The 271,979-nt window shown below is 43.2% G+C and overlaps 3 protein-coding genes across 5 annotated transcripts; all 3 read left to right on the top strand.

Annotated features, from left to right (window-relative positions):
* Window positions 1-17,094: 17,094 nt before the first annotated feature.
* Window positions 17,095-78,245, top strand: ZC3HAV1 (zinc finger CCCH-type containing, antiviral 1). 2 transcript variants are annotated; one of them, XM_041752133.1, is made up of 14 exons: window positions 17,095-17,471; window positions 36,601-36,736; window positions 40,936-41,188; window positions 45,106-45,876; window positions 46,333-46,431; window positions 47,232-47,330; window positions 48,324-48,447; window positions 50,691-50,865; window positions 56,592-56,712; window positions 60,328-60,424; window positions 63,136-63,217; window positions 63,851-63,981; window positions 64,368-64,501; window positions 75,089-78,245. In XM_041752133.1, exons 1-14 carry the CDS (start codon window positions 17,164-17,166, stop codon window positions 75,352-75,354), a joined length of 2,796 nt encoding a protein of 931 aa, XP_041608067.1. In that variant the 5' UTR covers window positions 17,095-17,163; the 3' UTR covers window positions 75,355-78,245. The 2 variants fall into 2 exon arrangements, with proteins under 2 accessions (XP_041608067.1, XP_041608068.1); XM_041752134.1 differs by lacking the exon at window positions 46,333-46,431 and having other exon boundaries at window positions 17,097-17,471.
* A 6,622-nt stretch (window positions 78,246-84,867) lies between these two features.
* On the top strand, window positions 84,868-94,221 carry ZC3HAV1L (zinc finger CCCH-type containing, antiviral 1 like). The gene is made up of 4 exons (XM_041753713.1): window positions 84,868-85,337; window positions 86,105-86,240; window positions 91,102-91,360; window positions 94,019-94,221. The coding sequence occupies exons 1-4, from the start codon at window positions 84,925-84,927 to the stop codon at window positions 94,153-94,155; spliced, it is 945 nt and encodes a 314-aa protein (XP_041609647.1). The 5' UTR covers window positions 84,868-84,924; the 3' UTR covers window positions 94,156-94,221.
* A 21,170-nt stretch (window positions 94,222-115,391) lies between these two features.
* Window positions 115,392-256,768, top strand: KIAA1549 (KIAA1549 ortholog). Of its 2 annotated transcripts, none has more exons than XM_041752367.1 (20): window positions 115,392-115,649; window positions 170,311-172,953; window positions 177,754-177,842; window positions 178,858-179,035; window positions 179,781-179,911; window positions 182,809-182,992; window positions 184,234-184,293; window positions 185,502-185,650; window positions 194,744-194,921; window positions 197,729-197,913; window positions 205,867-206,063; window positions 207,737-207,852; window positions 213,338-213,543; window positions 215,160-215,383; window positions 216,275-216,428; window positions 221,543-221,860; window positions 232,469-232,515; window positions 238,084-238,241; window positions 248,875-249,020; window positions 251,019-256,768. In XM_041752367.1, exons 1-20 carry the CDS (start codon window positions 115,481-115,483, stop codon window positions 251,223-251,225), a joined length of 5,739 nt encoding a protein of 1,912 aa, XP_041608301.1. In that variant the 5' UTR covers window positions 115,392-115,480; the 3' UTR covers window positions 251,226-256,768. The 2 variants fall into 2 exon arrangements, with proteins under 2 accessions (XP_041608301.1, XP_041608299.1); XM_041752365.1 differs by having other exon boundaries at window positions 250,974-256,768.
* The last annotated feature ends 15,211 nt before the right edge of the window (window positions 256,769-271,979 follow it).

The raw sequence follows: 271,979 nt of genomic DNA, 5'->3' as shown, positions 1-271,979 counted from the left end.
TTACCACGGCTGCAGGGGGAGGATGAAAGCGCCGCCCTGTGGAAATGTTGGAGCTGGAAGGAATCTTGAGGGACAGTCGGTCCAATCGAGCGGAAGGAGGGTTCGTTTCACTTGGAGGGGGTGGGGGGAGGCCCGCAAGCCAGTAACAACCACCCGGAACTTTTGCAACGAAGAAAGGCTGCATATTGATGGGGCGCCACACAGGAGAAGGGGGAGTCAATGCTCAGAAGACCCAAACTCCTCCCAACAGTGGCTTACAGCCAGGGTTGTTTTTTGTTTTTTTAATTTTATTTTTTAAAGATTTAATTTATTTATTCATGAGAGACACAGGCAGAGGGAGAAGCAGGCTCCGTGCAGGGAGCCCGACGCAGGACTCGATTCCAGGACCCCAGGGTTCAGGGTTTAGGACCTGAGCCAAAGGCAGAGGTTCAACCACTGAGGCACTGGGGGTGGGGGGGCAGGCAGGGTTTTTAAAGGGTGAAGATTCAGGGGGAAAGGGTCTGAGGGCCTGGGATCGTGCTGATTGATCACGGATTAGGTCCCCTGTAATATTTCCTTGCCTGATCATCCTATCCTTTCTGGCGTCGCCCAGTCTAGCTTCGGTGATTGTAGTGAGGTGGCCGTTCTGCTTTGGGGGCCTGGAACTGTAAAACATTCAAGGCAGAGTGCATTGGTGATGTCATTTCTAGAGTACAAAGGCAAAAGTTCTACGTCCCGTGCCTATCGCTAAGCTGCAAATTAATTTTTTTTTCTTGCACACCTGACACATTGTGCTTGTTATCTCGGGCAGAACAGCATCCCACAGACTTTTGGGGAGGCAACTTTATATGACCTCCTGAGGTGTTTTTGCAGATTTCTTTTAACAGTCGCTAAGGACTACGTCGTGACCCTGGTCAGAGGCAGCGGGGAGCAATCTGTCTGAATTGTGGGGTCTGTTGTTGTTTGCATCCCAAGTTTCACCTTGAGAATTAGCAGACTAAGGAACTAACGTCTGGAGTATCCTCCCAAGTGTAAAGGTAGGTGTGGCATGGTTGAGTTACATTGCACACCACTCTAGACAACTAGCCGTATAGAGACTCGTGTATGCCATAAGCTCATAAAGGCAGGTGTGGTTTCCTAGATTCTTTTGCTTCCTCCATGCTCCAGCCCTTGCCTCCTACCACCCGTCACTCGGAGATTAAATAAATGACTGCATATCTTACTTCACTGATACATACATTTTTGTATACATGTAAGTGTCCTTAAATTGAAAGATAGGAATATGCATAGAACTAAGAAATGCACAAAATCACCAGCACTATACTTATATTTCTGGTACCAAATATTAGAAGTATCTCTACTTTTTTTAATATTTTATTTATTTATTCATGAGAGACAGAGAGGCAGAGACATAGGGAGAAGCAGGCTCCATGCAGGGAGCCTGACATGGGACTCGATCCCAGGACCATGGGATCATGCCCTGAGCTGAAGGCAGACGCTCAACCACTGAGCCACCCAGGCGTCCCGAAATCTCTCTACTTTTAGTTGAATTGAAAGCAAAATTAATTTTCAGCTCTTCTTTATGGAAGTCTACATATTTTTGTAATTGCTTTATTGAAATATCATTCAAATATTAAACATCCTTTTGAAGCACATAATTCACGGACTTTTAGTACAAGTATCTCCTGCTTTTTGAAAGTTCATTTTTTGCCACTTAACTTTTATGGAAAAGCTGCATTAGTACCTGTTTGTGCTAACCAAAAGAAATCTTTGAGGGAACCCTGGGTGGCGCAGCGGTTTAGCGCCTGCCTTTGGCCCAGGGCGCGATCCTGGAGACCCGGGATCGAATCCCACATCGGGCTCCTGGTGCATGGAGCCTGCTTCTCCCTCTGCCTATGTCTCTGCCTCTCTCTCTGTGTGACTATCATAAATAAATAAAAATTAAAAAAAAAAAAAAAGAAATCTTTGCAAAAGTGAAAATAGCATGCAGCACTTGTATCTCATCAAGAGCGGCAGCTTGTACCTGAACAGCAAGAGTGGCGCTGCCAAGGTCCTTCATTGGGAACCACACTCCGTGTCCCAGCATCAAGCCACCTGAGCTTTGTTGTGTCTGTGAGTGTCTGTGCTTAATCTAGATTTACTCCATGCATCTGTTAGCAAGATGTGCCCTAAGGTATCAGGAAAGAGAGGTGATTATTTGGATCTGGGAGTGCCTGAAAATTTTCCCATATACATTAATAGTGATTGCTTTTCTTTCTTTTTTTTTTTTTAAGATTTATTTGTTTTAGAAGGAGAGAGAGAGAGAGAGAGAGAAAGCATGTGCACAAATGGAGGGTGGGGAGGGGCAGAGAGAGATTCAAGCAGGTTCCATGCTGAGCACATACCTTGGAGCTCAATGCAGGGCTCCATTCCATAACCCTGAGATCATCACCTGACCCAAAATCAAGAGTCCGTTGTTCAACCAACTGAACCACCCAGCCATCCCACTAGTAATTACTTTAAGACATTTTAGCTTAGGAAAGTTTTCATAGGAACACTTTCAAATAGCAAGGGATGCAGAGTTGTGCCTCCGTTACCACTATCAAATTCTGGAACACTTTCATCATCCCCAAAAGAAACCCCATATCCATCAGTACTCATTCATCATTCCTTTCCTCCCCTTAGCCTCTGGCAACCACTTAATCTGTTTTCTGTCTTTGTGGATTTGCCTATTCTGAACATTTCATGCAAACGAAGTCACACAAACAGATTTCCACATACCATATTTCTAAATATTGAAAAATTTTATTATTTATTAATTTTTAAGGTTTTTTTTTTTATTATTTATTCATGAGAGACACACAGAGAGAGGCAGAGACATAGGCAGAGGGAGAAGCAGGTTCCACACAGGGAGCCCAATGCAGGACTCAATACCAGGACCTCGGGGTCATGACCTGAGCCGAAGGCAGATGCTCAACCACTGAGCCACCCAGGTCCCCTAAATTTTGAAATATTTTAAATTAACCTAGCAAACTGTTAGGCAAAATGTTTTTATCCTCCTGACTTGACAAATACACCATTCTGGAGAAGGTTAGGTTGCAATTTAGAATTCTCAGACTTGGGATCCGTGGGTGGCTCAGTGTTTGAGCACCTGCCTTTAGCCCAGGGCGTGATCCTGGAGTCCCGGGATTGAGTCCCACATCAGGCTCCCTGCGTGGAGCCTGCTTCTTTCTCTGCCTATGTCTCTAGAGGCCTCTCTCTCTCTCTCTCTGTGACTCTCATGAATAAATAAATAAAATCTTAAAAAAAAAAAAAAATCTCAGACTTCCCAGAATTCTGTTGCTTGAGATGGCAGGGTGGAGAGAGCCAGCCCCAGCCCTCTGCCCATCTCCTTCACTTCTTAGCCCAGGCTCCATCCTACACTGAGGTGCTGTGTGTCCTGTGGGGTCACCTACTCCCCTGACAGCTGTCACCCCCTGAGACCTACAGGCAGGTCAGGCTCAGAGAAGAGACCTGCTCAGGCTTGGGTGAAACAGGCTTCGGGTTGAATGGACAGGCAATTCAGAGTCCTAGGCACCACAGCATGGTGAGGAGAGCACCTTGGCTCCATGGCCTCAGAGCAGGCCTTTTGTCACCAGTCTAAGGGCGATATTGCTAGTAATGGTATAAACAACCTGTAGGTCTTGCTAGATCTATTGAAATAACATCTGATTTCCAGTAGTTTGGGATACTTCTTTAAGCCTCTAAATCCCTGTAGAGGTTGTTTGAACTGTAGCTGTAATTATGCAGGGCAGAATTTGACATATGGAGTGTACTTGAGAAGAAGCTATTATTTCCAACTGTAGCTGAACCTAAGGTGTTATGAAACATATAATAACATAGACACACAAAAGCTGATTACATGAGCAAGAGGTAAAGTTGCAACTGGCAGCTTATTGTGGTGGCAACAGAACAGCAGTTTCTGGGAGACTGTAAAAAAAATAATCCAGACTGTGATAATGGATGTATGACTATGTAAATTTACCAGAAAACAGTGAATTGTACACTTGAAACAGGTGAATTTTATGACATGGAAATTGCACCTTGCTAGATCAATGAGGTTTTTTGAAAAGATTTTATTTATTTGACAGAGAGAGAGAGAGCACAAGCAGGCAGAGCAGGAGAGGGAGAAGCAGACTCCCCACTGAGCAGGGAGCCCAATTCGAGACTCGATCCCAGGACCCTGGGATCATGAGCTAAGCCGAAAGCAGATGCTTAACTGACTAAGCTACCCAGGAGCCCTGATCAATGAGTTTTTTTTAAAAAGATATATTTATTTGACAGAGACAGAGCAGAGGGAGAGAGAGATTCTCAAGCAGATTCCCCGCTGAATATGTAGCCTCAGTAGGGCTCGATCTCATGACCCTGAGATCATGACTGAGCTGAAATCAAAAGTCAGATGCTTAACTGACTGAGCCACCCAGGTGCCCCTAGATCTGTGTGTTTTGTTTTTGAAAGTAATCCAGACCTTACTTCAGAGTGATGTCCCAGAGTCTATTACTCCAATTTAGCATGATGCTATTGACTGCTGGTCCTTGGAGACCACCTGTCACTCAGCTGTCATTCACTAGGGCCATGAGTTCTGAGGCAATGTGAAAGACAGTGAGGTTTGGCATTTCTTACTAGGGTGGATTTTCCTTAAGGAAAAAGTCTCATGAGAAAAAAACCCCTCAGATATTAACAATTAGGGCATCTAGGTGAATAATGGAGCTCATTGTACTAATATTATAATTTTTTGTAAATATGAAAAATTTCCTTATAATAAGTTGGAAAGAGGGGCTCTTGGGTGGCTCAGTTGGTTAAGTGTTTGACTCTTGGTTTTGGCGCAAGTCTTTTTTTTTTTTTTTAAGATTTTATTTATTTATTCATGAGAGACACAGAGAGGGAGGTAGAGACACAGGCAGAGGGAGAAACAGGCTCCCTGTGGGGAGACCATTGTGGGACTGGATCCCAGAAATCCAGGATCACGACCTGAGCTAAAGGCAGATGCTCAACCACTGAGCCACCCAGGCATCCCTTGACTTGGGTCTTGAGTTCAAGCCCCACATTAGGCTCCCCGCTGGGTATGGAGCCTACTTAAAAAAAAATAATAAGGGACGCCCGGGTGGCTCAGCAGTTGAGTGTCTGCCTTCGGTTCAAGGCATGATCCCAGGGTCCTGGGATGGAGCCTCATGTCAGGCTCTTTGCTCAGTGGGGAGCATGCTGTTCCCTCTGCTTGTGTTCTCTCCCTCTACATCAAATAAATAAATAAAATTTAAAAATAAACTCTACCTCCCCTGCTTCCCACCTGTATGGCCTTGGACAGGTTAGTTAACCTCTCTGTGTTTTAGATTTACTCCACTGTAAATAAAGGAAATAAAATCCACCTATGGATTTGCTTAAGACACCCCTGACATCATTTATAAACAAAAGGAAGTATAACATAGGAGGTGAGTACGTGGCCTCAGGAGGCGGACTGCCTGAGTTCAGTTCTTGGCTCTATCCCTTGCTTTAGCTGTGTGACCTGGGCAGGTAATATAACCCCTTTGGGCCTCAGTCTCTCATCTGTAAAAAGAAAATGATAAAAGTATTACCTACCTCCTAGGTTCATTGGTTGTGATAGTTATGTGAATTATATAGAGAAAGCATTTAGAATAGTGCTAGGTGGGGGTGCCTGGGTGGTTAAAGCATCCAACTCTCGATTTGGGCTCAGGGCATGGTCTGAGGGCTGTGGGATTGAGCCCGAGTCAGGTTCCACACTGGGCCTGCCAGTGCATGGAGCCTGCTTGGGGTTCTCTCCACCACCACAACCCCCCTGCCAAAAAAAGAATAGTGCTAGGTGCACTATCAATGCCATTATATATGCTTTGGTCTTCATATTGGTTTCTTTACTGAGATATAATTTGCATGCCATGAATTCACTATTTTAAAGTATACAATTTGGGGCACATGGGTGGCTCATTTAGTTAAGCGTCTGCCTTTGGCTCAAGTCGTGATCCCAGGGTCCTGGGATAGAGCACCATGTCATGTTCTCCACTAAGTGGGGAGTCTGCTTCTCCCTCTGCCCCTCCCCCTGTTCACACACACACACTCTCAAATAAATAAAATATATGTATATATATATTTATATATATTTATATATATATATATGCAATTTAGTGTTTTTTAAGTATATTCACAAAATTGTGAGCTATCAATATCCAATTTTAGGACATTTTCATCACCCTTAAAAGAAACCTGTACCCATTAGCAGTCACTCCCCATTCCCCTCATCCCCCCAGCCCCTGGCAACCATTAATCTATTTTCTGTCTGTATGGATTTGCCTATTCTGGACATTTCATATAAATGGAATCATGTAGCATGTAGTTCTTTTATATTTGGCTTCTTTCACTTAGCATTTTTTTTAATGTTTTTATTTTTTATTTTTTTAAAAGATTTTATTTATTTATTCATGAGAGACACAGAGAGAGGCAGAGACACAGGCAGAGGGAGAAGTAGGCTCCCCACAAGGAGCCTGATATGGGACTCGATCCAGCATCCCGGGATCATGCCCTGGGCCAAAGGCAGACGCCCAACCGCTGAGCCACACAGGTGTCCCATACTTTTTAAATTTTTATGTTTATTTATTTTATTTTATTTTATTTTATTTTATTTTTATTTACTCATGATAGACAGAGAGAGAGAAAGGCAGAGACACAGGCAGAGGGAGAAGCAGGCTCCATGCTGGGAGCCCGACGCAGGACTTGATCCAGGGACTCCAGGATCACGCCCTGGGCCAAAGGCAGGCGCTAAACCGCTGAGCCACCCAGGGATCCCCAAATTTTTATGTTTAAATTAAACTCTACACCCAACGTGGGGCCTGAACTCATGAGTGCTCTGTGGACCGGGCCAGCCAGGTGCCCCTTTCACAGGGCATGTATTCAAGGCTCATCCATGTTATAACGTGTACTTGGACCTCATTCTTTCTGACGGTTGAATAATATTCCATTGTGTGGACATGCCACAGTTGCTTAAGCCTTCCTGTTATTTCAGGCACATCATGATACATAGTAAATGCTTAAAGCCTGGTGGTCTTGTCACTCAGTGCCTTGGAGTTCGGGGCACAGCCTCCCTTGTGTTCTATCCCAGGTAGAATAATATTCAGAGAAGATGCCCAAGTCGTGAAAGCCCACCCAGATACAGCCTGGTGCTAGGCCTTTGCCTGCCATGCCCAGTCCTGTCTTGACCTTCCATACATGGGTCTCAGAAACTTCAAGTTCACTGTTTTCTCTCTCCAGCCCCACACAGCCAGGTAACCTGCTCTACTTCCCAGTCCCTCTCATCTGCTCTCTTCACTTAATCCATTATTTCAGTTCTTCTCTGGATCCAATTTCCTTAAACAGTCCACATCACTTTGTGTTCTGGACCTTTGTTACTGCATGTGTTTGGGTGTATTATATTAATTATCCATTACTGCATAACAACTTACCCCCAGACTGAACAGATTCATAATCAATATTCTTTTTTTAAGATTAATTTATTTATTTGAGAGAGAGAGAGAGAGCGGGGGAAGGGGCAGAGGGAGAGGGAGAGAGAGGAAGAGAAGCAGATTCCCCACTGAGGGAGGATCCCAACTCGGGGCTCCATCTCACGACCCTGAGATCAGGACCTGAGCCAAAACTAAGGGTCAGACAACCAACTGAGCCACCCAGGTGCCCAGGTAGTCAATATTCTATCACACATGATTTCTGCTGAGCAGCTCAGCTGGGTGGTTCTGGGTCAGAGTTTTTCCTGAGGTTGAAGTCCAAGCGTCAGCTGGGACTGTTGTCACCTGCCATCTTGACTGGTGCTGAAGGATCCCATTCCAGGTGGCTCACCCATCTGCCTGGCAAGTCAGTGCTGGTTGTTGCTGGGAGGCCTTTGTTACCTGCCACATGGACCTCTTGATCGTTCATGCAGCATCACAAACTGGCTTCCTCAGAGAGAGTGATGGAAGCGTGAACAAGGAGGAAGTCACAATGTTTTCTTTGATGTTCCCTTGGAACTCAGACTGCCATTTCTGTCATATCCTGTTGATTACACAGATTAGTCCTGTTCAGTGTGGGAGGGGACTACATACAAGTGCACATGCAGGAGGCAAGACTCACTGGGAGTCGGCCTTCCTACACCAGGCCCCTGTCACCAAGTCAGCCCCACCCCTGGATTACTATTGCCTCTTGTCTCTGCTTTCTGACTAGCGTTACTAGGTGAACGTTTGTAGCCTGCACTTCCTCATTTGAATACCACCATACCTTTGCCCTACCCTGTCTAGCTCATGACTCCCTTGACTTCTCACATCTCCTAGAGCACATCTGTTTCCATGGACTTTGGACATTCCATCTGTCTCAACCCTCTGATGTTTATGTACTTTAGTTTCTATGACTTAGCATAGCTGACTCATCACTGCCTTGTGCATGTTTTGCTTCCCTCTCTGATTGGTGGCTCAAATGATTCATGTAGCCTGGTAGCACGCTAATATGCCCCAGCAACTTTGCAGCTTTGCACCTCTCCCCAGATTTGTTTCTTTGAAATGTTCACAGTTGCCCAGATCTTCCAGTAAAACGATAGCAATAAAGAAACAAACAAAATAGCTCTCTTTGGCTACCTGAATAATTATTCACCTTTTCCTTCTGTATACCCATTCCCTTCCCACTTTTCTCCTTTCCTGTCAATCCTCTAAAACGAGCTATCTAGGGGCACCTGGTGACTCAGTCGGTAAAGCATTTGACTCTTGGTTTTGGCTCAGGTAATGATCGCAGAGTCGAGATGGAGCCCTGTGTCTGGATCTGCACTCAGCATGGAGTCTGCCAGAGATTCCCCCTTTGCCTCTCCCTCTACCCCTCCCCCAACCCACACACTCAATTAATAGATAGATAGATAGATAGATAGATAGATAGAATCTTAAAAAAATAAAATCACCTCTTTTTTTTTTTTTAAGAGAGAAAGAGAAAGAGAGTTCTTGCAAGCTAGGAGGGAGGGGCAGAGGGAGAGGTAAACAGAGAATCCCAAACAGCCTCCACACCCAGCACGGAGCTGACGTAAACCTCGATCTCATGACCCTGACATCAATTATCAAGAATCCAGCGCTTGACTGACTGAGCCACCCAGACACCCCTAAAATGAACTACCTATTTTTATTCCCAAACTTCTCATTCTGAGAAAACCGTTCTATCAAGTGAAAAGGAATGTTAGACTGTACATGGGAGAATTTATTTACATAGGAGCAGTTTTTCAGGATACAAGATTTAGTACAGTGGTAAGGCCATCTCTTCCTAGTGATGTTGAGGGAGGCCTGGGTGGCTCACCGGTGGAGCACCTGCCTTTGGCTCAGAGTGTGATTCTGGGGTCCTAGGATCCAGTCCCACATCAGGCTCCCTACATGGAGCCTGCTTCTCCCTCTGCCTGTGTCTCTGCCTCTCTCTCTCTCTCTCTCTCTGTGACTATCATGAATAAATAAATAAAATCTTTAAAAATAAATAAAATAAAGTGATGTTGAGATGCCTAAATTTTTGTGGTGTACAGTAGATGAAAGGATTACAAGATTCAGAAAAGAGGCGCCTGGCTGGCTCCATTGGTGGAATGTGCGACTCTAGATCTCAAGGTTGTGAGTTCGAGCCCCATGTTAGGGATAAAGATTACTTAAAAACAAAATGTTAAAAGAAAAAAAGATTCAGAAAAGCAGACATACCAGAAGAGATATATTTTGTTAGGCCAGCAGAAGATCCCACCGGAGGATTAGGCTCAGAGGAATCCCATTTATCAGGACTGTCAGGAATGCATATGGTTTTCACAGAGTTTTATTCAGGGTAGCTTACCGACAGGGAGGTCAGGCTGGCGATGTTCCGAGGCTGAGCAGCTATTCTCTGCAAAGTCGAGATTTAATTCACAGATTTTATAAAGAGAGGGGATGTGAGGAAGAGCACAGCAGTCAGATCGAGGCGCATATGTTAACATGATTAATAACTAACAGTAATTATCCTCCTGGCATCTTCTGTGTTTCAGGAGGGAGAAATTATGTTATCAATGTTTGTATCTCCATTAGTGAGCTGGGGACCGTGACAGATGTCCCAGTGCTCTCCCTCCAGGATGTGGTCATGGAACACGTAGATCATTCTTTAGGGAGCCAGGAACAAGTGCTGCTAGAGTGGCCATTGAGCTGGCATAGCGGTTAAGATGGCAGGCCAAAGAGAGTCACTTTGGCCATACCAGGCATTTGGATGACTGTTGTACACAAGGTCAGAGGTCAACTGATAGCTGGAGACCTGAAGGCCCTCCTGTGAAAATGGGAGCAAATGGGGACACCTGGGTGGCTCAGTGGTTGAGCATCTGCCTTTGGCCCAGGACGTGATCCTGGAGTCCCTGGATCCAGTCCCACACTGGGCTCCCTGCAGGGAGCCTGCTTCTTCCTCTGCCTGTGTCTCTGCCTCTCTCCCTCTGTATCTCTCATGAATAAATAAATCAAATCTTCACCAAAAAAAGAGAGAGAGAGAGAGAGAATAGGAGCAAATGGATTCATGAAAAGAGTTCAACTTGTAGTGAGTTCTCTGGATCCATGGACTGACTAGTTGTCATTTCCCTCATCCCTAAACATGTGGTTGAGATTGACATCGCTGGAAGTTGGGCTAACCCTCACATTACTTCCTTGTTCTGAAGCATAATAGTTATCACAGTAGGGAAGGCCAAGTGGAAGCAGCTAACACCACACCTTGCCCACCCCTCACCCCAGGCCAGTATAGTACCCACAAAATAGAACTGTGTTCTAGGAGTGGGGGTGGCAGAGATAAGTGCTACTCTTAAATATTGAAAAGATGAAAAAATGTTTTCACTATCATCTGTTTAACTTGGCAGTGTTGCCCCTGTAGCAACTGGGTGGAACCTAGAGAATGGCCTCAGACTACTTTGAGGAAATAATCCTCTGCCAGATGTGGTGTCTTAGCTCGAGCAGAGCTCTGCAGCCTCAGGTACATGGTGTGTGGTCATTGATTTGGCATTCTTCCTATCCCATTCAGGAAAGAGGGATCAGAAATATTTCATATTCCCGGAGCAACTGGGTGGCCCAGTTAAGCTTCCAACTCTTGGTTTCAGCTCAGGTCGTGATCTCAGGGTAGTGAGATGGAGACCTGCGTGGGGCTCCGTGCTATGCATGGAGTCTACTTGAGGATTCTCTCCCTCTTGCCCATTCCCCTGCTTGTGCACCCGCTTTGTCTCTCAAATAAATAAATACAATCTTTAAAAAAAGAGAGAGAAAGAAATAGTTCATATTCCCACAGAATGGATAGCAAACATTTAGTTTGCCACGGGCCTATGTTCGCTCTTCAGTCCTTGGTTGTGATATAGCCTGAAGAGAACTAGAGCACTTGGACATCCCACGTAACAACACATTGATGCATTACATGGATGATGTCATGCTGCTTGAGCAGGATGAGAAAAAGGTGGAGAGTATGCTAGAGGTTTGGTATGATTTATGTGCTCCAGAGAGTGGGAGATAAATCCTACAGAGATTTGGTGACTTGCCACTTCACTAAAAATTTTAGAAGTCTGATGGTCAGCAGCATGCTGGGACATCTCCTTCCACGTGAAAGACAAGTCGCTGCATCTCCTATCCCTCACTGGAAAGAAGGAAGCTCAAAGCCTGGGAGGAATCTTTGGGTTCTGAAGGAAACACATTCCATACCTAGGAACACTCCTGCTGCCCACACACCAGGTTACATGGAAAACTGTTGGCTTTAAATGGACCCATAGCAAGAAGAAGCTGTGCAGTTGGTCCAGGCTGTGATTCAAACAGCCCTTCCAGTTGGGTTGTGTAATGTAGCAGAGCCTATAGTGTTGCAGGAGTCCATGATTGAATAAGTGTGGCATTTAAGGCAAGTCGCAGGAGAAGAATCACAGCATAGGCCCCTGGGATTATGGAAAAAGCTCACACCAACTATTGTGAAGAATTATACTCCTTCTGAAAAGCAGCTTCTAGGGCGCCAATGGGCCTTGGTAGAGAGAACAAATGACCATAGGTTCAGAATGCACCATTACCAGCTAGGTCCTATTGGACACATCAAGCCATAAAGTCAGGCAGGCCTAGCATTAAGGCCATTGTAAGATTAAACTGGTATATCTAGGACTGAGCACAAGCAGGACCAGAGGGTATAGGCAAGCTGCATGAGTACATAGCCCACACCTCCATGTCATTCACTGTGCTTCTACGGGCACCCTATCCCTAGCTTACACTTCTGGTTATATGAGGGGGTCCCACATAAGCAGCGAAAGGAGGAAGGAAAAAAGCCCAAGTCAGGGTTATGAATGAATCATCTCAGTATGCAGTACAAGCTGAAAATAGTGGCTCTCACTTGGGGGAGATCTTGAAAAACAGTGGTGAAGGAAAATCTCCCCAGTAGGAAGGGCTTGGAGATGTGCACCTGGTCATCCCCTCGGTGCAGGAGAATGGCCCGAAGTTAGAACATTTGTGTGCTCGTGAGCAGTAACCTGGTTGTTATCTGAAAGAAAAACACTGGAAAATTTGAGACAAGAAAATCTGGAATAGATGTATGTGAGTGAAGATATAGGAGCGGACACAAATGGGAAGTTGTATCACATGTTCAGTAGTAGATATCTGTTACAAAAGATGTGCCAACTAGACTAAATAACTTGGCCAATTAACCTAGGCAGCCTTTGTCAGACCCCCCCTACCCTCACTGCTGCATATGGGTATCTGAATAAAGAAACTATAGTGGCAGAGATGGAGGTGATACCAAAACCCAATAGCATAGATTGTCATTTGCCAAATTATAGCTACTGCCATCACTGAATGTCTCATCTGCCAGCCATAAAGACCAATGTGAAACTGTATCCCTTAAGGAGACCAAGAGAATACTTGGTGACCAGCTGACTGCATTGGGTCCCCTTTATCCTGGAACAGCTAGCAGTTTTCGCTCACAGGAATAGACACTCATTCCAGGTATGCAGTTGCCTTCCGTGGCTGCAGGGCCTCAATGGCACCATTCTCTGGAGGCTTAAGTATCACCTGATCTACCCACATGGGATCCCACACAGTGTAGCATCTGAACAGAGGACACTCTTCATGGCACAGGAGGTTGGGAAGTGGGCCCATGAACATGGAGCCCACTGGTCATATTACATACCTCACCAACCTAGAAGCTGCTGGATAGATAAAGTATTGGAATGGCCAATTAAAGATGCAGTCAAAGCTCCAGCGTGGAGGCAATGCACTGCAATGATGACATTTCCCCCAGGACATCCTGGTGTATGCCTTCAATCAGATAACTTAGTAGAATGCTGTGTCCCCAACAGAAAGAATCCATGGATTGGGAAACAGTAAGTGGACTCCATGAGTGGTCCCTAGTGAGCATCATTCCAATGACCCAGTGGGCTTCTTTGTCCCTACAACTCTGACCTCTGCAGAGTTAGAGATCTTGGTCCCCAGAAAGGGCATGTTCTTATCTGGGGCACAGCAAAGTTCCTATTGGACTACAAGTTATGGTTTCTACCAAGCACTTTGGCCTCCTAAAGGTCAGAGACTAGCAGATGAGACAATCCCTGCCTTATCAGAGGTCATTGACCCCATCAGTGGGAGGAGCTAGGGCACCTAGTAGACAGTGGGAACAGGAAGGGCTATGCATGGACTCTGGTGACTTTTCTGGGTGTCAGTTGGCACTCTTTTGCCCAACTGTGACTGTGAATGAAAACAAGAGCAGTAACCTGAGAAGGTGCTCAGACCCCGTAGGAACCAGGATTTGGGGTACTCACCCAGGGAAGCTAAGGTGGTAGCTGGGGATGAGGAGAATTAGAATGGATAGTGGTAGAAGGATATGATGAGGACCTGTTGAGGCCTTGCAACCAATTGCAGTGACAGAGGCTAGAGTTCATTCCGTTCAGTTCCCTCTTCTAAGTTTCTTTTCAGGGAGAGTGGCCCTTGAGAGCCACCCTGAAGGAGCCTTTCCCTGAATATGGATGGAGAAATAGATCTGTGTGGTGCACAGGGTAGATCATAGAGGACACAATATGTTGCTCAGAACGCCCCTTTCAAGTCAGGGCTTCCTGCCCAACTGCAAGTAGATGTGCTTAGCTGATAGCCTCCAGTTTTAGCTCTTTCAGGGTCTGCTCCAGTGTTTGAGCTAAAGTCCTGCAGTTCTTCAGTGGGCTGGCCATGGCTGAGCATGGTAGTGGTGCAAGGGCTTAAGCTTTTCTGCCCAGTGCTAGGCTCCTGCTCCCCAGTGGGCTGGCACAGCCTTTGTCAGGTCTGTATCCCTGTCTGCCAGCTCCTTGGGACCAGTACTGCTTTTTCCCTTGATTTTCTCTGGTGTTACACCCCAGGGATTATCTGTACTCATAATTCCTTATCAGTTATCTACTTCTGGGGAACCCAGACTGTGACAGCACACATTTTAAAATTTCTCCAAATGTCCATCTTTTCCCTTCCCACAATCCTTACCTTGTTTCTCATGGATTCGAATTGAGGAGAATTTTAGATCTCTCTTCCCAATCATTCTCACCGAAACTTTCTTCCCCATTCTTCCAAACTCTTCCTTCTCTATTCTCCTCCATATTGCAGCATTGTTATGTTTTGCAGCATTTAACCATTGATTCTTTTATGTTTTGCTAGGGTTTTTTTTTTTTTCCATGTCTTCCCAAATACAAGGGTTTTGGGGGCTGGAACTATTTTTTTTTTTTTAAACTTCTGCATGTTTAGAGCAACTAACTAATGTAAAGGTCACATGGAAGATGCTATGTTGAATTTATTTGGTAATGAAAGCCCAGTCCTGGGAAGCTGTTAAGGCCAAGTAGATTAAAGGCAATTATAGAAGTAATAGCTAGAGGGAACAAAAAGCCAGATGATCCTGTGTGGGACCCATGTTTGGCTGGCTTTCATGCCAAAGTATTCTATTCCTCAGAGACACAGTTCATCTACCACCAATTACCAAGTAGAATTTCCACTCATCATTTTCAAGAATTTCTTCCTTTTATAGTTTTACTTACTAATTTTTGTAATCTCTACACCCAATGGTGGGATCGAACTCACCATCTGAGATAGAGTCCCATGCTCCTCCAGTTGAGCCAGCCAGGCGCCCCCGTTTTGAAGAACTTCTAAGTTGACAATCGAATTGTATCATTAAAAAACAAAACAAAACATAACAAAAAACTATCTGATCACTGACCCGTTTATTTTACTTGGGAAGAGTGTTGGGAGGAAAAACCGGTTTCCTTTTCCAACTTGGATACAGTGTTTGGGGATCTGCAAATTAATTGACAATAGACAGATTAACAGGAGAAAAGACAAGGTTTATTTTCACATTGAGTTGGAGTGGGGTGGGGAGCTTTCAGTAATGGACGAGTTTGGGAATAGCCCAAGTGTGTATACCTCAATTTAACAAAAGAATTTATTTTAGGGCTTTAATGGGAGAGTATGGAAGATTTTGTCCCGCTTTCTAATGTTAATGGAATGGGCAGTCTGTCTCTACTGGGCGGCTGAATTAGCAGGAAGCTCCTTTTGAAGGGGATTAATGGTAGCTGCATCTTCAGCAGGCTCTGCTTTCAGATTAAGAGAATTTCCGATAAATTTTCTTTCTGCATCTTCTGTAGCTCTGATGTTTTCACTTTAAAATAATCTTTAGGGCAGCCCCGATGGCCCAGCGGGTTGGCGCTGCCTTTCAGCCCCGGGGTATGATCCTGGAGACCAGGGATTGAGTCCCCACATCAGGCTCCCTGCATGGAGCCTGCTTCTCCCTCTGCCTGTGTCTCTGCCTTCTCTCTCTCTCTCTCTCTCTCTCTCTGTGTGTATGTCTGTCATGAATAAATAAATAAAATCTTTTAAAGAAAATAAAATAATCTTTATACCGACCCTGGGGCTCCAAGAGGGTCTCCACAAGGGATGAGGCCTTGTCCAAATATCTGAAGAGAGGAACCTACCTGAAATCTTGGGATACGTCTAGACATGCCTGTGACCGTTTGCTGTTGGGAATAAAGTGGCACCCCTGTTACCGACCAGAGGCAGGTAAGGACGTCTTATGAAGTGTTTCTGCAGGGAACACCTGGATGGCTCAGCGGTTAAGCCTCTGCCTTTGGCCCAGGGCCTAGTCCTGGAGACCCGGGATCGGGCTCCCCGCATGGAGCCTGCTTCTCTCTCTGCCTAGTCTCTGCCTCTGTGTGTGTGTGTGTCTCTCATGAATAAATAAATAAAATCTTAAAAAAAAAAGAAAAGTGTTTCTGCAAAAAGCCCTTGAGCAGGCAAAAGAGAGGGAGAGCAATCCTCGCTGTTCTTTCAGAGGGCATGGTGCTGGGGGGCTGGGTGGACCACGATCTGGGGCCCATGATTTGGGGAACCTCGGGGAGCTGTCAGGTTCCACCTTGATGGCTGTGTTTGCTCAGGTTACTTCCTCAAGTACAGAGGATAATGGCACCTAACCCTTGGGGTTCCTTGGGAAGACTGGCTGCAGCGCAGGTAGGGCGCCCGGCTCCCCGCGGAGCGCTCGCTGGGGGTGGGCTCTTCCCGGGCCGGGTGCGGAGGGGTCACCGAGCTCCTCAAGGGGGCTCCAGCGCTCACGCGTCCCCACCGCGGCCGGCTTACAGACGCTCCACCGAGCCCCAGGTCATGTTTGGTTTCTCTTCTTTGGGGAGAAGCCTCGTCGGGGTGGGGCGGGGGGAGTCGCCCCGGCGGCGCCCCGCGCCCAGCGAGGGCCTCGCGCGCCCGCGGACCGGCTTCCAATTCGGCGGCCGTCGCGGCTGATTTCGATCCGGTCCCGGGATCGGGTCGGTGAGTTGTTTGTTTGTTTTTAAAGATTTTATTTATTTATTTATTCACGAGAGACCAGAGAGAGAGGCAGAGCCCCAGGCGGAGGGGGAAGCAGGCTCCGTGCGGGGAGCCCGACGCGGGACTCGATCCCGGGGCCCCAGGATCCCGCCCGGGGCCGAGGGCGGCGCGAGAGCGCGGAGCCCCCCGGGCCCCCCGGGTCGTGAGCTCTGACCTCCCCGGCCGCGGCCCAGAGCGGGAAAGCGAAACCGCTGGTTCGGCTCGCGGCGGCGAGGAGCGCGCGCTCGCCCGGCCGAGCCCCGCCCGCGCCCGCGCCCGCCCCCGCCCCCGCCCCCGCGCCCGCGCCCGCGCCCGCGCGCGGACTCCCCTAAGTTTCGATTCCCCGCCGGAGCCGGGCCCGCGGCGCGCCATGGCCGACCCCGAGGTGTGCTGCTTCATCACCAAGATCCTGTGCGCCCACGGGGGCCGCATGGCCCTGGACGCGCTGCTGCAGGAGATCGCGCTCTCCGAGGCGCAGCTCCGCGAGGTGCTGGAGGCGGCTGGGCCCGACCGCTTCGTGCTGCTGGAGACGGGCGACCGGGCCGGGGTCACCCGGGCGGTGGTGGCCGCCACCCGCGCCCGCGTCTGCCGTCGCAAGTTCTGCCAGAGGCCCTGCGAAGACCTGCACCTCTGCAAGCTCAACCTGCTGGGCCGGTGCCACTACTCGCAGGCGGAGAGGTGAGCGCGCGGACGCAGGGGCTGCGGCTCGGCCAGGGGCGCGCCGTCGTGGGGACCCGGTCCCCGCCGGCCTCGCCTCCAGCCTGCCCCCCCCCCCCCCGCGGCCGGCGCCTCCAGACCTGTCCTCCAACCCGGTAGCTCCCCAGCGCCCCGGGGAAGACCGCGCCTCGCTCCTCACCCCCAGGGGAATGGCGGGGGTTGGGGGGGGGGGGGTCCGCTGGGGCTTGAGCATCTGGAGGCAGGTTTGGGGACGGAGGACGGCGCCTCCCCTGTGTGGCACCTTGGACCGCGGAGGCTTTCCCTTTCCGCTGCGTGGTCCCTGCGCGCCCGGATCGTCGTCGCCGCGGGGGCCCTGCGCTCGCCCCCCACCCCTCCATCCCTGGCGCCGCCAGGCCCCTCGCGCTCACTTGTCGGGTCCCTGAGCGCAATGGCCCTCCTCGAGGTTCCCGGTGATGTCGGGTCCTCTCCCAGCGCTGCTGCCCCGGGGTCCCCGAGGGGGCCCGAGCTGGTGACCCCGAGGTGGCCCGCCCTTGGGACCCCCCTGAAACAGGGCGCGTACCTCTCAGGCAGCTGCTTCTGCGTTTCTTCCACTCGTTCATTTTTTTTTTTTGCCTCCTAAATATAGTGTGCCCCGCGGATTGGGTTAAGCCTCTTGACCCGTGTCCTCTCCCGAGGACAGCCCACCCCCTTGGGCCCAGCTGTCACATCTGCAGAGATGGCTCCCATGTGTCTGCCGGCCGCCCCGGCCTCCCCGCTACATCTGGGCTCTGCTCTCCCGGTGCCCGAGCAACGTCTGCACCCAGCCCGCCGCATGCCCTTCCTCCCTCCAGGGCAGGGTCTCCGGCACGCCCCCGCCCCCTTTTCTTCACCCTTCACAAGTCCTCCCTTACCAAGCCCTTTTCTGGAGGCCTCCTGTCCCCTTCCTGCTTGGTTTCCCCACCCCACCCCACTTCGGATTGAAATCTTGTTCAATTAGTGAATGGTTCTCTCTGCCCATCTTTTCTGTCCCTGTGCACTTCTGCTCAATTATTTTTCTTGATATAGTACTTTTCACACTTGGCCCCCTCCTTGAAAACTTTAAGTGGTTTGTCTTGGTGTCCACAATGGTGGCCGTCAGTCCGTCTTTTGATCTTGTGCTTCTTAGCAACAACCTTTGGATGACTCACCCTCGGTGTATGTGTAGTAAACCATGCCAAACATGGGGGCTTTTTTTTTTTTTTTTTAAAGATTTTATTTATTCAGGAGAGACACACACAGAGAGAGAGGCAGAGACACAGGCAGAGGGAGAAGCAGGCTCCATGCGGGGAGCCTGACCTGAGACTGGATCCCAGGTCTCCAGGGGATCCCAGGTCTCCAGGATCATGCCCTGGGCTGAAGGCAGCACTAAACCACTGGGCCACCCGGGCTGCCCAAGACCGGTGCTTTAAATGGATGACATAGATGAGATAGTATTTTAAAAAAATTTTAAAGGACAAAGTGGTAACATTTTTAAAAAGCGCTGAATGTGCTCCATCGTTAAAAAAAAATACTTATTGAGGGCGCCTGGGTAGCTCAGTTGGTTAAGCCCCTGTCTGCCCTCTGCCCCTGTGATGATCCCAAGGGAGCCTGGCATCAGCCCCATCATCAAGAGCCTGGTTTCCCCCTCTCCCTCTGCCATTCCCCCTGCTTGTGCTCTCTGGCTCTGTCAAATAAATAAATAAATAAATAAATAAATAAATAAATAAATAAAATAAAGCAAGCCTTTAAAAAAATAAAAAATGTATTTATTGAATGTGTTGTGAGGCACCAATTTGAAAATCTGTTTCTAAGTTTTGGTGAATTATGAATGAGTATAGAGGAAATCCTCTAGTCACAGAAACCCAAGAAATCTGGGAGGAGGGAAGGAGGGCAGAAAGTGGTGGATAGAAAGGGAAGGAACATTCTAGTACCGTACTTGAATAAGAACAGTGTTGGAAAGATGATTTTTTTCTGTGTATGTGTACTTTTCTGTTCTGTTCCTAAAAATTCTTCAACTAGAGTTGGCTTTTAGTTTTAAATACATATGTCCCTTATCTTTTAATTTTTTATGTTAGATATTTTCAAAATGTACTAAAGTAGAGAAAAGAGAATGATGAACCGCCATGTACCCATCATTTCAATTCAGCAATTTTCAAAATATGGCCAGTTTTGTTTCATTTATGTCCTCCTTCCCCATCCCTGTACCCAACTTCCAACGTATTATCTTTTTTTTTTAAGATTTTATTTATTTATTCATGAGAGACACAGAAAGAGAGAGGCAGAGACACAGGCAGAGGGAGAAGCAGGCTCCGTGCAGGGAGCCCGACGTGGGACTCGATCCAGGGAATTCCAGGATCAGTCCCTGGGCTGAAGGTGGCACTAAACCGCTGAGCCACCCAGGCTGCCCCCAACGTATTATTTTAAGCCAAATTCCAGAGATTATGTGTTTCATAAATTCTTTAGTAACTCCAAAGGGTAAACTCTAATTTATTAACATAACCACAGTACAGCAATCACAGTTTTTTGCAGTTACAATTTTAATATAATCTAATATCCGGTTGGCATTCAGATTTCCCTGATTGCCTCATAATAGGACTTGCATTTTCAGGAAGAAACTCGCAGAGACATAATCCATAATGTGTAAATATGTTACATATCCAATATATTTAGAAACTTTCAATTTCTTATACCATATGTTTAGACACATTAGTTTTGTGTGTGTTTTTTTAGAAAGTTTAGTTTTTTGTTTTATGAATATTATTATGGTATTTTTGTGTGTATGGTTTGAAACATCAAGACCACATTTTAAACTGCTAAATTGAATTGTTAACCAGAATTTTTGTGTGTTTTAAAAGGGGAGATAAAATACAGGGATAATTTGGTCTGTTCAAATTTGGATGGATCCTCTGGGGAATTCATTAAAGTCTTTTTTTTCTTTTAGTGAAGTGATAAATTCTCCTTACATTTATTGGTCTGGTTGACCTTTTATTTCCTTTTTCATCACTTTTGAGTTAGAGCATTACAAATTTTTAATCCATTGAAGTGTACTGTGTCCTCATAATCAGGACCTTGAGAGACTTTTTTTTTTTTTGACTCAAAACCTAGAACAATTTTTTCCCCAAGTTTGTTTGTTTGTTTATTTTTTTATTTTTTTATTTTTTAATTTTTTATTTATTTTATGATAGTCACAGAGAGAGAGAGAGAGGCAGAGACACAGGCGGAGGGAGAAGCAGGCTCCACGCACCGGGAGCCCGATGTGGGATTCGATCCCGGGTCTCCAGGATCGCGCCCTGGGCCAAAGGCAGGCGCCAAACCGCTGCGCCACCCAGGGATCCCTGTTTGTTTATTTTTTAAAAAGATTTTATTTATTTATTCATGGGAGACACAGGGAGAGGCGGGGACATAGCAGAGGGAAAAGCAGGCTCCTTGCAGTGAACCTGATGTGGGACTTGTTCCCAGGACCCAGGGATCAGGACCTGAGCGGGAGGCAGATACTCAACCACTGAGCCACTCAGGTGCCCATCCCCCAAATATGTTTTAAAAGTATTCCCTCCTTCTTAGAAATTTATAAAATCTTCTAAAACTTGGGATCCCTGGGTGGCGCAGCGGTTTGGCGCCTGCCTTTGGCCCAGGGCGCGATCCTGGAGACCCGGGATCGAATCCCACGTCGGGCTCCCGGTGCATGGAGCCTGCTTCTCCCTCTGCCTGTGTCTCTGCCTCTCTCTCTCTCTCTCTCTCTCTCTGTGTGACTATCATAAATTAAAAAAAAAAAAAAAAAAAAAAAATCTTCTAAAACTTGACATGTCTAAGTCTAAAGTCTAAGGACTTTGTGGATTACACGTTAATGGGATCTGTTGACCAATTAATACTCCTATCAATTGCCTGAGGACAGTTTGCATTTTGCTGTTGGACTTATAAAATTTCCTTTATATTCCTTTATATAAAAATTCCTTTATATTCATAGATTGGATTTTTCCTCTTTATCCTGCAGTTCTAGTCTTTCTTATATTGCTTTTAGCTATACATGTTAGTCAACAGGGGCTTGCTTGAATGTTGGGTATTCTCTTGGTGCCTCAGTTTGGATATTTTTTTCTTTAAGATTTCATTTATTTATTTGAGAGGGAGAGAGGGAGAAAGCGAGCACAAGCAGGGAGAGTGGCAGAAGGGAAGGGAGAAGCAGTCTCCCTGCTGAGCAGGGAAACATGGCCTGCGGCTCCCAGAACTCCCAAGACCAAGACCAGAGCAAAGGCAGATGCTCAACGGACTGAGCCACCCAGGCTCCCCCAGTTTGGATATTTCTATCTGCTTTGCTGAAATATATGCCCAAGCAGGGAGTTCTAATCCCAGTTCCAAGGCAAGCAATAACTACCATTTATTGAACAAATAACTATGTATCAGGCCCTGTAACAGGCACTTTAGAGATGGTATCCAAGCTAGTCTTCACTGTGGCTCCTGAGGGAGGTATTGTAAATCCCATCTTAATATAAGGCAACTCAGACCAGAGCTGTTAAGAAATTTAGAAATGTACATTTAAAAAATATATTTTATTTATTTATTTAGAAAAGTACCGAAGTCCATAGAGCAGATAACTTGCAGAGTTGTTGAACCCAGATCCATCTGTATGATTTCTTAACTAGCTACTCATGTGGTGTAGTAGCTGTGTGAAGTAGGACCTTTCAGTAATTCAAGTTGTGTGTTGTTGGTGGTGCTTTTTTTTTTTTTTTTCAAGAATAACTGTTTAACTGTGTGAAGCAGGCTGTTGAGCATTTTCAACCAGCTTTGCGGTTTTTGCCAATGTGGGTGTTTCCTCTGGGTTCTTTCCTGTTTGTATGCCTTTCCTGTTTGATTAATTGTAACTTTGGGTGCGGTGGGTAGATGGGAAGAGGTTTAATTGACTATTCAATAAATTGGAAAAAAAAAAAGCCCAAATTGCAAAGAATAATATAACAAGCATCAGAGTATTTATTTTTTATTTTTTTTAAGATTTTATTTATTCATAGAGACAGAGGGAGAGAGGGGCAGAGACACAGGCAAGGGGGAGAAGCAGGCTCCATACAGGAAGCCCGATGCGGGACTCTATCCCAGGTCTCCAGGATCACACCTGGCTGTAGGCGGCACTAAACCGCTGCGCCACCAGAGCTGCCCCCGCATCAGAGTATTTTACATATTCTGAATATGTAATATAACAAAGGTTATATTAGAGAAACTACAATATAATAAGCTTACAACTCACCTCCCAGAATAAATACTAACATTTTTCATTTTCACATATCTTTCAAAGTAAAATAAAAACCATAATGGGCCTAAAACTATTTTCTATTTCTTAGTCTCATTCCCTTCTCTCCCCAGAAGTAACCTCGATTGGGATTATGGTGTGTGTTCTGACCCTCCATGATTTTATAATTTATAAAACATTTATAATATGTTTTTTCTCACATATATGTTTGTATCCATGTATGAAATGTAGTATTGTTGTATGTATTTTAGAATTTTTACTCAATGTTATGTTTTGGGGATCTATTCCTGTTGACATATAAGGATCTAATTTATTCATTTTAACAGCTATATAGTATTTCTTTAAAGATTTTATTTATTTATTCATGAGAGACAGAGAGATAGAGGCAGAGACATAGGCAGAGGGAGAAGCAGACACCCTACAGGGAGCCCAATATGGGCTTCCGGGATCACGCCCAGAGCTGAAGGCAGACGCTCAACCCCTGAGCCACCCAGGCCTCCTTAGTATTTCATCCTGTAATTTATGGCACAGCTCAGTACCTGTTGTCAAAGAAATGGTCATTTGGGATATTTCCAGTTTTTTGCTATAACGAACCATGCTGCCAAGACTACACGTCTCTTGGTGCTTCTCCAGAGTAGATCATTAGGAAGTGGAATTGATGGGTTGAATGGTTGCACAGCTTCAACTTTTCCAGATCCTGACAAATATTTTCATGTTCGAGAGTCCCAGTTTCCCCATCTAAGGGCCAGGTGGCACTGGGTATTTTCAGACTTTTAAAAATTTATGCCAATTTGAAGGGCATAACATGATATCTTATTGTTTTAATTTTGAAAGGATTTTCAAGTCTTATGAAAAATTATAAAGCATCCAATGAGTTATCTGTGTACCCATGAATCAGCTTCAGAAATACAATGTTAAGGGCAGTCCGGGTGGCTCAGCGGTTTATGCCACCTTCAGCCTGGGGTGTGATCCTGGAGACCGGGATCAAGTCCCACATTGGGCCCTGCATGAAACCTGCTACTCCCTCTGCCTGCGTCTCTGCAACCCCCCCCCCCCCGCCCCTGTCTGCAATAAATAAATAAAATAAAATAAAGAAATACAATGTTAATCATTTAACCCTCCCCCGAATTCTCTCTCTCTCTCTTTTTAAGTAAGCTCCATGCCCAGCGTGGAGCCCACCATGCAGCTTGAACTAACAACCCTGAGATCAAGACCTGAGCTGAGATCTAAAGTCAGATGCTTAGCCGACTGAGCCACCCAGGGGCCCCTGAATTCCCTTTCTTGATCATCTCCCCCATTTTAGAGGTGATAGAGATAAATACTGTTCTTTTTTTCTCTTCAGTTTTAATAAGGTATCATTGATTTAGAAACATTGTATATACTTAATGTGTACAATATGATATTCTATTTTTTTTTTTAAGATTTAATTTATTTATTCATGAAAGACACAGAGAGAGAAAGGCAGAGATGTAAGCAGAGGGAGAAGCGGACTCCAGGCAGGGAGCCCAATGGAGGACTCAATCCTGAGATCGCGGATCACGCCCTGAGCCAGGGGCAGGTGTTCAACCACTGAGCCACCCAAGTGTCCCTTGTTTTTTTTTTTTGTTTTTTTTTTTTAAGTAATCTGTATGCCCAAAGTGGGGCTCAAACTTCAGAGCCTGAGATCAAGAGTCCCATGCTGCCCAGAATGAGCCAGCCAGCCAGGTGCTCCTGTGGTATTTTGATATACGTATACATTGTGAAATTATTCCCTCAGTCAAGCTAATTAACCTATCTCTTTACCCCCCCCTTTTTTTTATGATGAAAACGCTTGTGATCAGCTTTCTCAGCAAATTTCAAGTATGCGTTATTGTTGTCTATAGCCACCATAGCGTACCTTAGATCTCCAGAATTTATTCATCTTATAACTGAAAATTTATATCCTTTGACCAATATCAGTGTATTACTCCCACCTGCCCCTCACCTCCAGTCCCTGGCAACTACCATTCTACTTTCTGTGAGTTTGACTTTTTAGATTCCACGTATAAGAGAGATCATTACAGTACTTGCTATCTGCCTTGTATCGCTTAGTATAATGTCTTTTAGGTTTATCCATGTTGTTGTAAATGGCAGGATTTTTTCTTTTTTTTATGGCTGAATCACATATTCCTTTGTATATCTGTATATCTGTGTCTGTGTCTGTATCCCTCATTTTCTTTATCCATTCATCTATCAGTGGATGTTTTGGTTGTTTCCAGATCTTGGCTCTTGTGACTAATGCTGCTTTGAACATGGGAGTGCAGATATCTCTTTGAGATATGATGTCATTTCTTTTGGGTATATACCTGAAAGTGGGATTGCTGATTATGCGGTCGTTCTATTTTTAATTTTTTGAGGAGTCTTTGTTTTGTTTTATATAGTGGCTGTATCAATTTATAATCCTACTGATAGTGCTCTGAATTTGATTTTTATTTTTACTATACACTTATTTTTAAGTATATATATATGTATTTCTTTTTTTAAAAAAAAGCTTTTACTTATTTGAGAGACAGAGCATGAGAGAGAGAGGCTGACTCCCCACTGAGCAGGAAGCCTGACATGGAACCCATTCCAGGACTCTGGGATCATGACTCCAGCCAAAGACAGATGCTCAACCAACAGAGCCAACCAGGTGCCCTATGTGTGCATTTCTAAGCAATATTTAGTATTGTTTTGCCTGTTTTCAAGCCTATAAATGATATCAATGCTAGGTATACAAATACTTATTTGCTTTTGTGTGCACAGCATGATGATTCTGAGACTCACCTGTAGACCTGGACAAGATGGACTTCCTCCCTGAGCCCTCTGCTTTACAATCCTAGTTGTAGCTGTCTTTTATTTATTTATTATTTTTCTTATTTATGATAGTCACACAGAGAAAGAGAGAGAGGCAGAGACACATGCAGAGGGAGAAGCAGGCTCCATACACCGGGAGCCCGACGTGGGACTCGATCCCGGGTCTCCAGGATCGCGCCCTGGGCCAAAGGCAGGCTCCAAACCGCTGCGCCACCCAGGGATCCCTGTAGCTGTCTTTTAGTTATATCCCTGCTCGCTCTTTGAGGAGTCCATGGGGCCAAGGAATTGTGCCCATCTAGAACCTATAGCGCTTACTTTGATTCTAGACCTTGATCCAGGTTCCTGGGACCCTGGACTTCCAGAGCCCACTTCCAGGGCTTCTTCCCCAGGTCTTCTCCATGTGGCTGGCATGTTCATTGCCTGTATCTGATGGCTCTAGCAGTGTGGCCAGAGTTGGAAGCCAGGGCCGACTTGCTTCATTCTTACATAGCTCATCAGAGAACGCAGAGGAGTCTGAGAAGAATTCACACTTGGCTTTCCAGGTCATTTTGAAAGTATATTTGTCAAGATGAGAACACAGATCATATTTTATTGAACCATTTTGTAGCTTGATTTTTTACTTTTAAATGCTTAGGCACTTGGTGCATAGACTTTCATTTTATCTTGCCCTGGGTCCCCTACATTTTAGGAGAGGGACTGCTTTCATTCTGTGATATGAATAGCTTTCTTTTGTATGAATGTGCAACTTACATATCAATTTTTCTTATCAAAATAGAGATTGTAATTTTTTGTTATTACAAACCGTGATGCATTGAATATGATGGTATATCTCTCCTTGTGACATGTGCAAGGGTCCCCTAGATAGCTACTAGTAGACTTACCTTCAGTTTTATGAGATAATCCCAAATTGTTTTCCAAGGGTGTAGACCAATTTTACTCCCATCAGAAGCATTCGAGCATTCCCTTGCTTCATATTCTTGCCATTTGACAAGATCGGCGTTTAGGGGGGTTGTCATGTGGTAGGGGGTGAGCAGGGGCAAAAAGAGCTACAGTAGCTTTATTGCTCTGCCAGGCAAAGGAAGCTGCAGCAAACACCTACAAGCCTGTGGGGAGGAGACATCGTCAGCCTTTTAAAATTTGTGCCAGTACAAGGAGTGTGAAATTGTACCTCACTGTGGTTTTAATTCTTTATATATTTCTAGGTCTCTAGCTGTCTTAAGACCTAATGCTCATATTTTAGGTTTGTCTTACGTGGTCTCAAATTTTTAGCACTTGCTTATTATTTCCATTTTGCTTTTTTTTTTTTTTGAGGTCTTATTGCTTTATTTTTGCTTGTGATAGTCATTTATTTATTTATTTTACCATTTTTGAGGGTATCCTCCACGCTTCTCTTGATGAGCACTGAGTAATGGATAGAATCGCTGAATCAGTGGAACAGACACTTGAAATTAATAGAACCCTGTGTATTAAGTACACTGGAATTAAAATTATTTTTTTATTTTTAAAGATTTTATTTATTAATTAATGAGAGAGAGAGAGAGAGAGAGGCAGAGACACAGGCAGAGAGAGAAGCAGGCTCCATGCAAGGAGCCTGATGTGGGACTCGATCACGAGTCTCCAGGATCAGGCCCTGGGCTGAAGGCAGCGCTAAACCGCTGAGCCACCCGGGCTGCCCGGAATTAAAATTAAGAGACAAGACAAAACAAAACAAAGAGGAATGACCTTCAAACTGGGGGAAAAAATGTGTACAGTTCAATGGCAACAAGTACATTCATGATGTTGTGCAATCATTACCATATCTGGTTCCAGAACATTTTCCTCAGCCCAAACAGAAACCCTACACCAATCAGCAGTCTCCTTGTTCTCCCCTCTTTCCAGCAACCCTGGCAACCTCTAATCTACTTGTCTTGTTGTCTCCATGGGTGTGCCTTTTCTGGATGTTTCTCACAAATGGAATCATACTATTTGTCCCATTGTGCCTGGGTTCTTTCCCTCAGCATAATGTTTTCAAGGTTTGCCTTTCACTTTTGCATGTTCCGTGTCATTTGTGTGTTGTACTTACCGAGAAGTCTTCCTGGAAGTTCCTTCTGTTACTGCCTGTGCTTGGTCCGTGGAGTTTAGTTGACCGGTTGATGGCCATGGAGGCTGAGCTGTTTTTTGTGACATCAGGGCCCAGAGAGGGGCGTGTGCCCCATAAGAATCATTTGGGAATTTGTGTCTCTTTTTAGATTTGCTTCATGTTTATTTTCATTTGACCGAATCTGCAGCTTCAGGGCAGCTTCCTGCAGAAATTAAACTGAGAAACATAATGACATTATAAGTGATCCTGTGAATCTTGATAAAAAGTTGAGTAAGTGACAAAGAAGCATCTGATAACAAAATGTTTTCTACTTTTTACATAATCTAGAGATGGCAAGAGTGAACAATGAAAACAAATACAGGGTTGCTTTCCTCCCGTTCTAATTTGCTTACTGCTCCTTGACTACATTTACTTCCAAACAGGTTATCTTTGATCTTTACCTACAGGTTATTTTGGAATTGGCAAGGCCCCAGAATGGGGGTGGGAAAGGGGTAAAGGAATCCAGGAGGACCGGGGATTTCAGACCCAGTGAGGAGTCAGTTCACACAAGTCAGAGCAGAAGAGCTGGACTCAGTTTTTTTTGTTTTTAACATTTATTTATTTATCCATGTGAGACACACAGAGAGAGGCAGAGACCCAGGCATGTGTCCCCTCCATGTGGGGAGCCTGATGTGGAACTCAAACCTAGGACCCTGGGATCACGACCTGAGCCGAAGGCAGACCCTCAACCACTGAGCCACCTGGAGATTTTTAGAAGTCCCTTAGGTGTTTCTAATGGGCGACACTAATTGGAGCAATGGAGACTGGAGGCATTGTCTGCAATAACAGAGAGGTGATTTCTGGGCGCCCTACTCTCAGTACAATAGGCTGCACACGGATCCTTGGTGCCCCTGCCATCCTCCGCAGGCCTGGTCCTCTCCTGATGCCCTCTGCTGCTCAGCGTCTTGCAGCCAACCGGGTGCCTTCCTGCAGCTGGAGCTCACCCTGTGGCATCAGTCGGCTGGCCTTCTCTTCTTTGCACCTTGTGGTGTCCAGATAGTACAGTTGTGCTTAAAGCTGGCTCATTTCGGGGTGCCTGGGTGGCCCTGTTGGTTAAGTGTCTGCCTTCAACCATAAAGAATTACGAAAATTAGATCAACAGGGAAGAAGCTGAAATTTTCCAGTTATAATTATTTTTTACGGTTTTGTTTTTGGGGCACCTTGGTGGCTCTGTTGGTTAAGCGTCTGCCTTTGGCTCAGGTCATGATCCCAGGGTCCTGGGATGGAGCCCCACATCAGGCTTCCTGCCCGGTGGGGAGTCTGCTTCCCCCTCTGCCCCTCCTCCCCCGGCTTGTGCTCTCTCTTAAATAAATAAAATCTTAAAAAAAAAAAAAAAAAAAAAAAAAAAAGCTTGTTCATTTCTTCAGCTCCACGTTTTCTCTACCCCTACCATCCCCATTCTTACCCTTATCCCGCCCCTGTGTTCTCTCTTGGCCTACTCTGATCCTTCCCCTGGTAATAGGGCTTCCAGATTCTCGGAGCTGCCCCTGCATCTAGTAGCGAGGCCGGTTGACCTTGAACGTCAGCAGCACAAACAACAGAGAATGGGAGCCTCATGGCTTTGAAATCATATTTCATTACAGTTGTTTATGATGGATGACATTTTATTCTTTAGACCAGCGTTCTCTAGATTTTATCTTTTACATGTCCTGGTTTCTTTTTCACCTGGTTTATATCACGGTGAGCTATTTCCTGTTTTCTGTACAAATCAACATATCATTGTTTTTATCAACCCCTCCCCACAAGGTGTTGGGGAGGGGAGAAGAGGAGGGGTAATTTTGAGACAGATTCCTGTCAAAAAACAAGACTCTCCCTTAGGTTGTTATCTTTTCCCTGTTGGTCTGGTGGTTGAGCCCAGGCCTGGCTCTGTGTTTACTGGCTGGTGAAGCCCGAGAGCTCCGGGGTGACCATCTCGTTCTGGAACCTAGCTTGGACTCTGATCGGACTAGTCCAGCTAGCAGTTCTCAGCTCCGGCTGCACAGTAGAGTCACCTGCCACCCCTTGTCAAATTAAATCAGTCTCCGAGGGTTAGGTTTAGGTATTTCCAAACACTCCCCAGTTGATTATTATGTGTAGCCAGGGATGAGAGCCACTCTACCGCCCAGACCTCATCTGAGGTGTAGGGGAGGATTTATTGCCAGGGTTAAAATAATATTTTGTTCTGTGGCTGGAAGAGAAAAGTGAAAAGGTCATTTGTTTTTAGGCTTTGGCCAGAGATCCTGACACAGAGACAATTGTGCTCTTTCAAGGCCGTCTTTGCTCTTTTTAAAAAAAGTTATCGTCTCCTATCCCAACTCACCCTGTTTGAAGTTTATCTGCTCCAAGTGCAGCAAAATTCTGCAAACATTTGTTTTTCCCTGGGCAGTACATAATGGTTTGTAGGAGTGCTCGCCTCTGTGCCAGGAGGTGGGGAGCCCCGTGGCTGTGCTCCAGCCTTCCGCAGTCTCTGATGTCCTCCAGACTCCCAAGAGGACTCATGGGCCAGGGGGGCAGCAGCATCACCTGGGCACTTGTTAGAAATGCAAATCCTCAGTCCCCACCCCAGACCTACTGATCAGAAACTCTGAGGGTGGAGCCCAACAATCTGTTCTAACAAACCTTGTAGGTGATTTTTTTTTTTAGTTAAGATTTTATTTATGTACTCATGAGAGGCACAGAGAGGCAGAGACACAGGCAGAGGGAGAAGCAGGCTCCTCGCAGGGAGCCCGATGTGGGACTCGATCCCAGGACTCCGGGATCACACCCTGAACCCAAGGCAGATGCTCAACCACTGAGCCACCCAGGTGCCCCCCAAGAAGTAGTTTCTGTCGTTTGCTCTTTCCCTGATACCTCCTCTACATGATTTACATGCATTTGCTCTCTTTATACTCTGCTTTCAATTTTCCATTAATAGCTGGGGAACAGTGGTTTAAATAATCCAGAATGACTTCTTTTTCTTCTCCTCCTCCTCCTCCTTCTCTTTTTTCTTCTTTGTCTTCGTCATCTTCTTCGTTGTCTTTCTTTTTCTTCTCTTTCTCCTGCCCCCTCCCTTTTTTGGTTTGAAAAAGTTTTGATCCATTTTTGTTTTTCCAGATTAGGCTTTGTTTATTTGTTTTTGAGATCGGGGTTCACATACCAGGTCTTCCTCTTATTTGAGTTGCCTTTGATTTCTCGTTTTATTTTTCTCATTTCTCATTTTATCAGCCTCAGTTTCCCAAAGTATAAAAAGTAAACTGCTTCCTCAGAGGCTTACCATGTTACTTATTAAATAATAGATGCAGAGTTCCTGGCACTTAGTGCGCATGTAATAAACGTCTTTTTGTTTTGTCTTCCCGGGTTTGCTCCCAAAGAGATGAGCACAAACTGCCCCAGCCTCGTGGCTGACCAATATGCTGAAATGAGGGCAAAGAGAAAGCCTCCGAGAAGTGGGGAGAAGTCAGGGGAATGTGGGAAAATGGAGTAGGGCCTCCCAGGGAGGAGGCTGCTCGTCAGACACCAGGGCTAAACAACTATACAGAGATATTGGAGACCGAAGCTGGATGCAGGGTGAGTGTCCCAAATCTGGAGGAATGAGCAGTTTGCCTGAGGATGGAGGTAAGAAGTGACTAGGGAAACCCAGCCTTCAGACAGGCAGCAGCAGGGACCCAGCCAGCAAGTGTGTGCTAGGCGGGCCATTCTGCCAGACATGAGGGCCTTAGGTGAGCTTGGAGAAGCCTAGAGACTCAGGGCTCCAGACAGAACCATTAGGCTGCCTGGTGGCCTTTATTTAGAGGAAACGTTGACTTCAGGGACCTTGGACGTGGCCTCTTCCTCTTCCTCAGCTGGGACAGATAGGACCATTGCTGCATCTAGCTGTGACCTGGAGAGGGGCCGGGTGCTCTTCTATGATCCTCATTTGGCCGTCAGAGGGGTGCCATAGTCTTGGCACCCAGTTCAGGATAACTGGATGGAGCTAAAGGGAAAGTAAAGGTTCTAAACTCCTTTCCAGTCACAGTTGTCATGTATCTCTGAGACAGGTGGAACCTGCCTCGCAGGGGGGTGTTTGTTTCAACGAGGTTATCGTCAGCTCCAGGGCAAGGGGATCATTGTTGGCACTGGCCAGTGGAGTGAGAGGCATTATAGTTAAGGGGTCTCACATTCATCTGGCGATGGGGGGGCCTGGGCCGGAGGCTGAGTCCTCCCCCTGCTGTAAGTTCTCTTGAGATTCTCCCCACAGTGGGAGGAGTGTTAGGGTGGAGTCTAGCCCAGCTGCTGAGGGCTCTGGGGGGGTGGAGACTGTTGGGAGCAGTTATGGGATCACAGAACCCCAAAACCAGCTGAGAGAGCTGAAGTCAGCTTTATCCAGGAGTGCCAGAGACCTAGAAGGGACCGCCTGAGGAAATGGCTCGGATGGAGGCTGTTACCAGAGCCTGACCAGTGGCCCGTGTCTTCTCTCTCCATGAAGCAAAGTGCAAGGGAGAGCTGGTTGGGGTTTAAGGGCTCAGATGGTAGCAGACACAGTCGTTGATTCTGTGATTTTTAAAAATTTTTAGGAGGTTCCACAGCTAGATCTGAAGGCAATTCCAGAGGGTTTCAGAAATGTCTCATACACAAGCAGCATTTGAATAGCAGCTTCTATTTTTTAAAAGTAATCTCTGGGGATCCCTGGGTGGCGCAGCGGTTTAGCGCCTGCCTTTGGCCCAGGGCGCGATCCTGGAGACCCAGGATCGAATCCCACGTCAGGCTCCCAGTGCATGGAGCCTGCTTCTCCCTCTGCCTGTGTCTCAGCCTCTCTCTCTCTCTCTGTGTGACTATCATAAATTAAAAAAAAAAAAAAAAAAGTAATCTCTGCACCCAATGTGGGGCTCAAACTCATCAAGAGTTGCATGCTCTACTGACTGAGCCAGCTGGGTGCCCAGAGTAAATGACTTGTAAAGATTAATTCGTGGAGAAAGACTTTTATCTAGATGTTTACATTAAAAACATTATCAGCTTCAGTAAGATAATTTTGCAAAGTTGTTTGCATTTCTGCTTATTAGTAACAAACAACTAAAAAATAGTGGCAACAGATAAATGTTTAATATTTTGGAAATGAAAGAAAACTATTAAAAGGAAGATTTTGGGCAGCCTGGGTGGCTCAGCGGTTTAGCACTGTCTTTGGCCCAGGGCCTGATCCTGGGGACCTGGAATTGAGTCCCACATCAGGCTCCCTGCTGGAGCCTGCTTCTCCCTCGGCCTGTGTCTCTGCCTCTCTCTTTCTGTCTGTGTCTCTCATGAATAAATAAATAATTAATAAATAATCTTAGAAAAAGAAAAGAAAGATTTTAATTCTCTATAAGGAAAATAGAACTTGAATAAATGGAGAGAGTTTCTGTTCCAGAATCAGAAGATTAATTAATGAACTTAAGATGGCATAATATCTGATCTAATTTCTGGAGTTAACATAAATTAGATTCTCAATATGATATTTTCCTGGAAATTGACAAAACCATAATAATTTCTATAGAGAAAATGATAGGTAAGCACACTAAAGAGTTTTTGGAAAAGGAGCAAACCAGTGATGTGACAAATTACTCTGTTAATATTTAAAATATTGTGCAAAGGAGATTTAAGTTGTATTAGATTCAAAGCAGAACAGTAGATTGATAAAATCGCAATAGAGATTGTGACAGTTCTAAATCGTTTACAAGATTAACGCAAAATAGTCCAGGATAACAGAATAAAAAGAAAAGAATCCTATTTAATAGAATTATTATTGAGGGGTGCCTGGGTGGCTCAGTCAGCTAAGTGTCCGACTCTTGATTTTGGTTCAGGTCATGATCTCAGGGTTGTAAGACTGAGCCCTGAGGCGGGCTCTGCACTGGGCATGGAGCCTGCTTATGATTCTCTCTCTCGCTCTCTCTGTCTCTCTCTCTCCCTCTGTCCCTCCCCTTCCTTCCTTCCCCTCTTAAAAAAAAGAACAGAATTGTTATTGAGAAAAGTTGATGTAAAGCATTTCTGTCCCTTTCTGACACTACTTGTCATGATAAGCTCCAGATGTTTTAAAGAATTAAAGCTGAAGATATCTCTTTTATAAGTGAAACAAAATGGTCTATTATATTTATCCCACTATGGTGGAGGAATTGAAAGGCAAATTGGAAGGGTCTGATTATATAGAAATTCAGCAACAATGGGCAGCCCAGGTGGCTCAGTGGTTTAGCGCCGCCTTCCACCCAGGGTGTGATCCTGGAGACACAGGATCGAGTCCCACCTCGGGCTCCCTGCATGGGGCCTGCTTCTTCCTCTGCCTGTGTCTCTGCCTCTCTCTTCTCTCTCTCTCTCTCTGTGTCTCTCATGAATAAAATCTTTTTTTTTTAAATTTTATTTATGATAGTCACAGAGAGAGAGAGAGAGAGAGAGAAAGAAAGGCAGAGACACAGGCAGAGGAAGAAGCAGGCCCCATGCACTGGGAGCCCGATGTGGGACTCGATCCCGGGTCTCCAGGATCGCGCCCTGGGCCAAAGGCAGGCGCCAAACCGCTGCGCCACCCAGGGATCCCTCATGAATAAAATCTTAAAAAAAAAAAGGAAGAAAGAAATTCAGCAACAGCAAATTAATTAAAGTTCTCAGTAGAAAGGGAAAAAATGCAAAACTACTTAAAATAAATAAGGCTGGTAATGATTAATTTTTAAAAGTATAAAGACCGGGGTACCTGGGTGGCTCAGACAGTTAGACATCTGCCTTCAGCTCAGGTCATGATCCTGCTGGGGTCAAGCTCTGGATCAGGCTCCCTGCTCAGTGGGGAGCCTGCTTCTCCCTCTCCCTCTGCTGCTCCACCACTGCCCCCGCCCCCAGCTTGTGCTCTCTTTCAAATAAATAAATAAAATTTTTTTTTTTTTAAAGATTTTATTTATTCATTCTTGAGAGACAGAGAGAGAGGCAGAGACACAGGCAGAGGGAGGAGCAGGCTCCATTCAGGGAGCCCCATGTGGGACTCGATCCAGGGTCTCCAGGATCACACCCGGGGCCGAAGGCAGGCGTTAAACCGCTAAGCCACCCAGGCTGCCCAAATAAATAAAATTTTAAAAAATAATGAAAGTATAAAGAACAACTATAAATCTGTCAGTAACCATTCTCTACTATAGGTAAACAGTTAAAGAATGTAAACAAATAGTAAAGATGTAAGGAACCTAAGGAGTAAGTAGGGAAATTAAGCATCAAGCCAACATTTGGGAATATTTCAGTCTTGTTAATAAATTAAGTGCAAATTAAAAGCATAAGTCTATTTTTTACCTACTGAAGTAGCAAAAGTGATAAAACTCCTTTTTAATGTGTTTGCAGGGAAACAGACACACTCAGATTGCTGGTATGTTTCCTGGAGAGCAGTAGATCAAAATGAAACAAGCTGCCAAGAAAATTACTGTTCTTTGAGGCAATACTCCCAAAGGAATAAATCTCAGGAAAATATTGTAAAAGATGGAAGGTTATTTGTAGAAAGGCGATCGTAGCCATGCTACCTATGTAGTGAAAATCCGGCCATTACCTAACCACCTTATAATTTGATGATGGTTGTACAAACTAGAAAGTATTAATATCCCATCATATTAATAACCACTAAAACCATAAATCTGAGGACTTTGGCAATAATTGTAGGTAGCATACATAAGTTAAAGAATGGAATGAGTTTGTTATGTGGACTCTGGTAACTGCCAAATTACATTTGCTTAATGAAAACAACATTGCTATCAGGGTTTCTCAGTGATCTAAATCAGTGCTTCTTGGACCTTAATGTCATTAAGTCATTGGGGGATGTTGCTGAATGGCAGATTTTGGTTCAGTATAACCAGGCTAGGGCCTGAAACTCTAAATTTCTGACAAGCTCCCAGAGAGGTGATGGTGATGCGATAGGTTATCCCACTATACTTTGGATACAGGAGACCTAGGTCTCTGCCAGCCAGATGGTAGCCACTAGTCATGGGTGCTATTGAAATTTAAATTTATTAACTTAAAAAAGTAAAATAGAAAATTAGTTCTTAAGTCTTACTAGCTATATTTCAAGTACTTGGTGGCCATATTTGGCAAGCTCAGATTATAGAGCAATTCCATCATCATAGAGTGTGTTCTCTTGGACAGTGTGGACCTAGATCATCAATGTCTTAAAAGGAAGGCATTATTATCTTTTTCTGTAGAGTTGTTTGAAACATACAACTAAGAGCTCATTCCATTCCTTTCTAGTCACAGATCATATAGGTATACATTCGTATATAAGATATAGAAATAAAGCAATGAATAATTTTGTATCATTAAAACATTTGATAAATGAAGTCTCTTTTCCCATTAACCTTTATTTTCAGTCCACAGATGCATGTTTTTTTTTTAAAGATTTTATTTTTAGAAAAAAAAATTTATTTTTAGGTAATCCCTGCACCTGACATTGGGCTTGAACTCACAAGTCTGAAATCAAGAGTCACATGCCCCATGCACTGAGCCAGCGAGGTGCCCCAAGTCCATAGATATATTATCCTAATTATTCTTTGTCCCTCAGTGGGCAATCATTTCCAATAAATTTATTTCACCAGTTTTTTCCCTTTAGTAATGTATACTAGAGGAGATACTGTTTAAAGAAGTATTGCAACAATTTAAAATATAGATGTGTATAATTTGTGGGGAAAAAAAAACCATCCCCAGGGACACTTGCTTGGCTCATTCAGTTGAATGTCCAACTCTTGGTTTCAGCTCAGGCTGTGATTTCGGGGTTGTGGAATTGAGCCCTCTGCATAGGGCTCCATGCTCAGTGGAGAGCCTGCTCGCTGCTTGCCCACAATGTGTGCACACTCTGTCTCAAATAAATAAACAAATAAAATCATTAAAAACAATTCCTGTATGCCCATTAGGTGTTTCATCAATTTATATTTTTAAAGTGTCTTCTTTAGGCAGGATTCCGTACCAAAGGATGTGGGCCCAAATGATTTGTTTTTCTTTACTTCTGTGAAGTGGAAACACTGACAATTGTTGTTTTCTTCCAGGAATTTGTGCAAATATTCTCATGAGGTTCTCTCAGAAGAGAACTTCAAGGTCCTGAAAAACCATGAGCTCTCTGGACTGAACAAAGAGGAATTAGCAGTGCTCCTCATCCAAAGTGACCCTTTTTTTTTGCCTGAGGTAAGTTGTGATTCCTTCGTTATAAGCCACAGAGACAATATTATTGGCAGTGTTGTGTCATGGATGGGTTGGAATAGGACCATAAAAGACTCAAAATCACCACCCAGGCTCTGCAGATAGCAATCAACAGGTGGCTGTTGCTAAGTGACCTATAGATTCTAGCAATTTCCTTCCCATTTGAGGTGATCTGAAGATACAGTATTAGAACTAGTTGATGCTTTACATCTAAGTAGCTTCCTGGAAGGAGATGGTCTTTTTTTTTTTTTTTTTTTAAGATTTTATTTATTTAATCATGAGAGACACAGAGAGAGATTGGCAGAGACATAGGCAGAGGGCGAAGCAGCCTCCCTAGGACTCCCGGGATCATTACCTGAGCCAAAAGCAGAGGCTCAACCACTGAGCCACCTAGGTGCCCGAATCTAGTAGGTTCTTAATTGCTGACCTGCTTCCCAGAGAATGGAAGAGATACCATGAATAAATAAGTGAAATCTTAAAAAATAAAAAGAACCTACTAGACGTTGCTGTTGCTGAGGGATCCTAGAAGAACCTATTGACAAAAATCTCTGTGAGGGCCCTCTTACCATCCTTTTACCATGTAGAGAGTCCAAAGAAGAGAGTGCCTTTTCGTTGTAAGAATTGAGTACTCAGGGATCCCTGGGTGGCGCAGCGGTTTGGCGCCTGCCTTTGGCCCGGGGCGCGATCCTGGAGACCCGGGATCGAGTCCCGCGTCGGGCTCTCTGCGTGGAGCCTGCTTCTCCCTCTGTCTGTGTCTCTGTCTCTCTTTCTGTAACTATCATGAATAAATAAATAAATAATTAAAAAAAAAAAAAAAGAATTGAGTACTCAGAATTAGTGAGTGGGGTGGGGAGGTCCATGCCTGGTTTACTTTTTAGCTAATAGCTTGTTTGCCATTTACCACTTATCAGGGCTGAGATTGTAGATGGGGAGACTGCAATGTTTACCAGACTAGAGGTCTGAGGAGCTGGTTCCTATAGTGGAAAATCGACAAGAGCATTGGTAGCATGGATGTGTATTTGAAAAGGCTGGGCAAGAGAAGGCTCTAAAGGGGTGTCTCAGGGGATCCCTGGGTGGCTCAGCGGTTTGGTGCCTGCCTTCGGGCCAGGGCATGATCCTGGGGTCCTGGGATCGAGTCCCACATTGGGCTCCCTGCAGGGAGCCTGTTTCTCCCTCTGCCTGTGTCTCCGCCTCTCTGTGTGTCTCTCATGAATAAAAAATAAAATCTTAAAAAAAAAAAAGTCCTAATTCTGCTACCAACTACTTCTGTGATCACGGACAAAGCATGTAATCCTGGGTCTCACTTCATTTGATGTTTTACATTCGTTCAGCTAACATTTAGGAGTGCCTGCAGGTGGTAGGCATGGAGTTAAATCCTGAGGGCAGCTGTGGACAAGACACATTCCTGCCCTAACACCTGAAAGTGTCCTCACTTTTTCACTTTGCCTTGACCTGTGAGAACATAAAAGCATCAGGCAAACCAGACTTCTTGGTTTATACGCTTGTAAAATTTAAATGTGCTTATTAAAGGTAGAAATGCCGTCATTTGCTCTAGCCTAATAAAGGCAGGAGCACTCTTACTTATTCATTAGGACAGTCCTAGGATTGTTAACCAGAGTATCATTTGTGAAGCCGCTAATTATTCTTCTTCTCCCAGGGCCTTGGTTTTGGAACTTTAGTGAGCATCAGAATCGCCTAGAGGGTTTGTTGAACCAGAGTGCTGGGTCCCACCTCTGGGGGCTCTGACTGTATATGGAGAAGGGTCTGAGGATTTGCATTTCTTTCTTTCTTTTTTTTTTTTTTAATTTATTCATGAGAGATATATAGAAAGAAGCAGAGACACAGGCAGAGGGAGAAGCAGGCTCCATGCAGGGAGCCAGATGTGAGTCTTGATCCCGGGACTCCAGGATCACGCCCTGGCTGAAGGTGGCACTAAACTGCTGAGCCACCGGGGCTGCCCTGGATTTGCATTTCTGATAAGTTTCCAGGTGGAGTTGATCCTGCCAGTCCAGGGACCACACTTTGTTGTTGTTTTTGGTTTTTTGGCTTCCTTTTTGTTTTTTAAAGATTATTTCTTTATTTTTTTTGAAAGAGAGAGAGAGCCCAAGCTGGGGGAAGGATGGGATGCAGGGCTCGATCTCAGGACCCTGAGATCATGACCTGGGCCACTTAGGTGCCCCCAGGAATCACACTTTGAGCCCTGGTGGTTCTAGAGCCTAGAATCTGTATAGTAGGCTTCGTGGCAATGATGCCTGTTTGAATCAGGTTTTCGAAGTTGTCTGTGTACCTAAATGGTCGTTGCTGGAGTCTGATTCTCATTAGGGTTAGGGTTAGGGTCAGGGTTAGGGTTAGGGTGTACCTAAATTGTCGTTGCTGGAGTCTGATTCTCATGTCATTGCCACCCAGAGAAATCACAGTGAACCAGGCTGATCTGATGTACTCAGTGTGTTGAAACAATGTATAGATGTTTTGATCTTTAGGATTCTTTTATGTAGTGATTCAAACATTCGCAGCACATTTTATATTTTACACAATGTATTTACATATATTATTATTTAATCTGCTCAATAACTTGGGTTATGTGGACAGAGCAACTATTTTCCTCCTTCACAGTGAAGGAAACAGAGACTGGGAGTAATAATTCAGGTGAGGTCCCCACAGCTGGTTCTGCGCCTGTGGACTTTAAAATCATATGGTCTGGTCTCTGGGACAGTATTTCAGTAAGAAATACTTATGCCTTCTTTTTTTTAATATTTTATTTATTTATTTTACATAGAGAGAGAAAGAGAGAGGGAGAGCACACAAACAGGGGGAGCAGCAGCATGCAGGCAGAGGGAGAGGGAGAAGCAGGCTCCCCATGGAGCAGGGAGCCCATGGTGGGGCTAGATCCCAGGATTCTGGGATCATGACCTAAGTTGAAGGCAGCTGCTTACCCTACTGAGCCACCCAGGCCCCCAACTTATGCCTTCTTTTCAGCAAGGACTCTATGTCTGCAGAGCTAGCTGGGTAGATATATCTATTTAAATAGGAATATGAAAATTACCTTCTTTAGTTGACCTTTTAAGAGACTTTGTCATGTTTTGCCTAGCAGAGACAACGGTTGCGGTAAGACCCACATGTCCCTTTTTTTTTTTTTTGAAGCTTTTTTTTTTTTTTTAAGATTTTATTTATTCATGAGAGAGAGAAATCACGAAGTAGAGAGGCAGAGGGAGAAGGAGAGGCAGGCTCCCCACTGAGCAGGGAGTCCGATACAGGGCTCTATCCCAGGACCTAGGATCATGACCTAAGCTGAAGGCAGGCATCTAACTGACAGCCACCCAGGCGCCCCTTTTTCGAAGCTTTTATTTTTAAGTCCTCTCTCCACCCAACGTGGGACTTGAACTCACAACCCCCAGATCAAGAGACACATGCTCCACCATCCAAGCCAGCCAGGTGCCCTTCACATGTCCCTTTAATTGCAAAATGACTTGATAGTCTTCCTCCTTGGGTTTCCTTTGTAACATAGGGCTCCCTTTGGGTCCTATTTGGTCCTATCTATGGCTGGCCATGGCCATCTTATTTTAATTCTTCCAGTTATTAAATTCGTGTTTCAGGGATCCCTGGGTGGCGCAGCGGTTTGGCGCCTGCCTTTGGCCCAGGGCGTGATCCTGGAGACCCGGGATCGAATCCCACGTCGGGCTCCCGGTGCATGGAGCCTGCTTCTCCCTCCGCCTGTGTCTCTGCCTCTCTCTCTCTCTCTGTGACTATCATAAATAAATAAATAAATAATTAAAAAAAAAATTCGTGTTTCAGTTAGTTTGCAGGCCTCTTCTACTGCAAATAAATTGTCAGTTGAATACGGGATGCCTGGGTGGCTCTGTGGTTTAGCGTCTGCCTTTGGCCCAGGGCGTGATCCTGGAATCCTGGGATCAAGTCCCGCATCAGGCTCCCTGCATGGAGCCTGCTTCTCCCTCTGCCTGTGTCTCTGTCTCTCATGAATAAATAAATAAAATCTTAAAAAAAAAAATCAGTTGAATACAACTCATCACAGGTTGTGGAAGACACATATATTTTTTTCCTTCAGTAGATCTCTGCTTACAGCTAACTTTTTTGTATACTTAGGCTTTCCCTAGTGAATATGTGGCAGGTGCGGGAAGGTGTATTGTCTCTGGCAACATAGTTGTCTCTGTTTCTCTCTTCTGCAGATATGCAAAAATTATAAGGGAGAGGGTCGAAAAGTTATTTGTGACAAGTATCCACAGTGTGAAAGGCTCCACATCTGTGAGCACTTTACCCGAGGGAATTGTGGGTATGCCAACTGCCTCAGGTCCCATAACCTGATGGATAGAAGGGTGCTGGCGATCATGAGGGAGCACGGCCTGAGCCCCAGCGTGGTTCAGAACATCCAGGACATCTTCAACAACAAGCACAGCCGAAAGAAACACTCCGGGTACAGAGGTACATGCTTTCTCCTTTTTCATTAACAGAAGAAACAGAAATCACAAGGGAAGTGTATCTTTACCTATAATCCTTCTACCTCCCCATGTCAAGCTATTTTTGCTTGCAGACCTTGTCTCTATGGATACGTAATTTTTACTTAATTATAATCACAGTATGTATGCAATTTTGCAATTTTATTTTCATGCTAAGCACTATCCACTTACCCCAATTTGTTAAAATGTTTATAATTTTTCTAAAAGCTAATCATAAAGCTTTTTTCCCCCCACCAGCTGTTAACATTTTGTCCCAATAACATTTTGTTGCGATTGTTTTGTCACTTTCTCTCAGTATCTGTACACATATCCACACTGATACACACACACACATAACATTTTTGTGGTTAGAGCATTTGAGGTATGCAGTCATACCTCCACATCTCTATATATAAACATGCACTTCCTTAATAAAACAAGACCACCCTCTTCCATAACGACAATACAATTAATACAGGAAATCTAGCATTAATGCAAAACTATACACAATTTAATTTGCAGTCCTCAGTACTATTTCTTTTTTTTTTTTTTTTTTAAGATTTTATATATTTATTCATGAGCAACACAAAGAGAGAGGCAGGGAGAGAGGCAGAGACACAGGCAGAGGGAGAAGCAGGCTCCATGCAGGGAGCCCAACGTGGGACTCGATCCCGGGTCCCCAGGATCACACCCCAGGCTGCAGGCGGTGCCAAACCACTGCACCACCGGGGCTGCCTCTCAGTACTATTTCTTGAAAATTTTATTTATTTTTACCTTTTAAATTGTCTATGATATAACATAAAATTGACCCTTTTAACTATTTTTCAGTGTACAGTTCAGTGGTATTTCAGTGGTATTACGTTCACACTGTTGCCGGCCATGACCACCATCCATCCCCAGAGCTTTTCCATCTTCCCAAATGCATACTATGTACCCCAGTACACAGTGACCCCCTTCTTTGTGCCTGTACCTGGCAACTGCGTTGTATTTTCTTGTCTCTATGAATTTGACTTCTCCAACATCCTCATAGAGGTGGAGTGATACAGGATTTATACTTTTTGTGATGAGCTAATTTCATTTCCATGTAATGTCTTCAAGGTTCAACGCACCTATGTGATAGCATATCCTTCCTTTTTTTAAAAAAGGAATATATACAAAATTATACATATAATTTTTAAAATTGTGGTAAAAATATACATAACAAAATTTACCATCTGAACCATTTCTAAGTGTTCAGTGGTGTTAAGTACACTTATGTTGTTTTGTTTTGCAGCCCATCTCTAAAACTCACTTTATCTTGCAGAACTGAAACTCTGTACCTATGAAACAATACATCATTTCCTCCTCCCCCTCAGCCCTGACAACCACCGTTCTACTTTCTGTTTTCATGAAGACGAATACTCTAGATACCAAATACAAATAGAATCGTATGAGATTTGTCTTTTTATGACACTGGCTTATTTCACTTTGCATAACATTCCACTGTGTGTATATGCCATGTTTTGTTTATCCATTCATCTGTGGTTGGATACTTGAGTGGCTTCTACCTTTAGCTACTGTGAATAATACTGCTGTGAACATGGGTGTACAAATATCTGCTTGAGGCCTTGCCTTCGATTCTTTTGAGTATGCACCTGGAAGTGGAGTTGCTAAATCATGTAGTCATTCTATGTTCAATATTTTGAGGAACTGTCATCCCATTTTCATAGCAGCTCCGCTATTTTGTATTCCCGCCATCAGTGCTCCAGGGTTCCAGTTTCTCCATTTCCTCACCAATACATGTTATTTTCGATTTTCAGGTTAACAGCCATCCTAATGGGTATGAAATGGTCAGTTCTATTCCTTAATCATTTTCACATTGTTTAATAATATCAACACTTGCAATTTTTTATGCCTTTCTGAAATGGATGTTAAAGAGGTGGATTTTATTATTTATTTGTCAAGATTTTATTTATTTATTTGAGAGAGAGAGCACAGAGGAAGCAGGAGAAGGAGAAGCAGACTCCCCGCTGAGCAGGGAGCCCAGTGCAGGGCTGGATCCCAGGACCCTGGCATCATGACCTGAGCCAAAGGCAGATACTTAACTGACTGAGCCACTCAGGCACCCCTTTTTTAATTTTTAAAATTTTTTAAAAGATTTTTTTTATTTATTTGAGAGAGAGAGACAGCATGGAGAGAGGAGGTGAATTTTACAAAGTGGATAGAATGCATAATTTTAAGATTCTATAATATGTAATAAACAATTACACCTCTTTATATTTGAGAAATGCTTTATAATTAACCAGGAATTTTTCACCCAAAATATCTCATCGTTCTTCCTGATGGCAAAGCCATGAAGACAGGCATATTATTAGCCTCAATTGATTAAGGAGACTGAGGGTCAGAAATATTAAATGACTTTTATTTTAATTTATTTTTTAAAAAGATTTTACTTATTTATTCATGAGAGACACAGAGAGAGAGAGGCAGAGACACAGGCAGAGGGAGAAGCAGGCTCCACGCAGGGAGCCCAATGCAGGACTCGATCCCGGGATCCTGGGATCATATCCTGAGCCAAAGGCAGAGCTCAACCGCTGAGCCACCCAGGTGTCTCTTAAATGACTTTTATTGTAAGCAGTCTTAAATCATTTTTACTATGAATAAATAGAAGAGATGTTTTCAAGGCCTCACACCACTAGATAGTGGCAGAGCTTACGTGTTCTGCTCCCTCACCTGGTGTATTTTCTCCCACATTGTAATGCTCTCTGAACAGGGGAACACCTGGAGGGATGTGTTCTGGTGTAGTTTCCCAATATAAATTCATGGTATGTGAGAGAGATCTTATGTATTATCCCTTCTGGTTAATTTACTTGATTAACTATTTTGTTGGCAGGAGAAGGATGTTTGCTTTTACTCTATTACCCCTGCCCTTTGAGTTTGGAAGAGAAGGGCCCTCTTCCTGCCCTTCCCCACACATATAATAGCCAGCTTATATACCACACATGCACACACAACACACATACACCACATACAGGCATACATACCACACACTTGTACACACCACACACAAACACACATGCATTCACACCATACATGCATACATACTTCATACTACACGCACATCTTACTGACGTCTCACACACGTACACTGTGTATAAGATATGTACATCTTATACACATATACACCTCATGTGTGCATGCACACCCAGCACAATACACACCACACATAAATGTGACAGACGTGCCTACCACACATACACACTTCACACGCACTTGCAAGCACCCGTGCCCACTCCTTCCCTCCTCTTCCCCAGGGACTCATCAACTTTCTTGAGAGAGGCTAATTCTTCTTGATATCTCTCACCTAAGCTTGGATATTTGGGGACTAGATGAAGAACTCTGGAAAGATTTCTAGTTTAAATGAAATCAGACCTTTTTACTGTGGTTTCATTTTTATTTTAATTTATTTCTTGTGTGTGTGTGAATCCTTAGTTTGTTGGGGGACCTTCGACAACATGGGCAAAACCTAAATGACTTGGAAAATCCTCCCTGACCTGCACTAGTCTGCATCTCCATTCCTCAGAGTGGTGAATGTTGACGGGAACCAGAGCATAGTGGACACCCCCAGCTAAGAGCCTGGGGGCTTGGGGTTACATCCGAGGCCCAGGAGAGAAGTTGAGACCAGCCAGGGTCACTCTGACTCTCATCCTGGGCCATGGGGGGGGGGGTGTTTCCTGCTCTGCTAGCAGAATAGCAGATTCCTCCTTCATCTTTAACACCCTTCCCAAGACTTTTACACACCAGATTGGGACATGTGATTTTGATGAAATGTAGATCGCAAACTTGGAAAAGCTGAGGAGGAACAGTGGCGAGAACCCAAACGTGCTAATGCTCATTCTCCTTGTTTGGTTTTTCTTTTCCTAGTTCCTCCCTCCTATCGTAGAGACAAGACATACAGAGGTAGAAGCAAGAGCAGAGACCGATCATTTCAGGGCAGTACAGAGTTTCTTCCATCTGCTCCAGCTCCTGCTCAGAAGTCCTGCTCGTCTAGTCCAGATCCAGTGGGCCACAGGCCTCCCCTGGATAATGTGCCTGTCGAGGATCTGGCCCAGATCCTTGGGCGTCTGGGAAGTCAGGATTGCCCTCAGCCTTCCCCGGTCTCACCTAAGGCCAATAGTCTCAGAGGAACAGGTCCAGTGGGAGGAAGCCGGCAGTTTTCAGAGAACGGCAGTCCAGAGGATCTCTTTTATGGGCATCAAGGTAGCATTTTCTTTCCTTCTGATTCGACGCCTGCCTCCAACCGGAAGGGCCCTGACTCCTGGCTGAATGACAAAGGCACCAGTAGAGAGTCTGTGTTTTCCTGGAGTAAGGCCACCTCTGGCTCTGTAGGTTCTCTACAAACACCTGAAACCATAACCACCAGAAAGAGCACAGGCCTGCTTTCCCCAGACGGCGTGAGCGCCGAGGCCAGAGGTAGCAATCAAAATGCCCAGTATTTCCCGCTTTTTAATAATAACGTTGATGGAATGGCCACGGATGGAACTTCCGCAAGATCTTTAAATTACAAAACCACAACCAGAGGACAGAGAGAAAAATCGTTACCTCGGAATCAGGACGCGGGAACTCCTCCCTGTAATGTCCAGACCACTGGCACAATTATGGGTGGTGATGATCCAGCAGCGGCACCTGCTAACGGTAAGGTGAAGCCACCTTGGGCCAGTAAATCTGTCCATGGCACACCAGACGGCTCTAGTCAAGTTGTGGGGGGAAGCCCCCCAGTGTCAATACTTGTGCCTCTGGTTTTGACATTTTTTTTTTTATAAAGATTTTATTTATTCATGAGAAACACACAGAGAGAGAGAGAGGCAGAGACACAGGCAGAGGGAGAAGCAGGCTCCATGCAGGGAGCCCGACATGGGACTCGATCCTGGGACCCCAGGATCACGCGCTGGGCTGAAGGCAGGCAGGTGCTCAACTGCTGAGCCACCGAGGGATCCCCTGGTTTTTACTTAACACTGACCTTCAGAGGAGATAAAAATGCATTCTGCTTTGGGAGTCAGAACCTGGACACCCTTGTCCTGCCGACACCTCAGGAGACCACAGTATAAGTGCACACTCGGTTTGAGATGCCACTTTCCATGTCCTCCTCAGGCACCAGAGCTGCAGCCTATGCAAGCCATGGTCAGAACTCTGCCCAGACCCCAGTTAGCCCTGCCAGTGACTTTGCAAGGACCCCAAGATGTGCTCCATGTAAGTCACTGAGGGACGAAGCGGGGGGCCAGGACTGTGTCTGCTGCAGAACAGTTACGGCTAGTGGCCTCTCTCTGGACATTCCCCAGTAGTCACTAAAGGGCAGAGAGTTGGAGGGTTTGGTTGAGGGGTGATACTGGTGAGGAGACTGACCTGAAGGCCAAAGTGCCAACAGTTGAATCATGGGGAGTTAGCTGCCACATTTCCTGAGCACAAGAGTAGTTTAGTCATGGTTTAAAAAATAAACATAACTCTCACATGACCCTAAGGTCCACGTTTGCTTTTTTTTTTAATTTAAATTCAATTTGCCAACATCTAGTATTAACACCCAGTGCTCATCCCATCAAGTGCCGTCTTAGTACCCATCCCCCATGCACTTCCCCTTCTGCAACCCTTCGTTTGTTTCCCAGAGTTAGGAGTCTCTCATGATTTGTCTTCCTCTCTAATTTTTCCCCACTCAGTTTCTCCCCCTTCCCTTACGGTCCCTTTCACTAGTTCTTCTATTCCCCATATGAGTGAAACCATATGATAATTGTCTTTTTCCGATTGACTTACTTTACTCAGCATAATACCCTCCAGTTCCATCCACGTTGAAGCAAGTGGCAGGTATTTCATCCTTTCTGATGGTCCATGTGTGCTTTTATGGAGGGGCTGTCTAGGCTCTCACGAGCAACACGTGAATTTGCAATTTTCTTAAACATGGGGCCAGTTACAGATACTCTTTCCCATTATGAGATCCGGTTCTCTTGATTTTTGGTCTAAACACTAAGATCAGCATACACACACCTTTTGTTTTATAGATTCTGCATTTGACATTGGTAGTACCAGCTCTTCCAGGATGGATGACTGTGACCCACAGGAAATTTGTCTTGACCACCTGTGTAAGGGTTGTCAAACTGGTGAGTAACTTAAGGGCTTTCTAGAAGTCAACATTTCCTGAGCATTTACTGTATGTTTGGTACGTTGCCAAGAACCCTAGGTGTATTGTCCTTAAATGTCCTATCAAGCCTGGAAGTAAGTTCTATGGTTAACCCATTTTAAGATGCGGAAACTAGAGGCACAGAGAGCTTAAGACCTCACATACACAAGTGGCCAAGTTGACTTTTGACTCTCAATTGCCCACCCAGCCTGTGTTCTTTGCCCCGGTATAGTATTATACTTTCTCCTTTTGCAGTTCAGTTTCAGGTGCAATATTATTGTACTTAGTCAAGGACCCATCTTTTCATATACTAAAAGCAAACAAATGAAAGACAAAAAAAAAAAAAAGCATCCAGCCAACATGCTTTCACAGTTCATGTCCTGTCGCACAATGATGCCAACTTTTTTTCAGTGGGTTTGTGGTCGAGGTGGCATCAAAGCACCCACTAATGAGAAAACTGCATAAGATAAGTAGATACATAAATAACCTAAGTACCAACTGGGTCCTGAGTACTGGCTAAGGGGATACAAATTATAAGTCAGATCAGGACAGAGTGAGATGAGTGAGGGAATCTTTCTGGAAGAACCGAATCTTAAGCCAGGGCTTCAAGAAAATGCATACAGCTGTGGACACTAGAGAGTAATTTGTCTCCATGTACCCCTTGGGGGTGCAGGAGGGGTAACCATACATTTGTGATGACGTCAGATTTCCATGTGGATAGAGTGACTCTGGGGAGTGGGGAGCTTTGTTTTCTGGTGAGTCTCTATTAGTGACAAGGGAAGCTGGAGCTATGGGGCGGTGTAGGCAGGAATCAGCATGGGCAAAGGCATAGACTGGAAGGAAGTGCGCTCGCATGCAGGTGCAGCATGGCGAGAAAGGCAGCCCTAGATGGGGGAAAGGCAGCAGTGAACTTGGTTGAATTGGTTAGAACCGCCACTCAGCAGACCCTCAGACTTCCTCTCTGTCTTTGTAGAGAACTGCAACAAAGTTCATTTCTACCTGCCCTACCGCTGGCAGATGTTCTTTGCAAACACCTGGATGGACCTCCAGCCCATGGAAAATATTGAGAAGGCCTATTGTGACCCCCAAATCCGCATGTAAGTTGGTGGCCAGACTCTGGCTTTTGAGATCCACAACATCATCAAAAGAAAGCATAGTGCTGGGCATATGGCAAGAGGAAAAAAAAATTTCCTTCAGAATCCCATTCAAGTTTCAGGTAACTCTTGAGATAAAAAATGGCAGATGCCTCCTAAATTCATGAAGGAAAACAAAACAAAACAAAACAAAAAACACGAGCCAGATTTGAAGTCACAAAGAACCTGGCCGATATACTAGGGGTTCTGAGACTCTTTGCTGACTCGTATGATATGAACAGTTATCCTCAGTGTGTCCTGCAGAAAAACACATTGCAGAGGTCAGTTTGTAATACTGTAAACTCAGAACAGGACTATCATAAGTATGGTGATTATAGGTCAAAAGAGCCTCTGGCTTAATTTGATAGCTATAGAACACGAGTTGAGTAATTTCATATAATTCTTGTGCAGAATGTTGTTGTCTACTTGAGCATTTTATGTCTTTATGTTTGCTATTTTCTCTATCTTGGAGGTATCTAAGGGGATACCTTATTCTGTTTCTGCCAGTGATGAACTGGGTGATACCACATATGACTATATTTATAAGGTGCATCCTAGTTTTATAAAGTAAGTTCTTTTTTTCCCCTTATTCCCTATGCTGTACTTTTCATCCTCGTGACTTACTTATTTTATAACTGAAGTTTGTACCTCTTACTAACCTGTTCTGCCCATCGTCCAACCCTCTCCCTTCTGGCAACATTAATTTTGTTTTCTGTATTTATAATTCTGTTTCCTCCATCTCTTCTTCCTTCTCTTCCTCTTTTCTTCTTTTTTCCTTTCTCTTATAAGGAAATTTTGTATATATATTGGAGGGAAGGATTGCGTATATTCCATCGTCTTAGAGTGAATTTTTGGTGGAGATTCTGTGTTACTGCATTTTGCCACTAGAGGGTAGCATCAGCCACTTTCTTGTTTGGAGGTGTCCTTCCCCCCACCCCCCTCCTGCCGCACCTCCCAGGTAAATCTGAAGCTGGCTTCCTCAGCTTCTCACTATTAACTTTTGGGGCTACATAGTGATTTTGTTTTCAGGAGGCAGTTTAGCAGCATTCTTGGCCTTTATCCACTGGATTCCTGTTGTGATAACCAAAAATCTCTATCAACATTGTTAAATGTCCTCTGCGGGACAAAACTATTTCTCATTGAGAACTACTGATTTAGTGGGTGTTTCTTAGAGCAATAGTTTTCAAACTTGTTGGTCTCAGGACCCTTGTATCCTAAAATACATTGAGGATCCCAAAGAATTTCTGTTTCTGTGAATTATAGCTGTCAACGTTTACCATATTAAAAATCAAAACCGAGAAAAATTCAGTATTTATGGATTCATTGAAAAATAACAATAATAAATTCATTACATGGTAACATAAATACCATATTTTTTTTTTAATTTTTTTTTTTAATTTTTATTTATTTATGATAGTCACAGAGAGAGACAGAGAGGCAGAGACACAGGCAGAGGGAGAAGCAGGCTCCATGCACCGGGAGCCTGACGTGGGATTCGATCCCGGGTCTCCAGGATCGCGCCCTGGGCCAAAGGCAGGCGCCAAACCGCTGCGCCACCCAGGGATCCCTAAATACCATATTTTTATATAACTATGCTTATATAGTTATAAATAGTTATATGTAATAGCTATATATGTACATATAATTAAATAATAACTTTTCCAAAATGAAACCAAGATATTCCCTCAGAAGAATGGACATTGTTTTATACTTTGGCAAACCTCTTTCATCTCTTGTAGAATCACAATATCATGTAGCCTCTGGCAGACTCCACTGTGCACCTATGAAAGTATGAAAGTGAAAAGGCAAATCATATCTTAGTGTTATTATGAAAATAACTTCCTGCAAAGGTCTCAGACCACATAGTGTAACTAATTAAGTGATAATATTTGAGAAAACTTACCTATATGAGTTTCTAACATTGAGCCAATCCTTTGTTTTGTGGGCACATTTTATCCTGACATATTTGTTGAGGATGGATTATATTTTGTGACATGATTAACTCTATGGGACAAGTAACTTACCCATCCTCTCTGCATTTCAGTTTTTTTCTTCTTTGGTGTATAAGACCTGGAGTTGTATAAAGAAAATTTGAAGTTCCCTGTCGTCTCTAAGATCTTAATTCTGTGCTTTTGTTAGGGAAGACCAGATTGTAGAAGATCAAGTTCAGTAAAGTACGCTGTTAACTTTCAACTTTTCCCTCTCAGCTTTTCTATTGGAAATAAAAGCATCGATTTCCAGAAAATGACTTGTAATTCTATTCCTATCCGACGCATCTCCACGCCTTCATCTGTCACGACGCTGACCAATTTTGTCTTTGCCACAAAATGGATTTGGTACTGGAAGAAAGAATCAGACATATGGGTTCAATATGGGGAGGAGGTAAGTACCATTCCTCTTTGTGGAGGCTCTAGTTTAGACTTGATACTTCCAGATAAAACTAATGATAAAATCCAAAAAAAAAAAAAACTAATGATAAAATGCTTGATGCCTAATTGGTTACCCATGGAGCACCGATATAGTAGAGGAAGTCATACTTTTTCACGTTATACACAACTTTATTTGCATTTTTCTTAGTAAGCATCTACTCTTTTTTTTTTTTTTTTTAAGGATTTTATTTATTTATTCATGGGACACAGAGAGAGAGGCAGAGACATAGGCAGAGGGAGAAGCAGGCTCCCTGCAGGGAGCCCGATGTGGGACTCAATTCCCAGACCCGGATCACGACCTGAGCTGAAGACAGATGGTCAACCACTGAGCCACCCAGGGGCCCCAGCAAGTGTCTGCTCTGATTGCTGTCATAAGTGACAGCATCTATGAATTATTTTCAGTACCCTTCTTTCTTCATGATCAGGGACTGAGGTGGAACCTTGAGCTAGCTTCCTCTGTGTTAGTTCGTAAATGTACAAAGACTACTGCTTCCAGCCAGTGGAGCACAGCAGGCAGGGTGAGAAATCAGAAGACTGGTAGATGGTCATTAGGATTCTGGATTCAGATGGATTTGAAGGCTGGAACTGGCTTACCCACAGAGGGACACAGTAACAGACCATAGAAGTTCAGATAAGCACGGCTTCTATCTAGTGTCTCTTCCTCTCTTTGATTCACCGGATTAAATTGAGAGAGAGAGAGAGAGAAGGCAATGAGATAAGAGCGATAAGAAAGAAAAAAGGAAGCGAGAGATTAAAATGAAGCCAAAGCCAGGGTGCCTGGGTGGCTCAGTTGGTCAAGCGTCCACCCAGCTCTTGATCTCAGCTCAGGTCTTGTTCATGAGTTCAAGCTCCGTGTCAGGCTCGCTGGGTGTGGTTCTACTTAAAAATAAGTAAATAAACAAAAATTGAAGAGAAAAAAAAATGCAGCCAAAGCTGAAGCAGGACAATGAAATGCCAGCAAAAGAAGCTGATGGGCCCTGAGTTTGGCTGTGAGCCGCCTTGCTTCCAAAGCACACAGAGAAACGCCATCTGTCAAGGCTCACCTGTGCCTCTATGGGAAGAACACACCAATTCCTCAGGAGAAGCATTGCTTTTTTCTTTTGGTGGAGCCTGAGGAAGACCTCTCCTTTGGGGCTACAGAGAGGAGAGCACATATGCTGCAGCCAGTGAGGTCCTCCCCATGAGCCCTACTGACTCCACGTAGTGCAGTGGTTACCCCACTGTCCTAGCAGCACATCCATGCCATCAAACAACCGTTCACAGAACCCAGATAGACAGACGGGAGTAGAACAGAGCTGCCTGTGGCACGGGGGAGAGGGGCTCAGAGCCTGGTCTCTCAGTGTCTGTCCCCTTTGCTCTTCTCTCTCCTGTGGTGGCTTGTGGAGCAATATGGTGTGACAACCTCCCTGACGTTGAGCATCGTACAGGTTGTTTCCATGGTCAAGCCAAGGATGATGTTCAGAGGGCAGTTCTGTAAACGTGATCCTGTGAGTTGACTGTGGAAATAGATATTATAAACTCAATTAGCCTTGGTTAAAATAAAAATAAACTCTATGCTTCGGTGGTTCATGTGTCAAATACTGGCAAATACTTACTTTTCAGTAAGATGGAAGAAGGTTGGAAAAGATTTGCATTTGTGTGACCTCAGGGGTCCTGGAGACCAAGGAAAAATGCCGGTGGGGAATAGATGATATTTAAACGTACACAAATTCCATTGCTCGTGTTCCCTAGTAAAATATCAAGCAACTTCCGATAAAGCTTCTTGATACAGGGCACGTAGGTCAGTTAAGCATCTGCCTTTGGCTCAGGTCATGATCCTGGGGTCCTGGGACCTAGCCCTGGATTGAGCTCCCTGCTCAGAGGGGAGCCTGCTTTCCTCTCTGCCCCTCCCCCTTGCTCGTGCTCTCTCTCTCAAATAAATAAATAAAATCTTTTTAAAAACGCAACAAACTGCTTGACACAAAGTTCTCCATGGGACATTCAATCTGTGTTAAATGCAAAGTCCTAGAACATAACTTGGAACTTGATGCAAACACGTAAAATGTTGTTGGATTCATTTAATCTGTGGCACATGTTCTGGGTGATTTGAATAAATTATTATAGTCTCATTATTTAGACCCATTATTACATAAATTTGAGTTGGCTCTTCTATTTTAAAAAAAGAAGGAAAACAGGCCATAGGTTTAGTGTTTTCCTTGCTGTCTGTCCCAATGACATAAAAATTGGTTGTTCTAGGAGATTTGAACCACAAGAGAAGGAGCAGCCTGGTTTCTTTCAGAGTTCAGTGTGTATGGATGGGTCAAGTCTGCAGCTCTTTGATAGCCTGGTTTGATCCAGTGTAGAGGTTAGAATATTTGGAGAGAAGAGTGGACTGCATAGCCTTCAGACAGGGAGAGTCCTGCAGGTTTTATTTCTTGTAATTGAATTTTTAGTAAGAGTTGGGGTAGCTAAGATTTCTGGGTCAGGAACCTCCCTAGTAGAAACTGGGAGAACAGCTTTTGCCAGCCAAGGGTAAGTACATATGCTTTGACTGTTAACTCTCTGGAATGTAGACTTGATATCATTTTATGGAAATTAAGGCACTTAGCCAGGACTTGTCCCTACATAGATGGTAGGCAGGGAGAGGATGTGGCATTGGAAGAGTGATGGTTGAGTAGTTGGGCAGGTGGGCAGCAGTGGTGCAGGACAGAGTGACAGCAGGAGTGACGGCAGGGCAGGTCTTCCTGGGGTTTGCATCAGGCAGTGCCTGCAGATCTAGCCCGCAGAGATGTTTACTAGCTGGGAGCTGAGCTTAGTAGCTCTGATAGCTGGTATTGAGGGGCAGGAGTCCATGGATGAGAGCTCTAGAAACCAAGATCAAGGCAGTCATGTGGGAACAGGACAAAAGCCAAGACTTGGTTACTGCAGTGGAGACACACATTCACGTCTTTAGGGAGAATAAATCATTGAGGGCTCTACCACTCATCATTACTCCGTCACTTATTCAGAACTGGAGTACAGTGTGAAGGAAGGGCCTGAAGCACGCTAGGCTGTCCAAATGCTCAGGCACTGGAATTGCCTAGTCCTGTCCAGTATGACAACCACCAGCCACTTGTGGTGGCTATTTCATTTTATTTTTTTTATTTTCATTTTTTATTTTTTAAAGATTTTATTTATTTATTCATGAGAGAGAGAGAGAGAAAGAGAGGCAGAGAAACAGACAGAGGGAAAAGCAGGCTCCATGCAGGGAGCCCCAGGTGGGACTTGATCCCAGGACTCTAGGATCGAGCCCTGGGCCAAAGCCGGAGCGAAACCGCTGAGCCACCCAGGGATCCCTTGGATATTTTATTTTATTTTGTTTTGTTTTGTTTTGTTTTGTTTTGTTTTGTTTTATTTTGTTTTGTTTTATTTTATTTTATTTTATTTTTTAAACTTTTTATTTATTTTTTAAAGATTTTATTTATTTATTTATGAGAGACACAGAGAGAGAGAGAGAGGCAGAGACACAGGCAGAGGGAGAAACAGGCTCCACGCAGGGAGCCCGACGTGGGACTCGATCCCAGGTCTCCAGGATCAGGCCCTGGGCTGAAGGCAGAGCTAAACCGCTGAGCCATCCGGGCTGCCTGGATATTTCATTTTAAACTTCAATTAATTAAATTTGAATAAAATGAATACTTCAGTTCCATGGTCACACTCATCATATTTAAGTGCTCTACAGCTACATGGAGCTAGTGGCTATCATATAGGAAAACATAGAGGATGTGTCCAGTGAAATGTTCCAGAAAATTCCAGGGGACAACCCTGATCTAGACCCAAAAGCCTTGCCAGCAAAGTCCGGCCCTCAGGCTAGCAACGTGGGCACCCTGGGAGCCCTTTGGGAGAATTAAATACCCTTTCCCTGAATTTGTATTCTGTGATCTGCTTTTTAACTGGATTCCCAGGTGATTCACAGACAAATTAAAGTTTGAAAGGTCTGGCCTAGAGTTTGTAGATTATCCTTCCAGCCTGGAACTGGCTCTGCTGAGCTGGCCTTCGGATGTCCCATAACGTCAGCTGTCAGAATGGGAAGTTAGGGGACACCTCGGTGGCTCAGTGGTTGAGCATCTGCCTTTGGCTCAGGTCATGATCTCAGGGTCCTGGGGGAGCCTACATCTTCCTCTACCTATGTCTTTGCCTCTCTGTGTGTCTCTTGTGAATAAATAAATAAAACCTTTCAAAACAACAAAAAAAGGGAAATCAGGACAGTGATTTGAGATGGCAGCCCAGAGTCCCCAGAGGTGACTCACTGCCCCCCTGTGTTTGTAGGCATTTGCCCACATCATCTGCTCTTTGGGGTCCTAGGAAGGCACGTGGCTCACCCGCACATCATCTAATCACGGCCACCTCATTTCCTCCTGCCCCCTGAGGATGCCAATCTCGTTTACAATTAGCCTGGTGGATAATGTCCCAGCAGCTGTTGCAGCAAACCTCTTCATGGTGTGACTTAGGATCTATAGCTTAGAAAGTTCTACTAAAGGTAGCTTTCTTGTCACTTCCACCTGTTTGTCCCATTTCTACTTTTGAACCCCTTTCTCGTTTATTCCCACTTTGCACTGTGTAGACATCTGCCCTCACCATATTCCTCTCCAGGCTGAAGAGACCTAGTTCAGGCCCTTCTCCATCCAGGACATTTCCTTCGGAGGCTTTCATTGCGGCCCCCTCCCCTTACATCCAGCCAGCATGTTCACCGGGGAAGGGGCAGAGGTGTAGCTGAAAGCTGCAGAGCCCACAGTCTCATTAAAGGGACAGGGAGCCTCTCCCTGCCACCAGCTGAGAATTTGCTGTCATTAGCTCCTCCATTCTAGATCATAAGCAACGAGTGTCTCTTCGCCATGAAATATCTGGAACCCGTGCTATTAGGGCTTACATCCGATCTGCCCTGGTCTGCCACTCCCTGCATTAGCGTGTGGACCGTGGAGTGGTGGCCTAGCTTGTGTCTGCTAGAATCAACACTTACCTTTACCCACTCATCCTGATGTTTAGACCCTTTGTACAGACCTTGAGAGCAGAGATTGTATCCTTAACATTTGTGGGGTGGTGTTCCGTGCCTCTTTCTTAATAGCCACAGTGAGTGGCAAATCCAGATGCTTTTGCAGTGTTATTGACTGACTGGGGGATCGTTCCATTTTATTTGCTTACTCTGGTTCAGGGCAGAGAAGAGGGAGGTCATTTACATTTGGACAGCAGTACACCCACTGGAAACTGCATTCTCACATGTGATATCCTAAAAACAGCTACCATGTTCTACTCGATGCCAGAGTGTTGGATTCTGTTAGACGGCAAGGGCAGACATGATTTCTGTACCGTGGGTGTCAGTTGCTCTGTACGCTAAGGTCATATTTTATAGAAGGTATAAAAAGGATATTGCAACGAGCTCCATTTTTCAGGCATCCCCTGAGTGTATAGTCCATTTCTGCAAGGTAGACGGTTGTCTTCTAGCTCCATGATGGGGATACTACAAGAGGATGTGACATGGCCTCCACCTGGCAGCCTTTACAGTCTGGTTTGGGAGGCAAGATGCATCCCAGTTCAAATCCCATGGCTGAAGTACAGTTGTATAAGACATATGATAGAGATTTCTTAAAAGCCTACCCTGAAGTATCTTTATCTTTATCTTATTTATTTATTTATTTATTTATTTATTTATTTATTTATTTTTAGGCTGGTAATGAGGAAGCTTCAAACATCGACTCTTCCTACCTGGAGTCCTTCTTTCTATTGTATCCAAGGGGAATTGTGCCATTTCAGGCGGGTTCACGGAACTACGAGCTGAGTTTTATAGGTGAGACTTCTCATTTGGCAGTGGTGCCTGTTATTCGAATCTGGCATGTGGTGGGAGTGGGAGCAGAGTGGAGGTGCATGCTGTACCCAGGATCACGATTCTTTTTAGTAAGGTATGAAGTATGATGGGGTGGAAGCCAGTGGCTGTCAGCAGAGGCCTGTGCTTGAGAGCCTTGGCTCTGACCACATAGTAGTATGTAACGCAGGGAACAGCACCTGGCCTCTCTAGGCCACTGTTCTCTATGAAATGAGGGCAGGGGATGAAGTGGTCTCTGAGGGGTACTTCTAGCTCGGCCATTCTAAGTTTCTGATTCTGGATGGGCTCTATCCCAGGCCGAGGCAGAAGTTCAGGGGCTGGTGACTCCAGTAGAGACCTTGGTCCAATGGGTGCCTTCAGAATTGTAGAACCTTACTGTTCATTTTGGGCTTCATCATCTAGATTAGTGGTTTTATCCATCACCTTTTCTAAAGACTTTGCCTTCCACCATGTTGATTTGAGCTCCACGGGAAGGCCGTCAGCTTAGCTTCTACCAATCTATTGTGTTTAGTAAGAAATCAGGGCAGGAACTGGCCTCCCTCCGAATATACTGTCTCACCAGCTGCACCCTGGCACACTTCATTGCATATGGTCAGATAGTTGTCCTTTCAGGATCTCTACAGGTGCTTTGAAAGAGGTAAAAAAGACTTTCTCAGGTCCTTGACATTCCAGGTTGCTTCGGGCCCTGTGCCAATTACTGTGTATTAAGTAATGTAGCTTTGAAGGACATCAGACCAGCTGCTGTATTTTGGAAAGCAATCTGGTGCTACATATCAAGAGATATTAAAATATGTTTGCTTTGGGGCACCTGGCTGGCTTGGTCAGTAAAGCATGCGACTCTTGATCTCAGGATTGTGAGTTCAAGCCCCATGTTGGGCATGGAGCCTACTTAAAAAATGTTAAACTATGCTTGCTTTTCATTCTCTTAGGAATCTTTCTAAGGGAATAATTAGAATTCTGGTGAATTCACCAGAAGGAAAAGGAAAGTGATGAGCATGAAGATTTTTAGTAAATCCTATTTGACATACTACAGTAGAGGTATGTTCTTTAGGGTAATAGCATAGTGACCAAACCAATTAGGTATTAAATTTTAGTAGAGTATTGGTTAAAATTTTTGATTATGAAACCTGCACAGTAAAAGCAAAATTTAATATTGTTAAGTGAAAAAGGCAAACCTCCAAATGTATGTTTTTGTGCCTTTCTTTTTAGATGTTGTGTTCAAATGAAAAGGTTTTCTTTTTTTTCAAATGGAAAGGTTTTTTTTGTTTGTTTGTTTTTTAATGTAATATGGGGGGGGGGCAGCCTGGGTGGCTCAGCGGTTTAGTGCCTCCCTTTGGCCAGGGCATGATCCTGGAGTTCCAGGATCGAGTCCCATGTCGGGCTCCCTGCATAGAGCCTGCTTCTCCCTCTGCTTGTGTCTCTGCCTCTCTCTCGCTCTGTGTCTCTCATGAATAAATAAATAAAATATATTTTTAAAAAAATGTAATATGGGGACACCTGGGGCTCAGCAGTTGAGCATCTGCCTTTGGCTCAGGGCATGATCCCGGGATTCAGGATCAAGTCCCACATCAGGCTCCCTGTAGGAAGCCTGCTTCTCCCTCTGCCCGTGTCTCTGCCTCTCTCTGTGTCTCTCATAAATAAATAAATAAATAAAATCTTAAAAATCAATAAATAAATGTAATATGCATGGTAAATGCAACAATGTATGCATGTGGACCAAGAGCAGAAGAGAGTAGGAAGAAACAGAAATCTCTTCTGTTGGGGACGCTTGGGTGGTTCGGCAGTTGGGCGTCTGCCTTTGGCTCGGGACGTGACCCCGGGGTCCTGGGATTGAACCCTGCATCGGGCTCCCCGCATGGAGCCTGCTTCTCCCTCTTCCTGGGTCTCTGCCTCTCTCTCTAGGTCTCTCATGAATAAATAAATAAAATCTTAAAAAAAAAAAAAGAAATCTCTTCTGTTGGATGGTGAGATTAAGAATGGCCTAAATAAATTTTTTTTCTTTGGATATTATTCTATTGCTTTGGCAATTTAAAAAGGTGATGGAGGGGATCCCTGGGTGGCTCGGCGGTTTGGCGCCTGCCTTTGGCCCAGGGCATGATCCTGGAGTCCCGGGATCGAGTCCCGTGTCGGGCTCCCGGCGTGGAGCCTGCTTCTCCCTCCTCCTGTGTCTCTGCCTCTCTCTCTCTCTCTCTCTCTATGTCTATCATAAATAAATAAATAAATCTTTAAAAAAAAAAGGTGATGGAGTGGGGAGAACCAATAATGTACCTTGTTCCCCAAATCTGAAGAAATTTGCCTGGCAATTTTGTTCACCTGGTTCATAGAAACTAGTCCAGAGCAGTTTGTGGTATTCCAGGCAATTTCCCCCCATTTCTTATATTCAGACATTCATTAAACTAGTATTGGAGTCGCAGCTCTGCCCTGTTCTAGATGCGGGCAGCAGGCAATTTCTGAAAGCGATAATAGCTCTGGGGAAAATGAAGCAGTGTGGTGAAGAAGCCAGAGAATCTAGGAGAGTATCTAGATTGTTTTTTTTTTTTTTAAGATTTTATTTATTTATTCATGAGAGAGAGAGAGAGGCAGAGACACAGACAGAGGGAGAAGCAGGCTCCATGCAGGGAGTCTGATGTGGGACTAGATCGCAGGACTCCAGGATCATGCCCTGGGCCGAAGGCAGGCACTAAACCGCTGAGCCACCCAGGGATCCCCGAGAGTATCTAGTTTTATCCCAGGAAGAGACTGTGGAAGGAAGGGAGCAGCCCATGCACATGGGAAGCAGGGCCCCCCAAACCTGCAGACAAGCTGGTTTCATAGAACAGTGGGAAGGCTGGTAAGAGATGGGAGTGCTGCAAGGTGTGGAGCAGAATTGTGGCAACATCTCTCTCTTCCTCTTTATTCTTTTTTTAAGATTTATTTATTTTGGGACACCTGGGTGGCTCAGCAGTTGAGCATCTGCCTTCATCTCAGGTCATCCCGGGGACCTGGGATAGAGTCCCGCATCAGGCTCCTTGCAAGAAGCCTGCTTCTCCCTTTGCCTTTGTCTCTGCCTCTCTCTCTCTCTCTCTCTTTCTCTCTCTCTCTGTGTCTCTAATGAATAAATAAATAAAATCTTTAAAAAATAAAAACCTCCTTTGGCTGCAACTTTGGCCTGGGTCTACAACATGCATCAGTTAAAATGACATTTCACACTTGATCTAGAAAGATCCTTCAGTATATAGCTACCACATTCCAACCCATACCATTGATGCCTGGTTTAGGGCAGCTTACATGGATGATGTCTTGTTATCTGACTGCCCTAGTTCTTCCCTTTACTATCTGACCTTGATTTAAAGATTAGATTAATTGCTGACTGCTCATCTCATTGCCTCTTTGTTTTCTGGGTCTTATCATAAGGGCAGTCAGCAAAGGATACGAGTTTTTAAACATGAGTAATCCCCTTCTGGAAGGATTTTCTCTATTCATGCATGTTACAGCTCACTTGTGAATATTTGCTGTGTTACTAGCCTACAGAAAATAACAGTACATCATTTTCTAGGACTAATTCTTGGTTTTTGTTTGTTGTCTTTTTTCTGTCTAAAGGGATGATTCAGACAAATGTAGCTTCCAAGACCCAAAAGGATGTTGTCAGAAGGCCAACCTTTATGTCTTACAAGGATGTGGAGCAGATTAAAAGCAAGTAAGTGTTCTGAAGCACTGCCTACCAGCAGATGTTTAAGATATTCACCCACTGATCTCACCAAATCACTCTTGAATCTGTTTTCTTGAAATCTTCCTGCTTGCATTACATGGCAGTTTCCTTTTGCATCATCTGTACTCGTGAAGCAGTATAGCTTGCCCAAAGGTGTAGGCGAGCAGGAACTCGATCTCCCTCTGACTCACAGGGGATTCGGGCAAGCCTCTCCTCCCTGGGCCTCAGCATCTTCACTGTGAATGACTGGATTGATGGGTGTGCCCCGGAAATGATCAAGTGCACAGAGGGGTTTCGTTTTGCTGTGTGTTCTTCTGTGTGTCTTTAGTCTTGCTGAGTGGATTTATAGAGGGGAGGCAGCTGAGAAAGAAATGGAAGAAGAGAGGGATGTGTCAGCCGCCCAAGTGAGGAGATTTGGACCATGATACAGTTGATTAAAGGAGACTGTTTAAAGGAATCTCTGCTGTGGAGGATTCAGTATCCCTCTCCTCTGTCTGCTTATGAAGCTCAGTAAAATCGGGATGCCTGGGTGACTCAGTGGTTGAGCATCATGATTCCGGGGTCCCGGGATCGAGTCCCACGTCGCGCTCCCTGCATGGAGCCTGCTTCTCCCTCTGCCTGTGTCTCTTCCTCGCTCTCTGTGTCTGTCATAAATGAATGAATGAATAATGAATGAATGAAAGAAGCTCAGTAAAATCTATATTGTTCATGAATGGTTTTGGAGATGGATTCCCCACTGTTGGATGATATGTGGTTATATAAAACACATTCAAAATTAATATTTGTGTGGAATCAGAAAAGACCCCGAATAGCCAGGGGAATATTAAAAAAGAAAGCCATAGCTGGGGGTATCACAATGCCAGATTTCAGGTTGTACTACAAAGCTGTGCTCATCAAGACAGTGTGGTACTGGCACAAAAACAGACACATGGATCAATGGAACAGAACAGAGAATCCAGAAGTGGACCCTCAACTCTATGGTCAACTAATATTCGACAAAGCAAGAAACACCATCCACTGGAACAAAGACAGTCTCTTCAATAAATAGTGCTGGGAACATTGGACAGCCACATGCAGAGGAATGAAACTAGACCACTCTCTTGCACCAGACACAAAGATAAACTCAAAATGGATGAAAGATCTAAATATGAGACAAGATTCCATCAAAATCCTAGAGGAGAACACAGGCAACACCCTTTTTGAACTTGGCCACAGTAACTTCTTGCAAGATAAATCCATGAAGGCAAGAGAAACAAAAGCAAAAATGAACTATTGGGACTTCATCAAGATGAGAAGCTTTTGCACAGCAAAGGATACAGTCAACAAAACTAAAAGACAACCTACAGAATGGGAGAAGATATTTGCAAAGGACGTATCAGATAAAGGGCTAGTATCCAAGATCTATAAAGAACTTTTTAAACTCAACAGCAAAGAAACAAATAATCCAATCATGAAATAGGCAAAAGACATGAAGAGAAATCTCACAGAGGAAGACACAAACATGGCCAACAAGCACATGAGAAAATGTTCCGCATCACTTGCCATCAGGGAAATACAAATAAAAACCACAATGAGATACCACCTCACACCAGTGAGAATGGGGAAAATTAACAAGGCAGGAAACCACAAATGTTGGAGAGGATGTGGAGAAAGGGGAACCCTCTGGCACTGTTGGTGGGAATGTGAAGTGGTGCAGCCACTCCTGGAAAACTGTGTGGAGGTTCCTCAAAGAGTTAAAAATAGACCTGCCCTACGACCCAGCAATTGCACTGCTGGGGATTTACCCCAAAGATACAGATGCAGTGAAACGCCGGGACATCTGCACCCCGAGGTTTCTAGCAGCAATGTCCACAATAGCCAAACTGTGGAAGGAGCCTCGGTGTCCATCGAAAGATGAATGGATAAAGATGTGGTCTCTGGATACAATGGAATACTACTCAGCCATTAGAAACAACAAATACCCACCATTTGCTTTGACGTGGATGGAACTGGAGGGTATTATGCTGAGTGAAATAAGTCAATCAGAGAAGGACAAACATTATATGGTCTCATTCATTTGGGGAATATAAAAAATAGTGAAAGGGAATAAAGGGAAAAGGAGAAAAAAATGAGTGGGAAATATCAGGAAGGGATACAGAACATGAGAGGCTCCTAACTCTGGGAAACGAACTAGGGGTGGTGGATGGGGGGTGGGGGTGACTGGGTGATGGGCACTGAAGGGGGCACTTGATGGGATGAGCACTGGGTGTTATTCTATATGTTGGCAAATTGAACACCAATAAAAAATTTATAAAAAAACCCAAAATGGGTGTAAAATCAAGTATGACATCTTTATAGTTAATTTATAGTTAAAATCAAGTATGACATCTTTATAGTTAATTTTAAAATTTATAAAAAAAACCAAAATGGGTGTAAAATCAAGTATGACATCTTTATAGTTAATTTATAAATTTTTATCAAATTTATATAAATTTTTATCCAAAATAACATTAATTTACCAAATTATGAATAATGACTTTTTTTTTATGACTGTCTTTTTTAAAGAACTATGGTTACGAGGATGTCTGTACCAGGAATATTGCAAGAATATAATCCAAAATAAAGTACAAAGAATAAATTCTCTGGGAATTCTTGGTTTAGTGGCTGGAACTCGGGCATATGGAACAGGGAACCAAGTGAATTCTTTGTCTTCTTTGTAGCTATCAGCCGATGCAGACCCTGTCAGAGCCTTTAATCTCGACACTACCTCCTCAGCCAGACTTTAGCTTGAATGGATATGAGGTACTTGGTTTTTGCCTTTTGGTGTGTAAATTGTTTCAAGGTGAGGAAAAGTACCTAGCCACAGATGTATAGTATTTGGATGAAAGAATGAATGGTTTCTGTAAAATTCTTGGAGCAAGATTCAAAGGCATCCAGATGGTAACGGTGTTACCTTCCCAGAGAATGGTTGCCCTCTACAGGGCACCTCATTGTCTAGCCACGCACAATCTCTTATGGGCACATCCTTACAAAAGACCCTACGAGATAGATATTATCATCTCCACTTTATGGAGGACAAAGCTGAAAGCCAGAGAGTAAAAGTGCCTTGTCTGGTAGTTGGAGGTAAAGGGCAGGTTTCTGTGGGTGTGAGGAACTCACCAGGTCCCTAGACTAAATCGGACACCTCCAGGGGCATCCTTTTGCCTTTAGGCATAATGCCTCGCTAGCCAGAAGTCAGCCTGCGCAGATGGGCCCAGTGCCAGCTAGTTCATTACTAAGATGACCTGCCAGATGTGGAAACCCTAAGCCAGCTTATCCCACCTGCTACCGGAGGCCTGGCAAGGGTACTCCATGGCATAGGGGGCCACGTGTGTGAACATAGCATGCTTTAAATGTCTCCTGTTTCACATTTTACATATTTTTGAAATTTTTTAGTTGGTAGAGATCAATAACCAGAATCCGGAATATGTCATGATAAGTAAGTCTTTTAAAGCTTCCATGAAAAATTTCAAGATTGAAAACATAAAGAAGATCAAGAACACCAAGCTCTTGAATGCTTTTGAAAGGTTGGTGGCTGCAATATTGGGTTGTTTTTTGGTTTCGGGTTGTTTTTTTTTTTTTTAATGTAAAGTTTGAAAGGATTCATTAAGAGCTACACTTTAAAACCTACCCACTGGTTTATTTTAAGTCAAGAGTTTCTCAGTGTCTAGTTGTTTTGTTCATTTTGTAAACTCCAACTTCTCTGTTTCAGCATTAGTTTTATGACTCTTTGATTTAACTTATCATTTAAAAGTCATAATTAACTTTTTTGCCTCTGGTGCACTAATGTTAGAAGCTCCATTCTGAAAGTGGGTGGAATAAAATTTTAAGATGATTAGACCTTAGTTGGGATTAATGTCATTAACTGGAGTGGAAGAGGAATGCTCTGGGTGTTTCACATTTCCTGTATTAGGAAAAAATTGACGATGAACAACAGAACGGAAAAAATCCTGTTTTATGCAACAAGACGCACCTATATGGAGTCTATCTGTAAGGATAACTTCAACTGGATCTTACATGGATCTTCTGATACCAAATATGGAAAAGGTTTGTGCTGGAATAGAGAAACCTAACTAGTAGAATCATAACTCAGGCTCTGTTATGAGGTATATGTCATGATTCTTTACTAACCAGCATGTGTGGATTTTGCATGCATGGAGAGTTAAGCTTATGTTCACCTTAACTGTCCAAATTAGAGTGGCACATTTGCTTGGGACTTGATTGCTGTATCAAAGCCCTGCTCCCATCTTAGGCTTTTTTGGGGGTGGAAGGATGGGAGAGTCTCTTACATGCTTGCAAACTCTTCTAACCGTTGGCTACATTGTCTACCATTTACTGTTCATTTCTACCTATGGCTCTTCCTGACTTAAGTCCAACCCTGTGAAGCTGCTACAAGTAGCCTGCCTTTGCCACTTTCTTTTCTTTTTCTTTTTCTTTTTTAAGATTTTACTGTGAGAGAGAGCCAGAGAGAAAAAGAGAGATTGAGAGAATGAGCAGGAGGGATGGGGCAGAGGGAGAGAGAGAAACAGACTCCTGACTAAGCAGGGAACCCGACTCAGGGCTCAATCCCAGGACCTGGGATCATGACCTGAGCCAAAGGCAGACACTTAACTGACTGAGCCACCCCCCTCTGTTCATTTTTGAATAAGATTACTTTTTGGGGGATCCCTGGGTGGCGCAGCGGTTCGGCGCCTGCCTTTGGCCCAGGGCGCGATCCTGGAGACCCGGGATCGAATCCCACATCGGGCTCCCGGTGCATGGAGCCTGCTTCTCCCTCTGCCTGTGTCTCTGCCTCTCTCTGTCTCTCTCTGTGACTATCATAAATAAATAATAATAAAAAAAAATTTTAAAAAAAGATTACTTTTTGGTGTTGGGTCATACCTTCCATGTAATTTTTGAAACAAGCAAACACAACGAATCACTCATCTTAAGAGAACAACTAATAGTATATCAAGTTTTGAAGTGCGCTTAACTCATGATTACATTCACACTCATTGCAGAAAGCAAGAAACCAATCAGTCAGCCAACAAATATTTTTGAGTGACTTCTATACACTAGATACTGAGGACATAGCAGTGAACAAAGTAGACATGGCCTCCCAGCAAAATTACTTCACATAATTAAATGGTTGCAAATGTGCAACTGCTGTAGAGGGAGTGAACAGGTCCTGTGGACACCGAACCTGGCTGGAGAGGTATTCCCAAGGAAAGGCACAGGAAGGATCATCTACATTGTAGAGTCCCTGTGGAGACTGAGCAATGAATGTTATAATATATGGCTACACAGGAAACAGTTGAGACGTGATGCTGAGGGCACAGGAAGCTAATGAAGGATTTTAAGCTGGGGAATGATTTGATAAGAAGTTCATGTTTATTAGGTTTAAATGCATCAATAAAGGGATACCTGACTGGCTCAGTTGGAAGAGCATGCGACTCTTGATCTCGGGGTCATGAGTTCAAGTCCCATGTTGGGTGTAGAGATTACTTAAATAAATAAACTTAAAAAAAACTGCATCACTAAAACTTACCTAGAAATGTTTGGGGGAAGAGGGATGTCCACCTTGAGTGAAATATGTCTTTCTTATGTTAGAACGCAAAGGAATATTTATCAGAGGAAGTGGACACATGGTACATTAGTGTTCGTAGGTCTTGGCTGTAATTGGCTGGGATAGTGGCATACATGGGCGTGTAGTCTGTTTTTCCTCTTTTGTATGTGAAAGAGCACTGAAACCCTCTGAAATTTATCTTGACAGTTTGATCATGTTACTTACTAACACTCCTTTAAGTTGGGAAAAGAGGAGAGTTCTTGAGAGCCAGGAAAAACCCCTGTGACTGGTGTGGAACAAGGGGGCAAAGATGGAGTCTGCAGTTCTCACAGATAGACAAGGTGTCTGTCCGGGATCTCTGCCCTGTGTTCCCAAGCCACCTCCCCTTAAGAAGACAGTGATCCTTCCACTTGGCCTGCCTCCTGTTTCACGGAGTTGGGAGGTGTTTTTGTTTTGTTTGTATTTGTTTTTATTTTTTTTTTAAATTTTTTTTTAAATTTTTTATTTATTTATGATAGTCACAGAGAGAGAGAGAGAGGCAGAGACACAGGCGGAGGGAGAAGCAGGCTCCATGCACCGGGAGCCTGAGGTGGGATTCGATCCCGGGTCTCCAGGATCGCGCCCTGGGCCAAAGGCAGGCGCCAAACCGCTGCGCCACCCAGGGATCCCTGTATTTGTTTTTAGTATCAACTTTCCACTTCTTTTTTTTTTTTTTTTAAGATTTTATTTATTTATTCTTGAGAGACAGAGAGAGAGAGGCAGAGACACAGGCAGAGGGAGAAGGAGGCTCCATGCTGGAAGCCCAACGTGGGACTCGATCCCAGGACCCCAGGATCATGCCCTGGGCGGAAAGCAGGCGCTAAACCGCTGAGCCACCCAGGCTGCCCCAACTTTCCACTTCTATCACTGATATCCACTGATGGTATCAGTCCTGGATAGATACAAACCATTGGGTCTGTAATCTTTTTTGTTGTTGTTGTTTATTGAAGATTTTCTTTTAAATTTATTTATTTGACAGAGAGGGAGAGCAGAGTGAGCAAGAACATGAATGGGGGAGAGGGGCAGAGGGAAAGAGATGCAGACTCCCCACTGAGCAGGGAGCCTAATGTGGGGCTCGATCGCAGGATGTAGAATCATGACCTGAGCAAAAGGCAGATGCTGAACCGACTGAGCCACCCAGGTGGCAACCTCACTGGGCCCACAATCTTAAAAAGTTCGGGCAGTTGTCCTAAAAGAAGCCAACTGGTAGACTTTAGAGATCCTGCTCCTCTCTGAGGGAAAACAAAAGACCCCCCTTTGCATGTGTGAAACCACTCCAGTTAGGCTGTTAGATGGCATGATTTTGTATGTGACTGTGTTAAGGAGAGTGTCAGGAGAGTAAGATGTGCCTGGAATGATAGAAGGGTTATGGGCTACTTTTTGATAAATTGGAGGTGGGAAGAGGGCATCTGTTGGGAGATGGAGGATCAGAATGGAAGACGGGTTAGTTGGAGAGTTGGTAAGAGCTGGGAAGCGGAACCAGACCTGCTGAGCAGTCTGGACTGAGAATAATAACAGGTAAAAGCCACCGAACTTCACAGTCAAAGGAGATGATAAAAACTCAGATTTGCATAAAAAGTGGAAGTGAAAAAAAAAAAAGTGGAAGTGAGGTGAAGTTAGAAAAAGAAGCACATGTTTGTGCTAAGGTAGCTAAGCAAACAAGGACCTGTCTTGGTTATAAACTGGATTCAAGAGGCCCGATGAGAGGCATAGGAGGCCAGGTAACTTGTTTGGGATCCAGGGTGCTGCAGGCATCGACATCTATAACATCTCCCAAGATTCTGCAACCCAGGTATCTCTCAATGCTAAATGGTTGGAAAGAAAGAGACAAAAATATTATTTTTGGTAATATGAGTGTCTGTATAGAAAACCCAAAAGAATCTATGGGTAATTGGAAGGTTGGCATTCCACATAGGAAGTGGGACACATTCCTCTGCCGCAGGACTCCTCTCTATTATCCCTGACAGGCCCAGCATGGTGGATGGAGCCCACGATGCCCGAATAATTGAGTTAGAGCCAACTTGACCTGTTCTGACTCCCAACCTAGAAGAATGTTCCTTTCCCTGGTGTTATTCAGAGTTCTAGTTAACAAAGTCCATTTTTTACAATGTATATCCAGGTCCTATTTTAGTAGTCAAAAGCTGGCCACGATTTTTTCTTTCTCCTTATAGAGTCCTTCCATAGTGATTCTTATCCTCTCTGAGACAAAGAATATGTCTGGCCAAAATAAAAGATGGTTATGTATAAAGAATTGTTAAGAGAAAAAAAAAACACAATGTTATCCCATTATGTCAGTTATACTAAATAAATGAAAAAAATGAATAAAGTAGATTACAGGAAGACAGCATATTGTGAAGTCTTAAGTATGACCTAAGTATGACCTGTAGGACAATTTACAAAAGCTAGCTTGGCAGAAAACAAAACAAAACAAAACGTACAAGTTGGGAGAAGAGCGTTTATGAAGACTGGAGATTGCCAAAGGCTGGGGAGGCTGTAGCAGCACAGGACATTTAAGATCTGGTGGGAATGACTAAGGATAAGGCTGGAGGAGGAAGTCAGTGTGTGCTCCTGAAACACCATGGAAGCCATGCTAAGGGGAGGGATTTTTATCCAGAGGTCAATCACAAACCACCAATGGCTTTGAGAAGGAAGTACCAATGACTCTGGCTGCGTTGTGAGAAAGGATAGGTGGGACCAAGCCTATAGGAGAGAAAGCAGGTAAGGAGGTCAATTTAAGAGTCTAGTCCATGGGGCACCTGGGTGGCTCAGCTGGTTAAGCAACTGGCTCTCGGTTTCTGCTCACATCCTCCTCATCTCAGATTATGAGTTTGGGCCCCACTCTGGGCTCTGTGCTCAGTGTGGAGTCTGTGGAAGATGCTCTCTTCTTCTCCCTCGGCCATTCTCCCCTCCCTTTCAATAAATCTTTTTTTTTTTTTTTAGATTTTATTTATTTATTCATGAAAGACTGAGAAAGAGAGAGAGAGAGAGTCAGACACTAGGCAGAGGGAGAAGTAGGCTCCCCACGGAGGATATAAGCCATTAGGACCCTGGGATCACGACCCCACCTGAAGGCAGATACTCAACCACTGAGCCACCCAGGCATCCCTCTCTTAATAAATCTTAAAAAAAAAAAAAAAAAAAGTCCAGGCTAGAAATGAGGGTGGTCTAGATGCAGGTAGAGGGATGAAGAGGATACTGGGGTTCACTTGAAAGAGGTATTTGCAAGAAGACTGAGTCTAAGTCTTAGGAGAGCAGGCTACAGGGTTGGGTCTTAGGGTTGGCTCACTTAAACAAATATTGATTCCACATTATAGAAATGTGATTTTTAAAAACAACTGATGATCCTTTGGGGAAAAAAATCAGTTCTTTAGGGTAATGGCTACTCTTTTCTGAATGGTGAATGATAAAGATGTCCTACAAAGACCTAGAATACCTGTATAAAGAATCTTTTGTCATTGGCTTCATTTGTCTTTCGTTTGGTTATCACTGGTAAACAAAAATAGCTGAATTAGGGGCACCAGGCTGGCTCAGGTGGTAGAATGTGCAGCTCCTGATTTCTGGGGGTTGTGAGTTCAAGCCCCATATTAACCATTAACCATGAAGATTACTTTAAAAAAATAGTTGGGGGCCCCTGGGTGGCTCAGTGGGTTAAATGTCTGACTCTTGATTTCAACTCAGGTCATGATCTCAGGGCCATCAGATCAAGCCCCAGGTCCAGCTCTGTGTTGGATATGGAACCTGCTTGAGATTCTCTCTCTCTCTTTCTCTGCCCTTCCCTGTGCTTGCGTGTGCTCTCTCTTCTCTCTCTCTCTCTAAAATAAATAAATAAATAAATCTTGGGGGATCCCTTGGTGGCTCAGCGGTTTGGCGCCTGCCTTTGGCCCAGGGCGTGGTCCTGGAGTCCCAGGATCGAGTCCCATATCAGGCTCCCTGCATGGAGCCTGCTTCTCCCTCTGCCTGTGTCTCTGCCTCTCTCTCTCTCTCTCTCATGAATAAATAAATAAATCTTTAAAAAAAAATAAATCTTTAAAAAATAGCTGAATAATCAAATTAGTACTCAGACTTTATTATAAAATAGAAAAAATTAATTTAACAAGTATAAAAGTAACTTTGTGCCATTGAAATATACACAACTATCTCTGAATGTTGCAAATAAGTTTTATGGCTTTATCAAGCGATAAAAATGCACACTCAAGAAAAATATGGATGAAATTTTTGTCTCTTGATTTTATTCCATTTGCTTTAAGTCAAATATATTTTTACCAGTAAATCCATACTATTTATTTGACACCTTTTACATGCATAGCTGGATTTCACTTATCTGGAAATATTCGCTTTCTGAAAGAGAACTTGGAATTGGAAAGAGTGAACAACTGTGTTATGAATAGCCTGAGTTGTTGTCATAAAATTCCTGTGCTGAAGATTGTGTATGTTTTTTCTCGGGAGCTTCGCAGAATCATTTGGTCTTATTTCAAAACAGTGGTGGTGGTTGTTGTTTTTGTTTTTCTCAGCCCAGCAAGTGCGGAGTGGGAGTCGAGAGATGCTAGAGGTGGCAGCAAGAAGAAAGTTAGCAGTTTTAAGTGGAGAATGAGAGGGGAAATGATCTACGAGACACAAACACAGCTTAACATTGTTTTCAAGCTGTGTATAGACCATTAGTAAAGGAGTAAATGGCTCTGTCCCCCTTAGTAACTCAAGAGGGCCCCCCTATGTTGTAACACCGTATATCAGAATTAATATCTACATCTGATGCATCAGGAAAAGAGCAAAATGACTTGTTCTATTTTTTAAATCAGAGAAATATATATGTTTTAGAAAGATCTCCTTACAAAATAGCTTAAATTGTTTAGAAGTGGGGCACCTGGGTGGCTCAGTGGGTGAGCGCCTGCCTTTGGCTTTGGGTCCTGGGGTCCCAGGATCGAGTCCCGCTTTGGGCTCCCTGTGGGGAGCCTGTTTCTTTCTCTACCTGTGTCTCTGCCTCTCTCTTTGTGTCTCTCCTGAATAAATAAATAAAATCTTAAAAAAAATTGTTTAGTAGTTCCAGAAATTGACCTTTGAGGAATGGCTTTAGGAATGGCTCTTTGCAGACACTTAGAAATGACTTATGATTATACTGTGATGCACAGAGGTGGGTAGTGTGATCGAGAGTTTGTAGTGGGCGTCCATCAAATGAGAAATAATAAAAATAAAGAAGGCACAGGGGTGCCGGGGTGGTTCAGTCGGTTAAGCATCTGACTTTGGCTTGGATCATGATCCTGGGATTCTGGGATCAAGCCCTTGTTGGGTTTCCTACACAGTGGGAACTTCACTTCTCCCCCTCCCTCTTCTCCTGCTCCCTCTCCTGGCTTGTGCACAAGTTCTCTCTCTCTCAAATAAATAAAGAAAATCTTTTTTAAAAAGCAAAATAAAGAAGGCACAGCCTCTATACTCAGGGGATAGCAGAGTAGTATAGAATACATCTATATTTGGCCATCTGGTAAAACTGAGAGTGGGAACCGGCTAGGAGGGAAGGCTGGTGACCCAATAGAATTGTGGTGGGATGATGATTTTTGGTTTTGTCCTTGATCATTTTCCAATTATCTACTGGCCTACTTAATAAGATTATAAAAAGATCTGTATGAAAAAAATAAAAGATCTGTATGGACACTGTCTTTTAAATGTAAGCTTATTTTGGTCACACACCAGTAAAAAAAGAAAGACAAAAATATAACAGGAAAAAAAGAAAGGGAAAAGCAGTTGCAAGAAAGAGCTTATGAAATATGCCAATAAGCATATGAGAAGATGCTTAATGTCACTAGTATTGAGGGAAACACATATTAAAATTTTTCACACTTCGTATTGACAAAAATTAAAAAGATCATTGATATCCAATGTTGGCAAGGTTTGGAGAAATGGGACTTTCTCCATTGCTGGTAAAATTTTTAGACTGTTTCTGGAGGACAATTTGTAATCTCTGTCAAAATATAATATTCACATGTCCTTTGACTCAGCCATTATAGTTTTGCAATCTATTCTATAGAAATGCTTATACAGGCTCTCAAAGGTATGTTTACTAGGATGTCTTAAAAGTATTTATTTAGAACTGTTCTTGGTTCAAAACCATAGCAAAAAGTAAAAGCAACCTATATTTTAATCAATACAAAGGTAGTTAAATTGAACATCCATACAATGGAATCCTGTGCAGTCATTAAAAAGAATGAGGTGGAGTTAAACGGAGTGACAGCAAAATTTCCAGGACTAGAGTGTAGAAAAATGCAGAACAGTTCATACAGTATAATCCTAAAATTAACAAATAAAAGAACATCAAACTACCAGAGTAAATGTGTTATATATGTATGTAAATGCCTAGAAATGGGTCAGAGAATCCCCACCAAGCTGGTCACTGTGTTTTTGAGGGACTGCAGGCAGGAAAATGGTAGGTCAGTATAAGTGGACTTTCATTTTCTTTTTTTTTTTTTCATTTTCTTTTTTCTTTCTTTCTCTTTCTTTCTCTTTCTTTCTTTCTTTCTTTCTTCTTTCTCTTCCTTTCTTTTTTATTTTTTTGAGATTTTATTTATTTATTTGGGAGAGAGTGCACGTGAGCATCAGGGGCAGGGAGAGGTAGAGGGGAGAGGGAGAAGCAGGTTCTCCACTGATCAGGGATCCTGATGTGGGGCTCAATCCCAGGACCTAGGATCATGACCCAAGCCAAAAGCAGACTGAGCCACCCAGGCACCCTGGACTTTCATTTCTTATTCCAAATATTTGAACATCATTTACTCAGAATATCCAGCATCTGATCTACTCAGGATAAGCAGTATTTCTGGAATTCAAACATCTAAAATATTTTTTTAAAATCAGTAATAAAAAACTAAGCCAGATACATGAAAAAATATTAAACACTTGTTACATAAATGAAACAAATTCATTTTACTAATTAATTTTTCATAGAAAATCAGAATTTGCAAATATACACATATCTAATTTTTTAAAAGATTTTATTTAGTGCAAGCAGTGGGGGAAGGGCAGAGGGAGATGGAGAGAGAATCTTAAAGACTTTATTTATTCATGAGGGATACAGAGAGAGAGAGGCAGAGATACAGGCAGAGGGAGAAGCCAGCTCCCTGTGGGGAGCCTGATGCAGAACTCAATCCCAGGACCCTGGAATCATGCCCTGAGCCGAAGGCAGATGCTCAACTGCTGAGCCAGCCAGGCATTCCCGAGAGAGAGAGAGAATCTTAAGCAGATTCCCTGCTGAGCATGGAGCCAGATGTGGGGCTCCATCCCATGACCCTGAGGTCATGAGCCAAAATCAGGAGTCAGACACTTAACTGACTGAGCCACCCAGGTGCCCCATACACATTTCTTTTTTCCTTTTAAATATTTTATTTATTTATTTATTTATTTATTTATTTATTTATTTATTTATTATTTAATATGTAAGTGGGGGTAAGGGCAGAGGGAGAGGGAGAAAGAATCTCAAGCAGATTCCCTGATGAGCACAGAGCCTGAGTTGGGGCCCGAATTCACAACCCTGGGATCATGACCTGAACTGAAATCAAGAGTCAGACACTTAACTCACTGAGCCACCCAGGCGCCCCCACATTTCTTTAAAAAGAGAGAAAATGGGGTACCTGGGTGGGTATGGTTGGCTGTGCAGCTGACTTTGGCTCCAGTCATGATCCCAGGGTCCCTGTTTCAGGCTCCCCGCTCAGCAAGAGTCTGCTTCTCCCTCTCCCCCTGCACAACCCTCGCCCCCACGCCATTCTGTCTCTCTCAAATAAATAAATCTTTTCAATAAAAGATATAGAGAAAAGTATCTGGCAGTGACAAAAATTAATATAAGAAATTTCAGGGACCCCTGGGTGGCTTAGCAGTTTAGAGCCTGCCTTTGGCCCGGGGCATGATCCTGGAGACCAGGGATCGAATCCCACATCAGGCTCCCTGCATGGAGATTGCTTCTCCCTCTGCCTGTGTCTCTGCCTCTCTCTCTCTCTCTGTGTGTCTCATGAATAAATAAATAAAATCTTTAAAAACAAAAACAAAAAAAGAAATTTCAGTTTGTCAGGAAATCATTGTTGATCTGCTGAGTATAGAAACCTCAGTGATGCGGGGGTGCCTGGGCAGCTCTGTGGGTTATATGTCTGACTCTTGATTTCAGCTCAGGTCATGATCTCAGGGATGTGAGATGGAGCCGTGCCTCAGGCTCCACACTGTGAAGTCCTGCTTGGGATTCTCCTTCTCCCCCTGCCCCCCCACCCATGCATACATGCTGTCTCTCTCTCTCTCATAAATAAATAATAAAGTGTAAAAAAAATAAAAGGGAGGGAGACCTCCGTGATAGAGAGGTTGTTTTATGCTCGAGGAGGACAATAATAGATCAACTGCTTTGAAAAGCTCTACCAGGGTCAGTTGGTTGCTTATGCTACACATCCTTCTTTTACGTTTTCTAGGACCTTCCCATCAGTAGTAAATGACCTTTGTCCCTTAAAATGTACATAATATAAAAAGGTCTCTGCTGGAGTAGCTTTGGTTCATCAGGTTACAATTCAACTCACCCTGCATGATTTGCATGAGTTGGGCTGCTGTGACATCATCGCTACTTACTGTAGCAAGTGGCTCACACCACACCTTCACTGGGAGCCCCTGCATGGTAGCAAATGTTTCTGTTATTTCAGTAGGGTTATATACTGGATTCAAATTAACTTGCATAAAACACATTTTTTAAAAATATTTTATTATTTATTTATTTATGAGAGAGAGAGAGAGAGAGGCAGAGACACAGGCAGAGAGAGAAGCAGGCTCCATGCAGGGAGCCCGATGTGGGACTCGATCTTGGGACTCCAGGATCATGCCCTGGGCCGAAGGCAGGCGCCAAACCACCAGCCAACCAGGGATCCCCCAAAACACATTTTTTTAAGTACGAAGGAAAGTTTCTAAGTACCAGTAAGGTGTTACTGCCGCGTGCTTAGTTAATGTCCATCATCTGATGGTACGTAAATAATCTTGCAAACTATATACCATTTTTTCATAATAATTCTTACCCTTTTTCTTCTTCTGATTATTTCTAGGAATTTACTTCACAAAGGATGCCATCTATTCCCATAAAGATCAGCAGTATGATACCAAAAACATGGTTATGTTTGTAGCTCGAGTCCTGGTTGGAGATTTTACTCAAGGATATAGGGAAAGCCTAAACCCTCCTCCACCACCGTATGACAGTTATGTGGATGTAAAGTTGAATCCTTCCATTTTTGTCATCTACGAGAAAGATCAGATTTACCCACAATACGTGATTGAATATACTGAACCAGAGAAAGCCTGTGTGATTAGTTAGAAATGATGAATACAGCGTCATAAAGGAGGCCATCACCATTCTGTTCACTTACAGAGCCAGATTGCCCCAATAGTACACTTTTACATTTCTCATTTAGTTATCAACTGCTTTAGATCAGTGGTTCCCAAAGTTTGCTACCAATTTGAATCATGTGGGAGGCTAAGAATTCCAGTGTTCAGATTGCACCCTGTGCCAACTGAACCACTGTTTCCGGTATGGGAGCTGGGCAGTGTTAATCTTTGAATTGCAAGGGTTCGAATGTGTCATAAAGTTTGGGAATCACCGTCTTAGATAGAACTGGGAAAAGTCGGATTTCTAAAACATCTTTAACTGCAACAAGTTTCTCTCCCAGCTACTTATTCTTCGTTTACTGTATGGCATGGTTTTGTCTTGGTTTAATTGAAAGAAAATTAATTTGGGCAATTTGAGAGAAATCTAAAAATTGCCTATGTAAGTAAGCACATTAGACCGTCCGACCTTGGATAGAAGATTATGGAAAGCTGGGGGTGGGGGTGGGGTTTAGAAAAATGCTGGGGGAAGGGAGAAGAAAAGATCATTTAAATGCCATTACAAAAAAAGAAAACAAAACAAAATAAATGCCATTACAGGTATAACTGTACTGTACCTTTGAGATAAGACTGAGTTGGGGCACACATTTCTTTATCTCTATGTTTACTTAGGGGGCTCCATCCAGGTTGATTGTCCGGAATGCAATAAAAAGAGCCACAAAGTGTGGCTCAGAGAAAAGCGACCCACTGGAGTTAATTGCCCATTTGGGTTCTTTATATAATTATGGCAAAGTAGACATGTATATCCTAATATATGATTATAGAGGTTTTTAGGTTGGACTTTAATGAAAGCGTCTGTATTTTGGGAGGTCTGAGTTGCAGTAACCAGATTCACAGAAGCTCGACTGATAAACCTGAGTGCTATTGTAGTCGTTCGCTGTAGCAAATGAGGTTCACCAAGGAATTGGGAGCAAGCCATCCCCACTGAAGGATGGGCTCCTTAAGGAGTCGAGATTTGTTTCCTGGTGAGCACGGAAGCAGAACAAAGAGAATAATGCTTCAAACAGGTCTTGCACCTGCAAAGGGGCTTCTTTTTTCTAAATATAATGGATTGTACAGCATTGTAGTACAATCAGTTTTCAAAGCAGTTGAGGTTCCTGGACCAAGAGTTCTTTCCTTATCATGAAGCAGGTTTTTCCTTCCAGTTCTCCTTTTCAGCATTCACCAGTTTCCTGTTATGGCTCCTGCCAGCAGACATGTTATAAAAGTTACTTAGCATTGGAGTTGATTTTATATCAGATTGTAGATCAGTTCAAACATCTCCACAACCCCTTAGTTTGAAGGACTCCACCAGCAACAAATGTATAGAGATTTTTTAAGGCAGAGTTATTTTCTGGGAGGCTTGTCACAAATAGTTACTCTCATTCACTTTATTTTTTTTTTTTAATGGTGGTATGCTTTGGAGCTTTGATTTCTTGATCTCGGTTCTCATGTGTTCAGAGATGCAATTTGTCCAACTCTGGTTGTCCGTGAGACATCTCTAGTTGGATATTTCATAGATGCCTCTAAAGCAACATGTCCCGAATGGAATTTTCAATCAGCCTCCTTCAAACGAATCATTTTCTCCCCTAGTATTGTTTCCAGAAGTCATCATTGACTTCTTCCTCTCCTTCCCCCAAGCTTGGGGGAAGTCCAGTTTTTCAAATATTTCTTTGTCCCCTTCTGAGGTGTTCTTTACTTAGCAGTAAGAATGGTTGTATTTTAACATTTTTTATATAACAATCTTTAAAAACACAAATCTGATCATGCCTTTAGAATAAAGTTCAAAATCATTATTACAGCCCCACATGATTTCACCCTTCCCTGCCCTCTATTATTTATTTTCTTCCACCCAAGCCACTCTTGGCTAGTTTACTTGCAGTTCTTTAGTACTCCTTTTCCCTAGCTCAGTGGTTCTCAATGAATAAGCCTGCCTTTTTTTTTCTTTTTTTGGACAAATACATTGTAACATCTGTTTTATTATCCTCAAAGTGCAATCCAATTGTAATATACTCTACGTACATATAATTTTGGAAGTAAATTTAAAATTAATCAAAATTAACATGAACATAAAAGGAAAACAAAAGGTATGTTACTTGGGCACGACCCTATTAGAAGACCTAATTAAGTAGTCAGATGTTTACACCTACCTATAATGAGCAAATTTACAAGAAGGTAGATCAAACCTGATTTTATACATAGTATGGGAAAATGAAAAAGCAGGGATAGGAGTGGACCTTAGAATAAAAACTAGTGATGCATAACTTATTGCATATGATAGTACTTATAAGAGAAATATCGAAATAGCCTTAAATGAAATAAAGATACTATGCAAGAAAATCTACGGATTGTCGAAATGGAGAAAATGAGGAAATATTCTATTTTTTGCAGACGAACTGTAGGTCATATAAGAATGTCTAGCGAGACATTCAAAATTCGTGTAGGGTGCAGAATAGTTTCTTATCATGGGGAACTGTCCAGTATATTGCAAAATGTTCCACATACTTGCCTCTCATATACAAAGTGCCGATAGCACCCTTTCCTCCCCCCAGTTATAGGGCGATTGCAAACCCCATCAGATCTACTCACCCTTTCCAGACCAGTAACATTTTGTCACATCCCCTTCGTTGGCCTGAGAGGACTCCTAGGTGATACAACCTATCTATACACGTGAATTTCTTTACAAACCCATTTAACACACTGACTCAGTTATAATGGAGAAACAGAAGGAAAGAATTTTTTATATATATATATTTTTACACTGGAGTTCGATTTGCCAGCATATAGTATAACAGCCAGTGCTCATCCCATCAAGTACCCCCCCCCCCCCAGTGCCCGTCACCCAGTCACCCATCCCCACTTGCCTCCCCTTCCATTACCCCTTGTTCGTTTCCAGAGTTAGGAGTCTCTCATGTTTTGTCACCCTCTCTAATTTTTCCCACTCATTTTCTCTCCTTTCCCATATAATCCCTTTCACTATTTTTTATATTCCCCGTATGAGTGAAACCATATAATGATTGTCTTTCTCCGATTGACTTACTTCACTCAGCATAATACCCTCCAGTTCCATCCACGTGGAAGCAAATGGGTATTTGTCATTTTGAATGGCTGAGTAATATTCCACTGTATGTATTGACCACATATTCTTTATCCATTCATCAGTAAAAAAATTTGTAATGAAAATGAGTTTCAGTGTGTAAATGCTCAGGCATGACTATGCTCTACGACATCATGTAATAGAAATTTACTCCTACTTCCAGTGAATAGGTTTGAATTTCAGAGTCATTCAGAGGCTACTTCTTATAAAGAAGTACAGGAAAATGAAAGGTGAGAGGTAGGGGTGACACTAGGATGAAAATCAGTGTTAGGGTAAGTCATAACATACTGAGAAGGTATGTGGTTAGGAAAAGAGCAAAATTAACTGGTAGAAGGATAACAGATGGTCTAAGACGAGAAAATGAATGATACTCTCTGGCGAGCTGCAAGTCCTTCATAAATGTCTAGAAGGACATTAAAAAGGCGAATAGAGTACAGAATAATTCTTCGTTTTGTGGGACTAACCCATCCAATACAGGTCATCCGTTCTCCGTGGCTGCATCTACTCAAATGGTAGTAATCGTTCCCACTGATTATGAAGCCAATAGCCCATCCATTTCCAAAATACCGCAGTGAGAACCACTGACTTAGTAATATGTCTAGCATCCTCAGATTAGTTTACTTTTACCTTCGTAAGGAGTCCTTCTATAGAATAGATTCGATGCTTGCTTCCCAAACCCCCAATCTTTAAAAAACTTTGTGCCTTCCTTTGTTCATTTTTAGCATTTGTCCAACTTGTTGTCTGCTTTCTGCATAAGAATGTAAGCTCCTTGAGGGCTGAGTCAACAGCCTTGTTCACTGTGCCATACCTGATACTTAGTTCAGTGTTTGATACATTGGATATATTTTGTCGAATAAAGTAAGCTCAAATATTTACATTTCAGGGGTTGAGCTGTATTTCTTCTTCTTCAAGTGTAATTCGAGACTCTCCAATAAAGAGAAATACTAATTTTGCCTTGCTGCCTGAATTGACTTTTTATTTCTAGGTATCTCCAAAAAGATAATCAGCTGCAGACACTAATTTATTCAATGGGGGGTTAGAGGATGTGGTTTTTCTTTTTTTTTTGGATGTGGTTTTTCTTACTGGCTTTTTCATTCCAGGACTTGATGACCAAGGGGCTGTCAATACACTGCCAGGGAGAGGCAGGGTAATGGTGATGGAGGAACCCGTGGTTAGTTGGCACATCTTTGGCCTGGGCTTAGAAAAAGAGAGGCTGGCAACTATGAATATACCTTTCCCTTTGGCCCCAGGCATGGCAACAAGGCCTGGCTGAAACACAAAAGTTAAAAATATCAATGGGTATTGGCAAAATTGTCCTACCAGTGGAGTGACTTCATAAAAGCCTGTGCCAGACAAGTGTGCTTGGAGGGGTCAGCAGTTTCTTTGAGAACTAGCTTCAGAATCTGAGTTGGAAGACCTATCAGAACTTACAAGGAGCTGCCTGAATCCTTAAAACTCAACTCCTAAAATACCACTCCAACCTCAACCTTCTGTGTTTCTCTTTTGCATGCTCTTGTGAATCTTCTTGTCCTCTTCACCCATTTCCTGACGTCTCCCTGTGCTCCCTGAAACTCTACATTCCCCAGTAGTCTGCTCTGGGATCTTCTCCCAATCCCCCCATCCCAACCCCTTAACACGCTTCCCCATGAAGCTCATTTATTCCCATACTTTAGTTACCACACACTGTTGATTCCAGAATCTGTACCTCTGCTAAGGGCTCAAATAACTTGCCCAAAGTTTCATGGCTAATGAGGAACAGAACCAGCATTCTGAACCCCTGGAGTCTAGCTCCAGAACCCATAAATTAACCATACTGCTAGGCTTCCTCTCTAGGGAACAGTCGCTACCCCTTCCCTCTGACTTCCCACACTCCCATTAACTCCAGCACAGACTCCTGGTCCCGCCTCCTCACCTCCCAGAGGGAGAGACTTGTTCTGGCTCACAGCCTACCTCCCCACTCAAGTCCCCCATCTTTCCTTCAAACATTCATTGTGGAAAGCCCAGCCAACACTCCTAGTCTCAGAGGTGTCTGTAACTTCCTTGTCTCCAACATCTTTATCTTTACTTCTAGGCATCCATATCCATTGCCCTACTGCTGGGAAAATTGCTGTAGAACCACTCTTTCTGAAATTGCAAATTAATATATACTACCTCTACTGAGCCCTTTAGCTCTCTTGCTCTCACATTTCCTATATCTACTTTCTCACACACATGCAGCCCCTTCTGGTCTTCACTTCCTTCCTGACTTTACCCCGGAGCCCATGAAGCCCCTGACCGCTCCTTCAGTTAATACTTTCAATCCCCTGGAACCCCTGGACTTAATGTCCCATCCGTTTGCCAAACCTAGCAGAAGGTTCATCAAATTCTGTTTCTATGAACATGGAGTACTTTCTTATCTTTTTTTTTAACACTGAGTACTTTTAGAATTAGCAGAGCTGTTTTGGTGAATACCACTCCACATGCCTGGTGTTCAACTTTGGCAAAGCCCTCTGTACCGCCCACCTGTCCTCCTGGTGCACATTCCCCCATCCCCTCAGGACAGCTGTGTTAAACCTCCACCAACCTCCTCACAGGACTCCCCACCCATTCTCAGTCTTGTCTTATACTTAACAACACAAATGGCTATTGGACCTTTCTACTTCATCTTAAAACTTGTCTTTCCATGTACTTATCCTTGCTTCTCTTCCTCTTGCCTAAATGGAAGAGGTATTTCTCCTTCTGCCTGAGATGAATTCTTCCAGGGTCCTGTCCTCTCCCACTGCCTTAGGAAAATCACCTGCTGCATTATCACTCTTCTCAGCCAAATTTTCAACTTTCCCTCCTTACTGTCTCTGTTCACTTGTAGAACTATGCTTGCCCCTCCTATAATAAAACAGTGCTCTCAACCTTACATCTTTCTCTAATCATTTTATCACCACCTTACCTTTTATGATAACTTATCTTAAAAAGCTGGACTTTCCCATTTTTTACCCCTCTTAGCCTACAGCAATCTGCCCTTTCTCATTATACCTCTGAAATAAACTCACCTAAGTTTATCAACACCTTTGTAGGGCAACTTCCTGCAGCATTTTGTAATGCTGAAGATCTTGAAACTTCCCCTCTGTGCATCCCTGAGTGACTCATTTTTCTCTCTCATCTCTTTATTGGTTTATATGTTAGGCTGGCTTCCCTCAGAAGCAGGTAGAGGATTGAAGGCAAGCAGTTGATTTGGGAGATGAGCCCACGAAACACCAGTGGAGAAGTAGGGAGGTAAGACGGGGAAAGGAAGGCACTATAGAGGGGGCACCTGGGTGGCTCAGTGGTCGAGCATCTGCCTTCAGCTCAGGTCATGATGGAGTCCTGGGATTGAGACCCACATCGGGCTTCCTGCAGGGAGCCTACTTCTCCCTGTGCCAGTGTCTCTGCGTCTCTCATGAGTAAATAAATAAAATCTTTTTTTTCTTTTTTTTTTTTTTAAAGGAAGGCAATATAGGGCATTTTAACAAGCAAGTTAGAGCTGTGGGCAACTGAAGCTTGATGCCACTGAAGAACCTCAGGGAGACTAAGGAATATACATACACCTTGAAGTCATTCTATCTGAGGAATAATAATGCCTTGGGATATTTATCCACTAACTGGGAGAAAAAACTTCCTTTTTTTCTCTTAGGTTCAGGAGTGCAAATTAACTGACAACAGATTAACAGGAGACAAAACCCCTCAAAGTTTATCACAGCCATCTGGAAACAAAGTGACTCCCTAAATGGTTAAAGATGGGGGTCTGCATACTTAATTAATAGGGGAGAGGAAGGGGGAGAAAAGGCTTCTGTGCTAAGGACAAATAAATGGGTTTCTGGAGGAACATACAAGATACGGAAGTTTGTGATAATGTTTATGCAGGTGCCAGTGATCTCCGCTTTATTTATTTTTTTCTTCATGGCCATAAGACTTCTCCAGAGAGGATCTATGACCCTCAGTTCCAGAACTCTCTGCGTTTCATGAAATAAGGGAGGGAAGCTCCAAGAAGGCTTCTTTCTACATCTGTTGAATCTCAACTGTCTTTAGTTTAAAATAATCTTCATACCAACTCAGGGGGGTCTGAGTGGGCCCCACACCACTATTGCCCTAACATCACTTATCAGGGACTCTTCCTGGAGTGTCAATGCCTTGGTTAATTCCAGCCTCCCTCAATTGCTGGCAAGCTTGCTCCTTCAGCGAGGAGAGAGAGTCCAGGTGCAAATGCCAAGTGTCACAAGGCATGGATGAGGCATTAAGAGCTACTTCCAGTTTCCTTCTGATTTTTCTCTTCCCTTTGCCTTTCTTGTTGCCATTCCTCAAGGTTCTCTTCTCCCACATTTGCTTTACACATGCTCCATTTTGCTGGATGATCAACCCTCACTGCCTCAATGACCTAATAATCTGACGTCACTCAAACCTATATTCCTCCCATCTTTTGTCAGCTCTACATCTCTAAATATAACTGCCTACTGAGCGTCTTCCCTTGGATCGTCCTCTGCAAACTTAACACAATAAAAACTGGGATTATAGTCCCTCAAGTCCTCTTCTGTTATTCCATGTCTTGCTTTTTCTAGAAATCTATTCTTCCCATGGCTGCCAGGGATATTTCTAAAACACCTCTGCTAAGTATGGCCAGGCACTGTTTTTTCAGATTCGAGGATAGAGCAATGAACAAGACAAACCTCATTCCTGCTTTCACGTGCTTGAGTTCTACAAATACAGAAATAAAAAAGAAGAAAAACTATGGGTGGCAAGTTCCATGTAGAGACTGGGGAACTACTTCTGATTGGGAGGTCCAGAAAGGTCTTGCTGAAGAGAAGACATCGAAGCTCAGAGGTGAAAGGGAGACATCCAGAGCAGGGAGAAACATTCTGGGCCACTCTGGGCTGAAATTCCATCAGTGGCTTCCCCAGGTCTTCAGTGTGTAAGTCCAAGCTTCTAATCCTGGCGGAGAAGATCATCTGGCACCTGGCCAATCAGTTGCCTTCCTCTTTAGCTTCTTTACATGACATCAACTCACTTCATCCTCACAGCCACCCTGTAAGGTAGCTGGTTGATTTCCTCCACTGGGTCTCCTGTGTCTTTGTACTGTCCTTTCAATTAGCAGGGGCTCAAGCGCCCTGGATGGAATGAGCAGGGGGTGGGGGACAGAAAGGCCCGCTGCTTAGTCAACAGGTCTAGTAAACAAGTGTGGTCCAACAGGAATAAAGTGTGAGCCCTAGAGGTAATTTCACATTTTCTCATAGGTACACTAGAGAAGTAAAGAAACAGATGAAATTGTAAGAACATCTTATTTAAACAGCATCAACTGAACATGATTAATGAAGCTATTTTTTTTAAAGATTTTTATTTATTTATTCAAGAGAGACACACACAAGGAGGCAGAGACGCAGGCAGAGGGAGAAGCAGGCTCCCCCAGGGGAGCCCCGTGCAGGACTCGATCCCGGGACCCCGGGGTCACGCCCGGAGCCGAAGAAGGCAGGCGCTCAACGGCTCAGCCGCCCAGGCGCCCCATCGAAGTTATTGATGAGATCTTTGATTGATGAGACCTGCGAGATGCAGGCTGTGTATCTCCCACTGACGTCACATCTCGGGTGGAACTGGTCAGCATTCCAGGCCTCGACAGCCACCTGCGGCTCGGGCTGCCGGAGTCCTCCCACCACCAACTCCCTGGTGCCCAGCCTGCCCCTTCGCCCTGCTTACCTGTGTTACCTTTGCCGTCCTCCGTCCTAGGGCACCCCGGATTCTCTCAGAGGCCGGCCCGCCCCTCCCAGCGGGCAGGCGCACGGGGACATCGTGCACACGGACCCCCCCCCCCCCCCGCAGGCTCCGGGGCCCCCGTTCCCCGACCCCCACTCCCACGTCCCCCCCTGCGGCGCCCCTCCCCCTCCCCCACTCTCCCTCCCCGCCTTTCCCGCAGCGCCCCCCACTGCTCCCAGTCACCTCGCGGCGCCCCTCCCCCTTCCGTTTCCCCGCCTCCTCCCTCTCCTCCCCGCAGGGCGCTCCCACCCCTCCCCCGCGCCCCTCCCCCTCCCCCACTCTCCCTCCCCGCCTTTCCCGCAGCGCCCCCCACTGCTCCCACTCACCTCGCGGCGCCCCTCCCCCTTCCGTTTCCCCCCCTCCTCCCCTCCCCCCACGGCGCCCCCACCCCTCCCCCGCGCCCCTCCCCCTCCCCCACTCTCCCTCCCCGCCTTTCCCGCAGCGCCCCCCACTGCTCCCACTCACCTCGCAGCGCCCCTCCCCCCTCCGTTTCCCTGCCTCCTCCCTCTCCTCCCCCCACGGCGCTCCCACCCCTCCCCCGCGCCCCTCCCCCTCCCCCGCCCCCCCCCCCCCCCCCCCGCTCCTCCCCGCGGCGCCCGGGAGCCGGGGGCCCGGATCGGGGACGTGGCTGGGAGGAGTCTGGCGGCTCCGGGTTCCGGGCCGGCCGCGGCCATGGCGGAGCCCACGGTGTGCTCCTTCCTCACCAAGGTGCTGTGCGCCAACGGCGGCCGCATGCTGCTGCAGGACCTGCGCGGCCACGTGGAGCTGCCCGAGGCCAGGCTGCGGGACGTGCTGCGCCAGGCCGGGCCCGAGCGCTTCCTGCTGCAGGAGGTGCAGGAGACGGAGGAGGCCCAGGCGCAGGCGCAGGCGCAGGCCCAGGCCCAGGCGGAGGGCGCCCCGGGCGGCGCGGGGGGCGCGGGGGGCGCGGGCGGCGCGGGCGGCGGCGGGCCGCGCGCCTGGCGGGTGGTGGCCGTGTCCTCCGCGCGCCTCTGCGCCCGCTACCAGCGCGGCGACTGCCAGGCCTGCGACCAGCTGCACCTCTGCCGCCGCCACATGCTGGGCAAGTGCCCGAACCGCGACTGCTGGTGAGGCGGGGCCGCGGGGCCCCCGGGCTGGAGGAGGGGCGCTGGCTCGGGCACCCCTGCCCCGCGCCCCCGAGGCGGAGGGCGAGCCCCGCAGGGGTCCCGGGAGCCCCAGCCGCCAGCGCCGTGGGAGGGAGGCCCACAGTCGGGTCAGCCCGGGGCTGAGGGCCTGGCCCCTCCTCGGAGAGCCCCTCCGCTCCGCGGCTCCTCCGTGCGGCTCCAGGGACTCCCGGGCCCCCGGGAGCTGGGGACTTGGGGAGGCGTTTTTAAGATTTTATTCACTCATGAGAACACACACAGAGAGAGGCAGGGGCACAGGCCGAGGGAGAAGCCCGACGTGGGACTCGACCCCGCGTCTCCAGGTCAACGCCCCGGGCTGAAGGCGGCGCCAAACCGCTGCGCCGCCCGGGCTGCCCTGGGGGAGGCGTTTTAAGGCTGCTTCCTGCTCTGGCCTTCCTTGGTTTACCCAACAGCCGAAGGGGGGGGTCTCCCCCGACGTGGCCGTGCCTGGGGTGGGGAAGGCGAGCATAGTCCTCCGCAGAGCAACCTGCGGCTTTAAAGCATCCCGATTGAAGGGGAAAATGACCTTGGGAGGAGAGTTGCTTCAACTCCCCTCTCTTAGCATCAGTGCCTCCTAGTAGGCTGCAGTATCTATGGGTTCGTGGGAAATTGTTCAGCTTCACGAGTTACAAGCGACCCCAGGCGAGGCATTTGGCGGACTGGCCCCTTCTTCACCCGGGCCTCTGATCCAGAGCTCTGCATTCTCCTAGGTCTACCTGCACCCTTTCCCATGACATCCACACACCTGTCAACATGCAAGTACTGAAAAACCATGGGCTTTTTGGCCTCAATGAGGCCCAGCTACGGATCCTGCTTTTACAGAATGACCCGTGCCTTTTACCAGAGGTGAGTTACCAAGAATTCACCCTCATGTGTCTGCAAGATGGAAGAAGTCAGGGGAGAACATCAAAAGTCCGCTTAAAGAGGGCAGCAGGTGTATGCGTGAAGGTAATGGTGCGGTGCTGACCTTTATGGAGTCTTTGTGATTTTACCAGGCTCGATACACAGGGAGTGATGAACGTGTGGTAAAGAAATGATGATAATTCCTATTAGTTTTTGGTTGTTTACTGAAAGCTAAGCCATTCATATAACTTCATTAATAACCTGTCCCCATGTTGGAAAGGGAGGTGGGCAGGGGGTTAGGGTGACTGGGTCATGGACACTGACGGGGGCACTTGGAGGGATGAGCACTGCGTGTTATGCTATATGTTGGCAAATTGAACTCCAATAAAAAAAAAAATAACGTCCCCATTTTACAGATGAGGAAACTGAGGCTCAGATATATTAACTTGGCCAAGGTCACATAGTACATGGCAGATTTGAATCTAAATCTGTCTGTGAAGCCTGTGTTTTGTTACTTGCCTGCTTATGCTTTTGCCTATTTTTCTATTGAGGCATTTGTCTTTTTCTATTAATTTATAAGATGTCTTTAAGGATACCAGTCTCTTTTGTGGTTACATTTGTTGTAAGTATTTTCCTCTATTTACTTTCTCGGGGCTTTCAATATTAATTTTAATTGCTTTGAAATGATTTGGTTGCAAATGCTTAACAGGTGCCTATTAGAAATGCTATCATGGTGAAATTAGCATGTTTGTATCTGTTTAGCTATAAGTGAAGAATTTTTTTTTTTAAGATTTATTTATTTTAGAGAGAGAGCATGGGGGTGGGGACAGGCGGGGTTGCAGATAGAGAGGGAGAGAATCTCAGACGGACTCTGTGCTGAGTGCAGAGCCCAACACGAGGCTCAATCTCATGACCCTGAGGTCAGGACCTAAGCCCAAACCAAGAGTTGAATGTTCAACCAACTGAGCCACCCAGGTGCCCCTCCACAAAGAATTCTTAAAAACCAAAGAGTTGGAATCCTAAAAGAAAATATTACAAGAGCCCACCCGTTGAAAGTAGAATTTTCTACTCTGGCACAATGATGCCATCATAGACGCTCAAGTTGCCATAAGAGGAGTAGGAAGAAAAGAGGATGTTGGGAAAATAGAGGGTAGTTTGTGACTCTAGTCCTCTGTTAATGCTAAGGTATTTTAGGCTTTGGAAGGGAAGGGACTCACAAGATGTGAGCTCCAGCCTTTGTGATTAGCCCTCAAGGCGGCAGAATCAGTATGCAAAAGATAGTGCTGGCGTCAGCCTTAAGAGCCAAGAGGTTTATTCTTCACATCCGTCTCTTTTCTAATTTCTTTGGGCTTTGAAGCTGCGCTTGGTCAGGCATGGTTATAAGGCAGATACATTCCAACCATGTTGCCAAAAGGACTCCAAGCAGCAGCTGGAGCAAGTTATTGGCAAGAAGGGAGAGGGGAAGGGCAGCAACTGGGTCCAGTCCTTCCTCTCTCAGAGAGAAGGGGCAGTGATGCTCTAGTTACCTTTTAGTTTTTTTATGATATTGTTTGACTTATGGAAGTTTAATGTTGTTACGTTGTTTAACTTATTGAACCCTTTTCTTTATGACTTCTACCTGCTGTCCTGGGTCCAGCCTCACTGTGTCATATCAGACTACTGCAGTATTTCATGAGCAGCCAATGGGGTTGGCTGCATCTATGCCAGCAGCCCACCCCTGGTCCTATCACCCAGGACTGGAGGTGTGTATTATGTGGCACACAGCATGGCCACTTAGGCAGCAGGGACGATGGACAAACAGTGAATGAGGCAGGAATGATGCTTCATATATATTTTATACATATGTTGTATAAAAATGCCCCATGACCCTTTACCATCACTCTCCTAAAGACACAATACATAGGGATGCCTGGGTGGCTAGGCAGTTGAGCGTCTGCCTTTGGCTCAGGGCGTGATCCCGGAGTGTCAGGATCGAGTCCCACAATGGGCTTCCTGCATGGAGCCTGCCTCTTCCTCTGCCTATGTCTCTGCCTCTCTCTCTCTGTCTCTCATGAATAAATAAAATCTTAAAAAAAAAAAAAAAGACACAATACATAATACAAATAAACCACTTAATAAAAAGATAATAGGAACAAATATTGGGATCTTGTGATTTATAATGAGAAATATAATATATTTGGTCTTCATCCCCATTACTGGCAAAGAGGTCCTAAAACCCTTGGAATTTCCTAAATGATGAGAGCTGTAAAGGTGTCTGTTAACACCTTTATAAAGGTGATTTTTGGAAAGCCCCTAGGTAACCTGAGGATGGGAGCTGGTTGTCAGGAGAACCAATCTTGTGATTAGACAATGGTAAGTTTTACCCCTCTGCCTCCTACTCTCCACCTCCTGGGAGGACAGAGGGGCTAGAGATTGAGTTCACTCACCAGCGGCCAACTGATTGAATCGATTGTACCATTGTTATGAAGTCTCCATAAAAACCCCAAAGGACAGGGCAGCCCGGGTGGCTCAGTGGTTTAGCGCCACCTTTAGCCCAGGGCGTGATCCTGGAGACCTGGGATCGAGTCCCACGTCAGGCTCCCTGCATGGAGCCTGCTTCTCCCTCTGCCTGTGTCTCTGCCTCGCTCTGTGTAATCTCTCATGAATCAATCAATCAGTCAATCAATCTTAAAAAATAAAAAACCAAAGGACAGACTTTCAGATAGCTTCCAGGTTGAGCGTGTGGAGGTGCTGGGAGAGTGGGAACCCAGGAGAGAACATGGAAGCTCCACATGGGACACCTGGTTGTTGTCTGCTGAGAATTACTTGGTGGTGTTGAAAGAAACACACATTGGAAATATGTACAATGTTGAGGGGACCGCGTGGCCTAATGGATAAGGCGTCTGACTTCGGAAATATGTACAATGTGATGCTGATACATTTGAAAATTTCAATGAAATGGACACATTTCTAGAAAAAAAAAAAAGTATAACTCATCAGAACTGATTCAAGGGGACACCTGGGTGGCTCAGCAGTTGAAGCCTTCCACTCAGGGTGTGATCCCAGGGTCCTGGATAGAATTCCACATCAGTCTCTCTGTGGGAACCTGTTTCTCCCTCTGCCTGTGTCTCTGCCTCTTTCTTTCTGTGTCTCTCATGAATAAATAAATAAAATCTTAAAAAGAAATGAAAGAGGGGATCCTTGGGTGGCTCAGCAGTTTAGCACCTGCCTTCGGCTCAGGGAGTGATCCTGGAGTCCCAGGATCAAGTCCCACATCGGGCTCCCTGCATGGAACCTGCTTCTCCCTCTGCCTGTGTCTCTGCCTCTCTCTCTCTTTCTCTGTGACTCTCATGAATAAATAAATAAAATCTTAAAAAAAAGAAAGAAAAAACTGATTCATGAAAGAATAGAAATCCAGAATAGTCTTTATTTTTGAATGACAAAAGCATTAAACATGAAAATTTTAAAACATCATAAAACTAGAGTACTAGTCATGGGGAGGAGAGGAAAAAATAGAACACAATGAACTTAGGGAGACAAACCATAAGAGAAAAAAACTGGAGGTATGAGGGTCACTGGAGGGAAGGGGGTGGGGGGATGGGGTAACTGGGTGGTGGACATGAAGGAGACCATGTGATGTAATGAGCACTGGGTGATATATAAGACTGATAAATTGGGCAGCCCCGGTGGCTCAGCGGGTTAGCACCGCCTGCAGGCCAGGGCCTGATCCTGGAGACCCGGGATCAAGTCCCACATCAGGCTCCCTGCGTGGAGCCTGCTTCTCCCTCTGCCTATATCTCTGCCTCTCTCTCTGTGTGTGTCTCTCATGAATAAATAAATGAAAAATCTTTATAAAAAAAAAAAAAAGACTGATAAATTGCTGAACTCTACCTCTGAAACCAGTAATACATTGAATGTTAATTAATTGAATTTAAATAAAAAATATTTGCAAATGTGGGAGGGGGGAATAGAGAACTACTTTTTATTTTTTATTTTTTTAATTTAAATTCAATTTGCCAACATATATAACACCCAGTGCTCAACCCCATTAAGTGCCTTTCTTAGTGCCCGTCACCCAGTCACCCTATCCCCTCCACCCAGAGAGCTACTTTTTAATGGATACAGTTTCAGTGTGGAATGATGAAAAAGTTCTAGAGAAGAATAGTGATGGTTGAACAACAATGTGTATGTACTTAATGCTTCTGAATTGCACATCCAAATGTAAAATGGCTAAATGGTAAATTTTATGTTTATATATATATTTTGCTACAATAAAAAAGTTAAAAAATTTTAGAAGTCTTCTATAAGAAAATATTGGGCTCATATAGTTTGTTGAGCTCTATCAAATCTTAAAGAATAGGTTATTTTGATTGGGGAACTAGGTCTAGGATCTCTTTTTCTTGATTTCCTACACATTCTTAAACCAGTATCATACTGTTCAATTAAAGTAGTTTATATTTTAATATATAATGGTACAAGTCATTGTGCCAATTACACATCTTTTTCAAAAATTATTTCTTGTGGTGCCTGGGTGGCTCACACTGGTTAAGCGTCTGCTTTTGGTTGGGGTCATGATCCCATGATCCCATGATCCCTGGGATTGAGCCCTGCATCAGGCTCCCTGCTCAGTGAGAAGACTGCCTCTCCACTCCCCGCTGTCTCTGTCAAATAAATAAAATATTTAAATAAAAAAATTATTTCTTGGAGCACCTGGTTGGCTCAGTGGGTAGAGCATGCAACTCCTGGTCTTGGGGTTATGAGTTTGAGCCCCATGCGATGTATAGAGATTACTCAAAAATAAAAACTTAAAAAAATTTTTTTTCTACAATTGCCTTAAAAAACAGTGAAAACAAATGTGTTAAGTGTTACTTTATTTCTGGACCAGGTCTGTTTACTGTACAACAAAGGTGAAGCACTCTATGGCTACTGCAACCTCAAGGACAAATGCAACAAGTTCCATGTGTGCAAATCCTTCGTCAGAGGGGAGTGCAGACTTCCGAAATGCAAACGGTCCCATCAACTCACTCATGCTTCAGCCCTGACACTGCTGCAGGACCAAGGACTGAATATTCCAAGTGTCATTAATTTTCAGATCATCTCCACCTACAAGCACATGAAGCTGCACAAGATGCTTGAAAATCAAGGTGAGTGGGTGGGTGAGCTCAGTCAATTAAGTGTCTGCCTTTGGCTTGGGTCATAATACCAGGGTCCTGGGACCAAGATCCACACCAAGGCTCCTTGCTCAGTGGGAAGCCTGAGTCTCCCTCTCGAGACCTCTGCTCCTCCCCCTGCTTGTGCTCTTTCTATGTCAAATAAATAAATAACATCATTTAAAAGAAAGAAACAGAAAGAAAGAAGGAAAAATAGAGAAAGAGAAAGAGAGAAAAAGAAAAGAAGAGAAAAAAGCAAGAAAAGCAGCCCGGGTGGCTCAGCGGTTTAGCGCCTGCCTTCATCCCAGAGCGTGACCCTGGAGACCCCGGATCGAGTTCCACGTTGGGCTCCCTGCATGGAGCCTGCTTCTCATTCCACCTGTGCCTCCGCTTCTCTGTCTCCTCTCTGTGTATTCTCATGAATAAATAATAAAATTAAAAAAAAAAAAGAAAAGAAGGAAGAAATTAAGAAAAAAAAGAAAATCAAGGTGAGAATATCAGAGGGAGACAGAGCACTACCACATAGAGTTTTGACCAGGAGGTCAGTCTGGGGGATGGCACCCTATATGATAAGTTTTACTTTGTCCTTGGGGAAACTTAGAACCAACATTATATGATGTAAAATTGTGGTTCTAACCAAAGAAGGGAAGGGATAGAGTTTATTTTCAGTGCTATCAGCTAATGGCATCTATCCAAGGGTTTGCTAAGCTAGGGGCCACGAAGTAGGTACAACTGTCCCCACAGCTTTGTTAGGAAGAAAGAGGAGCGAGGTGGGGGCCAGTGGATGAGAAAGGGAAGGAAAATATAGGAATGGCTTTCTTTTCTTAAATTAAGGTGTATTCTTCTTTATTTTTCTTGAGGTAATAACATATAATGCCATAGAAGTTTCAGATGTACAACATGATTCGATATTTGTGTATGTTGCAAGGTGATCACAATAAGTGGAGCTAACATCTATCATCATATATAGTTACAAAGTTTTTCTTGAAATGAGAACTTTTTTTTTAAAAGATTTTATTTATTTATTCATGAGAGACACAGAGAGAGGGAGAGGCAGAGACACAGGCAGAGGGAGAGGCAGGCTTCATGCAGGGAGCCCGACATGGGACTCAATCCTGGGTCTCCAGGATCACGGCCTGGACTGAAGGCAGCGCTAAACCGCTGAGCCACCGGGGCTGCCCCTGAGCCACTGGAGCTGCCCGAAATGAGAACTTTTAAGAAAGTATTTTCTTTTGGGGCGCCTGGATGGCGCAGTTGGTTAAAAGGCTGACTCTTGGTTTCGGCTCAGGTTGTGATCTCAGGGTCATGGGATCGGACCCCGTGTCGGCTCCACGATCAGCACAGAGTCTGCTTGGGATGCTCTCCCTCTGCCATTCCTGCTCATTCTCTCTCTGAAATAAATAAATCTTCAAAAAAAGTATTTTTTTTCCAGTGGTTAAGAAACTTCAAGCATATGACAGAAAAATTTGAAAAATGTAGAGATCTACATTTGTGTAGATCTAAATGTGTTACATTACACTCTAAAATTGTGTAATGATTCCACTCATTCTTTTTTTTTTTTAAGATTTTATTTATTTATTTGTGACAGAGAGAGAGAGAGAGAGAGAGAGAGAGACAGGCAGAGGGAGAAGCAGGCTCCGTGCAGGGAGCCCAACGTGGGACTCGATCCCAGGTCTCCAGGATCAAACCCTGGGCTAAAAGCGGCGCTAAACTGCTGGACCACCGCGGCTGCCCTGATTCCACGCATTCTTATCCATAATCATTACCAACATTTAACTGAGGGCCCTTCCCTCTTGTTGCTCTACAAATTCTAGTCCAGTTGTGATCACATTATTAGTATTAGTATTAGTATTAGTATTAGTATTAGTAGTATCTTATATTTTCACTTTATACAACATCATAAACGTCTTTCCATATAGCAGCATAGTCTCTCATTTTTTAAGGTCAGCAAAGTGTGGTCTGGTGTACTTTTATTTATTTTTTATTTTTTGAAAAGATTTTATTTATTTATTCATGAGAGAGAGAGGCAGAGAGAGAGAAGCAGGCCCCACGCAGGGAGCCCCACGTGGGACTCAATCCTGGGTCTCCAGGACCATGCCCTGGACCGAAGGCAGACGCTAAACCGCCAAGCCATCCAGGGATCCCCATGTCTGCTGTACTTTTAATTACAATGCATTCAGGTTACTTATCCTATTAAATTTGCTTATAGCTGAAAATCAGTTTCAGTGGGAGGTAGGCTTAGGAGAATTGTCGATGGGAAAACCAAATCAGTGAAGCCAGAGTCTCCAAGCTTTCGATACAGAGTTTTCTTATGTTGGGATGGGGCTGACTTCCTGCACGAGTGGTATGGAGGTGGTGTCGGGGGCTATCTAGGGGACCCTAAATGGTGGTAGGGATCTTCTGCTCTATACTGTACAGGGCCTGTCATTACCTTCATCTGGTCTTGTTTAGTGAGTCTCTCCCAACTGTGAAATAGAGACTTCCTGCTCTGTTTGTGTGTAAAATCCAGAAGACACAAACTCTCCAAATCCATAGTGTTGGGACTTTCGTCTGAGATCTGATTAGCAGGGCTGATGCTCCCAACATAAAATGAAATTGAGAGCAATAAAAGGGGTGTCTCAGGAAAGCTCATCTTTTTCCTCTTCTTTTTAGATAATTCAGCTTCTTCTGCTGAGTATGCACAGGGCCTTGAGAAACAAGGAGTACATGTAGCTGGCGCTGCAGAAGCCAGTCCTCTGGCTTCTGTCCCTCCTCAGTCAGCCAAGAAGCCACACACAGGTAAACCGTAAAGAATGTCCGTGAAATATGAAGCTCGTCCAATTGGAAGATCTGAAAACAAAGCTTCTGTTGAGCTTGATTTGTAAGTTCATTCATTTAATCACTTTTCAATAATGGTCATAGTACTACCTACCTCACAAGTTGTTGTAAAAATTAAAGAAGACGGAGAAGGGGAAAACATCAGGTTGGAAGGATAACACTGGGGATGGGTGGTTGGGGATGTGGTTGGACACCGAGCCGGTGGCGAGGGGAGAACGTGAGTGTGGCTGGGGGTTAGTCCAGGGCAAACTCTGAAGATGGCACAGTCTGCCTGTAGTTCCTGGCAGCTTCCCCCAGGCTGGCGGGAGTTCTGACACGAGCAGGGTTCTGCTGACTTGCTCTGTGACCCAGCCGGGGTTTTCTAGATGCCCACATATATGATTTACCTAGTGGTAGTCAGAGACTATGTACACTTTGTACTCTTGCTTTTTCTTAATGTTTCATAAGCATCTTTCCCTGTCCACATTTTATCACAGATAATCCTTTTTATGCACAGGTACACTAGTATATAATCATTTACTTAATGACTTCCCTCATTCTGGGATATTTCAATTCTTTCTAACAAATTTTGAACAGAACTCTTTTCTTAAAATCCTCATGATATTGAATTTTAAAATGTATTCCTTTGCCTAGCCCGTCGGTGCTAAACGATAATGTCTTTTGATTTGCATTTCCTTAAATATATGCAAGTGAATGTTTTTCTGTGTGCGTGCTTTCTGTATGTCTTTTTCTGTGTGCAGTTTGTGCCTGCCCTTCAAATCCTGGGGCCTCCTCTGTGCTGATGTGGGATGGCCTTTAAATAGGTTCCTTAATTTTCATAAAAGGATACCAGTTGTACCGTGCTCACGTGATATCCAGCTCTCGTGGATCCATCCTCTGGATCCATCCTCAGCCAGCACCACAGAGTTTCTAACTTTTGCGTGCTCACCAAAGATTTCTACCTCACTGTGTCTACTCTGCATTTCTTACTCAGTTTTTCACCAAAGCCCCATCGCTCTAGTATCGTTCATCCATTCCTCATCCATTCCTCAAAGTCGTCTCCATTCTTTCTGTGGATCGAGAGGGACCCTGAGAAACCTATATACCTTGCCCATTTCAGGTTTCCTCTCCCTGTCCCCACCATGTGGCTTCCTTCATCCAGTTACACTTAGATGTTTGGTTCTTTGTTTTCATCAGAGTCACACAGAGAAGCAGTGTGATGAAATCTTTTTCTGTGTTTGCTGTTGTGATATCCCCAAATGTTGGTGTGTAAAGTGTTGTGGTTTTTGTTTTTTGTTTTTTGTTTTTTAATTTTAACTTTGCTGCAAGAGCACAACATTTGGGAAAGAGGAACAAGGTAGTGAGTTTTTCATAAAGCTGAATTACTTTAGTTTAGAACAATGTTTTATCATGAAACACTGTCTTTTCTACTGGGGGAGGTGTGCAAAAATATCCCCTTTTTTTTTTTTTTTAAATATCCTTTTCAAAGTGAGAAATCGCTGTGTTTTCTCCTAATGGACAGTAAGAGCCCTGCAGCTTCAGTGAATCTTTTCACTTTGTCCAAAGTGGTTGTCTTACTGAAAACCCTTATGTTCTGCATAACTTGTTTTCTTTTTCCTTGTTCTGATATCTCCTGGTGCTAATTTTTTTAAGAATTATTTTTACATTTTATTATTATTATTTTCATTTTATCCTTTTACTATGTGTATTTTTTCTATAAGCCATCTTTAATTCTTAACAGAAGCAATGTAGGGTATAAATGTATATCCTATACATGAAGAGACTTGGTGGACTTTTTCAGTATTGTGTCTTTTTGAGATATGCTTATATATGCGTAAAAAATGACTCTTTGTAATCTTTGTTACAATATTTTATTCAATTCTATAATATTCCAAATAAAGCTTAGTTCCGTTAGTATTCATTCTGTAAAAATATTTTATATAATCCCACTTGACCCTCATTTTCATCTCATGATACAGCTGTGGGAAAGTTATCACATTAAAATTGGGGATGAATTTTCTTTGGTCATCTATCAAGGCTTCTGAGGTGAAGCGGCACATCGATAGGCTCCACAGATCCAGCATATCCTAAGTTAAATGATTAACTTTCCTACAGACTCATTTTGCCTTTGGTTTCTTTATTTTGGTGTGTTACCAACCTACTGACTTAAACCAAAGCCCTGCAAATTGCCCCATACTCTTCTTTCGCCGGTTCCTGATGTCAAACTGGTGACCCAATGTTGGAGATTAATTTCCCTTCTAACATCTCAAATTTTGATCCTTTTCTGCCTCTTTCTTTACATCCCTGACACACTGCCCTCTTTCTAACCCTCAGCACCTCTTGCATTATTGCACAGATGGTGGATTCAGCGGCTTCCCAGTCGTGTCTCATGAGAATATTTTTATAGCAGGTGCTAGGTGGCCCCCTACTCTCCTTCAGTGACGACAGTCCCATTAAAAAAATCTTTTTTTATAAAATAGGCTTTTACGGATTTCATTGATCTCCTTACCACCACCACCACCCCCCTTCCATCCTGTGCCTGGCCAATCTTTGAAATGCAGACATAATCACATTGCTTTGTTTTGCCATAACTTCATTGGTCCCTGTTATGCAATGTAGGAGTCATAAACTCAGATGCCTTCTTAGATGAGAAAGGTGAGCTAAGTGGATGATGTGAGCTGGATATAAGAGAAATGGGAGGAAAGAGGAAGTGTCCTAGCAAGTTGTCCCACCAGCTACTTAAATCGGTAGCTCTGGGGGTCCCTCCTGCCTCTTGTGCCCATGTGGGGATGTGGGCCCATTTTGTCATGGTGTCCAATTAGTTGAAAGAAGCTCGATCCAGATTTTATGATACATTTTCAGATTTTGAAATACTGGCTTAGATTGAGTTTTAGAAATGCAGAACAATAGTGTATATACTGAACTACTTGCAATTTTTGGAATGTGCTGTTTTATTTTATAACTCTCCGTGTTTATGAATGATGTTCCCATTAAGTGCCACTCTCCCTCTTCCTGCCTCAAAATCTGGCAAAATCAGATTCTTTAAAATGCTAGATTAGTCTTTTCTGACCCCACGAAAGGCGGTTCACTTAGCATTCTCAAAGTTCTAGCATAGCACTTACTTTGCCCTGCTTTCTACTTTTCTTTCCTAACTTTGAGCAAAAGCAAAACCATTATTTCTTCTTTTGGACACTTTTTTTGCCATATAATGAATCAAACTGTGTTGTGAATCCATCAGTATCATATTGGTCTTTATTGTTCTTTTTTCTCCCCACATAATATATTTTTCATTTTCAAGAAGTCTTTTTCCCTTAAGGAATATGTTATTTAAGGTAAATATTTTTTTGGTGCTTCAATTTGAATCATCTAGGACTAAAATTAATTGTTTAAGACTTATGATACTAATCTTTCTGTCAAAAAATTAAGGCTCTTCATTGCTAATGGGTTCCTTGGTTTCTTTCATTATAAATTTGTTCTATATATATATATATATATATATATATATATTCCTCATTACATTGATCTTTTTTTCTTAGCTAAAGATATCTGTATTGCTACTCAGTATGGGAATCTCTAGAATGCTATTGGTTTTTAAAATATTTGACTATTGTTGAATTATCTTTGTTCTAACAATGTTAGATGGCCTTTTTTCCTTCTAAATATAAAATCATGGCTACAAAAAGATTTGTCTTATGTATTTGTTTTGTGTTAAATAAAATTATGGCTAGAAAATATATTTTTTGATATTTCGTCATTAAATATGAAGTTAATTATTGTTTTAAACAAATGTTCTCTATTTAATACGGCAAATTACATTTATTGTTTGTTAGAAGCTTTTAGTAAGAATTGGTATCTTTTGTATAATCACATAATTTTTATCATTTAAATCAATATGATTATATTACTGGCGTTGCTATATTAACACATTCTTAAATTTTGAGTAACTCTACTTGATTATGGCATATGCTCTTTCAATGTATTGCTTTTCCCTATTTGGTTATTTTTATTATAATTATATGCATCTATACATTCATAAATAAAATTCATTTATATTTTATATGTGTATGTAGTCATTTGCTTTTTATTTTTATTGCTATATGCTCAAAGTATACATTTCATTCTAAGTGCTGTTTTGAGTTCTGCAGATGGATTTATAATGTCATTTTTTAACAATTTTTTTCCAGCTTTATTAAGGTATTATTGACATAGAGCATTTTATAAGTTTTAGGCATATTAGGTGATGATTTCATACATGTATATCATGGTCAAATGATTATTACAATAAATTTAGTGCATCCATCACCTCACATTGATTATTATTTTTATTTATTTTTTAAAGATTTGTTTATTTACTTATTTATTCAGAGAGAGAGAGAGAGAGAGAGAGGCAGAGACACAGGCAGAGGAAGAAGCAGGCTCCACATGGGACTCAATCCCGGGTTTCCAGGATCACACCCCGGGCTGCAGGCGGCGCTAAACCACTATGCCACCAGGGCTGCCCTGATTATTATTTTTAAAGTAATATATACTGTATTCTTGAATTTCTCTATTCTTATGTAGGAAAATTTTTCCAAAACATTTTTTGGAAAATACGATGACATATCATTGTGGAAATTGGGGAGTCTACAGGAATTGTATTCAGAAGGAAGTAGTAATCCCCATAATACCATTGTATAGTACTTTTCTGAGTTCTTTAGATAGACTACCTTGCTTAGTCATCAAAACAGAGGTGAGTTAAATCAGTACTGCCCTGACCTAGGCAAGAGGGGACCCTGCCTTGGGCCTCTGCTTTAGAAAGCTTTCTCTGCTCATGATTTATGCCAGTCAAGCCCCAGGGAAATGCTTCACGTCTCTTACTCCTGCATCCTCAATGCAAAACATGATTGCTTCTGAACACTGGGCAGATCTGTGGGTTGAACCACTGTCATCATTGGAAACAGATAGACTTTTGGACTTTGTGGGGGGTTTCTGTAGTAGAAACATTTGGGTAAGCAAAAACAAACAAATTCACTTGTCTAGGCTTGCCTGCCTTTCCGAGAGTTTGGACATGATAGATTTTTACCAAATAAAATGTCTTTCCCAGTAGTTTCTGGTGTCCATTTCCCCTCTTTTTTTGTCTTCTAATTGGTAGCTCTGAGGGTACCTGCAAATTGTATAGTATTTGCTACAGGTACACATGACAGCAGGGACCATTTTTGCACTATGAAACAACTCATATTACTCTTCAATATTTATATAAGCCGTTTTCCATGTAACATGTGAAAGGCAGGATTTAGTTCCTCCATTGGCAAGTGTATGCATATCAAATGTGGTACTGGATATATGGTTTTATGTCTTTTCAAAAATATTCTTTTTTTTAAAAAAGATTTTATTTATTTATTTATTCATGAGAGACACAGAGAGAGAGAGGGAGGCATAAACACAGGCAGAGGGAGAAGCAGGCTCCATGCAGGGAGCCCGACGTGGGTCTCAATCCTGGGTCTCCAGGATCATGCCCTGGGCTGAAGGTGGCACTGAACCGCTGAGCCACCGGGCTACCCTCAAAAATATTCTTGATTTAATTAAATTTTCAAAAAATTAAAGGGGGAGTTAGGCTTCAGCTCTAGATGTAGAAAGTCACAAGAACAACCAGATAACCTACAAAATTGTAACTTTCCTCGAGCCCATAAGAGACCGTCATAAATCAAGTTCACTGAAATCCAAAAAATGACAAGGTTCTGAACAGAGAGATGTAACATAAAAATGATTTCAGCTTTGATAGAGCATGGGGGTGAGATGTTCCCCTTACAAACGGGTAGGATGAAATCAGGTATATTTTTAATGAATTCTTACAGGCCAAATATGGGTTAACATGTCAATTTGTGGGCAGCCTGGGTGGCTCAGCGGCTGCGCACCTACCTTCAGCCCAGGGCATGATCCTGGAGTCCCGGGATCGAGTCCCACATTGGGCTCCCTGCATGGAGCCTGCTTCTCCCTCTGCCTGTGTCTCTGCCTCTCTGTCTCTCTCTGTGTCTCTCATGAATAAATAAAATATTAAAAAGAAGACCAAACACGTCGATTTGTAAAAGTTAATAGTAGAAGAAAACACCAAGAAAGATGCAGGGAAAACTAAAACAGAGACTGCGATGATTACTTAGGTAATCTCCCCCCAACACAGAATTTCATAGATGAGATGATCTCTATAGTATAGGAGCGCTTATGAACATAGCAGAAGACAAAATGAAGTTACAATATTCAGTTGAACCAGGGCCTGAGGGTGGATGCTCTCCTGCCTTGCTGGAGGAAAGGTATACTGGAAGACAGGTTGGCAATATCATAAAAGGTCTTAAAAATATGCATGCTCTTAGATAAATAGTTCCAGCTGAGACATTTATCATATGATAATAATAAAAGATGTATAGAGGAATCTACTTACAAAGTTGTATTTGCTCAGGTCCTGGCAAGAAGCAGATGGTATACTTAAACTGGATAAATGGGGAATTTAATGAAGGACTTTCTATGAAGAGGTGAGCAGGAATAAGAGAAATGGACAAAGGTTGGTGGTGTATCCCAGGCTAGCAGTGATGGGGACACCGTATCACCCTAAGCATGAAGGCATAAGGTAGGGGGGTGAGGTTACAGGAACCCAGGGAGAGTAGCCATGTGAGAGAACCTCCCACCAGATGCATTCAAGGTCTTATGTTCAAGGACACAGCCAACCAGTAGTCTTTTCAGGGTAAGAGCTGGGGGAACAAATACCCTTGCCTTCCTTTTTACCATGATCAGATTTCTTGCAGATGTTCCCCCTATCCCCCACATTTGGACAAATGCACCAGAAGCCAAAGACGGAAGGAGCCTGATGAGGCAGTCTTGCAAGGATCAGCAAAGCAAACAGTATGGTGGAGAAAGGTAGAGGATGAACTGCAGGCTAATAAAAATATCTAGCCCAGGGATCCCTGGGTGGCTCAGCAAGCAGTTAAGCGCCTGCCTTCAGCCCAGAGCGTGATCCTGGAGACCCAGGATCAAATCCCACGTCGGGCTCCCTGCATGGAGCCTGCTTCTCCCTCTGCCTGTGTCTCCTCTGCCTCTCTCTCTCTCTCTCTCTCCCTCTTTCATGAATAAATAAATAAAATCTTAAAAAAAAAAAATCTAGCCCAGGGATGCCCAGGTGGCTCAGTGGTTGGGCGTCTGTCTTTGGTTCAGGGCATGATCCTGGAGTTCCCGGATCGAATCCCGCATCGGGCTCCCTGGGTGGAGCCTGCTTCTCTCTCTGCCTGTGTCTCTGCCTCTCTCTGTGTGTGTCTCTCATGAATGAATAAATAAAATCTTTAAAAAATATATATATCTAGCCCAATGTCTGAATGCAGCACTACTTATAAAGGAAATCACCTAGTTGTCCAGCATTAGGGAATTTGCTGAACAACTTATGTATAGGTCTATATCTTGGAATGGCACCATGAAAAATGATGTTTTGGGAGTATTAATAATTAAGGTGAAAAGTGTTTGTAATATATTGGTGAATGCAATGAAATTTTATGTACAGTCTGATCCCAACTTTTTATCAGCATTATATGTGGGTATGTATGTGTATGCATTTATGCATTTAAAATATCTGAAGAGGTAACTGGGTGATGGGCATAAAGGAGGGCATGTGATGTGATGGGAACTGGGTGTTATACTATATGTTGGCAAATTGAATTTAAATTTAAAAAATGTCTGGAAGAACATAGAGTCTAATGCCAACAATGCTGCTTTTGGGGAAGTGAGATTACAGATAATTTTAATATTCATGACTTTGATTCTCTGTATATCCTACCTTTTCTACAATGTGTAATAAAAAATTAAAGTTCTTTTTAGAAAAATGAGGACTATGGCATGATCCCACATTAATTCTGTGAGTTAAGTAGGTGCTATTCTTAACACTGACAAGGAAAATTCCTTAAAAATTCCATTAGAAGCCAGTTTCAGTTTTGAATATAGTTACAAAATTCTTAAATAAAATTCCAGCAAAGAACTGAACAATAATAATTATCCTGATATATCATTAGTGCCAATTACTCTACTGAGTGATTTACCTAGTTCTTTAACTTACTTTCTTATAACACTGTGAAGTAGGTATTCTACTAACATTTCCATTTTTAGGTAAGGAACCCAAAGCTCAGAAAAGTCACGGCCAAAGTTACATGGTTAATAAAGGGTAAACCAGTGTTTAACGTCAGGTTTGTCTTCATCTAAACCCGGTGTTCCAAACTACACCATAGCTAAGTAGAACTTACTTCCCAAAATACAAGACTAGCAGATCACAGAACTCCAAATATATTCATCATGTTAACAGAATGAATAATGAACATCAGAAGATTACTTTGTAGATCTTGCAAAGTCACTGTGTAATATTTAAAAGACTCAGAAGCTAGAAGCAAGTAGATACTTCATTAACTTGGTGTTCTGTATCTTTAAAAACCAGGAAAATCACTTTATAAATTGACTGGTTACTGTTCTAATTATTTCGCATGCTTTTAGAGATTATTGTCATTGCTTCAAGATGGCAAAACTGGTTGGAAAGAAAAAGATCAAAACCTTATGATAGTAGCCTGATGGAAATTCAATCATTCAGTTAATGTTTACTGAGACCCTACTTCATGCCGGGCACTGTACCAGGTACTGACCCAATAGTGGCAAAGGATGCTGATAGCTAACACTGATGTACAGCCTATGTGCTAGGCTGTTTTTCTATGTATGTGAATTCATTTAATCTTCATACAACTGCATAAGGTAGTTACTATTATTGTTCCATTTTTTTTTTAAGATTTTATTTATTTATTCATGAGAAACGCAGAGAGAATGGCAGAGACACAGGCAGAGGGAGAAGCAGGCTCCACGCAGGGAGCCCAACATGGAACTCGATCCCAGGTCTCCAGGATCACGCCCTGGGCTGAAGGCAAGTGCTAAACCACTGAGCCACCCTGGGATCCCTATTGTTCCATTTTGTAGATGAGGACACTGAGGCACAAAGGGGCTAACGTAAGTAGTGGAGCTGTAACACAAATACATACAGTCCTGGCCCAAGAGTCTGAGCATCAGTTTTTTGTGTAAACATTCTCTAAACCAGAATAGTGTCTGTCCTCATGGAGATTATGGTTTAGTGGCAAAATAGACATGAAACCAGAGTGAAATCAGCTTTTTCAAGTAGAAAGTGCTAAGGAATAAGAAACTAACAGGAATGACTTCTTAGGGCAGCCTGGGTGGCTCAGCGGTTTAGCGCCACCTTCAGCCCAGGGCGTGATCCTGGAGACCGGGGATCTAGTCCCACGTCGGGCTCCCTGCATGGAAACTGCTTCTCCCTCTGCCTGTGTTTCTGCCTCTCTCTCTCTCTCTGTGTGTCTCTCATGAACAAATAAATAAAATCTTTTTTAAGAATGAAGAAATGACTCCTTAGATGGGCATAGAACAGTCAAGGAGAGCTGGCATGGAGGGGAGCTGTTCAGATCTCGGTGGGGGTGGGGCGTGAAGGACAAGGGGAGAGGAGCAGGTGCAGAAGCCCTGGGGCAGCCACTGGAAGGATGGTCTCAGTGGCTCAACTTATCTGCAGGAGTCTGAGAACCTTTGCAGGGCGTGCTGAGCAATGGATTTTATTTGAAGCGTGATGGGGGAGCTTTCAAAGTTTTAATATTTACGAAGCATTTGTCTTCACTAGAGATGCTTTATTTGCAGACGATTTATTTTTTGTCCACCTGGTGCCTAATCTGTACTGCACGTGGAAGTCCCTCAGACATCTGTGGTCATGGGTGATGGTGGCTGCATTCAATTCTGATTTGAGAGTCAGGTAGACGGCCCATCATACCCAAACCTTGAAGTTCAAGTTGATGCTCAGAAGGTTAGGGGGACACAACGCTGAGGGTGGTACGAGGTGCCTATGATCATTCCCATTTTACAAATGAGGAAACTCTGGTATAGAAAGTTGTGTTTGTCATGGATATCCGTGCCACGTCCAGGATTTGTGATCAGATCTGAATTCTGTGCTACAAATTGGCAGTTTCTAGATTTAGTTTATCACATGACAGTCATCGCACTTTGTTCCAGTGGTCTAGAGCTGTGCTCTCCAATATGATGGCCACTAGCCACATGTGGACATTTAACGTTAAACCAATTTAAAAAAATTTAAAAACCCACTAAAAATTCAGTGCCTTGGTTGCATTGGCTACACTTGAAGTGCTTGATAGCCATTTGTGTCTAGGGGCTACTTCAGTGGAACAGTTGCGCTGTCGCAGAAAGTTCTATCTTCTAGACAGTGCTGGTCTAGAAATGTCTTAACTTGCCCTTTTAAATGGCAGATGAGTTCCACAAAGAGTTGTTTGTGGGCAGATAATTTTATCCAGCTTCTTACAATTGTCACCCAGAGCCTATGAAATTCAAATTTTGTAAGCATATTTTATTGTTTGGAGATTGCCATTTCCTAAAGGGCAGAGATTGTGTTTTTCCTCTACTTCTGTGAAGAGTGTTAGTTCACTAAATTTAATAAATGTTTGCTGGTGCCAATTACCATAGCTCACGAACCCCGTGTAAGACCAGGGTAATGTCATATCGGAAGTGACCTTTTATGTTCTCATGCACTCTCCATCGGTGTTTCAAAGTGAATAGCAGAGGAATCTGGCATTTCTGGATGTACTTTGAAGTCTGAGAAGTTCTGTGTCAGTGTAAGGGTGATTTAGTAGATGTCACACAGAACATCCCTTCTGGCCCTGGCACCAAAGAACTGTGGGCAAACTCATGCTCCCATTAGATTAATTTGCTAAGTTAACCTAATTAGCTAATTAGGTTAATTGTTCACCGGGGAGAAGGGAGGGATGAGGTGAGGGAAGAGGCTGGCTTGGAGCTTATTTTTTGTATTTTCTCCTTATTCATTCAACAAGCATTAATTGAGCCCTGCAATCTGCCGAGCACCGCACCAGACACTAGGGAATAAAGAGATGAAAATAAGAAGGCCTCTGCCCTTGAAGAACGTAGAGATACATGAAGTTTTATCCTGCGTGGTCAATGCAGTGACAGAGGCATGACAGGGACTCATGGCAGCACAGAGGAGGGACAATAGATCCAGCTTCGGCAGGTCACGGAGGACTTCCTGGAGAAGGAGTGCTCTGCCCACAACTCCAAGAGACTCAAGAGCAGAGATCTGTCCTTGGAAGGGTGTCCATGGAAGGTTTTGAGTGAAGAAGGAGTTTTCTAGAAAATCAGGGTAATCAGGACAGATACCTAATTGTTGTGGTTTGGCTGTGTTTATTCATGTAATTCATCCGAACTCATGACAAGATGGAAGAAGAGACTGAGCTGGACTACTATCATCATTCTCCTTCTGAATTGGAGCCAGAGTCGATGAGTTTTAGAACACAGTCATATGTGAGTTGGAGTTAGTGGAATGCCAGAGAATGAGGATGATTCTAAAAACAGCTTTCACCAACTGTTGCCGTGATTCTTATGTGGATTCTTGGCATGCCTCAGGAGAGCTGCCGGGTTTGGGGCTATAGTGGGAAGTGACCACAGAGAGTGTGGGCAGAGGACTGAGCCAGTTGATCTGTGGCAGCTTGTATATTGGTGGGGCAGGAATTGGGGGAGAGGAGGTGAGGCAAACTGCAATGGACAGTGAGGCAAGTCTGGGATTGTGCCTTAGGAACATTCTCACTTGCCACGAAATTGTGCAAGAAGGACAGACATTTCCAGCCCATTCCATCCAGGACAAGATCCTGGGTTTAAACATTGTACTTGTGGGGCGCCTGGGTCGCTCAGTTGGCTAAGTGACTGACTCTTGATCTCGACTCAGGTTGTGATCTCAGGGTTGTGATATTGAGCCCGTGTCAAGCCCCATGTTGGGCTCTGCACTCATTGGGGAGTCTGCTTGAGATTCTCTCTCCCTCTCTCTTTGCCCCACCCCCAAACTCTTCTCTCTTATAAATAAACAAACAAATAAATAAATAAACAAACAAACATTGTACTTGTGGTCATCAGTGCTTAACAATATCACTCCCCGCACTGGCCTTCCCTTTGATAGCCAGGAGGTCCCCCGTAGGTAAATTAAGGTAATAACAGGTATCCTACACTTCCTGAAAGTTCATGTTAGGCCACTTGGCTTTTACGGAAGACTTACATTAGTACCTGCTTTTGCTAATGGAAAGAAATCCAAAGAGGATTTTCACTTTCACGAAAATAGTTGTTACTGTACTAATGTATGTCTTTCCAGTTTTCTGAGAGTGGGATATATTCTCTGCTTTATACCATTTCCAAAAAGAAAGGTTTCATAGCAGTGCCCTACTTTTGAATAGTGGGGGAAACCTTATCTCATTTAGATCATGGCAGACTTGAACTCTTTGCTTGCTACAATCTCACCATATCCTATGTATTTGCTCTGGTGTCCCCAAATCCCTTCTAAATAGCTTTTCTTCCAGATAGGCAAGTGGCCCCTGTCCACATTCTATTCGTTTCTATGCTTGTGTCTTGCCTTTCTACTGTTCTTTTCTCTGCCAAACCATCTCTCCTTTTCTCCCTCTTTTTTTTTTTTTTAAACAAATGTAACCCATCATTCCCATTGTTCAAGACCCAACTTAAGACCCATGCAGTCTGTGAAACCTTCCCTACCTACTGTAGCTCCTGCCATCTTTTCCTTTTTTGGATTTTCACACTTCAAGTCCAAATCCTGTCATCTAACTTATGGTGTTGAAGAGGGAGAAAGCACCTTAAACCTCCATCTTGACCCGTTACCATCTTCTCTTAGAGGAAGACGTTCCAAACATTTTTTATACCGAAAAGACAAATCTAACAACATCATCAAAGGATAAAATGCTCATAATTCCTTATTTTACTACAACAATCTAAAGTGTTGTCCAATTCCTTTCTAGTCATACCTATTTTATAGTAACTCACAAAATATTTTATATTTAGTATTTTTTCCCCATTTAACATTATAACCAAACATGCCCTGCATCTTTACAGTTATTGTAACAGAAGGATGGATTCCCTCCTACTGCAATATGATTCTATCAAGCCGTTCTCATGATACTGGACATGGGGTCGCTGGCTCTGCCTTTTCAAAAGACATCCACGTTGTTCTTGATTCCATCTCCTCTAAGCTCTGAGAATGTACTTGATGATCCCTCCCTTGCACTTCATTCTCTCACTGTCTTCAGACACCTTCTCTTCTGTCACCAGGGATGCTCAGTCTTCTTTATCCTAAAATCTGTCTCACCCTGCTGTGTACCACCCTCTGACTGCCATTATTTCCCAAGCAGCTCAGCTCATTCATTTCCCCTTGTTTGCCCCTCACACTTGCCATTTCAATGGAAAGTCTCTTTTTAGTGATCATGTCATCAAGCCCAAGGGGATTTTCTCAGTCCTCATCAACCCTGACACTGACCATTCCCTTCTGAAGCTTCCATCCAGGGTGTTGGTGGTGACAACACACTTCCCTTATTTTCCTCAGCATTCCTCAGAGTCTCTCTGCCTTTTTCTACTCCCTTTCAGCTTTTCCATAATGAAATTCTTTAGCAAGGGCCTGTCCTCAACCCTTTTCTTTTCTTCTCTCCCATTTTTCCAGACTCAGTCATTCACCCTCACATCTGCAGCTAACAACTCTGTGCACATGATCTCCATATATACATTTTTTAAAAAGATTTTATTTATTTATTCATAGAGACAGAGAGAGAGAGAGAGAGAGAGAGAGAGAGGCAGAGACACAGGCAGAGGGAGAAGCAGGCTCCACGCAGAGAGCCTAACGTGGGACTCGATCCTGGGTCTCCAGGTAGTGCTAAACCTGCTGCGCCACTGGGGCTGCCCTCCATATATACATTTTGAGCCCTACCTGCCTTACCTCCCTAGCCTGGTGCTCACCCTCACTACCCACTACTTGAATTAATGTTGCTCTCTGGGTGCTGGCCAAGCTCCCACAGCCAACCACTCTGCCCTCGAGGATCTTTCCCCCTAACCCAGACTCTCCAACTGACTTCCTGTTATCTATCCTTACATATATGGCCTTAGACCCTCTGCAGTTGATCTTAGCCAAAGGGCTGAAGAAGTCATGGCCTCAGAGCTTCTGAATCATCTATCCTTTATTCTTTTCTCTCCTCATATTTATCAGTTGATATAATATCCAGAATATGTCTCATCTGTTTTATAATTTCCATTCAAACCCACAAAGTCTTTATTGAAAAACATTTAGGGGGCAGCCCGGGTGGCTCAGCCATTCAGTGCTGCCTTTGGCCCAGGGCATGATCCTGGAGACCCTGGATTGAGTCCCACATCCGGCTCCCTGCATGGAGCCTCTTTCTCCCTCTGCCTGTGTCTCTGCCTCTCTCTGTGTGTCTCTCATGAATAAATAAATAAAATCTTAAAAAAAAAAATTTAGGGACGCCTGGGTGGCTCAGTGGTTGAGCATCTGCCTTTGGCTCAGGACGTGATCCCAGGGTCCCGGGATCAAGTCCCACATTGGGCTCCCCACAGGGAGCCTGCTTCTTCCTCTGCCTATGTCTCTGCCTCTCTTTCTGTCTCTCATGAATAAATAAATGAAATCTTAAAAAAATTTAAATACATGAGGGACTGCATGGCTCAGTTGGCTAAGTGACTGACTTTTGGTTTTGGCTCAGGTTATGATCTCAAGGTCGTGAGATGGAGCCCAGCGTGGGGCTCTGTGCAGAGCGTGGAGTCGGCTTAAGATTCTCTCTCTCCCTCTCCCTCTGTCCCTACCCCATACCCCGCTTACATGAGCCCTATCTTTCCCAAAAAACTTTAAATACAAAAGTAGTACATACTTGTGTTAAAAATGCAAATGGTGTAATATTATTATAATCAGATGCATTAGTATAGAGAGTAAAAAGCAAATGTTTCTCTTCATAAAAGTGAACCTTCCCTTTCATATATTTATTCCCCAACCCCTCCCCAAATTCTGTTTCTTTGCCCAGTGATCCAAGTATGCTTTTTTAAAGTAGTGGATTTATAATCAAATTTTTTCTCATTAATGGGATTATACAATACAATGTCTTGCTTTTTTTCCCTCCCAGATATAATATATAGATCTTCCATGGAACAGAATAGAAAGTCCAGAAATAGACCCACACAAATATAGCAATTAATTTCGAGAAGGTATAAAGTCAATTAAATGGAGAAAGGGTAGTCTTTTCAACCAATGGTGCTGTAACAACTGACATAGGCCAAAAAAAAAAAAAAAAAAAATTAACTGCAACCCTTATCTGACAAAAATATAAAAGTTGACTTAGATGGATCACAGAGCTAAACATAAGAGCTAAAAATTACATTTCTAGAAGGAAACATAGAAGAAAATATTTATGACCTTGGGTTAAGTAAAAATATCTTATGTAAGACACAAAAAGCATGAGCCAAAAAAAAAAAAAGAAGGAAAAAATGAAAAGTGGGCTTTATCAAATTAAAAACCTTCTGCTTTGTGAAAGATTCTGTTAAGAGAATGAAAAGAAAAGTTATGGACCAGGAGAAAATATTTTCAAAATACTTATCTGCGAAAGGATTTATATGTAGGATTTATAATGATACATACAACTTGATAAGGAGAAGACAAGAGATCCAATTATAAAATGAGTAAAAGATTTGAAGAGACACTTCACCAAAAAAGAAATATCAATGGCAAATAGGCACATGAAAAGGCACTCAATGTTATTCATCATTAGGACAATGCAAATTAAGACCACAAGGAGATACCACTACACACCTCTAGAATTGTTCAAATTAAAATGACAAAAGCAAGTGTTGACAAGGATGTGGAGCAACCAGAACTCTTATACATTGCTGGAATGTATAAGAATGTAAGATATTCACTTTGGAAGACAACTAGGCAGTTTCTTATTAAGTCACATATACAATTATTACATAACCTAGGAATTCAATTCCTAGATATTTTACCCAAGAAAAATGAAAACATATGTTCACATGAAGACCTGAGAGCAAACACTGGTAACAGCTGAATTCATAATAGCCAATAACCAAGCAAAACTACCCCCCCAAAGCAATAAACTGAAGATAACCAAAATGTCCATCAATTGGTGAATGGATAAACGAACCATGGTACATCCATTAAACGGAAAACCAGTTAGCAATAGAAAGGAACAAATTACTGATATATGTAACAAGGCGGATGAATCTCAAGACATGATAAGTAAAAGAAACCAGACCCAAAAGGCTACATACTGTATCATTCCATTGATATGAAATTCTGGGAAAGACAAAGCTATAGAAGCAGAAATTAGATCAATGGTTATCAGAGATTGGGGTAGAGACAGGGGGTGAACTAGCTAGCTGGCCTAAAGGCACTTTTGAGTACAATAGAAATGTTCTATACATGGTGGTGGCTGTAGGATGTCATACATTTTCCAAAACTCATTAAAGTATAAACTTGAAAAAAGGTGAACTTTATCTGATTGAATTACTGGATTGAATTTACCTGTCTGAAGTAAGCCTAACTAAAAAATAACAACAAAACAAAACAAAACACCAAGGAAAATAGAAGGAGGAAAGAAAGAAAAAGAAAGGAAGAAGGAAAGAAAGAAAGATAGATAGATAGAAAGAAAAGAGGGATAAGCAAAAGTATATCTATATATAGAATTTATATACCAGATGGTGAGCTGATTTTAAATTTTTTTTGATTTTAAATTTTGATAGATAAGGCCAAATTGTTCTCCCAAATGGCTATACCAAATTATACCTCCACCAGTAGAATCTGAGAGTGCCTATTTCCCCATGCTATGGCACAAATGGATATAATCAATTTTTTAGAAGTTCTGTCTATTTGATGGTGAAAAATGTTATGATCTTGATACTTCAGGCTTGCACAGTTAAGATCTTGTCCTAATTGGTCTCTCCACTTGCAGCCTTTTCTCTCTCCAAATCATCTTATATATTGTTAATAGACTAATCCTTCTTGTGCCTAGTTCTAATAATATCACGAAATTTATTAACGATACCCCATTGCCTACAAAATTATGTCCAGACCCTTTAGCCAGATATTTGAGTCCTTGTTCTACCCCAGCTCCTACTTTCTCTCTTCTCTGTTACTGTCTTCTCATTTTTAGCAGAAAATGTTGACTCAAACCTCTAGCTAAATGGTTATTACTCCCTTTTCTTTCCAGCTTTTTGGGGGTAGAGATGACACGGAACACTGTACCGGTTTAAGGTGTACAGTGTGAAGATCTGATACACGGATGTATCAGGCAAGATAGGCATAATCAAGCCTGTCATCAGATAAGAAAGATTGAGGTTTGAAAGTAAACTTTTCTCCAAGATGATACACTTTTATGGGACAGAGCAGAGCTCAGAACTCAGCAATTCTGATACCCAGTCCAGGGCTCTCCGTACTAGCCCCTATTGCCTCGTCTTCCAGCCATCTCCAACCTTTCAGGTTGTCAGTCCGTCCTTCCCATATCTATTCTGCTCCTCAGAATTAAGGGGCCTAGGGATGCCTAGGTGACTCAATGGTTGAGCGTCTGCCTTTGGCTCAGGTCATGATCCTGAGGTCCTGGGATCGAGTCCCACATCGGGCTCCTTGTGGGGAACCTGCTTCTGCCTCTGCCTGTGTGTCCCTGCCTCTCTCTCTCTGTCTCTCATGAATAAACATAAAATCTTAAAAAAAAAAAAAAAGAATGAAGGGGTCAAAAATACCATGGGAGGCTCACATAGCATTTGTTAAAATATCAGAAAGTTATATGCCACACAAGCAATCTATTAAATATTACCACCCACCCTTGACGAACATTCCTTCATAACGAACTGGTAGGCTAGCTTCAAAAGCAGAGGGGCACCTGGGTGCTCAGTCGGCTAAGCAGCTGCCTTTGGCTCAGGTTGTGATTTTGGGGTCCTGGGATGGAGCCCTGCATCAGGCCCATTGCTCAGCAGGGAGTCTGCTTCTCCCTCTCCCTCTGTTCTCTATCCCTCTCTCTCTCCCTCAAGTAAATAAAAAAAATCTTAAAAACAAAACAAAACAGGGAGCTCAGGTGGCTCAATTGGTTTGATGCCACTTTCGGCCTGGGTTGTGATGCTGGAGACCTGGGCTCGAGTCCACGTTGAGCTCCCTGCATAGAGCCTGCTTCTCCATCTGCCTTTGTCTCTGCCTCTCTCTCATTCTCTCTCTCTCTCTCTCTGTGTCTCTCATGAATAAATACAATCTTAAAAAAAAAAAAAAACACCCAAGAAACCAAAAGCAGAATTCCCAGACTCCTTGAAGTTCTGAGCAATAATATGGCAGCCAAGTCATATGAATATGAATATGGAGCTTATTCTACTATCTCTTCCCACTCCTGGTTCTTGGCTTCATTCACTTGGGCTTCACGTGTTCCTCTCACCCTACCTTCATGTCTGAGTTCCATCATTCCCCTGCAAACAACTGCCTACAGCTGCCTCTTGGGACCAGACACCCCGTGGACTTTGGAAGGAAGGGGCCATGTAGGCCCTGAAAGTGAGCATGGGGCCAGCTGGCAGGGAATTCTGGGGTCGTGGGTACCAGACCATGGAGGGATGTGGGCTCTTGGTGGGGTGTTCCTTTGGCTTCTCAGACTCCTTGTCCTGCGGGGAGAGGTGCAGTTGGAGGAGACCCACTCTGGGGGCCTCCCGAAACCTGGGGCCCATTGTGCCTAGGTCTAAGGGTGGCACTGATCCTAACTCTCTCCCTCCCCAAACCAGAGAGCAAACCTTTCAAGGACCCAGGCTAATTCCCCCCTCCTCCCGGGAGAGATTGTATTTTATTGGAAAACAGGACAGGAGAATTCTAGCTGGAGCTCAGCCCTAGGTAAATAAACTAATCTCTCTGATTTGTTTATCTATACAATGAAAATTGTATGAGGTAATCTCCAAAATCATTATTTCCATCTTCTTATACAGCCTCCCCCCAGCACTAACAGGTCATAGAAGGTGCTCAGAGTGTTTGCTGCAGTTTGTTTTTTTTGCATCATTTGGTCTGAATGCCCCAAGGCCTTGTCTTAATCTCTCTTCTCAGACAGAAGTGTTCATGGGTGCACGTGTCTACACATGTGGGGGCATGCATATGCCCCTACTTGTACCACTCACTCTGTCTTGGACTTACATACCACACAACCCGCTTAGCTGGAAGGTTAGAGCCCCAGGAGACATCTTCTTAGACACTCCAGCAGAATGCATTCACTCCTAACAGAGGTAACGTTCAGTTTTATGCCTTCAGAGCTTGGAAACTAGGAGACCCTAGGGGTCTTTCTATAGAGAGTTGGTGACCTTGAGTCATTTCTAATATCTCAAAGTTGCAATTTTTATTTCCCACGGATGTCAATCCGTTCTTTACGGCTCAGCAAACATTTTATTTTTTCTGAATTGAGAGGGAGACTTCTTCCTCTAGGACCTGGGTACGAGTGTAGGTGCCAGCTTACCGCAGACTGGAGCCAAATCTGAAAGGTTGAACCACTTCCCTGGGCAGGTGGATACTCTGGCTCAAGTCAACAAATGTATAATGAGCGTTTTACCAGTGCCGTGGGAATTCCCAAGCAGGATGACACCATCTTCGAACTTCGTATTAATTTGGTTGGAGAGGCAGAGGGTCAATTCATAAAAGGTAAAATAATACAATAGGATAAGACAATTTAAGGATCACCTCAAGGCAGTGGTTTGGAGGCAAGTGACGTGTTCATACAATGAGTTCAGAGGGTGAAGAAAGGCACGAACAAGACGTCCTAGGTCTAGGGCCAGGGTATCCCGGGGCCAGACGTGCCTGAATAGGCAGTGTTTTCACAAGGCTACTCAACCTGGAGATTACGGGCTGAAGGCCAGGTATGCAAGATCCTCTGTTCGCAAGCTGGTGGGGAATCCGTTGTTAAGAACGGCTGCTGCTTATGATAGGGAAGCATAACTAAGCACAAGACAAATTAGGAACATCAACAAGAGGGGCACCTGGTTGGCTCAGTGGTTGATGGACTGCCTTTGGCTCAGGATGTAATCCCAGGGTCCTGGGGTCGAGTCCCACATTGGGCTCCCCATGGGGAGCCTGCTTCTCCCTCTGCCTATATCTCTGCTTCTCTCTGTGTCCCTCCTGAATAAATAAATAAAACCTTAAACAACAACAATAACAACAACAAAAGACAACATCGACAAGAGCTATCTTTAACTTTTTATTGTCAACCATCTTCCGTGAAGCTAACAGGTGGGTCCTTCTGGGAGGGTGCTGAGCCTCCTTCAGAGGAAGGGCTATTACTGATTCTCCAAGTCTCCAGGGGCCCAGGTGTCTGGGTGGGTTGGAGCTGCGCGCCTGGGCCTAGCAGGGGAACCCAGGTGGAGCGCAGCCGGGGCCCTTTGGCCAACGGAGGTGATCCACGTTTTCCACCAACCCCTATAGTTTCCCAGACAATAGCGTCCCCGACTCACACCTTTAAGTCCCCGGCCTGGTGCGAGCATCCTACCAGGAGGCGAAGATCCCAAATCGCCAATTGCACGTTCGTTCGGCGCGGCCCCTCGGTCAGCAGGTGTCTTCAGAGGCCGACGCCTGGCACGCAGCGGGTGCTCCCCCGACGTCCAGCCCCTCGTCGGCTTTCCTCGGTTCCCGTCCCCCCCGGACGCCTCTCCTCGGACGCCGGGCGCTGTCCCCAAGGAGAGCCGCTCTCCCTGGCGGGGCCTGGCCGTGCGCCCTCCCGGCAGCTCCGCGGCCGGCTCGGCAGGCGCCTCCCGGAGGCCTCCTACGTGCGCGCGGGGCCGCGGGGCTCCCAGAGCCGCCGGACAGGCGGGAGCAAGGACGGCTGCGGCCGCGCGCTCGTCCCACCCCCGGGCTGCACGGCGGGCCTCGCGGAGGGAGGGCCGGGCTCCCCCTGCGGCCGCGGGCGCCCCCTCGCACCTGCCGCCCCGCCCGTCCGACCCGGCGCCCGCGGGGTGCGGCTCCCGCGGCTCCCGGCCCCCGCGCGCCCCCTCCCGGGAGGCGGGTGCCGGGGAGCCCCGCCGCGGCCCCGCGCGCAGCGGCAGGCAGCAGGCAGCAGGCAGCAGGCGGCAGGCGGCAGGCGGCAGGCGCCCGGCCGGCCGGGAGGGGGTGCTCGCCTCCCCGCGCCCGGGCCCGCGCGCCGCCGAGCAGCGCCCCGAGGCTCCGGAGGGGGCGGAGCGGCGAGGCCGGCGTGCGGCTGGCGGCCCCCGTCCGCCGATCGGCCCCGGCCCGGCCCGCCCCGCCCCCGCCCCCGCCCCCGCCTCGCCCGCCTCCCTCCCTCCGCGCCGGTGCGCGGCGCCCCGTCCCCGCCGCAGCCGCAGCGGCCGCCCCTGCCGGGCCCGAGAGCGCCGAGCCGCGAGGCCGGGCCGGGACCGCCGGGGGCGCGGCGCCGACGCCGAGGCGCGGCCATGGAGGGGAAGCCCCGCGCCGGGGTCGCGCTGCTCCCGGGGCCGAGCGGCCGCGGCCCTTCCGCCCGCCGCGCCCGCCGCCGCCCGGGGCTGCTGCTCCCCGGCCTCTGGCTGCGGCGGCGGCTGCTGCTGCTGCTCCTGCTGGCGCGGCCGGCCTCGTGCGCCCCAGGTAAGCCCCCCGCGACCCTCGGCCGCGACCCGCCTGTGCCCCCTCCCCCCCCTTTTTAATCGCTGTTATTTTCAAAAAATCCTGCTCCCCCGCCCGCCGCTCCCCAGCCCTCCTTCCTGGAGATGCTTTCCCATTCTTCTCGGGCCCAGCTAATAAAAGGCGCCGCGAAAACAGCGCGAGCGAGGGGACGATTCCGGCCGGTCCTGCTAAGGGTCTGCAGAAGCTCTCCCGAGGCGGGGCTGGGGCTTCCCCGAATGTGCCTTTATGTTCTCTGCAAAACGCGGGCGCTGGGGTTGTTACCTGGGGGCATGGCTGGATCCGTGTGGTCGGCCGGACGTCTGGGAACACTTGGTGGTCGGGGCGAAGGGGTACGTTCCCGGGGGGCGGGGGGGGCTTGAAGAACACTAGTGCATTACTCCCAGTAGCCCCGCGCCCCCAGATGCAGGCAGGCTGGCCGCGTCCCCCAGTGCGCCAGGACACAAAGAACATTCAAAGAAAATCTCTTGGAAAGCGCCCTGGCCGTGCATCTTTCCAGGGAAACAGCTGGTGCTATTACTTCTGCAAAGGCATCAGTACAATAGAGTGTGAAAATATTGTGATTCTGAAGTGTCAGGGCATGAAAGGGGTAAGGGTGGCTTTATAACAGAGGCAGTTCACGGACTCCTTCCTCCTCAGCATGGAATTAAGAGGCATCATTTAGGAAGGAGCATGTGGGCGGGTTTTGTTGGTGAAATGATTTAATTCATATTGCTTCTCTGAAATGTTTATTTGTCCACCCTGAGCGCGCACACACACACACACACACACACACACAGGATGGTCTGGAAACCATCTCTGAGCTGACGCGCTCTAAGCCAGTGGCCGCCCCAGCACACTCACACACTCGACCACTTTGGGGGCAGAGAAGGAAAGGTGGAAGGAGCAGCCCTGGGTGGCGAGCTGCTGCACAGTGAACACAAACCGAGCCATGGAAGCTCCTCCAAATCCTCCCTTCGCGGGAGCAGGGCCAGAGGACTGCCAAGTGGCTTTGGAAGGAAATGGAACGCATTTGAAGGTGTCCCTTGAACATCCCTGTCGGAATGATCAGCAGTGCCACGCAGGGAATGGTACAGTAGAGACACGGGAAGGGACTTCACGGATCATGGAGTGGAACCACTCCTCTTACTAGGGAGGAGACCCCATGCGGAGAATTGGCTTGGTCAAGGTCGCTGGTGCAGACTCCTGGTTTGCCGTGATACCCTAAGGCCCTGTGGCCTGTAGGCTTATGCACACCTGAGCCCCCCCCTCCCCAGATTTCCCCGCAGCGGGGTGGAACTCGGCCTCAAGGAGCCACAGCAGAGCTGGGGGCCCAGCTGATGCTAATGGACTCACCTGCGAGGGGACCCGACACACTGGCACACACACTGGCACACAAATCAGCACACTATTCGTTTCCATCTCCTGAGTGCTTCCTCTGTGCCAGATGCTGCATTTCATAGACATGACCCAGTCATGTCAGGAGTTCGGCATGATTAGCCCCGTTTTACAGATGAGGAGACTAAGAATTCAGGAGTTCAGGTTAGTTTGATTCCAAACTGTGCACTTCACTTCTGCACAGCTTCCCTGTGGGAATGTGGCCCACTGGACACTCTGCAGGTGTTGCAGAGAGAATAGGTAATTCTTTCGATATGTTGAAAGTGTATAGTGCAGCTGTTTGCCCTGCCCCTCTGGAAGTTTCTTGCCTTTAGAAGTTGTTTCTGGCTCCCATCAACCCCCAGTACAAATATTCAGCCCGGACACATGAAATTCGTCCTATTTCGGCCCTAGAGCTGACATCCCAGAAGTGGAGACTTGGTCCTTTCGCTCATTAGCGGATTGTGCTCCTCCGGTTTGGACAGTTCCTTCCAGGCCGGGTCATAGAATAGCACGTGAACCAGTGGAGGACACCGCATCTGTCCTCAAGGATCCAGTTGGAAACTCAGAGCAGGTGCAGATCCTCGCACCTAAGGGGATCTAAGATCTAAGGTGTTCTTAGAGAAGAACATCTTAGGTGTCCCCTAATGCAGTGCTGGGAGGCTGTGCGGAGCCGTCGGCGTGGAGGGTAGCTTCCGGGTAGAGGAGACCCGGCCTGGCGAGTGCTGCTTGATCCTGGGCAGAGGTTGGCCCACGTGTCCTCTCTGTGCCACTAGGACCCTCTGGCTCCCCATCCTGAGCGCGCTCTTTTCACCCTCAGAGTGAAGTTTGGGGGAGGCTTGCAGAACCCAGCCTGTGGTGGTTCTCTTTCTAAAAAGCCTTATTCAGAAAATGGCCTGTCTTAACCTTGTGTGGGATTTCCCGGGCCAGGCGGCAGTCCCTTTCGTGGCTGGCTGGAAGGATCTCCTCCTTCGGCAGGCTTCTTCTTCCTTGTTGACTTCCGTTAAATGGAGTCCACCACCTTTCAGTGGGTCCTCTCATTTTGGTCTTTATTTAAATTTCTGTGTTTTATCAATTTCCTGTCTATTTCTGTTTCATTCAGCAGCTTGAATGTGCCCTTTTTTTGGTTTGTTTAAACATTTATGAGTTTGGTCTTGACTGTTCACTGTTGTGGAAACAACTTGGAGTACTTTGGACTTGCTTTTGACTGGATTTTTTTTAGGCGATTGTACCGCCACAGTGTACAGAAAGAATTGTGCTCTCCTTTTCTTTATCTCATTCAGGGATAAATCTTTCTTAAAATAATATTTATTATGAAGTTGGTAACTTTGCAGAGAATTTGGAGTTACTAGAAGGTACAGAAAACAGGTACCCATAATCCCACAATCCGTAGATAACACGTAGTTCTTTTCTTTGTTAACATTTAAAAAGTGCAAATTGAATTATATGCACAATTTCATTAATTTTTTTCACTCAATATTTAACTTTAGCATTTTCCTATCATTAAATAGTGTATGAAAACACAGTGTTCCATCCTAATAATTTCCTTAATTGTTCTTTTATTATTTCCATCTTTTTTGACTTATAAATAATGCTATGATGAATCGCTATGTAGATAAGGCTTTATATTTCTTTGCTCGCGCGTGCGTGCGTGTGTGTGTGTGTGTGTGTGTGTGTGTGTGTGTTTAGCATACATTTCTAAAAGGAGATTAGAATGCAATTTATTTATTTATTTATTTTTTAATTTATTTATTTTTTTTAGAATGCAATTTAAATCTAAGACCCACCGGGCTGAATCTTTGCATGTTTAGTGTACTGGGTGCCTGTAGTGTACTGGGTGCCTGTTAGATGCTCTGTAAGTGGTTGTCGACGGAATCAACTTTTTCTGTAAAGCTGTAAGGCTGACTTTAGCAATTTATGCCATGGCCTGTTTCACTTCATCATCATCAGCATGGGATATTATTTTTAAAACTCTTGTAGAATAAATTTGTAATCTGTTAGTTTTTTTTTTTTTTTATTTTGGGTTGGCTGTTTTTTGGTTTATTTTGTATTTGTATGCTGTGAATTTTTTCTGTGTTTTTGCTCATGTGTATGTTTTGGGCATATATTTAAATCTTTATATGTTACGGATAGCAACTCTTTCTCTCCTGTTTGTTGCATTTCCCCCCTTCCAATGGATTTTCTCTTCGATTGTATATAATTTAGAAAATCAGAAGTTTTGAGTATTTTGATTAGCAAAATTTGCTGTTTTGCTTTTCTTTCTGTAACTTCTTTCATTGCATTTATTCTCATGGCATGTTAAGTTTGTATCTTCATGTACTTCTTTATTATTAGCCATTTTTTTTATTATTAGCCTTTTTGAGGTGAACATTTGTTGTACTTTTTGAGTAGTTTAGTAGCCTATGAACGAAGACTTTATTTTTATTTTTTATTTTTTTGTTTGTTTTTTTGAACAAAGACTTTAAATGTTTCAAAAGTGTGATTCCCTAGCCCTCAGGCATCAATAACATTAGGGGATGTGAGGGTTCTTGTTAAGAGTTTAGATTTCTGGGGCCCACCGTTTATATTAGAATCTTTGGTGGTGGTGCCTGGGAATCTTCATTTTTAACAAGTTCACCGGTGATTGTTAGGCACTTTAAACTTTGGAACCTCTGATCTAGAGACTGTACGCCCAGTAACTGAAAATTAATAGCATTTTGGGGGGGATATTACACCCTTTAATATCTTGCAGTCGCCTTTTCACTATTAGAACAATTGATTTAAAATTGTGTTGTTGCAGTTCTATCTTGTTTGCTTTGTTTTTTCTTTGGGTTGGGAGTCAAAGGGCATAGAGGACTTGATTTTAAATTCTCAGTCCTGGCCACTGGGGAACAGCTGCTGCCGCCTTTCAGGAAATGCCTCACTTAATCCTGAAAACAGAACCCAGCCAGGGAGTTGTTAAAACTCACCAGGGACCTGGGAGCCACAGGTTTTCTATCAGTGCCCTGGGTGCTTGAGGCAGCTAGTTACTGTAATTAGAATTACACAAGGTTGGTTCTCTCAGATGGGAAGATGCTGCTGTAACTGATCTAATTTGTTTCCAAGTTGTGACCACCCACCTTTCATCTGCACCTCCCAGTGACTGATCTCTTGTGCTTGAGTGGGATGATTTGTTGGAGGGCCCATTGAACTGTGAGCTAGCTGACCCAAGTGTGCCCTTTTCTGCTGATAACTTGCTTTGCGACCGTGGACCAGTTACCTGCTTCTGGGCTTCTTCAGCAGTGTAAGAAGAGGTCGCTGAGATGATCTTTAAATTCCCTTTTAGCTCTTATATTTCATGTCCACATGTTGGGTGGAATACACTTGTTATAGAGAGGGACAGTCCTGTGTCTGTTGAATGTTTGTAGCACTGTCTGCCTGTCCTGTAGATGTCCAGGGACTTGCTGAAGGCAGTTCATTCAGTTCTTCTTTTTTTCTTTAAATACTTTTTTAAAAAATATTTTATTTATTTATTCATGAGGGACACAGAGAGAGAGAGAGAGACAGAGAGACAGAGAGACAAAGACACAGGCAGAGGGAGAAGCAGGCTCCATGCAGGAAGCCCGACGTGGGACTCAATTCCGGGTCCCCACAATCACACCCTGGGCTGAAGGCGGTGCTAAACCGCTGAGCCACCCGGGCTGCCCTTCTTCATTTTAATCCTCCTCTACTCTTCCCTCTGCATCCCCACTCCTAGGACACATACTTTACTCTCTCATTTTTTCTTTTTGTCTCCTCCTTTTATCCACCTTCATTGATAATGCCTTAGGTATGCTAGTGCTGTGGCTTATAGCTTCAAGCATTGCTTCTCCTCATTAGTGAAAATCTGAGCTTGCTACTTAACCGTTAAAGTGTGGCCACAGACCTGCAGCATGTCACCATCTGGTAGCTTGTTGGAAATCCAGAATATCAGGTCCTAACCCAAACGTTCTGAGTCTGAATCTGCATTTTCACAGGTCCTCTGTTGATTTCGTACCTACGCTTGAAGTTTGGGAAGCACGGAGCTAGAGCTAGTGCCTCCTGTCCCAACTGGGGAAAAGTGGTGTTGGATCACGGGGGCCTGAGTCAGCCCAGACTACTCTGGAGCCATTCCAGATCTTCAGAGACCTTGAAATGCACCTACCTGAGGGACTCAGTCTGTGTGAATAGTGGGCAAGAGCCCTATTGCATTTGACTAGGCAACTTCAAAACAGAATGATTCTCTAGACCTGCACTGATTTCTTTTTTCTTTCTTTTTTTTTAAGATTCAATTTATTTATTCATGAGAGACACAGAGAGAGGTAGAGACACAGGCAGAGGCAGAAGCAGGCGCCCTCCTTCCGGACTCGATCCCAGGATCCCGGGATCACAACCTGAGCCAAAGGCAGATGCTCAACCACTGAGCCACCCAGGTGCCCAGACCTGATTTGTAACCCATTCATTCATTGTGGACATTTGGCTGGTTGTGAAAATACTGGAATAGCGCCATACCAGTTGGTAAATCACTGCTATACTGAGCATCTGCAGCCCCTCCAAGTGCTTAGGGTCTCCCTGCCCTCCCTCGGGAGCTCAAGATTTGAAGACTGAGTTGTACCTTCCTTAGATGGAGGGTCAGTGCACACAGATTTTTCAACCCTAGGGTGCGCCTCGTGGTGACAGACCAGCAGCTGACAGAGGGCCACCTTCCACTTTGTGTGTGTGGGGGGTGTTTGATCAAGAAGTGAAATAAGGCAGGAAGCCAGGGGGTGGTAAAAGAGTGGGTGGAAAGGTAAGGGCCCCTTGTGGTGGAAAGGGGGCAGGAGGGAGAAATAGCCTCATTTGGAGTTAGAGGCATTGAGGTGGGTTGCTTTGTGGAGAGAGATAGACAAGATGATCTTTTCTTTAAATTTATTTATTCATGAGAGAGAGAGGCAGAGACAGAGAAGGAGAAGCAAGCACCCTGTGGGGAGCCTAATGCAGGACTTGACTCCAGGACCCAGGATCACGATCTGAGCCGGTGGCAGATGCTCATCTGCTGAGCCACCCAGAGGTCCCCTCTCCAGGGTTTTTTTTTTTTTTTGAATTTTATCTGTTTATTCATGAGACACCCAGAGAGAGAGGCAGAGACACAGGCAGAGGGAGAAGCAGGCTCCTTGCAGGGAGCCCGACGCGGGACTTGATCCCGGGTCTCCGGGATCACGCTCTGGGCCAAAGGCTCAACTGCTGAGCCACCCGGGTGCCACGAGAAGAGAAGACCGTCTTTCGGGAGGATGGCAAGCAGGGGTGGCACTGGGGGCTTGAGAAAATACAACTGGCTTCCAGAGGAAATGGAGACTAGGTGAAGGTTGTGCGTGCCTGCCCCTCCACAGCCCTGGGTGGGGAGGGAGCGGGTGACTGTGCTCCTGGCAAGTCTCTGCCAGGTGGGGCCTGGAGGAGGCCGCCTGGGTGATGAGGGGCAGTGCCCAGCCCCGGGGAGTCCTTTAGAAACCCTCCTTGCTTCTTTCTTTGTTCTCCTGTCTCCTGTTGGGGCCTGTGGAAGCGCTGCCTTCACACCCTGGGTGAGTGCTGCTGGGGAGCTTTCAAAGAGGGAAGCCTCAACCCCAAAACAAGCCCGTTCTGGAGCCAGCTTTGGGGAATGTGGGCAAAGCCCAGGGGATAGGTGGGAACTGGTGGCAAGTCCCTGGGCTTTTGCTCCTCCTCCAGGGGTGGCCCACTGAGCCCCCTGGAAGCCACCCCTGGGAGCTTGTTAGAGGGGCAGAGGCTCTGGGTCCCCCCCACTCTCCTGAGGCTGCTCCACCAGGCCCCGCACACCCAGGTCTAGGAGGCCCCAGCCTGCTAGGCCATGGTGGTGTCTCTGGAGGTTGGATGCATGTCAGAGATCTTTGCTTGTTACCTAATTATCCAGGAGCCTTTTTTTTTTTTTTTTTTTTTTTTTAAGATTTTATGTATTTATTCATGAGAGACACAGAGCGAGAGAGAGGCAGAGACATGGGCAGAGGGAGAAGCAGGCTCCATACAGGGAGCCCAATGGGGGACTCAGTCCCGGGTCTCTGGGATCACGATCTGAGCCAATGGCAGATGTTCAACTGCTAAGCCACCCAGATGTCCCCTCTCCAGGGGTCTTTTTTTTTTTTTTAATCTATTTATTCGTGAGAGACAGAGAGAGGCAGAGACACAGGCAGAGGGAGAAGCAGGCTGCCTGCGGAGAGCCCGATGTGGGACTCCCAGGATCACCCTGGGCCCACTGAGCACCCCAGATGCCCCCTCTCCAGGGGTCTTGAACTCGCCAAAATGCAGGACAGGTTTTAAGCTGATTGGGAGACCGGTGGGAAGGAGCAGGAGCAGGAGCGTGTTCGGAGCCCAGCTGCGGGGTCCCCGTCGGTCCTGCTCCACATCCCCCCCCCCCAAGCCCAAGCACCTTTGGAAACCTTTCTTCTAGTCTCTCAAGTTCTCCGTGGGCCCGGGAGGCAGGGCTGCTGGCTGCGAGGGTCAGGAAAGCACGTGGGGCCGGGATCGGTGGGACAAACGGGTGTCAAGGCCAAGGCCGAGGTGGAGGTGGCAGGAGCCCAGGTGCCTCTGCGGCCGGACGGCTTAACAAAATGCGGCTTATACATACAGTGCAATTATTCCTTCTTAAAAAAGGACTTTGGGAACACATGCCGCCCCGTGGCTGGACCTAGACATCCTGCTAAGTGAGATTAGCCAGTCACAAAAAGACACTGTATGATTCCAGTTGCATGAGGTACCTGGAGTTGTTGGGATCAGGGACACAGAGAGAGGAGAAGGTGCTCACCAGGGGCTCAGGGGAGGGGGGCAAGGGGGGGGGTAGCGTTTATGGGGACAGAGTTCCAGTCTGCGAGATGGAGAGAGTTCTGAAGATCGGTTGGTTATGCAACCAACATGAACATACGTACGTTATTGAACTGTACACGTGGAAGTGGGAGGTCAACATGGTGAATTTTATGGTGTGTGGTTTTTTTTTGTTGTTTTTTTTTAATTTTTATTTATTTATGATAGTCACAGAGAGATAGAGAGAGAGGCAGAGACACAGGCAGAGGGAGAAGCAGGCTCCATGCACCGGGAGCCCGACGTGGGGTTCGATCCCGGGTCTCCAGGATCGCGCCCTGGGCCAAAGGCAGGCGCCAAACCGCTGCGCCACCCAGGGATCCCTGTGGTTTTGTTTTTTTTAACTATAACTATATAAAAAAAACAACACAACCCCAGAGCCAGCTGGTTGGATAGCATAAGTGAAAGCTTGTAAGATCTGGGAGCCACAGTGGACTGGGGACAGGGCAGGAGCGCACAGTAGGCGTTCAGTGGGGACGGGTGGGTGGGCTGAGGTGACGCAGGGATGCAAGGGCTTCTGCAGACCTTCAGAGGTCAGGGCCTGGAGGCCAGGAGAGGAGTCACAGTTCCTGCACGTGGCTTGTGGCACCAGCTAGGATCGCCAGGCCTCTCTGCCTCAGGACTGCTTCACGTCACCCCTCACCTCATCTCTCATCTCACCCCTCACCTCTTACCTCACTCTTACCTCACGTCTCATCTCTCACCTTGCCTCTCACCTCGCCTCTCATCTCACCCCTCACCTCACTCCTCACCTCACCCATCACCCCTCATCTTACCCTTTACCTCGCTCTTCACCTCTCACCTTGCCCCTTACCTTACCTCTCATCTCACCCCTCACCCCACCCATCACTCCTTACCTCACCCCTCCCCTTACCCCACTCTTTACTTCTCATGTCATGCTTCTCACCTCACTCCTTACCCTTTACCTCTTCTCTCACCTCATCTATCCCTTCAGTCTTCATCTCTCCCCTCACCCTTTATCTCTTACCTCCCCCTTAACCTCTCATCTCACCCCCTCCCCTCTATCTCACCTCACCCATCCTCCCTCATCTTGCCTCTCACCTTACCTCACCATCTTCATGTTATTGAATGTTTTTCTCCGGACAGTCGTGATAGAGGGTGGTCTCTGGGCCTGGTCTGGGGGAAGGGGTGGAGTGTTCACCCTGGGCCTAAATGGAGACTGCATAGAGTCTTAGTCTTAGGAATTTATGCAATCTGATTCTTCTCCCTAGCCCTTGGAATGTGGCTTTTAAATATTTTTATGCATTTTCAGGATTACAATAGCTTTATTGTTTTTTTTTCCTGATTATAAATATAATATGTGTTCATTGTGTGATGACGTTTAAGTACTGTTGCCTCTGCTGAGAACATTTTTATCTCTGATATTATCTACATGGTTTACTACACCCTTCCTTCAGGGCTGCTCAGATCCCATGCAGTCAGAGAGGCCTTTTCTAACTGAGTTTTAGAAATGCAGCGACCTCTTTCCTAATTCCTTGCTCCCAACTCTGCTTTGTTTCCCCCATAGTGCTTAGCGCCATCTTCTCTATGTCTGTTTTTTCCCTGTCTGCATCCACTAGACAGTAAGTTTCATCAGGGCAGGATATCTGTTTTCTTCTGTGCTGCTTGCTCATTTATTCTTCCCATGTCTCTTGAGTGACTGCTCTGTGCAGGCTCCATGGTGGGCATCGGGATGACGTGAATGAGGTTAACTGTATGCTGTGTTCCTAGATGGTCAGAGCCAGGGAGGAACCGGGCAGAGAAAGGGCTCGGGCATGAGGAAGGCCTCACTGAGAAGGTGAGTGTCTCAGTGTGCCAGGGCTGCCGTAACAACATGCCACAAACTGAGTGGCTTAAAGAACAGCTTATTGTCACATGGTTCTGGAGGCCAGAAGGCCCAGGTCAAGGTCAGCAGGGCCACGCTCCCTCTGAAGGCGCTAAGGCAGGGTCTCTTCCAGGTGTCTCTTCTAGCTTCTGGTTATTGCCTGGCTTGCGGCAGCACCAGTCTGGTCCTCATGTGGCCATTTCCCTGTGTGCATGTCTGGATTCAAATTTCTCCTTTTCATAAATATGGATTGGGGTCATCCTACCCCAGTAGGACATCATCTTAACTAATTACCTTAACAGTGACCCTGTTTCCAAAGAAGGTCATGTTCAGAGGTAACTGGGGGTTAAGACTTCAGCATATGAATTTGGCGAGGGTGGAGAGGGACATGGCTCACGCAGAGCAGTGACATTTAATCCAAGATTTGAAGGAGGTTAAGGGGATGAGCCAAGCAGGTATTTGGGGAAACAGTGTTCCCAGTAGATGAAGTAGCCAGCATAAAGGCAGGAGCGTGCCTGGTGTTGGGGGATGAGGAGGAGTCCAGTGTGCCCAAAGCAGAGTGGGTAGGGGAGGGGGTCAGCAGGTCCTCAGGTGGGTGCTGGGGGTCGAGGAAATGGCTGCTGAGATGGAGCATCAGAGGCCCTCTTCAGGACTTTGGCATTACTCCAGGTGAAGGTGGGAAGCAGTTGGAGGGTTTTGAGCAGAGGAGTGATATGACGAAGCTTAAAATGTAAAATTTATTGCACATTAAATGAATTCAGATGGTACAAAAAGATGTAAGATAGAAAGTGAAAATCACCCCAAATCTTACCACTCAGAGATAACCATTATGACATTTTGGTGTTTCTCTTTTCAGACTCCTTGTTCACACATAAAAGCACATACACATACAAAGTAATGGTATCATACTCGCCATGTTGTTTGCTAACTTGCTTTTCTGCACTTCACACTTTATCCTAGAATCTTGTCAGGAAATAGAAATCCACATTATGATTTTGTATGATGCTGTGGATGTTCTATATTTTATTTAACCAGCTTTCTGTTCATGGGTAATTATATTGCTTTCAGCTTTGGTGTGATAAAAAACACTGCTATGAGCATCTTTGTATATCTGTCTTTCCATACTTTTCTAATTATTTACTTAGGATAAATTCCCAGAAATAGAATTGCTGGACTCGACAGTATTCATATATTAGATGTTGATACATATTGCCAAATTGCTCTAGAAAGGTTGGAGCAGCTTGCATTCTCTCTAGCAATGAATCAGAGTGGCTGTTTCGCTTCTTCTCTCCATCTTATTGGCTGTTACCAATCTTTACTTGCCAAACTCATAGGTAAAAACAGCTCCTTTAAAGATACATTTCTTTGAATTTTTTTTAAAAAAATTTATTTATTCAAGAGAGACTCAGAAAGAGAGGCAGAGACATAGGCAGAGGGAGGAGAAGCAGGCTCCATGCAAGGAGCCTGATGTGGGACTCGATCCTAGAAGTCTGGGATCACGCTCTGGGCCAAAGGCAGACGCTCGACTGCTGAGCCACCTAGGCACCCCCTCTTTGACTATTGATTGGCATTCGGGCCTATCCTTGAGGTCCCCTTTGCTCTGCTTCTCTGGTTCTCTTCTGTGGAAATCTCGGGGCTGACCTGGGCTTAGTCTATAACCACAGGAGGTATGTGCTATTATTAATCCCTTCCAGGAAGAGGGACGATAAAGATCAGAGAGGTTCACTTATTTGCTCAAGGTCACACAACTAGCAAGAGTCTTACTACCCCCAAGGTGGGGGTGTGCACCCCAGGCAGGGTCTCTTTTGCTCTGGGTCCGTGCTTAGAGGGTGACTCTCATGATCCCTACCATTAAAATGCCCACTCACGGGTTTTGCTTGCTTGGTAGAGCGAACTCTTTGGATAGAGCAATGCGGTCAGGGTCATCGGTGGCCCTGGCTGGGAAGGCTTGCCCAAGGGCCCACACAATGGTAGAAATGAGGCCGGACCCCAAAAGTCAAAGGCACAGACAAGGCTTTATTGGGGCTACATTTTTTTTTTTTAACTGGGGCTACACCTTGTGCTGAAGAGAAACATGGCACCAACAGAGTAGTTGGGCTGCCCTCCCAGAACAGAGGGGAGGCCCTGCTGGTCTAGGGACAGTTCCCTCCTCCTGATTGGTCGATATTAGCAGGCAACTGAGGTAGCTCATTGGTGCTTTTAGGAGCCCCTGTCCCCCCCTTTTTAAATATTTTATTTATTTATTCATGAGAGACACACACAGAGAGAATGGCAGACACACAGGCAGAGGGAGAAGCAGGCTCCATGCAGGGAGCCTGACATGGGACTCGATTCCAGGTCCCCAGGATCACGCCCTGGGCCGAAGGTGGTGCTAAACCGCTGAGCCACTCAGGCTGCCCTCCCCTCCCTCCGCCCCCTTTTAAAGATTTTATTTATTTATTCATGAGAGAGAAAGAGAGAGAGAGAGAGAGAGAAAGAGAAAGAGATACAGGCAGAGGGAGAAGCAGGCTCCGTGCAGGGAGCCCGACATGGGACTCGATCCCAGGACCCCGCGATCACGACCTGAGCCGCCCAGGTGTCCAGGTGCCCGATCTTCTGTTTTAACTCTGATGTGCCTGGGAAGCGGCCTTCTGGGCGGCTCCCTAAGAGAAGCACCTGTGATGTAAGAGCCAACACTAAGCACCCCACGTGCATGTGTTTCACTCAGGGCTCAGTGCCTTGGTCCCTAAGTGTCTCACGTAAAGGGTGCTCACTGTATTGGCTAAGAGAAATGAAGGAAGTAGCCTTTTGAACACTACAGTGTTGTGTGGGGGTGTCATTTTGTTCGGTCCCAGCAGATTACAAATTAAAAGTTTTAAAAATAAAAAGATTCAGAAAGTTAAAATTAATCTTAGGAGCCTATATCACCCATCCTCCAGCACAGAGAATCACATTTTCCTTAATACCAAGTGACATTTTTGTACTGCATTTCCTCTCTTATGTTCTGGGCCATATCCTTGTGGGTTTGATGATATTTCTTCTTTGTTTCGACTACACTGTTTCTGTGGCTTGTTTCCGACAGGAAAGCATGTGGTAATACGTTCTCTTTGTTAATAAATCGGTGTATACCACTGGTTTAAAATCAATTTCTCATTAACTTTGAAATTTTGATGGGAGGAAGTCGATGCCTTAAAATAAATACCTTGTTCCAAACTCAGTGCACCTGGCTGTCCTGCTTCCATTGTTTTATATGCCCCCTGAGCCTTTTTTGTTCTTCATAAAATGCAGTGTGTTAACACCTTGAGTTCTTGCCTGGATCTGGCGTTAAAGTTTAACCTTCTAAATAATTTCCAGAAATTTTAGGCCTGAAACTGTTCTATTTTTTTTCTTTTCATCACAGTTTATATTGACTTTACTCATTGACAGCCTTCAGGTTTTTCTTCCCTCTCTTGCAACTGTAGGGCTCAAGTCCCCTTGAGAGGAAAACCACTGTAGAATATGTATTCTGTTAATCAGGATAGACTCGTTGTGTTGCAGAAACAACCCTCAAATCTCAGTGGATTTCAGCTTGTGGCTTCGGACTCCCCCATTATGATAATTCCCTTTATCTCTTTCCTGTACCTTTTGGATTTGGTGTAGTTCTGGAAATTTAGCTTTTCTGTCTTTGTCTTGGGGTTTGCAGTGCCAGAATGTGTGGCTGAGAGTAGACCATTTATATGGAGGTCCCATTCATTCATGCATGTGTGCATTTTTCAGGTAACTTTTTATTTTATTTTTAAGAAGATTTCTTTATTTATTTTAGGGGGGAGGGCAGAGGGAGAGAGAGTCCTGAGCAGACTCTATGCTGAGTGTGGAGCCTGACTGGGAGCTCATGACCCTGAGATCGCAACCTGAGCCCAAACCAAGAGTTGGATGCTTACCCGACTGCCATCCAGGCGCCCCTTCAGCTAACATTTCTTGAGCGCTCACCGCCATGTGCTAGATGCTGGGATACTAAGATAAATATGGCAGTCATGGCCCTCAAGGAGCTCCGTCAAGGAGGAGAGACAGTCCTTTCTTTTTTAAAAATTTTTTAAAAGATTTATTTATTTATGATAGAGAGAGAGAGAGAATGAGAGAGAGAGAGAGGCAGAGACACAGGAGGAGGGAGAAGCAGGCTCCATGCCGGGAACCTGACGTGGGACTTGATCCCGGGACTTCAGGATTGTGCCCTGGGCCAAAGGCAGGCGCCAAACTGCTGAGCCATCCAGGGATCCCAGGAGAGACAGTCCTATATATAAGTAACTATACAACAGTGTTGCCAGTGCTATAATGGAGGACTACGGTGATGATAAAAAGAAGGCAGTAACTGGTGGTAGATGTAGGATCAAGGAACTGTGGGGGATATTTTGTTTTAAGACAGGATATAAGATTGGCGCGTCCTTTTAGTGCTGAAAGGGAGCATTGTTTAATTATCCATTGCTGCGTAATAGATCACCCCAAAACTGAATGATACGAAACAATAGTGATCTGTTATTTCTCATGATTCTGTGGGTCAGGAATTGGGACAAGGCTCAGTTGGGTGATTCTTTGCCCTGTAGCCAATACTGAGGTAACTCACTTGGCTGCGTGTGATTGGTACTGGGATTGGGTTAGAAGGTTTAAGAGGGTGTCACTCATGTGTGCAGTTTCTTGATGCTCCTCCATATGCCCTCCCTCTCTCTCTTTTCTCATGTGACTGTTTTGGGCTTTCTCAAAGCATTGTTAGTCTCAGGGTACTAGCATTTCATACTTGGCAAGAGGCTTCCAAGAGGGATGAAGCAGAAGCTGCCAGTTCTCTTAAGATCCTGGGTTCAAAAGCTACCCAGAGAAGCAACCAGAATATTGCCTCTTGTGCATATTGTTGGTCAGAGCAAGTCACCAGGCCAGCCCAGACTCAGGGGTTGGGGGTGGGGAAGGAACAGGAGGTACCCATTGATGGATGGAATAGTATAAGCTAATGAATTGATGGCGGTCATCTTTGGGAATGACCTACCACAAGCACAAAATGGTTGAAAAGGGAGAGGACCTAGAAAGGAACAATTACTGGAGGAAGCTCTTAGAGTGGACAGGAATAAATGATCACAACAAGGCATTATAACAGCTAACTATCCTTCTTGTGCACTTCCCATATGCTGGGTATTTTCTAGGCACTCAACATGTATTCATTGTGTTAATTTATTTAATCCTCATGACAACCCTGTCAGGTACAATTATGAACTCCTTTCACAGATGAAGAAGTCAACATATGAGGAGATGAAGTAACTTGCCTCAGGTCACAGAGGTAGTACCTGGGAGAGGGGGATTCAGACTTCTTGGAGGGAAAGGATGGTACCTCTTCCACTGAGACAGGTGGTGGGTGCAGGTGAGGCTGGGAGGGTCATGCTGTTGAGGAAGCTAAAGTCCGACTGTCTCTTTTTCCTTTTTGTTGGTGGTGTGGTCATCACATAAGTGCGATGGGGCAGGAGCGGTTTGGGCTCCAGGAAGAAAGTTGTTTATAATTGTAGTATCTGTGCATCATCGCAGGAGGGGCAGAGCAGGAAGCTGTAAAGGGATTGTTGAGTGGTCAAGGGTGCACGCAGGTGAGGCCCATTTGTATGCAGCAGCACCCTCCCTGGGGCCCTGTGGGGTTTTCTGTGGCAGGGTTTGTCAGGTAGAGAAGGGACACTGTGGGGCTGATCCCAGAGCAGCTCTTTGAACCCATGATAAAAGTCTCAGGGATCTGTGTTCTCTCTAACTGCTGTGACTGCCTCAGTCTCACTGGGTGTCCCCAGTGGCTCCCAGAAAGCAGCATTTTCATCACAGATTTGAAAAGAAGAGTGCCAAGTGACTGACTCCCCGCGTCCATCCTACACATGTCCTTTGACCTTTCATTGGGTGCTTAGTCAAGATACCCCGTAAGTGCCAAATGTCAAGTCTTGGGACTGCTCCTAGAACTTAGAATGGGATTTTCCCTATCCTCGTCCTCCCAGAAGAGACTCCACTCTTTTTGGTGGGGTGAAGGATGTGGGCATTGATTGTTACCCAGATCAGAGTGAGGGGCAGATGACTCCTGCTCTTCGGGCCATACCGGTGGCCTGTAAGGGGCCCGTCTTTCCACAGAACTGCACAGGCAGGGGTTATGAGGGGGTTGAGGAAGAGACCACACTTTGTGTCCCATTTCACCCCTTTGATTTGCCCATACTGCGGGATCTGTCGCGCTCCTGCAATTTCCTGGTGCTTATCACTTATGTTCTTGGAGACTGATTCATAGGAGTATATCCTCGTAATAGTTTGATCTCTTTGGAATATCCAGATGACATCCCCACATGTCTTTCTAGTCCTACAGTGCTTTAGAAAGCATTTCTAGAGGAAAGCACACTCAGTATGAAGGACAGCTTTATCTCAGAAGGTTCCAGATCAACTGTGAGGTGCCTGCCTGGTAGCTTGGGAACATGGAAACATTTTAGTCTGTATTTTTTGATGTATCATACCATCTCCTAAGCCACAGGGCTCCAGGGGACAAATTCTGTTTCTCCTGGACCCCAGTGGCCCAATAAACCTTTGACAGTTGGAGTGGGGACATCGCTCTAATAACTGCTTTGATTCCTCTATCTTGGATTAAGTTCTGTGGTGTAAGCTGAAGCCTGTAGCCGGACCAGATCTTATCCACATCAGGGGAACTGCAGTCTTCTTGATCTCTGCACTATAGTCCAGAGAACTGACCCGAAACCACGAGGCCATGACATTTGGAGTGGAAAATGGTTAGTCCTTGAGACTGTGTTTAAGAAGGCTCATATCTAATTCAGAGGCACGGTTCCCTGCAGTTGGTCTGTGATCTTTACAAGTGGGGTTGGCTCATATCCTTTGACACAGCAAGTCAGCTCTTAGGAATGTAACCAACATAGGACTTTTTGACAGTAAAATTTACATAACTCTATAAAGACATTTGTTAATGGATCCTCTAATCAAGAACAATTAATGTCTCTAACTTAACATAAATTTAAATCTTATTTTGCAACCAAATTTTCAAGACCTAGTTCATGCTATAATAACTGATAACCCACATCAGAGTTAAAAATGATCATAACAATGGTTAGAATTTCTCCATTTATAAAATGTGGGTTGGGTTTGTTTTTATTTTAATTTTATTTATTTGTTCATGAGACACAGAGAAGCAGAGACGCGGGCAGAGGGAGAAGCAGGCTCCCTGCAGGGAGCCTGATGTGGGACTCGATCCTAGGACCCCGGGATCATGGCCTGAGCTGAAGGCAGATGCTCAACCACTGAGCCACCTAGGTGCCCTTAAATCTGGATTTTAACTGCAGGCTTCTTATGGGAAATAAATATAAAGACCTTTCACCCTGTACAGTTTGGGCCTCCGCACTATGAACACCCCCCCTCCCTTTTTCTTGTAGTGGAAACTGCATTAGAATCATCTTTCTATTCCATAATGCCCACCTCAGTGTCTTATACTAGTACATGAATGAATGAGTGAATGGGTGAATGGTACTTTCTCTAGTTGTTTGGAGTCATGATTTGTGGCTGTCTTTTAGTTTTGATGATTGGTTAATTGCTGAGAGGGAATGAATTAATACACACCAGGTTTTTATAATACAATTAGGGTTGTTTGGTTCAAAAACTATGTATTAGAACTTTTAACAGTAGCACAAAAACAAATCTGTATTTCCTTAATAGGGTACTTGTACACCTACCTGGACAGGAGGAGGTTCTGGATCATACCACATTGTTTGGATCATATTAGATTGCTCCTGAGAGATCCAGTAATGTCTGCACTCCATGCTGGTTGGGGGTTCCGAGGCAGAAGCTGGGCCTCTGGGTCCAGGAGAGGAAGAGTGGCTGACGTGGTGGGATGATAGGCAGCAATAAAGTGAACTGGGATGAGAGAAATATAGCTTTAAATGACAGTCTCAGGCAAAGTTGTCATCATGGTACGAATGTGACAGACTGTAAAGTAATTCCTGAGTCATAGAACTTTTCAGCTAGGGAGTTATATAAATAATCATATATGTGTGTGTGTGTGTGTGTGTGTATATGTGTGTGTGTGTGTGTGTGTGTGTGTGTGTATATATATATATATATATATATATATATATATGTCAATTTCTACTTCTGTGGCCTTGACAAGATGCCCCAGGGCCTGCATCTTCAGGATCCAGACCGTAGTCTCCAAATTGGAGACTCTTCCTTCAGGGCACAGCCAACAGGATGAATTTCAGCCTTTTTATCATTCTGTCAAGATTCAAATTTTGGGGAGAGAGCCTGTGGCTTAGGATTGGTGCCCATTCCTTGGGCAGGAACGAGCAGGTCTCTTGGGTGACAGATGTATTTAGATCATGCACCATGGTGGAGGGAGCATTCCCCTCAGCAAGACTGGGGGAGTCTGGAACGAGCGTCTGCTCCCATGGCCTGCATGTGTGAGTCATGCAGGTGCAAATGTGCAAATCTATAAGCAGAGATAAACATGCCTGTATATCCAGAGGAAGGCATGCAAAGATGAGCAGAGGCAGAAATATGCATTCACAGATATTTTCACAAGTACAAAATATGCGAAGATACATGAGTATATAAAAAAAATGTGTGTATAGATGTGTAGGTCAATAGTGGTATACACGGAGGTGCACCTGTGGATATATATGTGGAAATACGTGCATAAATACAGACACGCTTATGAGTACATGCCCATAGCATGTACGGTGCTTGGAGAGCAAACAAGCAGAGGAAAAGAGACTGAATAGTAGAAGGTGGATAAAGGAGAGAGAGTAAAGGGACAACAGAGTTACCTGCTCTCACAAAGTCGTTGACCTTAGATTTCTGCATGTGTTCTTCATAGGCCTCTTGGCTCTGGTCCTGGTGAGTATGTTCAGTAGGTTCATTTGATCAGAAGGGCAATGTGATGCCACAAATGGCAGTCTCCCTGTTTGTCTTCATTTTTTTTGTTCTGCCTATGTTAATTTTATTTATTTATTTATTTATTTATTTATGATAGTCACAGAGAGAGAGAGAGAGGCAGAGACACAGGCAGAGGGAGAAGCAGGCTCCATGCACCGGGAGCCCGATGTGGGATTCGATCCCGGGTCTCCAGGATCGCGCCCTGGGCCAAAGGCAAGCGCCAAACCACTGCACCACCCAGGGATCCCTATTCTGCCTATGTTAATGGGTTGGCCTCTTCCCCCTTTCCTGCCTTGTTTTCTGCCTCTGCTCCTACAGTACCATCTTGGCTCTGTGGCCATTGCCCATAAGGGGAACCATGTTCTCTTCTTTTATGCCTCTGTGCCTTTGCACCTGCTGTTCCTATATGTTCCTTCTGCTTGGAATGCTCTTTCTTCTCATTTGCCTGGTTCTACTTGTCTCTCAAAAATGGCAGGCCAGATATCACCTCCTCCAGGAAGCCTTCCGGAAATTCCAGAATTGTTTAGACACCATCCCTCCCTGAGCATCCCTATTATAGCACTGACTACTTTGTGCAATAGTCGTTTTTAACTAAATTGGAACCTTCTAGAAGATAGAGATATGTATTTGTATCCTCATCATCTAGCACTGTACCTGGCTCTCAGTAAACATTTGTTGAATTGTTAAATGGATGATTGAAAGTATGATTCTATGAATGAATGAATAATTGTATAAATGAGCAAATAAATAAATAATGACTTGGTGAGTTTGGGAATCTGAACTTCATAAAGTTGGGCTTCCTGTTACTTTTCACTGCCTCTTATCTGTTTTTTCTCTTTTTTTTTTTTAAAAGATTTTATTTATTTGAACGAGAAAGTAAGCGAGAGAGAGAGAGAGAGAGAGAGAGCACAAGCTGGGGGAGGAACATGGGGAGAGAGAGAAGCATCTCCCCACTGAGCAGGGAGCCCGATGTGAGGCTCCATCCCAGGACCCTGAGTTCATGACCTGAGCTGAAGGCAGACGCTTAACCGACTGAGCCACCCAGGCGTGCCGTGTTTTCTCTTCTTGAATCATGATTCAGGACTCTCTTCATACCTTCTCCTCTTACTTGAAGATCTTAATCAGTCAGCTCTGTGTGGTCGAATCTCAAAACTACATCTTACCTTAAATCCCTGGAGATGATTGTCATTTTTTTTTTTTAAAGATTTTATTTTTATTTATTCACGAGAGACACAGGCAGAGACACAGGCAGAGAGAGAAGCAGGCTCCATGCAGGGACCCTGATGTGGGACTCGATCCCAGGTCTCCAGGATCACACTCTGGGCCACAGGCAGCGCCAAACCACTGTGCCACCAGGGCTGCCCTGATTGTCATTTAAAACTCAGTAGTATCGGGACACCTGGGTGGCTCAGTGGTTGAGCATCTGCCTTTGGCTCAGGGCGTGATCTCGGGCTCCCTGCATGGATCCTGTTTCTCCCCTTACCTGTGTCTCTGACTTCTGTCTGTGTCTCTCTGGAATAAATAAATAAAGTCTTAAAAACAACAACAACAACAAATGCTCAGTAGCATCTAGTTAGAGTTTTTCTGACATGCCCATTCCTTCTGTGTTGGGGCAAGAAAGGTTTATTTGTCTCTGATGACAAATAATACTCATTCACGTATACTTTGTAAAATATGGAAATGTATTTAGAAGAAAATAAGCATCTTTATTTCTACCACCTATTTTGTCAAGAGTTTGATATGTATTTTTCCAGTCTTCTAGGAAATGTACATACGTGTGTATATAATATACTTGACTTTTTTCATAAGATGAGATCATACTATCTATGTAATTTTGCATTTTGCAATTTTCATTTTCTGGCAAACATTTCCTGGTGCTATCACATGTTTTGTAAAATGTTTTTTGATGAAGGCATCGTATTCTTTTGTAGAGCAGGATTTTTCAAGTCATTCTTTAATTGTTTGGTATCTTTATTGGCACTTAGGTTTCCATTATATATGATATTATGATGAACCACTTTCTACATAGGTGTTTGAACTTCTAGTTATTTCCTTTAGGATGGGTTTATAGCAAGAGAGTAACTCGGTCAAAAAAGATAGACTTTATTTTAATTAATTAATTAATTTATGATAGACACAGAGAGAGAGAGGCAGAGACACAGGAGGAGGGAGAGGCAGGCTCTACGCAGGGAGGCCGATGCGGGACTTGATCCCAGGACTCCAGGATCATGCCCTGGGCCAAAGGCAGGTGCTAAACCGCTGAGCCACCCAGGGATCCCCAAAGGATAGACTTTAAAAGAGAAAAATCCCTCGTGTGTGTGTGTGTGTGTGTGTGTGTGTGTGTGTGTGTGAGTGTGTGAATCTGAATGCATTCCAGCTATTACAAAACAGTTGTGTTGGGAATTTCAGAATATAAATGTATAATTTGTAGAGTTGAGCTGTTATCTGGAAAGAGTATATTTCTCCAGAACTGATGTTTTTCCCAGCCCTGTTGTCTGGTCATGTTCAGTTTCATCTCTTATTGTGAGCAGTGTTTCCCCAGAAGGAGGTCACTACCCTGCACACACACCTTTAAAGATCCAGAGCCCAGGAGACAGAAGGTGGTTTGGCTTTGGGAATCTCGGTTACACTGGGGATATGGGGATGTTGTTTTCTGGGGACCGATGGTGTGATCTAGAGGTGAGAGGATGGGAGCTGGAGAATGAGGCTCTTTTCTGGGGTGTCCTGTCTGCTGTCACCCAGTGTTGGCCCTCCTTTGTGCAGCAACTGTTTCCACTGTCTTTGTCCTGCCTGTTGTGCTAGTGATTGATCAATCGATTGGTTATTGTGGTAAATATACACGACACAAGATTTACCATTTAACCATTTTTAAATGCACAGTGCAGTGATTTTTTTAAAGATTTTATTTATTCATGAGAGACATAGAGATACAGGCAGAGGGAGAAGCAGGCTCCCTGCAGGGATCCCAGGACCTCGGGGTCACAATCTGAGCCAAAGGTGGACGCTCCACTACTGAGCCACCCAGGCATCCCTAGTGCAGTGGTATTAGTACCACTGTTGTCATACAGCCATCTCCAGAATTATCATCTTGTACCAAAACTCTTACAGTGACTTATTTTTAATTCTGAGCAGCTTGGGGTCAGTAATCTGGTGCTGTGTGTGGTACATAGTAGGAGCCTTTCAGTGTTCATATGAGAGATGGCACAGCCACCTGAGGGCACTTCAGAGGAAAGTGTGTGTAGGGACTTCATTGGAGTCCTGGCCATACTGTTTGGGGTCTTCCCTGTTGCTCTGTGTGGCAGTGGTCAGCCTCTCCCACGGCTCCCTGATTCTGCTGTTATAGAGTCAAACTGCATGAGTAGCCTCTGCTTCCTCCTCCTCCTCTTCTTCTTCTCCTCCTCTTCTTCTTCTCCTCCCTCCCTCCCTCCCTCCCTCTCTCCCTCCCTCTCTCTCTCTTTCTTCTTCTTCTTCTTCTTCTTCTTCTTCTTCTTCTTCTTCTTCTTCTTCTCCTCCTCCTCCTCCTCCTCCTCCTCCTCCTCCTCCTCCTTTATTTATTTATTTATTTATTCACAAAAGACTGAGAAACAGGCAGAGAGGGACAGAGAAGCAGGTCCCTTGCGGGGAGCCTGGGGAACCTGATGTGGGAGGGGAGAGGAGGGAGGGACTCAGGGACTCCCAGGACCCCAGGATTATGACCTGAACCAAAGGCAGACGCTCAACCACTGAGCCACCCAGGTGCTCCTGCTTCCTCGTCTTCTAGCAGTTTCTGTCTACTTCAATCATTAGTTCGTTATTAGGAACTAATTTTTATTATTATCAATTGAAATTTTTATGTACATCTCACTTCTCTGCTAAGATTGTTAGCTCCTGGCCAGCATAAAACCTTACACATCGTAATATTACAGCTGATTGCTAATATAATAGTTCATTGAAGCTAAGATGCCATCAGCAGCGTGATGGGCCATTTTTTCCCTGCACTTTTGAGAAAGTATTATCATGAATCAGAAAACACTGCCACTTAACCATGACACACCATTGGTTGTAAATGCACCCTAATTTCAGATATCTTAGAATGTGAAAAAATGTATTTTTGAATGGATGAATCACAGTAAGTGAGAAATAAGGGCTTGTTTCATGTTTTGCTTCTGTGTATCATGTGAAAGACAGATGAGAACATTTACAAATATTATAGGCAATGGCTTTAAAGTTTTATTTCATGAAAATTCCTAATTAAATTTCCATGGACTCTCTTCTTGAGAATGAAAATCACATAACTTTCCTTTTGAATTCAACACTCTATTCTTTCCTAAGGTGCCTGTCCTCATTTTGTTTCACTTGTGTTTTCTATCATATTTTTGTTTTTTTACTATGGATTTTTCAGATAGTTCATTGTGGGTCTTTTTTTCCCCCCTTAGGCAGTGTTTCCTGTAGGAAGGGTGACTCTTGTTTTAAAGGTCTCATAGAACCTTCTAGAATGTTTTTCCAGGCTCTAAAAAAGTCTTACAATTATCACAAAGTGACAAAAGTGATAAGATCAAGTGTTAGTGTTGTTAATGTCAAGTGCAAACTTCAGTGACTGAAAAATACGTTTTTAGACTAGAGTATGAGTATTTTGCTAAAGTGGCCCATTAGACGATGATTATATTAGTAGTTGCTTGGATCTTCAGGTCCTGGGAATTCGTATCAACAATTTACAGTTCCTACTGCTTAACTATGGGCAACCTTCATGAACACCACTTGATATATGGCATCCTTAATTTATTCCTGTGAACTACATTCTAAAAAAAAAAAAAAATATTTTTACTGCTGAGAAGAGCAGGAACAAAAAAGCATGTTTGTTTTTATGTGCCTTCAAACCTATTTCCACTTAAACTTCTTGATTATTAACTCACTTGCCTTAGCTTGATTTCTTTTATGTGCCTAATCTTCTTCACACCCAGACCCTGAGTTCTTATTTTTCTAGGTCATATTGTTAATAATGATGCAAATAGCTGGCATGTGTTTTGAAAGCTTGCCCCGTTTTTGTTCAGTGGCTCTTGACCTTGTGCATATGAAATCACCTGGGAAATTTTAAACTTCCAGCCTATACTCAGACAAATGAAATTAGAATCTCAGAGTGGAACCCAGGCATCAGTATCACAGCTATACATCAACTCATTTAATCTGTCTGATGACCCTGTGAGGCATAGATATTCTTTTCCTTATTTTATAGACAGAAACACTGAGGGCAAGATTGATTAGCCCAGCATGAGTGGTGACTCAAATCCAGTTTGTCAGATTCCAGAGACTCTTCTTTCCACAGGTATTAGGTGGGCATTGGTGCTAGTTTGTTGCATTAAAACAAAGCAGCTATGTTCTGCAGTATTTATAAAGGTGACCCTTTAACATCACTTCATGAATAGTTTCAAAGTCCTGGTCATTGTTCAGGCATCTATATTGTGTTCTTTTCTCTTGTTTTTTTTTTTTTTTTTTAAATTTCCCCCTCCCCCATTAAAAAATTTTTTTTTAAAAGATCTTATTTGTTTATTTGAAATAGAGTAAGAGAGCGGGCACAAGAGGAGGGCAGAGGGAGAGGGAGAAGCAAGCTCCCTGCTGAGCAGGGAGCCCAACATGGGCTCTATCCTGGGACTCTGGGATCAGAACCAGAGCCGAAGGCAGACACCTAACCAACTGAGCCATCCGGGCGCCCCTGTTCTTTTCTCTTGTAATGTGCTCTTCAGGTTATATTAAATTTCCATTGGTTCAGGAGTATTCACCAAATTGGTATTTTATTAACTCAGATTGTCCTGAATGATCCTGGAGGAATGACTTGTTCGAGTTTGTGGTATTTCAGTCGCTTGTTTGGTGGAGAAAGCAGTGTTACCGTCTTACAGGTGGGTTACTAGAGTGAGCCAGTGGTAGTTCATTTGAGTGGCTCCCAGAACTCCAGGGTTGGAGATAAACAGTCCCTAGGGCCAGCCTTGTGAGTGTAAACCCATCAGAGAGGAAATGCAGGGAAGAGAGGCTAATCGGGCATTCCAGAGAACGCCCAGGGAAGGAAAGGCCAAGGAAAAAGTAGAGGCTCGGACAGCAGCAGGATTAAGGAGAGAATATTTTAGGGAAGGAAGGCCCCAGATGTTTGAAGGGGATGTGTGATGCCACGTTTGGGTTCAGAGAGGAAGATGTGTAGGGGGGAGGGGAGAGGTGCTCCTGACCTGGGGAATGAAGGAGTGATGGGGAGGTAACTGTGGTGACACAGATGGGCCGAGGTGAGGGTTAAGGTGGTGGGGACACCATGTGAGATGGTGCGGATAATTTAGCAGAGTGAGAGAGATGATCTGGTGAGAGGGTGTGGTTTCAGCCCCAGCCAGGGAGCAGCAAGGACAGCAGCCCTAGTGAGGAAGGGGGTCTGGAAGCTGGTGGGCCGGTGGCCTCTGCCTTCAGCCTTGCCATAAGGCGTGGGGAGGAGCAGCCCTGAAGGTAATTTGGAAGTGATTATTCTTGTGCTAAACAGTCTTTGGATTGATAAGAGCCGCCTAAGGCATTTAAATATAATTCAGATTCCAGAGGTGGTTTCCATGCAGGTTTTTAAGAATTCATCTCAGCAAAGAATTAAGGCTCACAAAGCATAGTCTCTTTTCTAGAAGACTAGTAAGGCCGGAGGGAAGATTATAGGCAACCTTTCCCTTTGTGAACAGCTTAGTTGAGTGGCTTAACTAACTGACCAGCTTAGTTGGAGTGTTTGGTGGATCTGTTAGAAGGGTTTTGAGGGTTTTGCAAATTTGATAGAATATAGTTTTTGAAATTTTATAGAATATGTCTACACCTTTTACTTGTATTTTACTTGTTTAATGAACTATTATACATTATAGTATTTTTATAGATATATACATATATCTCTATATAGATATCTATATCTATATATAGATATAGATATGAATGATGAATGGATATAGATATATACATATATACATATCTATCTCTAAGTGCTAAGTGCTCTATTTTTTATAGATATCTATATCTATCTCTAAGTGCTCTTCGATGGATTTGCCGAGGCTGAATACAGCTATATAACAATACTGAGATCAAGAAACAGAACATTACCTTCCCTTCAGAAATGTCCCTGCCCCACTGTGTCCTCTTCTGGTCTCAAACCCCTCCCAGCAAGGTAATCCTCATCCTGATTTATAACAGCTGAAGTATTACATTTGGGCGTGTAATCATGTCAGACGCAAATTTGAATACGATGGAGACAACCCAAGTGTTAGTTTATGTTGCTGGGGTAACTTGTTTTTGTGCAGATCTTAAAATAAGATGATTTTAGCTGTCTTCTTGAAAATATGGCATGAGTTAGGAGGATTGTGGCTTGGCACAGTCTGTTGACTTCAGATCTGCTCGGTGCTCCCTCGACCTTGCACGAGCTGCCCCCGGTTCCTGTGCTGGCTCGTTGGGGCTGGCTCACATGGGTTTATTTAGTGTGTGTGACACACCCACGGGCCTCTGGGAGGCTGGGGTGTTAGAGGCAGTAATGGGGTTTGTCTTCGGTCCTCATTGCCCCTGGGTCTCTATTCTTTCCAGGGAACACAAGTGATTGTTAAGTAACTTGAGGAACTCTTAATACTTTTGTTATTTTTTAAATTAAAAAAATTTAATTCTAGTGTAGTTAACGTACAGCCTGATACCAGTTTTAGGTGTACAATGTAGTGATGCACCAATGGTACATCCTGCAGTGTTTACCAGGATACGTGTACTCTTAATCCCCATCACCTATTTCATCCATCTCACCCTCCCACCTTCCCTTTGGTAATCATCACTTTGTTCTCTCTAGTTAAGAGTCTGTTTTTTAGTTTTCTCTCTCTCTTTTTAAAAATTTATTCATTTGTCTGTTTCTTAAATTCCACATATAAGTGAAATCATATGGCATTTGTCTTTTTCTCCCTGACTTATTTCACTCCGAAGTATACCCTTTAGATCTGTCCGTGTCGTTGCAAATAGCAAGATTTCTTTTTTTATGGCTGAATAATAGTCCGTGTGTGTCTGTTGTGTGTGTATCACTTCTTTTTCATCAATTGATGCACACTTGGGTTGCTTCCATAATTTGGCTCTTGTGAATAATGCTGCCATAAGCACAGGGGTGCATATATCTTTTCAAATTAGTGTTTTCATATTCCTTAGCTAAATATCCAGTAGTGGAATTACTGGATCATATATGGTAATTCTATTTTTAATGTTTTGAGAACCCTCCAGACTGTTTTCCACTGTGGCTGCACCGGTTTGTGTTCCCACCAATGGTGCATAAGGGAGGAACTCTTCAATCTTGAGGCAAACATTTCCTGGTACTCCTGTTTTGAATTTGAGCCTGAAGAAGGGGGTTCGTTGGCCTGCAAACTTACTTATTTTTAAACGTTGTCAAAATCACTAACATTTAAAAACTGAGGGATGTCACATCAAAGCGAGGATTTCAGTCTCATCTTGGGCTAACAGGATACCCAGCCTCACCAAGGCCCAGTTTTATGGACTGTGGTGCCATGCTGAGGTCTGCAGCTCCCTTTCTTTGCTTGACCTCACACCCCTTGTTTTGCGAGGTTCACTCCTGGCCCACTTTTCTCCCTGGCTTCTGTAGGCACTTGTGTCTAAGAGCCTTCTGAGGTTGCAAAGTACAGAGTTGAAGGAATGTTACAACTTTTTGGGAGTTTGATTTAGGGTGTTCTCAGTAGTGAGCAAGTTAACTGTTTTTCAGCAAATCTAATCTAAATCATGGATGGCAAGCTTACAGCCACTATCGGCAGGCATGGTATTGTATTTTGTTATTTAAAACTTTTTATTAATCTAACTTTTATGGAATAGGTCATACTTTCACATGGTTCAGAACTTAAAAGGCAGAGGTCACAAACTCAGATGCCTGCAGGGAGGAACCAGGCAGAAAATAAAGAAATGGAGCAGGCTGGTGGCACGCTGCCAATCAAAGGACAGTAGGGGATAGTGGGGCCTGTGGAGATATACCCCTTTAGGCATTCAAATTTTATTAAATTAAAAAAATATATTTATTTATTTAAAATATTTATTTATTTTAAAACTACGTATCACGTAGTTTTAAAAATTTGAATGCAGGGCATCTGGGTGGCTCGGTGGTTGGGCATCTGCCTTTGGCCCAGGGTGTGATCCTGGGGACCTGGGAACGAGTCCCACGTCGGGCTCCCTGCATGGAGCCTGCTTCTCCCTCTGCCTGTGTCTCTGCCTCTCTCTCTCTGTGTCTCTCATGAATAAATAAATAAAATCTTAAAAAAATAAAGCCACAGAAATGTCCTAGCTCACTGTTCTGGAGGCTGCAAGTCTGAATCAAGGTGTCGGCTGGGCCGTGCGCCCTCCGAAGACTCCTTGTTGGCCTTTTCTGGCTTCTGGCATTTGCTGGCACTTCTTGGTCTTCCTTGGCTTGGAGATGCCAGCACTCGAGCTGCACGGCTGTCTTCTCCCTGTGTCTTCACCCCATCTTCCCACAGAGCGTGGCTGTGTCTAACTTTCCCCTTTCTATCAGGACACCAGTTGTCCTGGATTAGGGCTGCTGGGCTGACCTCACTGTAACTTCGTTGCCTCTGTGCACAACCTATTTCCAAAGAAGGTCGTGTCCTGAGGTACTAGGGATAAGAAGAACTAAAGTGTATTTTTGGGGAGGGACACAGTTCCACCCACAAGAGTATTTTATCAGATGTGGTAAGAGATTGGCCCTTGACTACTGATACCGAATAATGTCATCTAACGATTACATCATTCTTTAAAAAAGTGGTTACGTGTGGGGTCACTGGGGGGCTCAGTCACTTAAGTGTCTGACTCTTGATCTCAGCTCAGGTTTTGATCTCAGGGTCATGAGGCTCCCTGCTGGGGTGGAGCCTACTTAAAAAATGCGGTTATGTGTATGATTTGTAAGATTCATAATATTAAAACAGGCTTTGTGTGTGGGTTTTTTAAAATTTTTATTTATTTATTCATGAGAGACAGAGAGAGAGAGAGAGAGAGGCAGAGACACAGGCAGAGGGAGAAGGAGAAGCAGGCTCCATGCAGGGAGCCTGATGTGGGACTCGATCCCCGGTCTTCAGGATCATGCTCTGGGCCGAAGGCAGGCACCAAACCGCTGAGCCACCCAGGGATCCCCTGTGAGTGGGTTTTTAAAGAAATAAAAGCATATAAGTGGAGGTGTGCTTGGAAACTTTTTAATTTTAAGATTTTTAATTTATTTATTCATGAGAGACACAGAGAGAGACCGAGACACAGGCAGAGGAAGAAGCAGGCTCCCTGCAGGGAGCCCCATTGTGGGACTCGATCTCAGGACCCCGGGATCGCGACCTGAGCCAAAGTCAGAGGCTTAACCGCTGAGCCACCCAGGTGCCCCTACTTGGGAAGTTATTTATTTATTTATTTATTTATTTATTTATTTATTCATTCATTCATTCATTTATTTATTTAGACACACACAGAGAGAGAGAGAGTGAGAGAGGCAGAGACACAGGCAGCGGGAGAAGCAGGCTCCATGCAGGGAACCCGATGTGGGACTTGATCCCGGGTCTCCAGGATCACACCTCGGTCTGCAGGCGGCAGGCGGTGCTAAACTGCTGCGCCACTGGGGCTGCCCGGGAAGTTTTTTAATAGAGCATATGAGCTGCCAGTTTGGAAACCACCACCTGGGCCGTCTGACTGGTGGAGTCAGAGGTACAGGGCTGGAGGCTGGCAAAGCCACGTATAGATTCCCGTTCTGTGTCCTACTGACAGATGATCCTTGCGGTTTCCTCACCTTCTCTAGCTTTAGGTTTCTTCATTTGCAGGATGGGTTGTTGAGGAAAGTACGTGATTTAATCCCCAAAAGATGCTTAGCACAAAACTTGGCTTATGGTAGGCAGTCTGTAAATATTAGCTACCCCTGATGAAGTTGATAAATGGGTTTTTGTTGCCTTTTTTTTTTTTTTAAGTTTTATATATTTATGAGAGACAGAGGCAGAGGGAGAAGCAGGCTCCATGCAGGGAGCTCGACATGAGACTTAATCCTGGAACTCCAGGATCATGCCCTGGGCTGAAGGCAGGCGCTAAACCACTGAGCCACCCAGGGATCCCCCTTTTTGTTGCTTTTCATTTCATCTCAGGGACGCTGATCAATGCAGAGTTCACAGATTACACAAGAAACACAACTAGATAAAGATTGATCCTGGGGACGCCTGGGTGGCTCAGCGGTTGAGCGTCTGCCTTCAGCTCAGGGGGTGATCCTGGAGTCCCAGGATTGAGGCCTGCATTGGGCTCCTTGTGGGGAGCCTGCTTCTGCTTATGTGTCTGCCTCTCTCTGTGTGTGTCTCTCATGAGTAAGTAAATAAAATCTTTGACTTAAAAACAGTGAGGTCATATAGAAGGGAGTGAGAGAGTTTACTTCTATTCCTTCCCATTTGATGTAAGCGTTTGGGTAAACCCAAGTAAAAGTACTACTGTGGTTTTCCTATATCACTTGGGAGCAGGGCTGCTGAGGGTGACTTGGGTGGTTTCTCTGTCCTCGTCAGCTGCTCTCCCCAGGCTGCCCCCGTGAAGATGCTTGCAAGTTCTCAGCTGGGTGGTGTCACCTGCAGGGGCGTCTGTTGTCACTATCAGAATACAGGATCATTACAGACAGCCGGTGTGGTCAGGGATTCCAAACACCTGGGGGCCTCTACAGGTCTCTGGGTGGGACTACTATGAGGCCTTTATTTATTTATTTTTTTAAAGCTAAAGTTCTGTTTTAGAATATCTTTGGTCTGTGAGAGACTTTTCTTCCTGTCCCTATAGCCAAGCAAAAGAAGGAGTAATTGTATCATGCCAGTAGAGTGGTTTAAAATTCTCACTGAGGATGCCCTGTGTTCCTTTTTTAAATAGTGTCAGTAATCAAGTCTCTTTTTCTCTTAGAGGCCACTGATTCCTCTAGAGAAATCAACCGAGGCTTACATACAAGCAGAAAAAAAGTTTTTTACAGAGCAAATTATAACCAGTGTCTAAACGCAGAGAATAAAAAGCCCCACTCAGTAAATGGAACAATGAATATAATATGTTACTTGGTTCAGTCCTACATTAAACCAGTTGAGGGAAGGGCGAAGACAAGAGGCTGATAAGAACACAGGCCCTGGGGAGAAGCTGGTGGAGGATGGGGAAGGGAGGTTAGTAAGAGATGGGGGAACACGCTTAAAAATTGTGTTCCTTGCCAAGATTGCTTTTGACCCAGACTGTAGATATACTTCAAAATTGTCACTCTTTAAAAAAAAAATTATAATCTTATTTTAAAATTGGTTCATTTTAGGGACACTTGGGTGGCTCAGCGGTTGAGCATCTGCCTTTGGCTCAGGGCGTGATCCTGGGGTCCTGGGATCGAGTCCCACCTTGGGCTTCCTGCGGGGAGCCTGCTTCTCCCTCTGCCTGTGTCACCGCCTCTCTCTCTCTCTCTGTCTCTCGTGAATAAATAAATAAAATCTTAAAAAAAAAAAGAAAAAGAAAATTGGCTCATCTTAAAGAAGGATTTTAATAGGTCTGGAAGAAACCATGTTAGTAATCTGGTTTTATTTATTTTTTATTTTTATTTATTTTTATTTTTTAAAAGTTCTTTTTTTTTAAATTTTTTATTTATCTATGATAGTCACACAGAGAGAGAGAGAGAGAGAGAGAGAGGCAGAGACACAGGCAGAGGGAGAAGCAGGCTCCATGCACCGGGAGCCTGACATGGGATTCGATCCTGGGTCTCCAGGATCATGCCCTGGACCAAAGGCAGGCGCCAAACCGCTGCGCCACCCAGGGATCCCAGTAATCTGGTTTTATTTTTATTTATTTATTTATTTTTTATTTATTTATGATAGACACACACACACACACAGAGAGAGAGAGAGAGAGAGAGAGAGAGAGAGAGAGAGAGAGGCAGAGACACAGGCAGAGGGAGAAGCAGGCTCCATGCACCGGGAGCCCGATGTGGGATTCGATCCCGGGTCTCCAGGATCGCGCCCCGGGCCAAAGGCAGGCGCCAAACCTCTGCGCCACCCAGGGATCCCCCAGTAATCTGGTTTTAAAGTGGAGATGGTCAGAGGCCAGTCACAGTCTTTGGGCCACATGGCACGTGTGAGTTCATGCTGTAAATATGAACTGTACTCTGGATACATAAACTTAACAGATGAAGTACAAACATAGCAAACCAAAAGAGTGTCATCCGTCTCAAAAGCAAGGGAACCACTTCTGTGGATCAGAAGTGGCACAAGAGTGCAAATGGTTAGCAGGGCCAAGGTCAGCCTCCACCCGGTGGAGGGGCTTGACTTAGCAAATGCAGCTGAGTGCTAACACAGCAGATGCTAAACAGCTCAGAGGGAGAACCCAGACAGCAGCTGTCAGCATGTAGTAAGGAGATGATTAACACCTTCCTCGTGAGAAGCTCCGGGAACTGGCTGGAAGGATGGGAGTCTTAGAGGGGGTGCTAAGGCTCTGGGTTCCTGGGTCCCCCCCCCTTGGAAATTCTGGAGAAGGGCCTGGAAATCCCTATTTTTAAAGGATTTTGAGGCGATTCTGAGAGCAGGACCACTCTGTGGTGAGATAGGAAAGTCAGCTTTCAGAGAAGCCAGCTCACCAAAGTTAAATTGGTTAAGGATGTTTCCTTTGTACCCGGGAGCTTTTGTATTTGAGCCCTTGAGTTGATGGCTTTAAAAAATTATTGTAAAATACGCATAACCTAAAACTGCCGTTTTCATTTATTTTGAGAGCGTGCGATTCGGTGGCGTTGGGGATAGTCACAGTGTTGTACAACAGGCACCGAGGTCTAGGTTCTTTGCCCCCCTCCCCCACCCCGACAGCCACTGATCTGCCCTGTTGCCCTGGGTTTGCTGATTCTAGATAGTTCATGCACATGGAATCATACAGTGTGCCTTTCTGTGTGTGTGTCTGGCTGCTTTCACTTAGCATAATGTTTTCAAGGTTCATCTGTGTCGAAGAATGTATGAGTACTTCATTTGCTTTTATGGCTGAATAATATTGCGTTGTATGGATGTTTCACATTTTGTTCAGTAGTTGACGGATGTTTGGGTAGTTTGCACCTTTTGGCTGCTGTTAATAGAGCTGTGGTGAACATTGCCGTATACCTTTTTGCTTGAACACCTGTCTCCAGTAATTGTGGGACACCTGGGTGGCCTCCACTTAGGGGTGGAATTACTGGGTCATACGGTAATTCTGTGTTTAACTTGTTGAGGACCAGGTTGCCTGGGTGGCTCGGTGGGTGAGCGCCTGCCTTTGGCTCAGGTTGTGACCCTGGAGACCTGGGATCGAGTCCTGCATCAGACTCCCTGCAGGGAGCGTGCTTCTCCCTCTGCCTGTGTCTCTGCCTCTCCCTTTGCCTGTGTATCTGCCTCTCCCTGTGTGTCTCTCATGAATATATTTATTTATTAATAAAATCTTTAAAAAAAGGAAACAAAAACTTATTGAGGCCTGCAAAACTGTTTGCCACAGTGGATGCAGCAAGCAGTGTATGAGGATTCCAATGACTGCACCCTCTTCCCAACACATGGGGTGTTGTTTTTTTTTTTTTTCCTTTTTTTAAAAAAATAGGACTCTGCTAACGGGTGTGAATTGGCATCTCATTGTGGTGTCCCCAGTGACTAATGACATTGAACATCTTTTCCTGCGCTTGTTGGCAATTACATTGCTTTTAAGTTAAGATTTATTCAGATGAAAAAAAAAAGATTTATTCAGATGGGTGGTGTTTTCCTCATGTAGTCTTTTTTTTTTTTTTTTTAGGGTAGTTATTTTGTATGTTGTGACTGAAGCTGCAGACAGATGGGGGTGGGGGTGGTCCTGGTCCTGACTCTTGCGGGGCTTGGGGCAAGCTAGAACTCTCCGTGCCTCCCTTTTCACAGCTGGGGAGATCTCTTCATATATCCCTGCTTCTTTCTTGTGAGTCTAAAAGCAGTCCTCAGTGGTTGAAGCTGGACCATCGGAGAGACACATTTTAGTTGCCCATCTACTGTGGGGTTCCCGGGAGCCATTTTTGAGGGGTTAGGGGTAGCAGGTCCTTTGTGTTTCTGTGTGAGGTTTTCCTGCTTCAGGCCCCACCTCCCACTTACCCTTGCAGGTGAAGCAGTGAATGTGTCATTGGCACAGTGCCCAGGACAGCTTATCACTGGGAAAGTCCCAACCCTTTCACAGATCCCCTCTTTGGGCTCTCCCACTTTGGGCCTCCCCAATGAACCAAGTACAGGGTCTTCCCGTGGCCTTACTCTTATGTGGTCCTGATGCAGAGCTGACCCTGGACGCTAGTTTCATGCCGCTGTGGATACAGTGTCCGAGATATTACCTTGCTGTGTCATTATTTTATTTTATTTTTTATTTATTTTTATTTTTATTTATTTATTTTATTTTATAAATTTATTTTTTATTGGTGTTCAATTTGCCAACATATAGAATAACACCCAGTGCTCATCCCGTCAAGTGCCCACCTCAGTGCCTTTCACCCAGTCACCCCCACCCCCACCCACCTTCATTCTTTTATTATTTTTTAAGATTTTATTTATTATTCATGAGAGACGAGAGAGAGAGAGAGAGAGAGAGAGAGAGAGAGACAGAGACACAGGCAGAGGGAGAAGCAGACTCCATGCAGGAAGCTTGATGTGGGACTCCATCCCGGGCCTCCAGGATCATGCCCTGGGCCAAAGGCAGGTGCCAAACCGCTGAGCCACCCAGGGATCCCCTGTGTCATTCTTTGCAATGAGCAAAGTTTTCATATTGGGAAGCCATTTTATACAGAATTCTTGTTTGTTGTGTAATTATAAAGACTTTTGTGCAGAGCTATTCAAAAATAATAAAAAAATTATAACCTAGAAGTGTCCCTTGAAAACTCTTGGGTGCAGGGTAAGACCCATCTCCCCAGAGAGGCAGTGGGGTGCTATGGAGAGAGCAAGGGGTTTTTGGCGGCATAGGGATCTCCTGGCACAGAGCGGTGGTCTATGCGGACACAGTCCTCTAGGCTCAGTTGACCATTGCAGTATCTTTTCTTTATTGCTGTAAAATACACAGAACATAAAATTTACCATCTTTTTTTTTTTTTTTTAAATTTACCATCTTAATAAATTTTTTAAAAAAGATTTTATTTATTCGTGAGAGACACAGAGAGGCAGAGACATAGAGGGAGAGACAGGCTCCTCACCGAGACCCTGATGTGGGACTTGATCCCGGGACCGGGACCATGCCCTGAGCCAAAGGCAAATGCTCAACCACTGAGCCACCCAGGCATCCCCATTTTAATCATTTTTAAGTATACGGCTTAGTGGCATTCATTGCAACATTTTAAATATTTTCTTACTGGGGAGTAGGGTTTCCCTCCTCCTCATCCCCGGAGGTCACACCTGTTGGCAGGGCTCCCCACCTGCCTCCCCTACCACTTGGGCCAGGAAGGCTTGTTCAGTGAGCTGCAGGCTCCCTGCCCCAGGGAAAATGTAGGCGGGCCTGGGAGGCTTGGCTATTAATAGAGGCTTTCTCAGGGTCATTAAATGATCCGCAGGAGGTATTAACTAGTCTCCAGTTTTGGAGGCTGGAAGGATTCTTGTGTAGGTTCTCAGAGACATTATACTGTTTATTGACTTCTTTGAGTATGGGACAGGGAAGAAAAAGATTGAGGTTCTTTTTTGATGTTTTCTCGAAACTCGAGTTAAGGGGTTTGGGAAAAAGTGAAATCGACCATCATGTTTTAAGGTTATTTTAGTACTTCATTCATCTCTCCTTTGGGAAGGGACTAAAATAAATGTACTGCTTTGGAGATATTCTGACATTTTATTTCCTCCTCCCTTCCTCTTTCATGATTCTCATAATTTCCAAGATGTCCTTTATTTATATTTTTATTCTTTTAGACTTTGAACTTGAGAGCCAGGCAGGCAGACATAAGAGTTTATTCTCTTATGTGCAGAGGTAGTAATTTATCTGTAATCTTTCTAAAGAGCAGTGCAGAAATGAACATCTTTGTATTGAATTCTTAATCAGGTGATTAAGAAATGTTCTCAAACACAAATATGTTATTATGTAATCATGTTATTGTTTCAGACACCAAATAATTATTATTTCTTCTGTGAGTATATCTCAGAAGTGTTAGGAATATCTTTTAATATAATATCTTTTAACACAGGCTTAAAAACTTCCAACCTCCCTAATGAAATAATGGATGTAAGCAATAATCATCTTGGCTGTTTAATCACTAGGTGAAAAGTGGATGAAGAGTCTTATCACGGGTAGAGCAGAATGTCACCACCTAAAACCCCTGATAAATTTTAGCATCACTCAGCATGGGACAGCCAGGCGACAGGCACCTCCTGATGTGATGCAGTGGGACCACCTGGAAAATACTCTTGCTAAAAATACTAATCCTGAATCTAATGAAGACTCTTGATGTAATGACCAGTTTATAGAAAATCTTGGGGTTAGAAGAACATGTTAAATGACACCATGAGGATATAGTTAGCCAAATATGGAATGTGGTCTGGCTACGGGGACAGAAGATCATTTTCTTTAACAAGTAAATTGTGTGAGCTTAAAAAAAATTAAAAAGGAGGAGAAAACTATTAGACAGTAAAAGAGACTTAGGAGACACATCACCCAAAGCAATGTGTGTACCTGGTTTGGATCCTAATTTGAAAAAGACAGTTGTCCAAAAATATTTGGAGGCCAGCAGGGAGAACTAAGTATGGAATGTATAATGAGATGATATTAGGGATTATTTTTAATTTTGTTGGCTGTGATAATGATTGTGGTTATGATTTTTTAAAAGTCTTTATCAGAGATACCAAAATATTTATTGGTGAAATGAATAGTATGTAGGATTTGCTTTACTCTCACTAAAAAAAAAAAAAAAAAAAGAGGAGGGAATAGATGAAGTGAACATTGGCCAAAGGTTGGTGTTGAAGCCTGGTCCTGAGTTCTAGTCTTCTAGTTTTTGTGTGTGTCTAAAAATTTCATAATAGAAAGTTTAAAATGCTGAAGTTGGTTTCGTGCTGGCATGTAGTCACTTTAAATAGCAAAAACAAATATAGAACTCTTTATACTGGTAAAGCCTCAATTTTGGAAAATTGCCTTTTGGCTTATCTACATATTTGGTCTGGTTAGTTTCTTGGCAAATTAGTATTTACATTAACTTCATGTTATTCCCCATCCTGGAGTCCCATGGAGCCCTCAAATAAACTAAGAGAAGTCATAATTATAGATACTTAGAGAGTTAATGCTATGGATAATTGCTAATCAGTAGGCTCTTCAAACCAATAAGCAAGCAGAAGAAGGGGGTTTGGGAAAGATTGTCAGTGAATGGAAATAAATTAAGTAAGGATGGGAATAATTTGTGTGTTTGACTGAATCGGATTGTAGAAGTGTATGTAAATAGCACTGTCTGGTATGATTGCTAAAGGTGGCCCCTTCTGATTGCTGCGGAACACGGGGTTCTCTTGCCGCTCCTTACATGAGCTAGAGTTACTGGGAGTTGAACTTTTTTTTCTCTCTCTCTCTCTCCCGTGATGGGGTCATTTGACTTCAATCATCATCTTTCCGCAGATAATCACCAAATCTGTATCCTCAGCCCCAGTGGCTCTTTTGAGCACTAGAATCACATTTCTCCCCACCTGGAGTTGGCTCCCAGCCTTCTGTGCAGCCTCGTGCCCAGCCAGGCTCCCCTGCCTGGCTCTGTGCCGGGCACACCAGCTATTTTCACATCTGTCAACACCTCCTGCACTTCAGGCTTTTGCACGCACCCTCCCCTCTGCCTGGAGCAATCTCCCACTCCCTCTTTCTCCTGGCTCCTGAACCCCAACAGACACAGCTCCTCAGAGTCCACTGTCCTGACCTTTGCCCATTATCCTGGTTCTCTAGCTGCTTGCTTCTTTCCTTAGCAGCCTTCTTAGTTTGTAATTACTGTCTTCTCTCTCTTCCTGTAAAGTCCCCGAGCCAGGGGACCTTTCTGTCTTGGTGGAGTTCTGAGCAAGGCGTGATCAGAACTCAAAACTCTAAGCGGTGGTGATGGGGAGGAGGGGATCTGAGAGCTCCCTACAAGACTTTGATGGGAGAATGAGTCCTAAGTGGCGTGGAGGGCTGGACAGGGGAGTCTCAGGGCCTGTTAGACGTTCAGGGGAGCTGTCCGTAGGGGGCAGTTGCATCTGTGACTCAGAATCACCATGGACTTCTCTCTTGCCCGGTCCATCCTGCCAGCTGCCGGGGTCTCCCTGACTTGTGGCCTCCTCTCCGTTCCTGGGCCATCATGCCCGGCTGGCCGCTGGCCCCCATCCACTGTGTACCTGAGTGTAGGACGGAGGGGTCCTGCCTCCCTGCTGCTGCCACGTCCGTTTTCCTGCAGCGGAACTGCTAACAGGGCCGCTTTGCTCCAAATACCCAATGGATCCTCATGGTCTGTGGACTTTTCTCACATTCCTCAGCCGACTTTTCTAGTATTCCCCCCAACCCGCCGGAGCCACCAGTGTTTGTCACGCAAACACATCCCACATTGTCCAGACATGGAGCCTTTTGTCTCTGCTGCTGCTTCCAGCCGGAATGGCTCCTCTCTGTCTTTTAAGCCTCCTGCTCCCCTGATATAATATAAAAGCTTAATTTAGAGCTGAATTAAGGGATTGAGCCTGTCGCATAAGCTCTTCACTGTCTGTTGGAATTGGACCCACCCAGGGAGGCAGTGCCGTCTCCGGGCACTTAGTGCATCTGTGTGCAAACGTGGGAGGCCGGAGGCCCAGGGCCTCCTCTTGCTGAGTCAGGGGATGTCGTGTGCCATTCCAGCCCGAGTGTAACCAGAGACAGGGGATTATCTTGAAGCCGATGGTGTCCTTTTCCCTGTTGTTACGGGACCGTGTTTTGAATTAAATTATTTTAGAAACAGATGGCTGACTGAGAGTTTTTTGCCTTTGTTCTCCAGGAGTTGAGAGTTTGGTTCTGTTGTTTTGGTTACCTGCAGCGCTGGCAGTCTTGCCTTGCCGGGCGGTGAAAGAGCCTTGCACTTTATTTAGGAAAGAACAGAGCAAAGCAAAACGACATCTTCCAATAAATGCTCTGTGCCGTGCTTTGAATTGAATTAAGCCAACATTTCCATCTCTTTATCTGCTCAAATAAGAAAATCATGCAAAAAGTAAGAGTCCCTAGGACCCAACATGAAACTGATATAGTAGCCCCCCCATATCCATGAGGCATACATTCCAAGACCCATTCCATGGATGCCTGACATTGTGGATGGTACTGAAGCCTATATACACTTTTTTTTTTTTTTAAGATTTTGTTTATGTATTCATGAGAGAGACACAGAGAGAGGCAGAGACACAGGCAGAGGGAGAAGCAGGCTCCATGCAGGGAGCCCGACATGGGACTCGATCCTGGGACCCCAGGATCACACCCTGGGCGGAAGGCAGGCGCTCAACCACTGAGCCACCCGGGCATCCCATGTTTTTTCTTATGCTTGTACATACCCATGATAAAGTTTAATTTAAATATTAGCATAGTAAGAGATTAACAGCAATAACTAGTAAGAGAACAATTATAATAATACACTATAATACAAGTTATGTGAATCTACTCTCTCAAAATATCTTTATTGTACTATACTCAGCCTTTTGTGTTGATGTGAGATGACGAAATTCTCACGTGACAAGGTGAAGTGAGGTGAATGACTTAGGCACTGTGTTGTCACATTAGGGCACTGTTGACCTTCTGAGCTTATGTCAGGAGGAAAATCATTTGCTGCTGGATCGTAGCTAACAGAAATTGGGGAGCGAAACTGGATAAGGGGGGAAGGACCAGTGTGGTGCTGGTATTTAAGCTGCAGTAGTATGGATTTTTTAAAAAGCTTTGTGGTGGGCACCTGGGTGGCTCAGTCGGTTAAGTGTCTGCCTTTGGCTCAGGTCATGATCCCAGGGTCCTGGGATCGAGCCCCACATCAGGCTCCCTGCTCAGCCTCTTGCTCTGCTGCTTCCCCTGCTTGTGCTCTCTCTCAAATAAATAAATAAAATCTTAAAAAAAAAAAAAAAACCGCTTTGTGGTACCATTATTCAGTATTGTGTGTAGTTGTTTTCTAAAGTTACTCATTAGTTCTCTCCATGTTTTAGTGAAGTCACTAATTGTTATGTGTCCCCATCGCTGGAGGAGGAAATGGAAAGTGGCTAATTATAAGGGATTTCTCCAGGGGAACTGAGCAAGTTTGAGACAGAATAGAACCCATTTCTCTGTGGAATGTTCTGGAGCTTTTGGCCCGGTTGTCTCCCTCTCTGACTGGGATTGTATTATACAGGTGCTGAAGAGCTGTGCTTTTGATTAGCTAAAGCTAAAGGCTCCCCCCCCCCCGCCCCCCTTAATAGTGGTGGATTGTCATTTTGGGAGCTACCTTTTACCTTTTCAGGAAATCTTTCATTGTGTGAGGGTCCGAGACTGCAGGGTTGATGAAGCAATGTGGCATGTGATTTAGGCATGGCCAGTGGGACCCTATCAGCTGGACTTTGGACTTTGAGGATGTTTTGCCATGAAGCAGAGGAATGGAGAGTCATTTGGCAGTTGCGCCAGTGGAGTCCCAGCTTAGTATCATCCATCAGTGGACACTCTTGGTAGCAGGCTTCTCTGCTGCCCGGTCACACTTGGCTCTTGTCTGTGTTCTGAAATTGAGCTGCCTTGTCCATTCTGTGACCCTCTGGTATCCTTCCATTGAATTCCCCTCCTGCTTATGTGGTCAACATTATTGCCATTGCAAACAACAGAGAACCCTGAGAAAACCTAGCATAAGCATAGGGTCCTGTTTCAGGCCTATCCATAGAAAGTCAACCCTTGAATGCTCATTTTTCAGATAGTGATTTTCAGGAACTCTTTATCTTACTAAGCTGAAGAGGGAGCTGAGACCCAGGAATGTGACCCAAGTTACTCAAAGTTGGCAGTTAATTAACTGTGGTCGACCAGCGTAAGGCTCACAGCCCACAGCCCACAGCCCACAGGCTCTTGTTTCTGATAATCCCTGCTCCACCCCAGCACCTGTTGTTGGAGTGAGGAATGAAAGATGTCTCTTGGCTACCTGGGCTGTTACAAGGGAATGTCACAGGCTGCGTGCCTTAAAACAATAGGCATTTATTTTCTCAAGTTCTGGAGGCTAAAAGTTCAAGATCAAGGGGCCAACAGGGTTGGTTTCTGGTGAGGCCTCTTTTTCTTGTAGATGGTACTTTTCTGGCTGTGTCCTTTTTAAAATATTTTTTGAAGATTTTATTTATTTATTCATGAGAGAGAGAAAGAGACAGAGACAGAGACACAGGCAGAGGGAGAAGCAGGCTCCCTGCAGGGAGTCCGATGTGGGATTCAATGTGGGACTGGATCAGCATCCAGGACCATGCCCTGAGCCAAAAGCAGACGCTCACTCAACTGCTGACCCAGGCATCTCTGGCTGTTTTCTTAAGTGGCCTTTTCTCCATGCCTGTGTGCAGAGAGAGCGAGCTCTGGTGTCTCTCCTCTTCTTACAAGGATACCAGTTCTTTGGGATCAGGACCCCCACCCTTATGACCTCATTTAACCACATCTATCTCTGTAAAGGCCCTGTCTCCAAATACAGCCTTATGGGGGGGTTAGATCTTCAACGTGTAAATTTTGGGGGGGGGGTGCACAATTCAGCCCATACCAGACGTGAAATATAGAAATATGGACATTTTCATGTCGTCTGTGACTTGATAAAGCTGAGCAACAAAAGATGTCAAAGGAATATTTCTTCTTCCTCTTCTCCCCCTCCCACTCCCCCTCTCCTTTTCCTTCCCCGTCTCCTCCTCCTCCTCCTCCCCTACCTCCTCCTCCTCCTTCTTTCTTAGAGAAGGAGAGAGAGCAGGGTGGGGGTGCAGATGGAGAGGGAGAAAGAGAATCTTAAGCAGGTTGCATGCCCAACACAAGAGCCCAACGTGGGGCTCAATCTCATGACCCTGAGATCATGACCTGAGCCAAAATCAAGAGTTGGACGCTTAACCGACTGAGCTTCCCAGGGCGCCCCCAAAGGAAGATTTCTAAAAGAAGTTTTGCATAGTGTAGAGATCTTCAAATATAGGGACTGTGCAGTCAAGCACCTACCATTCACCCTAAGGTTGCTACTTTTCTGTACAGAGAGCTCATCAGTGATGCTTCTTTGGCAAGTCCCCATATCCAACTGTAGCCTCAAATGCTGATTTAGGAACAGCAGCTTTTCCTCACATGGGACATGAAACCTGCTTTCTGGTTTTAGACTGTAGCTCCATGGTAGAGCCTGGCTGTGTTGTGCACGTCTGTAGGCAGCCCTGCTTCTTGCTCCATGTCTCTTTCACAATTCTCCCCTGTCCCAGTACTCTCTGCCCCATGCTACCTCTGACCAGAATTCCCTTATATTCTCACCAGCATGTCTGTACAGCTGACCAGTCTCTGCTCCCTACCTCAGTCTGTCCTCCAATTGAGGATTAAAGGCCATTTCTTCTCTGGAGGCCATTTCTTCTTCCTTCACTTCAGTCTCAGTCACCTGGGTTCCTCGTTTACCCACTGCGTCTCCCATCTCTTCCCCTCATCTGGATTGTTCCATTGGCACTGCTCTAGTCCAGTACCTTTCAAAGAAAGGCCCCTGTGCTTGTGTTGGAATTACCTATGGCATTGGTTCAAAAGCTAGATTCCAAAACAACAGCAGCAGCAAATACAACACACCCAGTTCCTAAGCCCTGTGCCTGGTCTAGTGAGTGAGAACATGAGTTTAGTTTTTATTTTAATATACAGAGTTCCCATATACCCTTTAATTAGCTTCCTCACATATTGAGGTCTTATATAATCATAGTAGAGTTATCAAAGCTAAGAAATTAACCATGGTACAGTACCTTTTTTTAAAATTTTTATTTATTTATGATAGTCACACACACACACACACACACACAGAGAGAGAGAGAGAGAGAGAGAGAGAGAGAGAGAGAGAGAGGCAGAGACACAGGCAGAGGGAGAAGCAGGCTCCAAGCAGGGAGCCTGATGTGGGATTTGATCCCGGGACTCCAGGATCAATTACTACCTGGGCCGAAGGGAGGCGCCAAACCGCTAAGCCACCCAGGGATCCCTGGTACAGTACCTTTAACTAGACTACTGACTTTACAGGATTTCACCAGTTTTCCCACTTCTTCTGTCCTGGAATCCAGTCCAGAATCCTGTATTGCATCTGGTTGTCACCTCTCCTTCATCTTCTCTAGTCTGTGACAGTTCCTTACTGTTTTCTTGTCATTTGCGACCTTGAGATCTTTGAAGTGTCAGGTCTGCTATAGAATGTCCTTGGGCTTATCTGACATTTTCTCTTGATTAGATTGGCATTTTGCATCCTTGGAAGCCTGCATCTTTAATGAGCTCCTCGTGATTCTTACCTTTTGTCTGAGAAACGACTTGCCTTGAAACCTTCCAGTTACCGTCTTGTCTGATCCTGCCCCACACAGCTAAACCTCCCCAAAAAGTTCCTGCACATAATCCCTGTTTCCTCACTTGTCATTCAACCCACGGCAACCTTGCTCTGCTTCCACAAGGCCAGACACCAGTTGTCACGTCTAGGAGGTACCCCCAGCTTTCCTTTTCTTGACCTCCCTGTATTGTTCAACACAGGTGACCCCTTGCTGACTTTTCTGTCTACTTGTCATCTCATATTCCTGGTTCCCCCTGCTTCTCAAATTTCTCCTTACTTTTGCAGGTTTATCTCCAGGCTCATATATCTGTTTGCAAACTTGATACCTCCATGTGGATTTCTCTTAAAAAATCTCAGGCTTGTGCTCTCAAACTTTAAGGGGTGCATGAATCACCTGGAATCTTGTTGAAAGCAGTTTCTGACCAAGCCTTGTCTCAGTGGACCAATGGGATGCATTTCTGAAACACCCTCAGTGATGATGATGGTCTACAGGCCACACTGAGTAGTAGAGTTCTGGAAGGACCGCTGTAATGTAAGCCACCATCATCTCAAGCTTCAACTACTATGAGCACATAACCAGTCTCTCCACATCTCCTCTTGCCCCCTGTTAACCTGCTCTTTACACTGCAGCAGGAGGATTTTTAAAACCATTCTTCTGATTATGTCATTCTCATTTTTCTAAATGCCTTCGATGGCTTCCCTTTGCGTTTATGGAATCGTTATCCTCAACATCATGGCTTCCAAGCCTTGCATGTTCTGATCCCCTACCTCCCTCTATCTCCATCTTGGGGCTCTCCTCTCCTCTCCTCTCCTCTCCTCTCCTCTCCTCTCCTCTCCTCTCCCCTCCCCCTCCTCTTCCCCTCCTCTTCCCCTCCTCTTCCCCTCCTCTTCCCCTCCTCTTCCCCTCTCTTCTCTTCTCTTCTCTTCTCTTCTCTTCTCTTCTCTTCTCTTCTCTTCTCTTCTCTTCTCTTCTCGTGTTCTGCAGCGGGTCCTGCATTATCAGTTCTTCCTCCTTCTATCCCACCCCACTGGACCTTGTACAGATTCCACATCCTCTGCCCAGATGCTACAGTGCAATATGCTGGCCTGCAAAGTCTTGTCTTCCATCCATGATGAGATAAGGAACTTAGACTAGAGCACAAGTTGACCTCTTGTGGAGCATGCTTTCTGGTTCAGTTGACGTATTTTTGTACTGCGACCTACTCTCTGAAGAAGCAGTGCATTGAGTTACATGCTGACTCAGGCACCTTTTCTTACCACAGGCCAGTAATGAAAAGTGCAACTGCTTTGAGTAACATCAGTCTGGGATACTCTTGTCCATGTTCATACTACATACATGCACATGTACACACATGTGCGTGCACAGCCTTTACACTTCCAGGCACACATGGCTTTAAATGAGAAAGGCAAAACCTTAAAACTTGTAGAATACAAGAACATTGTTATGCGTTTTGATGTAAGGCAGGATTTCTTAAACCTTCTGTCTTAAGACCAATGCCCATGAACCTCAGATCAGTAACAAAAGATTGATTAATTTGGCCATATTAAAATTGAGACCTATTGTTCATCAAAAGGCCACAAAAAGAGAATCAGACAACAAGCCACAAAACTGGGAGAAGTTATAACTGACATAGGATTAGTATCCAGAATATATCAAAAATGCCTTTAAATCATAAAGGAAAAGCCATAGCAAAATGGCAGTAGAATTGAAAAAATAACAGAAGAGGCAACATGAATGGCTAACAAATACAGAAAAGGTGCTCAGTCTATTATAATTGGGTAAATGCAAATTAAAACCTTAAACTATAAGGCTTCACACTAGCCAGATTAGTAAAAATGTGAATGTCTAGGAATCTAAGTATTGGTGAGAATTTGCAATGATCAAAAGTGGGAGTATAAATTGGTTTATTTACTTTGAAAGATTACTTGACATTTATTAAAGTTTCAGGTGAACATCTCCTTTGACACAGCAGTTTTGTTTTTTTTTTTTAAAGATTTTATTTATTTATTTCAGAGAGAGAATGAGTAGGGGGAGGGGCAGAGGGAGAGAAAGAAGGAGAAGCAGACTCTGCTGAGCAGGGAGCCTGATGCGGGGCTTGATCCCAGGATGCTGAGATCATGACCTGAGCCGAAGTCAGACACTTAACCAACTGAGCTACCCAAGTGCCCCATGACCTAGCAGTTCTGTTCTCATGCATGGACACCTGCACAAACATTTTTTTTCTTTTTTCCCCCACAAACATTAACAAACATTCTTAAAACAAAGGTGCGCACACACAAACAATACACATACATCATACATGTACATACACATACTCAAATGAACATCTGTATTTTATATATACATTTGTGTACCAAAAGATGAGTAAGAAAGTTCTTTTTAAAAAATTTATTTATTCATGAGAGACACACAGAGAGAGAGTCAGAGACATAGGCAGAGAGAGAAGCAGGCTCCCTGCAGGGAGCCTGATACAGGACTTGATCCCAGGACCCCGCGATCTCGACCTGAGCAGAAGGCAGACACTCAATCACTGAGCCACCCAAGTGTCCCTGAGTAAGAATTTCTTATCAGAAATGTTTGGGGTGCCTGGGGGACTCAGTTAAGCATCTGACTCTTGATCTCAGCTCACATCTTGATTTCAGGGTTGTGAGCTCAAGCTCATGTTGAGCTCCATACACTGGGTATGCAGCCTATTTAAAAAAAGAAAAAAGAAAAATGTTTGTAATAACAAAATTGACAGTAGTCCAACTGTTCATCAACAATAGATAAATTTTAGTATATTCATACAATGGAATTCATGAAAGGAGAGTAATAATAATTACGTGAAAAAAAATACACTTGGATGAATTTAAAATGTAGGGAGTGAAAAATAACTTGCAGCAGAATACATGAAATATAATTCCATTTTGATGAAGTTTGAAAACACACCAAGCTTGAGGATATGTGCTCTTTAGCAATACACACATGTGGTAAGACTAGAAAGAAAATCAAGACTGTGATAAAAGGGGATCCCTGGGTGGCGCAGCGGTTTGGCGCCTGCCTTTGGCCCAGGGCGCAATCCTGGAGACCCGGGATCGAGTCCCACATCAGGCTCCCGGTGCATGGAGCCTGCTTCTCCCTCTGCCTGTGTCTCTGCCTCTCTCTCTCTCTCTGTGACTATCATAAATTTAAAAAAAAAAAAAAAAAGACTGTGATAAAGGTATAGTTCAAGAGTGATTCTCTCAGTGGAAGGGAAGGGAAGGGAGTGGGAGGGGTCCCAAGGGGATGCCAGGGGAAACTGAGTTATGGGAACTCAGGTGTTCTTTGTATTATTGTCTATATACCCAGCAAATATGTTTTTATAAATAGTATTTCTTATGTACTTGATATATTTTTATAAATAGTATTTCTTATGTACTTGATAATTTGATAACAAAACCAGTGCCAATTGGAGGATAGAATAATCTGGTAGAAGGTCTTAGTATACAGTTGGGTTTGGAAAAAGTAAGGGTAGAAAGATACTGTTTTCTAAACCAGGGAGAAAAATGGGAAGAGGGGGAAGATGATTTTTTAAAAAGATTTATTTATTTGAGAGAAAGAGCGCATGTGCATTTGCATGGGAGAGGCAGGGGGAGAAGGAGAGGGAATCTCAAGCAGACTTCACTGTGAGTGTGGAGGGTGATGTGGGCTTGATCCCACAACCCTGAGATCATGATCTGAGCTGAAACCAAGAGTTAGTTGTTTGACAGACTGCATCACCCAGGTGCCCTGAGTTTTTAAAAAAGATTTATTTATCAGAGAGAGAGAGAGAAGGGAGGAGCAGAGGGAGAGGAAGAGAATCCCAAGCATACTCACGTCCACCCCAACAAGTGCCAAGCCTGATGCAGGGCTTGATCCCCTGACCCTGAGATCATGACTTGAGCCAAAATCAAGAGTTGAAGGCCCAGCCAACTGAGCCACCTAGGCAGTGGCAGCAAAATCTTCTTTAGGATAATCTGTGAACTATATAAGAACAATAGAAGTTGTTAAAGTTGACCGAATTGAGTAGTGGTTTAACTATCAGCTTTTTTTTTTCTAAACTCTTGGAAACTCTAGGGGGCTCTTGTTTGGTAGTAGACTTAATATCCATGAGTTGAGATGACTTATGATGTTTTGAAAATTCCACAATTTAAAGAAGCAAAAGTAGTGGTTGTATCTGGATTAAAGCTCTTTAGAGGTTTTCACCACTGGGTTTCACAAGTCAGCCCTCCTGGGTTTTGCTATCACCCAGGCCTACACTTCTGAGCTCTCCCCAGGTGGATGATGGTGCTTCACATCTCCGAAGGCAGCCCTCTGCGTGGGCTTCAGTAGCACAAAATAATAGTGTATGCTTTCAGCTCGTTTACAGTGTGATAACTTTGCATGCCTTCCAATGTAATTTCTTCATTAGCAATTGTAATTAAATGGACTGATTTGACTAAATGTGCTGTGGTGTGTGAGGAGTATTTATGAACCTGCCTTTCTAAGGCTGCCTAGGACCCGGGTGCTACTTTAAGCAAGTCAGCTTAGACTCCTTTGAGGCTCCTTTGCCACGTATTGGGATTGGCTAAGGTCTTAAAGGATCCTTTCAGGTTGAAAAGTCCACGATTCCATGATCAACTACTGTATTGGGGGACGATTCCCAGATAGAACAATATGACTAAAAAAAAATAACCAAAAAAAAAGATCATGCATGTGTAAGACCAATAATTCCTAGAGACAGGCATCTCCCTCTTAGATTTCTTTTTTTTTTTTTTTTTAATTTTATGTATTCATGAGAGACACAGAGAGAGAGGGGCAGGGACACAGGCAGAGGGAGAAGCAGGCTCCATGCAGGGAGCCCAACGTGGGACTCCATCCTGGGTCTCCAGGATCACACCCTGGGCTGCAGGCAGCGCTAAACTGCTGGGCCACCGGGGCTGCTCCTCCCTTGTAGATTTCTAAAAAGTTCTTAAAAAGCTTTCTAATACATATTTTTAAAAGATTTGCTTTTTCAAAGAGAAGTTTTAGGTTCACTGAACAGCAAAATTGGGCAGAAGGTATAATTTCCTTTATGTCTTCTACCTCCACATAGCCTTCCCGTCATCAACATCCCCCACTGAGTGACATGTTCGTTACTAAGCATAAATCTACATTGACAGATCATTTGTCACTCAAAGGCCATAGTTTACCTTGGGGTTCATGTTTGCTGTTATGCATTCTGTGGGTTTGTCTTGTGAATTTTTAAGCACCGTGAATCCGCACAGCAGTAGGACAGTAGCTACTCTGTCGCGTACAGCATGGCAAGATCCTAGCCCGGGTCGAGGTCCAAGGTAGGTGCCCAATGAGTGTGTGTTGTGTAGTCTCCATGGGAGAAAGTGCCCCAACACTGGCTGTTCAGTGTGGTTGCAGACCTGGCATCACCTGAGAGTGACAAGCTCAGCACCCACGCCAGCCCTGCTGGGCAGTGCCTCCCGCATCATTCGCGAGCATGAAGTCTGAGGAGCACTGGTATCTCCCCAGCCCTCTTCCTTTCTCTCTATCGTCACAGAGACAGCCTTTCACTCTGATGAGCTAACACTTTAGAGCTTGAAAATTGATCTCCAGGGCTTGAAATTGGAGTCTATGAAGTCTTTTCTGCTGGGAGAGCCTCACTTGGGTTTTCTAACCTCTTCCTGAATTAACTACAGAAGTAATTCCCATGACATCTCAGCTGCTGTCTCTTCAGAGCTGGTTTCTCCCTCCTGGGGCTTGGCCAAAAAGAAAGAAAGAAAAAAAAAACCCATATCGCAGCTTGGTGTGCCTCACATTTCTTAGTGGGAAGTGTTTGTTGTTCTTTTTTCACTAGCTGAAGAGTTTTTCATCTCTTTGACCACTTTGCCATCCTTGTTCCCTGTCCTTTGTAAACAGAGTTGATTGAATTCTAACTTGCATCAGATAGTTGGGCTCATACATTAGCCAAAAATGTTGCTTTTCTTTGCTGTTTTATCTCTTGCAGTCTTCCAGTGCATTTTCTTTTCTTTTCTTTTTTTTTTTTGCATTTTCAAATATGTTTCTTTTTTCTTTTTTTTTTTCAAATATGTTTCTGATTCATTTTAATTTTTTTTTAATTTTTTATTTATTTATGATAGTCACAGAGAGAGAGAGAGGCAGAGACACAGGCGGAGGGAGAAGCAGGCTCCATGCACCGGGAGCCTGATGTGGGATTCGATCCCGGGTCTCCAGGATCGCGCCCTGGGCCAAAGGCAGGCGCCAAACCGCTGCGCCACCCAGGGATCCCTTCTGATTCATTTTAAAAGAGATCTTACTCTGTTCAGATCTTATATTTCAAAATAAATTATATCATGGCGGATTATTTATTTTTTTAAAGGTTTGTTTGTTTATTTATTTATTTGAGGGAGAGAGAGAGCACACAGAGGGAGAGGAAGAGGGAGAAGCAGGCTCCCCATCGAGCAGGAAACCCAACTCGGGGCTTGATCCCAGGACCCTGACATTGTGACCCGAGCTGAAGGCAGATGCTTCACCAACTGAGCCACCTAGGCGCCCACACAGCAGTTTTAAAGCTCACATAAAATGATTTCTCCTTAGAAAAACTTTAAAGTCTGTTATGTTCTATAGATGCACAGAATGTTGATTTTATCAATCTTATTACTATAAATATATTTATAACTATTTACCCTTTACTGTGGAAAAGAACAGCTGCAAATGACTTTACCACGGTTGTGAGAAGCATTGGATTACTTTTTTGCCCATGCTTGGAATGTGATAAATAGTAAAAGTGCATAGACAAGACATCCTAGAGAGAGGTTGTAAGGAAGACAACCGATGCCTAATAATGTTGAAATCTCTAAGAAATGCTTTCCTTCTTTTATTGGTTATTCATTTCTCAGAGTCACATTACATAAAAACGAATGTGACCCTTTTAAGTAAGCTGCTTATATATGGCATGAGTTTATGACTTTCAGATGCTAGTGGAACCAGTTAGAAATCTTTATCTAAATAAATACATGACTAAGTATTGTTTATTAATTTTAGGTGTACACACAAAATCTGTTAATGGAATTTTATCTTAATTTTGATTGCTATTTCTGCTAATGAGTCACGAATACCTCTGGATGCCCTCTTTCAACTTCTGTGTGATCATAGTAAGCTATTTTAATTCTGTAGTATATTTTTTAACCTCACAGATTACATAGTAGTAGTATTGTTCATTTATACCACCAGTATTTGTTTAGATTTAGCCATATCTTTATCATTTATTTATCCTCTGTCCTTTCTTCTTCTCAGATCTTCCTTCTGGGATAATTACCTTTCCTCTTGAAATATATCCTTGTTTAGAGAGGCTCCTCTACTGAAGCCCTTTAGTTGGTATAACCACTTTTTGTTTACCAGAAAATACCCCTATTTTAACAAATAGTGAGTATTGTTAATATTTCAAATCCAAGATGTCAGATATTTTTTTTTAGCACTTTGAAGATTTTATTTCATTGTCACTTGGCTACTAGTTCTGTGAGGTAGTTATCTGATAGTGTAATTGCCAGTTCTTTCCTCTGACTCATTTACAGTTTCTCTCCATCTTTGGTGTTCTGTGGTATCATGATGTGCGTAAATAAGGGTATGTATGTATTTATTTATATTTTAGGGGTGGGGCAGAGGGAGAGAGAGAATTCCAAGAAGGCTCCACATCACCGTGGAGCCTGATGTGGAGCTCAATCTCGTAACCCTGAGATCATGACCTGAGCTTAAATCAAGAGTCAAACACTTAACTAAGCCACCCAGGCACCTCTGGATATGAGTTTTTAAAAAATTCACCTGGTTTGGGATTTCTTCATCTTCCTAAATTGAAGGATTCATGTCTCTTATTGATTTTGGACAATTTTTAGCACTGTTTCTTTGAATATTGTCTCTACTCAGCTCTATTATTTCTTTTAAAAACTTGGATCAAATATATGTTGGACTGTTTCATTCTATCTTCCATACTTTTATTTTTTTATTCATGAGAAACACAGAAAGAGAGAGGCAGAGGGAAAAGCAGGCTCCATGCAGGGAGCCGGATGTGGGACTTGACCCCAGAACTCCAGGATCACACCCTAAGCTGAAGGCAGATGCTCAATCACTGAGCCACCCAGGCATTCCCGATACTTTTTTTTTTTTTTTTTTTTTTAGGTAGGCTCTGTGCCTAGTGCAGACCCGATGGGGGCTTGAACTCACCATCCTGAGATCAAGACTTGAGCTGAGATCAAGGGTCAGATGCTTTAACTGACTGAGCCATTGAGGCATCCTATATTTTTCATATTTCTTAACTTCTCTCTCTTATTAACTTCTCTTTTTAATGTTTCTCATCTGTTTGTTTCTCTGTATTCTATTCTGTGTAATTTTCAGATCTGTCTTCCAGTTCACTAAATCTCTCTTTAGTTATGTCTAAATTGCTATTTATTATTATGTATTGCATATTGAGTTTCAAAATTTTAACTATTCTGTATTTTTTAAAAGTTTGCAAATTTACTTAAGTAATCTCTACACCCAGTGTGAGATTCAAACTCTCAACTGTGAGATCAAGAGTTGTATGCTCCTCTGACTGAGCCAGCTAGGTGCCCCTTTATTTTTTCATTTTGTTTTTTTGTTTTTTTTTTTTTTAGATTTTATTTATTTATTTGAGAGCAAGCAAGCATGAGAGACAGCAAGCATGAGTGGGGGAGCAGAGGGAGAGAGAGAAGCAGGCTCCCCACTGAGCAGGGAGCCTGACACAGGGCTCAATTCTGGGACCCTGAGATGAAGGCAGATACAACTGAGCCAGTCAGGCACTCTTGTTTTTTCATTTCTAAATATTATTTTAATTCTTTTTCTTTTTAATTCTTTTGGCTATTTTTATGTAGTCTTCTGCTTTTTACTCATGTTTTCAGTCTCCTCTTTTTTAATTCTTTTGGCTAATTCAGTCTCCTCTTTTTTAATTCTTTTGGCTATTTTTATGTAGTCTTCTGCTTTTTACTCATGTTTTCAGTCTCCTCTTTGTTCAGTGGACTAAACACACTTTTAAAAATGTAGTTCACCATGGAAGACTCCTAACTCTGGGAAACGAACTAGGGGTGGGGGAAGGGGAGGAGGGAGGGGGGTGGGGGTGACTGCATGGCGGGCACTGAGGTGGGCACTTGACGGGATGAGCACTAGGTGTTATTCTGAATTTTGGCAAATTGAACACCAATAAAAAATAAATTTATTATTAAAAAAATAAGAAATAAAAATGTAGTTCACATTACAATATCTAAAGTCTTCACAAGTCTAATACTATTTGTATGGGTTTCTCTGGACTTTTTTCATAGTACCTTACTTCCTTACATGTTTTGTAATTTTAAATTTTGCACTCATATTTATTGGAGCTTTGGCTGCAGGACTACCTTGATACCTATTTTTCTGGTGTGTTCTGGAGGTGATTTAACTTCTGATAGGCATTGGAGCCTGGTCCACTTTATTTTTAATTTTTTTAATTTTAATTTTTTCCTGGTCCACTTTCAATGATGATTCTAAACATACAGTTTTTAGGACCACACAAATAGCATAGATTCCAAAGTTGGGAATGCTTTTTATAAAGTATCTGCACAGAGTCAAAGTTGAGACATACACTTTTTCTTACTATTCTCTGAGATATGGATATTTTTCTTCCTGATTAACTCTTTCCCTGAGAGTACAGCCCATCTCAGGTCTCCATTTTTTGAAGATGGTCTTCTGTTGGGTTCTTCACCTGTTCAGATATAGCACTCATCCGTTATTCCCCTGTGGCCTGATCATTGGGCTATCTGGTCTAGTGTCTCTTTATCAAATGACTGTAGTGCTTCCTAATCCATCTTCTGCTTTGCTCCTGTGTTCAACACATGTCCCTTTTTGTCTTGGAGGCTCATCTAGTCATGTAAAAGATGTTTTTAAACATTCATTAAGGATAATTAAGTGTTGCAGTGTGGGAAGACTTCGAGATTTCTAGTTTGTCCTATTGCCAGGAATAGAACAGAGATAATTTACTTTAAAAAAATTAGAAGACTGAATTCAAGATGATCTCTATACTGTCTCACACACTCGTGTTCTTACAGACTGTTTGGATAAGCAAGAGAAGGAGGGTATTATTATGGGTCCTGATAGTTGCTCGGTCCCCAGCCTGTGCTGCAGTGGACAGTACCCTTTGCTCTGGGTTTTCATTAGTGGTTTGGGCCATTACATATCCTGCCTCTCTACATTGTATTTGAGTTACAGATGGGGACATCTCAACCACTTCTTTGATAATGACAGCTGTCACAAGGATAAAAAATATGAAAGTTTTGACAGGGTGTTAGGATGCTTTTGGCACATATCAGAACTTGGTCCTCAGACACCATTCATTCCTTTATTTATTCATTCATTTAACAGATAATTTTTGAGCCCTCACTATGTGTCATTTGCTGGTCTAGGCACCAGGAAAGCAAATCAACAGTCCTTGTCTTCAAGAGGGTCATAATGTGATGAGCAGACAGTTAATTTCAATGAGACATGATAAGGGATATGACAGGTCGAAGCCTTGGAGAGGCACGAACTCAACTTTAGAGTACTGAGGAGGAAGGTGGTTTGTATGTGGCATCTGCAGGACCAGTAGGGGTGATCCAGGTGGAGGGCCAGGGAAGGGCATCCCAGGCAGAGGGAAAAAAATGTGCAGCATCACTAAGCCAGAGGAAATTTGGATTTGGAACCTGCAGGTAGCTCCTTTGGCCAGAGTGAAGTCAGAAAGGTATGAGAGTGGAGCAGGGAAGAGCGAGAGCTGAGCCTCGAGGCAGTCTGGGGCCTCAGTGTGGGCAGTCCGAAACGAGGATCTTTTGAACTCTTACCTGGGTAGTGAATGATGCTGTCAGATTTGTCATGTACATTTCTCTTGCGAGACAGCTCTTGTGGAAGAGAAGGAATGTGGGCTTGGGAATCAAGGCAGGCTTATGTTGACATTCCAGCTCCACTTCTGTCTGGGTGATCATGTAATTGATGTAGTTCCTTTTTTCTGAACTCTCTCTCTTGTGTGATAAATGAGACAGAATGGACTAGACAACCTTCTAAGAACCTCCCCCATTCCTGGTATTCTGTGGTGTCGTTTGAAAGTAGGAGAAAAAAATGTCAACGTCTGCTTACACAGAAGCTTGAATAAAGGTGATGCTCACGGTTATGAGTATTTGCAGATATTATCCTGACAGTCATTCTGACAATTTCTGGCTCCCTATTAGCTGTTTAACTTCTGTGAGTCGCGCATATTCACAGTGAGTAGATATTTGTTGAATGAGTCCGTTTTTATATCTGAAGCGAAGTGTTGGTTGTATGACTTTTGATTGCCTTGCAGGTAACCCAGCTTTTATTTCCCTTGTAGATGAGCTCTTTCTGGAACAGCAAAATCTCTCTTTATCCTCCGTGGAGCTCATGATGAAGAAAAGCACCGTGCACAGCACTGCACATGTGGCCTTAACAGAAACTGCCCCAGGGTCCCAGCAAAGCAGTTCTCTCCATGCCATATCATCTCCATCCGCCACTATTTTTGATACAATCTTTTTTAACCAAGGAGCCCTGACCCAGAGTATAGCCGATCACAGCATCTTTGTGGCAAATTATGTGTCGGTGACGAGCCACGCGGTGGTCAGAGATGACGACGAAATGGATAACTTTTTGCCAGAAACGCCCTGGACCACTTCCCGCGTGGTGTCTCCGATTGGGGATCTCCCAGGCAGCCCGCCACTGCTGACCCCGTCTCCCCCCATTTCTTCTTTACAAGACAAACAGGTGACATCGGCCTGGCCAAACACGATGCGACGACCAGCCACGTCCACCGACGATGCCACCGGTCATTTCAGTGCTTTCTGGTCGGCGCTTCCCACATCCGAGGGCCTACTTCTGACCCCCAGTAGGAATTTGGTGCTGTATCCTCCTGACCCTTACGGGCGCTCGGCAAGCAGGACTTTGCCAGGGACCGCGGTGTGGGGAGCCGAGGAGGCAGAGAGCCTTCTTTCTAGCTCGCTGGCTGCAGGGCCTCTGCTCTTGGGCGGCGGCGCCACGCAGCTGCCTCTTCCGCCCTGGGAGGAGGCCTCCCTGCCTCCGGAGGACGGCCTGGGCCCAGGCCTGGACAGATACCCCGATGCGGCCGCCGCTCTGAGTCTCGCTCTGAGTCTCGGCGTCCCAGAGGCTGGGCTTCCGGGAGCAGCCCCTGCTGCGGCTGTGGCACCGACGGCGCCGGCTTCCAGCAGCAGCAGCAGCACAAGCTCGCCTTCCCTCTCCTCTGCTGTCGCCTTCTTGGCCCCTTCGCCGCCGCCGGCTGAGGTATCTCGTGGCCCCCATCCGGCCGGCAGCTCCCGAGAGTCGTCAGAGCTGTCAGAGCTGCCCGGCCCGTCCCTGCTGCTCTCCCGAGTCCTGGCCACCCAGGCCCCGAGCCCGGTGGCGTCGCCCCGGCCCAGGCCAGCGGCCAGCCTGCCGGCCGGGGAGGCCGCGGGGTCGGGGGACGGCGCCGAGCCCCTGACGGTGAGCCCGCCGGGAGCCAGCGGCCCCCCTCCCACGGGCAGCGGAGCGGCGGGCTTCTCGGAGCTCGAAGAAGAGCCCCAGGACTTTAACACCCTCTTCCCCTCGCGGCCCGTCGTCCCGCTGTCCTCTCCCTCCGGGGGCGCCTCAGGACCGGTCCCGGCAGCTTCTGCTGAGGAGGGCCTGAGGAGCGTCGGGACCACACGGCCGTGTCCTTCCGGTGGCCACCTCGCCACGCCAGCGTCCCCCACTCCCGCTCCCTTGGGCTCCTCCTCTGTCCCCGACACCGCCACCGCCGTCACAGCGGCGGGGGTGATAGCCGCGTTTCCCTGGGCCACCAGCCGTGCACTCCCCGCCTCCTCCCTCCCGGGCGCCGCAGGACAGGCCACACGGTCGCCCGCCCTCAGAGGCCCCCGTCCTCCCCCGTCTGAGGCTCCGGGGCCCTCAGTCGAGCCTTCGCTCGTCCCTGAGCGGGAACCCGGTGGCTCTCCGGGCCCCCACGCGGCCCAGGGTTTGGATTCGGGGGCCAGTTTTTCCTCAACCCCGCCCCTGGAGTTCAGCAGCTTTGTGGCCGCCTCTTCAGAAGTCCCCGCCTCTCCGCCCTGGGGGACACCGAGCCCTGTGGCAGCCTTGGTTTCTGGGGCCTTCTCTACCTTGGTTGAGGCCGCTGCGCAGGCCGTCCCTAACTCCACAGACTCCGAGTCTTCCCCGCTCTGGCCCAGCGCAGACCTTCTCCCGAGTCCATTCCCCTCCCTCGCCAGCTCCCCTGAGGCGACGCTCCCCTCAGGCTTCCCTTCCGATTCTCTCCTGTTCTCCCGAGCGTCAGCAGTTTCGCTGGCAGGTCCCGAAGCTCATTTTACCTCAGCCCTCACTGAAACTACCTCCTATTCTGGGTTGTCACCCGTTGTGCGTGACTCTAGGGTCGCCACCCTGGTGCCCTCCAGGGCGGAGCCCGCCCTTGACCTTCTGACTCGTGGGACTCCCTCACCGTCCCCTTTGACTGCTTTCCCCACGACACCCGTTTTAGCGGAGTCTCCTCTCTTTCCAACTCCGACGCCGTTCAGTGACGAGGTCAGTGCTACAGATGGTCACACGTCCGTCTTACCCTCTTTCTCCAAAGCCATTCCTAGCACCGCACCACTGGTCACCCAGGTGTACCCGTCGTCCGCATCCTCCCTTGTTCCTGAGGCGATCCCCTCCCCTCTTCCTACGGAGCCCATGTTTGTGGGCTCATCGTTCACACCCACAGATTCACCGGTGAACACCCCCACTGAACCGAGCACAGCCAACACCACTGCTGCCCCCGATCCGGCTGCTGGCAGCACCCCGAGCAGCACAGCTGCGAGTCACAACTCCCAGGAGAGCAGTTCGGCACGACCGCCCCCGTCCCTGTATCCTGTGCCCACGTCCACCTCCGAAGCAACGGTGGATGCTCCAGCCCTGGTCCCCACCAAGCCGCCATATGTGTGTGATATTACAGTTCCCGATGCCTATTTGATCACAACTGGTAAGGTCCTGCTTCAAGCCACCTCTCGGTTGGGGTGATCTTTCTAAGGTGTTTGTGTGAAATGCTTCTGTGCTATACAGCATTGTGGGAAAGCGTATGGCCTTGGGCCCCGGCGAGCCCCTGGGTGGTGACCCTCACTCCCTCGCCTTTCTCCTGTGAGCTCTCTGGACAGGTAATCAGTCTGTCTACCTCTCAGCTTCCTCAGCTCTCGAACAAGGAGGATCGTGGCACCTGCTTGGTTGGGTGATTGTAAAGATTCAAATGCGTGACTGCACGTCAAGTACTTACTCCGGTGCCTGGCACGTAGGAAGCCCCCACAAAGTGCTACATATTAGTAGTAGCAATAAGAGAAATAAAAGGTTTAAGTGGAGCCTTAGAAACGTTTGCTGGGATCTTTGTCTTTGGAAATCCTAATCCAGTGGATGCGTAGTCGGCATCGTTAAAACGAAAACCTCTGTGATTAGTTCAGGCAGGTAGTTAGTTGGGCAAACATGTAAGGGCACCTGCTACAACTTCATGCCCATATAGTATTCTTTTTCCTTGAAAGGAGGGAGCACTTGACTACTCTGTGTTCCTGTAAATGTCACTTGGATCCTGAGAATCCAAGAAAGAAAAAGGTCCTGCTAACTGTTCTCTGGGCTCAGTCACAAACTTTGATCTCTTGGATCTCCAGTCCACAGCCTGAGTGACGGGCTGACAAGCAGCAGCTTCCCTTGTACCTGCCCAGCTGCTTTCGTCACTCAAGTCGGAGCACACTTGATGGCATGTCGGTACATGGCCGGTGACTGTGGCCTGCTCGGTCAGGCTCTCCCAACTTGTTCTTCATCAGGAATGACAGGCTGCGTGTTAAACTCTATGACCTGTTACTGTATTCTTGAATACAGTATCATACTGATGTGCAGCCTGCCTCTGTGTGTTGATTTTGGTGGGAATGGAGGATAGAAATGAAGAAGGGGAAGGAAGATGGTAAGAGAAGCAGAGGAGGAACGGAGTAGAGTGGACAAGGAAAGAGAACAGAGAAAGGTGAGATGAGGAAGGAGGAGGTCATGGCTGTGAGGTGGGCCATACGTCCTCTGCTCATCAGGGAGATGCCATTACCCTCTGGGGCTGTGGGGCGCAGCTGAATCTTTGCTCTCCTAACTCCCTCCCTCCCCCAAATAATGAACCATTTATTAATTCATTTGACAAATGATTTTTTTAAAGATTTATGTATTTATGTATGTATGTATTTATTTATTTATGATAGAGAGAGAGAGAGAGAGAGAGGCAGAGACACAGGCAGAGGGAGAAGCAGGCTCCATGCCGGGAGCCCGATGCAGGACTCGATCCCGGGACTCCAGGATCGCGCCCTGGGCCAAAGGCAGGCGCCAAACCACTGAGCCACCCAGGGATCCCCTGACAAATGATTGTTGAGCACTGAGTATGTGCGGGTGCCTTTAGAAGGTTTAAGGGTCACCCACATGAATGATGTGGTTCTGACCTTCAAGGAGCTTAGATTCTAGTAGTGTGTACATAAGCCATGTTCTCTTGGTAGCTGTGGTGAAAATGGTTGAAGTAGAGTTCTAGAAGAGTGACTTTTTGGATGATGAGGGATGGGTTTGGAAGAATGTGAATTAGAGGGACACACTCAAGAGGGCTGTCGTCTGGAGATGGAGGGAAGTGTGTTGTCCTGGTGGAAGGTGTGAGCACAGGTGGAGATATCAGACAGCCCAACGCTGTTCAGCTTGGCTGAGAATTAGACTGTGTTTTGGGAGGAGGGGGTAATTATGCTAGGAGGTGAAGTTGGGAGAAGTGGTGAACTTTCATCTGAGGGGTACCAGTAGTCCAGAGGAGAGAGAAGAGTTTATTGCTTTTAGAATACTTTTCTTTCTTTCTACAAAAGGAAAGCACAGTAACTACAAAGTGGTCAGTTACAAGAAGCTTATTTATTTATTTATTTATTTATATTTTTAAAATTTTTATTTATTTATGATAGAGAGAGAGGCAGAGACACAGGCAGAGGGAGAAGCAGAGCAGGCTCCATGCACCGGGAGCCCGACGCGGGATTCGATCCCAGGTCTCCAGGATCGTGCCCTGGGCCAAAGGCAGGGGCCAAACCGCTGCGCCACCCAGGGATCCCTACAAGAAGCTTATTAAAAGAACTACTGAAAGCTCCTTTGTTTCTTGGATTCCATGGCATTTATGATACTTATTTTCTTTTAAGATTTTATTTATTTATTCATGAGATACACAGAGAGAGGCAGAGACACAGGCAAAGGGAGAAGCAGGTCCCATGACACTGGCAGAGGGAGAAGCAGGCTCCATGTAGGGAGCCCGATGTGGGACTCCATCCCGGGTCTCCAGGATCACGCCCTCGGCTGAAGGCAGCACTAAACCACTGAGCCACCTGGGCTGCCCACATTTATGATACTTAAAAGCATAATGTGTCTTTTCAAGTTTTTCTACACATAATTAGAAACCATTTTAGAAGCACCTCTAAGAATATCAGATATGTATAGCATGGATTAACTGTCATATAGGATATGCATTTAAGGAATTTGGTGTCCTTCGTTTAGGGTTCCATTTTTAATAGCTTTTGGGGTAAAATTTACCCACTGAAAATGTATACTGCACTGGTTTTAGTAAACATGTGGAGTTTTACATAGGTATCCCTACTGTTATATTGTATTTTTAAGTGGAGAGGAATGCTGTCTTTTGGGCTCAGTGGTATCTTTGAGCATAGAAAGGATCACTTCATTCATAAGAATCTTTGTTTAGTTTTGGCCATGGTTTCTTTTTTTTTTTTTTTTTTAATTTTTTTTTAAAATTTATTTATGATAGTCACAGAGAGAGAGAGAGAGAGAGAGGCAGAGACGCAGGCGGAGGAAGAAGCAGGCTCCATGCACCGGGAGCCCGATGTGGGATTCGATCCCGGGTCTCCAGGATCGCGCCCCGGGCCAAAGGCAGGCGCCAAACCGCTGCACCACCCAGGGATCCCCATGGTTTCTTTTTAGTAATTACTTATGAGAGAGAGAGAGTGAGAGAGAGAGAGATGGGGGGGGGGGTTTGGGGTGATTACTTGTACCCTGAAAGGGTTTTTTTTTTTATGGAGCTCTGTCATAAAAGTAAGAGCCCTCTGTTGATCCATGGGGCTCTTGGGAGAGCCCTTCACTGTGTGTATCCTCTCAGGGGTGAGGCTGGGCTTCCCAGCCAGGACCTGCCTGACCCTGGCCTCTTCAGTGGGGCTCTTTTGCCTCTCTTGGCCCAAATTAGATATTTGAAGAAACTGAGATATTTGTTGCTGATGATCCTTTTTCCCCAAAGACTACTGTGCTCATATCCTGACATTATAGTTTAGGTCTTACTCAGATTAAATAGAGAAGGTGGAGGTTTTCATGGTGGGCTATGTAGATGATTCAGAATAATACTTGGATGGTTCTTTCTTTAGATGGGGCTACTTCGGACAACATGGGCTTCCTTCTTTCCTCTTTTGAGTTTTTCTGTCTCTGAATTTCCACTCTGTCTTTACATTCCCCAAGTTTAGCTTTTGAGATTTTTCTTCCCTAATTTTTCCCTTCCTTCCTCTCTTCCCTTCCGTCTTTTCCTCTCCCTCCCTCTATTCCTATGTCCCTCTGTCCTCCCTCCCTCCCTTCCTCCTTTTTTCTTCTTTTCCTTCTCACTCATTTTTGTCTTTCCCTTTACTTTCATTTTTTTAAAGGATTTTATTTATTTATTCATGAGAGACAGAGAGAGAGAGAGAGACAGGCAGAGACACAGGCAGAGGGAGAAGCAGGCTCCAGGCAGAGAGCCTGATGTGAGACTCCAGGGTCTCCAGGATCATGCCGTGGGCTGAAGGAGGCGCTAAACCGCTGAGCCACCTGGGCTGCCCTTTGTCTTTCCCTTTAAAACTCATGTTGTAGTCTAGTCCTCCTGGAGCCCATGTAGACCAGGCCAAGTTGGCCATTGGTGTGACTCAGCTGGGCAGTCTGGGTTTGTTCTAATGGTGAAATGAAGAAGCCCTTCCCCACATTTAGTGACTATCAAGGTCACTAATCAGTAGAGAAAACAACTGACTGTAACTTAAACGTTTGTTTTCTAAAAGATTGAAAGATACAGAGTGATTCTGTCTCCAGTTTTAAAAATTAAGAAGAGGAAGAGGAAAACTGGATAGTAATTTCAAATGTATTTGGATTCTGCACAATGAGAAGTTAATGGAAGAGGAAAGAAAAAATAATAGGGAAAAGAAAGGGGAGCAGGACATGTTTACTAAACACTGGGGAAGAGGTTCTCTTATTATAGATTTTAAAATAGAATTTCTTAGATGTGGAAGGAGAGTTAAATATAGCTGGACTTTGTTATAAGAAAGATTTTATTTCCTACATAAAATTTTAATACATGAGGATTGTGAAAATCTTTTCTGCCCCATTATTAGTGGTGCATACCCTTCACTTACTACATTGAAAAGTTGGGGTAGGAGACCACATTCTAGAGGGGAAGATGTCTTCTAGTTTTGTTGAGCAACATCTTGAGGCCTTTTAAAATATTACTGCTGAGAGTTTTAAAACTTTGTGTTTTACTGTTAGAGGCATAGCCAAGAGAAAACCTAGTAATGTCAACAACAGCAGGTTGTTGTTGTTCCTCTGTTGTTGCTGTTGTTCCTCTGCCTTTTCATAGTCTGGGCCTTATTTTGAAAAGTGATTTGGGGAGCTGCTGTCACAGTGTGGCATAGCACAGGCTCTCTGCTTTGGGGACCAGAAATGGGATGCCCATATTCTTCATAATGAAACTAAATTGCATTTGATGGTTGGCTTTGGTTTGTAGTTCTGGCCAGAAGAGCTGTGCAGGAGTACATAATTACATCCATCAAAGAGGTGTTGAGGATTCACTTCAACCGTGCGGTAGAGCTCAAGGTGGGTCCCTGTGGCGTGGGAGCTTGGGTTGAAGGCATATCATGGTTCTAGAATGCTCTCTTTCCTCTCGTCCCTCCTCCTCTCAATGAACATGTGCTCATTCTTGGCTGGCAACTTAAACATCACTTTGTCAGGGAAGCCCTGATCCCACATGAGGCCGGGTTTAGTCCACTGGAGGGATGTGTTGGCAGATTTGGAAGAAAAAGACTCTGAGACCGGAGTTGGGGATTATGGCGTGATTTTAAAGTGAGCACGTATGCATATTTCTGTATACTCAGTGAGCTAGAGAGAAATTTCCATATGTTTTACTGTGGACCCTGTCTGTGCTCATACCTCCTCTCCCCTGATGAGGACAGAAAGCCGTGCTCTAGACCTGCACCATCCAGAACAGAGCCATGAGCCCCTTATAGCTACTGAGCATGTGAAACAGGGTTTGTCTGAATTGAGATGTGCTGTAAGTGCAAAATTTACACAGGATTTCAAAGACTGAGTGAAAAAAAGAATGTAAACTATCTCGCTAATAATTTTTTACATTGACCAAACGTTGAAATATTTCAGATGTATTGGGTTAGGTGAAATTAATTTCACCTGTTTCTTTTCATGCTTTTTAATTTGGCTACTAGAAATTTTAAAATTGTCTGTGCGGCTCATGAATTTCCTTTGGGCAGCCCTGCTCAGTGGACTAAATGCTCCTTTTTATGTGGATTAAATACAACAACTTTGATTTCTCCGTAATTCCCCATTCGGTTCATATTATTGGCTGTTCTTCTTTCTCGCTGCCTTTGCTCCTACAGTTTTATTCTGTTTTTGAGAAGGTTGGCAGATCTGTAAGAGGCATAGCTAAAATAAGATTTTGATTATCTGTGCAGCCCTCCCCCTTCATTTAAAGCTACCTGTTTATTTTTCACCTTACTTGCTGTGTTGCTTTTCTACTTTGTACAACTTCCTTTCATTTTGAGTTCTAGTCCTCTGAAGTTAGGTAATTACCATCTTTTGTATTTTTAAATTTTCATAGGTTTATGAACTGTTCGCTGACTTCACGTTCCTGGTAACATCTGGGCCTTTCGTTTACACGGCAATATCAGTCATAAATGTACTTATAAATAGTAAGCTTGTACGTGACCAAACTCCATTAATCCTGGCTGTGAAACCTTCCTTCCTTGTGCCAGAGTCCAGGTTCCAAGTTCATACGGGTGAGAAAACTGAGCACAGTTGTTTTGATTGATTTGTAAATAAAATTTCATTTTATTCTTTATGTTGTTAAAAGAATTGCGGGAGGGTTTTTAAAAATTTATTTAAAATTGAAAAAAAACCCCAAACTTGTATAATTACAGAAAATTTCCAGCATATACAAAAGTACACAGAGTAGTTGAATGAGCCCCCACATACTCATTGTATGGCTTCAATGATTTTCACCTCCTAGTCTGTCTTGTGGCACCTGCATGCCCTCCTCCCACATTATGTGGATATGGCATCATGTCATCCCACCCATAAATATTTCAGCCCATGCCTCTAAGAGATGAAAGACCATTAGGTACATGCACACACACACATCCTTACTTGAGAAATTATTGACATTATCCCCAATTTTGTTCCATCTATCCCTCATGTTTTTTGAGGAGTTGAGAGTGTTTTAAAGGAATACCAGGTACCGCGTCATTTTGCCTGTAGCTGAGACTTTGCATTTCGCATCTTTTGATGCTCACATTGTATCTTTTACATTTTAAAGTGATACAAGTCACTTCCATATTGTATATATTCATTTGGTGTAGAGTTGGCTTTCAACATTTCCCTGCTATGAGACCCCTAAATTATACCTCTCACTACTTAATCCCATGCTGTGGATGTGTTAGTTGAGTTAGTATTTTTCGCGTCCTCATTCCTCAATCCTAAAACAGTGCCTGGCTCATGGGCCTGTGATTGCTGCCTTCTCCTCAGTTCTTCAGTTCGTGCCTCAGAGCGTGGATACTGGCTTCTGCAACTTTACCCAGCGCATCGAGAAAGGCCTGATGATAGCTCTTTCTGAAGTGAGAAAACACCACCAGGGGACGCATAACCTCACTGTGCAGGTGAGAATAGCCCTGAATGCAGAACAGGGTGCTTTGTCCTTTGAAGATGAACTAATTTCACATGTTTTGTTGAGGCCACAAGTCACTGTTACTAATTCCCTCTTATAGAAGAAGTTTAGTTCACATGAGTCAAGGTCTATCTCTTTTCAGGGCACTGAGATCACATAGTGTGAATGGGGGTCTTCATATTTGAAGATGGTGGAGTAGTCGGATGACCAGGGAGCTCAGATGTGGCGAGCTGGACAGAGATGAGCGTATGCCAGAAATCCAAGAATTTTTTTTTTTAAAGATTTTATTTTAGAGAGACAGGGAGAGCACACAAGCAGGGGGAAGGGCAGACAGCGATATAAAGAATCTTAAGCAGATTCCCTGCTGAGCATGCAGCTCAGTGCAGGTCTTGATCCCATGACCCTGAGATCACCATCTAAGCTGAAACCACCAGTTGGATGCTTAACTGACTGAGCCACTTGTATGCCCCTCAAGAATGTTCTATGAAGGAATGGTATCAGCCTAAATATCCAGTGGGGGGGGATGCCTGAATATACTGGTATTTCATGTTATGGAATAGCATGAAATGCAGTGCTTCACTCAAAAACAGAGAATATAGCCACTCAGTGAGCAGACTTTGTGTGTATTGTATGGAAACTACTGACGTTTTTATATTTCTTTGATATTTTATCCTCCATATTCTTTGTTCTCTCTTTCTAGAATTGATAATAAATAGATTTTTGTGCACCTGGAGCCACCTTTCATATTTTTTTTCTAATAATACCATCTCTTTTTAAATTTCCTATTTCTGGGGCACCTGGGTGGCTCAGTGGTTGAGCGTCTGCTTTGGACTTAAGGCGTGATCCCGGGATTCTGGGATCAAATCAGGCTCCTGGGAGGGGGAGCCTGCTTCTCCTTCTGCCTATGTCTCTGCCTCTCTCTGTGTGTCTCTCATGAATAAATAAATAAAATCTTTTTTAAAAAATTCCCTATTTTTACAGATTTTCTAAACTTTGTCATTAATTTCATCTTCAGCTGCATCCATCATGTTTTTTAGCCCCTCTGCTGAGTTTGCTTTCAGCTGTCTTTTTTCCCTTGTTCTTGACTTTTTTTTTCATGGTGGCTTCTCCTGCAAAGATGCAGGATTATCTTGAATGATAATGTGATACCACCTGGAAAGTCTCTGAGGACGTTAATGAGAATTTCTTAAAAGTTGCCTTCTGGTGCCCACACTGTCTTGGTTTTCTCTGCAGCCATTGTTCTTTGTTGATCCTGGTCCTTGGCGTTCATGCTCTCAGTTTTCCGTAAATATTTGGAGACCATTGGTTAGGTGCCGTTAGGAGTGAAGAAGCAGGTTGTTAATTTTGGCAACTTGCCCCTTCAGCTGTGGCGTCTGTGTCTACACCCGCCCTGTCTCTCCGATGGGAGGATTCACTGGAGCACTGGGTCCTGGGCAGAGGATACTGGGACCCTCACCCCCACCACCCTCACCCCCACCTCCCTCACCAGTGCAGGATATGGATTCCTGGAAATGGAGTGCTTTAGTGTTCTTTTCACAACAAAGCTGCCTATTCTTTTCTTTTCTTTCTTTTCTTTTCTTTTCTTTTCTTTTCTTTATTTCTTTTCTTTTCTTTTCTTTCTTTTTTCTTTTCTTTTCTTTTCTTTATTTCTTTTCTTCTTTTCTTTTCTTTCTTTCTTTCTTTCTTTCTTTCTTTCTTTCTTTCTTTCTTTCGTTTTAAGGTTTTATTTATTTATTCATTTTTTAAAAGGTTTTATTTATTCATGAGAGAGACAGAGAGAGAGACAGAGAGAGAGGCAGAGACACAGGCAGAGGGAGAAGCAGGCTCCCTTTGGGGAGCCCGATGCAGGACTTGATCCCAGGATGCCGGGTCCATGCCCTGAGCCAAAGGCAGATGCTCAACCACTGAGCCACTCAGGTGCCCCAAAGCTGCCTTTTCTTTCGTTTTCTTTCCTTCCCTGTCTTTTGTGTGCTCTGGCCGATAAGAGTCTCTACCCACCTTCTTTTTGGGGCCAAACCCACACAATCTTTTTGCCTGTGCTGATGGGGAGCTCCTTTTCCTTAGGGCTGGTCAAGGTAAAGATGTGGCTGCTACCAGCACCTCTGTATTGGCCTGCCTGTGGCAGTTAGAAAGGAAAGAGGAGGAAAAAAGAAAGGAAAGAGGAGATGAAAGTCAGCTAAGCTCTTTGGGACATGGGCTTTGATTAATTGCACTGATTGCTGTTCACAGGCTCCCCTGCTGTCTGTTCCTGCAAAGAACGGGGCCATCCCAGGGCCCCTGCATTCCAGGCCTGTGTATGATGTGGGTCCCAATTCCCTTGATGCTGGCCTATATCATTATGATCCCATGCTCTCTCCATTTTCCAGCAACTTAACAGAATCCCTGATTTTCTTCCATTGTCAGAGCTGTTGGGGATTTATTCCCATTTGTTCACTGTATGGTTATTTCAGTGGGATTTCGGGTGGGTGGGGCAGGGAGGACGATAAAATACACATGTTCAGTTCTTCCCTTCATGTAAAAAACATTTTCAGTAAACTGAGAATTTTAAAGTGTTGCAAATGGGAATCAGGTTGTGGAGCCAGTTTGTTCCTTTGAAACCATTACCTCCTTTAAAATAAAAAATCAGGGGATCCCTGGGTGGCGCAGCAGCTTGGCCTGCCTTTGGCCCAGGGCGCGATCCTGGAGACCCGGGACCGAGTCCCACGTCGCGCTCCCTGCATGGTGCCTGCTTCTCCCTCTGCCTGTGTCTCTGCCTCTCTCTCTCTCTCTCTGTGTGACTATCATGAATTAAAAAAAAAAAAATCAATGAGAGAAGTGGTAAGAGAGAAATTATAGGCCTTTTGCATAGTGTTTTGCTTTCTTGTGGATAAACTTCCTTCCTTCTTTCAGATCTTGAATATCACTATGGGTGCTTCACGGCCCGCTCCTCGGCGGGGCCCAGTCAATATCATCTTTGCTGTCAGAGGTGCGCAGGGGTTTTTGAATGGTACAGAAGTGAGCCAGCTGCTCAGGAACTTGAGCGTGGTGGAGTTCAGTTTCTACCTGGGATACCCTGTGCTCCAGATCGCCGAACGTGAGTACTGCTCTCTCGCGAAGTGCTGGGAAAGTGGCCACAAGGGTTTTCATCGCTAGACCTCTTTTTTTCCACATGAAATATTTGGCTGAAGTCCAGGCTGTAAATCAGATAAAATTGGAGTTTCTCACAGTCAGTTCAGGGTGGGCCTCCAGGCCCCCTCCTCACCCACTAGCCTTGCTTTCTTACTGTCTTTTGAAAATAAAGGGCATTGTCAAAGACTACACCAGTCTGGGAAAGGTAAAACCAAAGGCACAGAGGACAGACCTGTGGTTTCCAGGGGTGACGGCTGGAAGGAAAGCTAGACTGCAGAGGAGTAGCAGAAGGCAATTTTTAGGGGCTGATGAGCCTGCTTTATATCTTTAATGTGGTGACGGTTATGCAACTTCGTGCATTTGTCAAAAGCCATAAGACTGTACACCAGAAAGAGTAAATTTTACTACATGTACACATAAAACTAAAAAAAAAAAAAAAAAAAAAAGAATAATAAATGAAAACAAACAAAACCACTCTTCCTGGCTGAAGCAATTAGAATCACGGTGCAAATGGAGTGGGGTGGGGGTGGGGAAAACATTCACTTCAAAAAACCACTAGATTCCAGGGTTGAAGTCAGGCCAAAAACCATCAAATTCTTTTTCAAAAATGAAGCAGCCAAATGGTCTAATGACTTTTATGCATTTTAGTGTGCTGTTAATTAAATTAAAAAGAATAACTTATCAGATGCAAACGTAGGCAGGGATAAATATTGTTATTTACAAACAGCACCTTTTTGTTCTGTGCGGGTATGGATAAAATAATAAATGTGCTGGACAGCAGGGGTACCCTGGGACTGTCCCATGCAAGCTGGGACATAGGGTCATTTTACCCTGAGTCATTGCTGGGAATCCTAGGGCCCTGGGGAAACAGTGTGAAAACTCATTGCTCTGGAACAATGAGATTTCAAGGGGAGCTTGCGAACAGGCAGGCAGGCTTTCTATGAAGCAGTGTCTGTCCCATGGTGTCACTCAAGACTTTTACTTTTTTTTCTTCGTCTTTCTCCTGGAGACACTTGTGCTCAGAAACTGCATATTGTCCATGACTTCACACCAGTCTGGCGTTTTGTTCTTACATACGTTTTATATCCATAAAAGATACAGGAATGGCATTGTAGTGTGACATACTGGATACTCCCTAGACTTACCTTCCTGATGGGTGCAAACGTGCTTTTACAGATTTCCCTCCTTTCCTTTTCCTTTTTATAGCCTTCCAGTACCCACAGCTAAACTTATCTCAGTTGTTGAAGTCCTCCTGGGTGAGAACAGGTATGTTTAACTTACATAATGTTTTGGGAACTGTAAGAATAAAGACATCTGTGCAGGCGTATTGAGCATGATACCGTCTTTCTTGTTTCTGAGTCCTAAATTCAGGGCATAATGTCCCTTAAATTCTTGGCAAAGAATGAATGAGAAGGGAATTCAGATCCAGCTGTGGGAATGTGTCCCACTGAGTTATGGCACAAAAAGGATTGGCTTTCTTTAAAATTCATACATCAAGTCCACGGGAAAGTCTAACAAGAATTAACAGTCTTCTGATCCAGAACAGGATGGGGTTCCAAAGCAAGGATCTCTCTCTCTTTTTTTTTCCCCCTAAAAGCCATATTTGTTTGGTTTTATGAGGATGAATAAGGTAGCTCAGGGAGCAAATAAGGAGGTTTTTAAAAAAGTCTTGTGGACCTGGGTCAGATATTTATAGCTATGGCATTGCAGATAAAGGCTTTCTAACTGGGTAATAAAAGTGTAAGAGTTAGTTACACACTCACTGTGCCCAGTGTGTGAGCAGCACAGTAAGTAGCTGTCTGTGGGCTGGAAGCATGTGCCATGGTCATGATCATCATTTATGGCTTCACATACCCTGCAGGTTCTCCTTCACATACAACATCCTGTGTAAAGGCTCTGCCTTTTTGCATGGTATGGTGGCCCCATTTTCCAGATGATTTTCATAGCACTTCAGAGACTTGTCCGTAGTCCTGTCTCAGAACGGTCTCTGGCTAATACGCACGGGTTTTTTTTTTCTGATGATATGCTGACAAGCCCATTATCTGTTTGATAATCTTGTTTACAGGAGATGTTTTAAGACAGGCACCCTTATCTTGGGTCAGTTTATGAGTCTGAGTCTTGAGTCAAGATAAGATATGAACTCAAACCATTTCCAAAAATTTGGACAGAAGTGTGGATTAAATGTTGGCTCCTGTGTGGGAGTTCTTAGCTACAAAGCTTCTATGCTGCTGAGTTCCTGGGACTTCTTGCCACCAGTCTGTGTAATAGAGCTTAGAACTGTAAATAAGACCCCTGAACGGCACTTCCTGGCTCCCCATGACCCCGTTCATGTTTGCTTTTTCTCCTCTTAATGCCTCCTCCTGAAGGACTGGCAGTTTATAGGAATCCTGTGTTAATTTCTCCTCTACATGCACTCATTTTTCCTCCACTGCTAACTTGTTTTGGGGCCTGCATGTTTTGTTTTGTAAATGTAGTTCTCCTGGGCGTCGTTGAGAAGCAGCTCCAGAATGAAGTGTTTCAGGCTGAGATGGAGCGTAAGCTGGCCCAGCTGCTCAGTGAGGTGTCCACCCGAAGGCGGATGTGGAGAAGGGCCACCATTGCTGCTGGGAACAGTGTGGTGCAGGTACCCTAAGAAGGCCAAGGGAGGAGGGAAGGAGGGGCAGAGAGTTGTCTGAAAACACGCTGTATTTTCTTTTTCTTTGAAAGATTTTTAAATTTCTTTATTCATGAGAGACAGAGGGGCACAGAGGGGCAGAGATATAGGCAGAGGGAGAAGCAGGCTCCTTGCAGGGAGCCTGATATGGGACTCGATCCCTGGACTCTGGGATCAACCACTGAGCCACCCAGGTGTCCCAAAACATGCTGTATTTTCATGCAAATGGAAAATGCCATGAGAAGATTCTAATTTAGACTGATGGCTATATCAGGTAGCAAGTGAATGTGGTATCATTTGAGTTCGACTAGTGTCTAGACAAATAGACCCATGGGGAGCACAGCAAAAAAATTGTGTCACTGGGTTGCCATGCCATCAAGATGACCTTATTTTTTGGAGTAGTTTTTTAATTACCAAAACTATAGCCAGTTTCATGTAGTGGTAAGTATTATTAGTAGCTTCATAGCCATAAATCATCCAGCTGGAAGAGACCTTAAGAGACAGGAGAGAGGAGAATTTTGTGCCCTCTATCCTAGTACTTCATCCTCCCTGCCTCCTGCCAACCCTGGTTGTTTCTTTCTTTTTTTTTTTTTTTTTTTTAAAGATTTTTAAAAAATTTATTCATGAGAGACACAGAGAGAGGCAGAGAAACAGGCAGAGGGAGAAGCAGGCTCCATGCAGGGAGACCAATGTGGGACTCGATCCAGGGTCTCCATTATCAGGCCTTGGGCTGAAGGCGGTGCTAAACCACTGAGTCACTCGGGCTGCCCTGGTTGTTTCATATTACCCAGTTGTCTCCACTTTTTGTTGTTTTAATTGAGGTAAAATTGATATATAACATCATATCCACTCCAAAGTGACTACCACAGTAAGTCTAGTTACCAACCTTCACAGAGTCTGTTTTGTAAACTAGCAAGATTAGGAACAAAAGATTCATTTGAATGGAAAATTCTTTACTACAAAATTCCTTACTACATGTGCACTTACTAAAACTGCACATGCTCACAGAGAGTTGGAGGTTTGGGCTGTTATTTATTCCCATCTCAATGTGAATTATGTTATTTTGGACTTTTTTCTTGATTGACCGCTAACTTACAGAGCTTGAAAAATGGGATATTTAGAGCTATGGCGTTGCTGATGCAAGCTAGCAGGATGAAACCCGAAGTGCAGGGGCAGAGAGGTGGGTGGTTGAGAGGTATCAGAGAGAAAGATGCAGAACTGACCTAGTGGATAGTGGTGGTGGTTTGCCTTAGCTGGCATCATTGTCCTGTGATCCCCTTACCAAGTTTTCTCTGTAAGAATGGCTCTTGATTCCCTCTTCCAGACTAGTTCCTTTGCCAGTTGTAGTATAAAGAAAAATTTAAAAACTAATAAAAAATTGCAAGTAACATTAAATAAGCATAAAACAAAGAAGAAATTAAAATGACTTGTGAAAGTCTTGCCTTATTTAGCAAGCCTGGCTTCAGAGATTTCAAGGTCAGGGTGGAGGTTAATTTATGCACATAAAACAGTTATAGAGCACCATAAAATTACATAATGAAGTGTTCCGTTAGTTGTGCAAGCTCCCTCAGGTGGGGATGTAAGGTTTGTGGAAATTAACCAAGGCATTCCAGCTGGTGGTGCCATCTGATGGGTTGCATATGGACTGTGCCCTACATCTCTTCCCCCTTAGAGTGTGACCCAGTGTGGAGGTGTAGACAAGAATTCATGTACAATGGTGTAGGATTCTTCATCAAAATATAATCTGTACAAGTGAAAGTATTAAAGCACCTAAATGTCCAGCAGTTGAAGAATGAATCAATATAGTGAATTTTTAGATGTTGGAATGTTATGTAGCCATTGTCATTTAAAAAAAATTATTGAGGGGCACCTGGGTGGCCCAGTCAATTAAATGTTTGACTCTTGATTTCAGCTCAAGTCATGATCCCAGGGGTGTGAGGTCAGGCTCCAAGCTGGGTATGGAGCCTGCTTATGATTCTCTTTCCGACTCCTCCCTGCCCCACCCCTTTCTCTTAAAAATAAAAATTGAGTGACATATTGAGTGATATAATGAACAGAGATTACCAAGAAATGGATGCACTGCCATTCAAATATTAATATGAAACCTATGAAATAAATAATGGAAATATGCCAAAATGTTTATAATAATTTACTTGATTGAACTTTAGGCGATTTTCATTTTATTTTTTATACACTCTGTGTGTTTTTCAAAATTTCTCCAATAAGCATATAATCTGTACATTGAACATGTGATTTTAATCAGAAAGTAACTTTTAAAATGAAATTGAAAATGTTGCCCAAAATGATGACTTTATTCTACTATGGTTGTATGGATTCCAGATATGAATCTGATAAGAAGTCATCTAAAAAGGATGCTAGAATTAGATTTTATTGACTGTTCCTTTCTGATTGGACAAGTTTGTAGAATCTTTAATTACATACCCAAATATATGGGGACCTGGGTTCTGCAAGATGAAACTATTTCTAAAATATATCAGAACTTTTCAGTGTAATAAACATTCACATAGTCCTTTGATAGTAGTATTCCATTCTAAGGGCTAATAAAAAATTAATGACTACAGCTCAGTTTTGGGAGGGAGTAGGTGGTTAGGGAATAGAAGTGGTCAGGAAATTAGCCTAGAAATAGCAAACAAAGGGTGGGATAGATGAGCCCTTCTCAGGATGGGAGGTATAAAGAACAGATTCTCTAGGGATGAGAGTTTGGACCTGTGTTGATAAGGAGCTTTATAAATAATCTGGAAGAAGGCATTCACAGTGAAATCATGAAATTGTTGATTTGCCAAAAGTTTCCAGTGGTGAAGGAGGAGTCCAGCAGCCATGTCCAAAACATGGGGCAGTATTACAGTTCTGTACATGTGGCTAGAAAAGTAGCAACTGCATTTTGCTAGTGGCAAATGTAGAGACCAAAAATTCAAATTGCTTGTACAAAATAGAGGGTTTGGACTCATTTTTGGTATTTCCCCAGAACATCAGTCTTGCATTTTGCTGGAGTTACAAGGGACAGTAAAATTGTGGCATATTATTAGAGAAAGAACAGCAAAATGGAAATGTGTATTTATCTAAAACTGTGATACAGCAAGTGTACCAGATTCTGAAGTCCTAATGTTAAAGGACTACCTATAACACCAGAGAGACCTCAACTTGGGACAAAGCAAAGTACTATTTGACCTAGGAGATTGTGAATTTATGCACAACTTTGCAGCTTGATTGAGAGATAATTAACATATGACCCCATATAGGTTTAAAGTACACAATGTGATGATTTGATATATGTATTTTTACATATATCAAATAAATATCACATATTTTTACGTATTGCAAAGTGATTACCACCACAAGATTAATTAACACATCCATTACTCACATACTTGTCTTTTTTGTGGATGTGGTGAGAATTTTTAAGATCTACACTCTCAGCACCTCTCAGGTATATAATACAGTCTTGTTAACTACGGTCACTATACTGTCTGTATGTTAGATCTCTAGAACTTATTCATCTTACTTCATACCCTTTGACCACCATCATCCATTTCTCCCATCCCCTGCCCCTGGCAGCTACCATCTACTCTCTATTTTTGAGTTTGGCTTTTTTAGATTCCACAGATAAGTGAGATCATACAATATTTGTCTTTCTCTGTCTGACTTGTTTTGCTTTGTATAATGCCCTCCTAGGTCTATCCATGTGGTTCCAATGGCAGGATTTCCTTCTTTCTTATGACCAAATAATATTCCATATGTGTGTGTGCACGTGTGTGTATCACATTCCATCTTCTCTATCCATTCGTCCATAGGTGGATACTTAGGTGGCTTCCATGTCTTAGCAGTTATAAATAATGCTGCAGTGAACAGGGGAGTGCAGATATCTTCTCAAGATATAGTGGATTTTATTTCCTTTGGGTATATACCCAGAAGTGGGATTCCTTGATCACATGGTAGTTCCATTTAAAAATTTTTAAGGAATTTTCATACTGTTTTCCACGATGCCTGTACCAATTTACATTCCCACCAATCATGCACAAGGGTCCCCTTTTCTCCATGTTCTTACCAGCACCCATCTCTTATCTTTATGATGATAGGCATTCTAACAGGTGTGAAGTGATACCTCACTGTTGTTTTGATTTACATTTCTCTGATGATTAGTGGGGTTGACCTTTTCATATATCTGTTGGCCATTTGTATACCTTTTTTTGAAAAATGTCTATTCAGATCTTATGCCCACTTTTAGAGAGTTTGGGTTTGTTTTTGTTTGTTTGTTTTGTTTTTTGTTTTTTTTTGCTATTGAGTTTTATGAGTTCCTTATATATTTTGGATATTAACTCCTCATCAGATATATGATTTGTGCATATTTTCTCCCATTCCATAGGTTGCCTTTTCAGTTTGTTGAATCTTTCTTTTGCTGTGCAGAAGCTTTTACGTTTAATATAGTCCATGTTTTTATTTTTGCTTTGTTGCTTGTGCTTTGAGTGTTATATCCAGAAAATCATTGCTAAGACAAATGTCAAGGAGCCTTTCCCTTAAGTTTTCTTCTAAGAGTTTCATGGTTTCAAGTCTTACATTTAAATCTTTCCATTGGAGTTATTTTTTGTGAGTGATATAAGATGGGGCCCAGTTTCATTCTTTTGGTTGTGAATATACAGTTTTTCCAACACGATTTATTGGAGAGACTATCTTTTCCCTGTTGGGTATTCTTGGCTCCTAGGTCACCAGGGTCTTCTCTGGTTCCCTATGAATATTAGGATTGTTTTCCTATTTCTGAAATGCCATTGGAATTTTAATGGCTACAGAGGGCTATAGATGATATCTATAGATGGCTTTGGATAGTATGGACATTTTTTTTAAAAAAGATTTTAAAAATTTATTTATTTGAGAGAGAGAGAGAGAGCACAAGAGGTGGAGAGGCAGAGGGAGAAGGAGAAATAGATTCATGGCTGAGCAGGAAGGCCAATGTGGGGCTCCATCCCAGGGCCCTGGGATCATGATGTGAGCCAAAGGCCAATGCTTAACTGACTGAGCCACCCAGGTACCCCAGGGTAGTATGAACTTTTAGCAATATTAATTCTTCCAGACCATGAACACGGGGTATCTTTCCATTTATTTGTGTCTTCAGTTTATTTCATCAATGTCTTAAAGTTTTTAGTGTGCAGATCTTCTAATTCCTGGTTAAATTTATCCTAAGTATTTATTATTATTATTATTATTTAAAAATTTTATTTATTCATGAGAAACACAGAGAGAGAGGCAGAGACACAGGTTGAGAGAGAAGCAGGCTCCATGCAGGGAGCCAGAAGCGGGATTTGATCCTGGGACTCCAGGATCACGCCCTGGGCCAAAGGCAGGTGCTTAACTGCTGAGCCACCAAGTGTCCCTATTTTATTATTTTTGATGCTATTGTGAATGGGACTGTTTAAATTTTTTTTTTTTTTTGCAAATACTTCCTTATTAGTATATAGATAACGTTGGGAGCACCTGAGTGGCTCAGTTCGTTGGTCTGACTCTTGATTTCAGCTCAAGTCTTTTTTTTTTTTTTTAAGATTTTATTTACTTATTGATGAGTGACATACACACACACACACACACACACACACACATACACACAGAGGCAGAGACACAGGTAGAGGGAGAAGCAGGCCCCATGCAGGGAGCCCGATGTGGGACTCAATCCTGGGACTCCAGGATCATGCCCTGGGCTGAAGGCAGTCGCTAAACTGCTGAGCCACCCAGGGATCCCTCAGCTCAGGTCTTGATTTCAGGCCCCACGTTGGGCTTTGCACTGGGCATGGAAGCTACTTAAAAAACAAAACAAACACAAAAAACCACCAAACACAACAGATTTTAATATATTAATTTTGTATCCTGTAACTTTATTGAATTCATTTAACAGTATTTTTGTCGAGCCTTTAGGGTTTTCTATACGTAATATGTCGTATGCAAATGGTGACAGATTCTACTTTTTCTTTTCTCCTTTTGTTTTTTTTTTCCTTTTTCCTTTGGATGCCTTTTATTTCTTTTTCTTGCCTGACTGCACTGGCTAGGACTCTAGTACTGTACTGAACAAGAGTGATGAGAATGGGCACTCTTGTCTTGTTTCTGATCTTACAGGAAAAACTTTCAGCCTTTCACAACTGAGTATGTTAGCTCTGGGTTTGTCATATATGGCCTTTACTATGTTGATATATTTTCCTTCCCCACTCAGTTTGTTGAGAGGTTATATGATGAGTGGAATTGAATTTTATCAAATACTTTTCCTACATCTGTTGAGATGATCATATGATTTTTGTCTTTCATTTATCAATGCAATATGTCATACTTGCTGATTTGCATATGTTAAGCCATCCTTGTATCTCAAAGATGAATCCCACTTGATCATGTTGCATGATCTTTTTTTTTTTTTAAGATTGTATTTATTTATTTGAGAGAGAGAAAGCATAAGTGCAAGTGAGGGAAGGAGCAGAGGTGGGGAGAGAGAGAGAGAGAGAGAGAGAGAATCCACAGCAGACACTGCGCTGAGCACAGAGCCTGACATGGGGCTTGATCTCACAACTCTGAGATTATGACCTGAGCCGAAACCAAGAGTCAGATGCTGAACCAACTGAGCCACTCAGGTGCCCCATATTGCATGATCTTTTTAATGTACTTTTGCATTTGGTTTGCTAGTATTTTGTTGAGAATTTTTGCATCTAATTCATCTGAGATATTGGTCTGTAGTTTTCTTTTTTTTTGTAGTGTCCTTAGTGGACTTTGGCATCGTGGTAATGATGGTCTCATAAAATGAGTTTGAGAATGTTCCCTTCTCTTGATTGTTTTGGAAAATTTTGAGAAGGATTAGTATTAATTCTTTGAATGTTTGGTAGAATTCATCAGTGAAACCATCTGGTCCTGGGCTTTTTTTGTTGGGAAGTTTTTGATTACTGATTCAGTCTACTTAATCCTTATTGATCTGTTCACATTTTCTATTTCTTCATGATTCAGTCTCAGTGGGTTGTGTATTTCCAGGAATTTATCCATTGCTTCTAGGTTATCTAATTTGTTGGTGTGTAATTTTTCAGAATATTCTCTTATGATCCTTTGTATTTCTGTTATATGTTGTAGTGTCTCCTCTTTCACTTAACACTTTCATTTGAGTCTGCTTTCTTTTTTGTTAGTCTAGCTAAAGATTTGTCAAATTTGTTTATCTTTTCAAAAAGCCAACTCTTAGTTTTATTAATTTTTCCTATTCTCTGTCTTACTTATTTCCACTCTAGTCTTTATTATTTTCTCCCTTCTGCTAACTTTGGGGTTAGGTTTTTCTTTTTGTCTCCTAGTTCCTTGAGGTGTAAAGTTAGGTTTGTGTGTGTGTGTGTTTTTCTTTTCTTTTCTTTCTTTTTTTTTTTTTTTTAAGATTTATTGGCTTTGGGGCAGCCCGGGTAGCTCAGCGGTTTAGTGCTGCCTTCATCCTGGGGCCTGATCCTGGAGACCCGGATCGAGTCCCACGTCGGGCTCCCTGCATGGAGTCTGCTTCTCCCTCTGCCTGTGTCTCTGCCTCTCTCTCTCTCTCTCTCTCTGTGTGTGTCTCTCATGAATAAATAAATAAAATCTTAAAGAAAAAAGATTTATTGACTTTTTTCAGAGAGAGCATGTGCATTTACTAGAGGAATGAGGAGTAGAGGGAGCGGGAATCTTAAGCAGACTCCCTACTGAGTGTGGAGCCTGATGTGGGGCTCAGTCCCACAACCTTGAGATTATGACCTGAGCCAAAATCAAGATTCAGACACTTAAGGGATTGAATCACCCAGATACCCAAGTTTTTTATTTGAGATTTTTCTTTTTTCTTGATGCATGCATTTATAGCTTTAAAATTTCCTCTTATAACTGTTTTTGCTACATCCCGAAAGTTTTGAGAAGTTGTATTTCTGTTTTCATTTGTCTTGATATTTTTTTTAAATTTCCCTTTTGATTTCTTCCTTAATCTATTGATGTTTTCAGGAATGTGCTGTTTAATTTCCATGTTTTTGTGAAATTTCCAGCTTTTCTCCTATTATTGATTGTAGTTTTATACCATTGTGGTCAGAAAGGATACTTGATATAATTTCTATCTTCTTGAATTTGTTGAAACTGTTTTGTGGCCCAACATATACTGTATCTTAGAGAGTGTTCCACATGTGCTTGAAAAGAATGTGTATTCTGTTGATTGGATGGAATGTTCTGTAAATGTCAGGTTCCTTTAGTCTATAGTGTTGCTCAAATATACGCTTGCCTTACTGATTGTCTGTCTCTGTGATCCATGCATTGTTGAGAGTGAGGTATTAAAGCATTTATGAGATTTATCATCCTGAGAGCAGTGGTTCTCAAGTGGCAGTGGTTTTTGTGCCCTCCCCTCCCCACTCCCCACATGTGTACATTTGACAATGTCTGGTGACATTTTTGGTTGTCACAACTGGTGAGGGAAGGGGTGGCTGTTGGTACTGGCATCTTATGATTGGAAGACAGTGATGTTGCTGCTAAGTATCCTACAATACTTGGGATAGCCCTCCCCTCTCCCCTGCCCCATTGAACCAAAATGGTAGAGGTGCCAAGGTTGAGAAACCTTGCCCTAAAAAAAGAAAAAGTCCTGATTAGATTCAAGATGAGATTGGATAGAAGCAGTGATCGTTTCTTAGAATTGGTGATGTACCTAACCCTTATGATTCATGTTGGGAGGACAACAGTGTTCTCGCATGATATGCTGGAGCTAATTGGTAGCAATTCTAGACTGCCTGGACCTGGCAACCCTGTGTTCTCTGTATCCTACTTGCCTATTTGTCTTATGGAAGACTGAGCAGATGAAGCACGTCTGTTATCCCATATAGAGTAACTTTCATTTTAATTGTCCCTCTTCCCACCAAGAGAGCATCGTGGGGATTCTGGGATCCAGAATGGATCCAGAATGGTGTTCTGGATGGTGTAACAAGCTCATTATGAGGGTTGGAATGAATCCTGAATAACACAGTCAAGATTGAGTACCTTGAGACAGGGCATCTGGAAATAGGAGCTTTGAAAATGCTAATGGTTTCTATTATCTTTCAGATGGTAAACGTGTCAAGGCTGGAGGGAGATGACAATCCTGTGCAGCTCATCTACTTTGTGGAGGATCAAGATGGAGAAAGACTCAGTGCAGTCAAGTCTTCAGATCTGATTAACAAGATAGATATCCAGAGAGCAGCCATTATCTTGGGTTATCGAATTCAAGGCGCTGTTGCCCAACGTAAGTGTGTGAGGCATAGACCCTAAGTAGTGTCTGTGCTATGCTGAGATCAAAAGCCAGTTTTGTTTTGTTTTGTTTTGTTTTGTTTTGTTTTTTCGGACAATGAAATCTGAATTTAAAGCATGCTTAGGTGCACAGAGTAGATTTATGTGTTCGACCCTTAATATTTCTTACGTGGCACTTGTATAAAATGTCGGTTGTTAAAATTCACTTGCCAAAGTCTTTCTTCCATTTCAGCTGCTTTGTGCTTGTAGCTGTTTTCCTACCCAGCATTTTGTGTCGGTTAGAGTGAGTTCTAGTAGCTAAAGTTAACTGTCATATTTTTTCCCCTACTTCTGTACTATTCCTCTTTTTAAAAATCTTGTCTTACGTAAAAGAACTTGTTTTATCTGTATTTATTCCAAAATCGTGTCTGTCATATTTTGAATGTTGGTGGGGACAGTTAGTCACACAGGAAGCTGGGAGGTGCCCTCTGCATTTATTGGCTTCCTGCTGAGTTTTTTAACACAAAGAAGTCCTTGATCCTCACCCTTTTCAGTGCTGTTTCTCTCCCTCCCCATCCTCACAGTACTTCATAGTTTAGAAAGAGGTATTTGGATATTTCTGTATTATTGTTGGAAGATACTTGGCTCCTGCCCCCGGCAGTGGTTGCTCTCAGTGCCTTATTTTTCAACTCCCAGATTTTGGGTATTGAAAATTAAGAAAAAGGAGAGTCACAGAAGAGTGTATTTCTCTAAATGTTCCTTTGTGAATCAGACTGCTATTTTAATGGGGATGTTTTTGCTTATGAGCCAGAGAGCAGTCCTGTAGGAGCTTGGTGATACTTGCTCCCAACACTAAAGGGATAAGTAAGTGTTTAGAAGGGAATTGAGCATCAGAGAATATTGAAAAATTCTTTATAGAGAAAACACATAAGATGTAAAGGCACCTTTAAAAAACGACAGCTTCACGGTTATTCTTGGTAATGGAAGATTCTTTGTGAAATCTGTACTTGTCCCTGGAAACTAAGCGGGGTGAGGGCCCATGGGCACACTTTGTCTCATTCACAGATGATGGTGGGGGAGAGCTTAAGCAAATAATCTGTTGATGGTTTGCTAGTATTTGAGATATGATTGCATCTCAGTATGTTGTTTCAAATCAGTGCATACTTATGTCTTCACCTGGGACATTTCTGGTTGTAGGAGAGGTGCCTCCCAGTCCAGCTAAGCACTTCCCCTCTGAAAGAAGATGGATTGCAATAGGGTATAGGCATCTTTCAAGCTACTTCCCTCTTCTTCTTTTTTTTTTTTTCCCCCTCTCTTCTTTGTACCTCTCTTTCCTTAGTTTCCTGCTAAAAACCACCGGGTAAGGATCCTGGGGTTGGGAGCCTTCTCGGCCAACATCAGGCTCAGCCCCCATGCAGCTGTGGATCCTGGTAGCAGGGCCCTGTTTGGCCCATTTGTGCCTCTCCTAGGGTGTTACTAGGTTAGAACTAAGAACAGCATACAGTTGTCTCCCCAGCTCCTCACTTTGACTCTGTCACTCCTCATGAACTGTCAGTTGTTTTCATGCAAAATGAACTAATATATAGACTCTGTTCAGGCCAGATTTAAAAATAAGATTAACACCTTGCCCCTTTTCCATTTCCTGCATGGTCCCTGCTGTGTCATTTGTGCTTCCTTCATAGTGCTTATGCCTTAGAGTGCTTGTTCCCTCCCTTTTCAGTCTCCCAGAGGCCTGAGCCCTCTCTTAAACCAGCACCAAGGATCTTTTTGTTCTTACATCTTTGAGCAGAAACATTTAGATCCCATAGTGTGTGTGAACCATTATGGAATATGAAAAGAGCCTAAAACTTAGCCCCCTGCTTCTGAAGACTGAACTGCATTTGAAAAGACAAGACTTAGAGTCATGACCATGTTAATGAGCAAAGTAGTACAGCATATCAAGATGACACATTTATGTAATAAAATACATTTTAAAATAGTAAGGTACCGTTTGCAAGGCAAAGGCACCCAGAACAAAAGAACTTCTACGAGGAGGCCACTAGCCTTGTTATGGAGCAGTTTTAATGAAGTGATCATGACAGATGAGAAGGTTGGGCAGAGGGGAGGGGATGTTTTGGGTTGGGGTATCTGGTCATTGGAACCTGAACTTTAAGAGGAGCTGAGTCCTTTGAGAAGATGAGTGCAGAATGAAGAGGATGAGGGCCCAGGGCTGGGAGGTGAGATTAGGGAAAAGAGCTAGTGACAGAAGTGAAGACAGAGTGGCTGAGACATATTCATCCAAGGCCATGCAAGATGGGAGTCGGTGGCAGTGTTTGGGGTGGACAGGAGGGTGGGGAGTAGCAGATTCAGAGTAAGGAAGTTGGATATAATATAATTTTAAAACTGACACCTGGTACCTTAAGTCTTATTTCAGGGGGTTTAGAGAGAGAGGCACAGGTAAGGAAACTAAGACAGTGCTTGCAGACTACTTTCTGGGATTTCTGATTTTTAGTATGGAAGCGTTCCTGCATTGAGATTAGGGTGGTGCTGATAGAAGTCAGGAGACCTGGAATTAACCTAGCTCTGCCATCAGATGAGCCATGTTCATTTAGACATGTCACATATGTCACCATGGTCCGTAATGCATTGAGGATGTAGCATTCTATGTTGTGTTTGTTTTACTGCGTCATGTTTCTGGTCGCCAGGAGATCACAGCCTCTGACCAGTTGTCTTGACCTGAAATGACAGGGATGTCCCAGGCTTCTCATCGAAGAAGGCACAGAAGGGCTGTCCAGTAAATGAGTGCAGAGGAATTAGTGAACGGCCTGTCTTCTTTGTCTGCAGCCTTGGACAGAGTGAAGAGGCCGTCCCCAGCGTCCCAGAGCAACAACCTCTGGGTCATTGTCGGGGTGGTCATTCCAGTGCTGGTGGTAATGGTGATTGTCATCATCCTCTACTGGAAACTCTGCCGCACGGACAAGTTAGACTTCCAACCTGACACGGTGGCCAACATCCAGCAGCGTCAGAAGGTAAGAGCTTAACTCCCCAGCCGGCACACAGGCAGACTTACGGGCTGGAGTTAGGCGGAGTTCAGGCTCTTGATACTGAAAGACGGGAGACAGAGCTCATAGGGACATTTTCTGGCTTTAATGGTGGTATCTCTTTGCCTCATGTTTGCTTACTGGAACCATGATTCTTCTGTAGTATTAATTATATGCCAAGAAGATGAAGTTGTATCAGGGCTTAGCAATGTTATGAGTTCTGAGTTCTGTGATTTTATTTATAAGATGATTAGTTCAAAGATCACATCCATTTTTGTATGAATTCTGATCTATTTTAACCCTGGATGTTTTCCAAGAACAGGAGCCAAGGGAGGTTTTATCAGATTTGTGTGTCTATTTCTTTCATACACAGCTCCACTCGACGGCTCCTTTATTTTCCATCCACCATGTTGGAAACCCACTATCCACTTTTTTTTTTTCCCCACTATCCACTTTGATCAAGACCACTTAATCATTGAGAAATGATACTATATGCCTTAAACATTTTAACTTAAATATATGAGTAGGTCTGTATTCACCAATCTTTCAATGTACTGAGTCTTTTTAAAAAATATATTTTATTTTTTGAACAGTTGGTTTACTTGAGAGGATTCTTTTTTTTTTTTTTAAATTTTTATTTATTTATGATAGTCACAGAGAGAGAGAGAGAGAGAGAGAGAGGCAGAGACACAGGCAGAGGGAGAAGCAGGCTCCATGCACTGGGAGCCCGACGTGGGATTCGATCCTGGGTCTCCAGGATCGCGCCCTGGGCCAAAGGCAGGCGCTAAACCGCTGCGCCACCCAGGGATCCCACTTGAGGGGATTCTGTGTGGTGTTCTTGTAAGAAACAACACACCTAGGAGTGCCTAGGTGGCTCAGGTGGTTAAACGACCGACTTGATTTAGGCTCAGGTCATGATCTCAGGGTCATGAGACCAAGTTTCCACATTGGGCTCTGTACTGAGCCCCGAGCCTGCTTGTAACTCTCTCTCCTTCTCGAAAATAAAAACTAAAGTTAAAAGAATTAAAAAAGAAACAACACCTATAATGCATCAGCTGCAGTTTCCAGTTTGGGTTTCTTTAGAGAAGAGCAAGCAACCTGAGTATAAAATTCTTCAGATTTTTTCCAGTACCCACCCCAACTCTATAATCTTTTAGACCTAACTCACCTACACCTAATTTGACAGCAGTTTTTTAAAAACATCTTTTTCATGTCATACCAAAACATTTGACTTAGGTTTTGTAATAGCAATTCTCCCTTTTATGTTTCAATGATTTCTGCAATATTTAATTGTCACATACCAGTTTCAGAGCAAAGGCATTGATTCTTGGTAAGTGCTTAGTTTTGGTTGATCTGATGTGAGCAGAAACATGCCAAGTACCAGTGAAAAACTCAGTATTGCCACACATCTAGCACATCATGCAGATTAGCCGTTAACAAAGGAATGGAAAGCGGTAGTTCGTCAACTGTGTGAATGTGTACCCTCCATGGGTCTCACACAGAGGACTCACTTGACTCTAAAAATTTCATAAGAAAAAGCAAGCCATAAACAGATGAATAAGAAACAAAGGGCTACCTGTTAATCTTTTAAATTTATTTTGCCTGGGTCTAAAAAATTCTGCCCATTACAAACATACACCTACTAGATGAAAAAATAGGTATTCTTAATTTATTGCACTTTCGGAAAAGTAGATGAAGAGTATTCTTTTTCTTATGAATTAACTAAAAATGCAAAATCGTGACTAAATTGCAAGCTTATGGTTATCAAGTGTAATGGAAGCATGTTACACATTAAAATTATATTTATGACCTATCTTCATTTATTATTTACGTGGTGCTAAGACTGTTTTGTTGTTAGAGTAGATAATGCCATGGAAACGCCTGGAAAAAGTGCTTAAGGTACTAAATCATTTATACTGTGAATTTCATTGTAGTAAAATCAACAATAAGTTTGGAAATGTTTTTGTTCTGGTGAAAGAGTATTGTTACAGCGAGATTGATCCAATGTAGATGATTATATATTCAGGTCTTTCATATTCCAGGTTCCCTAACATAAACCATCCATGTGAAGCCCATCCATCATCTGTTACTTCATTCAGCTGTCAGAGGGTAGCATCCCTTGAGTTCAAAACAGGATATTCCCCAAGTTTTCTCCTTTTCCCACTTTTACTTCTGAAATATCTTTGTGCCCCAGATGTTGTTGTAAATCAGACAGAGTTTCAAATAGAACCTCCAGCCCTTGGGGTTGCTCTTGCTTTGCATGTGCTGTAGGATTTGTACATACATCTTTACAACATGTTTGTGGGAAGGTCTTCTGTGTGGAGGAGTCCCTGAGGGAGTCAGCATCTTCTGAGGTGGGTCAGGGCTGGGGGAGCAAACTCTGTGACATTTCAGAAGTGTGGTCTTTGTTTTGCCTGCATGGGAACCCAGATGTTTATAACAGGAAAAGGATGATCTCTGTTTAGTTTAGAAACACATATCTACTTTACAAGTGTGTCTTCTAAGACATACCTGGCAGTAGGGAAGGGCCTCTAGCCCATCCCTTGGGACAAGCTGAAAAGATAATTAGTTTCCCCTGGGACTGCAAGAGTTCTTTGCCTTGTGTGGCTCTCTGTTTTTTCTCTCTGTGTCCTGCTTCCCCTGCCCCCTGATGCTGCCACACTACTACTCTTCGCCGATCCTTGAGCAAATCGCAGAGCTACAAACAATAATTGTGCCAACCAAAAATCCACACCTCCTGACCCCTTGTAATGAGCAGGAAATCTCTTCAGATTGTCTGGGAGTGGATTAGGTTTGACATACAAGAGGTAGAAGCCATTCTGTCACATTTTGAAACAGGGTCCTTTTTTATTTCCAGTAATTAAAAAAACAATTCTAACCTTTATCTTTCTTTTATCTGTAGTCCCTTTAGCTTGTGGCCCAAAATAATCACTGCTGACTGGTATCAGAAAAACTGTGGCTTGGACCCACCTTGCCCTGTTGAGGTTCTGTTTAAAGATATGAATGGCATTGGCTAGATGCTGCTGGTCCCATGAAAACTTGTTCCTTCTGATGGGGACAGTCCACTCTCTGTTGTTGGTGTGGGACCGTGGTTCCTGACCAGTGGGCAGCCGAAAGAGCTGCCTTAGTCACTGTATCACCAAGCAATTGCTCTGAGCCAAGCAGGGCCAGGCTAGGTTACAAGCCCAGATAACATGCAATCCCTGCTTTGAGCACTTCAGTAGGGGAGAAGGACAAGTGACCCAGATGCTGGCACATAGCAGCATAAGTCTGTGTAGGTTGTCTTGGAAGCAGAGAGGAGGGGCAGCCTTCTAGGTGGTGGACTGCCTCTGTCTTCTGGAAAGAGGCAATGCTGGGGTTGAAGCTCAGAGGTTGAGGAGATGAAGCCAGGTAATTACAGTGGGCACAGGTCAAGGGAATGGCCTATATATCAGGAATGATGGAGGAAAGGTTGCCTGGAAGGGCGCAGCAAAAGCTGAGTTGACAGTAGGCGAGAGCCAGGTTGGGAGGGGTTGTAGGACATATCAGGGGTCAGCAGTGGTGCTGTTGGTAGTGGGGAGCAGCCACAGAAGGATTTTCAGCAGGGAGAGCAGCTTGAATGTATTTAGGTCTCAAACAACCAGTTTGTTTTTTAAAGATTTTATTTATTTATTCATGAGAGATGGAGAGAGAGAGAGAGGCAGAGACACAGGCAGAGGGCTCCATGCAGGGAGCCCGACATGGGACTCGATCCCGGGTCTCCAGGATCAGGATCTGGGCTGAAGGCAGCACTAAACCGCTGAGCCACCCGGGCTGCCCTCAAACGGCCACTTTGGAAGGCTGTGTGGACAGCTGATTGAAGGGAGTGGCTCCGTGGTCTTTTCTCCCATCTCAGCCCAGTTCATCTCATCTCCTGTGGTTGCTCTTTGATTCTCCTCAAGGACCCTGTGGTGTCTACTATGTGGAGAGTTCAGGACCCCCGTGGTCGCTTGGCTGTGACTTGCTGTGGCCTGCGGGCGGGAGAATCTTGGGAGTTCTGCTCCTCTAACTCCTAGACCACAGGGTGACCAGAGGCCCTGGGGCTGCAGTAGACACACACGGCAGTAACTTTGCCTTCTCTTCACCTTCTGAATGGAAGCAGCACGGCAACTGTGGGGGCTTTTCACAGATCACATCCACCAAATAAGAAATGGGTAGACAATGCTGCTGTCTTCGAGATTGCAAATTTTCATTTTGGGCACGTTTGGGGTTTGCCCTGTGATTTCTATTGTCACCTTAACTGCTCCTTCTCAGGAGTTCAGGCTAACTGGAGTGCTAGAGATTCACTCTTATCTTATTCCATCCAGGTTTTATTATATTTATGGCTCATATGTTTTAAAATTCATCAGACATCTCTCCTGTTCTTTGGCTGCCCTGCTTTACCAGCCCACTCTGACTTGTCGGTGATGTATTCCAGCGGGGCACGGACAATGAGGCCTGTCCCCTCTGTGACATATTAAAGAGAGAAGGAACAAAAGAGCCGTCTTTCCTCAGAAATAACGAGTCCTAATGGAAATATTGAAGGCACTAATTAATCGTGGCTCTTCTTTTATAAATTACTGATTGAAGCTTGTTCTGCATGTGGAAGCCAGAGATACAATACATCCAGACTTAACTCTAGATTTTTTTTTTTTTTTTTTTAAGAAATGGAAAGAAAAAGCATTCTGGAAAGTAAGGATGAAACAAAAGGAGCTAATTCCATAAGTGGGCAAGGTTTCCTCTAATTTCTTCCTTCTGTGTGTTCTAAGATAGCTTTTGTTTTGTGCAGAAGCACAGAGTAGTTGCCAAAATTCTATTGTAAAAGGTGGTGACTCACAGTGCCGGTGAGAAGTGCAAGGATCTAATGGATATATTCGAAAATGTTAGTGGGAATCAACAGTAAGCCAACAGGGCTTTGATGGACATATATTTTATTGATGACATACAGCCATTGTCTTGGCTCCCCAAAAGATCCAATAAGTTTGGAGCTTCAACTGACTTTTTAAAATTCATTTAGTCATCAAATATTTACAGATGGTCGACCATGTGTCACACCCTGTTGCTAAATTATGAAGTTTTGTATCTAACTTCATGGGTTTTATCTGATGCCTGAGAACGCTTAGCTATTTATATTAACTGTTTGATATTTCATCAACCAACAGCAACAATAATGAAGCATTTTAACATATCCAGATGCTTGTTTCTTGCACAAACTCTGAGAGTTTGTCAGGGTAGACCAGTAGTATTAACTCCTAGACTTGGGGTACACGGAAGGCACCACAGAAGTGGTGCTGTTTGTATTTTTCCTTTAATCACTTGGAGATCTCTACTTGGAGGAGACAGTCTGTGGCTCCTCTTTTAATTTGGGTAAAGCAGACCACCTACCTTGCAAAAGTGATTGTATTGGTCATTGGAGACATTTTAGTTTCTTGCTGAGAGATACACTAAAAAAGATTTTACCAAGATTTATTAAATGGTGTTAATGATGTTGACTCTGTGACTGTTGATTATGTCTGTGATTCTTTCACTTAGAGGCAGCTTGTTTATGGAGCTACCATGAAGTACATACAGCTGGGGTGAGAGGTGTGCCTCTCTTCTGTAAAGTAGGAGAAGGACCCTTATGACGGTAGGCAGGAAAGAGGAATCAGCGCAATGCCCAGATCACAGGCACACACACTCAGGAAAATCACTGGTAGTGAAGAGCACATACAGAGCTTGTCCATCTGGACTGTGATGGTCTTAAAATAGCTGCATACCCCTAGGAAAACATATACCCCCCAGGGATTCGGGGAGTCCTACTGAAGATCACCGTCTTGTGGATGAGATAAGCTTATCCTGAGTGGTTGGAGGGGAGTGGGGAACTTGAGAGGGGCAGGTTTGGGTTTGTGTATGTGAAACAGTGTTCCTGAGCCAAGGACTGTGTGCAAATCACAAAGGCCCCCTGAGGTGGGGTAGCCTGCTCTTGTCACATGACATCATTAATTTAGAAAATACAGCCACACCAGGGCTTTGCCTTTTGTTTCCAAGCAACGCCTTTCTAAACTACATTTATAGTAAGTTTTGTCTCCCTCTGCTGGCATAAGTCATTACTGCCGACTACTTTCCTTTTCACTTGCAGTGCTAAAAAGACCTTCGAGATCACAAATGTAGGTTATTGGTGTTGTCACTCATTTGGCATAAAACTAACATATATATGACAAAACCTTTTGCTTCTGCATAGCACATTGTCTAAAATAACTCCTTACATTGGTTTGGCCTTTGTCTTTGACTGATGGACTTTCTTTAGGGGTGGAATATGGCCTAGGGGCTTTCTTTGGTTGTGCATTTGGCCTTCCTGCCAAATTGTCCCTTGGGACAATTTTTGAAATGCTTAGCTTTTGAAAAGCTTTTGAAATGCTTTAGTTTCCTATGCTCTTCAAGCTCAAATTAATGACACATGATATCTCCCCACCCACCCCAACACTTTTTTAGTGTCATACCACAAAAGGTGCCTTACCTTTATTGCCCACAGTTCTGTATACTTCTGTGTTACAGGGCCTGGAAGCTGAGGTCTGGACTCTGGTGGCAGGTTCAGGGGGTCTTGGTTGAGGGTTTGGTGTTGCTACCAGGTGCTCAGGTAGGACTTCTGTGTCCACCAGCGTGAGAGGTGGACTTTTTCAAAGACCCCTTTCTGCTTCCTCTTTGCATCCCTGTTACTTCCATTGGTTCCTCCTTCCTGGAAATTTTCTATCCCCTTGCCTTCTATTACATTGAACTTGGCAAATTCTTTTCTTTGAAGTCACCTATTTTTTGCTTTTCCTCCTTTTCCTCCTTTGAGCCCCAAACTATTAGATGTTCCCCAACATTTTATCCACAGACTCTGTTTTCATCTTGAAAAATGTCAGGAGAAAAAAAAAATCTCAGGTCCCCTACCTGTCATCTTCTATATAGATTCTCTCAAAGTCCTGTCTCCAGCCTGGAATTTCCCCCATGCCATTGTCCTCCATGTCCAGCAACACGGGGCTACTCTCCTTTGGAGCTTTTCCTGCCATCTCAAACTCAGCATGTCTAAAGTGAAACCTGTCTTTTTATCTCCTCAGGTTACCATTCTTTTGTGATGAATGTCCCTTCCACTGTTCAGGATGCCTGCCTGTATAAGTCATTCAAGTCATCACTGGCTGCTTTCCCTCCTTTGCCTCTTGTGTCTATTTTTGGCTTCCAGATCCTTCAGCCCAGTCTCTAGAACTATTCATTCCTTCCCATTTTCATTGCTAGGATTTGGGGCTCAGGCTTTCATTATTGTTTGCATGGGTATTGTTGGCCCTTTTACATCTCTTTGTGTCCTGTCTTCTTGGATTTTAGAAATCTGCCTCTTCAGAAATACTTGGTGGTTTCCTGCTCCAGAAACTGACATTTGTTGTTAGCCAGCCTTCTCTCTCTCCCCACATTCTGACCCTTCTAGGGCACCTGATGTGATCTCTTCCCAGCCCTCAAGTGTTTCCTGGTGCCTGACATGATCTAGAACATTCTCTGTGTAGCTGCCCCTTTTCATTTCCCAGTTCTGTCTGCCTTGTGAGTCCTGGCTCAAGTCTCCATTTCTCTGTAAAGAGTGTCTCGCTCGTGCCTATCCCTCTGGAACTGCATAGTCATGATCATGCTACTGTGATGGTGAGTCAGGTATTGTCTTGTGATGTGTTTTATATTATGGCCTAGCCATTTGATCCTGTACTCTTCTTTAATCTTTCAGAAGTATCTGTCTTTTCTGCAAACTCTAGGTATAAATGGTGCTGTGCACACAGTTGACATTTTAGAGATGCTTGTTGAATTAGAATGGTGAGATGGCAAGCACGATCTCGGGTCAGAAGTTGGCACTCAGTGATCTTGCCAGCTCTCATGATCCCTTTTTACAGTCCTCAGATTTCAGATGGACTGTCTCACTTGTATGTGTGTGTGTGTGTGTTTTAGTTGCAGATCCCTAGTGTGAAGGGCTTTGATTTTGCTAAGCAGCATCTGGGTCAGCACAATAAAGACGACATATTGATTATTCATGAGCCAGCACCACTGCCGGGACCTGTGAAGGACCACACCACACCTTCTGAAAATGGAGATGTGCCGAGCCCGAAGGCAAAGATCCCTTCTAAGAATGTCCGTCACAGAGGAAGGTTCTTATCGGTCTTTCTGTATTGTTCTCTATCACAGAGCATGTTTCCCTTTTCAGTTTGTCAGTTTCCAGTATCAGAAGAACTGATGGTGAGTATTCCCTGGGTCTACAGCCCAGGAGACTGGCAACTGCTTGTCCAAAGTCAACAAACCCAAGGGCTCCCAGTCTGCTCCAGTGGACTACCAGAGGAGGCCAGATGCTTTGGTGGTTCCCCCTGACAATTATTAGGTATTGCCTAGCTCGAGTGTGTATTCTGGGGTGATCATTCTGGGCCCTCTGGAAATGATAGCAGAAGTAATGTATAGAGAGTGCATGACACATAATACACGCTCAGCCAGTATAGTGGCTTTGCCCTTGCTGTTATGCTAGCGTCTGGCTATGACTTCGTTGCTTTGTCTGCAGGTGACTTTCATCACATCCTTTTTTCTTTGCTTGCTTTTCCTCTGGCTGTCTGTGTTGTCACCCTCGTTAGCATGTTTCCTTGGACTCAGCCCCGCTCCTCCCTGCCCAGCTCCCCATTCCCAGTGTATTTCCATTCCTCCTATCAAAGAAAAGTACACGAAGAACTGTGTATTAACACCCACCTGGAAGTCCCCATCACCCTCTGATCCTGGGAGAAGGGCTGTAGCTTGGTCAAAGTTCAGAATCAGGCTTTATGCAGCTGACTTTAGATCTCAGCACAATCACACGAGGGTATAGAAGCCTCAAATTATCAGCCTTCCTTTGAGCTTTGAACTCCAAATCTTGATTCCCTGCGAAGAGAGAAGAAATGTGTGATCATACCAACATTTGAAACGCTGTCACAATTTCTGACTTACCAGAAAACCTACCCCGGGGGTTCTGGCCTAGTTTTAACAATTGAATGGATGTTACACCATGATCTTTACAAAAGAAAATGAATTATGTAGAGAGATGTTATTTGCTTAATCATCTTGCAGGCTAAGAATAAATCAAATCATTAAAGACTTGAATATGTTAGTATAATTTTGCCAAGTTTTTTTTTTTTTCCTCTTCCTTGGTTATCTCATCCTCAACATTTAGACATAACATTTCAATAGTCTGCATTGTTAATGTAGGACTGTAGCATCCCTCAGGAGCACAAAGAGAAGGGCTGCTAACCTGTTAATGATTCTCATTAGCCTAGTGCGGCCTGGTGCTGTGTCACCTGGTTTTTTATATATAGACTCAAAGCTCAGGGGTGATTGTTGCTTTTGTGTTGTAAGTATAGGTGTCTCCCAGAGCTGTGGGATTCTGTGGGGTGACTGTAGGACCACCCTGGGTTCCTAGGAATTCTGCAGTCCCAGTTGACCTGGAACCAGGCCTGAACTCCACATCTTCTGATATAGCCTCTGCCAGACCCAAACTGGAATCCAGGGCCCTGGTAACCATCCTCCAGGGACCGTCCTCCAGAAAGGCACTTAGCTTCCTAGCATTTGTTGGAATGCAGCCTATTAAGCCATATAAGCCATGTTATACTGTGTCCTAGAGGGGACCATGTGCTGTCAATGTGTTCCTTGAAGATGATTTTGTAGACTGTCTCATTTCTGTCTGTTTAACCTGGAAGCCTGACTTCTACATTGAAATTAATGTGACCTCTCCCCCTTACTCTGCCCCCACCGAGACCAGGTCCTTTCTTTCTTTTTCCTAATGTTTGCATTTGTTTTGTGACTGCAGAGTTTCTCCCTCGGATGCTGACTCTACTGTAAGTGAGGAGTCCAGTGAGAGGGATGCAGGAGACAAGACGCCAGGAGCGGTGAACGATGGCCCATCCCACAGAGCCCCACAGAGCGGTCTGTGACTTTTCTCATTCTCCACGTTAAACATAGTTAATTATGAGATTCCAATAGGATAAGACTTTACGCTACTTCAAATGTTAAACATTAAAAAAAATCTGCAGTGGAATATTCATCATCCATATGGTGAATTTCTCAGCATCGACTGTCACCATCTAATATGTTGTACTGGTGTCTGTGTTGAGGCAGGAGATTATGCTAGAAGTTAGGGATTCACTCAAATATGTTTTGAGGTTAATAGCGACATTCCATTCTAGTTTAGAGTCCTAATGGTTTTCCTCCCTGAAGAAGGAGGAATCAAAGTAAAATCAGAGTCTCAAGAACTGCCTCTGGAACTTAGTGACCTTCTGAGGATCCAATTCTAGATTTTTCTCAGCTGTCACTGCCAGAAAGTCGTTTATCATGGGTGAGCAAATGCATCGTGTTTGGTCCTTTTCCTACATCACTGTTCTCGCAGGTACTTCAGTGTGATTGAATCGTGTAGCATACTTGTATCTGTAGTCAGTGGCTTTCAAGGCCAGGTCTGAAACAAACTTCATGTCCATCCCAAAGGGCTTTACCGTGGAGCTCATGCTCTCTATATGTGTTGCTGAAGCGAGCACAAGCTCATGCTCTCTGATAAAACTAAGCCCATAGGTCTAACTAGACTTAGAGGCATTTTTTGGTGTGATGGCAAGGTAGTTTGGATTTAGTTTAATAGGTTCTGTTAAATAAATGTGCAACTACAGCTCTTGTATTTGCTGGCGTTTTATTTATATTTCAGGAGTGTTTCGGTAATGCAAAGAAAAGTGGGATGCCTCAGGATATTATTTTTAATAGTAATTTTTATACTTAAACATTTGTCATCACAAATTTCTTTGTTTGAAATGCAGTACAGAATGAACCATATTCTATAAAGGAACGGAATCTAGCTGGAAGCCAGAGGGCCTGATCTATCACTGTCATGCTTGTGACCTTGCAAGTCCCTTAGCCTTTGGGGCTTCTGTGGGACTAAACTAGCTCATTTTTGAAATTCCTTCCAGCTCTTTTTTGATGTTAAAGAAAATCCCTTTAGAATAAGGGAAGAGTTTTTTCTTTGGATCCAGTTTCACAGAATCTTAGAAGTTATTTAGCACCATGGTAACAGGTGCTCTGTTTCAGATAAACTGGACTAAAATCTAATTTTGATCCCAGCAAGGAAATATTTGGGGAGGGGGGGGGTGGCGGGGAAGGATCAGCTCTGGAGTTTCTCAGTTTCTGTTTATTGCTTATCTGAGAAAATCTTTTAGTTCCTACATTTAATCCCTGACAGTATTAGTATATTCTGCGTGGCTAACAAAAATAAAAAATCACTATCAACATATATTCAGAATCCAGGTAGTAAAGCATGTCAGGTGTGGGGCTGAGTTGCCTGTGGAAGGAGGCAAGTGCACCAGATGTTCTTGTGAGTTCTAGAAGCTTAACTGCTGCTATTATGATTTGGAGAGACACCATAATCTCTATGTTATTTTCATCTTTTAGGAAGAGGATTTTCTTACTCTACATATCAATTCGCTTAGAAGATTTTATTTGTTTCTTGAAGGCTGCCACGAAGGCATTTTAGCTTGCATAGAACTTAGTTGAATACCCTATAGAAAAGATTGCGTTTTTAATCATAGCTTTTGAATTATTTTGTAAATCATGTAAAAATCCTTCTTTTGTGGCAAGTCATAGTTGCTTGAGAACCATTTGGTCCCATCCTCCATGTTGCCTTGGGACCAGTGTTCTCTCTTACACAGCAGGTGGCATAGCCACTGGGTCCCTTCCAACTCCTTGGCGAGGCGCTCTGTGGATGTCACAAGTCATCTGACATATTCAGAACCCACATTGCAGTGATAGCTGATGAAAGAGTATTGTTTTGGTTTTGGTCTATTAGAGGTTGTGCTTTATTCTTGGAAGGTGGCTAAACCATGCCACATATATGACTATCCACGGACCATTATGAGGTTATCAACTCAGATTGTCACTGTGTTTGGTTATCGAGGTTTGAGAATAAGTCATATTGCTACCATGGGCTCCCATGTAGAGTTGTGAAGAGCGAGATGAGATAGGGCAATGATGTACCTTCCTCAAGTAAAGGCAGTGGCACTCAGGCTGTTACTGTCTGTGGTGTCCTTGCGTAATTTCCATTCCCCCTCCTCTGTCATCAGGAATCCACCCAGTAGGTAAGTGCTACGAAACGTGTGTGCAAGGGTGTGATTTTTGAGTAGTTGGAACATCATTAATGAGAGTTCCACAAATTCCGAATTCTAGAATGGAATTATAGAGGTCTCAGTTGGAATTAAGCTGACATCTACTTTGGCAAGTGCTAAAGAGTTTGCAAAGTGGGGGTGCCTGGGTGGCTTAGTTGGCTAAGGCATCCAACTCTTGATTTTGGCTCCGGTGGTGATCTCAGAGTCCTGGGATTGAGCATCGCAGCAGGCTCCATGCTTAGTAGGGAATCTGCTTGAAGATTCTTTTCCTCTGCCTCTTTCCATTTGTTCTCTCTCTCAAATAAATCAATAAATCTTAAAAATAAAAACACCCAGGGAGCACCTGGGTGGCTCAGTTGGTTAAGCATTTGCCTTTGGCTCAGGTCATGATCCCGGAGTCCTGGTATCGAGGCCCACTTTGGGCTCCCTGCTGAGCAAGGAGTCTACTTCTCCCTCTGCTCCTTCCCCACTCATGCTCTCTCTCACTTGCTCACTCTTGAAAAAATAAGTAAAAAATCTTTAAAAAAAAGGAGTTTTCAAAACAAATTGATAGTTTTAGTGAGATTGCAGGGCAGCTGTTTGACTACCTGTAACATCTAAGTTTTTCAGGTATAATCGTGGAGCACTCATGAAATGATTGAAGTTATAAATTAGAATTCTTTGCATTATGGCAGATTCCCAGAGGCTTTTTGAGGTAACATTTTATAAACTTAGTCCAGGTCATTTAGTCCTGCCTTCAGCAAATGTTTGCTCAGAGCCTATGTTGGGGGAGGTGCCAGACAGGATGAAGACAGAAAGAGAAATGGGATCCTTGCCTCACAGGATATAAATGGGGGCCACGGGCCTTAGTGATAATGCACTTGGACTATATTCACCTATAGATAATGAAATTAGTATTTAAGAGTATTCTGTTGCTTCAGCATTTTAACAGTGCATATTTTCCTACCCTCTGCCATTCTGCATTGTTGATGTTATCCTATACTCTATCATGACAATTTTTTTGTTTTGTTTTGTAATATTGGCATAGAAATGGGTTTTAATCCAGAGTCTCTAATTGACCTCAAGGAAGATGCACAAAGATTAATCTCTCTGTATACAGTTGTACTTTCCAGTGGTTATTATTGTCCAGGTCATTTAAAAAAATTATGCAATATGTAGCAAACAATAAAAATAACCCAGATATCTATACATAGAGATATATAGATATGTATCTCTCTATATATTTTAGAATTATGTATATTAGAATGGTTGGGTTCTGAGTAGTGTAGAAGCTTGAGGATTGGGATGCCTGAGTGGCACAGCCGTTGGGCGCCTGCCTTCAGCTCATGTCATGATCCCAAGATTCGGGATTGAATTCCGCATCGGGCTCCCTGTTAGGAGCCTGCTTCTCCCTCTGCCTGTGTCTTTGCCTCTCTCTCTCTCAGAGTGTGTCTCTCATGAGTAAATAAATAAATCTTAAAAAAAAAAAAAAAGAAGCTTGAGGATTTCCTGGGCTTCTCCTGCTTCTGTGATTGCACTTGGTGAATTACAGAGTGACGAGCCATGACCAAAGTTGGGGGCCGGAATGGGGCACAGACTGGAGCTGGTCACAGGCCTGCAGCTCCTAGGTACCCAGGCAGGCAGATAGCACTGTGGGAGGGGGAGGGGTGCATGTTCTTTCTTTGTCATCTGTGTGCCCTGGAGGAAATCAGATGCACCCTCCTGGAGGAAAAAATTGTTTCACCTTTAAGTGTCAGTAGCTTAATGGGCCCCCCTTTGTGACATTTGTTGCTGTGTTATAAGTTTGGGTTAGCCAGGCTAGGCTATCTGGTAAAGCTAATTACCTCCTTTTAGGCATTGTGCCTGCAATTTGAGTAGCTGCCACTGGATGAATGGTGGTGCCTGGCTGTGCTTGTGTTGCACAAATACGCTCCCTCTGGGCCCAGGGCAAGGAAAGAAAGCCCCAAATAGCCTGAATCCAGACAACTATGCCTCCTTGCTAAGAGAAGTGTCCTTCATTCACAGTTCTGTAAATCATTTCTAATCTTATAGGGTAATGAATGAATATAATTCACGTGGAGAGGAAGTGCAAAGACTTATATACACTAATGTGCATGCATTCCTTACGAAAATAGCCGCTACTATTTCTTACTGTTTGGCTCAGTTCTATCTTGTTTTACATCAAGGAGAAACCTCTATATTTTCACTTGTGCTCAAGCTTTCCAACTTCACGCTTTTGTTTAAAAACAGATTCCACATGCTCTCACTCCTTCTCATGGCCTCTTGGTCATTTATTTTAAAGCAGTGTCCAGAGCATTCAGAGGGCGACTGTGGCTTATCAGAGGGAGCACTTCCAAGTAGCTCTGTTGTGCTCTCTCCATCTCTTCAGCCCTTCTGCATCTTTCTCTTTGCCTTTCTTTTTCCTTCAGAGATTTTTATTTATTTTTTGAGAGCGCAACGGTGAGCGAGCACATAAGCAGGGGGAGCAACAGAGACAAGAGGGCTATGTACCCACTGAGCAGGGAGTCTGACATGAGGCTTGATCTAGGGACCCCAGGATCATGACCCAAGCTGAAGGCAGATGTCCAACCAGCTGAGCTACCCAGGAACCCCCTAATTTTGCCTTTTTAAAACTAAAGCTTACTGGGATTATTTCTACTATAAAAGTCATACTCATTAGAGAAAATCCTCACATGAAAAAATGCAAGAAATTGAAGACCATCACCCATTATACCAAGATCCAGTGTCTTTTCTTTTTTGAAGTTCTGATTACTTTTCTAAAAAGTTCAAGTTACAGTAAAATATACATGCCTTACAGTTTCCCCCTTTGATAATTTTTCAGGGTACTTACTACTCTTCTTTTTTTTAAAGTAGGAACAAATGCCCCACAGGCAGCAGCTTTTTCTTCTCGTGGCTCTTCAGCTTAGTTTTCTTTCTGCATCAGAACCAAAAGGCCAGATGTGTTCAGGGCAAAGCAGCACATGCCTGCATGTCCACACTCCCCTCCATCTTCTCCCTTTTCACCAGTATAATTGTATTGGTGACTAAATGTCTCTCTCTCTAAATAAGCACAGAAATTCAGATCTGCTGTCAGTGTTTTCCTCAAAGTTGTATAAGTCGGGTAGTGACAGACTGAGTGGCTCCTGCCCTTTCCTTTCCCTTCCTGAAGACTTTTAACCCCCTTTAACCAAAACAGGGCAAGTTTGGGCACCAAGTAGTATAATGACCAATTATTTGCTATTTCTTTAGGATGGCTTTATTTATTTAGGCTTTTGCTTTTCCTTCTGCTCCAGGGCCACCGCTACCCAGTTCAGGCAATGAGCAGCACTCGTCAGCCTCCATCTTCGAGCATGTGGACAGGCTCTCCCGGTCCTCGGAGGCCAGCCGGCGGGTTCCCAATAAGATTCAGCTGATCGCCATGCAGCCCATCCCCGCACCTCCAGTTCAGCACCCTGTATTGGCCGACCGGGTGGCAGAAACCAACAAAATTAACAAAGAGGTATTTGTTCTTTTTAAAAAGTACATTTATTTTTTTAAGAAGTCACATTCTGGTTTGATAAGTGCTTAAAAACAGATGGAAATTTTGGTGTCGGGAAGTTACTAAAGGTAGGAGCTGCTGACAAGTATCTTCATTTTAAATATTAAATGTAGCTTTTGTTTAGCTCGATACTATTCACAGACGCTGTCAGGCATACTGGCAGATGTACGGAGAGGGAGTTAACGTAGCAAACCCAAGACTGCTATCCTTCAGAAGTCCTGTTGTGGCCCTTGGCTGAGGTTTGGGAACTTACGTTTCTGAAACATTCCCATTGTTCCTAGACTGTTGATGCAAACAGTATGACTTATCTGAACATCTCTTTTCCTTCTGGGACTCTGGAATTTTGGTACAGGCTAGGCAGAGGGGGCCTGTTGGACCAGCCCCAGTATGAATCCTGGGCATTGCATTTCTAATGGGCTCCCCTGGTGGACAACATGTCACATGCGTTGTCACAATTCATTGCTGGAAGAATTAGGCACGTTCTGTGTGACTCTCCTGGGAAAGGTCTTCTAGAAGCTGGCACCTGCTTTCCTCTAGACTTTATCCCATGTGCCATTTCCTGTTGCTTCTTTTGATTTGCATTCTTGGGCTGTAATAGATGAGACTAATTCCTGAGTCCTTTGAGTTTTCCTGATGAACTTTTGAACCTGGGGTGGTCTTAGGACCACTGTAGACTTTGTGATCCCTGATAGATCCACTCTGGCCCTAAGGATCTAGTAATATGTAGTAAAATCCTATTCCAGTGAATCCTGGAAGAGTGAGTTAGATCTGTTCCCCCCCTAAGATTTTGGGAACCAGAAGGCCAAGCCAGGTCACCATTAACTTGAACTTGAGAGATTTGACCTGGGCTGGATGATGAGTGGAGCGAAGGCCATTTAGGATTGTGCATAAGGCAGCTTCATGCCTGTCCATTTCCTGCCTCTAAGAAATACCTGCTAGTGTTGTGAGTTCTGCTGGGGTGAAGTAGTAAGAAACTGGTACAGTTGCAACCCCCTACCCACTTTGTAGGTGATCCTTGAAGTCAATCATCTTACAGAAGCCTGTCAAGAGTTCTTAGGGTTTTTCCTCTCTATGCCTCTTTGTCTTCTTGCTAAGAATGTGTGCTATGGGTTTAGGATGGTGTGCGTGCTCTCTGTTCACCAGTGCTGGGGAGCCCCAGCCCTGCACAGCCCCAGTTCTAACCCAGACCTGTCTCCATCAGTCCCGTGTGGCCTGTGCCTCTGTGCCTGCCATGTGTAAGCACCCCAAAGTGGATTCTCCATCTGGCAGACAGAAAGAAAATGTGCTCACCAGGCCTGTGATAGGATACATCTTCATGGTTTTCTTTAACTCTCTTTTTAAAATATGGTATTTGATGCAAACATAGGCTACGGGACCCAACTCCCTGGGGTGATGGGGCCCCCATGTGTGGGTGTGGCTGGCAATGTCACACCCTTTGGGGCCTCAGGAGCCTGGGATGGTGGTCTGGAGGAAAAGAACGCCCGCAGGAAGGCCTTCCCAAGATGCTATCTCTGCATGGGGGCCAGAAGCCTTCGGGAACATGCCATGTGTCTCCCCTCTCTTCCCTGGCCACACAGATCCAGACGGCGCTGCGGCACAAGTCCGAGATTGAGCACCATCGGAACAAGATCCGTCTCCGTGCCAAGCGCCGCGGGCACTACGAGTTCCCAGTGGTGGACGACCTGTCCTCGGGTGACACGCGCGAGCGGCACCGCGTGTACCGCAGGGCTCAGATGCAGATCGACAAGATCCTGGACCCCACGGCCAGTGTGCCCTCGGTGTTCATAGAGCCTAGGAAGAGGTGGGCATCCCCAGCAGGGCTCTCTGAGGTTTGCCTGTGGAGCCCCTGTGGCTTTGCTCCTTCACTGGCCTGCCTGTCCAATGGCCTCAGAACCCTGTCCCTGGGTTTTCTCTGCCTCCTTGAAGTCAACTAGTTGGAAATGGCAGTCACCTTTCCTTTCTCAGGTGGTCCTCTCCTCCCCCTCTCCCAGTACCTTCACCTCCTCTGCACATGCACCCAGGTCGGTTCTGGGTCCAGGTCCATTTCTTGTCCCGTAGCTGCCCTCAGAGTCTTGGGCTCTTGGTCTTCCAGACCCCTACCCCCCAAGGCACATGCATTTTCTCTAATCATTGTTCTCATTTATGTCTTGCTCTGTTCATCACCTATAATGGCTTTGGTTACCTGCCATGTGAAACCCGTGTTCCTATAACAGGTGGGGGGGGACCCGGGCTCTGCATTCTGGCTGCTTTTTCGCCATCCAGCAGTGTAGACAACATCTCTCCAAATATTCATCTGCTTCCTGTTTCTCAGGATGGTGGAGTCTGCACCTCACACCCTCTCCCCACATCCCTCCCCTCTGCAGATCCTGCTTGTTCTGCAAGACCCACTTCATTCACTGTATAGCCAGCCGCATCAGTAGCTTGCATTGACCTTGCCCTTTTCTGAATGCCTGGGAAAATCATGGTTCTAGGTTACCTTATATGATTCTCTATTGTTCCATGAGTTTAACATGCTCAGGTAGACTATGGCGTCCTTATAGCAGAGTCTGTGTCTTACACATTGTTTATATCCTGTGAGGTCTTTACTACAGTGGCCAGCATATCCCAGATGCTCAGAAAATACTTGTTTAGTTAATAAGTTACTGGAAGATTTGTTTCCTATGAAGATAACCTTTTCTTTTTCCCCTGGAAGCTCCAGGATAAAACGGTCTCCCAAACCACGCCGGAAACACCAGGTCAACGGCTGCCCGGGAGATGCTGAGAAGGATAGACTCATTACCACAGACAGTGATGGCACTTACAAAAGGCCCCCCGGTGTCCATAACTCTGCCTACATTGGTTGCCCAGTATGTAATGTTGCCTCTTGTTTCTGAAATCAGGGTGGGGTGACTCTTAGGGAAAGGAGGATGGACAGTGGTGGCTATAGCCCTGTGTGGTGGCATTGCCAGATGACTGGCGCTCCAGGGCCAGCTAGGCCGTGAGGCATGGGACGTGGCGGGGCTGGTGGGCTGCCCCTTTGAGGGGAGATGGGAGTCACAGAGACCAGTGGGCTGCTGAGTGAGCCCCCTGGGAAATGCAACTCTTGTCTCTGTCCTTTCTGTATGCAGGCCCTGTTTTCTTATGTTTTGGAATGGGCATTCCTTGAAGTTAACTGGAAAACAGAAGGGTTTTTGTTTGTTTGTTTGTTTGTTTGTTTTTTATCTTCCCCTGGTCAGAGAGTTGTTTGGATTTCTTGGGATAGGAGGGATATTTACTGGAGTGCTAAGAAGATATTTGATTTGTGTGTGTATGTGTGTATATATATAATTTTAATGGAAGAAAAAGCTTAATGGAAATTCAGAAATACAGAATTAAATATTTTTCAAACTGAAAGAGGCACACTCCAAATTGCTTAAAGTGTTAAAGGCAGACACTGATAGCATGAACACACACATACACAGACCTCATTGAGTAGGGAAGAAAGGGCTAGCCTCTCCAAGAGTCTGTGAGAAATACAGTCACAAAGACACCCCAAGACAGAGCAGGAGTGCCAGATGTGGCTAACTTCAGCAGTGCCAGGACACACAGTGGACACCTGTAGCCTTGTGCAGGATGCAGTCCCGGCTCGTTGCACAAAACCCCTTCCTCCTTCCGGAGACACACTTACAGAGGCATCCTTGTTTAGAGAGAAATTAGCGAGAAAAGAAAAAAACCCAACAACATCCTTGGAGAAGGGGTTTGTGATGTCCATGATCACTTTGGATAGTGCTTGTGCAGTCAGCCATTGTCTGCTAATTACACAAATAACTAACCCTGAAAGTTGTGAAACCTAATTACACAAATATGTCAAACACCACACTGACACTGGGGCTATCACTGAATCATGATCATCTGAAAAAAAAAAAAAAAAAAAAACAGACTTCCTTGGCAACCTTGTGCATTTCTAGTATCTGTAAAGACTGGGTAAGCCTGCTTGTCAGGATTGGTGCAGTCCCAGAGGGTTGCAACGTTCTACAGATTAGGCTGCTTTGCTCCTGAATGGTATGAATCAGGTCCTTTTGGAAGGCTGTGAATGAATTTCTAAAATAGGGGAGCCCGCACTGGCAGTTCTTACAGCAGATGGTGCTCTTGTACTGCTCTTGTGTTTTGGGCAGGTGGTTGTCTGGGCGACTGTGTTGCTTTGCTTCATTTGGGGAGGACAGTCCCCTTGGTTCCCCAGACTGGTCACTTGAAGCTTTGACTTTTGTCTCCCAAGGGGACTTTCAGGCCTGATGTGTGAAACCAATGAAAAGAAGAAGGGGGCATTCCTCCTTCCCCCTCTCTTCCCTAGCTAGCCAGAGCTCATTCTCTTAAAGCAAATTTGCACAAGTGGTGTTTCAATCCCCTCCCTTCTTTTTTTTTTTTTAAGTAGCTGTGAGTTCCATCATCTGATGCCATTGGGTCTTGTGTCTTCCCCTTACTCTCTCCATTTGTCTTCATTGGTAATCTGAAATCTGGCTGCCTTCAGGGGGCCCTGGATCATCTTTTCACTTTTTGCTTTTTCTCTTAGCAGCAAGCGCAGAAGTTCCTCCTTCAGCTGGTGGAAAGAAACCCTTCCCTGGAGAGCGCCACCTCAGTCAGCTGGCTTCCTTTTTCAGAGATTCCCTAAAATGAAATTTTTCTCAGATGGACTTTTTTCTGAACAAATTCTGAAACACATGCGCTCAAAGATAATGCCTTTTTGTGGAACTCACTTTTTCTTAGGTAGTATTTGATCTTGAAGATGATATGACACCTACATGTTTTTTTCTTAAATTGTACATTTTACCCTCAAAGTATCTTCTCATTGTAAGCTCTGTTTTCCTAGCGTGAAAGAAATATTCCTGGATTTCTTGGCAACTAGCATTACCATGATAATTTCAGTGTTAGGATGCTATGGCTGTCAGGCCAAATCCGGCCAGCTACCAGTTTTTGTGAAGTTTTATTGGAACACTGTCACACCCATTCATCTACGTGTTCTCTCTGGCTGTTTTTGCTGAGTGGTAGAGTTCCCTTACAGAGCAACAGACTCTATATGACTCAGCGAGCCTAAGATTTTTGCCATTTGGCCTTTACAGAAAAGGTTTGTCTACCGCTGATCTAATTTATCCTCCAAACCTGACACCTGAGAGAATGATAGAAGGCTCTGTTAATGATTATATTGGGATAGCAGGCATTAACTGAGCTTGTCCTGGGCCAACCCGTGTATCTGATCGCACTCATAATTACCCACAAAGGATTGAAAAATAGGCATCAGAATACATCCTCTCTGATGATTGAAGGTTAAAAAAAAAAACCTTCCGCTGTATTTCTCAGGAATGATAGGTGGGTGCGTATCTGTACAAAGGAAGCAAATTGACTCATGAAATTATCAGACAGAGATTCAAGAGCTCAGAATTCAAATTCCAGTAGGGATCCTGGATAAATCTTAACTTCTGTAGACCACTATTATCCATTTATTAAGTACCACCTATGTGTGAAACACCGTGCAGATGTTGGGATAGAGAGATGTGAACAAGACCTCTTCTTGGCCTATAAGTTGCTGGTAGCAGAGCCTGCCGTATGAGGAGGCTGTTAAGAGGAAGAAAGAACAGGAAAACAGGAAGTTCTGACATCATGGCTCCATAGCTCTTTGCCTTCTTGGCAGGATTCATGAGTCCTGCCTTCACAGCTTCAGAGTGTATTTCTTGCTATAAAAGTTGAACCATTGGAATCTCAGTTCAGGCTCGCTTTTTTTTTTTTTTTTTTTTTTTTTTTTGTGGCCACACACTCACTTCATTGCCATACAGTGTTCTAAAACAAAATTCAGCTGTGTAAATTTGAAGATCTGATTGGCTTTATTCAGCAGTTCATGATTCAGGCCGCATCCCACCCAGCCATCCAAGGAGTGATACAAAATGGAAGGTTTTATAGACCAAAGCGGGTAGGAGAAGAAGTTTCCTAACAGAAAATAGATTGTTTCAGGCAAGGTCACCTTTCTTTAGGGAAAGGGTCGGGGTCTGTTGTGCAGATTATTACCTCAATAGCAGTGATCAGGAATCTCCAGATTGACTAGTGGAAGGTCACATTCCTGTGAGAGGCTGGAAGTGCAAGGAAGTCTTGGTTTGTTCTCTGGGGTCAGTGACTCCATTTTGGGCTGACTGTTGCTTTCTTGCTTTCTTTTTTGTTGTTTTGAAGAATAGCTACCTAGTCATTTACTGGAACCACCTACCAGGAACATCGCTTCTGTCTTTGGAGAGACCCTGTCACTTACCAGTGGGATGTGTTCACTACACACTTTTCCTTTGCTGCACTGTGAACCGTTAGGTTCGTGACACACTGCTGGCCACAGTCTTCCTTCTCTACTCTCCAGGAAAACGAAGACTGGGAGAAGGGCCTGCATGCAGACCTTTTATCCACCTCTCAGGGAAAGGAACCTTGATTTCTCCCAGGGCCATGTCACAGATGGGGCCCCGAATCCTTACTTAGGATTCCTAGGTGACAGATGTCACTTAGTAGAACCTTTCTTGGGATAGCCCAGTTTTAGAGAAAAACAGCCTTCCGGGACCAAGGTGTCCCACACACGGCAGTGAGTGGGAGACCACCCACTCGCTGCTGGGAGGGTAAGAGCACCTGCCTCATCTCAGGAGGGCAGTCACTGCTCAACAACAGTCGTTTCTGTAGAGGACTAAGGGCCTGGTGATGCCAGAGCTTCAGATTCTGCCAAGAGAATCCAGAAATCTGAGTTTTAATAGGAAATTTTCAGGTTTTTTTTTTTTTAAATACTGCCTCTTTATTTTTTTTAGACTACACAGGCCAAGCAAAACAGGGCTGTGGGCTGTGTGTGTGGTTTGCCAGTCCGTAGTATGGTTTTTATGTCTGTTTGGAGTTGAACAGCTGCTGCCCTTTAGTGTTTGACTCTGGCACGAATAATGTATCATCCATTTTACAGGACCTAATCATGCGGAAGCGTTTAAGACAATTGTCTGAGAGTAAGGATGTGTCTGTGGAACAGATTTTTCTTTGTAATAGAGTCATTGATCCGAGCATCGATCCAGATAGGAATGTCTTCTTTGGCTCCTTGAGTAGAGTGATCCAACCAGCTGAGCTAAACTGTGGGCCAGAGAGCAGAGCATTTTAGATAAAAAGGTGCCTACCCTTCCTCACGAAGGGCACGGGATCACCAGCCCCTCGTGCAGAGCCCCTTTTCTTTTTCAGGGTGTCATAGAAGTACTATGATGTGCTTCCAGCACCGCTGACCCCAGGAAGGCCTCTTCTTACATTGGTTTCCTCTTAATATAAATTATGACAGCACTTTGCTCATAAAGCAGTATCACGAATGAGATTGTAAGAAACCTTAATTGTTAGTTATATCCCTGCCTCTTTGACAGTAGGTATAGAATATAATTTAAAGATTTCTTGATGACTCATGTTACCCAGAGGTAGCTCCATTTGAAAGATGTGGTTTCTGTATATACATTCTCTATTTACTACTGTAAGTTGTTGTTACAATAAGTATTAAAGTTGTTTATGCACACATAGGTGCAATATGGTGTTGAATTTGAACTTTTCTAGTGGTGTGTAGGGTGACTTTTTCTTACTATAGTCAATAGACTGCTTTAGTTTTTGGTATCTATGGAAAATTGACTTGATATTTTAGTGTATAAGACTCAGACATATTTTGGCTGCTTAGGGGAATTTAATAAAAATATATACTTGCAGGTATTGAAATGCATTTCAGATAATTGGTTGAGTTTTGCTGGACAAATGATTGTTGAATATTTTCACTTTTTTTCTTTCATCCTTGTTCAGTCTCCACCTGCCACCATGACCCCTTAGCTGTCATTTAAAAAATTCTTATGGTAAACTTTTCCGTCAGTGTCAGTGAAAATTGTTAAATTCCATTTTGGCCACAGAATGTTTTCAAGTCACCACAGAAGCTCATGTCTGATCCTTGTTCCCTTCCCTGTTTGCCTTGCTGTAGTCCGATCCCGACCTGCCGGCTGATGTGCAGACACCGTCCTCAGCTGAGCTGGGGAGGTATCCAGGCCTACCCTTCCCAGCCTCCCAGTACATCCCGCCCCAGCCGTCGATCGAGGAGGCACGCCAGACCATGCACTCCCTCCTGGACGATGCTTTTGCTCTTGTGGCTCCTAGCAGCCAGCCTGCCAATGCTACGGTCACAGGCCCTGGGGTCCCAGCTGTCCTGCCCGTGAACAGCACCCCTTCCCGGGATGAGAGGCGAGCCACCCAGTGGGGGTCCTTCTACAGCTCTGCTCAGACGGCTAACAACCCGTGTAGTGTAAGTACTGGCCTTCTAGAATGCTCTCACGGGCCAGATGTTGGAATCTTGTTGCCTGACTCCTTCAATTGCAGAATCACTACAATAATACTGATTTCATTTGATAAGAATTGAAACTTGGCTCAGCGGCCTCAGTTTTTATTATTTTTTTCCTAAGTTCACTCTTAATGTTGGAAGCATCCTTTTATACAACTCTAATATTTTATGGGAGTCCCTTCCTGGGTTCCCTTCAGTGTCATGAAATGGAGGTGGGGTAACTGTCAAAGCATATTCTCATTGATGTATTTATAAAAGGTGCAGTTTAGAATGTACCAAATCATGAAGATTCTTTTTAGAAGACCACTGGGACTGGAGCAGTCCTTGAGGCTCCAGGATTATAGGCAGCTAGCCTATAGGCAAGCAAGGGCAACCATTTCAAATATCCTGTTTTCATCTTGGGATTTAACATTTCAGGATTTCATCTTCCTTTATTTTTTTCATATTCCATCATTCCTTTCAAATGTGCCTTCTCAAAACACGTGGAGAGAAGTAAAACTGAAAGATGTCACATTAAGTACTTTTTTGCTAGGGGCACCTGGGTGGATTAGTCAGTTAGGCATCTGCCTTCGGCTTGGATCATGAACCTGGAGTCCTGGGATTGAGCCCTACATCAGGCTCCCTGCTTAGCTTAGTCTGCTTCTCCCTCTCCCTCTGCCACTCCCCCATGCTTGTGTTCTCTCTCTCTCTCTCTCTCTCTCTCTCTCAATTAAGTAAATAAATAAAATCTTAAAAAATATAAATAAATTCTTTGCTAATTCCAGATTAAATGATTGGATAAAAGCATTTGACTTGGAAGGAAGCTCATTAGACCGAATTTCTCAAGGAGTGTTTAAATGGGGTTCTCTGATCCCATTACCCATGTTAGGGTGAAATTGGGTGATAATGAACATATGTTAAAGGAATCTTATCACTGAAATTGGTTCGAATTTTCAAAGTAGGCTGTTAGAAATAGATTGTTTGCTTCAATAACTGCTACAGTGTGGGGAAAAATACCATTGCATCTCATTATTGTTGTTTTTAATGTTATAGCTATAAATATTAAATACTTCATATTTGTAACTGGTAGTTTATAATCTTAAAGGAAATGGTTGATACTGAACAAACTCTTTGATAAAGGGGATGTAGCTTTAGCTGCTAAGCTTCTTTCATTTATTTATTCATCTGAGTAGATATATGGAGCACCTGGTGTGTTTGGTGTTTGCTAAGTGTCGGTACTGCAATGCACAGTACACACTCCCAACTTCTGCATTATGGCTAGGGTATGTGGAAAATTGAAGGAGTATTTTTAAAACAATGTGGTGGATGCCTTGACAGGGGGGAGGTACAGCCAGGGAGCACCTACCTGAGCTGTGAGGTGTTTGGAAGGATTTTGTAGATAAAATGACATCTGAGTAGAAGTCTGAAGATTAATTAGTGGTTGTAGTAGAGAAACATGGCAGAAACAGAATTTAAAGTGTCCAGTACAAACTTCTTCTGGAGAGGATGGAGGAACAAGATTAGATGACTTTCCTTCCAGAAACAACTAAAACATTGGGGGGAAAATATATATATATATACACACACACACACACACACACACATATATATATAGGTTTTCACAACCTGGACATTAGGCAGCAAAAGGAAGGATTGCTGAGAAGTGAGCTGAGCTCTACATATGTCCCAATTTACTATCTTGAGAGAGTTTCTAGCTGCAGTATAGGGAGGGAGACTTCAGGCAGAGAGCACTGTTCTCTCTGAGTTGAGAGAGACAGAACTTGAGGCTGGGGAGGAAAAGATAGCTACCTTTCACACTAGACAGTACAAGAAAGCAGAGAGAATTCTAGAGATCTGCAGAGAATCTTCATCTGAGTACTAATCAGTCTAATAGTATGAGGAGACTACCCAAGAGTGAGGAAAGAACCACCTAAAAAGATGAGAGGGAACAGTCCTCAGAGCTCATTCAGGTGTGAAATAAATTCCTACCATAGAATGAATAGTGTACCTCAAAAAACCAAATGTTGAAGCCTAAGCCCCCGTGTGGCTATATTGGAGCTAGGGTCTTTAAGGAGGTCACTAAGATTAAATGATCATAAGTTTGGAACTCTAATCTGATAGAACTGGTGCCCTTATAAGTAGAAGAGACACTAGAGCTCTCTCTCTGCCATGAGAGGATACAACAGGAAGGTGGTGGCTGTCTATAAGGCAGAAAGAAAGCTCTCACCATAAACAAAACCCTGCCAGAACCTTGATCTTGGGCTTTCTGGCATATAGAACTCCAAGAAAATAAATTTCTGTTGTTTAAGCCACCCACTCTGTGGTATTTTATTATGACAGTCCAAGCTGATTATTATAGTTACTTTCCTTCCATAGTGGAAAGCTAATTCATGGAGCACCAGTTAGATTACTCAGAAGGAGCATTGGTTTGCTTCAGCAGTGGGGCAAAATGAGCTCCAGATTAAAGCTTCCTTAATTCTATCCAACAAAGATAAATGCAATACGTGAACCCAAACAAAGCTCAAGAATATTTATAAAAAACCAAAAATATATAGCATCCAACAAGGCAAAATTAATAATGTCTGAAATCCAATCAAAACTCACCAGATAAGTGAAGAGGCAGGAAAATCACACAGAACTAGTAGACAAGGATTTTAAAATAGTAATATTAATGAAGTTCCATATGTTCAAGGAGCTAGAGGAAAAATTGAATGCACTAATTAGAGACACTGAAGACATTAAAGAATACAAATCAATTTAGAGATGAAAACTGTAATGTCTGAGATAAAATATATGCTATGGGATTCGTGACAGATTAGATTTTGAAGAAGAAAAGATTAGTAAATTTGAATATACAGTAATGAAAACTATCCAATATGAAACAGAGTAAGTAGACTGACAAAATGAATAGAGCTTAGTGAGCTGGGGACAACTTCAAGTGGACTAATATACATGTAATATGAATTCCCAGAAGAAGGGAGGGAGAGTTAGAAAAAATAATAAAAGAAATAATGGCCAAAAAATTTCCAAATTTGACAGAAACTGTAAATCTGCAGATCGACAAAGCTTGATGACCCCGTATGCATAACAAACATGAAGAAAATTATACCAAAAAATATAATCAAACTGCTCAAAATAAGTGATAAAGATTTTGAAATTATCCAGAGAAAAAGAAGACATTGTAATGTAGTAGAACAAAGGTGAGGATGACAACGAAATTCTAATTGTCCAGAAGACAGTGAAATAAATCTTTAAAGCACTGAAGGAAAAAACTGTCAGTTCTCCAGCAGCTTAAAATAACTTTCAAAAACTTTTTCATACACACAAAAGCTGAAAGAGTGTATCACTGGCAGACTTACATTTTAAGAAATGTTATGGGATATTCTTTGGGGACTAGTAAAATGATGCTAGATAGAGACATAGATCTACATAAATGAGTAAAAATGTAAATGTAAATACATGGGTAATTAAAACTTTCTCTTTATTTACGTTTTTTAAAAAAGATAATTGGCAAAAATAAAAATAAAAAGATAATTGGCTATTTAAGGCAAAAGGATGACAGTTTATTGTGGAGTTTATAACATATATAAAAGTAAAATGTATGAAAACACAATAGCACAAAAGGCTAAGAGAGGAGAAATACAAGTGCACTGTTTTGATGTTCGTATACCATGCATGAAATAGAATAATAGCACTTGACAATAGACTGTGATGAGTGAAAAATACAGAGTATAAACTCTATAGCAACCACTAAAAAAAAAAACAAAAACAGTAATAGCTAATAACTAACAAAAGAGAAAAATGAAATAATAAAAAATACTCAGTCTTGGGGGCTGTGGATGATTGAGTCAGTTAAGCATCTGACTCTGAATTTCGGCTCAGGTCGTGATATCCAGATTGAGCCTGGTGTAGGGCTCCATGCTCAGTGTGGAATCTGCTTGAGATTGTCTTTCCTCCTCTCCTTCTGCCCCTCTTTGGCATGTGTATTCTGTCTTTCTTAATCAATCAATCAATCAGTCAATCAAATCTTTAAAAAAAATAGTTTGCAGTCCAAAAGAAGGCAGGAAAAAAAGAAAAGGGGAACAAAGAACAGATGGAACAAAAGGAAAACAATTTAAATGGTAGATTTAAATTCAGCCCTATCAATAATCACATTAAATATGAATGGTCTAAATATTACTATTACAGGGAAGAGATTATCAGATGGGATAAAACTCAAGATCGAATGATCTGCTGCCTATAAGACACATTAAATATAAACCCACAAATAGGTTAAAAATGTGGAGAAAGAAAAAGTATGGAGAAAAATAAACCATGTTAACACTAATCACAAGAAACTTGAGTGGTTATATTAATATTAGCTAAAATGATCTCATAGTAAAGAGTATTAAGCAGAGGACCATTTCATAATAATACATTGGTCAATTCACCAAGAAGACCTAAAATCCTAAATGTTTATGTGCCTATGACAAGAGTATCAAAATATGTGAAATAAAAACTGATAAAACTGCCTGCAGAAATAAATAATGCCACAGTTATAGGTGGCTACACTTTTCTTTCAAAAGTTGATAGAATGAGTATATAGAAAATCATTAAGGTAGAGAAAACTTGAACAAGTCTTGAATTAATACTGATTATGAGCTTGAACTAATTGACATTTATAAAGTGCTTTACCCAAGAGGAGCAGAAAGAATGTACATTCTTTCGGTACTTGGATGATGAGGAGTAAAGAGTACACTTATGAGGAGTGCACTGAGTAATGTATAGAATTATTGAATCACTATATTGTACACCTGAAACTAATATAACACTTTGTGTTAACTATACTGGAATTAAATTTTAAAAATTAATTTTAAAAAAGAGTACATGGGACTCCTTTTACTCTCATTTACCAAGACAGACCATATTCTGGGCTATAAATCTAATCTCAGTAAATTGAACAAGTTTCATATTATTAAACAATCCCATGAAAAATGGGAAAGGATTTGAATACAAATGTTACCAAGGAAGAAATACAGATAATAAGCAGACAAATACAAAAAATCGGGAGATGGAGAGATGTTCAACCTCGTTAGTCATTAGTGAAGCGCAATAAATCATAATGAGATACCCCTATATGCCTATTAGAATGAACAACTGAAACTTTTATAAACTGTTGCTAAGAATGTAAAATAGCACAACCTATTGAAAAACAGTTTGACAATCTCTTAAAAAAAATTAAGCCTCTGCCTCTGTTATGACCCAGTCATTGTATTCTGAAATATTTACTGAGGAAAAGTGAAAGCATATGTCCTGACAAAGACTTGTACATTGTAACAGCTTTATTTGTAGTAGACTCAAATTAGAAACGACCCAGACTGCACATCAATATGCAAATCGATAAGTGAAAATTGTACTGTATTTTTACAGTGTTACTCGGTAATAAAAAGGAATGAATTATTTATACATGTGACAACATGGTTGGGTCTCAGAATAGTTATGCTGAGAGAAAGAAGCCACCCCCCCAACCAAAAAAAAGTGCATATTGTATGATTCCATTTATATGTAATTCTAGAAAATGCAAACTAATCTATAGTGACAGAAAGCAGATCAGTGGTTGCCTAGGGATGGAGTGAATTTGGGAAAGGGTGTGGGACAGAAGGCTTACAAAGGGGCACCGGGAAACTTGGGTGATAATGGAAATGTTTATTGTCTGGTTTATGAGCATGGTTTGTGGATACCAACATTTGCCAAAACTTAACAATTTGTATACTTTAATATGTGCGGTTCATTGTATGTCAATTATAATGAAATAAAGCTGTTAAAATTATTGTCCCAAAACATTCTTAACGTTGAAATTAGTTCTGGTTGACTTGTTACAAAGTGAGAACTGAGTGGTGAGACATGAGGCAGGAGAGAAAAAGAAGAAGAAGCTGACAGGAATAGAGCCGAGACCTCATCCTGAGACCTCATGGCTGGACACCGAAGAGTTTTGAGCAGTCTAAAGACATAATTCATTGTGCCTTTTTGACAGATTGCTCTCATTGTAGGCTGGAAAATGGTTTGTCAGAGTGCAAGACCAGAAGCAGGGAGACATTTAGGAAGTTGTCATAGTAATCTTTGGTGAGTGATGTTGACAGCCCCAGCCAGCATGATGCAGTGAATGGATTCAAGAGGAAGAATCTCTATGGCTTCAGGGTGTTTTTAATTGCTGATGGCACTGACCCAGTCCAGTGGGAGAGTTTGGTGATACAGGAAAGGGGATCCGAATAACGAGGGAGGAGGTATCTTTAGAAACAAGGGGATGTATTTCTTCCAGTTTAATAGCAGGAGGGGGAAGAAGTTGGGTGCAGATGCAGTCCTGTTTGTAGTAGGTGGCAGGAAGTGGAGGGGCCTTCCATCTCATTGTGGCTTCAGTGTTCACAGTGGAGAAAGCAGAGTTATTTATTGAAAATGAAGGAAGTGTGGCAGGGCAAGAGGTGTGAGGGAGAGCAGAGGTTGTACTTACTGATTGAAGAGAATGAAAGACAACTGCTTAGGAACATAGGAATAATTACTTAGCAGCATTGTAGCCCCTGTTGAGATTGACTATCATGAAATTACAGTGGGACAAATTAAAATCTGTAGTTTTGTTGATGAGCATTCAGATACCCAAATGGAGACAGGGAGACAGTGGGCAGTTGAATTGATCCAGGAGTAGTTGGGCTTTGTCAGGCAAATGTGATGAAAGGACAGTGGACAAGAGATGTGCAGATTAGAGGGTGCAGTTGAAAGGGTGGTAGACCATACACTGAAGGTCAAGGTCAAGGATTTGGAGTCCATTAAACATGCTGCAGCTTTGTAGATTCTTCTCTCTAATCCTCTGCATTGGAGCCACCATCATCTCTCACCACCATTGCAAGAGCTTCCTGATTGTCCGTCTGCCCCTGGTCTTGAATGCAGGTTGTCAGAGTGGGTGGCTGACATGTAAAATACCATTATTGGTGTTGAGCAGGCTGGGAAGCAGAGAGGCTGACATAGGAGATGCCTCCTATGGAGGATGGGGGTGCTTGGCACAAAGAGGGAGACCTTCAGTAGCCAATTGACTTAGTGTTGAGTTTTGCAAAGCAGAGTTCTCATCTAACTTTCTACATGACCTCGTTTGCTGCTGGCATCTGTATGTTACTTCTCACTGCTCCTAAAGCTTTTTAAATTGTTCTGTGAAGAAGTCTGTAGCCATCTTAATTTCCCCTCCCCTGGTAAGGGATGTACGTACCCTACCTGCTAGGAAGCGTAAATAATTCTGGACACTCAGCCAATTTTTCGGAATCATTTTCCCCCCTGAATAGCCAGTGTCCATTTTATCTTCAGATTCAGCTTTTTCATTCACTTCAGGGAAACATCCTTTTATATCTGAAATAATCTTCTTATTCTCTTCTATTTATTGGAGTCAAAGATACCAATTATCTTCGTGTTGGCTCATCTTTGGTTTCTATATCTATCCTTTTATTCTCTAATGACTTTAGCTACTTTGTCCTGGTTTCTCTGCCTTCTTTATAATTATCATGGGCCTTTTTCTCTGTGGCAGTTGATTCGATTTTTAAGCCATATCTATTCTTTTCCCTGCTAGTTGATTTCTTAAAATCATAATGGCATTGTTTCAGTCCTCACATCATTTCTACCAATAATCTGGTCCCAATTATTTCAGTTCTGTGATCTCTCATTTCCATTGATTCTGTTGTTTTATCATCTCATCTTTGAACTTAAAAAGGAATTGCTACTCATATTTACCATTATGCAGCCATAATCCTTCATCCTTTGGCTACTACTTTTCTCAGTTTATTGCATGAATCTGCTCCATTCTTCCTAGTTTGGTTTCTGCTGATGAATTTTAGCAATAATTTTTGACTGATTTGTGTTACTATTTTTCTTATTTGTTCATTGTTCATAGGTTTTGGAAATGAACAGTTCCGTGATAATGCCTTAATCCAAATTCCAATCAATAGCAAGATTTTTATAAACACTCTTACTGCGTGCTTTTCTCATCATCAACCTTTGATGTTACCCTTATATGTTTTGATGATAATAGCAGTTTAATCTAGTGGAAAATCAGAAGCATTGGCTCTATCTGTGCATATCTAATATAATTTTATCATGTTCTGAAATTGGCTGTAAATTACTATTTGTTGCCAGGAGGAACCTGATCATCCTTTATTCCCTTCTTCTGACTATAGTAAAAACTACAAAAATGTAGATTTCAAGTTATCACCAGTTACCACATGAACGTTTGTGTACCATCTAATGACATTTTTACTCTTTTTTTTTTTTAATTTTTTATTTATTTATGATAGTCACAGAGAGATAGAGAGAGAGAAGCAGAGACACAGGCGGAGGGAGAAGCAGGCTCCATGCACCGGGAGTCTGATGTGGGATTCGATCCCGGGTCTCCAGGATCGCGCCCTGGGCCAAAGGCAGGCGCCAAACCGCTGCGCCACCCAGGGATCCCCTCTTTTTTTTTTTTTTGCCAGTGTGATAGTTTTAGTTATGCATCGGTGAGTAGGCCACTTCATAGGTGGTATTTCTGTATCCCTGAGTAAAATTAACCTCCCTGGAACAGTCTGCTAAGTACCAAGTGTGGATGCCTGAACTAGGACATTTTCGGTATAGCACACCTATCGCAGACTCCACCAGCAATTTAACATGACTGTCTTGCTCTGTTGACCTGTTTTATACTGAATAGAAGGAAGAGATGCATTAAAATGAGATTTTTATTTGACATTACTAGTTGAAACCTTAAAATTCTATTTTCTTGCCCAAACTTTTATATGAATGTGACCCACTTAAAGTAAACACCTGTCATTATGTCTGTGATTTTTTTTTTTCTTAAATCCTTTTCATTGGGGCACGCAGTATCTGGAAAAATCACTTCCTTTTTCTGATGATAGTAGAGTTGAAATGCCTAGTTAAATGCCACATTAACAAAACAGGTAAAGAGTGGACAGCTAGTTTTCACTTTTTTTGTTAGTTTATCACTGACCAGACCTCCTGAAATCCTGATATGTAAACTTTGATCTTTTTTTGTTTTATTTTGCCTATGAGTATGTTTAAAAAAATCAAACTGCTGAAAAACACAGGGGTCACTGTGAATAATCTTTATCTGGTCTCAGATTTCCCTTTAATTATTTGAAAAGGAATCAAAGCTCCTTTTCCTTCTATTCTTCCCTTCTTCTGTAATCTCCTTTGGCTGTTTTAATTCGGTTGAGGAGCTCTACATGGTTCTCATCTCCCTCCCTCTGCCACGGGGGTGGAAGCTGAGAGGGTCAGAAGGTGAAGTAATCTGAGCAGTTTCATATGTAATAATCCCTTCAAACTGTATGAGGGGTAGAGTTCATTCTGTCCTTCTTGGCATCAAGAAATAGACCCAGGGAAGTTGAGTAGCTTGGCTAGTCTGACTCCAAAGCCTCTACTTTTCTTCACAAAGTAGAGATTTATTCAAGGGGGGAAATCTGGTTTGGAAACCAAGTACAGTGCAGTGGTTAAGAGCATGGTCTTTTGAATCAGAAAGATTGATTAGGAAGAAATTAACTTCCTTGTGAGTTGATTTCATCTCTTTGTTACTGTTACTGGGGCCTGAGTCAGTGCTCATAGTTCTTACCATAAAATACAAATTCGTTGAAAAGAAGCTTAGAAAAAAATCTAATATGAGAGCAGGTTCCGAAGCAAGGCTGACTTAGTAATTAGTAACTTCACTTGGAGCTCTGGATCCCGGACAACCAGTGGGTTCAAATTGCCTGTAGTTGGATGGACTCTGTCCACAGTTCCTGCTCTGTTAAGATATCTGATTCCCAAATAGTGATTCACAGTTGTTGAAAGAAGTTTTGAAATTGGAGTCCCACAAATGTTAGGGTTAGGATGTGTCAATTTCATGAGAAACACAACATGGATACATGTTTCTTCAAATCTGATGCCATATTGATTGTTTTACCCAAAGAACACTTGGTTAGCTGAGATAAGCTCAAGTAAAAAGAGTTGTTGAAGGATATGGGGCATCAGTTGGAACATAGGGCAGGAGTATGGCTGGACCTCCCAGGAACCAGAAAACTCAAAAACTGAAGGTGTTTGCTTCATCTTTAAGAGTCTCTTTAATTTCTGGTTCTCTTTGTATTTTCTCTTTTTACAGTGTTCCACAGCACAGTACAGCATTCATATACTTTAGTTTTGTGAGTGTATTTGAATTGCTGCTGGACGCCCGCTGGCTCTGATGACCATCATGGCCCATGTTGATAAAGTCATTTACTAAGTGTGGCCACTAAGGCCTTCAGCAGAAGATACAGATTTGTCGAGAATGACCCTGTAGGGAAGAACAGATGCTGGAAGGCTGTGTGTTAACTCATCTTTTTATAAAAGAAAGGTCTAGAAATTAGTTGTGTGTGTTTTTAAAGCATGGCAGCTCAGTTTCCCACTGAAACTTCTGGCATTATTGGATGGCATGATGCCTCAATGGCATGCCAGCTGTTTATGAGAAAATAATTCTCTTGAAAGTTGATGCTGCCAACCTAAATTTGTAAGTTTGCTGTTGTCACCTTCTAATAAATGTTGAATGTTGATTATCATTTTCTTTTGGTTTTCTTCCAGAGATACGAAGACTATGGAATGACTCCTCCATCAGGTCCATTGCCGAGGTAAAGGTTTCAGGAGAAAATGCATTAGGACTTCCTCACATAGGTTGTTTTTAAAAATTTTGGAAATTCAGTTCTTTGAGCTAATAGCAGATGTGAAACTTCTGAGTTGTGTGTTTCTTGGGCTAATCTGAAGAGGAGAAGAAAGGTGGAATTTAAGTTCTGCTTCCAGGAATGACAGACTAGATAATTTACTGAGGGCAACTGGAAAAGCTAGAGAAGATTTTAAAATAAAGCAAAACCAAACCCAGATAGCTAACAGAGCAGTGAAGTGGTATGGGGCCAAGATCCAGGAAATCTAGAGTGAGGAGCCCTACCCTTTGAGCGAACTTTCTCCTAAGTGTGCCTGCTAATTGTGGAGGAGGTGACTGAGAAGCTGAGCAAAACTTTGGACAGACTCATGGGGCTTGGAGTCTTGAAAATTCGACATAGTAAAAGTTGTGAGACACATCTCAAGGCATGCTTAGGGGGGACTTCGATGCCTTAAATGAATCAAAACATATTTGAAAAGAAAAATGGCTGAAAATCAATGATCTAAGCATCCATATCAGTGTTTAAAGAAATCTAATTAAACCTAAAGGAAGTAGAAGGAAGGAAATAATAAAAATAAGAAGAGAATTTAATGAATTAGGGGCACCTAGGTGGTTCAGTTGGTTGAGCATCTGCTTTCAGCTCAGGTACCGATCCTGGGGTCCTGGGATGGAGCCCCACTTCAGGTTCCCTGCGCAGTGGGGAGTCTGCTTCTCCTTCTCCCTCTGCCCCTGCTCATGTTCTCTTTTGCTCACTCTCTCTCTCAAAAAAATAAATAAAATCTTAAAAAAAATAAATTAATGAAACAGAATAGAAATACCGTAGTGAAGATTGACAAAGCTAGAAGTTAGTTCTTTGAAAAAAGCTAATAAAATTGATAAATCCCTGAAAAGCTTGATCAAGTAATTTGTGTATCATTATCAATAAGAGGAATGAGAAAGAACATATTAATCCAGATCTTTCAGAACTTAAAGAGATTTTGACAGATTTTTAAAAGATTTTACAGATGTTAAAATTTTTTGAACACATTTTTTGTTAGATTTAAAATGGAAAAATTCTGGAGCACCTGGCTGGTTCAGTCGGTGAGCATGCAATTCTTGATCTTAGGGTTGTGAGTTCAAGCCCCACTTTGGGGGTAGAGTTTACTCCAAAAAGTAAATTAAGTAGAAATTTCTTTTTTTCAAAATAAAGTGGAAAAATTCCTAGAAAGAGAAAACCTGAATTGTTATATAACTATTAAAGAGATTGAAATCATTCCTAAAATTCATCCCACAAAGAAAACTTTGGGCTTCAATTGTAAATTCTACCAAAAACACCAAAGGAAAGAAACATGCCAGTGTTCTTCAAATTTATCTAAAGAATATCAAAACAGAGATTGTTCTCCACCTCATTCTTTGAGACTGCTTACTTAACCTTAATATCAAGGATGAGACAAGGATAGGGAAATTGTAGGAAAGAAAACATTAAAAAACTCATGAACATAGATGCAGAAACTTGAAACTAAATATAGGAAACATATCTAGCATTGTATACGAAAGGATATCATGTCACTGCTAAACTGGATTTATTCCAATAATGCAAGGGTAATTTAATATTTTGAAAAATCAACCAATCCAATTCACAACTCTGAAGAGAATAAAAGAGGCAAATCTCACTTCATAAATACAGCATTTGATAAAACTCAACATCCATTTGTGGTAAAAATCTTAGCAAACAAAGAATAGAAGGGAACTTGTCTAATCTGGTAACAGTTATCCCAGCAAATGATTTCATGTTGAAATGTTAAAAGCTCTCCTTTAGAGAACAGGGGCAAGACAAAGACACATGCCTGCATTACCTCTGATCACCGTTGCCCTGGGAGTCCTAGATAGTGTAATGAACAAAAAGAAAGAAAGAAAGAAAGAAAGAGAGAGAGAGAAAAAGAGAGAGAGAGAGAGACAGAGAGAAAGAAAGAAAGAAAGAAAGAAAGAAAGAAAGAAAGAAAGAAAAAGAAAAAAAGAAAGAAAAGAAGAAAGAAAAAGAGATGAAGGAATTCAAGGAATTAAATAATAATGTTATTATTCTTAAATATTTTCAAGTAGAAAATCCTCAAATGTCAACACATAAATTGTTAGAATTAAGAGAATTTAGCAAAGATAAATTATAAAATAGCTGGATATAAGATCAATATACAGAAATTTGTTTTATTTCTGTTTATGAGCAACAGACAAAAACTTTTAAAGGTACTGCATAAATTAGCATTAAAAAATATAAAATATCTCAATTAATCTCACCAAAAATGATCAAGCCCTCTAAAGAAAATGTTCATGGATTGGGCAATTCAGTATTTTAAAAATATATATCTCCAGTAAGTGATCTACAGATTCATTGTGATCCCATTCAAAATCCTAGTAGTTTATTGTCTTTAAAAAAATATGTGGAAATGCAAAGGGCCAACAATATTCAAGACACTTTGAGAAAAAGAAAAATAGTGTGTGAGAACTATTCTGAAGATTGTAACTTACTGTAAGGTAATGAAGACAATATGGTGTCACTGTAAAGCTAGACAAATAGACCAGAGGAACAGAGTGGAGAGTCCATAAACAGACCCACACATGAGTAGACAAGTGATTTATTACAAAGAAGGAATTGTGGAAAACCAGAGTTAATCTCAGAAATAATACTCCACTATCCTTTCAATGACCACAAGTCACACAGGAGTAGGAATATTATCTGTTTCCTCATTTTTTCTTTTCTTTATTTACTCTCATTTTCCGAGGGGCTTATTTTATTTTTCCCCAACCCAGGCACTGCTTTTGTGGTCCAAAAACAACAAAGGTAAAGAGAGCACCTGAGGATGAGGTGATTCAGAGCAGAAGTTAATGACGGGGGAGGGGGGGCATCTGATCTTGTTTGCCCAGTTCAGTTCAGTTTACACCTGTTTTCTAGTGGAATTATTAATAACTTTTAACTCTCCAAAGCGGTCTGGTTTTGATGACCAGTTTTATGGTTACTTAAGTTAAAGGATTCTGGGGGATTTGGATCACACTGAACTGTGAACACACAGTTTAGGATTAAAAGGATGCAAATCGGGACGCCTAAGTGGCTCAGTGGTTGAATGTCTGCCTTCAGCTCAGGGTACAATCCCGGACCCCGGGATTGAGTCCCACATCAGGCTCCTTGCAGGAAGCCTGCTTCTCCCTCTGCCTGTGTCTCAGCCTCTCTCTGTGTCTCTCATGAATAAATAAATAAAATATTTTTTAAAATTTAAAAAGCATCTCTTTAAAAAAAAAAAGGATGCAAATGTAGCTGGAGGAGGATAATTGGGTAAAGTAGAAATAACTAAAGGGCAAAAGCTGGTTCTTGGGTGGATGGTCAAGAGAGTATGATTTGATTAGGTGAATTCCAGTATGTAGACACTGAAGGAGGAACATGCCTTATGTTACACTCTGAGGTCTGTAAGGTCAGAGATGTCAGACATCTCTCTCTCTGAACTCAACTTAAAAAGTAACAGTGATCTAAAAAGAGCAATATAAATAGCGTAGGTTTCAATTTACAAGATGTGCTCCAGAAATAACACTATAGAATAGGGGCAAGTCCATCTGTGTTCTCATCAGACTAGTTTGATCTGTTAATTACTGGTTGACTGTCATTTGCAAAGAACTGTAATTGGACTATCATGTTTTTTCCTTCTTGAGTTTCTTCAGAGAACGGTTTTCAAAGTGGGATTTTCAGACCCCTAGAGGGTCTTTGAGACCCTTTTAGGAGGCTGGGAGGGCCTATGAAGTCAAAACTGTTTCATAATAATATGAAAGCATTATTTGACTTTTTTTTTTTTTTTTATTGTGTTGATGCCTATACTGAGGGGCAGAAACAGTGGTGGATGAAACTGCTAGAACCTTAGCATGCATCAAGACAGAGGCACCAAATGGCCTGAGTAGTCATCATATTCTTCACCACTGTGCAATCACAGTTTTTAAAAAAATTCCAGTTTGTTAGTTATGTTAGCATGTCCTTGATGAAGTAGTAAAAATTACTAATTTTAAAAACATAAAGCCCTTGAGTCCTTAGTAGTCTGTAGGACAAAAAAGGAATTACGTATTAAGCATTCTGTGCATGGAATTTTGAAGGAAAAGCACCTGTTCAGTTGTTTATGTTAAGAACTGGTCTGTACCGTTGCTGTTTTTTTTTGTCTGAAAGATCAATCGCAGACGACATTATTCAGACTTGGGTTGTTTGGCACTGTCTTGAAAATAAAGGAAGTGAGCCTGTCACTTCAAGAAAAATAACTGATAGGATTTGTGGCCAGTGATAAAATTGAGCTTTCAAGTGAAAATTTGAATTTTGAAAACTTTGGTCTGCCCCTGGGTACTTGACAACTTCCTACTATTTAGAAGACTTTTCTGATGAGCTCAATGGTAATATTAATGAATGTCATTTTTTTTGGATACTACCAAATGAAATGTATCAATATCTAGAAAGTCTGCATAACTCAATGAACTAATATTTTCCAAATGACTCATATGGTAAAAGCATGCATGGGTCCATTCAAAGTGCAAAATGGACCAGTGGGTTTTAATGTAACAGAGTATAAAAAGTTAACTGATACTATTTCAGATTCCATATTGCCACTAAACCTTAAGGAAACTGCTGAATTTTGGTGTATCAAAGAAGAATATTTGTCTATAATATTACTTGAATATTATATGTAAAGACTACTAAGTCCTCCTTGTCCAACTATGTAATTATGTGAGTTCAGATTTTCTTCTTAAAATAACTTACAGCAACTGACTGAATACAAAGTATATGAGAATCCAGATGTCTTCTGTTAGGAAAATTTGAAAAAATTCAAAACTCTTCTTGCTCTTTTGCAGGAAGGGGGTTAGAAAATATAGTTAATTTCATGAGAAAATGTTAAGCTAAGATGCTTAATATTGTTATTTTTAGATTAATTTTAAACATAGGTATTTAAAAATGTTTTTAATTCCGAATGCAAGAAATATTTATAGATATAATTCACATTAACAGAAGTTCTCAGGAGTCCTCAATAATTTAGAGGTGTCCTGAGACCAAAAAGTTTGGGAACCCCTGTTAGAGCACTGGTTTTCAGCCTTGATGATTATAAGGATCATCTGTGCAACTCTAAAAACTGTCATATCTGGTTTGCACCTTTAGAGATTCTGTTTTCATTGGTCTGGGGTACAGCATGGACATCGGGGTTTTTAGAAAATGATAACATGCCGCCGAGGTTGGGAATCACTTTAGTTCGATGCTGGAGATGCACGGGGTTTGTAAACTAAGGCATTTCTTCAGTCGCCCTGCAGAGATTGATCAAGCATCAGCTATATTCCAGGCACCGTTCTTAACACTGGAGGTATATCAGTGAGCAAACAGAAAATGTCACTGTCCTTCGAGAGCTTATGTTCTAGGAGAAGAGATGGAAAATACACCAGTAGAGAGATAGGTCTTATTTTTCTGTAGGGCCGAAGGTGGAACTTATTAATAAAGTACCAGAGCCAGGGTCAGGTGTGGTCCTGATGCTTGGGCTTGCTTTGCCTTCAGACCAGGTTTTGGCCCCGGGTTACTGCAATCTTCAGAGCTGCTGCCTCCCGAGCCGCAGCAGCCACAGGCATCGGCTGAAGCCCCGTTTGCCACCCGAGGGATCTACTCTGAGGACGTGCCATCGGTGGCCCGGCCACGACCTGTCGGGGGCACCACAGGTATGTATGGCTATTTAGCTTGCATTTCTGAACTAGACAACCCTTGCTTTTTTTGGCTACATTCTGGCAGAGTACATTTCAGACTACCTAGGGTTTTGCTGTCACAGCATTCGGTGACATCCGCACTGGTCTGAGCCTTGTTCCCCTGGATCCTGGTGGAGGTGTAGTCAGGGGACGTGGGAAGAGAGAGTGGCTGAGATCCCAAGACGGACACCCTCTTGATTTGTCCCTAAGTCTGTGTCTCAGAAGCTGTCCCTTCGCATGGAAGTCACAGCAGAACTCTTCCAGGGAAAACATTTCTAAATTCTTACGATAAACGGAAAGATCTATTGCCATGCACTTGATATGCTGTTAAAACAAGTGTTTGTTTTAAAGAAGGCACTTTTCCAGCTTGGGATAAGCAACTCTAAACGTTGCTGGCCAGTGACCTGAAGGAGATTTTTGTTTCTAGTCCTGGTGACGAGAGGGACACTGCTCATAGGTGCCAGGCAGGGTCCAGCATGGCTGAGCTGAGGTTCTTATATGGCACTTGGCTGGTCTGCCCCTGCAGTTTACTTGAGATCTGGGTTTGAACCCCAGAATTAAAAATTGCTGTTTCGTGTCATGAAACTCCAGCTCATGAATAGTTGATACTCTGAATGCTCTGTTTGGTGCTGTTCATTGTTCTTAAACATCTGTGGATACCAGGCTTTCTTTTTTTGTACAGCTCAGCATACTCTTGAAAAATCCAAGTTCATTATACCTACCTACCTACCTATGTTTCATTACGAGGGCTCAAAGTCACTCTTTTATTTTCCTTTTTATTTTATTTTCATTTCTTCACCTTCCTGTTGGAAGATTTAATAAGAGACCGAAGCTTTAATAAGAGGAGCTGTTACATGTTAAATAGTTGGTATTTTTACTATTTTCTAACTTTCTGGGTAATACCTACCTTTATAAAGTCATCAAGGAACTAGTTTAAGCCAATTCAAAACTTGTAATAATTGGTGGATAATTACGCATTATGGTTTCCTCATAAGGTTCTTGTATGTTGCATTGTTTGTCAATCAACAAAACAAATGATATATCTGGATATCCTATAGGATTTCATATATTTTACACATGCTGTGCTTACAGTGAGTTTTTGTTTCTTCTGCAAATTATTGCTTATTTGAATGTTGGTTGTGCATTACATATCCCAAACAGAATTCAGACATACTTACCTTTAATCTAAAAGAATGGAGAAATGGTACATATAAAACATTTGAAGAGGCCTTTATTTTCTAATAATTTCGATAAGAGATTAAGTTGTATAAAAATTTGTATAAAAGTAAAGGAAAATAGTATCTAGGGAGGTGTATTCAGCAGATAGATATATCCACGAGGTATTTTTATTAGAGGATGATTCATATAAATTGACAAGTGGACAGATTTCAGAGCATAAATGGGCAAAGGACAGGAAGAGTGAATTCACAGAAGGAGTATTTGTGTGAGGCGTGTATCATGTGAAAGTAAACCTGTGAAAAATGCCCGGTTTTGAAAATTACCAAGGAAATGCACAGTAAAACCATGGTGAGACACCATTTCAGTCACGGAGCTTTTCATAGTAATGTAGCAAGACAACATTAGTATCCACTTTCTTTCTCTCTAGAGTGGGCATAATGTATTAGTATTTAACCTCCTGGGGTTGTTTTAAGGATTAACAGAAGATAACAGATGTAAAGGATTCAAAATGATGCCTGGCATGTTGTAAACTTTCAATGACTATCAGCTGCAATTGTTATATTTTCAATGATGATATAAATCAGTAAACATTTGGAAAGCAGCTGGGCAATTTGACTTACCAAGCTTTGGATTTGGTAATTCCACTTTGGAGAATCTAGGATCCTCCTCCCCAAAGAAATCCAAATAGTGGGGGAAAAAAATACATGTGCAAAGATATTTATCAGTGCATTCATAATAGTGAACAATTGTGAGCCCCCTAAATGTTTAGTAATAAGGGAATTAGTAAATTATACATCTATTCATTTATTATTAATTACTTAATTTCATTTTAGTATTTTTTTTAATTCCAGTATACTTAACATACCATGTTATATTAGTTTTAGGCATACAATATAGTGATGCAGCATTTCTATACATTACGCAGTGCCCATCAAGATAAGTGGACTCTTAATCTCCTTCACTTATTTCACCCATCCCCCACCTACCTCTCCTTTGGTAGCTATCGGTTTGTTTTCTATAGTTAAGAGTCTCTTGTTTGTGTCTTTTTGTTGTTGTTGTTCATCTGTTTTGTTTCTTAAATTCTGCAGGAGTGAAATCATACAGTATTTATCTTCCTCTGACTGACTTATTTCACTTAGCACTATACCCTCTAGCTCCATCTCTGTTGTTGCAAATGGCAAAATTTCATTCTTTTTTATGGCTGAGTAATATTCCATTGTGTATACATACACCGCGTCTTCTTTATCCATTGATCTATTGATGGATACTTGGGTTAAATAGTATCCATAATTTGGCTATTACAAATAACGCTGCTATAAACATAGGGGATGCATGTATCTTCTTGCGTTAGTGTTTTCATGGGGTAAATACCACTAGTGGAATTACTGGATTGTAGGGTAGTTCTATTTTTAATTTTTTGAGGAACCTGAGTGGCTTCACCAGTTTGCATTCCAACCAATAGTGCATGAGAGCTCCTTTTTCTTCACATCCTCACCAACACTTGTTGCTTCTTATGTTTTTTACTTTAACCATTCTGACAGGTGTGAGGTGATATCTCATTGTGGATTTGATTTGCATTTCCCTGATGATGAGTGGTGTTGAGCATCTTTTCATGTGTCTGCTGGCCATCTGGATGTCTTCCTTGGAGAAATGTCTGTTCATGTCTTCTGCCCATTTTTAATTGGATTATTTGTGGGTTTTTTGGTATTGAGTAGTATCAGTTCTTTATGTATTTCAGATACTAACCCTTTATTGGATATATCACTTGCAAATATCTTTTCCCATTTCATAGATTGCCTTTTTGTTTTGTTGATTGTTTCCTTTGCTGTGCAAAAGGTTTTAACTTTGATATGGTCCCAATAGTTTATTTTTGCTTTTGTTGCCCTTGCCCCGTGAGACATATCTAGAAAAATGCTGGTTTGGCTGATGTCAGAGAAGTTACTGTCTGAGCTCTCTTCTAGGATTTTTATGGTTTCAGGTCTCACATTTAAGTCTTTAATCCATTCTGAATTTATTTTTGTGTGTAGTTTAAGAAAGTGGTCCAGTTTCATTGTTTTGCATGCTGCTGTCCAGTTTTCCCAACACCATTTGCTGAAGAGGCTGTCTTTTTCCCATTGCATATTCTTGCTTCCTTTGTTAAAGATTAGTTGACCTTATAATTGTGGGTTTATTTCCTGGCTCTCTGTTCTGTGCTATTGATCTGTGTGTCTCTTTTTGTGCCAGTACTGTTATGATAACCACAGCTTTGTACTATATCTTGAAACATGGTTTTATGATATCTCCAGTTTTGTTTTTCTTCTTCAAGATTGCTTTGGCTGTTTAGGTTCTTTTGTGGTTCCATACAAATTTTAGGATTAGTTGTTCTAGTACTTTGTTAGGGATTGCATTAAATCTGTAGATGGCTTTGGGTAGTATAGACATCTAGCAATGAATGTCTTTCCATTTGTTTGTGTCATCTTCATTTTTTTCCATCAGTGTTTTATGGTTTTCAGAATACAGGTTATTCACCTCTTTTGGTTAACTTTGTTTTAGGTATTTTATTATTTTTGGTGCAATAGTAAGTGGCATTGTTTTCTTAATTTCTCTGTCTGATACTTCATTATTAGTACATAGAAGTGCAACAGATTTCTGTATATCGATTTTGTATCCTGTGACCTTACTGAATTCATTTATCAGTTCCAGCACTTTTTTGGTGGAGTCTTGAGTTTTCTATATATAGTATCATATCTCTACAAATAGTGAAAGTTTTGCTTCTTCCTTACCAATTTGAATGCCTTTTATTTCTTTTTGTTATAATTGCTGTGGCTTGGACTTCCAGTATTATGTTGAATAAAAGTGGTGAGAGTAGACATCCTTGTTTTGTTTCCCCTGATCTTGGGGGAAATTTTTTCAGTTTTTCACCATTGAGTTTGATGTTACCTGTGGATTTTTCATATTTGGCCTTTATTATGTTGAAATATGTTCCCTCTAAACCTAGTTTGTTGAGGGTTCTTTTTTTTTTTTAAGATTTTATTTACTCATTCATGAGAGAGAGAGAGAGAGAGAGAGAGGCAGAGACACAGGCAAAGGGAGAAGCAGGCTCCATGCAGGGAGCCCGAAGTGGGACTCTATCCCGGGACTCCAGGATCATGCCCTGGGCCGAAAGCAGGCGCCAAACCACTGAGCCACCCAGGGATCCCGAATGAGGGTTCTTATCATAAGTAGATGTTGTACTTTGTCTAATGCTTTTTCTGCATCTATTGAAATGATCATATTGTTATTATCTTTTGTTGATGTGATGTATCACATTGATTGATGTGGGAATATTGAATTACCCTTGCATCCTAGGTATAAATCTCACTCGATCGTGGTCAATGTTTTTTTAATGCATCCTTCCTCTTCTGTTTTTTTTTGAACAGTTTGACCAGAATAGATAATAACTTTTTTAAACGTTTGGTAGAACTTGGGGCACCTGGGTGGCTCAGTCAGTTAAGTGTCTGACTCTTGATTTTAGCTCAGGTCATCATCTCAGGACTGTGGGATTGAGCGCCACATTGGGCTCCATGCTCAGCAGAGTCTGCATGATATTTTCTCTCTCCCTTGGCTTCTGCTCTCTTTCTCTCTAATAAATAAATACATCTTAAAAAGAATAAATGTTTGGTAGAATTCATCTTTGAAGCCATATGGTTCTGGACTTCTGTCTCTTGGGAGCTTTTTTGATTACTGATTCAATTTCATCACTGGTAATTGGTGTGTTCAAATTTTCTATTTCTTCCTGATTCAGTTTTGGGAGGTTGTATGTTTCTAAGAATTTATCCATTTCTTCTAGATTGTCCAATTTGTTGGCATATAATTTTTCATAATATTTTCTTATAATCTTTTGTATTTCTGTGGTGGTTGTTGTTATTTTTCCCCTTTCATTTCTGATTTTGTTTATTTGAGTCTTTTTTTCTTTTTCGATGAGTCTGGCTAAAGGTTTATCAATTTTGTTAGCTATTTCAAAGAACCAGCTCCTGGTTTCTATTGATCTATTCTATTGTTTTTTTAGTTTCTATTTCATTCATTTGTTCTCTAATATTTTTAAATTTCTTCTTTCTACTGGTTTTAGGTTTTGTTTGTTCTTTTTTCTCTAGCTCCTTTGGGTGTAAGGTTAAGTTGTTTGAGATTTTTCTTTCTTCTTGATAGGCCTGTATTGCAATAAACTTCCCTCTTAGATCAGCTTTTGCTGCATCCCAAAGATTTTGGGCAATTGTGTTTGTTTTCATTTGTGTCCATGTGTTCTTTGATTTCCTCTTTGATTTCTTGGTCAACCCATTCATATTTAGAAGTATGTTATTTAACCTCCGTGTATTTGTGATCTTTCCATATTTTTTCTTGTGGTTGATTTCTAGTTTCATAGTGCTATGATCAGAAGAGATGCATGATATGACTTCAGTCTTTTTTAATTTGTTGAGATTTGTTTTGTGGCCTAACATGATCTATTCTGGAAAATGCTCTATGTACACTTGAGAAGAATGTGTATTCTGGTGTTTTAGGATGGAATGTTTTGAATATATCTTTTAGATCCAAGTGGTCCATTGTGTCATTCAGAGCTATTGTGTCCTTATTGATTTTCTGTTTGGATGATTTATCCACTGATGTAAGGGGGATGTTTAAGCTCCCTACTATCATTTCATTGCTATCAATATTTGTATGTATTTGTTAATAACTGCTTTCTGTATTTGGGTGCTCTTATGTTGGTTGCATAAATATTTACAATTGTTATATCTTCTTTTTGGATTGTTACCTTTATAACTATGTAGTGTCTTTGTATTTTGTTACAGTCTTTGTTTTAAAGTCTATTTTGTCTGATATAAGTATTGCTATCCTGGCTTTCTTTTTCATTTCCATTTGCATGATAAATATTTTTTCATTTCTTCACTTTCAATCTGCATGAGTCTTAGGTCTGAAATGAGTCTCTAGCTTTTTTTATCTACTGTGTCACCCTGTATCTTTTGATTGGTGCATTTAGTTCATTTATATTCAGAATAATTATTGATAGGTATGTCATTTTGTCGCTTGTTTTATGGTTGTTTTTTGTAGTTCTCCTCTATTCCCTTCTCTTGCTCTTAACTTAGTGATATATTTGAATTCTTTTCTCTGTATTTGTTGCTGTTCTATTACTGGTTTTTCCTTGTGGTTACCATTATGTTTGTATATAACATGTTATGCATATTGCAGTCTGTGTTAAATGGATGGCTCCTTAAGTTTGAACCCATTATAAAAGCACTGAGTTTTAACTCCTCACCCTCCCATGTTTTAGGTATATGGTCTCATATTTTATATCGTTTTGTTTTGTGAATCCTTTGACTGATTGTTTTATATATATATGTAAATTATATAAAATATATAAATATATAAAAATATAAAATTATGTATAAAATATATAAATTATTATATAATATAAAGTATATAAAATATATATATATTTGTATGCTTTTATGCTTCCTACTTTTCTTCTTCTTGCTTATGATCTCTTGTTTCTACTCAGAGTCCCCTTTAACATTTCTTGTAAAACGAGTGGTAATGAATTCCTTTAACTTTTGTTTGTCTAGGAGATTCCTTTTATCTCTCTCTATTGGGAATGATAGTTTTGCTGCATAGAGTATTCTTGATTGCAGGTTTTTTCTTTTAGCACTTTGCTTATATCATGTCACACTCCCTTCTGGCCTGTAAAGTTTCTGCTGAAAAATGCACTGATTGCCTTATGGTGCTTCCTTTGTATACAACTCTTTTCTTTTCTCTTGCTGTTTTTAAAACTCTGTTTATCAGTACTTTTTGCCATTTTAATTACTATGTGTTTTGTTATGAATTTCCTTGGGTTAATTTTGTTGGGGGCTCTCTGTGCCTCCAAGATCTGGATTTCTTTTTCCTTCTGCAGATTTGGGAAGTTTTCAGCTATTATTTCAAGTAAATTTCCTGCCCTCTTTTCTCTCTCTTCTTCTGGGATCCTTATAATGCAAATGTTGTACTTGATGGTGTTGCTGAGTTCCCTTAATCTATCTCATTTTTCATTATTCTTTTTTTCATTCTCTTTCTTTCATTTGGGACATATTTCCCTGTCTCTTTATTTTATTTTATTTTATTTTTTGTTTTGTTTTTTTTTTTTTTTTGTCTCTTTATTTTGTAAGTCTCTGTCTCTGTTTCTGTGTGTTAGGAAAGTCAGCCATATCTCCTGCTCTTGACCTTATGAAGAAGAGGTCCTATAGTGTTCTGCAGTGCAATGTCCCTGTTCACCAGAACCTGGTGCTTAAGTGATATCTCCTGTGTGTGTTGCATGCACCCTACTATTGTGGCTGTACAGTTGTCTTTGATGGCTCTATTTGCCTGTTGTGGGCAGGGGTTGGTCCCTTGTTGTTAGTGGGCCACTCTGGGGTCATGTTGGGCTTGTTTTGAGTCAGACCAGGTGTTTGCCAGAGATACAGTAGCACTGAACTGCAGGGTACTTTCCCTTTGTTGTCCCCTGAGAAGCTTTCATTGATTGGCAGGGCTTATAGTCACACCAGATGTTTGCCAACACACCAGTTGGACGGGTGTGTGTGGTTACCTTCCTCTTACCTCAGCGCAGGAATCACTTTTTGAGTGGTGCTGACCCCCGTCATGGCTGCTTGCACTCTGTCATGCTTATGACAGCTCTTTGGATGGATCCTGCCGAGGGTGGAGGGAGCCTGTCTACAGAAGAATGGAGGAACAGGGTGCCCCTTGTTAGCAGGGCTTCTCAGTTCTGCCCTGGGAGGAACCTGGAGCTTCTTTGGAGATATGCTGAGGGCAGGTTGGAGGGGCTGGGCCCACAGGAGTGAGTGGGGGCAGAGTGCACTTATAGCAAACTAGGTGGAGAGTATTTGTGCTGCACTGGTTCCTGCAGGTGTCACCTATACGTAGTCAGGGGGTGCTGGGCAGGGAAATGGCATCTCTGTACCCAGGCATTTTTCAAACTGATGCTTCTATACTGTCTCAAGTGGGAACTCAGTTTCTTCTCACCCCCTGGCTTCCAGAGTTAAGCCTATTCATTTTCAAAGTTCTAGGTGTTAAACCCCACTGTTTATAAGAATTCATGAAGTTGAGCCCCTCTAGTTTTCAAAGCCAAATGATGGGGGATTTGTTTTCCCAGTGCAGGTCTTCTATGCCTGGGGTGTCTGGGGTGGGGTCTCCTCCTCTCCCTTCTCTATGCTGGCAGTGACCTTCCCTCTTGAGGGCTGTCTGGAAGATGTGTTTGGTTCTTGACCATGTCTCTGCCCTTCCTGCCCTTTCTCATGTGACTTCTTCTCTGTGTTTAGCTATGGAGAGTCTGTTCTGCCAATCTTCAGGTCATTTCCTAGTTATTTACACTAATGTGGGTGTTATCTAGCTGTATCTGTGGGATGGAGTGAGCTTAAGGTCCTACTTCACCCTCTTCTCTGGAAGACCCCAATTGTCCAGCTATTTAAAATGAAGAGCTCAGGGACACCTGGGTAGCTCAGTGGTTGAGTGTCTGCCTTTGGCTCAGGTCATGATCCTGGGGTCATGGGATCGAGTCCCGCATCGGGTTCCCTGCAGGGAGCCTGCTTTTCCCTCTGCCTGTGTCTCTGCCTCTCTCTGTGTCTCTCATGAATAAATAAATAAAATCTTTAAGAAATAATAAAATGAAGAGCTCAGAAAGAATCAGAAAAAGAGGATTTAGGATTTACCAATTGCCTCTTCCTTTTATGGTACTTGACCTATTTTATCTCTTTCAATTCTTGAAATAACATCATGGAGTTGATTTTTTATCCCCATTTGAGAATTGAGGCATCAAGGCTCGGTGGGAGTTGTAGCCGACTGCCCAAGGTCACAATGGCAGGGCTGGAGTGCAAACCCATGTTTCCTGGGTGTGATGCCCCACTTGAATCAGGGAGAAAGCCTGTGTTCTATCATTATGTAAACAAAGCAAGGTGCAGAATTGTGTCTGAATTATGATTCCAACTACCACAGTAGTTTTAACACTGTGGTATGCTTTTCTGTCTATGCACTTGTTTGCACCTTGGTAAATGCTGGGGAACAGTGTGCTGCATTTTTATTCTTTGCAGGATTTGCTCAAACAGTGTATATTGAGCAAAGAGTACTGATGGTCCCAATAATTTTAATGACTATTATAAAACTTCAGTAACTGGCAAGAGCTTCTGAAAAGTGTATTGCTCTGATAGGAACCTGGCAGGTTTTTTCTGACCTTTAGTTTTTAGATATCCAAATAAAACTGTAGTATTCCTTATTTTTTTTAATGTATTTGGTTAATGGAGTCTATTAATTTGACAAGTTGAGTAGGAGAGGATTGGAAGATGGAGAGGGCTACCTTTCCTACCTCTGTGAAATCTTTGAACCTTGTAGGACTGGTCGAAACAGCACAGGTGAATTTGATGATTCTCGGCCCTTTTGGAAACAAGTATTTTATTTCACAGTGCTTAAAGATCACTTTTTTCTCCCTTAATCTATGGAATAGGTATAGGAATATATACCATATATATATATGGATATATACCAAAAGTTGATAGAGGAGGAAAATATGTCATTTATACCCCAGCCTTCATAGCTGTCCAATGCTATAGTGTGTCCAAGTGTGGAGAATGAGCTTGAGAGAGATTCCTGGCTTTGCCATCAGTATACCTCACTGAGGAAGCTGTGGGTGTGTGGCTTAAAGTTTTAATAATGACATAGCTAAATTATGGGAAACATGTAGTTAAAAATAAATGGACTTAAACATTCTGAAATATTTCTTTGATTTATGCCACATACCTTTTTTTAAAAAAAATGCATATTGTATTTTATCTCCTTCTAAGTCTCAAAGCCAGAGCAAGAAGGAGCCAGGTTTTACCTTCTTTACACCTCCAAAACCTTCCTCTCCTTTCTCCCCAGTAAGTAAGATCATCCTTACATGTAACCTCTATAGAAATGAATGGAAGGACCCTCTGTTATAGCCTTTATTCCCCATCCTTTGATGTCTAGCCAGGAAAATAAGAACATCACTGTTAGCCATTGTATTAAATGGAAATAAATGGAAATAAAAGCCCATGAACCAAGAAGCCCAAGGTCTGTTTCTCGTAGGAAATGACATTCTCTGGAGATAGAATTGGTGCCATAGTTGAACAGTGCTTATATCCCTTGTCCCTAAGGGAGAACTGTGGTCAGAACCGAAGTGTCTTGGGTGCCTGGATGGCTCAATCTGTTAAGCATCTGACTTTTGGTTTGGCTCAGGTCATGATCTCAGGATTGCTGGGCATGGAGCCTGCTTGAGATTCTTTTTCCCTCTCCTTCTACTATCTGTCTCAAATAAATAAATAAATCTTAAAAAAAAAAAAAAAAAAGAAGAAGAAGAAGAAGAAGAAGAACCAAAGTGTCTTGCCAGGTAGCCTCACTTCCTTGCAAGTGTTGACCAGGCTGCCCCACTATGTTCCTTCAGGTTCCCAGATTCAGCATCTGACACAGGTGGGAATTGCAAGCAGAATTGGAGCCCAACCAGCGGAAATCCCACCAACCAGAGGCGGCCAGTATGGAGGACCTGGCTGGACTTCATATGGGGATGATGAAGCTGGCCGTAGAGAATCTGTAAGTATTTGTGTTTGGGTCATCACTGAAAATTCAGATGTAATCACTTAATTCAGCTGCTTCTGCTTTGAGGACCGCTTTTTAAAGCCTACATAAGTAAAAGTTCTAATAACCTCTCTCACTTTTTTCTCCGTGAATGTATTTTTGCTTGCAGTTTTCAGATAGTAAATTCCCACCCACCTGGAGTGGTAGAATAATTGCACTGAACTTTTGGAAAGTGTATAATTTTTCCTGAGGCAGATTTCGGGCTTAAAGTAGTGATTTCTTTTGGAAATAACCTTTTAAAAAAATACTAAAAGTGATACTCATTACAGAAAATCTGGACAGAGACCTCTAAGTAACAGCTACTTTAAATTTTTTTTTCCATTTTTTTATATTGTGATAAAACACACATAATATTTGCCATGTTAACCGTTTTTAAGTATACAGTTCAGTGGTTTTAAATACATTCATGATGTTACGCAACCATCCCCACCTTCCATCTCCCTAGTATTTTTCATCTTGTAAAATGGAAAGTCTGTGCTAGTTAAACACTAAGTGTCACGTGCCCTTCCCCCCAGAACCAGGCAACTTTGTTCTTCTTTCTGGCTCCATGATTTTGACTTTCAAGTAGTGAATTTGAACCTGTAGGTGACTAAAATCTGGACTTGATCTTTGGCATTATTGCTGTGTAAATATGCATGAGCTTACATACCTACTCGCTCACTGTTTATGCTTTGTTGTGGGTTTATCCACATCATTTATGTTATGACCCCCACAAGGTGCTTCTGCCACAAGCTCACAGTTTGGGTTCCAAGGCACAGAGTTTCTTTTAGTATCTTCTCATTACTTTGATCACTCTTTTATAGGAACAGAATCAGTATGGGCACAGGTCATTTCCACAAATGCTTTTCTTTGTTTTTCTCAAGAATTTTATATGCATTTACATGTTTTTCCAGCAGAAACACTAAATTCTTTTCATGACCGGAGGCTTCTACTACTCAGTGAAAGAAAATTAACTTTAGAATATAATTTTCCTCTAATAGATACATTTTTATACTTAGGATTTCAGGTATCTGCTTTATACTTGTTGACCTTTTTCTGCCTTCATCGTGCCCAACTTATTTTCATGAGGTGTTTTGGGTTTTCCTATTAAATCCGGTGTTCACACTGCCTCTTTATCACTATTTGGAAGCATGAAATGTAGAAATATTCTAGGGCTTGAATGCCATGTTTACCATGAGGCTTACTTTTAGCATAAGTGAAACCACGGATTTAGTACTCATGCATGTATTTAAAGAGAGATTTTTTTTTTCACTGAAAAGATAGGGAAAAAATCATTGAAAAGTACAATAATTCTGGTCAAATGGATGCCCAATTAACTTATATTAGGCAAATATAAGCAAAACTATTATATGTTCCAGTGGAGATAAAAGGCTTTGCAGAACAGTCAGTAGATGCCCAGATAAATAAAATGGAGAATGATTTTGTGACATTGTTGATGTTCTTTGGGTCCCATGTGTTTCGCCTGCACAGCCTCCCAGGGCTTGAGCCCCAGAGCAGAAGCAGTTCTTGTCTGTCTGCTCATCTCTTCCAGCTCTCAGATACCATCATTTGACCTGTCACCTCCACAGGGCACCCCAACGCTCCAGGTCCCTTCCTCTTCTCCCAGTGGGCCACTTACTTCCACACACATAGGCACAGAGAATTGGCCAACTTCATCATTCTTTCTGTCTGCCTTGAAGCAAGTATTTATTAGGACCTGTTAAGTTCAGGGTGTCTTTACTATATTGCTCTCGCTCCCACAGTTCTTCCACGGTTTCTATATTCCATCCTGGGGGCCTCATTGGCAGGTCCAGTTCAGTGGGGGGGTGGCCAGAAGTAGTCCTGAGATGGTGCCCACCACCAGTTGGAATGGGTTTTCCCTCCTGTTCTTACTTGGGAAGTACAGTAACGTTTTCCATGGTTTTTCAGACGCATGTGCTTGGACATCAAGAGTATTCTTCACCGCTGTTCCAGGTGCCAAGGACTTCAGGCAGGGAGCCCTCTGCTCCTCCCGGAAACCTCCCGCACAGGGGGCTGCCCAGTGCAGGGCTGACTTACACCACCAGCTCCACAGAAGACCTCCAACCCGGCCACTCTTCGGCTTCACTCATCAAAGCAATCCGAGAGGAGCTGCTCCGGCTTTCCCAGAAACAGACCGCCGTGCAGAACTTCCACAGCTGATCGGCCTCACCTTGCAAATATGCCAAGTATCTGCTTCCTGTGGAAGCAAGACTAAATGGAAATCAACCAAGTGGGTGTTTGTAAGAGAACGCACATCTCCTGGGCTAGGTGCCCATGTAAGGGAGCAAGGTGCAATTTTAGAGGATGCCATAGTCATGTGACAGGTCATGATGCTTTCAATAAGTTGGCAGTTTTTTGACCACTTGGGTTTCTGTCGAAATTTATGTACTTTTGGCCAAAAGCCAGCAGCACTTCGTGAAGGCAAACCACAAACCGAAACTAACAAAAATCACTAAATTAGTCTCCTTTTTAAAGGTAAAAGATGGAAATGTGTAGATGGCATAGGGATTAATGGAATCCAGCATTTCTGTGGGAAGATGTGTTTCAGCCTGGTTTGTATGATGAACTTGCTGCTTAGTTTTCTGAGAAAAGAGATTTGAAGACATTTTATTAACGGCTTGATTTCCCTCTTTTTCTCCATAGGAACTTATTTTAATAATCACATTAACAACAAAAATACTAAGACTGTTTGGGAATTTTAAAAAGCTACTAGTGAGAAACCAAATGATAGATTGTAGAGCCTGATGATTCCAAAAGAAGCCATCATCTGCATTTTTTCCTTCTACTTCTGGTGCTATAGCTCCGAGGGCCCCTTCACCTTTATGTCTGTGAAATGCAACTTTGGCTTTTTCAATGGAAGAATATGTTGAAGATTTCATTTTGTCGTAGAAAGAAAGAAAGAAAGGAAAAAAGAAAGAACAAATGAATGAACCTCCCAAATGGGGGGCTCCAGGGGAAAGCTTAATATTTATTTGGTTATTAAAAAATACATATTGGAGTTTAGATTTACATTCTTAATTATATTTGCTGTTATTAATTGGGCGCATGCAACTACAGACAGCATCCCATTTCAGTGCATGCCATTATTAAGATCAGTCCTATAGAAGGAGGCTTTCAGGAGGTCCTTACTAAGCCTTGCACTTGGCTGATGAGTTGCTCAAAAATTATGTTTGAATGAGAAATCTTACATGAGCAAAAGTTATTTATAAAAACCACCAGGGCCAACAAATTGTTATTCATGAGTACATTTCCAATAATCACCTTCTCTGTGTTCAAGACCTGAAAATGAAAAAGAGTTCAGTCCAGCCTCTGTAATACATCAAGAAATGTAAAGAAGAGCTTTGAGGACCACAAGGGAAAGGAGAGAGTTGCTTCTGATTTCTGATTTTATTGTGCATGACCACTGGGTGACTCTTAAAACCATCTTATGCACTTGGGGCCTGACAGAGGGTATCATCTTGTCTTGAGATTCACTCCTGAAGTCAGCATTTCCTTACTTCCCAAGTTAAAGAATATAATAACAAGGGCCTTTCTGTTTTATGATACCTAGTGAAGCTCAGAAGAAAAACAGATAATGGGGTTTCTACTATGAATCCTTTCTTGTTAGGCCCACTAATACTTTTAATTAACAATTCAGGGCTCTGACAAGTCAAAATCTGTATTGAATTCTAAGAACCCCGTAACAGCTAAAATAGGTTTCCATAGGGTAATTGTTGGGGACCAGAATCATGTTTTAGCACTTCTTCAATGAAGCCTGTCAGTCTTCTGTTACAGGCAGTGTTGGTTCTGAGCAGTTAAATGTAGCCTCTTTTTATCTGTGCCCTCTGAAAGAGGGGAGGGATGCAGGAGAGTAAGTCTTTCATGGATGTGAAAGGAATGGAAATCCCTTTTCAGGCAGTCCTCGCAGGCTCCAAGGACTGTGGGAGATAAGACCACTTTCTGAACTTGATTTCTTATCTCTTGGTCTTGGTTTAATATCAGACTCTCCCCAAAGTGGAGGATTATCTTTGCATGTCACTCAAAAATACCAGGTTTCCTGAATATGTTAAGAATTTCAGATACCCAAGCAGAATCTCATTGTGGACACCTTACAGTGAATTCAGATCTTGTGACAGCAAGTGGAATAAATGCAGGCCCCTCCTCCCATTCTGCTCAGTCTCATGTTTTGCACGCTGTGTACTAAGAATGGTTACTTCCTCTATACATTGCAGAAATGGGCATCTCTTTTCCAGAGGGCTGTGGTAGTGATTTTGATGCCTTTCAGACTAGCATGAAAGGGTTCAACCTGTATTGTTAAGCTTAGAATTGATAGGCTTTTCAACGAATGTCATGACCAAAGATAGCATATGATAACCAGTGATGTGTGTTGTGGTGTGAGCAGGCTCATGGGATCACCAGCACTCTTGTGTTGATTATAAAGCACACTCTGCACTTGTTTTCTCTAAATACCTGCAGCAGTTTTACCTGTCACCAAACTTGGGAGAGACTGTCATGGGGAGCACCACACCCAAATGGGTCTTTGAACACTCAGTTAACGTGATCTATTTAAAAGAAAGGTCCTCATGTTTATCATGTATGGCTTTGGAGTTCCATTAACTGAAGCACCCTAAAGTGAAAAGTTTTGTGTGTATTCTCTTTTCCTAGTTTAAAATTTGGTGGTAATAATGCAGATTATAAAGTTGAGTCAGAATTTCAGAGAAGGTTAGAGATCGTTTTCAGAGTCTGCTTTGTCACTAGCTTGCTACGTCAGGTACCTTCCTGAACATGTTTCTCCCCATCAGCCAAATGAGGACAGAGACTCTCTTTGTCTACCTCCCAGAATTTCTTCTTTCAAGATTCAGATGTGATCTTATGAGCAAATAACCCTTGAGGAGGGTGCGCAAAGCTTGGTGAAATGTAAAATGTTATCTGTATGATTGCACTGGAATTAGTCTGATATGCTGTGATCCACCAGTGAGTGACTTTGCATGGAGGTAACCAGAGCAAAATTAAGGGTTTCATGTGACTCCTCCCTCTTTCCCAATTTGCTTGAAATTCACATTCTTCATCCTTAACTTTAAAACAGCATTTATCAAACATCTTTCTGCACCTGACTTTTTGCCGTTTCTAGCACCAAAAAGTCAACGTGAGCCCTGTCTCCTAGAGCTTAGAATCTAAGACAGCACGGCTGGATATAAAAGACAGAAGCTACAGATACATTATATGGTGTGAACATCAATAAGATTTACTGAAAAAAAAAAAAAGATTTACTGAAAATACACAGGTGCATTGGGTACTCAGAAGAAGGGAAGTTGCACATTTGGAAACCATGGGCTCCTGGGGAGAAGCCCACTTCAGAAGCTACTATAATGAAGATGGGGGAGCTGGTGAGATGGCAAGGGAAGAGCTAGGGGTGAGTCTAGGTAAGGATGGAAAAGTGGGCAAAGCTGTCTTTAAAAATGAACTTGATCCAGTGCAATATGGAAAAAGAATCCCAAACTGCACTGTTTAGGGAGTGCAAGAGGAGGAAAAGGAGCTGTGAGGATGTGTTCACAATAATACGGCAAGAGTTTGTGAAGAAAGTCTGCACAGCAAGAGATCCAGTCTGAAGGAGGGAAGAGCAGGATACCAAGAACTGCTGGAGGATCAATTGTAAAGTATGAAAATATAGTAAGAATTCCACCAAGGTTTTACTGTGTTTTACTGTGTAGGGCAGCTCTCTGTGGTCAGCCATTCAAACACATTAAATCCTTTGTGGAGCATAGTAGGTTATAAATAAACATGTTCCACTTCTTTGTAGCTGTCTATACAGTTTTCTCCAAATTTTATTTAACTTTAGAATATGTTTTGAAAAAAAAATTTAAAAAAATAGAATATGTTTTGATTTTGGGGGGACATGGCTTTTGAGCAGCAGACTGAGCGGGTTTTGCCAACCGGATTTTTCAGGACATGAGGCCTGTGATGCAAAGCACAGGTGAAGGTGCACCTGAAGGCTTTGGGCCAAAACAGGTAATTTTGTGCTTTTATGAGCCTCCCATTTAACTGTGTACAGGGTCAGTGTTTACTGCATTGTACTTCTTCATGCTCCAGTGGCAACCCAGTCACTTGGACACTGATTTGCATTTGCAGTAATCCATGTTAATCATTAACGTCTCTTTCCCTTTTCATACTAGATTCTTAGACATGAATGAATTTGCTGGTTGAAAGGAAAGCTGGTTAAGGTTCTGGGCAGGCGAGAAGAGGGGCTCCAGTCTTAACTACCATACTAACTTCAGCTCGAGGTGAGCTTTAGCCATTCCATTTCTACCTCCAAAGCCAGTCTCCAGAGCCTGCTTATCCACATTTGTCCCCGACAGGAGCACGAGGGAGTCCACTTCTGTACCTGCACACTGACCATTTAATCACAAAACACATTTTTATGGAATGGTAACTTGAACTTCGTTTTTACATTTAATCCAACACATTAATGGATATTCTTATAACAGGTGAGAGGGGTTCCTAAGAGCAACTGCTGTAATATACTCATAAAATGTAATAGGCTCACACTTACTACCTAATGAATAAGGAGTGTGTATGTTTTAGGTTTCTTTTGATATTCTTGGAGGTGACTTTTGAGTGTTTAGGACTCCTCTCTCTAGTATTAAAAAGACTTGAAAACTGAAACCTCACGGTACGATCCTATTTCCATGCTTGTGTGTGTTAACAGTACATTTGGGAATTTATCTTAACACGCAGCAGCATTGAAATTTAGGACAAGAATATTAAATGCCTTTGGAAACATGAAACAAAGTTAGGAACCAGCGAACAAGTGAGAGAAGGAATGAATTTCTCAATCTGAGGTGGTCTAGTCCAAATTAGTTTCCCACAGGGTAGTTATGCAGGCTCCTTGCTTATCCTTCTTCCAGGTTTTAATGCTCTGGGGCCACTTCACATTTCAAGAAAGAGTGAATGGTAGAAGGGACAGAGATAAAAATTGAAATGAATCGCTCGGTCCCTAATTCCACAAAACCTTTCTGGACATCTTGGAGTATCATGAAGGATCTCGTGCCCCTGTTTCAAGCATTCATGGCTTGACTCCCTAAGTATGCAAGTTAGGAATAGTACAGGGCCAAGTTTAAGGCAGACACCCAGTACTATTCCTCTTGTTCATGTGGGGAAAGAAGGAGAGGAGGCTCCACTGATTAATGCACTTGCTCTAAACACCAGGGGGCTCATTTGAGAAGGAGGGGGTAAGAACTCATCTTGGCCTTCCTCCAGAGCATCTTCGAGGGAGCATGGAGATTGGACCCATTGCCCTTGCAGGAAAGGTGGCTCGGCAAAGCTGCTCCAGGATGCCTACTTGTCTCCTACTTGGTCAAGGTCCATGTTCTTCTGACTCTTCCTGCATTCTCATTCCTGAATTGTGAGTGCTAATGTACGAAAATATGCAGACTAAATTGAGCCCACTCGTGGCATTAGTACTGCAACTTGAATTTGACAATCATGGTTTGCTGGTCTCAAACGGGCACTTAAATTTCAGTGTGGGTATATGATTTAGTAATCGAACCCTCCTTTCTATTTGTTGGTTATGTTTCTACCCTTCAATTAGCTGCCCTGTTTTCTAATGTGCTGTAGAGTTTTTGAAATAATTTATGCAAGTGTTTGGTTTCCATGTTTACAATTTATACTGCTTTCCTAGCATTTTAAATGGAAATGTCAATAAATGCTATGAATTGGTGTCCAAAGACCTTCTCTCTTTATTTCCTTTGTAACATGATTGTTTTCTCATTCGTAAAGTGTGATGGTTGAAAGATATCTAATTGTTGTGTCCCTCGTGAGAACACCCGGGACTTTCATTTTCCAAGGGTTTAAGTCAAAAGGAGTCAAGTCCGCTTGTGAAATTTGCAGAACTGTTCACTCCTACCTTGGCTGGTGCCACCCCTTCTGCCCACCGTGTTTTGCTTTTCTGCCACCCACTAATCAAATTGATGCTTCCAAGTCAGAGCATATTCATTTTGGAATTAAAGGATTAGACTCTACAATCTAGAAAGAGAAAGGAGAGGATCAAAGTCTGCACAGTCTTGAAAGGTAATAGGGTAAACCTGGAGTTGTTTATGAAACCCAAGACAATAAGGCCTTGAAACTGAGAAAAGCAAAAGGAACAAAATGTGGAACATAACAATGACATGAAATGTGGAAACATGGATAGGATCCTGGAACAGCAAGAACAATAACAAATGACAGAGGATAAAGTAGTGAAACCCAAATAAAGTCCATAGGGTAGTTAGCGGTATTGTGCGAAAATTAATTTGTTGGTTTTGCTAATTTTACTGTGATTACTAAGACTTCTCTCAGGGGATGCTATATAAATGATATGCAGAAGCACTCTATTTTTAGTTTTTCTCTAAATCTAAAATTATTTTTAAATTTCTAGAGTAAGTTTGGTACAGATGAGGCCACCAGACCCTGTGCAGAAGCTAATGTGAGCCTGCTGTGGGCACCCACCACCCAGCATCTGCCAGGCTTCTCAGAGTAGCCAGCTCCTGTTGAAGTTGGAACCATAGTTAACAACTGTTAAGTCTTGGCAGAAAATAAACCTTCATGAAGGAGAAGTCAAAGGATCAACCAAAAAGGAGAGTTTGGACCTAAAAACCAGAAAATAATAGACCACTATCAAAGAGACCTTAAAGAAAATATGTCTTAGGGATCCCTGGGTGGCGCAGTGGTTTAGCTCCCGGTGCATGGAGCCTGCTTCTCCCTCTGCCTATGTCTCTGCCTCTCTCTCTCTCTCTGTGTGTGACTATCATAAATAAATAAAAATTAAAAAAATATGTCTTAAATAACAAAACCAAATACTAATCCTTGAAGGAAAAATAAAGGAATTTTAAAACCTGTGCACACACAATGACCAGATACTCCAGTATTTTCAACCTAGCTGGCCGTTTTAATTAATATGTCCTTATATTTTAATAAACATAGCTTTAGATTAAAAAGGGCAAGCAAAATACAGTGTAGACTAACTGGCATAACTGGTTCTCCTAAGAGATTTTATATGTTTTGCAGGTAAATAGATTCAAAACCATAGAAGAACAGGGAGTTGCTAGAAGTAGCTAAGTCTTAGCTAAAAGAAAGATCAGGCTGGTTCCATGCCCAGAGCCTGAACATGGAGTTGACATGAATATGAATTTAAACCGTAATTGGCATTTCTTCTCCGTCTCCCCTTCCCCATTGCACCTGCCAATTACAGCTTACAGTAAAAAGAAAAAAACAATAGCAATACAAAGAGCCTTTGGTCCAGTGTCTGAATTAGATAATCACATTAATGAAATGTTTTTATTGTTGGACCATGCACTATTTGTTTAGTAACCTCTTTCCTTTAAAGATCTGAACATTCCTTGCTGTAGCCCTCTGAGGAATAAATGAGACTGGTGTATGCTTGACTTCTCCAGTGCTAAGGACTTGAAAAATTACAGCCACAAGTCCAGGTAACCCACATTTGTGTAGTTAAACTATTTTTTGTTGTACTCGTGCCAAAGGATAGCATTACAGAAGCATAAAAAAAAACATGTCTGGAAAACATATTGTAAACGTATTTTAGAATGGCTGGGTCATGGATGCTTATATCCGTGTCTTGAAATTTGCATTAGTCTAAGTACTTAGGTTTTGATTCTGTGATGTGATATCAGTGGTTTCTTTCATTCAGCATTTTAAAATTCTGAGATTGTCTTAAAGGAGAGAGTACAAAGTTAAAAAAAAAAAAAGTGGCTTAAAAGCTGAAATGAGTTGCTGCATTTCAGTACAAATGAATGTTGGTCTTTTTTCCCAACAGTAGTTGTACACCATGGCTGCTTTTGAAGAGCAGAAAGGACATTCTACTTTTAGCAGAATCGAGAAGTAGCTCTTCCCCCTTAGATTCTCCTAAAGCTGGGTTTGAAGTCCAAGAGCCAGTATGTTTTCAGAGATTGCTGTCTTAACATTTCTCCAATACTGTTATTTCTGGATTCCTTGTGAGACAAATTTTGTACACAAATTAGGAGTAAAGTTTTTTTTAAAAAAAAAACATAATCAAATTTAAATCAGAACCTCCTATTACTCTGTTGCCTATTAACTGTAACCTTTTTTGTTCTACCTTTCTCCTGGTCAAAATGTAGATTAGCAAAAAAGAAGAAAATAAAAACAACTCCACCAGCAGAAATACTGCCATCAAAATTTTAGTGAATTTTGGTCTAAAAAAAAATCTCAGCCAATTTAATCTTGTTTGGTGATTGGGACTGATGAGGATGATTTGCTTTTAATTGATTTTACAATAAGCTATTGATTTGGATTCCAAAGCACACAAGGGCAAAGTGAGGGCTGAGAGGAGGGCAGAAGGATTAGAATTGGTGCTAGAGGCCATCTGGAAAGAAGGATGGGGAGATGTGTCTGGGGACCTTTAGCAGCAGGTTTTCTAACTGCTGGAGGAAGATGGCACCATGACCTCAAGAGGCCCAACCCTTTGTGCCTAAGCCTGCACCCCAGTGGGGGGCACTGCCTAAAAGACCCCCTGACCCATTCCATGGAATTTTGCAGGGGCTTCCTGCCTGGTGTTCGTAGCTAAGATAGAGGACTTCATGAGTAGACAGAAAGCATTATTCTGGCTCAGAGAGTAATACTCTGTTTGGCCCTTGACCTTAACGCCAGGTAGCTTAGAGGCTTTAGCACACAAACTGCTTTTGAAGGACCCTTGTGAAAAGAGCTCCTCCTTGATGGTGGAGCTCTCCTTAACTGGCCAAGTAGGCATAGACATCAGCTCTGCACAATGCATTTCCTGCCTTTCATCTCTCCTGCCACATGCATTCCCATTGACCACACACAGGATGAAGCAGGAGTAGCACCTCAACCCTATCTGCAGGGTCAGTGGCCTATGGCTTATAACAAAATCCTCTGTTCCTCAACTCTTGTGGATAACGAAGGTTTCACCTTCTGAGGTTACTGACCCCTGGACCTCAGAAATTGTTTGCTCTTCACATCAATGGGTTCAGAGTGACTTGCTAAATTTTATCTGCCACAAAATTTAGAAGGATGGTAGGTATTGTGATAGTTGGCAATCAGAAGTCAAAATGAGGAGCACCTGGGTGACTCAATTGGTTAAGCATCCAACTCTTGATTTTAGCTCAGGTTATGATCTCAGGGTCATGAGATCGAGCCCCACACCAGGCCCAACACTCAGCAGAGTCTGCTTATGATTTTCTCTCTCCCTCTCCCTCTGACCCTTTGCACTTGCATGGTCTCTCTCTCAAAGAAATAAATAAATCTTTTTTTAAAATAAATCTTTTTGGGATCCCTGGGTGGCGCAGCGGTTTGGCGCCTGCCTTTGGCCTGGGGCGCAATCCTGGAGACCGGGGATCGAATCCCACATCGGGCTCCTTGCATGGAGCCTGCTTCTCCCTCTGCCTGTATCTCTGCCTCTCTGTCTCTCTCTGTGTGACTATCATGAATAAATAAATAAAATCTTTAAAAAAAAATTAAAATTAAAAAAAATAAATCTTTTTTTAAAAGAAAAGTCAATACTAACAGGCTACAACAGGCCCCCCAAAAAGAAAAATTTCATTTATTCATACTAAGTTAAAGTCATACTTCTAGAATTAAAAAAATCTATAATATGTGTATAGTATATGTGCTGCTAAAGCGAGCACTAAGTATATAGGATAAAGGGAATATGATCTAACAGGACTTTTATAGGAAAAGATTTGAGGATGTTAATGGACATGTTAGGAGTGCTGGGCATAGTATAAACAGAAATATATTGCCCCTAGGAGGGCATCTAAGAATTTCTGTCTCTTGCTGGTCACTTGAAGAATATAGGGGTCATATTTTGAAAGGAATATTTATGAATTTTATGGACAGACTGGGAGAAGAGGAGGAGCCTGAATAGCAAGATTAGAATCCATGTCATTTGAGGAAGAAATGAAGAGACTAGGTGCATATTGTGAGCAGTGAAGGCTTTGTAGGAAACATTGCTATCTTCAAATATCCAAAGTGTTGTCATGAGAACAGGGATTGACTTGCTTAATGGTATTCTGAAAGACAGAACTAATATCTTGTAGAAAGTAGGTCTTGGCCCAGCTAAAAGAAAGAACAATTAGTAGATCAACACAGAAAAGCTATTCTCTGGAAATCATCCTCATTGGCCTCTGGTGAGGACCTGTCTCCCATGGCACTGAGCTTGTCCATCAAGGGCGTCCAACAGAAGGAAAGGCATGTTTCGGCCCTGAGGTCTTCCAGCTCACCCAGTCCTTTTCTGAGACTTTCATGAGCTGTAAGTTGGAAGATGAGCATCTAGACAAACTGGAGGAGTGATGGTGCTATGGATGGGACTGAACAAAACCAGCTCAGGCTCTCCCAGAGTCAGGACAATAGAGAAATAAATACTCCATCCCTTACTCCATTAGGTAGAGGTCAGGGGAGAATATTGGTTCATATGTCTTTGAAAAAATAGCTATGAATAAAGCTTAATGGTTTATAAATACACTTTACAGTTAGAACTTGGTATAAGAGCAAACAATCTAAATTCCTGTCTTGAGAATCTCATGGAACAACAAATACATTCACTGAAAACTGACTGGATTGTATGGTAATACTACTGACACATGAATGCATCCACAAATATTTTTTTTAAATTTTTATTTATTTATGATAGTCACAGAGAGAGAGAGAGAGAGGCAGAGACACAGGCGGAGGGAGAAGCAGGCTCCATGCACCGGGAGCCCGATGTGGGATTCAATCCCGGGTCTCCAGGATCGCACCCTGGGCCAAAGGCAGGCGCCAAACCGCTGCGCCACCCAGGGATCCCTGCATCCACAAATATTTACTGAGTGCCAGCTATGTGCTAGATACTATTGTAAGCACCAGGAATTTGTAATACACTGGGGAATAAGCTAGACAAATCCCCTGCTCTAGGTGGGGGGCTACAGGTATACAACATGGAGGTCATTGGGAACTTGACAGGAGTATTTTTTGTGGAGTGCTGAAGAAAGAAGCTAGCTTGGAAGGAGGCTTAAGGAGGACTAGGAGATGGGAATGGAGAGAACAGTGAATTTAAGAGATTCTTTTCAGATATTTGGCCAAGAAGGGACACCCAGAAATGTGGTGGCAACTGGAAGGTAGGGATGTAGGGTAAATGACAAAGGGTTGCCAAGTAAAATACAGGGAAATGGATTCAGTTGAATTTCAGATAAACAAGGAATACTTTTTTGGTATAAGTATGTCCTAAGTATTGCATGGAACACACTTACTAAAATATTATTTGTTGTTTATCTGGCATTCAAATTTACCTAGGTGTCTGTATTTTTATTTGCTAATTAGAAACTTTAAAATGACTGGCACTGAACGTGTTATGTGCTAATGGGGTTGATGCATGGAGTGGGGGAGTTATTATTGACAATGTAGAAGACAGAGAAGAAAGTGAGAGGTACTGGGGTTCAGAGCATAATGGAGAAATTAGCCTTTGGAAGATCAGGGATATTATTCCATTGTGTAAAGGAGGGAAAACAGAGCATAGCAGATCAGATCATTGAATTTTGATTCTGGAAAAAAAAATTCCAGGTGAATATGTTACCATTTCTTTTGATTTATTTTTTAAAGATTTCATTTATTTGAGAGAGAGAGAGAGCATGAGTGGGGTGAGGGGTTCATAGGGGCAAAGGATAGGGAGAAGCAAACTTCCCACTGAGCAGGGAGCCTGAAGTCAACTTGATTTCAGGACCCTGGCATCATGACCTGAGCTGAAGGCAGATGCTTAACCAACTGAGCCACCCAGGTGCCCCTCTTTTGATTTATAAGCTCAGGGCTTTATTTTTTAGTAGATAGCAAAAATATTATTTTATTTCACGATAAATTGTCTAATTTGGTATTTGCTTTAAAAAGAACTCTGGTTCATTTTCAATGGCTAGTAAGATACATTCAGATTAATAGTGTCCATTATTTGGGGTAATGTAATGATTGAGTGACATGGTGGTATTTATTCCGTTAAATTTTTTAAGGTGTGTTCTATGGTCCAGAATGTGGTCTATTTTGGTGAAATGTGAGTTTGAGAAGAATGTGTCATCTGCTGTTGGATGGAGTAGTCTATAAATGTCAATTAAATCCAGTTGATTGATGGTGCTGTTTAGTTCAACTATGTCCTTGCTGATTTTCTGCCTGCTGGGTCTGTCAGTTATGGGTAGAGGGGTGTTGAAGGCTCCAACTGTAATAGTGGATTCATCTGTTTCTCCTTGTGGTTGTCTATCAGTATTTGCCTCACGTATTTTGTTGCTCCATTGTTAAGAGTTTGCACATTAAGGATTATTATGTCTTCTTGGAAAACTTGCTCCTTTATTATTTTGTAGTGCTTCTCTTTATCTCTGATAAATTTTCTTGCTCTGAAGTCTGCTCTTTATAAAATTAATATAGCTATTCCAGCTTTCTTTTGATTAGAGTTAGCATGGTATATCTTTCTCCATCGCTTTACTTTTTATCTGTTTATATATTTAAAGGGTTTCTTGCAGACAACATATACTTGGGTCTTGTTTTTAATCCATTCTGATAGTCTCTGTCTTTTATTTGATGTATTTATACCATTCACATTTATAATGATCATTGGTCTTTTTTTTTTTTTTTTTTTTTTTTTTTTTTTACTATTTTCATCTACTGACCTTATACTTGTTTTTGGCTCTTTTGTGTTTTTTCTTCTACTCTTTTTCACCTCCTCTAGTTTTTGTTGTTGTTGTTGTTGTTGTTGTTGTTGTTGTTGTTCTTCGTGAGAGAGAGAGAGAGAGAGAGGCAGAGACATAGGCAGAGGGAAAAGCAGTTTCCCTGTGGGGAGCCTGATGCAGGACTCAATCTGGGGATCCCAGGATCATGACCTGAGTCGAAGGCAGACACTCAACTGCTGAGCCACCCAGGCGTCCCCTGCCTCCTTTAGTTTTATGAACATTTTATATCATTCTTTTTTTTAAGATTTATTTATTTATTATGAGAGAGAGAGAGGCAGAGACACAGGCAGAGAGACAAGGAGCCCGATGTGGGACTCGATCCTGGGACTCCAGGACCACGCCCTGGGCCAAAGGGAGGCACTCAACCACTGAGCCACCCAGGCATCCCACATTTTATATCATTCCATTTCTCTCCTCTCTTAGCATATAAATTTTTACTTTTTTAAGCAGTTGCCCTAGACTTTCTAATACACATTTATGACTAAGCCAAGTCCATTTGCAAATAACACTGTACTGCTTCACAGGTAGTGTAAGGACCTCATAGCAGAGTTTTAAGCTCTTTATATGTTGGACTAAGACTTGGAATATGTGGTGTTTCTAATTCACAATTAAAGGGCAGCCCCGGGGATCCCTGGGTGGCGCAGCGGTTTGGCGCCTGCCTTTGGCCCAGGGCGCGATCCTGGAGACCCGGGATCGAATCCCACGTCGGGCTCCCGGTGCATGGAGCCTGATTCTCCCTCTGCCTGTGTCTCTGCCTCTCTCTCTATCTCTCTGTGACTATCATAAATAAATAAAAATTAAAAAAAAAAAAATAAAGGGCAGCCCCGATGGCACAGCGGTTTAGCGCCGCATCCCGAGGTGTGATCCTGGAGTCCTGGGATCAAGTTCCACATCAGGCTCCCTGCATGGAGCCTGCTTCTCCCTCTACCTGTGTCTCTGCCTCTCTCTCTCCCTCTGTCTCTATGAATAAATAAATAAAATCTTTAAAAAAATTAATTCACAATTAAATACATATACAAATGTGCCACCCAGACATATACATTCCCTCATCATGATCCTCAACGTTACTATGCAGTTTACTCAAACAGCCCTCAACGTTTCAGTGAAATTCCTTCCAGGCTTTTTCCTATGCCTTCTTTTGCCCATCAGAGGGACTTAATGTATAAACAATATTCTATCCTGTTTTTCTTCTTTAGCATGACCATAAACATTTCTTTTATCTTTAAAGATTCATTTTTTCCATCATTTTATGTTGATATAGACATATTTTTTCAAATTCTTGTGTATTTTATTATTTGCTTATCTTATAGCTTCCATATATCTGAGTTCATTTCTTTACTAAAAACATTTTTTCCTTTGGCAACTTGGTTATATTTATTTCTTTTAAAATTTTTGTGGTTCGCACTCCCATTTCTTTTAACATTTCAGCAAATGAAATTGTTAAATTGTGCATCATTCTTGGCTAAATATGAAGCACATAATTAGTTATAGGGGTGGAAGTTAGAGATCAAGGTTTCTGCTTTGTAGGGTGAGGGCCCTCTGTCTTCCAGGTTGCAGAGTTCTCATTGTATCCTCACATGATGGAAGGGGCTAGATATTTTTTTTCTGTATAATATTCCTTTCTATGGATCTACCATAATTTATCTATTTTCCTAATATTAATGTTTCATTGTTTCTAATGTTTTGCTATTATAAATGATGTTGGGCTAAAAACTACCTTTGTGTATAAATTGTCGATTTTCAGATTACTTCCTTAGAATAAATTCCCAGAAGTGAAATTACTGAGGTGAATGGTCTGAGTAGAGTTAAAGGGACTTCTTCTATATTTTCAATTATTTTTCAGAATCCCTGGGCCAATTAATAACTCCAGTGTCCACTTTGAGGATATGTGTTATCGTCCTCTTGCCAGTGTTGAAAAAATAGAACTATATTTATATTTTTAATATAATTTGACCAACAAAAAAGCTTCCACATAGTACTCAGGGTTATCATTTTACATCTCTCTAATATCCCATAGTAATATTATCTTACCTTAGCCCTGTTTTTTGTTAGTGGTCTTTTTTGAATATGTTACATTATCTAGAATAGCAAATTAGTAGAAACAACTATTTTCCAGATGATTTTCTGCCTTTGTTTTCCTTTGGATTATTTTTTTAATTAGGCAAATTATCAGCAATTGGTCATTAATTGTGGACATTTTCATTACATATGGATTTTAAGGGGTTTTCTTATAATGTGATGAACATTATTTACTAGAAGTCACTGAGCAAGGACACATCCTTCTTAAAGTGTGGTTAAGTGTGTATGAGTGTGTGTGTGTGTGTGTGTATAAGAGAAAGAAGTGGGGCCAGGGGAGAGGGAAAGGATGGGAAAGAAGAGAAGGAGGAAGGAGAGAGGAAGAGGAGAAATATGGAACCCATTGGCCTCTAAGGTCTCTTTTGACTCTGATTTTGTGACTCACTATATTGTACAGTATCCAAGGCAGTCTTGCTGATGAGTTTTAAAGAACTCCAGACCTGGAGAGGATCATATTTTTTTTTAAAATCCAAGCTGAGCTGCTTAGACTGATGTGACTTACATTATCTCCTTGGGTTTCATTGAAACCCATAGATGAACATAAGGATAATTTATGTAAATCACATTAAATGCTAAGTTAACTATTTCTGGGTTAAAAAAATTAATGTTATCATCCTTAGACCATCATGGAGATCTGATTTGCCTTATATGCAGATTCCTCCCACCCCACCAATTTTGTCCACCTGGCTTTCCCCTCGCCTCCACCTTAGGGTTCTTCAAAGGGAATTACCCTTGGGAAGCTGGAAGTGAGAGGTTTGTTTGCTCCTGTTGAGCTGGCTGCCTTCCATGTGGCTTTATCCAGGATGGCTTGGAAGGCTGCCATCTCTGAAAGCAAACTGGAGATACTGGGACACTATGGGAGGTTCATTGTCTCCTGAAGAATTTAACTCTTGCAATAGTATATCAAGTCTGTGAAAATTATTTTATTTTTTTAAGTTTATTTTAAGTACACCCAATATGGGGCTCAGACTCATGACCCTGAGATCAAGAGCTGCCTGCTCTTCTGACTGAGCCAGCCAGGTGCCCTGTGAAAATTAGCTTAAAGATTAAAAGGAATTTTTAAAATCACAGAAATCCCTAGCTCCCTGCCTTTTACATTCTAGCATTTTATAGAAAAACAATGAACAAGAGCACCTGGGTAGCTCAGTCAGTTAAGTGTCTGCCTTCTGCTCAGGTGGTCCTAGTAATTGAGTCCCAAATTGGGCTCCTGCTCAGTGGGGAATCTGCTTCTCCCTCTCCCTCTGACCCTCCGTCATGCTTGTGCTCTCTAAGAATAAATGAAAAAACTTAAAAGAATAACAATGGATCAAAATATCCTGGGTATAAGCTTTATAGGTCATGATATCTGAAAGTTTTCTCACCATCTTAGCACAAAACCCAGGTATTTATTTAGCCTTGTGATCTGGTTTATTGTTTGTCCTCAGGCCAAGGCAGACTTGCAGAACTGACCAGTAGTGCGTACATTTTCATTCACTTCTGGGAAAAACACATTGTGGTTGCACTTAAGAGTTCCAAAAAAAGTCAATTGCCAAATTGGTCTTTTAAACAAAACAGTTCCTTCATATTTCCCCAAACCTGGCTTGATCTAGGCATATCTGAAAGTGGAAAGGTTGTACTGGAGCCAGGAATCTGGTAACAGGGCCACAAATTTTATTTTTAATCAGGCAAAATGCACACTTTCCTAGAATTATATTTACAACCAACCTTTAAAAATCTCACATAAAAAGAAAAATGCTAACTCTAATACAAATCAATAGCAATTCTGTCTTCAGATTCAAAAAGAAGATTGAATTCAATAAGTTGAATCCAATATCTAATAGTGGGAATGCCATGCATGTTATTTTTGGGTAAGGCATGGACATGATTGATGTCTATCCTGAACAAGCAGGTAGAAAGAAATAATAAAAAGTCAATTTCAATTTCTGGGACAATTGAATGAAATATCTATATGCCAATTTAAAAAGCAAGTTATCCCCTACTAAATTAAGAATATATTTCTCCTGTGACCCAGCATTACTGCATCTGGCAATATTTCCCAAGGAAGTACATTCACAGGCCCATAAAAGGAGCATGTGGGGATTTTGATGGTGGTGCAATGTGGAAGTGGGGCTTGAGTGCGTCTCCCAGGGAAGGGAGAGGTGACTGTGGTGGCTTACTCAGAATCCCATGTGGCAGCTACAGGCTCTGGACATAGGGTAAATAGAACTCAAAAACATTACTACTAAATGAGCAAAGAGGCAGGATGAGATCTAATTTATGTAAATTCAAAACAACTGAACTTATAATAATTGTTCACATTGTGAATAAGAGTACAGAGAGGGACCCATGTGGTTGCCTTACAGAATGGGAGCCTGAAAGTGAGGGAGGATTGGGGATAAAAGTGAATAAAGAGTAAAATGAATGACACCTTGCAGTGGCTGATGGTGACAGAGAACTACATCCTCTGCATAGACACCAGAAAAGTGGAGGAAGATAGAGGTTATGAATGAATAAAACTTCATGTAGAGGAAGGCTGGGTCTAACATTGGGAATATAGCATACATTTTCCCAAAAACCATAAATAAATGAGTACAGTTCTCAAGAATAAATGGACGCTTACAATTTTAATCTATTCAGTGATCCTAAGAATGGACTTGGTGAGCTAATTTAGGTATTAAAATGCTAGTACATAAAATACAGTAGGCATCCGTCCATTAGTAGTCTTATGTTGAAGATTTTAAATTCAAGTGTATTTAACTTGATGCATAAATTACCACCTTCCTCTGCAGCAGTAAGATTCTCCCAGATTCTTGTAAATTGGTTTTTCAAAAAATAGACTCCTCCCATTCATCCTTTTCTCCCCACTAACCACTGATCTGTTCACTGTCTCCATAGCTTTGCCTTTTCCAGAACGTCATATGTTTGGAATCATGTAGTATGAAGCTTCTTTCATGTAGTAATATTACTTCTTTCATGTAGTAATATACATTTAAGTTTCCACCATGTCCTTTCACGGCTTGATAGCTTGTAAATCAGTTTTCAAAAGAATATTTGATCTGAGTATCTGCAAAGTGTAACTGGGTAATCTTTGTACTTAATAAATCACTTATAACAATACAAAGTTTGGGAAATTTGTACCAGACAAGCTGTAATTGAAGCCAAGTGTTACATCTTATGTGTCATTTCCTCCCCCTCTTAGGCTTTGGTGGCTCTTAGGACACCTCTGCAAATTATAAAAAGGTGCCCAATCCTCAAGAAAAACTGAGTAGGTGCATATGAACAACCTGAACTGCCCTAGAAGGGCTTTCCAGACCCTGGTGGGCAGCAGGCCTGGTCATCCCTCTCCTGCTCATCTGCACCCTGGACTCAAGGGTACCCTGTGTTGGCTTCTCAAACACTTCACATTCCTTTCCTGCTGCCACCTAGAGGCAGGCAAAGACTCTGGCTTAGCAGTGTCAGGGGGCAGGTGGGTAAGGGAAGCAAGCTCAGAGCCCCCAGGGCAGGGCCGGGACAAGGCACAGGTGTGTGTGGGATTCCCCAGAAGGGACGTCCTGCTGTCCCACAACTTATATGAGAAACCTGGGCTTCTACATCCCCCACCCCCATTGCTCCCAGCTCTCACATAGATAAGTCTGGATGGAATTGTGACTTTGTGGGGTGCACAGGATGTATGTGACCCTGGGGCTGCCATCTATCAACTCAAGTAGCATCTCCCAAGGAAAGACTCTAGCCCCTTGACCTTTCTTGGGCAGGTCCTATGTGGTGTGGGAGAGGAGAGCTCGATGGGGCACAGGTTGGGGCAGGAAGGCTGCCTGGGCGTCCTGTGGTGGAGGGTGAATCACTGAACACTCCCATGGCTTGAAGCTCCCTGCAGAACTGCATCTTGCCTATTTATCTACTTGCTCATATATCTGTGGTCTATATATTTCAAGCACTTGAAGACAAGGCTGCACTTTGTTTCAGGCTGAAACTATTCTTTTCAAAAACTCATGTCTGTATTAGTTTGCTAGGGTTACTGTAACAAACTACCCCAAACTGGGTGGCTAAAACAGAGATGCATTGTCTCACTGTTTAGAGACTAGGAGTCTGAGATCAACATGTCAGCAGGCTGGCTCTTTCTAAGGGTGGGCGGGGGTAGGGGGGATCTGTTCCAGACCTCTCCCCTGGTGTCTGGTAGTTTGCTAGTGATCTTTGGACTTCCTTGGCTTGGAGACATGTCACTCCGATCTCTGCATCCAGCACATGTTGTTCTCCCTGTCTGCAGGTCTGTGTCCAAATCTCCCCTTTATATAAAAGCAGACTGTATTAGGGGCCCACCCTATTCTACTATGACCTCATCTTAAGTAATTATACCAGCCACAACTGTATTTCCAAATAAGATCCCATTCTGAAGTCCTGGGGACTTCAACATAAGCATTTGCAAGGGGTACAATTCAGCCCAAATACTTCCTCTTGGTAGTTTCCTTCATTTGACAGGGTGACAGGAACTTCCCAGGTAAAAAGATCTCCTTTAAGGTACAAAGAACATGACAAGTATTTCAACAAAGAGTCCAACAAAGTCACTGTGGAAATAAACAAGAACCACCCAAATGAGAAGCCAAAGCTATTCATTCAGAGCTTGCTTGCTCTAGCAACGGAGTCAGCCACCATTTCCATTTTGTAGTCACCCAGAGGCAGGCAGGGAAGTGGGAAAACTTTAGAGTAAAAAAGGGGAAGGCTCTGCATTTTCCATGTGCCCTGATTGTAGGCTGTTGATATGGGACAGCTGTAGGTGGGTCAACTAGTTGTGGGGCATCATGTCTGATTGGTTAAGGGTACACATTTGGCTTCCCCTGGATGGTCCTAAGTTGGAAGGATGTGTGTGTGTGTGAAAATTAATTAATTAACTGAGGCTGTCTGTTTATTAACCAAATCAGCTATCTGGGCTGATTGCTATGGAGGTTGCTTGGCTTTCCTGGCTTGGATGCTACAGATAGAGTTTGACTTCCTCGACAGGTAGTGGCTTGGCTTCTTGGATTGGTTGCTATAGATTGTAGGTCAAAGTTCTATTTTTATATATGGTCTGGCCCTTGTTCATTTGTCTCTCCTCACAGAATTAACTTGGTGAGTAGACTTGCCAGTTACTCATTTCCACAAATGACTTAAATACGTATTATTATAAACTTATGGAAACAATAATTAAAGTTTTTTTCCAACCGTGAGATGGCAAGTTTTCCCCAGAGCCTCCTCCTCTGTCTTCATAGCTCTCCCTCTTCACTGTGGTTGTTTGCACAGGCCATGTTCTGGGGTCTCCTCTGAATCACTAATTCATCAAATGTTTACTGAGTTTGTGTTGCACATCTAGGTCTTGGGTAGGTGGAAGTAATCAGAGGTCAAAGACACAGTCCGTGCCTTCAGAGAGATCACTGAGAAAGACAAGCAGGTAGATATTATAGTCCAATATACTCAGTTATCAAAGATTAAAAAAAAAAACAAAAACCAACAACAACAACAAAAAACCAGACACTGAAGTAGTTGAGGACATATTTTAATTGTAATATACTATTATAGTAGGGAAGTGGGTCTAGTGCGAACTCAATTTGTACAGAGGTGACTGTGTTAGAGGGGAATGAGGGAGCAGAGAGTGGGATGAGTAGGGGCTCAATAGGGTCAGCAAAGTGAGAAATGCAAAGTTGGTCAGTGTAAATGCTGATTAGGCTAGCTGTGCCTGCCAGTTGTCAATCATAGAGTTAGGATCCTGTCCTCCCAGAGAGTGGCCCTGTCCTTCCTGATGATTACACTTTAAAGAAATAGCTTTCAGATCCTAGTTGTAACAGATATAGATGGATAAATATACAGATAGACATACATGTAGATGTAGAAATTATATATCTCAAAGGGACAGAGGAAGAATTTACACTTGTAAGACCCTTTTAGTAAATGCTCTAAGAAAGGCTAGGTCCGATGCCTATTGTCAGGCATTGGTTAGAACAAATAGTCAATTCTTTTGTCAGCCTTCAGCTTTCTCAGGCAAGTACTTTAAGGAGGGTAGGTAGGGAGTAGGGTCATCCTAGGGATGTGCCCTTGGTTTGTTAGAAGCTATATTAGTGTTTGTTTAATTCTTTGAATGTGGGGAGAAGGTGAACAAAATCATTTTTTGTGTTGAGAGTCTGTAGTTCTTATAGGCCAG

The sequence above is a fragment of the Vulpes lagopus genome, chromosome 4 (genome assembly GCF_018345385.1).
Source record: "Vulpes lagopus strain Blue_001 chromosome 4, ASM1834538v1, whole genome shotgun sequence".
NCBI classification, from domain to species: domain Eukaryota; kingdom Metazoa; phylum Chordata; class Mammalia; order Carnivora; family Canidae; genus Vulpes; species Vulpes lagopus.
This window is presented reverse-complemented; position numbering and strand designations above follow the sequence as displayed.

Excerpts from the sequence above, each read along its gene's own strand:
- KIAA1549 (XM_041752365.1), top strand. The coding sequence starts at position 115,481 with ATGGAGGGGAAGCCCCGCGCCGGGGTCGCGCTGCTCCCGGGGCCGAGC. Across the intron at positions 206,064-207,736 it reads AATGTCCGTCACAGAGGAAG|AGTTTCTCCCTCGGATGCTG; the intron begins GTTCTTATCGGT and ends TTGTGACTGCAG. Across the intron at positions 216,429-221,542 it reads CTGCCTACATTGGTTGCCCA|TCCGATCCCGACCTGCCGGC; the intron begins GTATGTAATGTT and ends GCCTTGCTGTAG.
- ZC3HAV1L (XM_041753713.1), top strand. The coding sequence starts at position 84,925 with ATGGCGGAGCCCACGGTGTGCTCCTTCCTCACCAAGGTGCTGTGCGCC. Across the intron at positions 86,241-91,101 it reads ACCCGTGCCTTTTACCAGAG|GTCTGTTTACTGTACAACAA; the intron begins GTGAGTTACCAA and ends TTTCTGGACCAG. Across the intron at positions 91,361-94,018 it reads CAAGATGCTTGAAAATCAAG|ATAATTCAGCTTCTTCTGCT; the intron begins GTGAGTGGGTGG and ends TCTTCTTTTTAG.
- ZC3HAV1 (XM_041752133.1), top strand. The coding sequence starts at position 17,164 with ATGGCCGACCCCGAGGTGTGCTGCTTCATCACCAAGATCCTGTGCGCC. Across the intron at positions 48,448-50,690 it reads TGTGACCCCCAAATCCGCAT|CTTTTCTATTGGAAATAAAA; the intron begins GTAAGTTGGTGG and ends TTTCCCTCTCAG. Across the intron at positions 60,425-63,135 it reads GTGGAGCAGATTAAAAGCAA|CTATCAGCCGATGCAGACCC; the intron begins GTAAGTGTTCTG and ends TCTTCTTTGTAG.